At 29.8% G+C, this 257,274-nt stretch overlaps 23 protein-coding genes and 2 long non-coding RNA genes across 39 annotated transcripts; 16 read left to right on the top strand and 9 right to left on the bottom strand.

The window, feature by feature from the left end:
* Window positions 1-16,212: 16,212 nt before the first annotated feature.
* On the top strand, window positions 16,213-52,765 carry LOC122525326 (beta-1,4-N-acetylgalactosaminyltransferase bre-4-like). The gene is made up of 7 exons (XM_043648046.1): window positions 16,213-16,306; window positions 28,106-29,194; window positions 42,428-42,771; window positions 44,554-44,790; window positions 50,618-50,801; window positions 51,518-51,736; window positions 52,553-52,765. The coding sequence occupies exons 2-7, from the start codon at window positions 29,037-29,039 to the stop codon at window positions 52,689-52,691; spliced, it is 1,281 nt and encodes a 426-aa protein (XP_043503981.1). The 5' UTR covers window positions 16,213-16,306; window positions 28,106-29,036; the 3' UTR covers window positions 52,692-52,765.
* A 3,263-nt stretch (window positions 52,766-56,028) lies between these two features.
* Window positions 56,029-63,449, bottom strand: LOC122525729 (sperm flagellar protein 2-like). Its single transcript, XM_043648655.1, has 5 exons — window positions 60,634-63,449; window positions 58,530-60,215; window positions 57,318-58,416; window positions 56,572-56,865; window positions 56,029-56,359 (listed from the first exon to the last, which is right to left on the bottom strand). The coding sequence occupies exons 1-5, from the start codon at window positions 62,964-62,966 to the stop codon at window positions 56,090-56,092; spliced, it is 5,682 nt and encodes a 1,893-aa protein (XP_043504590.1). The 5' UTR covers window positions 62,967-63,449; the 3' UTR covers window positions 56,029-56,089.
* A 135-nt stretch (window positions 63,450-63,584) lies between these two features.
* LOC122525474 (nuclear cap-binding protein subunit 3-like) lies at window positions 63,585-66,712 on the bottom strand. The gene is made up of 9 exons (XM_043648289.1): window positions 66,650-66,712; window positions 66,402-66,540; window positions 66,110-66,264; window positions 65,882-66,033; window positions 65,388-65,768; window positions 64,872-65,299; window positions 64,603-64,755; window positions 64,250-64,518; window positions 63,585-64,167 (listed from the first exon to the last, which is right to left on the bottom strand). Exons 2-9 carry the CDS (start codon window positions 66,519-66,521, stop codon window positions 64,023-64,025), a joined length of 1,803 nt encoding a protein of 600 aa, XP_043504224.1. The 5' UTR covers window positions 66,522-66,540; window positions 66,650-66,712; the 3' UTR covers window positions 63,585-64,022.
* A 1,690-nt stretch (window positions 66,713-68,402) lies between these two features.
* Window positions 68,403-76,387, top strand: LOC122525515 (solute carrier family 23 member 2). The gene is made up of 13 exons (XM_043648361.1): window positions 68,403-68,571; window positions 72,070-72,198; window positions 72,653-72,810; window positions 73,720-73,925; window positions 74,095-74,221; window positions 74,323-74,443; window positions 74,657-74,912; window positions 74,994-75,122; window positions 75,232-75,390; window positions 75,480-75,559; window positions 75,706-75,847; window positions 75,930-76,065; window positions 76,277-76,387. Exons 1-13 carry the CDS (start codon window positions 68,539-68,541, stop codon window positions 76,356-76,358), a joined length of 1,758 nt encoding a protein of 585 aa, XP_043504296.1. The 5' UTR covers window positions 68,403-68,538; the 3' UTR covers window positions 76,359-76,387.
* Window positions 76,388-76,927: 540 nt separating this feature from the next.
* LOC122525631 (sphingomyelin phosphodiesterase 4) lies at window positions 76,928-80,799 on the top strand. The gene is made up of 14 exons (XM_043648545.1): window positions 76,928-77,177; window positions 77,439-77,738; window positions 77,810-77,912; window positions 78,002-78,233; window positions 78,315-78,525; window positions 78,596-78,708; window positions 78,777-78,935; window positions 78,996-79,167; window positions 79,239-79,424; window positions 79,511-79,729; window positions 79,824-79,916; window positions 80,015-80,191; window positions 80,281-80,510; window positions 80,604-80,799. Exons 1-14 carry the CDS (start codon window positions 77,151-77,153, stop codon window positions 80,740-80,742), a joined length of 2,361 nt encoding a protein of 786 aa, XP_043504480.1. The 5' UTR covers window positions 76,928-77,150; the 3' UTR covers window positions 80,743-80,799.
* A 6,158-nt stretch (window positions 80,800-86,957) lies between these two features.
* Window positions 86,958-94,041, top strand: LOC122525630 (dopamine receptor 2-like). The gene is made up of 5 exons (XM_043648544.1): window positions 86,958-87,830; window positions 88,297-88,458; window positions 91,355-91,566; window positions 92,086-92,781; window positions 92,887-94,041. Exons 1-5 carry the CDS (start codon window positions 87,539-87,541, stop codon window positions 93,307-93,309), a joined length of 1,785 nt encoding a protein of 594 aa, XP_043504479.1. The 5' UTR covers window positions 86,958-87,538; the 3' UTR covers window positions 93,310-94,041.
* A 45-nt stretch (window positions 94,042-94,086) lies between these two features.
* Window positions 94,087-95,618, top strand: LOC122525633 (probable DNA replication complex GINS protein PSF2). The gene is made up of 4 exons (XM_043648546.1): window positions 94,087-94,640; window positions 94,748-94,856; window positions 94,919-95,080; window positions 95,170-95,618. Exons 1-4 carry the CDS (start codon window positions 94,396-94,398, stop codon window positions 95,206-95,208), a joined length of 555 nt encoding a protein of 184 aa, XP_043504481.1. The 5' UTR covers window positions 94,087-94,395; the 3' UTR covers window positions 95,209-95,618.
* An 848-nt stretch (window positions 95,619-96,466) lies between these two features.
* LOC122525638 (TNF receptor-associated factor 4) lies at window positions 96,467-121,666 on the bottom strand. Of its 2 annotated transcripts, XM_043648553.1 has the most exons (7): window positions 121,579-121,666; window positions 121,278-121,416; window positions 98,179-98,283; window positions 97,907-98,068; window positions 97,485-97,802; window positions 97,100-97,360; window positions 96,467-96,945 (listed from the first exon to the last, which is right to left on the bottom strand). In XM_043648553.1, exons 3-7 carry the CDS (start codon window positions 98,248-98,250, stop codon window positions 96,592-96,594), a joined length of 1,167 nt encoding a protein of 388 aa, XP_043504488.1. In that variant the 5' UTR covers window positions 98,251-98,283; window positions 121,278-121,416; window positions 121,579-121,666; the 3' UTR covers window positions 96,467-96,591. The 2 variants fall into 2 exon arrangements, with proteins under 2 accessions (XP_043504488.1, XP_043504487.1); XM_043648552.1 differs by lacking the exons at window positions 121,278-121,416; window positions 121,579-121,666 and adding an exon at window positions 110,076-110,632.
* Window positions 121,667-122,549: 883 nt separating this feature from the next.
* Window positions 122,550-129,242, bottom strand: LOC122525643 (RWD domain-containing protein 4). Of its 4 annotated transcripts, none has more exons than XR_006305847.1 (6): window positions 128,719-128,974; window positions 128,402-128,511; window positions 128,129-128,324; window positions 127,836-128,043; window positions 126,438-126,549; window positions 122,550-122,743 (listed from the first exon to the last, which is right to left on the bottom strand). XR_006305847.1 is itself a non-coding variant. In XM_043648561.1 (6 exons), the coding sequence occupies exons 2-5, from the start codon at window positions 128,821-128,823 to the stop codon at window positions 127,876-127,878; spliced, it is 579 nt and encodes a 192-aa protein (XP_043504496.1). In that variant the 5' UTR covers window positions 128,824-128,836; window positions 129,145-129,242; the 3' UTR covers window positions 126,243-126,549; window positions 127,836-127,875. The 4 variants fall into 4 exon arrangements, 2 of the variants coding, with proteins under 2 accessions (XP_043504496.1, XP_043504495.1); XR_006305848.1 differs by lacking the exon at window positions 122,550-122,743 and adding an exon at window positions 124,978-125,141; XM_043648561.1 differs by lacking the exon at window positions 122,550-122,743 and adding an exon at window positions 129,145-129,242 and having other exon boundaries at window positions 126,243-126,549; window positions 128,719-128,836.
* LOC122525640 lies at window positions 123,782-126,101 on the bottom strand. Its single transcript, XM_043648554.1, has 3 exons — window positions 125,890-126,101; window positions 124,541-125,285; window positions 123,782-124,463 (listed from the first exon to the last, which is right to left on the bottom strand). The coding sequence occupies exons 2-3, from the start codon at window positions 125,199-125,201 to the stop codon at window positions 123,802-123,804; spliced, it is 1,323 nt and encodes a 440-aa protein (XP_043504489.1). The 5' UTR covers window positions 125,202-125,285; window positions 125,890-126,101; the 3' UTR covers window positions 123,782-123,801.
* LOC122525637 (RUS family member 1) lies at window positions 125,571-127,875 on the top strand. Its single transcript, XM_043648551.1, has 9 exons — window positions 125,571-125,718; window positions 125,797-125,954; window positions 126,042-126,202; window positions 126,352-126,544; window positions 126,624-126,739; window positions 126,815-127,011; window positions 127,091-127,353; window positions 127,433-127,619; window positions 127,690-127,875. Exons 1-9 carry the CDS (start codon window positions 125,649-125,651, stop codon window positions 127,764-127,766), a joined length of 1,422 nt encoding a protein of 473 aa, XP_043504486.1. The 5' UTR covers window positions 125,571-125,648; the 3' UTR covers window positions 127,767-127,875.
* A 77-nt stretch (window positions 129,243-129,319) lies between the features above and the next one.
* Window positions 129,320-132,061, top strand: LOC122525641 (kelch domain-containing protein 10 homolog). 4 transcript variants are annotated; one of them, XM_043648558.1, is made up of 4 exons: window positions 129,320-129,403; window positions 130,047-130,748; window positions 130,833-131,162; window positions 131,248-132,061. In XM_043648558.1, exons 2-4 carry the CDS (start codon window positions 130,074-130,076, stop codon window positions 131,419-131,421), a joined length of 1,179 nt encoding a protein of 392 aa, XP_043504493.1. In that variant the 5' UTR covers window positions 129,320-129,403; window positions 130,047-130,073; the 3' UTR covers window positions 131,422-132,061. The 4 variants fall into 4 exon arrangements, with proteins under 4 accessions (XP_043504493.1, XP_043504492.1, XP_043504491.1 ...); XM_043648557.1 differs by lacking the exon at window positions 129,320-129,403 and adding an exon at window positions 129,410-129,636; XM_043648556.1 differs by lacking the exon at window positions 129,320-129,403 and adding an exon at window positions 129,410-129,615.
* Window positions 132,062-132,324: 263 nt separating this feature from the next.
* LOC122525636 (TRPL translocation defect protein 14) lies at window positions 132,325-147,767 on the top strand. The gene is made up of 9 exons (XM_043648550.1): window positions 132,325-132,709; window positions 136,156-136,223; window positions 137,673-137,710; window positions 139,229-139,266; window positions 144,724-144,852; window positions 144,960-145,433; window positions 145,556-145,763; window positions 145,839-146,020; window positions 146,091-147,767. The coding sequence occupies exons 1-9, from the start codon at window positions 132,670-132,672 to the stop codon at window positions 146,426-146,428; spliced, it is 1,515 nt and encodes a 504-aa protein (XP_043504485.1). The 5' UTR covers window positions 132,325-132,669; the 3' UTR covers window positions 146,429-147,767.
* A 798-nt stretch (window positions 147,768-148,565) lies between these two features.
* LOC122525642 lies at window positions 148,566-151,179 on the bottom strand. Its single transcript, XM_043648559.1, has 2 exons — window positions 150,977-151,179; window positions 148,566-150,411 (listed from the first exon to the last, which is right to left on the bottom strand). Exons 1-2 carry the CDS (start codon window positions 151,057-151,059, stop codon window positions 149,859-149,861), a joined length of 636 nt encoding a protein of 211 aa, XP_043504494.1. The 5' UTR covers window positions 151,060-151,179; the 3' UTR covers window positions 148,566-149,858.
* LOC122525635 (integrator complex subunit 4) lies at window positions 151,091-155,139 on the top strand. 2 transcript variants are annotated; one of them, XM_043648549.1, is made up of 8 exons: window positions 151,091-151,165; window positions 151,855-151,919; window positions 151,982-152,400; window positions 152,480-152,806; window positions 152,870-153,143; window positions 153,227-153,689; window positions 153,767-154,256; window positions 154,347-155,139. In XM_043648549.1, exons 2-8 carry the CDS (start codon window positions 151,869-151,871, stop codon window positions 155,083-155,085), a joined length of 2,763 nt encoding a protein of 920 aa, XP_043504484.1. In that variant the 5' UTR covers window positions 151,091-151,165; window positions 151,855-151,868; the 3' UTR covers window positions 155,086-155,139. The 2 variants fall into 2 exon arrangements, with proteins under 2 accessions (XP_043504484.1, XP_043504483.1); XM_043648548.1 differs by lacking the exon at window positions 151,091-151,165 and adding an exon at window positions 151,565-151,734.
* A 30-nt stretch (window positions 155,140-155,169) lies between these two features.
* LOC122525634 (nuclear pore complex protein Nup214-like) lies at window positions 155,170-161,674 on the bottom strand. Its single transcript, XM_043648547.1, has 5 exons — window positions 161,133-161,674; window positions 160,605-160,898; window positions 155,763-160,524; window positions 155,505-155,685; window positions 155,170-155,380 (listed from the first exon to the last, which is right to left on the bottom strand). Exons 1-5 carry the CDS (start codon window positions 161,163-161,165, stop codon window positions 155,353-155,355), a joined length of 5,298 nt encoding a protein of 1,765 aa, XP_043504482.1. The 5' UTR covers window positions 161,166-161,674; the 3' UTR covers window positions 155,170-155,352.
* A 607-nt stretch (window positions 161,675-162,281) lies between these two features.
* LOC122525793 (WD repeat-containing protein 46) lies at window positions 162,282-164,755 on the top strand. The gene is made up of 6 exons (XM_043648749.1): window positions 162,282-162,606; window positions 162,716-163,413; window positions 163,508-163,824; window positions 163,912-164,236; window positions 164,364-164,477; window positions 164,550-164,755. Exons 1-6 carry the CDS (start codon window positions 162,594-162,596, stop codon window positions 164,652-164,654), a joined length of 1,572 nt encoding a protein of 523 aa, XP_043504684.1. The 5' UTR covers window positions 162,282-162,593; the 3' UTR covers window positions 164,655-164,755.
* A 5,377-nt stretch (window positions 164,756-170,132) lies between these two features.
* On the top strand, window positions 170,133-203,309 carry LOC122525792 (arrestin homolog). The gene is made up of 11 exons (XM_043648747.1): window positions 170,133-170,196; window positions 176,587-176,689; window positions 177,884-178,191; window positions 185,271-185,321; window positions 187,742-187,877; window positions 188,761-188,913; window positions 197,240-197,387; window positions 197,625-197,816; window positions 197,913-198,073; window positions 201,823-202,104; window positions 202,205-203,309. Exons 2-11 carry the CDS (start codon window positions 176,606-176,608, stop codon window positions 202,490-202,492), a joined length of 1,803 nt encoding a protein of 600 aa, XP_043504682.1. The 5' UTR covers window positions 170,133-170,196; window positions 176,587-176,605; the 3' UTR covers window positions 202,493-203,309.
* Window positions 203,310-204,340: 1,031 nt separating this feature from the next.
* On the top strand, window positions 204,341-206,290 carry LOC122525794 (mitochondrial mRNA pseudouridine synthase Trub2). Its single transcript, XM_043648750.1, has 4 exons — window positions 204,341-204,946; window positions 205,023-205,431; window positions 205,694-205,830; window positions 205,936-206,290. Exons 1-4 carry the CDS (start codon window positions 204,802-204,804, stop codon window positions 206,193-206,195), a joined length of 951 nt encoding a protein of 316 aa, XP_043504685.1. The 5' UTR covers window positions 204,341-204,801; the 3' UTR covers window positions 206,196-206,290.
* A 192-nt stretch (window positions 206,291-206,482) lies between these two features.
* Window positions 206,483-211,972, bottom strand: LOC122525791 (ribonuclease 3). The gene is made up of 11 exons (XM_043648746.1): window positions 211,704-211,972; window positions 210,513-211,478; window positions 210,200-210,443; window positions 209,920-210,111; window positions 209,463-209,820; window positions 208,946-209,363; window positions 207,906-208,857; window positions 207,619-207,828; window positions 207,221-207,543; window positions 207,003-207,148; window positions 206,483-206,921 (listed from the first exon to the last, which is right to left on the bottom strand). The coding sequence occupies exons 2-11, from the start codon at window positions 211,457-211,459 to the stop codon at window positions 206,761-206,763; spliced, it is 3,951 nt and encodes a 1,316-aa protein (XP_043504681.1). The 5' UTR covers window positions 211,460-211,478; window positions 211,704-211,972; the 3' UTR covers window positions 206,483-206,760.
* A 1,324-nt stretch (window positions 211,973-213,296) lies between these two features.
* On the top strand, window positions 213,297-216,499 carry LOC122525795 (ras-related protein Rab-9A). 4 transcript variants are annotated; one of them, XR_006305883.1, is made up of 4 exons: window positions 213,297-214,218; window positions 214,278-214,538; window positions 214,613-214,822; window positions 215,085-216,499. XR_006305883.1 is itself a non-coding variant. In XM_043648751.1 (3 exons), exons 1-3 carry the CDS (start codon window positions 213,784-213,786, stop codon window positions 215,101-215,103), a joined length of 711 nt encoding a protein of 236 aa, XP_043504686.1. In that variant the 5' UTR covers window positions 213,297-213,783; the 3' UTR covers window positions 215,104-216,499. The 4 variants fall into 4 exon arrangements, 1 of the variants encoding a protein (XP_043504686.1); XR_006305882.1 differs by having other exon boundaries at window positions 214,278-214,534; window positions 214,613-214,970; XR_006305881.1 differs by having other exon boundaries at window positions 214,278-214,534.
* A 732-nt stretch (window positions 216,500-217,231) lies between these two features.
* LOC122525796 (high affinity copper uptake protein 1) lies at window positions 217,232-224,101 on the bottom strand. 4 transcript variants are annotated; one of them, XM_043648754.1, is made up of 5 exons: window positions 223,729-224,100; window positions 218,822-219,033; window positions 218,511-218,743; window positions 218,364-218,393; window positions 217,232-217,839 (listed from the first exon to the last, which is right to left on the bottom strand). In XM_043648754.1, exons 2-5 carry the CDS (start codon window positions 219,026-219,028, stop codon window positions 217,638-217,640), a joined length of 672 nt encoding a protein of 223 aa, XP_043504689.1. In that variant the 5' UTR covers window positions 219,029-219,033; window positions 223,729-224,100; the 3' UTR covers window positions 217,232-217,637. The 4 variants fall into 4 exon arrangements, with proteins under 4 accessions (XP_043504689.1, XP_043504688.1, XP_043504690.1 ...); XM_043648753.1 differs by having other exon boundaries at window positions 218,822-219,078; window positions 223,729-224,098; XM_043648755.1 differs by lacking the exon at window positions 218,364-218,393 and having other exon boundaries at window positions 218,822-219,078; window positions 223,729-224,101.
* Window positions 220,896-222,292, top strand: LOC122525797. The gene is made up of 2 exons (XR_006305884.1): window positions 220,896-221,166; window positions 222,018-222,292. It is a non-coding gene; the product is annotated as an uncharacterized LOC122525797 (long non-coding RNA).
* A 15,961-nt stretch (window positions 224,102-240,062) lies between the features above and the next one.
* Window positions 240,063-241,361, top strand: LOC122525491 (anaphase-promoting complex subunit 15). The gene is made up of 3 exons (XM_043648322.1): window positions 240,063-240,316; window positions 240,392-240,451; window positions 241,009-241,361. The coding sequence occupies exons 1-3, from the start codon at window positions 240,191-240,193 to the stop codon at window positions 241,237-241,239; spliced, it is 417 nt and encodes a 138-aa protein (XP_043504257.1). The 5' UTR covers window positions 240,063-240,190; the 3' UTR covers window positions 241,240-241,361.
* A 5,381-nt stretch (window positions 241,362-246,742) lies between these two features.
* LOC122525501 lies at window positions 246,743-248,293 on the top strand. Its single transcript, XR_006305812.1, has 2 exons — window positions 246,743-247,105; window positions 248,138-248,293. It is a non-coding gene; the product is annotated as an uncharacterized LOC122525501 (long non-coding RNA).
* The last annotated feature ends 8,981 nt before the right edge of the window (window positions 248,294-257,274 follow it).

A 257,274-nucleotide genomic window follows, 5' to 3' on the forward strand; every position in this document is an offset into this window, starting at 1 on the left:
TATCGATCGAATAAATAACAAAACCATTGTTATATTATTTTCTATTGTTAAATTTAAAACAAAAAGAGAGAAAGAGAGAGAGAGAGAATCCAAAAAAAAAAATAAAAGAAATTCTAAACGAAAGCGCAGAAAAAAGTCGTAAAATAACTTTGAAGATAAGTGAAACAAAAGGAGGGAGGGAAAAATAAAAAAAGGGAAAGAAAAGAAAAGAAAAGAAAAGGGTAAGATAGAAGTACGAAGCAAGCAAGAAAACAATAGATCTGCTAGAAAAGTAAAAGAGTAGAATAGCGAATAGAGGGTGGGCGGGAGGGGGGGAGGGAAGGAAAATTTCGCGAGAAAAGAATTTTACGAGGTGTTCTTCTCGCGTGTACAGGTATACAGGTACACAGGTATACAGATATAGTTCGGTATAAAGTTGTTCATGAATCTTGGATGATTTATGAGAGTTTTATCGATCGATACATAGGCGTGGACGAGAAACAAAGATAGAAAATCAAAGAACGCGAGCATTTCGTATCGAAATTCACGATGGATGTAAATTAGAAAGAAAGAAAGAATACACACACACACATACACACACAGACAAAAAAAAGAAAATGTAAATAAGTATTAGTGTACTTATTGTTACGTATCCATCATCTGTGGAAGTTTTTTTTCAGTTGCATCGAATCCTCGTGAGTGTGTGTGCGTATTATATTGCATTCTGGTGCATCTATGATCTGAGGGATCGTAATTACCGTGTTGACAAGTACCGTTGTGTGGTGTCGTTCCACTCCCTTCCATTATTATTCCCTCGTCATTTTTCTACCTTCTTAGCATCCCCCTTCTCCCTTCTATCCCTCAATCCCTCATTAATCTGGTAATTCAGGTTTGAAAATAGAAAGAAGGAAGGATACACCTTTCGGTTCGGTTTTGAAAACGTTTTCGAGATTTTTTTATTATTTTCTAATGCTTCATTGTTGAACTATGACGTTTTATTGATTATTTATTGTTTCATTTTTTATTGTTTTTATTTTTAATACACACGTATATCGATATTATTTCGAACGTTTATTTTGAAAATGGTGTAAATCCATTTACAGCTCATAAATATATAATAAAATATTTTCTTATGTATATATATATATATTATAAACTTTCCTAAGTATATAGAGGAAGTAAAAGATCTTACAAACTTTCTGTCTCTTCTTTCTCCTTTCATCTCTTTGTTTCTAAGATGAAAAGAAGAAGAAGAAGAAGAAGTAGAAATAAAAGAGAAGAAAGAAGATTCTTATTGCAGTTAAATTTCCAACAGCTTTTCTTTAAACTATTCTCAGATCGTTCGTATAATTAATCTCTTTTAATGATATCGTAATTAACCGAGTCAAGGTTTTATTCTTTGATTGAATTTCCCTGTTACGAAATAGACAAAAAGAGAGAGAGAGAGAGAGAGAGAAACTTGAAATTATCTGTACAGCATCTCATTTATTTTCTTAATTATTTCAGTATCATTTGGATGAAAAATAATGCGAATGTGAAAAGAGGTAAAAAGTAAGGGTAATTATAATGAAACAATGGAAAGTCAACACCTTCATAAGGGGGTGGAATGGGAGTGGTGTTCTTTTTAGAATAGCACACAAACTCTCTCTCTTTCTCTTTCTTTCTTTCTTTTCATTTCATTTCATTTCATTTCTGTTATATTTTGTGTCGAGACCAACGTGATTCGTGATTTCAACGTATAAAAAAAAGAGAGAGAGATACCTTGTGCAGGAAAAGGTAGAAAAGTATAAAAGAAAGGCTTGTGGTAACTAAAGAAGAAAATGAAAGAAAGATAGAAAATAAAAAAGAAAAAATATATATATATATATATATATATATATCAACGTACATTTTAATTCGAGGGTCTTCAAAAAATCCCTCTTCGTTTCTATTATGACTCGGCCCTTCGCACCCTTCTCTCTTTCTTTCTTTCTTTCTTTCTTTCTTTCTCTTTTATTACTTTTTGTTTTTCATTCGCTCACTTTCTTTTCGGTGTCTCTTTGGGTTTCCTGAGCTTCGAGGCAAGTTTACAAAACGACTGCTATTGGTGCCAAACCCTCGAGCTTCTTCATCTCTCTCTCTCTCTCTCTCTCATCATCTGAAGAAGAAAAAAAAAAATTCCCTTTGCGAATAGAACGAGACACTTTTTCGTCTCACCCTATATATACTTTTCTCTTCTCCTTTCATTCTTTTTCATTCCTTTTGTTTAATCTTCCATACCCTTTCGTTGCAATTTCTTTCATTCCTTTCTGCAGTCCCTTTTATATATATGGATATATGTATTCGATCGAATCTTTATAAAGTTTACTACTGGGTACTTCGTTTTTTTTACGATTTTATTTGAATATCGTTCTATTTCTATTCATAGATCCTTTAAAATGACACGATATCATTATCGATATCTTCATTTTTATCAATTAGTATCATATGGGCCCTTTCGAATGATTCGTTAACACATTTCGAGTACTATGAGCGCATATATGCGTCCACGTGAACTAAGGGTACTCACATATGCGCTCGTCAATTTTTTTCAAAATTCTTTACCCTTACTTTTGCCCTTCATTTTTATCAAAATAGTTAAACATTAATGGAATAATTCATTCGTTCTTGGTGATTGCAATCGTTAGACGAATTCTACATTCAAAGGGTTGAAAAAAGAAATTGATTTTTTTTTCTTTCTCGTTAAGTCGACGCTTTTCTTTTTTTTTTCTTTTTTTTGTTCTTTTTCTCTTTCGTCTTGTTCGAAGATTCGCCAAGTTTTTTTCAAAACTGAAGGAAAAGAAGATGAAGAAGTAGAAGAAAAATAATAAAAAAAAGTGTGCTCTCTCTCTCTGCCGAGTCTTTGGTTTTACTTTGAGTTGAAGGACCCACCCCCACCACCACCACCAACGAAGGGCAGGTTGCTGCTCATACTTCTCGAATAAGAGGAAAGGGGCTAAAGTAAAGTCTCTCTGTCCTTATTTTATCTTATATCTCTTTTCTTCTTCTCTTTCTTTCTTTCTTTCACTCGCTCGGTTCTTCTTTTATTCTTCATCTAATGAAAACTCGAAGAACAGCTATCGGATGCTGGGATAGAAATTCATTAAGGTACTCTCTCGTAAGTAGAAAAGTCCAAAACTCGACCTACTTCATTCAAGATTAGTGATTATATAATGTGTTACGTAATTACACGAACGTAGTTATATTTTAATGGATACTTTGAGGAATAAACGGATGCTGTTTTTCTTTTTCTTTATTTTTCTTTTGTTTACCGATCAAATTTATAACAAAAGACAAATCAATTTTATTACTTACGTTGCAGTAATTAATCAATTAATATATACAAAGTTTAATACTTTATATATATATATTTTAATTTTTATTATATAATAAAAATAATATATAAATATAAATAAAAAAAAAAATTAAAATTATTTAAAATTTTTTTTTATATATAAATTTTTTCCAAAAAGTCAAAAATTATATATATATATATTTTATATATAAAATAATACTTTTATATATATATACAAATTTTATATTGAGACGAGTATATCTCGTTACAATGCGTTTAAAAAACAAATAATTATCATTTTTTTATTTAGATTGCAATGTTATAATATTCGAGATAATTATTTGTAATATTTATCAATATAATTATATCCGCTTGAATTAATAGATAAATTTCATTCGTTAATATATATATATATATATATAAATGTACGAATAAAATCATTCTCAACCTCATTCTTACTAATTCCATTTTACGTATCCACTTCTATAAAAAAAAAAACTCCCCAAAAAGTAGTCATTGATTCGTTGTTTTATTGGAAAAAAAAAACCGTATCGAATATATCTGTTATATATATATATACATCTGTAGATAACAATATACTCGAAATTTTGGATGATTTGTCGAGTGATAAACCCACAATCGAAATCGTGACTTCTCGTGAACGCGTTAATCTTCTAATGGAAGTTCCCGGTTTATTTTTTGGTTCTCACCCCCCAAAACAGCGAATGATAAACCCCTGAACAAACGGATTGCATTTCGATTATTGTCGAATAAATTTAATAGTCGTGAAATGTTAACGTGTCTGATAATGCATGGATAAAATCAAAATTAAGAAATTACGGCAAGGAAAAATTCCAAAATCTTTTTAAATAATCTTCAGATTATTATCTTTTTGAGATATCATATATATATATAGCACATTATCTAACCAATCTACTGATATGCAACTTATGCGAACCGCGATGAAAAAAAAAAAAAGATTTGACTACACCTAATCTAAAAAGTAGATAGGTATAGTTTTTTTTTTATACAGGGGGTATTTTTATCGCAAATTAATACCGACAGGAGATAATAATTAATACCGACACAATTAATATTAATAATATTAATATTATAATACTACACAATAATACCGACACAACATACCGTCGAATTATTTAAAATATTTTTAACGGATAGTTTTGATTTGTCGGAAATCGGAGTGGACCGATAGAAAAAAACAACAAATTTTTTTCTAATAATATAGCCAACCACGTTTAATATAATATATTTATACATTTGTGATACATATGTATATATGTACCTTATGAAATAACCTAAACCGGTTTTTAGAAAGGAAGTTGACCAGTTAGATGAAATGTTTGTAACGTTAAGCAGAATAAAACCGGTTAGATCCGGGCTATGACCGATTAAATTAAACTCACGTTCTGCTTTTCATTCCTATTCATTGATTAGTATAGAAAAGTTCAACGTATACAAGACGTATCTATGCATGTATGCATGTACACGTGTATGTACAATCATTTTTAATTCCAATCAATTTATTTTATTATACATTAAACTTTTATTTTCCCTTTGTTTTCTTTCTTTTTCTGTTTTTTTTTTTCTTTTTAGGAAGGGAAGTAAAAGATCAGATTTAGTTGTAAAAACTTTTGGAGTTTTATTATTTTCTTTGGTAAAAAAAAGTTCACGTGCATTTCGATAGATTCGAACGTACTCGACATAGGAAAGAGAGAGAGAGAGGCCATTCCTAAAGGGCTTTTTATCGTTGGTCCTTCGATCTTTCGAACTTCCTGTCGTAAAAGTCCATCGTTCGGAGCAAATACGATGTTAACTCGTATCGTAAAAAAAGTTTTTCTTACCTAAACCTCTTTCCAACTATCACCAAACTTACCATTTGTTCTTTCTTCCTACCCTCAAGTAATTTCTATGCACTTTCATGAAAAAAAAACAAACAAACAAACAGAAAATTACGTTCGATCTTTCAAATATAATAAAAATAGGATTCATATACAACGAATAATATTATTTAATTATTAATTAAATATAATTATTATTAATTAATTATGTATTATTATTAATTAATAATAATATTAGATAATATTAGATATATATAAATATAATATTAGATAATATTATTATTAATTAATAATAATATTATATTATATTTATTATTATATTATTATTATTAATAATAATATTATCTAATATTATTATTATTTAGTCTTTCTTTTATATCATTTGAAAGAGTAACAAATGTTTTTAAAATATACGCAGGTAAAAGAGAGACATGTTTTTTTCTTTTTTTCAAATTTAAAGCAATAAAATATTGTGACGTTTATTACTTTGTTTCCTTTTTTTTCTTCTTCTTTCGGTTTGTTGTGTTTTTTAATTTAGTCGAAAGCTTTACGATCAAATTATTTCTCTTTTAACGATAACCTACATTTACTACCGACAGCAGTATATATATTTTATTTCCATAATGTCAAAAAAGAAAAAAGAAAAAACGACGACAGTCAACGAGTAACTTTTTAGTCCGATTAAAAAATTGTGTTGTTTCATCGTTAATAGAAAAAAAAATAAATAAACAATTACATTATAAACGGGGTTCGATATGATATTTTTTAATCTACGATAGAAATAATTAGTGGGATTGTTGTATCCGTTGATTAACATTATTAAAATCAGATATCTAATAATAAATTATATTTAATCAATATTCACATTTTTGTTTCTATATAAAATACAATTTTCACGTGACACATTACATTATTTTCAATTAATATTCACACTTACATTGTTCTTCACCCTGACAATATTTATTTACCAAACGCATATATGCGTTCGTAGTATTTTTTTGAAAATAAAAAAATAAGTGTACTTCTCGTTTATTGTTTTTCATGAAAGATAAGGGAATCGTTGATTCGAATTATTTCACGTGACACATTACATTATTTTACATTAATATTGACACTTACATTGTTCTACACCCTGACAATTTTTATTTACCAAACGCATATATGCGTCCATAATTTTTTTTGAAAATAAAAAAATAAGTGTACTTCTCGTTTATTGTTTTTCATGAAAGATAGGGGAATCGTTGATTCGAATTATTTCGACTTTTCGATCGTCTCGAGGGGTTTCTTCAATGAAATACCAATTCTCTCTCTCACTCTCTCATTTTATACGCAATGTTAACGACAGTGGATTTGTTCATTCATCGGGAGTTCGCTTGTGAATTCTGAATGAATGAATGAATGAATGAATGAATGAATGAATGCTTGCTTGCTTGATTCACGGTTTCGTGTGTATATTAAACGACGTGGCAAGTGCATTTAGTCGTTGCAGTTCTGTTGTTGCTTTCGTATCTCATCTATTCTCTCTATAATTGTACGTTAGGTAGATAAACGAAGGTATTGTGTTAGAAATATATTCGTCTAGGATTTCAGTTTTAATTATCATTCTCAAAATACGTTTTACTACTCGAAAATATTCCTATTGTGTTTAGTAATACGTCGTGTAATAGTTTTTTGGGGCAGGAGGAGGAGAGTATGGGGGGTGGGTGGTTGGGTAGGGGAAAGTTTCGTCGTATTTTCGCAAAAGTGAACGAAGTTTATTTCGTTCTTTTTTTTTTCTTTCTCCTTTTTTCTTTCATACTTCACAACCAGTCTTTTCCAAATGGTTCAAAATTGTTTTTTGATTGATGTTTAATATCACGACTGTTGTTTAATGGAACGATATTAGTAAAGTTTTTTCTTTTTTTCTAGGATATCATCGATCATTTTCTCAAATAAGATTTTTGTGATCGACAAATTTTATTCGAATAATTGTATTCGTTAAATAGAACTATTTATATTATTTATTTAACATTAACAGACTCCGACAACAAAAATATTAATTTTATTATTAAAATATAATACGAAATTTCATATATATTTGTTTTCCAAAGAAATAAAACACAAATATTCAATTTATTTATAAAATTCATTATTCCGTGATTACGAAAACGAATAGAAAGAAGAACGGAACTATACTTTTGTTACTTTTTTCTTTTCTTTTACCAACATTTTTCCGGTTTAATTAACCGATGGGTGGGGTGGGATGAGGTGGGGAATCACGGATATTAATTCATGCTACTGCTGTCAGTGTCTTCCGTTTCTTCTTCCTTCGTTCACCAATATCCGGGAAAAAGGAGAAAGAAAAAGGAAAAGAAAAGAAATAACAAAAAGAGACGAATTGTTTGAAAATTTTCATATTCGATTAATATTATATTATTATATTTATTATTATATATTATAATTATATATTTACAATTATATGATATTATTTTATATAATTCGAATAATCACGATTATCATTTTTTATTTGTTTCCTTCGCAAACGCGAAGTAGCAAATAAAATGTCGTATTTATTTTATTCGAATAGGATCACCCGGTATATTTATAAAATAATGACAGAGATTTAATCTCAAGTGCTGTTTTCTTTTTCTTATTTTTTTCTCGATAGATTTAAATCTTCACTTGGACGTGCATTACTCGTCGTAAAAAGAATATAAAAAGGGTTGAGGTGGTGGAGCGGAAGAAAAAGAAAAAGAAAAAGAAAACAAAAGGAAAGAAAGGGTGGAAGGAAAGGGAACCGAGTTTGAGGGTTTCTCTATGACTGAAACTTTCTCATTGAAGAAGTCATGCACGATAACCCTACGATTTTAAAACGGGTGTAAGAGATGGGTGGTGGGGGGGCAGAAAGAGGAGAAAGAAGAAGAAGAAGAAGAAAAACGAATAAAAAAAAGTAAAGAAAAAAGAGTCGAGAATATGTAGTACGCTTTTCTCGGTGAACGATTTTGCACACGAGAAGGAAAGGCAAATGGCAAATGGCAAGTGTTGGTTGCTTGGTTGACTAGCTTTACGAGGGTGGGAGGGAGGACAAAGGGGGAAAGGGGGGAGGAATATTAATGCGTCGTCTCCCCTACTCTTTTCAAAAAGTTCTCTCTCTCTCTCTTTTCTTTCCTTTTTTTTTTATTTTCGAAAAAGTTTGCAAACGACATTGCCATTGCACGCCTCCTCGAACCCACCCACCCACACTCCCCCTCCCCCTCGTCTTTTCACGAATTTAAAGAGATCTCGACCGCATTCTCAATAGAACCCGAATCTTTATAACCGTATCCGTATATATTTCCTACGTGAAAACGTATTCTACTAAATGACATTGCATTTTTCTTTATATCTATAGGAATAACAGTAATAGTATTAGTAATAGTAATAGTAATAGTAATAGTAATTGCAGTAACACCATGTTACGTGGAAGTATGTACTTTGAGGGGAAAGTAAGATAAAGAATAGTTTGGTTTCATTTCGAGGATTGAATGTAATTTTGATTTCACGAATAATATCAATAGTAATAATAGTAGGAGTATTATTAAATAGTGGTGTAAAAGTATTTGTAATTATGTTTAATCTCTATTTCATTTATTTATTCTATTTAATTTATTTAGATAATAATCTAAATTAAAATAATTTTGATGTCATGAATAGTAATAGTATGAATAGTAGTAGTATCAATATTAATAATAGTAGGAGTATTATTAAATAGTGACGTAAAAGTATTTGTAATTATGTTTAATCTCTATTTCATCTATTTATTCTATTTAATTTGTTTAGATAATAATCTAAATTAAAATAATTTTGATGTCATGAATAATATCAATAATAGTAGTAGTAGTAGTTGTATTAGTAATAGTAGTAAAAGTATTTATAATTATGTTTAATCTATTTTTAAAATAAGTATACGTTGGTTATTGTTAAACGTCATTCTTAATATTGAATATAAATTGAAAATATAACATTTGTATCAAATGGAAATATACAAATGATATTATTAATTACCCTAATAACAATACTGAACTTTATGATCTTCGAAGTTGGTAAAAGGGGGAAAAGGAATTAGGCGGACAATTGGTGGTGCACTTAGGCGGATGAAAACGATGCACTTGGGTTATGGGTATGGTTATATGGGTATATATGGGGATGGTTTCGTCGTTCGCGCCAGCTGTGAAATTCTCTCAAAGTTGAAGATTACGAAAACACATCCCCAAACGTTTCTGGACCGACCAAACACACTTGGATGAACATTTGGAAACTCTCGATTGTTGTACTTTAGGAAGTGTGTAACTTTCCTTGTGCATCTCGCGGTACCCCCTAACAATTTACCATGTCGTTAACGTTACAAGAAAGAGAGAGAATGTATATGTTTGTTTGTGTGTGTTTGTGTGAGTGTTTGGAACAATCGAAGAAACCAACTTACGTATTGTCGAGAACACCCGTGAGTTTCTAATGTCCTAGGATTAGTTTTGAGACACCCGTTTGCTGTGTTACTTGTACTTTGAATTGTTATTACGTTATAGTTCAGAATCTTATGCGACTTTTAGTTTTGATAAATTTCATCGCTATATCTCGTTTCTATTCTTTTTTACGTTTTATTATACACGCTTTCCTTTTTTTCTCTTTTATTTCTTTTTATTTTTATTTTATACGTGATTGTGTCGTTAGGAATATCACAGGATGATCGATCGTTCACTTTGGTCGATTGTACTTACAATTATTATTATATTATAGCTCAGAATAATTATATAATTATTGATCAGTATTGGGGTAATTTTTTTAGAATAATGATTTGAATTTCTTTTATGATCGTAGTATTCGAAAATATACGAAAATAATAATACAACATTAATTCCTATAAAGCGATAAGAAAGTTGTAATAAACATTTGTACAACATTGTATTCCTATATCCACTGCATATAACGTGTGATTTTTTTTTAACGTATTATATTTAAAAACTAAATTACCTTAAAACAAAATGACACATAAGAATAATGAACTTAATTTCACATAACACATTTTCTAGGAATCTATCTACCGTGTTATAGGAACGTTGTATTTCACTTTTTCTAATTTAAGAAGAAAGAAAGAAACTCCAATTCTAACTGTTCTCTCTCTCTCTCTCAACAACAACAACAATCAGTATAACTAACACAAGATGACGTAGATTACTTCGACTCAATTCCGTTTTAACGTGGAAACTTTTGAACGAGTAATCGAGTAGTCAAAGTTTTGGAAACACTTAGCATTATTGTTAATTGGAATTTCACTATTATTCTCAAACGTCTCTTTTGTTTTCCTTTTTTTCTTTTTACCTCCTCACCCCTCCCCACCCCTCGCACCCTCAGCCCTTAGAATTTTTCTTTAATTATGATCATCGTTGAAATATAAACGAACCAAGATCTTCAAAGATACTCGAGCATGATTTGTATATTTTTAATACAATAATCATTAGTATCATTCTCTCGTATATTATTATTTCTATGATTGATCGTTTAATTTAGTCTTTTTTAATTAATTAAAAAAGTTTTATTAGATAGTATCGTTGTAATACGTTATTACAAACTCTGTAGTCTTACCTTATCTTTGAACTTGAACGACACACAGAGTATTAGTATAAAGCTAAAGTAAATTACTATTCCTTTGACCAAAGAGAACCTTGGACAGAATTAACGTACAACCTTAGACTGTCTCTCTCTCTCTCTCTCTCTTTCTATCTATCTATCTTTCATTTGCTATCAAACTATCCGAAGGATAGTTTATTAAAATATTAATTACCAAGTTATACTCATCTTCTATATATTCTGAGTTATACAATCTTCTATTAAGAAGATCACGTCAGTTAGAATACACATACTCGTTTAATTTTCTCTACGAAAATTACATTTTTCTTTTTGTTATGATAAAAATAGAGACAGAACATTTATTAACATGTTCTGTCAATGGGGTAAATAAATGAGTGTCGAATACTTTTAATTGAAATGTTTTCTAATGGAAATTTTGATTAATACGTTTATTGTTTTGTTTTGTTTTTATTTAATTCGATAAAACGAGACAGATTTGCGAAAGGTTTGAACAATTTTTCTTGCTTGCTTGTTTGCTTGCTTGCTTGCTTTTCGAGATAAAATTTTCTACTGATATCTTTGACATAAATTGCAAATGACGATATACACGTAGATAAGATCTCGTATATTATTTATTTATTTATTTATTTTCAAGCATATGGTAAAGAAAATATTATTTCTTTTTGACAATAAATGCATTGCAATAAAACTTTATTCTTTCATCTTTTATAAAATGATTATAAAATATGAATTATAAAATACACATATATACAGTTTCTATTTATTGTACGAAAGATAAAAAGATCCAATTTAACATGATTAATTTATTCATAATTTTATCTTTCTCTATATATATATATATATAAAATATATTTAAAATACTCATTAAAGAATACACATGATATCTTATCGAGTATTTAAATATCTTACTGTGTGGTTGAGTAATAACAGTTCTAATAAGAAACTCTTGGAAACCTAATCGATGCGAACACAAATGCAAGAGAAGAAGAATGGTTAATCTAATTTAAATATTACCATGCTAACACCTTTCCCTCTTCACCCTCTCACCAATGACGATACTTATTTTCCCAACGACATTCTTAAGAGAAAAAAATAAGAATAAAACTTGAAGAGTATAAATAAAAAAAGTTACCAAAAGCAAAAAGAAAATAGTTAACCGATAATTTAAATACTTTAATATACACTCTACTTATATTTTAGATTATTTAAACAAATGTGTATTGGTTGAAACATTACATACGTATTAACGTACTTTAGAAAACAAATAATTTTCATATATTTTTATTTTATGTGTATTACGTGCTTTTAAACAACAACGCACATTTCTTTCATTTAATTAACAATTATTTTAATATTCTAATGCATTCTATTTATATTAAAGGAAAATTTTATCCTCGTAGTCATCACTGCGCAGGAACATTAAAATAATTACATAAAAATGATAAAAATACTAAAATCAGAACGTTTTAATCTTAAAGATTATGTATTAGATGTATGACACCCTTTATACACATGCGCAACTTTCAGAAAGTCGTGTAAACAACATTTAATAAAAGTAATTTTATAGAGGACAACGTCTCATTTCAACGGTGGATTTCGAGGAAGACGGTACACAGGACCTATTCTCCGAGTATTTAGACAATAATAGACACTTCTATCGATTAATTAATAATTATTTTAATATTCTAATGCATTCTACTTATATTTCAGATTGTTTAAACACATATGTACTTGTTTAAGCATTGCGTACTTTTTAGCATACTTTAAATATAAAATAATTTTAATGGGATAATTAATAAAATAAAATAAAAATAAAATTTTATCCTCGAAGTCATCACTGCACAGGAACGTTAAAACAAATGTAAAATTGTTTAACAGTATATACATTTGTATAACCATTACAAACCTATTAACGTACTTTAAATAGGAAAAATAATTTTCATATATTTTTATTTTATGTATATCCCGTGTTCTTAAACAACAATGAATATTTACTTCGATTAATTAACAATCAATTAAATTAAATCGTACGAGGAGTAGTCTACTCTATCATTATTTTAAATTGACATATTTTATATAAATATTTTTTCCTCGTAATTTATAAAATCGTGTCATGCGAATAATCTAAAACAACAAAAAACACACACACACTCACACATACACTTTAGAGATTATTTTCTCGTTTATTCGAAAGTTATTTTTCTTTCTTTTTTATTTTCCCCCATATCTTTTTCGCAAGAGATCGGTATGGGGTAACTAACAACAATAGCTTTGGGGATTTCGTTGATGTGAAACGCTTTTATTGCGTCTCGTCGTTTGCAATACTCGTTTATCTATCGGTTTCTATCGTTTCTCTCTCGAATTTCGGATATGAAAGGGATCCCCTTTCTTTCTCTCTTTCTCTTTAGAAAATAGCAACAGGAGAAATGGAGCTCAACGCGAAATTTTTTCGGAACCTAAGTTTGCTTTGGGGATTGTATAATTTCGATCCATTTCAATTATTTTTCCATGGGATGGGGGAGGAAGAAAAAGACAATTTTGGAAAAATTCGTACCATCGTACATAGTTTCTACGAAGAAAAACAATATTTAATTAATAATAATAATAATTTTAATCATTTCTTTTTATTTATTTACACACACAAATATTTTTGATTAATTAATTATTTTTATTTATTTTTTTTTATTAGTTACGTTATCATATATAATAATTAATAAAATAATTTATAATATATATATAATTAAATATTGTTGATTAGAAAAAGAACAAAAAACAAATTAGAAAACATCGAAGAAGAGAGTCCGTCTTATTTCCTTTACCCCGTCACATTCGTTTGTTCATCTTTTTTAAATCTCACGAAATTCAGCTAAAACACAAATGGTCACGAATTTATCGATTATTTCTGTTGAATTTCGTTTTGTCTCCTCGGAAAAAAGTCAATCCCAATATTCGCAGTGAGATACGACGGTATTCGATTTGACGTTTTATTTTTCTTTCTTTTTTTTTTTTTTATCTCGCAAGCAAATATAATATATATATATCGTTGAATAGTCAGAGAGGAGGACAATTTCGTAGCAGTGATTCATAGTCAGTAGTCGGAGATTGGGAATAACGTTGGAAACACCACCTGGTCAGAGATATCTCTTGCGTTTGTACTGTGCAAATTTGGCTTTTGGTATCTCTGCCGAATTTCACCCGTTCTCTTCTCTCCTCTCCTTTGCTCTCTTCGTTACAGTTAGTAACCACCCCCACCCCCACCTCCCACCATCGTCTCTTCTTCGCACCGTGACTGGACAACGACGAAGTTCTCTCTTGATATATTACAGAAGCCGTTTATTATCCTCTGACCGATAATGTTTTGCTTTGTTTCACGGTCCAGCACAAAGATCTATCTTGGTTGGTATTGTCCCACCTAGTATCACACAGACTACTAACAAGCTTCATCAACAATTACTATTCACATGCAGAGAGATTGGGTTTAGGTGAGTGGAAGTGTCTAGAAAGGGTTGCAAGGGGGGGAGGGGTCTGGGGATTAGAAAGTGAAGATGAGAAACACGTGGTTACTGCACCGGTGACACGTGTATTCGTTTATCATTTTCGACGATTTAAATCTCATTTTTTAATTTACTTATACTCAAGAATTATACCATTATTATTATTCGAAATGCAGGATTAATACTTTTATAATATGATAGATAGGTTTGTAAAAAGTGTCGTTTTGGTTGTAAAACTGTTTTATATGGGACTCAGAATTCATTATTTTTTAGTGTCATTATTTTTTAAAGGATAATTTAATTAAATATTAATATTAAATATAATATTATGTTAAGCAAAAATCACATGTTATATAGGATACATTTATTCAATAAATAGTTGTGTGTAATAGTACAGTATACAAAAAATAAAACTATTATTTTACTATTATTTTATTTTTTTATATATATTTTATTATGTATAATTTTCTTATCGTGTTATAGAATACCGTATTGTATCTAACTACCTGTACATCGTTCGCGATTAACTTTGATTAATCATTTTTACGAAAAATATTCAAGAAAACGTAAATGAATTTTTATATTTTTTAAAAATCCTTCATCAAACTTTAATTTATTCTTCGATAAAAAAAACAAATATTAGGTAAAAGTACAATAGAAAAAAGACAAAGAGAGAATACCTCCGTCCCTTCCCCCCCCCCCCGTTTGGCAAATATTTTTCTTTCGTTTCCATTTCGTTTAAATTCATTCTTAAGTACATTATAAGCTAATGTAAGTAAATTACCTGCGATCAAAGAACAAAGTAAAAATAATAAGAAAAAATAAGAGAAAATATATGAGAAAAATTGGTATACTACTTTCCCATAGATAGAAACGTTAGAATCGTGAACCCTATCATCCTTCTACCTTCCCTTTTCTTCTATTAATTTGATAAGTCATCACGGTTCGTTGCTTTGCGTAAATTCAACACGCTAATGTTAGCAACAAAACGTTGCAAGTTTTCTCGCTTAGAACGCTTAGTAGAGAAACTTAATTAAATAGCAACCAAACATCCTGTTCGGAATGTTCCTGCTGAGTTATTACGAGTCCCCCCCCCCTGTTTCCCTTCCTCTCTTTCTCTATGTTCCTCTTTCTCACCCTCTCTCAGTCTCTTTGCGTGCAATGTAGCTGCCATGATTTGAATCAAACTAATACACACGGCCCTTAATTCTTTCGTGTCCCTTTTGAACGAATGAACTTAATGATTAAATGATTAATGAATGATTACAACCTAAGAATTTGTTTTTTTTACTTATTTATTACATATATATATTTAATTATATTTAATTATATTAACAATATTTGTATTTAAATTTAATTTATTATTTTTCAAAATATTTATGTACATGTATATTTATTTTTTAATTTTTAATTTAATATTTATATATATATATTTTTAATTATATTTAATTATATTAACAATATATTTATATTTAAATTTAATTTATTTATTTTTCAAAATATTATGTACATGTATATGTATATTTTTTAATTTTTAATTCAATATATATATATATATTATATTTTTAATTATATTAACAATATATTTATATTTAAATTTAATTAATTTATGTTTTAAAATATTTATGTACATGTATATGTGTATTTTTTAATTTTTAATTTAATATTTATATATATTTAATTATATTTAATTATCTTAACAATATATTTATATTTAAATTTAATTAATTTATTTTTCAAAATATTTATGTACATGTATATGTATATTTTTTAATTTTTAATTTAATATATATATATATATATATATTTATATATATATTTACACCTGCATAAGTATATATCTTTATAAAATTACACGGTGTTATGGAGAGTTAAAATCCGTAAAAAGTGCAGTTACGTGAACGCTTATATTAATCGTATTATTTTTTTTCTTTCTCTCTATCTCTGTTTTTTTTTCAGATGAAAATACGAGAGGGTTAGAAAAAAAAAAGATAGCAACAACCGTGACGATAAAAAAAACAACTTGTTATTCCATGCGGGCCTGTAACCATAAAAAGGTAATCAAAATCATCCTGTTCCATTCTATATTCACCGATCGATAATTATATTTGAATAAAGGAGGGCCAGAACAAAGGGGGCGGCAACTTCCTTCTTTCCTTTCTTTTTATTTTTTTTTTTTTATATATAAGTACGTGGTGTCATGGTTATTTCGATGACACACACGTAACGAGGAAATTTTTAACGACGACACGTATTTCGAGATCATTCTGTGGTAAAACACGGCTTATTCAAATTCCAATTTATTTATTTTCTCCTCTCCCCCCCTCTAACATCCTCCTTATCCTCTTCTTCTTCTTCTTTCTTCATTCCGAACCTTCTCTTTAAACTGGATAAAAGATAAAAAAAAAGCTTATGAGAATTACACGATGTAATTTCCAATTGGTGTTAAAAGAATTCGAAGACGGAATATATAATTGATCGTGTAATAAAATTATGAATTATTCTATTAGCACGTTTTCAGTATTTAAAACGAGAAAAATAATGCTCGGCATTTTGAAAATAGAATTTGCAGTGGTTTGCTTTGCTTTGCTTCGGTTTTAATTTGATTTGATAGTGGCAACTTTAATTAAATCATGTTCCCATACTTCAAAGAGTATAATGTTTTTTATTTACATGCATTTTGTATATCCACCACGTGCATATTTAGAACTGTAATATTACGAAAATGAAAGAAAGGGAAGAAGGAAGGAAAGGAAGACGAAAAAGATGAGAAACGTAGGGATGAGGAGGGAATGGTTTTGAAAAGAAAACGAAGAAGAAGAAGCAACTCTCGTTGCAATTTTCAAAACGTTAATTGCTAGAGGTACAAAGAATCTTGAGGAAAATGTTTAAAGCCCTCTTGTCTCTACTTGCTGTTTGAATATATACATATACATATATATACATATACATATACATATTTACATATATATACGTAACATACTGCGTGTTACCTTACCAACACACGTAAAGAAAATAAATAGCTACGCAAACGTCGTAATTTATTAATTGAAGAGAGTAACGTGCGTCGAGTTTCGTCGGAAGAGGAGAGGAAAAAAAAAAGGTTGAACCTGTGTTGCTGGCTGTGTGTGAACGTGCTCTTCTTAATCCTCGTATCATCATCGTTAACCGCGAAACGAGTTAAGTTAACTAACGAGCTCTTCTACGAGTTTGCGTGTAAATATATATATGTGTGTGTATGTATGTTTGTGTGTGTATGTTTGTGTGTGTATGTGTTTGTGTAAGGACTCGGAAATTTTGTCTAAGGTTTTTATTGTATATAGGAACGTATTAACATATCAATACATTTATTTCGAACAAAATATAGATATTTTAATGTGCATAGAATGATTTATGTTAATTTCGAATGTTATCTAAAAATTAATACTAAATCTATACTAATTAAAATATTAATATACTGATCTATTTAATTTGATATTAATGTAATATTAATCTTTATATATACTTGATATTATACATAATATTATATACTTCCTATCATGTGAGCAGCGTATATTTTTATAAAATGAAATTTTAACAAATTTGCATAGTGAACAATATACTATATAATTTTTTTTATTTTTTTTATTTAGAAACGAATAATGTTACATTTCATGCGTTTTCATCGAATGTTTTTTTACTAATTGCAAGATTTGTGTACACCCCCTTCGCGTGATTGGTTCTGAACTTTTTTTTTTTTTATAGAAATGGTGACCGATATTAACCTCTCGAGTAGAAAAAAAGATTTAATAGAACGTAAATTCATGTTTGGTCTCGTAAAATAACGAGCATTGGTTGCTTTTGCTACTGTCGCTGCTGTTGCTGTTGCTGCACCGCGATTGTTATTTCGTTGACACACGTTTTCGTCGATTTTGTCGACTATGCTCGACACACGCTCCCTGACACTCGTTGAAAGTGCATACACACACACACACACAGGTACGCACTCATATACATACACACGCGAATTTCCAATGCAGAGAAAAGAATTTTTTTTCGTACGAGTTGCTGCCGGTTGTTTTGTCTCGAGTCTGTGAAATAAAATTGAACTCCTCCCCCTTCGTGTTCGTGTGATAGGGTGAGGAAAGGATGGGGGTGGTGGGGAAGGGGATTTATTTTCATTCGGAAACGAGAAAGGAACGCAGTAATTGACCGAAAATCTCATCCTTTGAAATGTTTCAGATACTTTTTTTTTTTTATCTCCCACCCTTTATTCTTTATTTCTTTTCTTTTCTTTTCTTACAAGTGTGTGACATACAAAGAAGAATAAATAAATAAAATATATATATATATTTATATAAATATATTTTATTTCAACCGATTCCTTTGAGCGAGGGAAAATCTTGGAAAGATGCGAAAATGTTTGGATAACATTTTTCTATTCACAATGTAAATACATTTTTTATTATGAATAAGCAGGAAAGAGAATATAAAAAAAGCAAAACGAAAAATATATGCCCTTTCATCCATCCATCCATCCATCCATCTATCCATCCATCCATCCTTTTACGCTAGTAGTTGTAGTAGTTGAAAGCAAAGAACGAAATTAAACATTCCTAGGTGCTTTGATACGTATATTTTCAAAAGGGGAAAAAAAAGGGTGACTAGCGTGCGATATCGTGTCACTCGTCAACGAAAATGAAGTACTAGATGTGATTCGAACGATATATATATATATATATAGTGTTTGGGAGAAAGATTCAACACTGACAATCTTTGATATACAGGGTGGTAACCCTTTTATAACACAATAGATGTGATAGGTTCCTAGAAAATATAATGTTGTGTTAATAACGTGTTTTATGAGACCTAAAATTCATTATTCATATAAACCTTATTATTTGGAAGATAATTTAATTTTTAAATATATGTTATATTATATATGCAAATATCATGTTATATCTAGTACTGTAATAGTAAAGTGTTGTACAAAAGTTTTTAAGTAATTTTGTTATAGTATTTTGTAGGAGGGTTACCTGTATTTCAAATATATATATTATATTTTAATTTTATAATAATATTTTATATATTACCTGTATTTCATATATATATTATATTTTAATTTTATATAATAATATTTTATATATATATACTGGGTGTTGTATATACGCGTGCAATGTTGTAGGAGGGTTACCTGTATTTCATATATACATTATATTTTAATTTTATACAATAATATTTTATATATATATATATATACCTGTATTTCATATATATATTATATTTTAATTTTATATAATAATATTTTTTATATATATACTGTGTGTTGTATATACGCGTGCAATGTTGTAGGAGGGTTACCTGTATTTCATAAATATATTATATTTTAATTTTATATAATATTTTATATATATGCTATGTGTTATATATACGCGAAACGAATACGAGTTGGTTCTCATTCGTTTGATTCGCACGTTATCAAATACATTATGCTATTTGTGTGTCGCGTTGTGTATCGTTTATAAAGATCCATCGATAAATTCCAATAAGCGTGGAAGGAATTGCATTGTCGTTCTAAAAATGTCATCTCTCTCTCTCTCTCTCTCTCTATCTCTCTCGCTCTTTTTTTGTAGCGGCATAAATAACGGCAAAACGGTAAATCACTCGACCATTTTATCGCGTAGGAAATTTTTTCTTTCGTAATTTTTTTCTTTTTTTTCTTTCTTTTTTCCATCAAACACGATAAACCGGAACCATCATCGATTAATCGTAATCGTGCTTTTCTCGCTTCTAACTTTTCTTTTTTTTTTTTTTTTTTTTATTATATTTTGTTTCTTTTTTATTTTTTTATTTCACATCAGCGTTCGATTAAACTTAACGGCCGACAATTCGAATCGTTGATTCGAAATGAATTACGTTTAATACGTCTGTTGGTTAGAAATGTGTTTTCTTTTTTTTTTCCAAACTCATAAAAATGCATACTCAAGTTTTATTCTCTTAAAGGAAAAAGAGAAAATATTGTCTCCTTCCAACACAGTCGTGTAGCATGAAGGAAACCGCGCCTACTTGTAATCTCTTTGATGGAAATCCCCTTTTACTATTCTGGTATCGATCAAAGAGAGAGAGAGAGAGAGAGTATGCTTGGTATCCGTTTACACGTTGTTACAATGCCCACCACCACCTTTGAAGATCCACGTGCAAGATATATCACGTCTCAGGCTTATGAGAATTTTCAGATTTATCTATTCTATTATTTATTTCGTTCTTATATTGGTATAAAGAAAATATGTGCATATTGGAAAAATGTTATATCCATCAAGAAGAATTATATATATATAAGATATGTGGATTTATGTACATACAATTTTGAAATGCTTCTATTGAATTATGTATCAAAATTGATCCATTATTATACGTAGTAGATAGAAAATATAATATTAAAGTATCCAAATAGATAAATAATATTATTATACGAATTAAATCTATATCTATCACAAATATCAATAATAATTTATTATACATACAAAATTATATTATTAATTTTATTATAAATTATTATATTTATTATAAATTTATTATAAATAAACAACGAAACTGTGATGCAATCATTTAAATGCAACAATTCAAGTTGCATTATCGAAACATAAATATGACAATTTTTATTCTAGAAATTGTTGGTTTTTTGTTTTGTTTTATTCGAAAATAGTAATCGTACATTTTGTCTCCCCCATCTACCACCCCCAGAAATAAATTATCCCGTGAATAGATACCAAGGATAATAATTATAATTTAAATGAGAGATATCGTTGTCACTTTTATATATTTTTATTGAGCATATCGTACTGCTCACATAGATTCATAAATGATGGACAGAGAGATTAAACCAAGCCGATACGTTAGCGTTGACATTAATTGACTCCGGACCTTCTAGTTCCTAAAGCAGGAAGCAATTAAGTAGCGTCACGATATTGTAGGTAGATCGAAAGCAATTTTCATGATTTAACGGATAATCAAGCTAATGGGTAATTACACTGCGTGCAATACTATATATGAGAGATAATACGCGAGATCATCATTATATATAATATAATATACTATAATACTATATTCTATATATATGATATTTTATAGTATATTATAAATTATATTATGTATATAGCAGTATATACTATTTTATACTACAGTACTATATAGTATAGTATAGTATATAAGGAAACTATACAAATTTTATTGTAATGCAACGAAAACTATATATAATATATTATGTGAGGAAAGTTATACAAATTTTATTGTAATGCAACGAAAACTATTTATATATAATATACTATATGAGGGAAATTATACAAATTTTATTGTTGATGCAACGAAAACTATTTATATAGAATACACTATATGGGGGAAGTTATACAAATTTTATTGTAATGCAACGAAAACTATTATATAGAATATACTATATGGGGGAAGCTATACAAATTTTATTGTTGATGCAACGAAAACTATTTTTATATATATATACTATATGAGGGAAGTTATACAAATTTTATTGTAATGCAACGAAAACTATTTATATATAATATACTATATGGGGGAAACTATACAAATTTTATTGTTAATGCAACGAAAACTATATATAATATACTATATGAGGAAAGTTATACAAATTTTATTGTTAATGCAACGAAAACTATATATAATATACTATATGAGGAAAGTTATACAAATTTTATTGTTGATGCAACGAAAATTATTTATATAAAATAAACTATATGGGGGAAGCTATACAAATTTTATTGTTGATGCAACGAAAACTATTTTTATATAGAATATATTATATAGGGGAAATTATACAAATTTTATTGTTAATGCAACGAAAATTATATAATATACTATATGAGGGAAGTTATACAAATTTTATTGTTGATGCAACGAAAACTATTTATATAAAATACACTATATAGGGGAAGTTATACAAATTTTATTGTTAATGCAACGAAAACTATTTATATAAAATACACTATATAGGGGAAGTTATACAAATTTTATTGTTAATGCAACGAAAACTATATAATATACTATATAAGGGAAATTATACAAATTTTATTGTTAATGCAACGAAAACTTTATATAATATACTATATGAGGAAAATTATACAAATTTTATTGTTAATGCAACGAAAACTATATATATAAAATACACTATATAAGGGAAATTATACAAATTTTATTGTTGATGCAACGAAAATTATATTTTTTCTATATACATACAATAGTATACTATATAATTTTCATTATATATAAATTTTGTTCTTGATGCAACGAAAACATGAACGTAATTTTATCTTGTTAAATTTGAATACACGTATACTTATTATCATGCTAGGTAGCGTGTAAATTCTTATATAAAAAAAAGAAAGAAAGAAAGAAAGAAAGAGATAATCTTGAGATAAAAGATATCGAGTAGTAAGCTCGTTATTTTTTTCTTTTTTTTTAAACCCTCAAATTTAAATTCGTACATCTGGTTGTCCTTGCTGTGACGTCGAGTGCAGCTGCAATGCGACAATCCATAATCGAGAATAAAGAAAATAAGAAAAAGAAGGAAGAGGAAGATTAAAGTATCGAAGGATCGTATCATAGATAGACGAAAAGATTGAAAATATGATCGTTTAATCAAATAGATAAATAATACGTATATTTTTCCATCAATTAATTACCCAAGTTCTCATTGAAACGAGTCAAATAAATAGATAGGATTATTATTCGTTCCTGTTTCATGTTAATCAACATTTAGACGACGTGTAACTGTATTGTAATAACTAACATAAATATAATACTCAAATTTTAATTTATAATAATTTTTTTAATTTTTAATTTTAATTTTAATAATCAAATTGTAATACTCAATGTTTCAACATAAGCATTACTAATACCTTATCTAATCTATTGAATCATAACTACGATATGTCAATTAATTATTCAATTTCGATATTATAATACTCGAAAAAATATTGCACAATTTTCAAACGTCTAATCTTCGAAAGATCAAAGTTCAACAATCATTTCGTTCTAACGTACATAATTAATAATTCGATAATAATCCTTCTCCCTCTAACCCTCTCGTTAAGAATAAATAAAAAGATTTAACAGTATAAATAAAGGATTAAAACAGTGATCCTGGGCTACTCTTGTTTGATCTCGTAACAAAATCTACATCGAACACGTATCTTTGTGTATGCATATATATGTATATGTATATATATGGTGGTGTTAGTCTACCCTATCACGTTTTAACTTTCCTGTCCTATGAAGAAAGAGGGAAACGGAAGAGTAAAAGGGGTGCATACTGTAATACCCTATCGTGCCAAAGCTTTTCAGTTAGATAGAAAGAGAGAGAAAGAGAGAGAGAGAGAGAGACAGATAAATCAAGAGAGAGAGCAAGGAAGAACAATATTCTCTGTGAATATTCCAGCCACGATACGCAATCCGTGTGCACCAAGAAGAAGAAGAAGAAGAAGAAAAAGACATGATCGATATTCCTAGGGTAAAACTACCAAGGAAAGAAATACACCGAGGAATTTATAATAAAAACTCGTGTTCCTTCTTCTTATTTTTTTTCTTTTTTTTTTTACTGTTTTCATGGAAAAATTTGAGGAAGAGAAAATAGAAGCCAATTTGTTGTTAGCGAATCGTATCGATTTTATTTAAATATCGTAAAACAAAATATATAAATATATACTCTGCATTTTATTATATTTTTTTAATATAATATTATATTAATATAATATATATTAAAAAAATAAAAAGAGGAATGTGTAAAGAGGGCAAAATGAAAGACGAACATTGACATGTTCCAGTAACCTTATCGATTTTCTCTCCTCGTTCAACTTGTTTCCTTCTTCGAAAAAAATATCAGACCTGTCTCACCGTACCTAACTTGCCTTGATTTCTCTCTCTCGATAGTTAAGGAACTTCCACTCGATCGGTCGATTAAATTTACAGTATGGGTAGAAGGAAACGCAAAGAGATAGAGAGAGAGAGAAAGAGAGAGAGAGAGAGAAAGAGAGAGAGAAAATGTAACTATGAACAAAACTTGTTAGAAATTCTTAACTTTCTGTAATTAAACACACGTGTATCTGTACTTCTAAAATTTTCATTCAGCTTATACCGCACGATAAAATATATTATTTACTTAAATATATATGTAAAAGTTTCTTTTTTCATATTATATTATATTTTTGAAATTTATTTAATATTATATGAGATATATATATTATATTATTAAATCGAGTTATAAATAATTTCCGATGAAATTTTATGAGTGACGGATATGTAATAATAAATTAATACAATTTTGTTATATTTAACGAAATGAACATAAATATCTAATGGAAAAAAAGAAATGTTATTCATGAATTTTTGATCTATTATAATATTTATAAAAATTACATTATTAGATCGTAATAATTAAATTGTAATATCTACACATAATAATTAATTATATATAATATAAAATAATAATATAATTATACTTCGAGTATAAGTCGACTATAAGTCGAGTTATGAATAATTTCCAATGAAATTTTATAAGTGACGAATATATAATAATAAATTAATACAATTTTGTTATATTTAACGAAATGAACATAAATATCTAATGAAAAAAAGAAAAGTTATTCATGAATTTTTGATCTATTATAATATTTATAAAAATTACATTATTAGATCGTAATAATTAAATTGTAATATCTACACATAATAATTAATTATATATATATAATATAAAATAATAATATAATTATACTTATAATATTGTAATATTTGAAATATTTGAAAAATATTGTAATATTTGAAAAAAAGAAAAGTTATTCATGAATTTTTTGATCTATTATAATATTTATAAAAATTACATTATTAGATCGTAATAATTAAATTGTAATATCTACACATAATAATTAATTATATATAATATAAAATAACAATATAATTATACTTATAATATTGTAATATTTGTATAATTATACTTTGCTATATTCTATTATAATTATTATAGTGCAGGATAAATATTAAAAGTGTTTCAAAAACTAGATATGCTTGAAATTGACATCAACAAAATCAGCAACAGCAACGTGTTGCAAAACAACAATTCGGATTTTCGTAACCGAGTAAAGTAACACCAAGGTATTATTCGTTATAATCAAATGAATGACTAAGGCGAAGAGAAGGAGGGGAAGAGAGAGAGAGGGAGAAAGAGGAAAAAGAGGAAAAGGGTCGTAATGAGCTGTCGTTAGCAGGAAACATTGTTGAAATTTCTCTTCCCGAAGGTTCTCAAAGATCCCTCATTAATTTCTCCTTTAGTTTTCATTCAAATAATAATTGATTTCGTTGGATACCATTTCTTAGTCAGCTTTTATTTCGATTCGTACAAATTCTTTTATTGTTTTTTTTCTTTCTTTTCTTTTTTTTTTTGATACAATCAAACGCCGAGAATTTATTCTATTTTTTATTCGTTTTATTTTTAACAAACGTATTTCCTATAAACGTCATCCGAATTCTCACGAATTTCCTTATTCAATATTTTTATTTTCTTACAATTTTATTCCCTTTTTTTTTGCTTTGTTTATTAATCATATCTACTAAATTACTATTTATACATTAATAATAAATATATTATAAAACTCGCTTATATATATATATATATTGTGTGTTAATCGTAATAATTGTTAAAAGCTCCTGAAAATCTATGATAAACGAGATTAAAATTTTCTTCTATTTTAAAATTATCGATAAAATGTGATTGCAAAGTGAAAGACAGAAAAGGGAAATAAAAATTGTGATAAAAGGGCTGGCGGGGTTGGGGGAGGAAGTGGTAAGTAGTTTCCGCTCGATTTGTGAATCTTCGGAAGTCCTTACGATAAAAAGCGTGTGAAATTCGTTAGAACGATCACTCTGAGTGTTATAGCGTATAAAGAATGAGAGAGAGGGAAAGAGGGAAAGAGGGAAAGAAGGAAAGAGGGAGAGAAAGGATAGGAAAGGATAGAAATCGATTTCGTGAGACGAATTCGTCCGGGTTTAATCCGACGAGAGTTTAATGGTATTCCCTAGGGTCTATACACCAAAACCCTTTTCTCGTTTTACACACCGTAAAATAGAAGCAATTGTATGTACATACGTCGTAATATATATATATATATATATATATATACCTTTTTTTCACGTTTAGTTTCCGATGAATATATATTTCTTTATTTTCAGTTCCCTTTCTTCCTATTTTTCCCCTTTTTCTAACTTGGAATCGTATTTTTAGGGGGGATGAATTATGCCCTTTATTTTCATTCCTTATATATATATAATATTATATTATTTTAAGTTTATATTATATTATTTTATATTATTACATAATTTATATTATTATATTATATTATTATATATTATTACATAATTTATATTATTATATTATATTATTACAATATAATATCTTTTAATTCAAAGATATTTTTAATTGTGATTTAATTTTCAACGTGTTCATTTATTGTTCGTTCGCTCGTTCGTTCGTTCGTTCGTTTTAATTTTGTTTCTTTACTTTTTATTGTCAGCAGATTCGTTAGACGTATTTTGAAGAAAAAGTCACGCGATAAATTTATGAATAAATGATTAGAAGTAATGAATCAACTGTGAAATTCGATAACTCGCTAAGAAAATACGTGCTCGCGTTTGAAGCAAACGAGGATGGAATTTTGAACGAGAATTTGGAACGTCTCGAAAAATAACTTTTATGTGTTAAAGTTAAAAATATTATTATATAACGAGGAAAGATATCTAACGTAATATCTAACGTCATTTTACTAACGATTACGCAGAAATTTAAGTAAAAATTCTTGACAAAAAAATGACAAAACGTTAAATTAAAGATAAATTAACTGTAAATCATATATAATTTTGCGGTATTTATATTTTGCATAAAGAGAAATTTACTCTAACTCCTCGTATATATAAAACAACTCTTACATTATACGATCTTACAAAATTCAAGTAAATTTTGTAATAATATCAATTATTTTGCCTAATATTAAATTAATCGTTAAGTAAAGCTTCTTTTACCTGAAGAAAGAAAGAAAGAAAGAAAGAGAAGGGGGGAAAGAATTTTTAAATTAATCTCGAATCATCGAAATTCGAGATTATCGAATATTAATGGAAAAAACACGAAATGAAATGAAATGAAATGAAATGAAAATACTTATCTAATCAATTGCGAGAAGAGATCCATGTAATTTATCTTATCAATTTATCAGAAACGTTTTAATCATACGTTTGTAAATGTTTAACTAAAAAAAAAAAGGTATGTTAACAGTATTCAAGATGAAATTTGATTAGTTTCGTTACAGAGTGTCGTTTAATACCATATTCTTTATGAATCTGTCGTCTTTAACATCTTTGATACTGCACGTTCCTTGGTTTTACGTTTAATGAAGGTACTTTGGTTCATGTCAAATCAATCTTATCAAGTATTTTCGTGGCCTTTGGTTTTCTAGGTTATTGCATGATCCATCCTTGTCTTATTGATTTTACAAAACAATGAGTGCAACTACGATTATTGCAACTACGACTGGTACAATCAGATTTGTCATAAATGAAAATGTTTAAGGTATTCATTTTGAGTCGGATGTTGCTTCTTTCGTGGCAATGATTTTGTAACATGAAATAATATGAATTTATAACAATGATAATTGCGTTATTGCACGTAGATAATTTTGTTACTTTCCTTAAAGACATTTGTTAAATAAATATCGAATGAAATAATTTTACTAATACTATCAAAATTAAACTAAAAGACAATTAAACTAATACTAATCGTTGTTATTTTTTTGTTCTTTTGTTAACAGGACATACTCATCGTCTAATCGATATAGAAAAAGTAAGAAAAAAAGAAAGAGAGAAATAGAGAGAAAGAGAGAAAAAGTGAGAGACAATTTGAGCAACGAAGGTGATGCTCCAAGTGAGCGGATATAACGAGCCCTGGGTGGCCCTTTCTTCTTCTTCTTCTTCTTCTTCTACTACTTCTTCCTCCTTCTCCTCCTTTTCCACTTCCTTCTTTTCTTCTTCTTCTATCCCTTTACTTGTTATCTCGGAACATTGTCGAAGAAAAACTCTAGTTACCGTCGTTGGATCGTCTAATCTAAACGAAGAAGGAAAAGGAATAATATTAACTTCATTCTTAACGTCATCGAGAAAAAAGAAAAGAACGAAAAAGAGGTTAGGTTCGAATAGTGGCAGAAGGGAAAGGGAAGGTAGAAGAAGAGAAGAAGAAGAAAAAGTATCAAGAAGAAGGAAAAAGAAGAAGAGCGTCAGATCCAAAATGGCGCTCTTGTCGTAGGCGCCATTGAGAAAAAAGAAAATAACGAAGAAGAGGTTAGGTTCAAATAGTGGTAGAAAGGAAAGAAAATAGAAGGTAAAATAAGAAAAAAAGAAGAAGAAGAAAAAGAAGTTAGGATTAAATTGTGGCAGAAGGGAAAGAAAAGGTAGAAGAAGAAAAAAAAAGTATCAAGAAGAAAAAAGAAAGAAGAAAATAAGCAAGCGCCATGTTCAAAATGGCGCTCTTGTCATAGGCGCCATTGAGAAACAAGAAAATAACGAAAAAGAGGTTAGGATCGAATAGTGGTAGAAAGGAAAGAGAAGGTAGAAGAAGAAGAAATTGAAAAAGTATTAAGAAGAAGAAAGGAACAAAAAGAAGAAGAAGAAGAAGAGCGCCAGGTCAAAAATGGCGCTCTTGTCATAGGTGGCGATAGGAGGGAGTTATGGTGGCTCGCACATGCAATGACTGTGGCCACAGCAGCCGTGGCAGTGTGGCATCGTGCCAACCTCTACAAGGCAATGGCTTGTGTCGTCCTAGCGCTCATTGCCGTTCAGTATCTTCTCAGTGGGATACTGGATCGTCGATCAATCGAGACTATTTTCACCATTAACGCTACGAGGTTAGATAATTACTTTACTTATAATTATACACCCTTTTTTTTCCTCCTCTAAAATATTTAACACTAAGTTTCTATCTTTTTTCACGAGATTATTTCAAATGATTTATATAATGATGATATATAATAGATAATATTTTTTATTTTATTCTGTAACATTTACTTAGATCAAACCTGATAGTTTCAGATATTTTTCAAATCTTTACACGTTTAGGATAATACGTTGCATGCCAAAAGTAAAACCCAAAACGATGAACCTAACGCAACACTTTATTGATCGTTCATGATAAAAATTGACGCTTGTTAAATATGATAAGAAAAAAAAAATCAGGCTACTTTGTTTGCTTTTTCTAAAATGAATATAGTCAAACTAAATTTACTTATCAGATCATTTAAGATTGGTAGTAACTTTCTGCATAACTTGACTCTTTTGATCTTTCCATCGAATAGCTCGTAAACTACTTAGAAGACTCGTGTTTTATGAATATTTTTGATTGAACATTTTCCGCAATATTTCATAATCATGCTCAGCACGTATTACGTGGGCTTCTCATACCGCCGTGTCGAAATTGTTACGATAGAGTTTCAAAATATAAATTATCTTTTTTTAGAATCTGACGTTTTTTAAGTGAATAAGTAAAAGGATAGGTCGTGGTAACGTGTGTAACTTCTGTGAAAGATCCTATGTGACACGTTGACCCAGTTTATTATATCCTAGAATAAGAAACTATCTTTAAAGAGTATATCGTTTTAGAACCTGATTTGTATGAACAGTAAAAAAATTTATATTTTTTTTTTTCGAGATATTCGAGAATAATGATTTAAAAAATTTTAAAGAAATGAATGAATGAGAGGGGGGGGTAAAAAATAAAAATAAAGAATGATTTGTCAAATGAACTAACACACAGGTATGATATTAAGTCCCATAGGAATAATCAAGTTGCTAGCGTTACGCTTAACACGAAAGCAATCGAGTGTGGTAGGGTATTTTCCATGAGACCGATTCGCCTTCCTTTGAACATCACAGACCCCCGTGAAATCTCATTATTCGGCTGGTAACGAGCCCGAAGTAGGCTGTTACTTCGATGACACAACGTTCAAAACCTAATACAAAGATAGGCTACCAACATCTACACAACGGGGGCGGACATATTTATCATCGAGAAATACGTCACTGACTAAACCGATCTTTTTGAATGTGTTTGAAAATCAAAGTCCAAGAATATATAGTAATCCAATTTCCGGTGTCACGTAATAGGAAATAATCAGATCGTCGTTGATAGTATCGATTAATTCATTCGTATCTGATTATCAGATTCGTATCTGTATTACTTCCTTTTTCTTTTTTCTTCAATTTCCTCTTGTTTAAACATCATTTTTCTTATTTAAATCCAAACACTTCGAACGATCAATAAATTATTAGAAAAAATACTAAGACATTACTTATCATTTTTCCATATAATAACATCAATGGTAATTAGATCAAATTTTCTAATTATTTGAATTGTAACCATAACATTTATGCGATAATATTACTCGTTCGTGTGAATAATACAACAAGACTTTGATAAAATAATTAAAAAATAAATTTATCGAATAATTAATTCGCACGAATCATGAAAAGTATGAAAACAATTTCTGATATAAATTATTTCATTATAAACAATATTGATGGTCTGTGTTTAAAGGATTGATTATTTTATATCTTTATACATATAAAATCAATAAATTACCATTAAGCCAATAAATAATAATCAATATTAAATTCTCGTTGTATCGAACACGTTGATTCATTCATGCGATTATGATCGTTTCTCATTAATTTTCGTCATACAATTCTTATCGTCGTCGTCGATTCATTGTCATCATTCTTCTTCTCCCTGTAACTTTGCTCGTAACGAAGGGAAAATTTCCGTGGAAAATCCATGCTTTATTCAAGCGTGTTATTCTTGTGTGTGTGTATGTGTATGTGTATGTATGTATGTATTTAAGAAGGCGGCGTGTATATGTGTGTGAGTGTATGTACGTGATCTCATTATTTCGTTAGTGGCCGGGTAGATTGCCTGTTTACAGAGTCGGTTGGCTTTAACAATGCTTAAACTTTCAGTAGATTCCAGCCTAGGCTTACTTTTTGCGATTTCGTTCAAATTCCTTTCTTATTTTCTTCCACTTTATATTTTCTTTTTTTTTTTTCATTTTCTTTTATTTTCCAACCAAGAATTTTCCTATTCTTACTATTGTTTTGCATACGTAGAAAATTAAAGAAGATTTTGTTATTTTTTTTTTTCATTAAAAATATACTATTACGGTGAACGAGTTAAGTTCGTGAATTTTTTAAATTAATATTTACAAAGAAAATCTTACAAGAAAAAAATAAAAATAAAAAAAACAATCCGTCCTGCAGTTTCAAAGTAAAGTTTTTAACATAATAAAACGCACGAACTTTTGATTCACCTTTAATAAGAACTTTCATTTTATTCAAAATATAAAAATAATATAATGATATATATGTGTGTGTGTGTGTGTGTGACAATCATTAACATTATATTAATTTTACAATTAAATTCATATTACGATTGGCTCACGGTAATAATTATTGGTACACGTAGAAAACTAAAAAGTCAAATTTTATGTTGATTCTATCAGAGTATACTACCGCATCGCGACACTAATGAAATTTACATTTTAGAATGGAAATGAGTTAAAATATCTCTCTCTCTTTCTCTCTCTATTTCTTTTTCTTTCTTTCTATCTCATTTTCTCATTCTATATTCATTAAACATTCACGCAGTAGATCGATATTAATTTTCTCTGATAGAGAGAGAGAGAGAGAGACTAAAATCGATTGGAATATATTATGGTGCTTTTAAATTTTGCAATTATGCATTTACTCGTTTTCTCGTAGAGGGTAAAAAAAAAATAAAAAATAGGAAAAATACCTGATGCACCGGAGGGGCCGGGGAGGGGCACTATTTTCATTAGTCTTGCAATAATATTGTGTTTAACTTTTGTTTTGTCTATTTATTCGTTATCAATGCAATATAGGAATTCATATTATCGTTATATTATTCGATAATTTCTCTTACACTCTCTCTCTCTCTCTGTAATCGATTAGTCAAATCGATATTTTATAAATAATTTATTCTTTCATTAATAATATCGTTTTTTAATTCATTATTTTTCTTTTTTTCTTTTTTATTTTTGTATAATTATTCTATATATGTGTAATTTATTTTTTTTTTTATAAATAACATAATACACGAAAAAACAATTGGTTTTTTTCGAATTGTTCAAATTGGCATTATTAAAAATATTATAATACAAATTCATTGATAAATATTATCAATTATATTTACAATTTGACGTAATAACTCTTTATAAATTCGACGAACAATATGAGGATACTTTCTTTTGCGAAAATATTAACGATAATACAGGCCAACAACAATAGCTTTACAATCTAGTTAAATACCTTCGTTAAAAATTTTCTATCAACGTGTAATTAAAATACAACTTTGTTTTATCTATTCGAGAATAAAAAATATATATATATATATAAGTCTACCTATTTATATATATATATTATATATGTCTACCTAATAATTATAGATAAAAAAAAAAAATCGAAATACACAAAACGTCGAACGTTGCATCGATATAATGCGAATCGAAAACGGGATCGCATTTATAACGTTTATTCTATAATTTCGCACGTTTCGCAATCAATCGGGGGAACCAAAAAAATTCAATTGAATATTCCTGGATAAAGCATCATGTATGTATATATATATATATGTATATGTAGATTTACCATGTTAATTCATATTTGAATGCATTCATTCATATTTCTCACGATATATATTCCATTTTGGTTTCTCTCTCTATCTCTCTCTCTCTCTCTGATTCTCTCATTCTCTCATTTTCTGTCTGTCTGTCTGTCTGTCTGTTTGTTCGTTCGTTCATTCGTTCGTTCATCGGTCGAACAGAGAGACAAATGACGTTCCTCGTAATTTCTCGAACGTTGCAATTGGAATGTCATTATAATACTAAGCACGTTCGAATCGTCGTGCTCGTCATATTAAATCAATTTATCGTTAATTCGTTCGCCTAACTCTTTCTCTTTCTTTCTCTTTCTTTCTTTCTTTCTTTCTTTCTTTCTTTCTTTCTTTCTTTCTTTTCGGATTATTCGTTTATGGCGAGAAAGTCAAAGCAACATTTGTATTATAAGAGAATCCTGTTAGATTTACTGTTTAGTTTAAATGCGGGTTATTTAGAATTGATTGTAATATATCATAGTTTTTTTTCGAATAGTCATCGAATTTAACGAGCATAAAAACACCTGTGTATACATGCTACGTAAATAAACAAAATTTGTTTCGTTCGAAGAATACTAATGGTAAGTAAGAATGATAAACGAATTTTATTGAATTTCATCGTGAATTGGAAACGAGTAATGTTTGAATGTGGTTTTGCGTGACATTTTTTTTATTGAAATTATATCAATATTAGTATTTAATAATTTTAATAATAATTACTATAACATTTTTTTTGCACAATGTTTATATCTTTTATATTTAAATATATAAATGATACTACATGGAGAATATTTTCTATTGACAAAATTTTAGTATTTTATATATATATATTTATAGAATATTTCAATTATTAAATTACTTCGTTTTTATATAATATATTATATTAATTAATTATATATTAATTTTATATAATATATTAAAAATTCTTACACGTGATTTATTTTCTCGATTAATTTTTTATTATATATAATATATTAAATTTTTAATATATTAATATAATATATATATATATAATTTAATATAAATATAAATATTTAATATTTAATATAATATATTAAAAATTCTTACATATGATTTATTCTCTCGATTAATTTACCATAGAGTATATAATAAAAAATATTAATTCGCGTAATCTCGGTCGGGGTTATAATCTGTTATATTTTTATTTAAATGATAAGTCATTCTCTCTCTCTTTCTATATTTCTCTTTTTCCTTCTTTTTCTTTCTTTCTCATTCTCATTCAACCGAATCAGAGAGGCTTTATTTAGTAGCAAAAGAAGACAGCTGGCAAGTGTCTAGATGAATCACACTTGCGTTTTCCTGGTACAAGTTCTTAGTAGGGAACACTATCTAGAGATAAATTGTAAGCCTGGCACGATGCCTCCAAGATTTAATCTCATCTTCCCATTCGGTACTCTATTATCTATTATATTTACAATAAAAAGGATTCGTTAAAAAAAAAAATAGGAGCAAGCATGCTTAATAATTAAATAAACGAAACAATTTTCGGAGGATTCGATTGACCACCTCATGATAAAATAATCAGACACATTATAATTTAAAAAAACGCACGAAAATAATTTTCTTCCTCTTACGTTTAGCCGACGAAAACTATTTTTAATAGTAAAAAGTTTGTTTTTCTTTTTTTTCTTTTATTGTAAACTCATTTGTGACTCGCGATAGGCTCGAATTTTAGATACGAAAGATTTGTATATAGTAGACAAAAAAAAACCAAAAATAATTGAATAAAGAATCGTACTTATAATTGAAACAAATGTACGAAAGGTGTTGTAGAAAAATGTAATCTTACAAAGCAAAATAATTTTATTCGGTATAAAAATTTGTTATAATAAGCAACAATTTATTATACATTAAAAGAGGGGGGAGGGAAAAAAGAAATGTTTGCATTTCGTATAAAGATTCGTATCACGTTCGATTGAAATGTTTACTTTCGGATAGGTTTTTTACGCGTTTTGCACGTCAGCAAAATCTGTCTAATTAAAAATTTCTTTTTTTTTTTTTTTTTTTCAGGAAGAAAAAAAGAGAGAGAGTAAGAGAGTAGTATAATAGCCCGAACGCGTAAGAATTTTTCATTTACAAGAAACCCAGGAGAATAACGAATAAGTAGCAGGTAGAATTTACAGTAGTAAGGGCCCATAACGCTGTAAATTTAAATGCTCGAAAGCTTTAAAGCCTAGCTTTTCTCTCTCTCTCTCTCTCTCTCTCTCTCTCTCTCTCTCTCTGTTCCGTGGTTGGTACCCCCTCGAGAGATGTTGAAAACGAGTGGTGAATTTTCTCGAGAAAATTTCACGATTTTCTACGGAAACTGAGAAAACCCATTTATATATATTATCTATGTAGAGCACTAGTATATAATAATATATATGTATGTGTAGTTATATATACGTAAAACTGAGCACGACTACTTCTTCTCAACTATAGATCGGATTTAGTTGTACTATTTTGTTATTTTATTTCACCGTCAGAAGAGATAGACACCGGTTTGCGAAAAACGTGACTTTCCATAGAAATCTGCTCCTTAAATCGTTTCTCTCTCTCTCTCTCTCTCTCTTTCTCTCTCTCTGCGTATCTTTTTATTTCTTTCTTTCTTTCATTTCTTATTTCTTTCTCTCTTTCTATTTCTATTTGATAAAAATACACGTAAAATCCCATTTTTGGCACTGAGCCCGTATCCTCGACGAAGAAAAAATTTCTAATTTAGTTTTCCTTATCTGTTTCTAGCTTATAAGCTTACACTTTAATAAATGGACATATATATACACACACATATTTCTATACATTGATTGATCTAGCTTAAAATTCATTAAAATTTATTGTATTTTATATTAAATTAGATACAAGGAAAAATAAGAGTTTAATAATTAAAACTTAAATTGATTATATGTATTTGTTTAAAAGTACATTAACTAGCTATCTATATATATATTTTTTTGATAATAACTATCTTAACAAATTGATTAAAATTATTTGATTGTACTTTACATTTAATTAGATACAAAGAAAAACAAGAGTTTAATAATTAAAACTTAAACTTTATCTATAACATTGATTAATCACGTAAATGCATATTATACGTGTTTGTTCAGAAGTACATTAACTACTATATATATATGAATTTACATATATACAAATATATTCTCTCTAACATTACATACTACTATCTATCTATTAACTATCTATCTATATATATTATTTTGATAATAATTATCTTAACAAATTGAGTAAAATTATTTGATTATATTTTATATTAAATTAGATACAAGGAAAAATAAGAGTTTAATAATTAAAACTTAAATTGATTATATGTATTTGTTTAAAAGTACATTAACTATCTATCTATATATATTATTTTGATAATAACTATCTTAACAAATTGATTAAAATTATTTGATTGTACTTTACATTTAATTAGATACAAAGAAAAACAAGAGTTTAATAATTAAAACTTAAACTCTATATATACACATTGATTAATCACTTAAATATCATATTATACGTGTTTGTTCAGAAGTACATTAACTATATATATACATGAATTTACATATTATACAAATATATTCTCTCTAACATTACATACATAGATACGTTTATCTATCGGGCAGTCAAGTTTGAACAAGACATAGAGAACTGGAGTGTATGTATGTAATAAAGAGTAAGAGAGAGAGAGAGAGAGAGAGAGAGTGAGTTAACGCGTTTCAAGGAACACATTGAATGTTTCCCTGAAAGCAACGTCGACGTAGGGTTTGCAAGTGGAATCGGATACATGCTACGTGATTGCCGGCCTTGCATGTTCAATTTGCATGCATATGCATGCGAATACGAAACCGTTGCGTCGGTGTTCTACGGATCATCTGTCTGCTGTCCACAGTTACACATAGTAAGAGTACTTACCTTACTATCGATGTGTGCTTTTCGATAAGGTCTCTCTTGACAATAGGATACTACAAAAGTATGAACGAACGAGGAAAATATTAAAAAGAAATATCTCGGGAATAATACCGTCAAGTATTCATGTTATTATATTCGATTGCTAATAAAAAAAAAAAAGAAGAAAAAGAAGAAGAGAGAGAGAGAAGTAATATTGTAATTTTGTTATAAGTATTAGGATGTACCAAAAATTCATGCGTTTTTTATTGTGTTGTTTCAGATAGTTCAGCAAGTTTTTTGGAAAGTCAATAAAATTATTTTATATGCAAGTGAAATATTAATTTTCAAGTGCACGAACTTTTGATTCACCCTAATATATATATTTAATAATATTATTAATATATATGTTAAGCAATATTAATATATATTAATATTATATTTTATATGCAAGTGAAATATTAATTTTAAAATGCACGAACTTTTGATTCACCCTAATATATATATTTAATAATATTATTAATATATATTAATATTATAATATTATATTAGAATAATATTTATAATATAATATATATATTTAATTTTTTTCTGAAACCCCCAGCCCCCCAATATACCAAAGGATTGTTTTATTACTTGTTTGACGTAAAGATATTTTTACGTATTCATATCTTTAAATTATTTACTTGAGTTTTATCGTGAAATTTTCTTTCACCACTTTGAATTAAAATTATTCGTTCGTCCAACCCCCCCTCCACCTCTCGAATTTCTTAGGATTTGAATTTACAGTTCCTCTTCTTTTCTAACTTTCTGTGTTTATGTGTATGTGTATGTCTATGTTTCTCTTATGTATGATAGTATAGACACAAAGTTAGGTACAAGAGGTCGACGAGAAGTTTGATAATATTCTCCGAAACATTTTCCTACGTTGCATATTCATGGGGTTAAGTTATAAATTTACAAGTGAAACACCCACTCACTCATTCTCTCTCTCTCTCTCACATACACACACATACACTCTCTCTCTCTTGTTAACCCTTCGTAACGTACGTACGATTCGATTCATTTTTTTTTTATAACAAAATATCTAATCTTAATTGACCAGATAAAAAAATCGTTCGAATATATTTTGTCGTAGTATTCTTTTATCGAAAACCAAAAAATGGAAAAAATTTATTCACCGGTGATGATAAGGGAAACGTTTTATTAAAATAATCGATAAGAATTTGTATGAATGAGTTTGATCAATAATAATGAATTATTTTCTTGGATATTGATCGGTAAAATATTATAATATTTTATCTTTACGTGTGTACAGGATGTCTTTTTCGTTTTATTTCTTTTTTACACAGCATAATAATGCTGGGAACAAAAAGAAATGCTTTCTAAGAAATTTCTAACAAAAATATACGAAATAACAACGGATCCATATTATTTGTTCAAGTATCAAGTTATCGAAATTTGTATTTGTCGTTAAATAAAATGAAAAAAGATCAAATCAACCTGATATATTATAGATTTTTGTAAATTTCAATGATACAAATAATATTATTTTCTAATCGTCAAATTACTAGAGTTTTTAAAACGTTTTATATCTTCGATAAATAACTTTCATTTCATTATCGACAAATTCTAAGAAAAGAGAGGAAAGAAAAAGAAAAATTAAAGAGTAAATAATAAAAAAAATAGACACACACACACATTGGGGTAGGAAATGAATGTAGAAAAGAAAACAAATGTTTGAAAAAAATCGTAAAGGGTGAAAAGTTAAAAGAAGAAGAAGAAGAAAATGAAAATGAAAATGAAAAAGAAAAAGGGTAAAATAAGAAAAGCTCTCGATTCAATATCCGTAGTAATATTTCTTTTTCTAGCGTTGACAGGGCTCGGTAAGCGTAGTTTATATCTTGAACGTGACCGTTCACTATTCTTTTCCTAGCATGGTCTTCCAATCAAACTGTCCTTTATCGTGATGGTCCAAGCGTGAAAAAGACGAGTCTCGTATAGGGTCACTGTGATTTCGTTTGAAACATATATATACTTTCATATATACATATATATACACGTATACAAACGTGGATACATAGTTACATACGTACGTGTATACACAGACCAAAAAAAGAAAAAAGAATTCTTGAGGTGGTATTGGCAAGTAAAAGGAAGATGCTTGCTTCGCTGGATCCCCCGGAAATTGCCATTGCATCAACAACCAACAGGGGGGAAAAATAAGAAATAGAAAATACGGTAAATGTAGAGAGAAATTAATAACTGAAAAAAGGTTTTCATTAAAATCTGACCAAAAATTCAATCTTATTGTTAAAATTTACAACCAAAATAATATTATACAAAAACTTTTGTTCTCGAGAAAAGGGATAAAGTAATTAAAATAAAATAACAATAAATAGGAGAGTCACTTATTTTCTTTTGACAATTAAAGTTGTTTCTTTTTTGTTAAATCAAAATAACGTGGAAGATATTTTTCGATGTAAAATAAATACATAAATGTATATTGTATGTTTCTTTTCTCTTTTGTTATTGCTATTTTTATTTTATTCAACGAAACGAAAAGTTTTATATAAAAAGAACAAAATTTATAGATATCTATATATATAATATAATTTATGTATATGAATATGTAAATGAATTAGGTAACCGAGAAAGTTTACCGTGGTGTTTCCAGATATATATATATAGGGTATATCATTTATTTCTACCGATTAAAACGGCAAGAACTTTCTTAGTTATTTGATATTATACAGTAAATGTAGAAAGTACGAGTACTACCAATCCAGTTTTATCACGAGGCTTTGCGAAATTGTTATTTATTAACTAATGTTTTTTCTTATTAAAATAGGTACATACGATGCAAAAAAAGAAAAAAGAATACAGATAACAAAAAAATATTTCGATCGAGTAACGTTTACTTATCTTTTTTTGCACGAGTTGTTTTACTCGAATTAAAAATGATTAAAAGTACAAAATTTCATCTAAATATCTTTGTTTCTATAATAAAAAAAAAACTGGTGTGTGTACTTATGTACGCACGTAAGAAGTTATACTTCTTTGCCGTACCAAAACGAACATAACCTCAATAACCTCAAAAATAACTTCAAAGAAAAAAAATAACTTAAAAAAGAAAAATTATTATTATTATATATATAGGAAAGAATAAAAAAAAGAAAAAGAAAATATCAAAATATATATATCAGTCCACACTAAATATAAGAGAGATATATCGAATTACTTGACGCGTCAACAGTCATGGCGCGGTTACAGCATTACTTCTCGTTTCGATCATTTAAGTAAAGCAGCGCTGAGTTCGATTAGTATTTGGATGGGTGACCCGCTTGCGAAAAAAAGGGGAAGAAGAAAAGAAGACAACTTCACGCCATATACTTGAAATCGCTTTGCCGCGCGTCGTAAATACCGACAAACTTCATGGTGTCGTTTTTTCAGACGCTCGGAACAAAATCACTCCCCATTACATTTTCCCCAACGCGCCAAAAGAAGTATAACTTCAAAAAAAGAAAAGAAAAGATATGCAATACCCCCTACCTCCTCCCCCTTCACCCTAGATCTGTTTCTGCACGAACATAATTCAATATATTTTGTTTATTCGTTAAATGAGAACACGTATGATGGATGAAACGAACGCAGATTACATTTATGATTCATTATTCTCGTGATCATCTTATAATACGACACAAGTTCGAACCGAGTTTACTATTCTAACTCGTCCACGTTCAATAACGTATCCGCAATTTTTACCGTTATGCAACTGGCTGCAGCCAACCGACGATTATAGAAGAATTTTTTCATCCTAGATAGTTGCATATAAAACACACACGCGCACGCACACACACAATCGCATCGTGCACGGCCACAACGTAGTTAATCGTATGGGGAAATAAAAAAAAAGAAAAAAGAAAGAAAAAAAGGAATATAACGGTGCCAAGAAGACATTTTGAACCGCATATCGGTGATCTCGACTGTATAAGTCGTACGACCAATTTCCCTGACCATTTCTTGGGTTCTTAAAGCAATTATCGAATACTGCATCGTCAGCTCATAAGAAACGAGAGATAACGAAATAGAGAGAGAGAGAAAATGAAAGAGATGCTGAGAGGAAGAGAGGGTGAAGGGGGGAATGAATGGAAAGCACAAATCCGAGGACTTTGATTCCTTTAATTCTCTTCTCTTTTTTTCTTTTTTTTTTGTCTATTCCTGAAGATTACCGTTGCAATAATCTATCGATGAAAAAGAACAAGAAAAAAGGTTATTAACAAGACACCCTTGAAACTCGACTTTTCCTATAAATAATAGATGAAAAAGAAAAAAAGGAAACGGGGGGAAAATAAAAAAGCAACGCGTTATCCAGTAATAATATTAATATCACGATATATAAACCTTGCAAAAAAATAATAATTATTAATTTATTCGATTCCTGGTAAGAATGAGAAGGAAAAGGAAAAAAAAATAAAACAAAAGAAAACAAAAAAATAAGATTTACGTGTTTCTTATTTAAACGCGTGTTAATTAAATTCCTTATCCTTGGAATTGTTTTATAAAAGAGGAAGGAAAAAAAAATAAAAAAAAAAGAAGAATTAATTCCTCGTACAAAGTTTATCCTCAAGGAGGAAGATTATAATCCGAGTGATTTGCTTAGACAGAGAGACCAATAACAGTAGTACGTTACCAGCATTAAGCTAACTGTTAAACGCTCGATCGAGTTTCTAATCGTCAAACACAACCTCTCGGTATATGTGCGTGTGCGTGTGCGTGTGGCCGCACGATTACGTTATGGTGCATAGTTAGAAGCGAGATATAGTAATGGTTCTCGCATGTACTCGCATTCGCGCACGTGGTTCCACCCTGCACAGGTTACCTGTCGATGGATAATTAGGTTCTAAGGGATAGCTCGATGCACTGTTAGATTTGGTATTAACCATCGATCGATATCTCTCCCATGCTCGTCTATTTAACCTCTGTGTACTATTACTATCTTTCTCTCTCTCTCTCTCTGATTCACTCACTCACTCACTCATTCTCAGTATCTGGAATCACGTTCAAGGCGAGAACTTGATGGTCTTCGTTCGTCTACTGTGTTATTAGTATCTACTCTGAACAATCTAATTACGTTACAGCTATCAAGGAACGGATTATAGAATACCTCTTGTGGTATATATATTATATATATATATTATTCGTATTAGTTTAGTAACCCTGATCAAATCGGTATTACTTTGGCTCCATTTTGTGTATCAATAAATATGGATAATAGGGGGTGATATGGAATTATTGGATTCATTTTAAAATTTAGTACTATGTATTTTTATATATATATATTCCTATTAGTTTATTTTCATTGTCTCTATTTTGTGTATCAATAAATAGAAACAATAGGAGATAACGGAAATATTGATTAGTTTTCAAGTTTAACATATATTTTATATATATATTCCTATTAGTTCAATCATCATCAATCGTTCATAATCAAATCGTTAATAATTTGTATCTTCTTTTTTGTTTTAATTTTCAGGTATGCCGATCGAACGTATAGAAATCATCCTCGTGGATTAATAATATACGGTCCAGCTACCGTGTCAAATATTTTCGGAAACAATAACAACATCAGTAACAATGATGTCTCCTCGAAAATATTCGAATCAATTGGCAAAGGGAATACCAATGGAAGCGTTCTCACGAATGGTACCAAATCTGAGACTGCTGTCGTTGCTGATGCTGATGCTGCTGCTGCTGGAGTATTTCCGACGAACAACAACAACGTCGTCATTGGTTTGCCTTCTGGAAGACCTCAATATGCTTCGAATGCCACGAATAACGCGACGATGCAACAATGTCCATTGGTTGCACCGAATCTCCGTAAGATAAACTCTTAGTTCATTTACATAGAAATACATTAAACTGGTATTTGTAATTTTTATATATACGGGATCTTTCAAATGGGAATTCAAAATTATTTAACAACAGTCAATTCGGGACACATAAATAAGAATAATAATGTAGGATTCGTGAAAAAATGGGGTCGTCGGATTAACTGGACCGGGACTCGAACCCGGATCTTCCGTTTTCTGGGCGGGCGACTGCTCTTTAACCATTGAGCTATCCAGGACCCACCGTCCAATCTTCTCACGAATGCCTATTTAACTGTTTGGCTTGGATAATTCGTATAAACGTCAAATTTTGATGTGATTTTTATTTCCACGTTGTAAAACTTGTTTTTAATACTAAACGAATATCGTGTATACTTATTTCTATCACAATTTAAAATATCAAAAATATACAATTTATGTAATAAGAATTTTTGATTCGTCGAATAGCACGATAACTCGTACAAAAATTTTCCAATAAAAATTGACTATCGGTCATTTGATGATCGGTCATGGTACGTTTAGAGTGTTAATACATTTAATACAGAATTCAATTTTTATTATTCTATTTCTTTTTCTATATTCATAATATAATTACGTATAAAACACGTTAGTGAAAACATTGAAAACTTTTGCACAACTCATACACTGTACGTGTCTCATTTTATTTCGGATATACCGTCAAGATTCTACTGTAATATCAAAAACATATTTGATAGACAACAACAAAATAAGTGCGTTAAATAATTACGTTAGCGTTATAATGATCGTCTCGTAGTAAACAGCTGTTTTACAAGAAAAATACCTCACTCAACGAGATCCAACAGTTTTCCACGGTTTTCTTTCTTTTATCCCGAATCGTTTGTCTTTGCACTTTCTACCTAAGCTTGGAAAAAGAAAAGAAAAGAAAAGAAAAGAAAAAAGAGAGAAAGAGAAAGACGAAGGGGGTGGCAGAGGTGGTAGTGGTGGTGGTGGTGTCTTAACTTTTCTATTTTGTCTTCCTTCCGATTCGATCCTTCTTGTCTTTGATCTTGTCTATTTGCACGTTAGCAAAGCTCGTTAAACCGTACACCGAGGAAAACAAAGGATGAGAAGAGTGGCGAATGTTTACCTCGGTTAATCGATGGACTTCTATCTTTTCTACCCGAGTTGAAATCCACCTCTTCGATCCTCTCTGTTTCTCTCGTTTTATGTATTCTTTCTACATTTACTCGCTGTTAATCAAATATTTAAATCGAGACGATATTTTAATACTGTTTGAATAAGCATATCTATATATAATATATAGATATAATATATATGTGTGTGTGTGTGTGTGTGTATTATTTCTATAGTTCGATGACTGATAAATTGTTCAACGAATTTATATAGAAAGTTATTAAATGTACAATAATTTTTGTAATCTTTTATATCTCTAATTGAAAGATATTAATTAATAGAGAAAACGTAGAGATTTATATTTTTGTACGAGTATATTTTAATTATTATTGGTACAAATCATTTTTCTAACTGTTAAATATAAAACGTATTTTATTGCAGTTCATTCGGATATAAAATATTAAATGATATTTGTTGTCAAAAATACTCGATATTGGTTTTTATTTTTAAATTTGTAATACACAAATACTATGTTTTAACGTTTTAACGTGTTTTCAAGTAGTAGACAAATATTCGGAGATTAAAAAGTGTTATAAAGGGTTAACTAATTTTGAATAATGAATAAAATTCATGATAATGAAGTAATATTAATCTATCGTCACGTATTTCATTCTAGTTGGTCCAGTTGCCGTTAGTAAAACTCCACCAGAGATGTCGGTCATGGAAAAAACATTTACCGAGGTGAATCCTGGTGGTAAAGGATGTCCGAAAACTTGTATAGCCAGACATCGAGTTGCCATAATCATTCCTTTCCGTGATAGACCGCAGCATCTTCAAACATTACTATTCAACATTCATCCGATTCTCTTGCGTCAACAAATCGATTATCAAATCTTTGTTGTTGAGCAGGAAGGTGAGTTAATCGAATGCAATAGATACTTTAATTACTTAGTTGTTTTTTCTTTTTTTTTTTCCTTTATCTTTATCTTGTAACATAACAAGTATTTATTTGTCTTTACGTTTATCATAAATCAATCTTCCCCTCTATCGTACAATACAAGGTGTTTCATTAGCTCCGATGGAATGAATTATTAACGATTTTATCGATAAAATACGTGTTGCCTATCCATTATATCTGATTTTCTGTTTACCTAACACGTGTGTAAATTATCCAGAGCTTATCGTACCATAAGCACATTATATGGAGAGCTAATCAATAAATTATCTTCCGAATGATGGTTAAGAGAACAAAAATTCCAAAAATTTCCAAAATTACTAAGAAACAAAATATTATTTCTCTCTCTTTCTAACACTGAATATTCGTTTAGAAAAATTTCACGAAATAATGAATAATGTTAGAATGTTATTGTATTTCGTATTATCATCCTGATTGATATAAATTCATACATATATATATATAATTATAAATAAATAATAATTAATAGAAGAATAATAGATGCTGATGACGAATTAAAAAAAAAAAAAAATAAAAAAGAAAAGAATATAAAAATAAATCATCCAACAAAGTATTATTTATGTGAACATCTATGATAAAATCCACGTTAAGCCAATGGGAATCTTTATCTTTCTCTTCGTTCTAATATTAAACGAGCTATTCGTCTCTGTCTTTCACAGCCACTTAAAGGCTCCAAATGTTTTCATCTCTTTCTCTATTTCTTTAAGCTTTTTTCTTTTGCTTTCACGTGGGATCTAACAAAGAACAAGGTGACGTATAGAAAACGTTTGAAAAATCCACCTGGGATTTTGTTGAAAGTTCACTGAAATACCATTTACAATGACGATAGTTATCTTCGACCAATGTTGTGTTTATCGACGTTTCCTTCTTTTTTTCACGATATAAGTAAGAAAAAAAAAAGAAAAGTAAATATTCGTTCATTTTAATTAAGTGTCGTGCAATTAATAAAACACGAAAACGGAAACTTCTCTTCGTAAATATCGAATTTGATTCCTATTGGTTTAGTATTACACTTCTAGGATTACGTTTAACACGTAAAACGAATTGTTATAGGAATTTTGTTCACAGGAGTAGTATACGATTCATTTTATCGAAAATAACGACTACAATTTTTCTTCGTTTAATGGGAACAAAAATACTTGTAACAACGGTGGTGGTGGGGGTAATGGGGAAATAGGGGAAATAGGGGAAATAGGGGAAATAGAGGAATGTAGGTAACTGTCACCATCCTTACAGAAGTATACTACTACCTGGTGGTAGTCTTGTTACGTAATACCACGTTAGAACGTAATCTAATCGGACTAATGCAAGTCGAAAGCGAATAGAAGAGATGCCGATAACTGGATTGCTGCAATGCGGCATATCTCCACTACTCTCGTTCGGTCATTAGTTATTTTCTTAATCAGGCATCGTTAATCAAAGTATAAATCGCTTTGATAGCTATCGTACTTCCTCAGGGATTTGTCCCTTTTTTTTTTCTTTCCCCCTTATAAATTCTATAAAATAGTAATTTTTGAAACGTCACTTATTACCAGACATTTATCACTTTTTACCTATGTCCTCGTTAAAAGCCACTTTATTCGTTTTCAGTAATAGTATTTTCTATGTACTTTATAAATATATTTAATGGTTTGTTCCTTTTTTTTTTTTTTTTTAAGAACGTCCCGTATATATTATTATCAAATTGATATAAAATATATATAATTTATTCGAATACCAATTATATTTAATTAAAAGTAATTGAATTGCGTTAAAAAAAGAAAAAAAGAAAAAGAAAGAGAGAGAGAGAATGAACAAATTTCGTTGAAACCAAATTTCAAAATATTTCAATGTTATTATAATAAATATTGAAGTCATAATATATCATTCATATAATAATGCAATCCAAATGGGATTCGAAGAAACGTTAATCTGTTGTACGATGTGATTTATCTGAACTTTTGCATTATTATTTTGATTATTATTGTTAATATTATCTCGGACATGTCTGTCTTACAACTGTGAATGATATTTAATATTATTCTTATTGTTGGAGATGCCTTTAACGGGTCTTTAATTGTCTCAAATGGTCCGAACGTAGTTTCATCCTGCAGCTGCTTTGAAATTCAAATCCTTCCTTCCTTCCTTTCCTACCATCCTATCTACTAACCTTCCTTCCTTCCTTCCTTCCATTGCGAACTGTCTGTCTTCTTCATCCCTTTTCAAAAGTCTACTAGGAAGATCCGAGATTAAAGAGCCTAGCAACAGCCAGTAGTAATAGTATTAGTAGTAGTAATAGTAGTTGTAGTAGTCAGCTAGCGAATACTTTGCTTTTTACATAATTGCTAACGGTAGTGAATAATTTCTTTGAAAAAGAAAATAAAAACGAGAGTACTAGCAAAGATGGGGGGGGCGTAGGAGTGGGGTGGCGGTTAGGGTGGGGCTTTGGGGGGGAAGGAATATTAAATCTTTTGATCATCGAGAGAAAATGTCAGTTATCGTATGATTTATTTATATATAGGATTTATAATTTGTTCATCAGAAACGAGATTCCATTTATTTTTTATTATTTTTCTTTTTTTTTTTTTCTTCAATTCCTAGGAAAAAGCAGACTTTTATCGTAATTTTTTATTTCGATACTAATAACTGTTCCATGTTGCTTTTTTTTTTGTAAAGATACGATTGGTGATAGGAAAATCCTACTATCTGACGAGATAAAATTATCTTTCTTTCCTTTTTTCTCTCTCTCTCTCTCTCTCTCTCTCTCTTTTCAATCGTTTGTTTTTCTGAACAAGAAAAAAAAAATCCGTTAAATCAATGATAATGAAGGAATCGATAAAAAGAAAGGGAAAAAAAAATATTTATCTTGAAACGAGCCAGAGAATATCAGCATCCCCCCCCATTTTTCTTCTTTTTTACTCTTTTGTTTCTTCGTTTCGTTTCGTTTTATCCTCGAGGATCATCTTCAATTTAACGAGAACGAACGAACGAATGAACGAACTCTATCCTCATTTTCAACGGGAAGGAAGGAGAGAAATAACAAACATTATTATTTGCTTTCTTTTGAACCCAATGATGCAAAGTATATCTTTCATTCGCGATCGTTAATTAAAATTCTACGAAGATAGGATTAAGAGGAAAAAAAAAAAAAAAAAACATTTCATCAAGATTCTTCTTCTCTAAACGCGCGTTAAATTTCATCAAAATTTAATCCAACGTGTATATATAACTTTCAAATATTTATAATTATTACAAAATTGATTTGATTTAACTTGAAATCATTAATTTACGATTTATGTATATCGAATCGTTGGTAATATCGAAGATTAGTTATTAGACGTTTACATTCGTCTATTAATAGAAATTTCAAGAATTTCTCCCTCTCTCTCTCTTTCTCTCTCTTGATGTTTATTTCTAATCGATAGAGATTGAACGAACTTGTTACTTCACCATAGAGGAAATTCATTAGAGAGAGAGAGAGAGAGAGAGAGAGAAATACTTATATTAGAAATAGCTTCTAAATGGAATCATGATTAAATTGCTATATAACATCATGTAACAACTTTGAGGTTATACGCTTCGTATACATATATATATATATACGTTTATCTGTATTTTATAAATCATATTTATCTTATAACTATAAAATTACATGTGTCAGGAGGTTTGTAATGTTTTTCTAAAATTAAATTACATAAATTATCAATCAATATTTAAATATAATACATTCCGAGGTGTACGTAACGTACCATTTCAAATATTTGTCTGGAAAGTACGCCATTTTGAAAAAATTAATTTTCGAAGATATTAAAAAAATAAAGCAAAGAAGAAGAATTTTTGAAAGGGAAAATTCGATGTTAAGTCAAATAAAATAAATTTATTATGTATTATGTTATACTTTTAACGTATTATAATTATTCTCGTGATGTTTTTCTTTTTATTTCTCATCGTTTCTCTTTCTTTTTTTCGAAATTATTACATTGTCGAGACCATCCACGAAATCGATATATGTAAATCGATCGATTCTCTTGGGATACTTCCTATAAAGATAATGGGTCCTTGTTTCTTCGTTGAACTGAACGAACGAAAAATCGCATCTAAAAACATATATATGTGTATATGTATATATATATATATATACATCTATGTATAGGAATCCGTTCTTCTTCTTTAGTCTTTTATCGCATTTTGTGTCCTGTTCGATCCATATAAATCACGAAACCTCGAGTATACCGTGAGATTTATTTTATACACAAGCATGGGCATTATGGATTACTTTTAAAGGAGAAGACTCGGAAGGTGTGAATTATAGTTTGAACGATCATGCGTTAAAAACCTCCTAACACTTTCCTTTTTCTTTTTTCTTTCTTTTTTTTCTTCTTTTATCAACGGTAAATCACCGACAGTAAAATAGGGAAAAGAAATGTGAATAATAACTCTGTCGGTATTGTATTAACTTTTACAGATAAAAAAATAAATATATATAAAGGTGTTTTAAAATATGCGGGTATGATTTTAGGGATGGTTTTAATACGGTAAAGTAAAAACAGTTAATAAATATAATTATAATATAATTGTTATCTAACCCTCCTATAAACATAGTTATTAATTTAAGATGACATAATTTTTAAACATACTAAACACGAAAATCATGTTATATCCAATGGATGTAAAAGTACAGTCTTGTACAAAAGTTTGTCGTCACTTTCTTATCATGTTAGAAGTAAAATCGTGTTGCAAGAGGGCTACTTGCAACGTATATAAATAAAATTTATGACAAAAAAAGGGGAAAAAGAACCCACTCCCTCCTCTTAAAAAATAAAAAAGAAAGAAGTAAGTAAAAAAGTAAGTAAGAAAGAAAGAAAGAAAGAAAGAAAGAAAGAAAAGTAGAAAGCACTCGTGGAAAGTTTTTGAGGTAAGCTCTTCAGACATAGAGAGCACAAAAGTGCTGGGTATGTCTAACTGGGTCGATTAATCTCTCACGTAAGGAGAGAGAGAGTGAGAGGGGGGGTGAGGATGCTGCCGGGGCAAATGCAACCAGCACTTTACATACCACGAAAGATCACCCTAGATTGCTCGCTACCCCTAACCTCTTTTTAGTTGCTTCATATATCCTACGATATAAAATACACGACAAATGAAACGAAGAAAAAGATAAAGATGATATTTTGAGAACAACAGAAAATAAAAGGAAAAGAAAAGGAAAAAAAAGATAGGGTCCAAGGAGAAAAAAGAAAAAAGAAAAAAGAAAACTTATCCGAAAGATCTACACGGTTTGCCCTACATTTCAAAAATATCTCTTTTGCTCTTATTTCTTTCTTCGTTCATTTTCTTTTTCTTTTTCTTTTTATCTATTTCTATTTCTATTTCAGACATCTTATCTTTCTCGTCGAATCAGTCCCAGTTTCCTCCTACATCCCTTTTCTATCTTTCCCCACCTTTCTTCTTCTTACTTTCGTTCACATAGCGACGATGTAAAATGTTTTAGAAGTTTTAATCGAAATTACAACTTCATTATTTTATTTTATCTCCATTCATCTTTTTTTTCCCCATTTCTTCAAGGACATCTAGGAATTAAGGTTCTCGGACTACTACCACCCCCCCCACTCCTTTCATTCTATCTATCTATATCTTTCGCAAAATCATTTTCATTATCATTTTCTGTTTCTCTATCTTTCTTTCTTTCTTTCTTTTTTTCTTTTTTTCCTTTTTTCCTTTCTCATCCTCGTGTATTCTTGTTTTTCTTCTTTTATTGACAAAGTATTTTTTGGTTCGTCGGTTTCAGGCACCGGAGCGTTTAATCGTGCGATGCTGATGAACGTTGGTTACGTCGAAGCATTGAAGGAAAAAACGTTCGATTGCTTCATTTTCCACGACGTCGATTTACTTCCGGAAGACGATAGAAATTTGTACACCTGTCCGGAACAACCAAGGCACATGTCAGTCGCCGTTGATAAATTCAGATACAAGTATGATGATTTTTTCTTATTATTATTACTATTATTATTTTACTTGTAAATATTACTTTTATTTGTGTGTAATTTTTTTCTTTTTTTTTTGTTTCGTTATAAATGCACAATTAATATCATCGATTATCCATTTCTAAAGCTATTTGTTTATGAATTTAATCAATATTTAATATCGTGGAACACGCGATTTAACCTCGAGCAAGATAATTATTACTTCCCGAAGGATGAAGGATAATAATTTCGTTTTAATGAAGTAAAAGTGGAGGAAATTTATGGTGGTAGGGGGGAGAAGATAAATAATTATTGCTATTATTTATTAACGAGTCATTAACTCGTTATGTAACTAACTGTAGTAATTGTATGATCGTACTATAACAACTCTCTATTCAGATCTTCATTATCTCAAATTGATTTTTACCACAAATTACTGTAATGTAGTGCAAAGCGTGTGTAATATGCACACACGGGGCTGTGTGTTATTCGTTTCAATTAAAAACACTTAAAAATATTTCGATTAAATGTTCATCCTCGATAAGAACATTTTGAAGTATGATAAATATTATTTTTTTTTTGGAGAATATAATAGTTTTGCATTATTTCTAATTCTGTAATCGTTGTACAAATTATTTAAAATAAAAAATTTGTTCATGCTAGGGTATAAGTTTTAAAACTCTGACAAGGTAATATAAAATGCAAAAATAATTGGATTTTTCAAGACTCCCATACGCCGATCTTTTCGGTGGTGTTTCTGCTATGTCTCGAGAACATTTCAAGCTGGTGAACGGATTCAGCAACGTCTTCTGGGGTTGGGGTGGCGAGGACGACGACATGGCTAACCGTATAAAAGCTCATGGTTTGCATATCTCACGTTATCCTGCAAACGTAGCTCGTTACAAGATGCTAACACACAAAAAGGAAAAGGCTAATCCAAAGAGGTAAAAACAATTATAATTTATCTTTAAATTTAAATATATTATTAATCAATTATTTTTTAATTTATTTAATTATTTAATTAATAATTATATTATTTTACTTGATATTTATATATTTCAAATATATATATAATATAATATGTATTATTAAATATTATATTAAATACAATCGAGATCAAATGACCACCGAGTATTTGAAATTTTGCAAATTAAAATTCCATTGCATTACTTTGATTTGATTTTATTTTATTTAAATATTTTACGAGAAATAATTGTAATAAAGTTTTCACTCAAACATGATTTTTCTATAATTAAAGAAATTTATGAAACAACAAGAAGAAACATCTAAATCTCATAGAAATACGATTATATAAATTAACTTGACGAGAATAGTACTTTTACGAGATAATTTTCGTATATAATAGAACAAACGAACATTTTAGTCATGCACTCGATTTGTATAACGTAATATTACGCACGTCTCTTTCACATTTTGAAATTAAATCATTATGATAATATAATTACGTTCCACAAAGAGAGAGAGACAAATAATATTTATATTCATTTACAGTAGCTGTTTGTAACGGAACAGAGAGAAATACTATTTATATAATAGAATTCGTTCGTATAATAGAAAATTCTTATAACGGGTGTGCTTATAATAAAAAGATGATTTTATCGTACAAATATGAACCGATGATTATGAAATAAGAATAATCTTGTTGTTTTCTTTCTCATCGTTCGTTTTATTTTTTCAGGAAGTGGGGAAACAAATGAGAAATGAATTAATCGATAATTATATCGTTTTATTATTAACAGGTACGAGTTCCTGAGATCGGGGAAGAAAAGATTCGCTACTGATGGTCTTAGCAATCTACAATACGAGCTGATCGATAAACAAAAGCCTAAATTGTATACGTGGCTTTTAGTACGACTTACACCACCTCAGCCCAGCTGATGGCTACCATGGATCGGTTGAATTTTTCGGGAAGTTCCTTATTAAATAGGTTTCCAAGGGACAGAAAAAAAAAACACACACACGCACGTAGTCCAGTTTCTTTTTCTATTTTTTTTCTCTTTTTTTTTTTTCATTGTTTCTCAGGAATTTTCCATTTTCAAAACTGAAAATCTTCGATAAAATAAACATCAGTGGAACGAAATATATATAACGCGTGTGTGTGTGTGAGTGTATGTGTGTGCGTGCGAATTTTTGAAAAGTTTTTTCGAAAGAAATAATAAAACAACACAACAAAGAAATAAAATAAATAAGAAATAACGAACGAGAAGGGACTTACTACTACTATTACTATTACTATTATTACTACTATTACTACTATTACTACTACTACTACTACTACTGTTTTCCATCGGTGTGATGTTATTTCGTAATACGAAAAAAACTTAACTTCCACGCTGCTGCTACTTTTGCTGCTGCTGCTGCTGTTGTTGTTGTTGTTGTTGTTGTTGTTGTTGTTATTATATTATTTTTCGATTGTATCCTCAGAGCAGCGAGATTTTTCTTAAAAAATTCGCTAACCAATCTCCCATTAAAACACCATTGGTTTTTTATTTTTCTCTTATAAAATCGTGTAAACGTACACCGAGTTGGAGAGGAGAAGAAAGGGGGAGTGGTGGGGGATGGGGGATAGGGGGTGGGGTTTAAGGGGTTGGGAGTTTAATACGACGGATAAAATCGTCAATTGCGTGATATATTTTTTATTCCTCGATATTTTTTTATTGCAACGATAGGATTAACGAGTATGCGGTGATTAGTAGTGAGGACCTAGTTAAATGAGTTTTGACGTGCCAAAGGAAAAAGTTAGGATGAATTTAAGGGGAAGGTAAACATATATCAAAGGAAAAGAAAAAGAGAGAGAGAGAGAGATTGAAAGTATGTATGTATGTGTGTATGTATACGTGTATGAAATTTTATTGATTGACAATGAATGAGAGAATTATGATAATGCGGTGTCCAATATTATGAATTTTGTAGAATTATTAAATAATACAAAAAGACGTCCACGCTTTATCTGTGGACCCTTTTTCGAATCTTCCTCTTTTAAATATATAAAACAAAACAAAAAAATTATATAATATAAAAAATAAAAAGATTTGTCTCTCTTAACTTAATAATTAAGCTATATATATATACACATTTAAAATTAATAAACATTTAGGATACGCTTGGAAAAAAAAAAATGAATTTACTTAGTCGATAATAATTAATCGTTAAATTATTATAATATATATATATATATATATACATATATAATATACATATATTAATATATATATATTATTATATACTTCTATTTTTTTATATATATAAAAAGAAAAAAAAAGAAAGAAAGAACTTCGGTGAAAACATTATACGCGAGTGTGTGTATATTATTAATATTATTATTATAATAATAAAATACCGTGTCCACCGATAATCTCGTGGACGTTCCTTTTTTTATATATATCATATATCGTGTTTCTCGTTTACACGAAAATATATCATTGATAGGATATAGTAATTGAATTGAGAATTAAAAAAGAAAAAAGAAAATAAGATCGAAAGCTTCCCCTTTGCGGATTATCGACGTTTCCGATTTTTTTTTCCTTTTTTTTTCCTTTTTTTTTTCCTTTTTTTTTTTCAGTGTTCACATGCGCAACCATAAATGAGAGGTAGGAAGAATTAAATTCGCGTGAATTTCCAAATAATATAAACATAATTATTAAAGGAGGAAGGAAAAAAGAAAAAAGAATAAAAAAAATAAACTATAAGAAAGCGCGGGCGCGTATGTGTTGTACGTATGTGTATAAAAGACATTAAATTAAATGAATGAACATTTAAGTCAAATCGCGTGCAGCTAATTATTAAAGTGCATTTTTATTATTATTATTATTATTGTGTATCGTCTTCTCTTTTTAACTTCGTCGTGTGTGAAAACCCAACGATGAAGTTAACAAAAATATTAAAATGCGTATAAAAATTATTACTGACACATAACACAAAACACACACATACACATACACAGACGCACACACACAACAAATATATTCTTCGCGAGAGCTGAAATACGTAAATATTTGTTGCTTTTATTTCTTTTTTTTCGATCGAAATGAACGAAAGATCTTCGATTGAATATTTTCGAAATGAATTTTTGTTATAATTATTATTATTATTATTATTATTATTTCTATTATCATTACTTATAAATATATTTTTAAGAAAATAATTTATTAATAGAAATAATATTCGTTTAATATAAATTTCATTGCGTTTTCTTTTCTTTCTAATATTAGATATTAATTAAGAAACGTTTGATTCGATCGTAAAGGAAAAAAAAATAAAAAGAAAAAAACGTTTTATCGGCTCTCGCGCATTTTACAAAAAATAAAACAAAAAAAAATAACGTGAGAAAATTTTTAATATCAATCAGCAAACGGAACGGAAATAATAGCGATTATAAATTTAAGTATGATGTAAGTTAAATTGCGCTAAGTATTTATATAAACGTAAGCAATTCTTTGAAGATATACGAGAAAGAAGAAGAAGAAGAAGAAAAAGAAAAAGAAAAAGAAGACAAGACGACGTTGTATTTAAACGTAAACGCGTTTATAACACACGTTATTAAAGTATGAACAAACGAAGCAAAAAAAAAACAAACAAAATACGTACTGTCGTTCACATCGCCAATTTATTATTAAAATATCAATTTATTAATGACGAATAATATATATATATATATATTGAAAAAAGAAAGAAATAAAACTAAAAAAAAACGAACGCGAGGAATATTCTTCCAAATTTCTTCGTAAAAAATTATTCTTATATTATTGAACAAAATTTTTGTTAATACTTGATTTTTTGTTTTATTTTACGATATTAAAAACAAAGAAAAAAAAAACAAAAACAAAAATAATTGATACAATTCGATACCAAAAAAAAAATTGTTACTTTATCGTATAAAATTAAAATAATAAATATATACAATAATATCGTCTCCTCGTGTGTACGTTACTTTTTTGTTCTCATCTCAATTTTATCTCACGCGTGATGTGTAATAGAAAAATATATTATTCTGTTTTAAAAAAAAAAAAGAAAAAAAAAAAGGGAAGAATATATATATATATATACATATGTACATAAGGATATTATACATCGAAATATCGTATTTAATGTTCTTCGAATTTATTTACAATAGGTAAAGAAAAAAATTTAAAAAGAAATAAGCAAATAAGAAAAAGAAAAAAAATTTAAACGAAAATAATAATAATAATAATAATAATGATAATAATAATAATAATAATATTAATATTAATATTAATAATAATTATAATAATATAAGTCAACTATAAAAGTAATAATCAATGATAATACCTTTCCTGTTCCTCAGTTATTATTTCAGAAAGAATATTACCGAGACGTTTAACAGTAAACTTACTGGTACTTTCCAACAATTCTATAATGAAGTTATGATTCAAGAAACGATGAGATAAAACTGTATTCTTATCGTCGGACAATTCATCATCGTAAAGTTCGTCGTAAGCATCACGCAATAATTCCCGAAGTGTTTTCGTAGTTTGAAATAAATCGGGTTGAGATGCGTGCCACGGTAAAGTAGCCAATAAAACTGTCTGGAAAAAATCAAATTTATGTATTTGATTATCTTATAATTATATTTAAATATTACTCTCTTGATTATACGATTATTTTTTTGATTATAATATTTATATTATATACTGACAATTATATATTTTATTTTTACATACCGATCAAATAAATAGAAAAATGAGTTTATAAATTAATTATAATTATAATATAATAATTTTGTTGAGATATAATTTACCAAACAAATATCATAGGGAATCCAATAAATGATTATTCTTTCAATAGGTTCTTCATACTCGTGATAGCTTTCAGGCATTATACTAAAATCTGATTGTTCATCGCTTATCGAATCAGAAATTTGTTCAGAATTTTCAGTAATCTGAAATAGTAACGTCGAGGGATCGATCTCCTCGCCAGGTTCATCAAGTTTTTGGATCATCAATCGACGTGGTACTGCGTATTCATCAATTTCTTCTATTATTACACCGGCAACAGCTTTGTCCAAGAGATGATTTATTATCTCTTTTGTTACCTTATAATGATTTTAAATTATTTCATTTTAATTGTCTGATCTCTATACACAAATGTTTTTATTAAATTAAACGGAACAAATTATGCAGAAATTTACAGCATTTAAATAAAGAAATTTCAACCACGAGTAGATGCAAAAGAGAAAAATAAGGAAAAGTGCATAAAAATTCCAATGATATTTTTCCCCGAACGTGTATTTAAATTATTTCAATTAATTAAATTAATTCGATTTCAAACGATCATATTAAAAGTTTATAAATTTCTTCATAATTTGATTATATATCAATGATACCATAATAGAAATAAATTTCTAAATTATAATCGTCAAACTTTCATTAATCATTATTATAAATGAATATAAATAAAACGAATTATATGAATTCGAAGAAAAAGAAAAAGAAAGGAAAAAAAAAGAAGACGGGCGGCTTATAAATTATTATTAAATTATTATACTTGAATAGCTTCCTCGCGTAAAAGATTTCTCATAGATTCCAATTGGGCGTATAATCGTTTCTCGTGAAGTAACTTATCAACGTATTTCTCTCCCTCATTGAAATCCGTGCAAACTTTGTTACCAATAGCCAAGGAGAGTGCTTTTCCAAGTCCTTCACGAGGATCCTCGTCCTTGCAAAGGGCCAATAGCAAGGCAGTATAATTGACCGAGTATCGATCGATCAAGTACATCTGACAAAGCAATTCTTTGGTTAATAGGAGTCTCAAGAAATCTTCCTTAAGATCCTTCTGAACGATTATTTCTTCATCCTGATCCTCAATCGTAACTTTGTCCTCGTTTATTTTCGAATTTTTCAAATAATTAACATAATCCATCGCTTTACCCGAGATCATAGTACTCACCAATTTGTCAGGATTAACTAAATCTATCTCATCGTCGAATAAATGAGCATCCAATGGTCTTTGAAAATCATCGAAGAGAATATGCTTGATATTCGATGAAATATCATCGGTATACTCGAAAAACCATAATGGTACGGAACGATACTGATCTATCGTCACGATTTCTTTCAAATCGTGATCCAATATTCTATAACGATCGCGTGCACGTAAAATATCTTCCTGAGTTGCTATTGGAAGATTCATAGCGTGGATCAAAAATTCACGCCATTCTACGTACTCGCAATTACGACCAAAAATCTTCTCGACGAATTTGTTAACGTCGCACGATCGTAAACGTCGCCAACAGGATGGTACAGGCATCGTTCCAAAACCATCGTCTTCCTCGTCCTTGTTGTACGATATCATATCTTGAAAAACATAAATTAAAGAACGTTCGGTCAACTTTCCACTGGGTGCAATCATTTTAAACACGTTCATCAAACGACCCAATTGTCCGATAGTGAATAAAAATGGTTTAACAGTTTCTTTGGTTAATTTCATCGGTTTTTCCATTTCATCTGGATAAGTAAGAATGTTAGATCTTACGTAAAAACGTTCACCGTCTAATACCAATTCCTCTTGAATCATTTTTTCCTCTTCTATAGCGAAACCGAAGACCTTTGTCATCTCGTTAATGCTATTCTTTTCTTTCTCGTATCTGGAAAATATTTATCGTTTTATTTTTTCTCGATTCATTTTTCGTGATTCTCGATTCACGAGTTTTTTCTTTATTTTTTTTTTTTTTTTTTTATATATAACGATTAAAAAAACCTGTCGATTATTTTCTCGTAAATTCGATGAAACGTTAATCGCATTGTTTCGAGAAGAAAATTAACGTCGACTTTAGCGGATTCCGAGATAATATCCAATCTCATTTTCATCCGATTGATCTCAAATAAAATAGCGTATCTCCATTCTTGAAAAAGATCCTGCATTCTAGTTTTCGTCAATTTACGATCGACATCATAATCCGCCGACAAATCAACTTTTTTCCGAGTTTTTTCCCTAACGGTAGGAAGATTTTCTTCTTTCCTCATCGTATCGTCAGCACGCGTTGCAATAAATTCTACAAATTGTTTTACGTAATTAACGTTATCGATGATAGCTTTGTAAACTAAACTATCGGTTGGAACGAAAATCATTGAGTTTACAACATCGATAAGTAAATTCGTAATTTGTTGAGTTAAATCGTTTGGATTTATGACGGGTTTTGTAAGATCAAATTTATCCGAGATCGTTTTATTAGATTTTTTCACATCTTTTCGATTCGTATTATCTTTTATATCTTTGTCATCGATCCTAATAGCAGTAATAGTAGTAGTATCAAATACATTTTGATTAATTTGCGATTTGATCTCGCGTATATTCAATCTGTCGAGTAAAATTTTGGAAAATCTGGATTCTTTGATAGGTTTTTGAAGCATACTTGTATAATAATCTTGAATCATTTGAATGGTATCTACGAAACGATCGATTTCAGTTTGAATTATCGAAAGATAAATATTAACGAGTATAACAGCTTCGAAATCGGTCCAACGTTCGTTAACGATTCTTCTGCGTTCCTGTTCGGCCTCGGTTCTTTTTAAATCGCAAATATCAAATAGACGATTTTGAAATTCGATCAAACGGCAATGCAATTCGCATTTAACGTCGTCGTCGTCTCTCGTGTCATCGTTTACGTCGTTGAACATTAGTTGAAACTCGTTCAATAAATTCTGTTTATTATCGGGTCTGTCGATAAATTTCATCATATTACTCATTAGAAAATTTTTGTAAGGTATAACAGCGATAGAATGGGTTCTCTTTAACGAGAAAATTTCCATTAAATCGTAAATGTAAATTTCTTCCAAGTTTTCCCAAAGAGTAGCCAAAGCATCGATTAATACAGGATTTAATGACAAATCTAACCATTTCCAACCATCCTCTCCAGGTTTTGGTACACGATGAACACCAATGTTATCATCGGAAACTTTCTCATCTTTCACTTTCATTTTATCTTCTTCTTCTTCTTTTTCTTTTTCTTCTTCTTTTTCTTCTTCGTTCTTTTTGGATCGAACAAACCGTTCAGTTATTTCTGATTTCTTTTTTGAGGATTCTTTGAAACTAAATTCCTTACGTTCTTCCAATAACTTCAATGCACTTTCACCGAATAATTCTACGGAAGGTGTCCTTGGCATAGATTTATTATCGATCACGAGTCTAACTATTTTCTTTATGATATTTGTATCGAAATGATCGTAATAAACAACGTAAGCTATGTTCTGTTCGATATAAAACTTATCAACAGCCGTAACATCATCGGACAACACTTCCACCAATTCATTCGGATCTACGTCAAGGTCAATTGGTTTTGGTATAGCTCTGACGTAAGTTGTCATAAAAGTCGACGTCGAAGTATAATCATTTTTTTTGGTTATCGGATTTGGTAATAATTTTGACTGCCTGTAAAGAAAATATCTCATCGTGTTTTATCGTTATTGTATTATTTTATCATTCGTTTCTATTTATTTGGTCAATATTTGTAAACCAAATTTTTAGTTATATCGAATAAATTCAATTACCGAGTGTTAAATATCGATACACAAGGTATATACTGATATTTTATATTAGAAATATTAATCGTTCGTTTAAAAGAATGATTTAAAATATTTAATAATACTGACCCAATAAACAATTACCTTCGTGGTATAATAAATATTAGAGTGAACCAACAAATTTCGTGAATTTTATCCATTATTTCCCCATTTATGCACAATTTTATAATAGAATTTATAATGAAAATAAACGCACGAAATTTTGGTTAATCCTAATAATTCTTCTCTTATTTGACGTATTTATTTATCGTATACATATAAAAAGTATCCAAAATAATTACCTGTAAATAGTATAATCATCATCGATTTCAGCATCCTCGTAAATTATCCTCGATGAAACCGGATCTATCTCCTCTATGTTAATTTTATCGAAATCTACGACGTTAGTAGAATGATCATAGCGTTGAAAAATTTGACAACCCGTTAAAGCAAATTCCAAACGTGCCATCTGATCGTAACTGTTAGGATAATCGATCAATGCCCACCCTTCGATTTCACCAAGACTCTTGAGATATTCCAAGATTATTCTGGTGTTCAATTCGTTAGAAATTGGTTGACCGAGTATTAAAAATTCGTATGTCCACTTTCCAACGTGTGCAGCATCGCTTAGAATAGGATTCATGTCGTCGTAAGGTATAACTCGAGGTGTCTGAGTTTCTTTCTCTTCCAAATCTTTCCCTTTTTTCTTATCCTTTTCCTTTTCCTTTTCCTTAACTTTTCTACGTACCGAAACTTTATCAGATCTAAGAGTTTTCGTCGATTTCGTCTTTTTATCCTCCTTCAAATCGTCAACTTTACGTTTGACAATATCATCGGTAGCACGAATAATATTTGCATCGATGTATTCCACGTCCAACATTTCTTCCTTGTATCGTAACAAACAATAATTGATGGCATCTTTCATAGACACCAAACGAATACCACTATTCTTCAATAATATTTCGATAGAATCGTATAAACGTGGCTCGACTATACCTAAAATGATAGCTGCAGTTTTAACTTTAGGTACCGGTGACTCTAAATAACCAGTCGGGTAAGGATAAACAAACTCTAAAAGTCGATGCACGATGTATCCTAACACAAGTTCACCTAACTTCAAGATTTCTTCAATCTCAGGATCCGTCGTAGGTGGAACGTATTCGTCCCAAGGTGATTGCAAAGTATGATAACTTTCGAAATTGGCTTCGTTCAATACCTCTTCTCTGTCCAATCGTGATTGAACAATTTCTTCGATATCTTTTTCTTCCTCCTCCTTCTTCTCCTCTTTAAGAAATTCATTCTCGAACGGATCGAATATTGGCTGACATTTCAAGAACAACGTTTTCCATTCGTTCCAAATCGTTTTTGGCACGCAACCTTCGTTAGAACTTCGATATTCAACTACTTTCAATGCTATATCTATCAAATCTCGAATAACTTCTCGACAGATTCTTTCATGTTTCTCTCGTAATTTGTTTAATTTCTCATTACGAATTTTACGATGAAGTTCGCATAATCTACGATATTCCATATCAACGTTCTCGTATTCCCAATCGTATTTCTCTCTATTTCTCTCCTGTTCCAATCGTGCTTTGTTCTCTTTAGCATCCAACATCAACTGATCAACGATACTTCTGTTCTCGGTCATAACATTTTTTTGATTAAGAACCTCTGATAATTTAGCTACTATTTGTTTCTCGTAATGTGACTGATCAAGTACGCGACGTGCGAGTAATTCGTCGAAACTTTTCTCCCGTTTTTCTATCAACGTATTCCAAAGCTCGGAAAGCAACGTATTTTGCATTCCAGATTTAATAGTATTATCAATGTTATCTTTTCTTTTACGATTTTTCAACCAGGATATATAAGCTTTTGCGGCATCAGGATTTTCCTCGGATACTTCTATTTCGTCGTATAACTTGTCGGTTAAGCAAGGATCATAAATATCGCTTTTGGAAGATTTAATACGATGTTTACGAGCAAAATCATTCATCTCTTTTAAAATATCATCGTTTTTCGTGTCACAAAATGTTGTCGGAAGGGGAATAGGTTCGATCCAATCGGATGGATGCTTCGTTTTTAATATTTGCTCATATTTTTGTTCCTTACGACGAGATTTTAATATCTTTTGAAACTTATTACGATGCCATTCTATCGTACTAGTTGCTTTTTTCAATGGTTTTGAGAGTGGATGATCAGGTATTTCGTATGGAATGGGTTCTTCGAGGACAGGAGTCACATCGAATTTTCTTGAACTGGGTATATACTTTTCTCGTTCTTTTTGTAACGTGATAAAGTATAAACTGTCCTTGTCTTCTAAACTTAGATAAACTTTATAAAATAATTGAAGAGCCGTAGCACCTTTGCCACAACTAATTTCACAGATACAATCGTCTGTACAATCAACTCCGATAAAACGTAACCAGATACGTAAATGTTTTAAATTTACTCGACAAAGTGTAGGATCTTTTGTCTGAATGATAGTATCCAATTGATCACAATTAATAATACCGTAACTGTGAAGAATTTGAGCCAAGAGATAACCGTCTCTCGTGTAATGTCCGAACAATTCAGGTGTTAGATCGATTAAAACTCCTAATCTCTTTCTAAACCAGTCTTTTAACACTTTACTCATCTCTCTCTCTCTCTTTCTGAAAACTTATTATTTATATAGGAATTATATTTTTTATTTTATACAAAGATCTCAAGATAAGATATATTCGTAAAGCAAATACATGTATTTCGATATGTATTATGATAAAACTAATACTCAATGATGAACAATTAATTAATCTGTAAATGATAATCGACAGGTAAAATATCGATTAGTTAATCGAATATATATATAATGGATTAAGATATATATACACACACACACACACACACACACACACACACACACATACAGATGATTATTTACTCAATTATTTACAGTATAAATTCCTTTCATTTTGTCGCAAATATACTTTTGATATTTAGCTTATTATATTAATGCAACATTATAATGCATTAGCAAATAATTGAACAGCGAAATAATAGGAAGCTAATATTTGAATAAAATGTAAATGAAAAATTCACTTCTCATACAATAAAGGTGTTAGTGAACAATAATATTTTAAGTACGTAATAACAAAATTAATTTCATATATTTTTTGACATGCTCATAATATTGAATAACTAAACGTAGAAAAAATATGATAACATTAGCATTCGTCAGTAGTTATAAAATGAAAGAATAAATAAAAATGAGTAATTAACCAATATGTTTTTTATTGTAAGATTTTAGAACTGGACATCTTATAAATGTTAAAGAAAAATTGATGGCGATTGTACTAATTTTCAACGCTGTTACTACAGCTCAATTAATTAATTAATATTTACATAAATATAGGGATAAAAGTTGTTTTAGTACAAATTGAATTCTACGAATGAACGAACATTAACTACTAATAATAACTATAAATATAATATATATATATATCTTTTTTAGACAGTTCATCATAAACATTCAATTGATCGCTGTATGTTACATAAGAACATATGTATAATGTTTAAATTTATATGTATATGCTGACATGAATCTTTTTTCACAATACACAACCCTTTTAGTTCCTATATAGTATAGTTATAAAATCTTTCATTTCGTAATGACATTTTAAAAAAAAAATCACAGGTCGACAAATGCAACTGTTCACTTAAAATCGTTTCCATCCTCTGTATATTTATCATTTTTCACTTCTATCCTTAGCTGCGAACGTCCTCTCGTATGATTTCCGATTCGTGAACGTAGATCCCCACTTTTTAACGTATCTCTCAAATCTCGACCTCTTTGTTGTCTGAAAATGATTAATAATTAATAATTAATATGATATAATTAGTTGTAACAAAAATTATAGAATAGAACATATGGACTCTTACCTTTCCTTTAAACTATTGCTGTTAATAACACTTTTTACATTATTTAATCTCGACCAAACTGTAGATGCAACACGTGGCTTATGTTGAACCACTTTAATTACGCTTCCCTTCGGTCCTTGTACTTCTTTAGCTTCTAAATCACTATCTTCACTATCAATCTCATTTTCTTCCTTCTCTTCGGCTTCTGTATTTTCTTCTTCCGTATCTTGCCATTCGCCCTCTTCTTTTTCTTCAACTTGAATATCCTCTACAATTTCACCATCCTCTTCCTACCAATAATAATAAAAATATATATTTACAATCAGTTGACTGTTGTAAAACACTTGCGTTATTAAAGTAAATGCAAAAACTACCTCAGAATCGCTTGGTTTCGAAGAATTCAATCTTGTGGCATTATTATTTGTAACAACAACTTGTATCGCATCGGGAAATCGCGTTGGCTTGACTGATGGTCTACCAAGTCTCAATCGCAAATCATTTCCACTTGACATATTATTCAACAGCATCTATTCATTCATTTAAAAAAGAAAAAAAAACAAATTAATAAAATATAAATTTCTATCACGGAATCTCGTACAAAAGTGAAAAAATAAAATAGTTTAGCTGTATATATAATATATACCTGAGTTTTAAGTTTAGCACGTCTTTTATGAATTTTCTTCTCTTCGTCATCAGCATGCATTCGCATACGCAATACTTTACTTCTTTTGCACCATTCTTCTTCGCTATCACTGTCATTACCACTACTATTACTTTCTTCAACGTGTACTGTACTTTTAGAAGGAAATTTAACTCCAAGCCTTTCCTTTATATTTCGTCCTTGATCCTTGTAATTATTCTTAACGTTAAAATCATTTTCAACAGAATCATTAATTCCCCAAGACTGGGATAGAGCACCCCAAGGATTTTTCATGCGATTTCCAGATGTACCATTTTCTTCTTCTTCTGCTTCTTCTTCTACTTCTTCTTCTCCTTCCGACAACTTTTTTCTATTCTGTTTTATTTGTTTGTACAATCGTTTACGAGATTCCGTCAATATTCCTTTTATTCCTATACAAAATAATATTGTTACTATTTTAGTTACTACAATTTAGTTGAACATTAAAACAAATGAAATATGATTCATATATAAAATTACCTCCAAAATTAGGATTCCCATGTTTTTTATAATATTCACTCATCTTCTCTGCATTGGGTTGTTTCTTATCAGATCTGGTAGCAAATCGTAAAAATATTCTTCTAGATTTAGGGAAATCAACACCTTTCCTCCATATCCCTGGTGGTAAAGGATAATCGATATCTTTGATGTTTATTTCATTTGTATTTTTCTTTTCATCAACTTCTTTATCAGATGAACTGTCATATTCAACTTCCATAATGCAGTCTTCGTTAGAGACACAATCTACTGTATTTGTATTACTTTTATTAGTTAGTGGTTTATCAGTAATACCTACAATACGTTTTGATAATCCTAACATGGCTCTAGCTGCCGATGCATTGTCAAGCCATACAACATTACCTGCAGAAAAATTCAAATTTTGAATAAAAATTTTAGGTCCATAAGAGATAAATAGAAAAAAACATATATATATATATATATATATATATATATATATATATATTTACACATACATGATACGTCGTTTATCCATTCAATAGATGCCGGAGCATAATCTTCAAAATATTTAAAAACATCCTTTGTGCTCATGTCTTCGGTTCCTCTCATGTGTATCACATTTAATCTAATATTCCGTGTATTCTCATTATCTTCTCCTATCCCCATGCTAATAAATATTGGACAAAATTTATTAATGTAATGTATAATTATATTATTACTACTGAAATGCAATAAAATTTTACCTAGTATACAGATCTTGTTCGTAATTAGATAAAAAGTTTTTAGACAATCCAAAACGTTTAGCTCTCTCTTCCATTTTTAATTTTTCTTCTTTACTAAATATATCGATACCAGTTGTAAATGTTCCAGCACGATTTTCATAACGACTTTCAGAAAACTAAAAGTTTTATAAAGCATACATATGAACGTGTTCATTTTCAATACATACATAAAAACAAAAACTTAATAAACTATAGTTTTTTAAGTCTGTACTTAAATTTCTCAAGGATAAATTAATAAAAGTTTCTCAATTACCTCTGAAGTATTAGAATTATTCAAATGATTAAGTTTCCCACTGGCTTCCAAAAAATCATTCGTTCCAGATTCTTGTTCCAGGGTCATTTCAACATCAACGAGTTCTTCAATCACCTCCATATTATACACAGTGAACTTTCTTTAGATTTGAAAACATAAAATGATCCTTATTAGACAATAAGGATAATAAATAATCGGTAAAATATATGAAATAAGAAAATTATTTAAGTAAATAGGTTATGATTTACACAAATAAGAAGAACCACAAACTACGACACGAACTGACGCATACAAACTCGCCATCGGGCAACCATAAACAATGAACGGAATATAGATTGAAGACTGTGTTCATGATTTTACTTTCGAAGCATTTGTAGCGTCATAGCAAATGCGACCGTAGCGCCACTTTGTACAAATGCACAAGCTTGACTTACGTTTAAAATCGATCATTTGTTGAGGGAAACAAAATAATTTTTAATAATTTCTAAAAACATTAAAAATTGAATATAAACTATCGATTGATTTTACTAATATTTTCTATTTTTTATATCAAAAAATTGTTAACATTTCATTTTAAACATTAATTATACAGTAGATACTAATTTGAAGATAAAATACAATCACAGTAGTCCATATAAGGGAAAGCTCATTGGCTTTCAAAATTCAAATCGACCAATCAACTATCGTTTATTTGAAACCATTTACTTCGCGCGAATATTTTATTTATTTAAAAAAATCTTTCTTATTTGACATACCTGCGCAACACGTATATGTTATATATTTAAAATATAAGTAAGTAAATTTATTTCTTAATAGAAATTTTTCTACATGCAAATCTAGCTCATTTTCCAAAATATGCAGCAAAAATTCCAGGAGGTCGTAATAATGAATTGTACTTTAAAAAATTGGGTCATTTCATTCTCTGCTTTTGAAAACATTGCATTGAAAGATAATTTAAATTATTGTTAAAAATTCAGAATCTATTTATGCAGATATATAAATTATATTGCTCGAGAGAAAATCTTTATACGCGAAAAGATTGATTTTTTGTTCAATTACAATCTTTGAATAACGTTTGAGCATATAATATTTATGGATTTACATGATCAAACGCTTCGAAATTATACTAACAATTAATTGTAATTCCTTAGTAGTCTAGAGTACATAAAACTCGTTAAAAATAAGTATATTATTAACTCAAGTCATTAAAATGTATAAATTTTTTACTGACTTCTAATTACTCGTAAATAATTTATTCATGTTTTTTTTTTCTAACTAAACTACATTCTTGCTAGGTTATTGTAAATAAATACAATTGTAAAATAACACGCAGTATTATTGCACGCATAACTTTATGCAAAAAGTTAATTATAATAAGAAATAAAAGATTATATACATATCATACATATCAATTTACATTGCACATTAAATTACGTTACCACATGTTTATCCTACGTAATAGCATGGTATATGCATATTATTCACTTTACATGACACATATATACTTTTGACAATGATCTAGATATATATCGATTAGTTAACAACTTTGCCAAACAGAAAAGTATAGAAGTTATACAACAGATCTTAGAAATAAGTTTCAATATTTATAGTTCTTCTAGTTATTGTTTAGAAATAATTAAGTAGAAAGAAAAAAATAGAAAAAAAAGAAGAGCAGATAGAAAGAGTGAAAAGTTTCATTCTATGAAAGCGTTTATATGAAATACGTGATGATATTTATATTATCAATTTTCGAAAATGTCGAAATATTTAACCCCAACAGAACAAGAACAAACAGTTTCTTAACAGACATTTAATGATATATCGAGGCGTAATCATTTCTATTGACAGTACGCCTTTAGCTTCAGATTAAGAAGGAAGTACGGCTCACTACTACAAGATCGAAGATAACAATTTTTTTTTTATATTTGCTTTATATTATTAACATTATATATATATAAATATATGCGTTTTTCTTTTCTTTTTTTTGTGTACAATAATTTGAGATATTTAATAATTAAGTGTTGGAAAAGAGAATAAAATCTCGACAATTTAAAAGTGTCATTTTTAAATATACGTAAGTGACATTGATTAGGTGAATTTTGTAAATCGTTATATAGTTTTTTATAGTTCTATCAGTATGCCAGAAAACGGAATACAATTGAATGAAATAGTAAGTAAATTTGTATAATTATATATCATGTATATACTAATATATATTCTATTTTTTTTAGATTAAAAATAACTTAGTAAATTGGTTTAACGCGAAATAATTGACATTATTAACATTATTGGCGTTGCAACGTTGTTTAATCGTGAAATAAAATAGAATATTAAAAACATATACAATTATTTTCATTCGTGAAACATTTGTTATGGCATTTTCTAAGAAACATTTCGAATCGTTTTTATAATAATTTTTATAAATTTATTTAGAGACATATATATATGTGAAAATTTCTGTATCGTATTTTAACGTTATGCAAATTCAAATGGAAAATATAAATAACATGTTTACATTATCCGATAATGATGGATTAACATAATTTTCGTTTTTATAATTTAATTTTTATCAATTTTCCGAAACAATAGATCATTATTAATATATTTTTTTTTAATTGTTGGTTTATTATCTTCGTATTTGTTCTTATCGCTAAATTATTAAGAACGTTAATTGCATGATATACGAACACATATATGTATATATGCAAGGTGTTTCACAAATACATATCAATACTTTGCACACACTACTATCACAAGTAAAAAATCCAAGTAAAAATATTTCATACGATATAATTTAATTTTCGAATTATTGATTATTACAAAAATTCGATATGCCTGTTTAGTTTCTAATACTTTTTTGATCTTATAAAATATTTTAAAATAATGTCTATCGAAACGAAGGATAGAAAATTTTGTATAATCGTTGTCCTCTCATAAGAATTTTAACAACAAAATGATTTTTACATAAACTTTTATTTACTCTTACTTTACTCATGAAAAATATTCGAGAATGGAAAGAACATTAATTATATTAAAAGTAATAGTAAAAGCTTAATAAATTTGTTAAACATTAAAAATAATTATACTTTATTATATATATATATTATAAATAATTATACTTCATTTTGTTCTTAAATAAATATATTAGTTCACGGCACGTAATTAGTTGGGAAACACTATTGTAGATATCTCTAAAATATTGACATGCATTTATAAAACACCGTGTATATATGCCAGCAATACTGTTTAGTATTTTTCTTAAATAATAATCTTAAAACATTAAATAATTATATCATGAGAAAAGATGATTTGAAAGTAACCTTCTTCTAACATCTAACATAAAGTTAATCCTTTTTACGATATTCAGAAATGAATTTATTTTCTAAAATTTGTTTATCATTTCTAAACTAAAAAAAGAAAAATAAGATTATTAAATAATAATTTATCCTCAATTATTAGGAGAAGACTGCACATATACATATCTAATTATTAATGTAATCATAATCTCAAAATGAATAATAGGAATGTATTAATGTATTTTTAGATTCTAATCGGTTAGAGAGTTAAACCTCTTATGTATTCGCTGAGAATGAATGTTCCCTCTGTGATATTCGATATAAATCAATCAAATCATAATGTTAAAAGATCCTAAGATCGTGAGAGATGCACTTTGCTCAATTAAATAGCAGCTATGCGAGAACCACGTTTTCAATTAAACGTATCACGTGAATTTTTATCTTGATTCAACCGTCTATGCTTTAAATTTATATTTACCAGTTCAATAATTCCAAGGACGTTACATTATTCGATGAATCATCATCATCATCATCATCATCATCATCATCTATTTCATTTTCTGAAAAAGATTAATCGAATCTTCGTATAATATTTTTAATCGTTACGTCGACAACAAAAAAATATATATCTCGTGGAACTTTACTTGGAATTTATATCTTGGCACAGGCTCCTTCTTTCTTGTATCAGGGTTTGAGTTAACTGTTACGAATGTGTGTTTAATATATTAACACTTTGCCGGCCGTACATTTATCGAAGCGCTGAGATTCACGCAGGTTCCACTGCTCGCCAACATTTATATTTTTTGGATTAATATATTATTATATTGGTTTTGCAATAGTATATCTACCTATACAAACGTCAATATGAAGCATCGTCGTGACAGCGTTATACAAAAAATGCAAAAAAAAACCGCATGTGGATTCTATCAAATTTTCGTTAGCGAAGAATATTTTATAGAATTCTCGAAAGAAATAAAAACAAGTTTCGGGTATCGTATAAAATGCACGGAAGGTTTAAATTAATCTAGAAAATGTGTATCATTTGATTATTTTTAAAGGTGTGCTTAAAGCACGGGGAGAAGAAAAAATCTCATCTTCGGTCCTTCCCCCTCCCCCTTCCACGCACACCTATGAAACATATTTAATAAATTAATCGAAACCTTCTGAACATTCTATAGAATATCCGGGCAATGTGTGTAACGTGCAAATGTTTTACAGATTTCTCGATTTACAGATTGCCCTGGGCATTTATTCTCAAATCTAAGAATTTCAATCTTCGTTTTTCAAAGCTTATCTAATCTCGAGATATAGTTTCTCACTATTTATTTAAGGTATTAAATTAGATTTCTTTCGAATAATATGGAAACGAAAGTAAAATAAATAAGAACAATAAATACTCGTAAATCATGCTGTCTTATCGAATTAACAATTATCTTCTTGTGAATTCGTATATAATTATATATTATATTTTCTAAAATTAATAATTTTATTCCATTATATAATCAAAATTTTTTTTAGACATTTTTCGAAAAAATAAAAAAATAAATAGAAGAAAAATATATAATTCTATAGCCAAATAATTATTCGTACATCACTTAATTATTGTATTTTATAATAACGTATTTCCGTGTAACGATGTAAATCAAATTAATCGAGACAAAGAAATCAATTGAATTTATTTTGTTTTCGTAATTATTGACATCGCATATTATCATTAAAAAAAAAATATTTCTTGGAACGTATTTATAAATAACAAAATGACAAGTCGCGACTAATCATTTTCCTTAATTGTATTTATTACAAATTAATCAAATAATAAAATTGCGATTATAACGCAATATAAAATCAGACAATTATCGTGTTGATCAATTTTGCAGTGTGAAGTATCCGAACGAACGAATAGAAAATGTAAATGAAGATAATTCATTTTATACAAAAAATGTTTCCTCATTTCTATTAAAGATTTTCGATCGATTTAACAGATTTCCTTTGTTTCTTAGAATGTCAAAGCTACTCGAGCTTGAATATTTCTCATCATCGTCATCATCATCCTCATCATCGTCATCATCATTATCATAATCATTATAATTTTACGCTTAGAGGCAATATCTCGATGCTCTAAAAAATAGAATTTATAGTTCGTAATATATATTCTTACATAATCTCGTTTGAAACAGCATTTTTCTTGTAATTTTAAATGAACAGTCACGAGATAATCGTTAATCCGGTTTTTCAAGAAAAACGATCGAGAAAAAACATGTGCTTTTCTTTTTTGTACGTTTCCTTTCTCGTTCAAATTTTTATTTCTTTTTAATCGTAAGTAAGATGAAATGGAATTTCGAAATTTTTCTCATTCAATCGATTTATTTTAGGACTTGGAAAATTCCGCGAAAACTGATACGCAAGAAACGCAACAAAAATCTCAAAATAGAGCAGCTGATATTACTTATGGCATCGACGATGTACCACCATGGTATTTGTGCCTTTTCATGGCACTTCAGGTATTATTATTTTATATAAAAACTTAACAATATATAGCGAAATTAATGAGAATATATGAAATTTAATTTAAACAAAAAAAAAAAGAAAAATTCTATATTTCTATAAAATTATAATTAAAGTTAATAATTATTAAATCAATATTCTCAAATAATATATACGTCAGTAAATTAAAACAAAACAAAAAAAGTATCCGTATTAATAATATTCATAATGAAAGATTAGTAAAGTAAATGGAAGTCGGAAATTGTGTGATTATTATTTACGTAAATGTTTAACAATTTTATTGTTCGTTGATATGCATTATCGTAAAGTTATTAAACTGTGGCATTTATTATTTTACAAAATGCTGACCAATAATATTTAAAAAATATTGATTACGTAAATAGAAGCATTGAGTTAATTATGTTTAATTGTAACAAAATGTATATGTTTAAAACATTTTATGTTTTGTAGCATTATTTAACAATGATAGGTGCAATCGTTTCGATTCCATTTATTCTAACGCCAGCACTTTGCATGGCTGAAGATGATCCTGCAAGAAGTTACATAATCTCAACGATGATCTTTGTAACTGGTCTTGTAACACTATTACAAACCACAATAGGATGCAGGTGATAGTATTATCTATGATTATTTTCATTATTTCTGCATTTCGATATCTATCTTTTTACGTTAACTACCGTGTATTGTGTGCACATATTAGAAACAGATTAAATGAATGATTAATTACAGACATAAAATACCACTACTCAATGGATTATCATTCTTTATTTAAGAATCGATAATTGTCGAAACGAATGATTTATTATTATATTTTAAATCGATTTCGATACGTATTATATTTTATGTAAAGAAAGAAAACAAAATTGAAATTCTTTTTCTTTCATTATCATTTCATTATTGATTATTAAACCAAACACGTTTTTCGTTGGTCGTGTTCAAAAACACATCTGTATAGACACATATTTTTCAATATTTATCTTGACAATTTTGAAATAATTGATAAAATACGTTCCACATATAAACATTTGTTTAAAGATTATTCGATTGTAAATTTAAATATAAGTTTTATAAAATGTTTGTAAATTAAAATATTACGTATTCGAGGCATTGATTATATATGCATAGATTCTCATGCCTCTAGTATATAAATTATTGTAAGGAGTAAATCATTGGTGTTAGAAAAACGAGTGAATTATACCTCTTGTCATTAAGTATTATCTTTAATAGAATCTGAATAATAAAAGGATGAAAGCGCGTATGAGTCTCCTTTTTTTTTTTAAATCTCTGATCACAGATCGTATTATGTACATGAAACTAACGTGCATCGTCTTATTTATAATTTCAAATCTTTATCGATAAAAAATGTTTGAAATTCTTTTATACGAAAGGAGGAAAAAAAAAAAGAAAAACAAAAAGAAACAAAATACAATTTAACCTTATTCATATTCATTAATTGATTATATCCGAATGAATTTGTAATTTATTTGTCATTTTCTTTTATTATATCTTAAAAACAGATTACCTTTGGTACAAGGTGGTACGATATCGTTTTTAGTACCAACACTTGCCATATTAAATCTACCACAATGGAAATGTCCAGCACCAGAAATCTTGGAGAGTATGTCTAACGAAAATCGAACGGAATTATGGCAAATTCGTATGAGAGAATTGTCCGGTGCAATTGCAATATCTGCATTGTTTCAAGTCATTGTTGGATTTGGAGGTAACGTTTTTTTAATCGATTCCCGATATCCAACCATATTAAATTATTAATAATTGATCATTAAATCATTATTATTTATTATTTTAATTTTATATTTCGTTTTTATAATATTTTTTTCACAAAAATAATGTGTTCAAGTTATATGAATTTTATTAATTATGTCTCTAAGGAATTATCGGATACTTGTTAAAATTTATAACTCCTTTAACAATCGTACCAACCGTTTCACTGGTCGGATTATCTCTTTTCGAAAATGCTGCTGAAGCTGCGTCAAAGCATTGGGGAATTGCTGCTGGGTATGACACAATATGTTTCTTTCTACTTAAACAATATCGAAGATTAGGATATTTTCGATGATAAACATTTTAAAAATTGAAATTTTTGTTTATTTTTATAGAACGATATTAATGCTCACGATGTATTCACAAATATTGGTCAATGTATCAGTACCAATAGTAATGTATCGCAAAGGCCACGGATTACGAGTCGTATGGTTCGAATTATTTAAATTATTTCCAGTAAGTTTGATGAGTTATATTAAACCTTTGTATCTTCAAACAATTCAGATAATACGTAGTTACACGCTTTAACGATACATTTTACGATACTTCTCGTGTTCTTCCATGCATATCGATTGTTTCTAAAAGATCGTAAATATCCATAAAGAATTATTGCATCCGTTGAAAATTATTTACAAATCTTATTATAGAAAATGACGATATTATCCTTAGGTGCTACTAACAATTATAGTAATGTGGATAATCTGTACAATTTTAACGTTTACCGATACACTACCAGTCGGTCATCCTGCTAGATCCGATAGTAAAATTAAAATTATCAGCGATTCTCCATGGTTTCGAATTCCATATCCTGGTCAATGGGGTATACCAACGGTCAGTTTATCGGGTGTCCTTGGAATGTTAGCAGGTGTATTAGCTTGCACTGTCGAATCTATCAGTTATTATCCTACTACTTCTAGAATGTGTGGTAAGGATCATGTGAATACTGAATTATATTAATAAATATGTATATCTATGTTTATTAATAATAATGAAATAATAAATATAGGTGCTCCACCTCCACCAGTTCACGCTATTAATCGAGGAATAGGTATGGAAGGTCTTGGAACAATGTTAGCTGGTCTTTGGGGCAGTGGCAATGGTACAAATACGTTCGGTGAAAATGTTGGCACTATAGGTACACGTTCGATCACTTTATTAACTGCATCATCTTTAAATTAAAACTCGTATGAATAAAATTAATATTACTGAGGGTGTGGAATATATATTTTTTTCCTTTTGATTAGGTGTAACAAAAGTTGGAAGCCGTAGAGTCATACAATGGGCTTGCGTATTAATGATCTTGCAAGGTTTGATTAGTAAATTTGGTGCTGTCTTTATTATTATACCAGAACCGATAGTTGGTGGTATTTTTTGCGTCATGTTCGGTATGATATGCGCATTTGGTACGTTATAATTAAATTTGTTTTCTTGATTTTAATTTAAACATTCGTTTCGATAAAATTTCGTAATAATACATTATTTTCATTCGTAGGTTTGTCAGCTTTGCAATATATAAATTTAAACTCTGCGAGAAATTTATATATTCTAGGATTTTCTATATTTTTTCCAATGGTACGTGTTAATAATTATTACAATAATTACAAACTTTGAGAAGACTGATTTTATATTCGGATAAACGTGCGTTTATTCTATTATATTTATAACGTTTGTTCAAATGTAATAATCCAATAATAATTTTCATCTCTCTTAATATTTAGGTATTATCCAAATGGATGATAAAACACTCAAATGTAATAAACACTGGTAATGATATTGCCGATGGTGTTATCACAGTATTATTAAGTACAACTATTTTAGTTGGTGGGGTGATTGGTTGTTTGTTAGATAATATAATACCAGGTATGATAGATTCATTAATTAAAATGCCACACAATGTTTCTCATAGAAATCTATTTAATATATAATTTTGATAAAAATTAAGGTACCGACGAGGAACGAGGTTTACTAGCTTGGTCGAAAGAAATGGAATTAAATGTTGAAACGTCTGATGAAAAACAAAGCACGGAATATATACCAAATACATTCGATTTCCCTTTTGGAATGAAACTATTAAGAAGGTAATATATTCATTCATCTTGTTAATTATTATTATTTTTATAATCGGTTCGATCCTAATCTATACGCGCCACGTGACTTTCCCATCTTAATTGACTTCACATTATGACGTTAATAATATCCGGACTACTGTATAATTGACGTAATTATACGTTGTGTAATTTCATCTTTGTAGTAAAGAAACTAACTATAAAAGAATATTTTATATTTTAGATGGAAATGGACGTCATATTTGCCATTTTCACCGACCTATCGACCAAGCCCTGGTATGTGTAGGTGTAGTAGAAAAAAATAAAACATATGTTGCATTTACATCAGATTACATTAGAAAAGATTTGCTAGAAATAAAATATGATTCTTATTGTATCATAGATTAATAAGTAATAAGATATAATTTGTGTATTACAATATAATATATTTTGCATAAGAAATATGCATTCATAAAATTAAATAATAATAAGTTAAGATTCTCTCTCTCTCACGTTATAAATATACTCGATATAATAATATCATTATGTATTCTATAATAAAAACGTATATATATATATTAATTAATTAAGTTTATTGTTCTAAAAGAACATTTATTGAAATTATTAAAAATACGAAAAGCGTCCATTTTAGGTTCTTTTCTCATAAAAATACGGATATAAAATAAATATATATTAGCGTTAAATCGTATAATTAAATTAATTTATGAAATAACTAGGTTTTCACGAAATAAGTACAAAGTTAAAAAAACATTTGTTTTCTACGTAAAATAGTAGATGCACATACAATGCAAGTCAATGGAATTTTCTCTAATTGTTTGATGCAATAATGCAAGTCGATTAATTTTCTTTTATTGGTCGACACAATATGATAATCGATAAATTATCTCTGATTGGTTGACGCAATACTGTAAGACGAGGGATTTCTTATGATTGGTTAACCGAGTGACAGAAGATAATTCTTTTCATTTCGCAGCCGATAGTAAAATTAGCGCGAAATAAATCAAATAGTACGAATCGTTATTCGTTTACATGTGTACACAGTCGATAATATTTAAATATTCATAGTATTGTAATTAAAAATATAAAAAAGTGTAATAATGGCTACTTCGACGGATATTGCTACGGTAGTTTTTATACAATTTTCTTGTTTTCTATCAAATTTCAATTCTAACCTAAACAAGAGTCTAATCATAACCTATTTTTTATATACATGGTATTAAAATAATAACTTTAAATGAAATTTCCAGTAATTTCTGTTAAACAATATGAATTTATATTGTGCGTCAGAAATTAATTTTGTAGTATGCATTATTTTTATTAAAGTATTTTGAATAAAAGATATCAATGTATTTAATAGTAACAGTAAGAAGAAGATTTGATTTCAGATAAGGGTACAGAGATATTTAAGTATGCCATTAGTACAACGATGTCACGAATTGGCAATGTTAATAGATGAATCAAGTACTACAGAACTCCAACATGTATTTCCTATGATAATAGATTCTTTATTTGGAATAACAGACAATATCGGTTGGGGCTTGCATTATATTACTTACAAAAAGAATCCACAAGAATATGAAATACTGTATAATTTTCTTAGCCCGCTTGGACCAATATTTTCTCTTTGTTATAAATTACTTCCAGATTGTTATTTAAAATATAATTTTCCGATATCGTATTTACCGGTAAGTTATATACTTTTTACATAATTGGAAAGACTTTGCATATTTTACATTTATTGTTAATATAATTTCAGTCGAAGATACGTTCAATGCTAGAAGAAGGTGTAATACCACCTTTCTATCTTGATAAATTTAGAGATGACCAAGGTACAAGAGTTCCATCAGCTTTATGTATGAGTATCCTTCAGTATTTTCGTACATTCAAATTTTTATTTTGTCGAAATATAAACTCCAACAAAAAAGAATGATCCTTAACGTTATTACATATCCCTTTGAGTATTATATTTTTCATTTTGCTTATCATTTGACAAATCCTTGGCTGCAATTACAGCAACAAGAAAATGTTTGGGCAAATTGGGAAACGGTTTATGTCCAATCGGCTCACTATTACTTGCATCATTTTTTACCAAGAGATAATTCAACGGTCTTACCAATAATTGGACCCTACATAAAGAAAACTCCTCAAAGAAAATTAATGCATATGCCTGAAAATAAAAGGTATGATATTATTTTTTGTTGCGAAGAAGAAATACGCTTTGTCCTTATTAGCCATAAAATTTAAATTAGAAATTTTCATAGATTACAAACTCCACGACTGTTGAGAGCATCAATACTATCACCGGGATCTACCAATGTAGTGGTAGGAGTTCCTCAACAACAATGTTTGCCTCAAGTATGGAGAAGCGAAACAGTAATTCAAGTATTTCTTGATTTTTGGATGGAATATACCGAAGATGATCATATGCCTTCTCAAATGAATTTGTCTTATTCTACTCCTATTCCACATCGTGTAAGCATAATATAATTTATAATATATTTTTTGTTTTTTAAACTATTTTAACATAACAATGTTATTATAGCATAGCATTCATTCCGGTGAACATATACGCTTAGTGAGAGCTTTTATAAAAACATTACACGAATTTGCAAATAGTTCAACTGGAGATAAAAGTGCTATGGATGAATTAAAAAGGTATCATCTTATATTCTTATGCAGCTATATTACACAAATAAGATACTAATATTTTGTTGATTTTAAAGGATTATTTTGCCATCTGTCCAAGGAAAAATATACATATTTCTTCGAAAAGCTATATACCATTGGCCTTTAGATAGTTCATTTAGATTAATATTAGAGGCATGGTTGAGCTTTATTCAACCATGGAGATATGTACCAGGAGTAACATATACAAAAGAAGGGTATGTGTGTGAAAACATAATAGATTAACGATATAAAGCTTATATAATATATAATTACAGAAGGCCAGAGGAAGAAGAGAGAGGCAAAATACATGATCCAAACAGATGGATTGCATTTGTTGCTAATAATCTATTAGCTTACACAGTAATATTCCAACAATTATTACCTCGTTTTATGAGAACTGATTTGGTAGCACCAAAGAATGCTTTGATGTTATTTAGAGTTACGAAGGTAATAAACAAGCTGTTATATATAATTTGAAACTCTTTTATAAATATATCATTTTTTTTATCTTTGCGAAGGTATTCTCCCAACCTCATTTAGCAAGAATATTATCAGAAGTAGAAAGTTGTATGGATGATGCTAATCTTAACAGAAGTCGCATGCAATCTAGTCAGTGGACATCAATAGTAAGACAACAAATCATGGAACTTGAAGGACCAACGTATCAATACATTCCTATGTTTTCAGTAGCCATTATTACACAAGTATTTATTATTTTTTATTATTAATACTGATACAACAAATAGCAATCATTTGTTTCTATTTGTTAATAGAGGATTTTTTATTTTAGGTAAGCTTTTTCTTAAGTATAATCAAACAAGCACATGTAACAGCAACGAGTTTAATCGAAGCATTAGAAAAGAGAAAACGAAGTCAACAATTTTTAGTTGGCTTATGGGAATTCTTTTATGGGGAAGACAATTCATCCGATGATATTTCTATAGAAGAACGTCGTAGAGTTCCTTTATTTTTAGCAAACGCTCAACAACAATTGATCGAAATTTTCGAAGTAAATACTTTTTTTAATAAAATAAAATTGTATAAATCGTAACACTTATAACTTTTCATTCCAAAAATAATGAAACACATATGTTGCTTTTTAGATTTCAATAGAAGATATTCCACAAATTAGTATCACCCCTGATCAAGAATATCACGAAAGTATCCTCTCGACTTCTTTTCATCAACAGTATCAGGTTATTTCAAGTATTCTTTTATTCACTTTGTTAACTCGTAACAATTGTAAACTAATTTTACTTTATGAAGCTAATAGTTCAATCTTTATTACATTTAGATGGATTCCTCGTTAGATTCAAGCAGACCAGGTCTTTTTGTACCAATACAGGATGGAAGAACAAATTTTCGATACATTGAATATATGGGAGATCCAGAATTACAACCAGTTCGTTCTAATGAGTTTCCTTTTCTAGTTAGAAATTTATATAAATTTTGTACTTATATTAATAACAAGGTAATATTTTTTTATAATGCTATAAAGAGTGTCGATTATTCGAATTAAGTGATTTTAAATCGAATAAAAATGTTTATCTTTATTTTTAGTATCAACATGAGATAAATACTTTGTACAAAAAACAAAATTTTCTTGGAAGTATTTGTCGGCAAATACTTATACCACCAACCACAGTTGTACAACTTCCTAAACGAACGGCGAATGGTTTTTCAAGCGGTCATGAGGAACTTATACCTCCTAGATTGAGCTTAAGACGATTATCTAATTACAGTTTCTTGATTTCTATGTTTACGATCATGTCTATAGCACGAATAACAAAGTACGTACTATTTTTTTGTCGTTATTAACATATTTTATCGTAATTCTTCCTTATGAAACTATTTTAATATTCTTTTTCTTTGTTGGTTCACAGTTATGGAGTACTATGGTTATTGTGCATAATTTTCTTTGCATGGTCTATTTATATATTAATACGAGCAGTTTTCGAACCATGGTTCAAATCAAGTACAAATACTTTTAGACCAAATACAACCGCTTTTTCAATAAACTAAACGAATAATCTAAATTTGTAAAAAAAAAAAAAAAAAAACAAAAAGAAAAGAACAATTCATACAAATTGTTTTATTTAATATAATAAATTAATTTATATATGAGAATGATTCCACGGGATATAAAAAAAGAACAAAAAGAAAAAAAAAGTCGCTAGTAAAATATAGTAGTTAACAAATTTTATATTTATAAATTAGTTTGAAATCTATGATATTAATAATATTATTTATACACAATATATTTTTGTGTAAACTTTTTAACAGATTATTAACATTGACCAAGGGATAAATTAATAAAATTTTGTATAACTATTATTGAAAAGAATTATTAATAAAAGAAAAAGAAAAAACAAAAAAATGTGAACGAAAATAAAAAAGATGAAACTGGATTCACTGGTAAATAAATAAATAACCAATCCCAAATCTTCAGTTAAGCATTAACATCGGTAAAGAGTTATCTTGAAAATGGGATACAATTTATTGCGGTAGAAGTATCATTATTCAATCAATATTACGTGTGCATACCATCAATTATGATTTCTTCTGTTAGTCGTATTACGTATACAGATCTGTCCAGAACGTATGTGTACATATGTACTCAGAATATGTATATACATGGGACACAGTTCGTTAACGTCGATATTGTGAAAGATACGTTGCAAGATCTGACGAAAATTGTACCCTTTCCGATCCGAATCAACTACCGTTGTAATATTATTGAGATATTATAACGTATATTCCATTGGATTGGCCAATAAATAATGTTAGGACTTTTAATTGTTTATGTTTAAATTAATAATATTGGTCCCTTTTTTTTATTGTAAATTTTTTATCGAAAATTTTGTATGGTATCTTATAAGTATATTCAAATAAAAATCATTATTGCATACGTATGTTTTGTTATGGGATATTTAAATTTGTTGTTATATTTAATATATAAAGAAGAATAGAGTATTATTTTTTTTATTAAAAATCCGACATTATTTTATTGGCCAGAGCAATATAATTCCATTAACAAATGAATGAAGAAAACAGATTGTTATAATAAAACACTCTCGTCTTTTTTTTCATGTTTATTATATTTTATATCGACGTATATTTCTCTGTAATCTTTTTAATACTAGGAAGAGAAAAGATAAGCCTCATCGAAATGCCATTATTATCAAGCACAGCTGCAGCTGTTCATTTATCATTTTTTTTTATTAAAGAAAAGGGATTAGTATAAAATAACGATGGGTTAAACAAATATGTAAATTAATAAGAATTTTGTAGTTTAAATAAAAAGAAAAACAAAATTCTTATATACGAAATAATTATTATAAAAGTATGGGATTACTAATTTCTCTTAATTCCAGTCTTCCTGCAAAAGGAAAAAAAAAAAAATACTTTAACTCAGTCCAATTTTTCCTGCTCTGCAATAAAGTTTCGGACTTTTATTAGCGACTGCATGGCGCTTAACGAAGGTGTACTCTTTATCAACGAGACACCTAATCTCGAGTAAATTTTCATTTAACAAAAATAAAATAAGAGAAAAGAGAAAAACAGTAAGGGGAACCTTTCTCGGATATCCTTTAAATTGATATTAATTAAAATTAGTAAAAATAGTGCATCCTTTTTTTTGTTAATATCCGATAGAATTTTATCAAAGTAGAAAGGATTTGATTTCTTTGCTATTTTTCGAACGATTAGATAATCGATAGGTGAGAATTCATTAAAAAAACGCGAAATTCGTTATTGGTAACTATGAAAAAAAAAAGAAAAAAGAAAAAATCTTTCATCGAGGTAGATGAAAACTTGAAACCTCGAGAGTACGTGTGGCATTTTACTTGCACGAGAGACCTTTTAATTGGATCTCGCAAGTTGTCAGAGTATACGATGACAGAAATTTGTAATACTTTCAGATGCGAACAAGCTTACCGAAAGAAAGAAATAAACTCGTTGGTTTAACTTTTATTAGAAATTTTCTTAGATAAAGAAAGATAGAAAGAAATCTCAAGACATTTCCATCTTCGATAGATTTGAAATATGTTTTTCTCGTCTGCCTTGGGACAGATATGAAAGAGTACAAAATTTCAAACGTCATTTTTAAATCTCTAAAGACATTATTTCAATATTTTCTTTTCTCGATATAATATATAATATAACATATATACACTTGAACACTAACTGAAATTTGTGTTCTTTGTAATTTTTTTATTGAAATTATTGTTACTGCTTATTTCGTGATAATCAATGAAGTCTCAGTCGTATCAAGACGAATAGCTGAAGAGATATTCCACCTGACTTGGTACGACACCATTAGATATATTAACCCATTACAGTTGGTTTTCATCCAAGGTTTCCATAACACGAACACGACCTATTTTCGATTTCAACTTTTTCTTTCGAAAAGGATGAACTATTGTTGAAAATATATATACCATATACGATATTAACATGTCGAATACCATGCTAATTTTTCATGGTTTTTTATCCATGGTTTATCAATACGAATTTCTTTTATTATACATTACATATTATATTGAAATATTATTTTAAACGATTAAATTACCAGTTGTTTTAATAAAATTAATTGTTCTCTTGCGATTATAAAATGTAAAATTAGTTTAGTAAAATGTAATTTTTCCCCCCAGTACATTATAACAATAATAATCAGATTATTTAGAAAGAAAAGAAAATACAACGTTTCCAATAAAAAGTTAATTAGTTCTTTTTGGTGTATTTCTTTTCTTTTTGTTTTTTAATAATAAAACAAAGCATCTAATTAATTATACAAAATTTGTAACTTGAAAACGATAAGATACACAAGGCTTATTTCATTGTTGAGTATGATTATCACTATCACCTTTCCACTATCATCTACTATAAATCCATAACTATTGAGACAGAAATTGAATATATATTTTTCTCTTTTCTTATGGTGAAGATCATCGAGCCAAGAGAACAAGTGTTTAAAGGAAAGAATCATTGAGTTTCTTCAACGTGCCTAGACGCGTGCGTGGTCTTTATGCAATGTCAAACGCTCTCTTGTGGACTAGTTAAGGACAATGAGTTCATCTGAATTGTCTCGAATGGGCTTGTTCACCGTTCGTTAAGGCTTACACATACCTGTGTATATATGTATGTATGTGTATATGTATGTGTGTGTGTGTCTCACTTTAAGTCGATGACACATACCTACACGTTTCTGTCGTTGTGTAAAATCATCAATCATCAATCGTCTGGTCACATACTACTTTCTACAGATATTACTTCCTCTTTTTGCTATTTAATATTTGCCATTCGTTAGTGATACAATACTTATAACGACGAATAAAAGTATTGGCACGGATTTCATTTTTCTTTTTTGTTTTCTCTCTATTATATTTATTTTCGTATAGACTTTATTTTGTATTTTTTCAATTTGTCTTAGTTAACAATTGTTTTCACACGTTAAAACGTGTTATTATATTTTTGTTTTTATTTTATAACTATTCAATTTTCATAACATATAATATTTAAACTCGAAATTTATATATTACTGAAGAATTAAATAAATAATTGTATTTTTTACGAACAGATTTACGTAGAATGTTAGAAGTACATTTAAACTGTGCCAAAACTTTTTTATTTGTATATACAGATACTTGTTCGTTACTATATGTGTCTCGTATCTATATTAGTTTTTGCTACGTTCAAAAAATATTAAATAGTTACTATAAAAGATGACAAAGAAGTATCTCGATCTAAAGGCATTTTTATTTAAGTTTATTCTCCTTCTCCTAGTTGATATATCTTCCCGTTGCTAAAAGTAATCAAACGTATACGATAATTTAACGATATTTTTAATTTTTGATTTTTAATAAAATCCTGATATATATCGTGAGAGTAAATTCTGATTAAAAAATAATGTATCATCTTTGACATTTTCTCTTTAACTTTGAACGTTTAACCACTTGCTCATACTTGCTTATACATATATATATATGTATGTGTGTGTGTATGTGTGTGTGATTAGAATCAAGTATAGCGAAGGTCGAAAGCACGATTATCTTATTAGGATATAATTATACGTTAATAGCTAATACAATCGTTGTTTTGTCATTTATCTCATACACACACACATATGTATTTATATATTATATCTAATACAAATGTCACCGAAGTTTCTCTCTAAATATCAATCTGAAAACTGATTTATCATGGAATAAAAATCTAATCCTTCTTATTTTTTATTTTTCCAACTTTTTAAGATCATTGAAACGCGTGTCACAGAAGTTAATCTTTCGTAATACCTGAGAACATGATATCTCACTTTAAATATATATCACAAAACCACAGGCTGAGAGAGTAAATGTAGAACGATAAATGTTTAAACTTATTTGTCTGGTCAACCTTGACAGCAATCCGATTCTGATTTAATGTTCTTTCGTATCATCAAATAAATATTTATTTATTGCATGTGTAATTACGATAGATTTCATCCCCCACTTCATTAACTTCCTCCCTTTCTAATCTTCGAAGGAAAACACGAAAGAAATAATATTCGAAATAAGATGAAAACGAAATGAACATTCCTATCTATGATTTAATCGTAATTTATTACATCCAACTATTCACGAATGAAACTTTTATCAAGGATGTATAAACTTTCACGATAATTTAACAAAAGATTAACTTTCTGTGAAGTTCGTTAGAATTTCTTGAAGTATGAAACCACCACGAGGACTAGATATGAAACACGGACACAAAACTATTCTTATTTAATTGTTTTATGAAAAAAAGAAAAAAGAAAAAAATAAATTAATATCTTAAGCTGTTCATTTAAATGTAAAATGAAATTTTCCTATGAAATGAAATTCGTGAAAGATAAAATGTTAACTTTGTATTAGGAAGATAATAGCAAGTTCGTAAAAGTTGTGAATGCGAGGAAGCTTGCACAGCCTTTTTTCTTTAACATGTATATATACATATGTGTGTGTGTGGGTATGTATAGCAGCACCAACATATTGATGCAATCACCTCCATTTTCCACCACCACCACCACCAGCACCACTACCACCATCTTCAACTCCTCTACCCATCTCCACCCACTTCCACAGTAGCATGTTCCTGTGTGTCATGAGGAGCCACTCAGTTACACGCTACAGGGTTGAGAAGTCGGACGTTATCACATTTTTCGTTTCATCATAGTTCGAAATATTTATTAAGTGGATCGATCGATATAATTTTGAAATCACAGAGATATTCAGTGATAATGATATTGTTATATAATTGCATAGTACGGATTTAAATTTGGCGCCATTTGTTTGACCGGTCGCGCGGTTAACACCGATTGGTTGATTTTTCTAATTGACTTTTCCCGCTTCAACGAGAGATTGACAATTCGTTTTTCAAAGTGTTGTTGTGTTAAAAAATAAAAACTCTTATTAAAAATCTATATATATATATATACACACACACACATACATATATTCGTAACATAACACAATCCACGTTTTGATTTTGAATTAACGAGATTTATTACGAAAAAGTTCACAAAGTTTTCTTTTATAATTTTTTTTATATATAAATGCGTAGAAATATGTGTCAAAAGGAACACGAGGAAAACATTATTTTCAAATTACGAATGATTTAATGTATACTCGATAATGATTCTTTGCAAAAGACGATAACGATACTTCGTTACTTACTCGAAGTATTGAAACTTTCAATCACGTCATAGAAAACTTTTAAATTACATTTGCCCAAGTCGAACAAGTTCTATGTAAAGCACTTAATCGTCTCGTAATATCTCACATTACAACGTACGACTATCCATTTACGACAACTTGATTAATATCGATATCCGACGATCAGGAAAGATGATCTCCCGTTAATCTTTGCCGAAAGTGAATTATATAACTAATTAATCTCTATTTTTATCATTTTTTTCCATATAGAAAGGAAAGAAAAAGTGATAAAACGTGATAGACGATTTTGTAATGTCAATTGTTATATTAATATATTTTTTTGATAAATAAAATAAGAAAATCTGACAAAATGTTTTTAACCATTGGAATTATTAGATGTACCGTGTTTCATATTAAAATAATCGTTAAAACAATGACGAGAGAAAAAATGAGGAAGGTAACGTTTACAAAATATATTCAAGATTACGAATTATTGGAGAAAGATTAAAAAAAAGAAAAAATATAATAATGAAATAAAAAATAATAAATATATAATAATCAATAAAATATAGGATAAGAATTCCTTAAGAGAAATTAAAAGAAAATGATGATTATCGAAAAGAAATTCCCCTAATTCGTCGAGCTCGTAGGATCTTAGGAATCGCATGCCACGAAACGTTATAAATTAAAAAACAAAGAAGGAAGTTTACTCGTGTACAAACGAAACATAATTTTTTTTCTTCCTCGGTCAATAGAAAACGCGTGTCGATTGACGAGAGAAAAAAAAAGGGAGAAAAAAATAAAGAAAGAAAGAAAGAAAGAAAGAAAGAAAGATAGAAAAGGTTTTAATGGTATCACGCGAAGGCCATTAAAAAAAATTAAAAAGAAAGGGAGGTGCGACGACGACGACGACGAAGAAGAAGGACACGAACGTTGAAAAAAAATATATTTGTTGGGACAAAACATAGAACAAAACGGAGTAAACGTAAAAAAAAGAAAAAAAAAGAATAAAAAAGAAAACAATAAACCCCACCTGTAAAAAAAAAAAATAATAATAGGCGAGGGAAAACTCGACGGAGGGAAAGATAATTTGTCGGAGGGGAAAAAAAAACACCAAAAAAAAGAAGAGAAGAAGAGATAAGATCGTGATGGAAGAATTTCCATCAAACGTTACCGAATTATCCGATAATTACAATTACATTGTCAACAATAGCTTTAATATCAGTTCGAATACTAATTACAATCAACTTAATTTACCATACACCGTTTGTGAAATACTCGTTGCGATCTGTGCCGTATTTGGAAATGGTTTGGTCATCATAGTATTTGGGAAGGAAAAAAAATTACGAAGGCGTACGAATTATTATATTATATCATTGGCTACAGCTGATCTTCTAGTTGGTCTATTCGCCATACCTTTTGCTATACTAGCCAGTATAGGTTCGTATAATTTGTAGAAAACATTTTTATTAGAAATAATATCAGCACGATTTTATCTAATATTTTGTTATTAATACCATATGGTGTTAGTGTATATATATATATATACACGTATATACACGGGCAAGTTTACTTTAGTATTTCAAAAAGGATCGTGCGATCTGTGACGTAACGCAAGTTAATGTAATGGTTGGTCGAAAGGAAACGTTAATTCTAAGGTCGCATCGTAAACGAGCTGGACCATTAAAAACTTTATTCGGATTAATCGAAATCGTTTCTCGAATAAAATAGGACAGATATATTTTGTATTTCTGACCAATGTAAATATATATTCGCACGAAATCAAATCAAGATTTTAAGAAATTAATATGTAATATATGAATTCGTCGTTTATACGAGTTCATTTGATCGTTACAATTTTTATATATAACATTATTTTCATATTATTTCTATTTCTTTTTCACAGGTTTACCAACTAATTTACACGCATGTCTCTTCACGGTATCGGTATTGGTCGTACTTTGCACTATCAGCATCTTTTGCCTTGTGGCAGTATCCGTAGATCGTTATTGGGCTATTCTTCATCCCATGGGATATTCTCGTACAGTACGAACGAAAACTGCCATAGGTATGATGAATCAAAATACATATATACATACATATATAGCTGTTTTTATTTTCTTAGGAAGAAATTTTTTCTGGAGGTTTTTTTTTTTTTTTTTTTTTAATAAAAAACAAACACTACCATATACATATAATATCATAGACAAATATTTGTGGGTGCGAAGCAACGAGAAAAGAAAAAAACAAGAATATAGATTTGTTCCCAAGTAGTACAAAAATGAGATGGGAGAAGATTTAAACGCGTTAAGTAGAAAAGATCGGCAATTAGTCAGACGTAGTATAGAATTGCATTTCTTTGAAATGGAAAACTAACGTTTTAAGAGAAAATTGATTAATTGCATCGACCCAATTGCACTAGTTTATTTTAATCTAATTAAGCCAACTGTTTTGCTTCTTGGAAAGGAATTTTACATGATCGGTGTATCTCCTCTCTCTCTCTCTCTCTCTCCTCGCGTACCAAGTTCATTCGATCGAAGAGGAGTACGAAATGATATTGAAACGACACTAGCAATTATACAAGTTTCAAAAGTACCACCTCGTGCGTGTGTACGAGTATGGGTGAGTGAATGTTCCTCTAACTTATATATGCTACAGGGTGAATCAAATAATATTTTCCAAAATTGTAAAGTAGTTCCTTAGAAAGAAAAAAAAACAAAACGAATACTTATTGTTATATTTCTCATCAAAAAATCTAATCACGATAGTCCATCATCATTTATCAAATATTTTAGTTAAAACAAAAACATTAAGTTCAATAATCCACAATAATTTTACATTGCTAAACAGCTGTAATGCTTTACAGTCACACACACACACATACATAGACATATATAGTATCCAATAGCACCTGTTACTTATCTGAAATACATTTTAATAGTATTCTAACTTTAAATAACTTTAATTTTGAAATGAAATTTCAACGTGTCATCGTATAGTGATGGTAGGACGGAATTATTTGAAAATTTCTTTTTTATTTAACATAAGTCCTTCGTTTATTTTTTTTTCTTTTGCTCCCTCTCTCTCTCTCTGTCTCTCTCTCTTATTCGATTAATTAATTAACGAAATAGAAGTACGATCAATCTTTTTTCCCAGAGATTCCCATGCGAATTTAACATTTTCAGTAGATAATAGATATTTTTAGAAGTTACATATTCTAATACTATTAACTGAAAATAGTATGACGTCAGTGACGTCTATTCTCAGGTGCAGAAAGCCTAATTGTTGCTTCGTCACACACGACGCTCCCCCTTAACACGAGCAGAATTCTAATGTTATTCGCACACGACTAGACACGCAGGATATCAACTTCCTTTGATTCGATTTCGACTTAAGAACATTGTCCTTCTAATCAATCTTGTAAATAAATTCTTCTTTAACGGTAGACAACAAAATTACGAATATTACAAAAGGATTATAAGTATTTATCAGATAAGTAACATCTTAAAAACACATTTTTTTAATTATTCTATTAAATAAACGGGATTAAAATATGTGAAATAAAATATAAACAGTCGGTTTTTTACATGGATTTAATTAATTAACCTTGGCTCTACCTACCTTTTTGAATAAACGTTTATTTAAATTGTATGACCAAAATGAAACGATCGTAAAAATAATTCTCGACGAGCGTATTATTTTTTTTAATTGTTATAATATTGAATTAATTTTATATTTATGTATACTGAATAATAAAAAATATTGTTCTTACGAAATACTTCCTGTCGACTTATAAAAATGTTCACAAGTCAAATAAGTAGAAATAATAATATAATATAAAATGTATACACTAACCCCAATCGATTAACAATATTAATTGAATAACGTTGAACTAGATAATGATTATGACACGTTTAAAGGCAAATTAATTAAGAGAATTGATATCATTTTATGCGAGAGAAAGTTTTACGATCTACACTTTTCTTACCACTCGTTTTAGAAAATCGATCTGAAGTATAAAGAACGAAAAAGAAAGAAAAAAAGAAGAGAGAGAGAGAGAGAGAGAAAGAAAGAGTTAACTAAAAGTACGAACAACGATCCACCCCCACCTTCATCCATTCGATTTCCCAATGGAAAGTGATTTTAACGGTTATTTTTTTTTTCTTTTCTCTATTTTCTTTTTGTTCAAATCGATGAGTTCCTGAGCTTGATTTATCTACGTTTCAAGAGTTACTTTCACGATTGATCCTTTGATTAGTTTGAAAAAGTATTAATTTCATTTTTTTTTCTTTTCCTTTCCTTCCCTTTCTTTTCTTTTCTCTTCTTCTTCTTTTTCCCCTTCATATTTCTTCCCCCTTTCCCATCTCGTTCCTACTCGAATTATGCAGTTTATCGTAGGTAAACATAAAACGCGCTGAAAGAAAATCAATTAAATCATCTTTCACTCATATTTATCTTTTTTTTCTTTTTTTTTTCTTTTTTTTTTCTTTTTTCTCTTTCTTTCTTTCCATCTTCCTCTAACTACGTAACAGCAATTAATTGAAGCGTTTCAGCCTCTATACGGTACGGCTGATTTTAATTACGAACTCGTTTGAACGATAACAACACTTTTTGTACGTGCGTGTGGGTGGGTGGTGTCCTGTATGTGTGTATGTATAAAACAGGAAAGAGAGAAAGAAGAAATGTTTGTTTTGCTTCTGACACGAATCGATGATGCTCTCTTCTTGCGAATACGTGTGTAATATCGAAATCATATTTCTGTTATTCTCAAAAAAAAAAAACAAAACAAAATATGAAGCGCATTCATTTCCTTAAAATAACACAAATAGTAATAAGCAAAACAATATGAACACATATATATAAGTAAAATAATTATAAGTATCTCCAATTATACATCAGATTTAATACATCGGATTGAATAAATATTCGATATTTGTTTGTACAAATGTGATTAATTTTTGTAGGTATAATCTGCGTATGTTGGATCACCGGCACGTTGGTAGGATTTTTACCACTTTTAGGATGGAATGCTGGAAAGAAATCCGACGAGAAGTGTATTTTCACTCAGGTGATGGACTACGATTATCTGGTCTTCCTATATTTCGCCACCATCATATTTCCAGCGTTATTAATCGTCGCATTTTATGCCCTTATATATAGGGTAGTAATAAAACAGGTCAGTTTCTCACATTCGAAACGATAAGGAATCATCGAGTCCCCCAACCATCTTCTACTCGAGACCTCCTCTCTTTTGAAACTAAAATGTCTTTTTCTTCTCCGAGCATTGCTTTCGATTTCAATAGATTAAATTATCTCTTATGTTTAATGGGATATTTTATAACTAAACGATCGGCTTTTTCATACTAATCTTAAACCTAGACGTTGATACTTATTATTTTTCTTTTATTTTTTTTTTTGGCTAATATCGGCGCTTAACCCTCAAATGCAAAAATAAAACAAAATTAATTGGTGTATAAATGTGGGAATGATATTACATGCTTTCTAGCATAGAGATACCTAAATTTATACATGCATACATACATGCATGCATGCATACACTTTTTGGATCATTCAGAAACAGTCTCTCTGTCTCTCTGCCTCTCTTTCTCTCTCTCTCTCTCTCTCTTTTAATAGTTCTTTCATCATCTAACACGTATCGTAAATTTCTCAATTAAATTACATTATTTAAATTCAGGATAAAAGTCCCTTTTTGGATTCGGGGGTTAAGATGCAACGGCGAACTTCGAAAGATCCAACAAAGTCTCGGTCCCGTTTGCTCGATGGGAAAACACGATCGACAGGATGCTTTCAGTTGCAGCAAATAGTCACGATGAACCCAGGACGTCGTACCGGAGGTGGTAGCATTTCTGGTCTAGCTGGTTGTACTACTTCTTCGGCTATAGCTGCTACTGGTGCTGGTGGTGGTGCTGGTTCTGGTGCTGGCAGTGGTGGTGGTACTGGTGGTACTGGAAGTAATCATCATACAACCGGAACGATGCAACGTTTCAAGCGGGATGTCAAGGCCACCCAAAATCTATCCCACATAGTAATATTCTTCATCATCTGTTGGTTTCCACTTTACACGATAAACTGCGTTATGGCTTTTTGCCCTCAATGCCAAGTGAACGAGTTCTTCATGAATCTATGTATAATTTTGTCCCATTTGAATTCAGTCGGAAATCCTCTCCTTTATGCCTACCATCTTAAAGATTTCCGCGAGGCATTGAAGAATTATTGGCGATTATTATTTTCAAATGGCGAAGTTAAATCTGGCTTCGTTAACGTTATTCACGAAAGAGGATCTTTAGCTGGTTCCCAAAGACAATTTCAGAGACAATCTTTCGTTGGTACTCTACCAATTAGGAGACAAACGGCCAGTCTTTTAAGACAGGTAATCTGATCTAACTTTGATCATATGAAACTTTTCCTCCCACCCCCTTCAAAGATTTTTTCATAAATTGGTAAAATTCCTGTTGCTGTTGTTGTTGGATTTCAGGTTACGGATTTCCAAGCTAAAGAAATGTCTTCGTTGAGTCGAGCATCTTCCATTCGTGACAAAAAGCAACACGACGAGGTACCATCGAATTCTTCATCACCGAGTGAAACAAAACGACGTAGCATCGGCACCGAGTATCCTTTAAACGACGATAGTCTTTCGTCTGCGAACGAAAAAAGTTATTCGGAACATTCCGAATCTGGTGGTACTCCGTCAATCGATGATTCTCTACCTATGGAATTACAAATTTATAAAAAAGATATCATGACCGTTCCTACATCGTCGGAAGTAGATCGTTCCGATCATTCGACGGAACACCCACCCACCTCGATTTTCATAATAGAGGCGGATGTTAATCGAACTGTGTCGAATCGAAATAAATGTGAGGAGGATTCCTACGAGAGGCAGGACGAGAGAGGATAATCCTTATCCTGAAAATAATTTATGGTTTCAACGATATGTACGATAATGTATTGCATGCATACATAGGCAATTCGAATATTAACTTCGATCTGATTGGACGACGATTAATGTCGAGTAGGAGAGCGCGAAATTTGAATGTTCGATGTTGATACTACTTACGTATGCCAGAAAATTGTTCATCGTGTATAATATTTATTTAATACATATGTGTATATATATATACATCTACTAAATATATACTAATATATAAATAAATATTTATAGTTTCATGTGTGGAGGTATAATTAAAAATCGTTAAGACTGTTTGTACAAAGGGTATATCGACTGACCATATGGAGATTACGTTTTTTTTTCTACTTTCCAATTTTAGATTTCACGCGCAACGAAGATCGATATCTACTCATACCATTCATTAACGATCTTCATCTTACAAAGAAATATGAGCCACGTGTGTATGTGTGTTTAAGTAGATAAAAAGCTATTATATATGAATATCGATAAATTACTTATGATAAGTTACTAAAAACATATCCATGACGAAACTAAAGATCTCATTGAAATGTCCCGAAGTAATATCCCGCAAAGGTGCATGTAAAAATGTAATGATTCCTATGTTTTACAATTTAAAACGTAAATATAATAATTATATAGATACTTGAATAATGTTGTGTTTAATTAAGATACATAAATGTATTTTAGCACGTAAAATATCGAACTAAATTTATAATATATTACACCACTGTGTTGTATTAATAAATGTAATTTAAATTAATTAGAAAGATTCAAAGTGTATATTCGATATATATTTTAAGTAGTAGATCAAATTGATTATTTGAATTTAACCGCTTCGACATTGTCCCATCTGGTGGAGAACGTACAAACTAAATTGGACGAATCAAAATAATAGAAGACACAACGGCCCTAATAAAATCCCGCGGTTTTTTAGTTGACGCGTTGAGTACTAACCTGTTGCACGTGTTGCATCGCTCACGTGTTATTTTGAATGTAACAAAATACAAATGAAATCGTTTTCTTTTTTACACATTTGAATAATGCACTAATAAAATAACTTCAACAAAAAACAATATGGATCCAAGCGAAGTAGTGTTTCTTGCAGAAAGAAAACTTGTCACGGTAGTGCCAAATTTTAGTTTCGGTGCAATACATTTGATCGCCGGTACTATAGGACCTTTTCGTGCTGGTTTACCTTTAAAAGTGCCAATTTGGCTGGCAGTTAATTTAAAACAACAACAAAGATGTCGTATAGTCAATCCAGAATGGATGGAAACCGAAAGTTTAGAGGAAGTTGCAGAAACGGAAAAACTTTCCAAGTAAACTTGCCTGTTTTCTTTTTTCCTTTTCTTGTTTCTTTTTTGTTTATGCAATGAATGTAACATTATTTTTAAACGTGTTCTTTTGTTTTCCTAATTATCGTTAGATTATTCACACAAATGCCAAGCAGTCACTATATGGACGAAGCTCAACTTTTACTTAGCGTAGCAAGTGATGATATACACGGATCAGAAAAAATAAGGACAGCTATTAAAGTACGTAGAAATGAATTTAAAATAATTTTCTACTATTATTATGATTAAATATATTTTTGTAGGATATATGGGATTTAAGAATGTCTAAATTACGTACATCTGTAGATTCATTTATAAAGAGTGATACCACACACGCAAGACTTGATCATCTTACAATGATGGAAATCAATAGTATACGTCCATTACTACCACATACTTTAGACCAAATATTAAGAATTCAATCCGTAAGTGATCATTTTCAATTCAAAAATAGTACGATATAATTTTAATGATAAGTGAAAATAATCTCATTTGTTATTTGATTTTATTATAGAATGTCAGCAATGCAGGAAATACTACTACCTCTCAATAAAAATACTCTTATTTTTTGTTAATGTCAAGGATAAGGATTATTAATAATAGAATTTATATATGTATATATATATTTTTTTTTTGTCCACATACGAATGTTACGTAATAGTTTTATTACTTAATTTACTTTATCTCAGTACATCATACAGTCACTAGCATCTCAATCACAAGTTATCATTATCACTATCATTATTAAATGCATATTTACAGTGGTAAACCTCTTCCAACCTTGTTACTTTATCATTTATCTTCTACGGTTTCTCACATTATTTACATTCTTTTAAACTTATAGTATACAGTCCCTTAATCATCTTTGATTTGATGTCTTAAAGATAAATACTTATATGTATGTAAATTGTAGATTTTAAGGCCACTTGTAATATATAATCGAAATGTAAACTTTTCAAATAAGAAAACTGATATTCATTAATTAGTCAGCTTACTATTAATAAACAAGTATGAAATATATCAAATTCGTTAAATATTAGAAATAATTTCAAACGACATCTTAACATATATGCATGTATATATATGTATATATATATATATAAATGTTTTATATGTATATACATATATAAAACACGAAGTAACAGGAGCGTAATTCTTCCTAATATCGTATTGTATATAAAATTGTAACTTACTAATATTTGGTGGCAAAATCGCGACGTATATTGTAATTGAAAATTCGTTGTGTCTGGAGGAGAGCTGTGCTCATATAAATCGTACAAAATAATTTCTGTCAATTATATGTAGATATAAATACGGGGTGTATAAAAATGGTGGTGTATGAATTATTTATCAAAATAATGGGCAGCATAAGTAAAGCACTTCGTAATATCAATAAGTTATTAATGCTATAAATATAGTTGGCGTATATAAAAAAAGATTTCGATTCAAAAATATATATATATATCTCAATTTGTGTGAAAAAAATTGCTGATAATAATATTAATTGTAAGTACGTACGTGTGTGTGTGTATGTATTTGTGTTGATTTATAAAATATATTTATAAAACAAAATCGCAACCATATTCTATAGCATAATAATTCTAAGGCAAACCAATAAGTTCTTTAGCAGTCTCTGCCATAAGTACCATATTTTCTATCTGAAGTACCATTATCACAAAATGTAAGGATTGAACGAATCAACGAATATTATTCGTTAAATCTCTCTCTCGTACGAATATCATTCCGATTTCTTAAAACATTTAATCATTTATCAACGAATGAATATAACGATATTTAACATCTTTTTTTTTCTTTTAAACCACACATATGAGATATTCGAGCACATTATGTATTATAAAAGAAAACGATTTCATCGTAATTAAAAGATTTTTTCTTCGATCCTATACTTTCGAATTTTTTTTTTTTTTTGACATCCTTAAACAGCGACAATTTTACTAGGATCTACTTTAACCCGAATGAACATTGTGTCGTCCTTTACGAAATGTCGTTTCTTAACCATTTCGTGCGAGACAAATCGTGGAAATCCAAAACCAAGAGAATCTGGCTCACGACTGGGCCTTTGAAAATTTTTCCAAGTTGGATCTGGTATAAAACTTTCAACGATGTTGCAAGCTTTCTCTGCTACGACCGTTTGATCGAACATAGTGAAAGACACGCTGTGAGAAAATGGCCATCGTAACAAAGCATCGTATTCACCAGGTAGAATTTTGATGTATATAGAAATGTGGCTTCCTTCACCGGTTCCGTTTCCATTTAGGAAAACCGAAGCCTGTAATAAATAATAATAATAATTATTATTAAAAATAAAATCGATTCTTCTTAATTTATAATTTATGTATACGTTAGCATTAATTCGTGAAATTCATGAAATAATTAGCTAAATCATTAAATATGAAAGGAATAAGATGATAATGAACAATAACCTGCAGCTTGTATCCGTATTGACTAGTATAAAAGGGTGGACTGACAAGTTCCATTCCTTCCTTGGCTCTTGCCTCGGACATCTTTGCTGTATAATCTGTGATTTTCCATATAAGAGTGCCAGTATAATTTAACGAAAGTTTACTTATTGCAGATTTTAGACTCGTTATTTGATGCTGTTGCTTCGTCACCACGCTACACATTAAACTGAGATGCATTTTCGCTGACTCCTCTAAATGTTTATCCAAAGAAAATCTGTTGCCCTGTAAAAAAAGAAAACCGAGCATTATAATACAAGTATTACAATACTTATTAATTGTCACGTATCAAAGTGTTAAAAACATTAATGCCACTTAACGAAGGCATCGCAAAGAGAGAAAAATGTACCTTAAAACGACAGCCGGCATCTTTAAACGTGCACGATAGCAAATGAGTCGTGCAATGATCTTTAAGATGAACTTCAAGATCTTCTCTTGGCAAAACTGCGGTCTCGCAACGATGAGGACACGCTACTGGGAAACGGCCACATTTCGCGTGGTGAGCACCGAGCGTGTCAAAAACGAATTCCTTGTTGCAATAACGACAAGCGACCAGTCGCTTGGCGCATTCACCCAACTTGTGTTGGCCTAAGTGTCTTCTTTGAACTTTCATTCCACATTTGTTCTCACAGTACAACGGCTCGTATCCGCAGGTACCTGTGTGCTTCTAAAAATGATATAACGAGAAAGTAATTAACACGGACATCGTCATCAACAAATACAACCCAGTATTATTACAGTCAATTGTTTTTAGTAATATTATGTACCTACCTCAAGGGTGTGGCCGGTAAATTCTTTGGCACAAAAATCGCAGCGAGCCCTCCGTTGGGCGCAAGTATATTTCAAATGGTCCTCCATTAATACACGCGGTATCATTGCACCACATTTATTACTGCAAGGAACCGCATCGTGTTTGCAGGTATTCAAATGAGCCTGCATTTAATTTCAAATATACTTATATTATATAATTATTTATATATTGTTTATATATTTTGTAATTTTTTTTTTTTAAAAAGCATAGAAAACAAATTCACGACGAATACCTTTAATTTTCTTAATTCATCCGACCATTTGCAACCATCTTTGTGATGTATGCAGTAAACAATGGATCCCATTATTGCCTTCTCAGCTTCCAAGTCGTGGAAATTCTGTAACAAGTAAAACATTAGTCAAAATTGATGTGTGTGTGTGACGTTTTATTTAATATTAATTATATTTTTCAATAATATATAATTAACATAAGTGTGTATAATATAGTAACACATAATAATCGTCGTCAAGCGTGTCCAATAGAGTACATAACCGTCGTTCGCATAAGATCCGTTAGATTTGCGTAATCTATTTTGCGGTCCCGCTGCTCACTTTACCTTATTCGTCGCGTTTAATTGCATAAAACTTTAAAAAAAGTATTGAGAGAGAAACAGAGAAAGACAGAGACAGAGAGATGCTAATAGAATGAAACGTAAAAATGAAAAAAATAAAAAAAAGAAAGAAAGCATAATCTCCGAAATAAAAAAAACAAAAAATGTTTAACTCGGATATTCTTTATATAAAATATATTTAAGAGATATGCACGATATATAACGATGAGAAATGAAATGAAATAAAATTATCATTGGTTAGTCAATATATAAATAAATAAACTTTATTTATATTATACGGGGGAAGATAACATATTTGCGCAGGGTTATGTCACTATTGATGGATTTCCTTTTAAGGTTTTCGTATAACAGTACATCATCTAACACTAACGGAACTTTCACTTTAATTGTTAAAGAAACTTTTTATACGGTGTGTTGTTAATAATATAGCATTTACAATGGTTATTCGAAAATATATAAAACCGTTGTAAATATTTCTAAAGAAAATGGCACATAATAATCCTTTGAAGGAACCACAATAAATCCTACGTAGTACCTTGCTAAAGATTTTCAAGTTAAAGGGAAAGCAGCTGTTACTCGACAATAAAATGTATTTCTTGGAAGTCGAAGGTTCAATATAAGTACACAAATATACATATATATTTATATATACATATGTATGTCGGAAATAGTGATACGTAATGATTCGATGCAGGAGGTTATGCCTCGTGCAAAGTCCAAGCGGGTGGTAGTGACTCTTAAATCTTAAAAATACCAACAACTCTTTTAACTTACAATTAAATATTAATCCTACTTATTTTAATAACAATCTAAAATTATAATCTAGAATTATTGAAAGTAGTTCGACCTAAAGATACTTTTCAAAGTTTAATCTTATGACGTTAAAAAGAGAAATGAATATCTTTTAAAGAATAAATATATCCAATTCTTTCTCTCTGGATCCCTTGTTGTCATCGATGCTACAAGATCGGAGAACGCGTGGGTGGAGTTGTTTCGTTCTTTCGAAAACAACACGAGTGGTTTCAGATTCTGTTTTAAAAGTGTTGTCACATAGACGAATCAAATTTATTTATCCTAATCCGATTTTATTAAATATATATATATATACGTATTTAATCTTTGTAGAATTATACCACGAAAACAATGAAAATATTTCAATATCAATTAATCGTCACAAGGGGGGAGGATCATCATGAAAACTTGGAAGATTTATAACCGTGATTAAAAAGTAATATTAAAATTGTTAAGAGACAGGGGCACGTGTCGTATTTGCATTTGCATTTCTCGTCGGGACACACCCGGTATATGTGCCGATGTCTGGAGGTGCTTGCAAGTTGAAACCTGCACGACCAGCAAGGTCGAGGAACCTAACGCAACCAGCCGCTGCCGGCGAGATATAAACACTGACCAGGAATGGAAAAGACAAACCTGCCTTGGAGAGTTTCAGGATTGCGACAAAAAAAAATATACATATATATATATATATCAGGCGAATAGAATTCATAAAACGTTCGTTAACATTACTCGTTTATCTATTTAATTTTTACAATTAATTTCATTTTTATTTTTTTAATCCTTTAAATACTCGAGGACAAAACTTCATAATAATATTATGAAAAAGAAAAAAAGGAAACACACACACACACAAATCGTAACAATATATATAAATATTTTTAAGAAATTGTTAATTAAACTCCCTTTTTCCAAGAAAATGTATTCAATTGTAAAAAGCTGGATCAATTGAATATAAGAAATTATATTTTTAAATTTAAAATCAATGAGATATTTCACATTTTCATCAGACAGACAACGCGACACGTGTTTCTAAGATCTTTTTTTCTTTGAGAAAAACAGATTACACATGTATGTATTCTCATTCGAATTCTTTACCCCTCGTGTTTGCTTCACGCGCTTTTAAACATGGCGGTATATAATCTTTGATCCTTGACAGTTCTACGTAGAAAAAAAAAATGGACGACGGACTGTTTATGATCTTAAAATGTTCAACGGTAATTTCTTTGAACAAACGAAGCAAACTCACAGTTTAATAAATAATTATTCCCCATTATTCACGAGCAACAAAAAATGTTCTCATTAATTTTCCATTTTTATTCTTTTCCCCCTCCATCTTTTTTCACCGTCTGCTGACCTAACCTTAAAACCGCATCGTTCATTTTCTTCATAGAATCTATTTACATATTTTGTTTCATCTCTATATCTTCGTTATTACGATCAATGTGATAATTATCATTTAACATTCGCGTATTTGTTCGAAAGAAAAGAACCACGAAAGATAAATATAAATTAAAAAAAGAAAGAAAAAACATTTAAGAGAGAGTAATGATCTAAAGAGAGAGAAAGCTTACATAAGTCGTGTAACACCTTGAATATGACACGATGATGTATGTTCTTCAGTTTGGTGGATGCTGTAGTAAGTAGTAGTAGTAGTAGTAGTAGCAACAGCAGCAGATGTTTTAAAGAAAACGACCGCCGAAAATTGTATTACCAAATAATGACGTGGTGTTATTACGTAAGATAAGAAAGTTTGCCAAACTCGTTGGAACAATGGTATCCCCCCATTAAAAAAAGTGATTGTAATAATTAACAGTAATAATAATAATAATAATAATAATAATCAGTTAAAGTTAACGTCATCCATTATAACGAGATGAAATACGACTAACAATTAGTTCAAAGTTTCAAATTCTATATTTATTAAAATACAACGTGAATAACATGTATGCACAGATATAGTAATTCCGATAAAAAGTTGATATGCTATACCTATAATGGAACTTTGAATAAAGGATCTTCCTCAAGGTCTTCATCTCCGTTCTTATCGGAAACAAATTAGTATAGTCGACGTTAGGCGCGTTCCAACGACTCCAACGTTAGCCCTCGGGCGTTAAGTTACAAGTCCCATGTGACGTCACATCGAAATAACGGACACGATCCTTTACGTTCTACTTCTTTTCTTTATACTACAAAAAGCATCGTTGAAAAGTGCAAAGATCGCGCTTAGAAGATCTCATCTGTTTATCGGAGATAAATTAACCGAGGATCAATATTGGTTAACACATTTTTCTTCTATAGTTAAAATAATATCAATACAACAAGGATTCAATTGTATTATTACAATTTAGTAAAATATAAAAAAAAAAGAAAAATTTTTCTAATTTCAAATATTATACTCCATCCTGTATAATTGTAAAATTAATTTAATTAAATAATATAGAATAAAATTCATTTATTTGATAATACATATATCGAGTTACATTATAATAAAAAAAAAAAAAGGAAAAGAAGAAAACGTAAAAATAATAAATATAATAAATTAAGGGACTTTCTCGTAATCACCGGTACCAACCTATACACTTTTATCTACATATTACATTAAATAAAAACGAAAAAAGAATAAAAAAGAAAGTTTCTCGAGCGCGACAAGGAACAACGACGACAAAACAGTCTCAAAGGGTTAATTTTCTTCTTCCGCCTCCTTTGCCTCCCCCTTTCTAAGGATTTCTTCATCCCTTTTTCTATATCTTTCTCTCTTTTTCCTTCACGGGTCAGGAGCTCTTTGAAATCCCTGAATGGCGACCCACGAGAATAATTTATGGGGTTTTGAAGGCTTTCCGCTCGAAAGCGTATATACACACAAACTATTTCTTGGGAAGGATTATATTCGATATATATATATATATATGTGTGTGTGTATACATAGTTGACAGGAAGTTTTCCTTTCGCACGCGATGCTGTTCGCTACCTTCCACGATGTCAGAAAAAGGATCAACCGTAGCACTGCAAAGAAAATCACGAACCATGACGTCTCTCAAACCAGAGGAACCAGCTTCGGTTTCGATGAAAGGATTCCCCCGTCAAAGTTAAAAAAAAAAAACTCCTCGTTCCGTTGGTTATATTATTATTCTCTCTATCTCTATCTCTTTACCGTTTCGTAAGAAGATACGGTTCAAAGAAAATCCCTTTGCAAAATTTCCGTTCGACGAAATAACGAACAGCAAAACAACAGAACATAAACAAAAAAAACGAATTGGAAATTTGTTCGAATCGATTGATAGATAGAAAAATACAAATACAAATAAAAAGAAATCAAAGAATAAAACAACGTTGAAGCAAACGTCATTCGAGAACATAACCGACTAATACATTTTCTTCGAACTTTAATAAATTCCCATACCTGGTTTCTTTTTATTTTATTTAATTTTTGTTATCGATCGGAAAGATACAGAAAAAAAGGAACCTGCTGTGAGACATACCACGCCATGGTGTGTCTCTTATACCTTGCGATTCAAGAATGAGACAACAACGATCAGGATGCTACATTATTTCTACCTTTCGCCAATCTGGCAAGGTCGCGTGCCTCCTCCTCCTCCTCCTCCTCCTCCTCCACAACGAAAAACTTGTCCGTTTGAATCCAAGCGTAACCGACACATTCGTGCATTGCTAATGTAATACCTTTTATATTTCTCTTATTTCTTTTTTGTTCTATGTGTATCCTTACTCTTTGACAGGAATATTTTGATTTCCAACGAAAGCTAGGTACATTCCAAGAAATAGAGACTCAGAGAAAAGAATACTTTCTGTATACTGATATTGTTTCTTTCCTACAGGGCAGATATTTGACAATTACAGTCACGAATACAGATATATATGTATGTATGTATATATGGGTTGGTCAACAATTTAAAGTATTTCAAGTATTTCAAGTATTTTGGTGTATTTGATACTTTATATTTGTATTAACTGAAATAATATTATTTTTAACAGTATATTTATTGATTGTTTAATTTATGATTAGATTTTTTAATATACATAAAAAATATTAGTATTATTTATTAAACGATACAGATACTAATTAGATTTGTATAATATAGAGTAACTGTGTTATATAATTTTCTTTTGTATAAAAAATTAATCATTTTATTAATAATATCTATTTATTTATTTAATAACGACATATATAGTTTGCATATTCAAATATTTACGAATATTAATATTGCAATTTAAATAACAAATGTTAATTACTTTATCCGCATGATGAGTATACTCATCGATCACAGCTAATTAATGAAATATTAAATATTGCAAAATTGAATAATTATTTATTAGTCAACCTATATAATACTTATTTCTATAGTTATCTATTTAATCGAACGATCGAGATAGCTAAAATGTGACAATGCAGACATTGTCGTACTTCGATCGTGCTTCGAATAGAACCGTTAGAACGTGATAGAACGTTGTACGGATATCCGTGCATATGATGAGATTATACTTGAGGTGTATTAATACATAATACAACAAAACACAGGCAGGATGTCCGGAGATTTTACGTGATACTTCAAACGATCGATTATCGATCGTTTATATCCTGAATTTTGTTCTTTTTAACAGAAATACTCTTACGATGATCGTAATGATAATAATGACGACGATGATGATGACGATGATGATGATGATGATAATGATGATGATAATGATCATGATGAACATAGAAAGGAACGTTTCAATTGGTATTTTCCATGCGACACAATCGTGGGGTTATAGTTAGACACTTTTCTCATAGTCAAGAAGAAATAACAACAACCAGACACGCTCGCAATAGAATGCAGGAAAAGTTTCAAGAGAGACGGAATGCGTTTAACAATGCGAAGGAGGAACGGCTAATACCGCGGAACTTCCGGTCGTGGCACTCACCATGGGAAGATAGACGGGTCTTTTGCTTTTAAATTAACACGCCGTAATTACGGTTGCCCGTAACCATCATCCGCGTTATCTCGCATTCCAACGTCAGAGCGCAGGGTCACAAGCCGGCTGACTGAATCTTCTTCTCCTCTTGCATACATTGCTTAATAACCAATTGCTGTACATATTTTCTTCCCAAAGGTAAATAAGTTAACGATCGTTTCTAAAGAAATTTCTTTTTACCAGACGCAAATTGGTTTTGGTTAATTATTATATAAATTGTAACGTAAGAAGATTTGATTATTTTTGAAAAAGTTAAAAACCACCAACGGATTAATATTGTAAACTAATTGTATGAACGAATAATTTTCACGAGTTAAATAATTGCAGCGTGATAATTTAGACCAGGAATAACCAAACAAAATCGCGATACGATTTTGGGACCGATCATAATCGACGGGAAATAATTACCAACACGCGAACGCAACTGCTTATTGTTAGTGTTACTCATGAACCCGTAAGAAATAAACAATCGCGGTTCCATTTTGAATATGTTAAACGTTCAAATTTTATTAGATAAATTGCAAAACCTTGTTTTAAAGAAAAATAATCGATCAAATGTATAACGAATTTAGCCCCCCCCCCCACTTCTGATTTAGATCAGATGGGAATACTTCTTCATATCTCCTCATTTAAGTTAAGTAAGCAATAATAGAAAAAGCAAATGATACGTTATTAATAATAAGTATTATTTTTTCTCTTGAAAATGATTAGTTTAATAATCGTCATCAGGTTAGAGACTCTTGTGGAAACATGGGTTTTAAAAGACGAGCAAAGGTCTTTTCCCTTCTTCCTACGGGTGTATAAAATAAAGCACCAACGACGAAGAGGAGGCGATAAACTGGTGGTGTGGTGGTGGTGGTGGTAGGGGTAGGGGACTTCGAGGAAGAAAAGTGGGGGGAAAGGCGGCGGCGGAAGCGTGGGAACCAAGCGTAACAGATGGCCTCGACTGCTTCCGAACGAGAACTCGGTTTCCTTCGTGTATCTTCGTGGGATAGGGCCCGCTTTTCGTTCGCGCGTGCTCGATAGAGGAGGAGGGAGAGGTGGGTCCAACTCTTTGACCTATCGCAGCTACTGAGAACTATACCAATTTCGGCTTTTTTCTTCGCCCTTTAGAGACCCACTTTGTTAAACTTTAATCATCCAATTAAGAGAAGATACAGAAAGATGGAATTATTTGTTTCATTCATTTTCATCATCATCTATTTTCATTGAAATATTATTACACATTAACATATACACGATGAGCCACGAAAAATACTCTACAAACTGTATTATTCCTTAAAACTATTACGAATTTAAATTTCAGAAACAATTCGTAATATTTTATTCGAGTTCACGTTTCGTTACGTATAGAATTGAGACGATAATTTAAGATTTGAAAATATTATCATTGAAAAAATAACAGAAATATGAATCTTCCGGAGTAAGGATGAGCCCAGTGGTACCACCCATGGACACATCTATTGTTATATTCCGAAAGTATATTTTCGTGTTTAACGAACTCGCCCCCAAGTGTCGATCCTTTCTGACTTACACAGAAACAGTCGTGTCGTATAGTCATCATCATCCAGAGACTATCGTTTATCGCATACACATCCCTGAAAGTTTGCCTGTTTGTGAAAACCTTCATACAAAGGAGACGCAAATGCGGCGCACGTGTTGCGAAAGTGAGTCCTGCAGTCAGCATGCGTCCATTGTTGTGATCGTTGAACGAACCGCAACGAATAAATCGACCGCAGCAGGGAGAAGGAACGAAAGAAACGCGCCAATCCAAATATACCTCCTCCTCTTAGAAACGATGTTACATTCCCGTGCACGTGTATATATATATATGTATGTGTGTGTGTGTGTGTGTTTATTCGATACGCGTGTAAATAATCGAGCAAGGGAAATACAGCTTGTCGACTTCGTCGAGTGGGGTAAAACTTTGGTATGAATTTTAAACTAAAAGGTGTCTGAATAATCGATATACTAATAATTGGAAAAATGATGTTAAAACTAGAACTTTCGTTAATATAATACATTTTTTTGGTCTTACTTAATTAATTCCATACAAGAATATACATACACGTTATCTAACGTTTAAATTAATACCAACCAAGTATTTAAAATCGTATCGTTCTATCTTAATGCCGTCTAAATATATGCAAACCGCATTCCGTTTCCGTTTCTTCGCGTGTTTCATACTAAACTCGATTTTAAATTCAGTCAACGAGAAAGTTTTATTAACGAGTCCAACCGAACGAATCATCCTATCTCGTTGATTTTTTACTAAAACGATGTTCCGTCATAGTTTTGGAATGTAACATTTATGTATAATTGAAGTAATCCAAATTTTCAAACTTTCTTGAACGATAAAAGTTCCGTCAATATGAGGAGGTGACTCATAAAAATTATCATTGGTTATATATTGTTACATATATCAAATATTTATTAATGTTTTGAGATAAAAAGGGAAGGAAAGAAAGAAAGGAAGAAAGAAAGAAATTCGAGAAAATAATTCTAATCTCTCTCTCTCGCAGCTGTTCTAAGATCTAGGATTAGAAACCTCCCCACCCCTTCTTTTTCTTTTCTTTGGTTTCACGTCGAACAAGCTGACAATTTCATCTGTTTTCTATTAACGGCAACTGAACCAGGAACGACAAAACTCTCTCTCTCTCCCTGTTTTTTTTTTTAATTTACTTCCTCGTCATCCTCTACGTTTCCATGTGTTTTTCTAATTGCAAGAGTTCCATGTTACTTTTTCTTTGTTTTTTTTTCCCTTTTTCAAATCTATTTTAACGGTAACTTAATTAGATATAACACGACACGATACGAAACGATGAAAAAAGTTTTTCCATGAAATAGGATTTCCTACTTCATCTCATCATCGTCAAGGGGTAGTTCTCATTTAAAAGGACACGCTAGTTTGTTTTATTGGTATATAATATGCTCATCGAAACCAGTCGTTGCAATCTAGGAAAGTTACTTCTTTTCATCCCTGTTAACTAGTCGAGATCTCGTATCTTTTCTATATAAAACTGGTTTCCTAAGATCCTTCCGTACTCTGTAATATCGCGATACACTTGTAAAGGTTTCATATTTATTCCGGTTTTATAATCTAAAAGGCAATGGCTCTCGAAGTTTCACGGAGCTCGTTTATGTGCAATATATCTCTCTCTTTCTCTCTCCCTTCTACTTACGAAAAGAAAACTATTTTTGTATACTTAATACCAATTACACCTGAGAGCTTCGTGTAATCAGGTAAACCGTGTAGTACGAGACAAGGAAGACTGTGAAAAGGTAACATTCGTGTCTCGCGTTGACTTAACGTATAATTCAGATCATGATTCGTATAAATATTGGATTGGATCAATAAAGTAATGTCGGAAATTGTAATAGTTTATGTTTAAATAAATAATACAAAATATATACAATACTCTCTCTATTGTGAGATTAATTTTCTTATCACAATGTAAACTTCTATTTCTTTTGCATCTAACGTTTATATACGATATATCAAGTTTAAGGTTTAATCATTTCATAATAATATATTTCTGTGTATAAGAATTTTCATACGTTTTTCATTACAAAGAAATATCAATTGTTATAATATCGACAGAGGGGGAGGGGGTAGAGAAGGGTGATACGAATATTTCCGTTACTTATCGTATCTAACATAAAATAAAATAATATTTAGAAATTTATAATCTTATTGTTTGAAACACGTTTCAATATTTCATATATTAACAAACAAACATTGTTATTATTATTTCTTTTCTATTGACAAATTCTATCATTATTTGTTAACCAATTAAATGTTCAAAAAAACTTTAATATCATTTTCATTTGCATATATTTTTCTCAGTTTGATAGAAGATCTGTGTAATATAAAAAAGAAACATGCATATGTGTATCTATATATATAAACACACACATTGAAAATGGAATTACGCCTCCCCATCTATATATATAATACTATTGGCCATAATGTGTCCTATCAGCACGTAATCGCGTATTTACCTCGATAAAAGATTGTTCGCAAGAATAGACTCAGTCAGCATATAAAAGTCTAGATTGTGTGTATCGAACTCCGAGGGGAAGAGGGAAGGGGGAGGCCTTAATGTAAGCGTGGCACAATTTCTTTTCAATAGGTCTAGTCGTAATACTCCAATTATGTTATTGGATTAAGTTGAATTTTGTTCGTTTGATTCATTACATTTTTCTTGTATACCTCGACAACAGAATTGGCTTTTGTCAATTTAATTAACGTTTTTGAGTTGAGCATGCGTTGTTTGTCGAGTATAACGAAATTGGTTAGAAAATGAAAATAAGCACATTTCGTAAAGATTAATTATTAATGAAATAAATGAAACTTAGATTGTTGTTATTAAGTGATTGTAATATCGAGTAGGGTTCGAGTAGGATAACCTGGTTATATTTAGACAAATAATAAAGGATTCCTTTGAGTGTTCGATCGATATGTATTATCAATGTTCTCAGAAATACGTACGACTTATTCTCGTGATTGATGAGAAAATATTTGTTAACGTCGATCAATCGGTTTAATTTTGTTCTTCTTTTTTTTAAATCAAAGTTCGAATAAAAATTCAGGATAAACGATTTGTTTTAAATCACTCTGTTTATTTTCTTCTCCCTATCATCACCGCTTCTTCTTCTTCTTCTTCTTCTGTGTTTTTTATTTTTATGGTAAAAATTAAGCCCAAAAAACAAAAGAAAAGAAAAATAATTTACAATTTTGCTATCGCGTTGGTAAACAAGTATTCTCTACAAGATTGTAAAGGTAACAGTAAAGATGATATATAAGTAGTTTGCTACGAGAAACATTAAAAGAAATAACCAGTGATGTCTGAAGAGGACTACTAAAGCGAATGGCAACAGACCGTTATCTCAAACATGTACATTGATAAACTTGAAACCGCAGTCCTATAGTACATACATAAATATCTAAGGAATGCTTCGCATTAGAAGGTAGAAAAGAGAACTCGTTAAAATGTTCAACTTCTTTATAAAATATAACAATTTAGAAAAGTTCAAACTATTTAACGATTTATCTTGAACCCTAAAAAATCATATTGATCGATTATTAAATTGCACGACTGATGTCAACCAATCCTATGAGACGTATAAGTATATACGTGTATAGATATTTTAAGTGATAAAATACAGTAATCGAAAGATATAATATTTATAATACATTTAAAAACAAATTGTTTGTTTTCTCTCCTTTTTTTTTTTCTTTTTTTAAGTAGAATCATACGTTTTGATAAGAAAATGAAAATAATCAGAGACGATCTCGTTTATCTCTAATCGATTAATTTCGTGAAAAAGCTTTTAACCGCACTTCTACAATGATAGAGAAATTTTATCTAATTTAATGAGAAAAACACTCTTAATGATATTTTCTGCATTCATTGATTACACAATAGCAGGAACGATTAACAAGTAGTTTGCTGTCGCGGTTCAGCGGCAATGAGAGCGAACATTTACGTACGTAAGTACTACTTATCAGAACGAGATCAAGAATCGAAAGCGGGTTAATGCCAAACGTATCGCGAATAGTTCTTTTTTTCTAGCGTCACGATTACGATATTCTTACGCGGTACGCAAAAAATTTCCTGCTTCGGGAAGAAATCAGAAAGTACAATGCGTTCAAATAAATAATTCATTGGTATTGAATATTATTAATTATAGAAACATTTGAAGTTAGTAATTTAAAAATTTTAAAATGTAACAATCGAATACGACGAACACGTGTTTAGTTTGAATCAAAAATAATCATTGGTGCTAACCTCGTCGGTAATAATCGGTGTCTTGTCCATGGTATCGTTGATAGGACTAGGTGGTGACGTAGGACTTGCACTAGGACTGACTTGAAAACCTTTTGACTCCTTGGCTGGTCTCTGAGGTGACACTCTGGCTGGGAAGCTCAGGGTCTTCGTCCACTGGGACAAACCACGCACCATTTTCTCGCCTACTACTACTCCTCCTCCTCCTCCCCCTCCTCTTCCACCACCACCTTCCTCTACTTCTTCACCACCGTCCCTCCAACAAAACGCTTTCACTTGTATCGCACCGATTTTTCCCGATTTTTTTATCGAGCTGTCAACGAGACGCTCGATCACAAAAATTGACAAATTTTCTTTCCCAAATTTTCCCGAAATTTGAATTTCCCGGCTTCGCACTGTTCTCTTCTACGAGAGCGTTTCAATAAGAAGGAACGCGTACAAGAGAGAAACAAAAAGAGAGAGAGAGAGAGAGAGAGAGGGAGAGTAAAAATGAGTACACGCGTAAGTGAAAATCACGGTTAGTTCCGATGCTAACTTCGATGATCCGCGCGTCACGGCTCTCTCTGACAGACTGAACGCAAGCTGCTGCGAGTAGTTGGTCGTCGAGGAACAGCTGCGCCGGGCCCGCTGGACCGAGCGCTGTGATTGGTTCACTTAAGTGAGAGCGACGAATCGAGTAGTTTATCCCCCACCCTTTCTCCTATGAGAAACAAGGATAGACGATTTGGGGTCCGGGCAACGGCTTTGAACGAACGAGGACAGAGAAAGAAAGAGAAAGAGAATAATCCGCGGAACGGTTCTCTATCTATCTCCATCTCTCTCTCACACGTTTCTCTTGCATGCTACAAAATGCACGATACCGGTGTAATTTTCATGATATCCTCTTCTCATACCGTCTACCACCCCTCCTTCTCACTTGCTTTCTTACTTCCCTTCGTGCGCGACTCTTTCTTCTATCTTTCTCTCTTTCCACGAGTCTCCGTTCAGATAGAAAGAGAAGGAACGATAGAAAAAGACAAGGTGGAAGATGGTGAATGGACGACGAGAAGTACGCGAGCACATACATATGTATATGTATACACTTATAAAGAAGAAGAGAATCTTCGAATGTGGCACAAGTCGATGTAACCGTGATTTTCCTCAGCTACCTTCCACAAATTGTTCCTTTGAAATCATTCGTTCTTTTCTTCATTATTTCTATCTATCTCTTCTCTATCTATCTTTCAAAATAATCTATAAGAAATCGTTATTATTTGAGACTATTTTTGAAAAAGAAAAGAAAAAAGAATCTCATTAAAATTTTTACATTTCATTATAAAATATCACAATTTCTCGAGATTTTTCTCGATTTTAGATCGAAGGTCGATACTTCTAGCCTTTTACCCTTTCGAGTAGAAAAAGAATTTGTCTCTCTCTCTCTCTCATATATATATATAGGTACGTATGTATGTTGTGTTATACCCTATATGATCTCGTGTTGCCAACTGCAGATTCGAGTATAAGTGGGGAGAGAAAACGACATCGTAAGGAGTTGTGTGAGACGACTTTGCACATTCACGGCGAGTTTGAACGTGTAAGTATATACGGACAGGATCTAGCCAGTTGCGGCCTTCTTCGACCTTCCCCCCACCAATCGGCCACAGACGGGCCCCTCTTCTCGATCCTGATGTAGCAAACAGCCAGCATCGGCAGCAGCCGGTGTGTTCGGTACCGAACACCTTTCCTCGAGATTTCCTCCCATTCGAATTCGATATTCGAACGCTATCGATCGATGTTTGAAAGCGAAGCCGAGTATGAATATCGATTAACTCTTAAATTAAATGTGTTTCTCTCTTTCTCTCTTTCTCTCTTTCGAAAATTTTTGTATTATCATTTATACGATTTTTGTATATTTCTTTTCGCAAAATATATTGATCTTTCATAACAGAAAAAGAATAATACGAAAAATAGGAATTTCAAATGATTTGTTCCTTCCTTTTGGGCCCACATTGTGTATCGCACATATACCATCTGTTACCATTATTCGATTTATACCATTATTCGTGTCACGGACCCCGTAAGGCCCAAATTCTTTCCACGATCGAGTAATAAAAGATAAAAATTTTACATTGTCCGTTATTACCCTGTTACCAAAAGTAAAAAAAAATATCATTTATTTATAATTTATAGTCAAAAGCAGAAGGTCATGTAGAACCCTTTCAAATGATTATGTTAATTACGTTGATATATATATTATATACTCGAAACAACCCCTTTGGAAAAGATTACGATCGGAAGCAAGCTTATTGTTCGAATTATTGTCAAAATCGATAAAAAATGAAAAGAAAGAGAGAGAGAAAACCATGATTTTGTTTTTGTGTGTGTACGAGTCAAGATTTGTTAGGGTTTTATGAATGATATTAATTTACAATGGGAACTACAGTGTTCTAACGGAAGAAAGACAAATTCAAGATTTGAACGTATACTTTTCGAGACTCCCTTTTAAAAAGCCAGAAGGCAGCAGGTGTTCTCGAGCTAACCATGTGTGCATAACTTCCTAATCCCCCCAGCCCCCCTCCCACCAATTTACAATGAAATTTTGTATCCCAATCTTCTTCGTGATAGAGTCGAATCACAACGAGTACCCATTTCTGCATGTACAGGCTACGATTAATATCAACGACGAATAACAGAAACAGTGCGAATTAAAACAAGAATCGAATGTTATTCGATATATTATTGCTATCGAACACTCGATACTTTTTGCTTTTACTCGCAATTCGATCGAGGTTAGTCTTACAAAGTAGGATGTAAGTTTTCTATGGGCATATAATTGGTGCATGACGTTTCTTGTATATCAAGGGACTACTCGATGAAACTGTTAACAATCAGGTTATTACGATTGTTCTGATTTTCTTATATATATATATATATATATATATATATTTATATACATAGGTATATGTATAAATCTCATTTGATAAAAAAAAAAAAGGTTTACATAGCTACAAGATTTGTACATTCCAATTTTGAACATCTGTCTCTGTTATTTCTGTCTTTCATTTCGTCTCGTATTTATTTTTCTCTTTCTTGATAACCAATTCGATAATATAATCTAGCCTTTGGACACGAATGATCATCGAGTAAAGATCGAACATATTGTTAATGCATACACGTAAATATCGTAATAATTTTTAATCCATTTTATATATATATATTTCTACTAAACAAGACTATGATCTAACAAACAATGATAAAAAATGTTCTTCGTATATTAATAGATAAATGATTTTCCAATAATGTTCATCGTATCTGACAATACTTGCATGACGTTTGAAAGAATAATATAATTAAAATACAGAAGAAAAATAGATAAAAAATGTATTAAGAATTTATTATACGTTTATGAACATGATGCAGTATTCTATGACACGAAGCTTTTCCAAATGTAAAATTTGAAAATGTTCAAAATGTATTTTCCTTCTGGTACATGTTAAAGTATATCTCTTTTTGAAATTTGTTAGTAAGGAAGAGAAAAAAAAAGGTCTTCGCAATTAGTTCGTGATCGAAGAAACACACGTGTTCGATCCACACGTGTTCACCTCCCCCTCCGCCACCCCCGTTGGCCACCACCTTCGCGTTCGTCTCGTCTCAGCTCGTCTCATCTCAGAGAAGACTGAGAGAAGCTGTTTTAAGAAAAGACTGACAAAGAGAAAAAACGAGAGAAAAAAAGAAAATACGTTCAAGGTGCCGATACGAAAAGCACCTGGACAGAAAGAAGGAGCTCGAGGGACCGAGCATTCGGAGGATAGGAACACACTCGCTATAGGAATAATATTGGGAAGTTTGCAGCTGTCACAGCAGCTGCAGCACTCTTCCCTTATTCACAATCTGACCGGCAGCTTTTCTGCATCCTCCTCCTCCTCCTCCTCCTCCTCCTCATCCTCCTCTTCTGCCCTTGCTCTTAATCTTCCACCAACACCGACGAACTACAAACTCTCTTCAGGTAAATTCGAGGTTGGCCAAAAGAACAAAAATAAAAAAAAAATAAAAGAAAAGGAAAGAAAAAAGAAGGCCCTTTTCGTCTCTTGCACCTTGCACCGATTTATTTCTTCATTTTATCTTTTATAAAACGTAGATACGATCGATAAAATCTTTCTTCATTGCAAAATATCATTTCGATCACGTAGTAGTTGTGTACACACACACACATATATAAATACGTAATATTTTTATTTTGGAAGTTACATTACTTTGAATCCGATTAGAGTATTTAGAACACACGATTTAAAAATGAATATTTGTTTAAGTAAATGGAATATTTCTGAATAAACTCTTGTCCCTTTCAGCTTATGTTCTTTCTCACTCGATCATTTCCGTGACATCAAGTAACATGTGGGTGTATCTAACTAAGTTGCGCTAGGTTCGGACGTAGACATCATCATCATCATCATCATCATCATCGTCATCCCCCTTTTTCGAAAGCAACCACCGAGACCATCCTCTGAGCCGGAATGCTCGTATCGGTCAGCTGCTCCTTGTATAAAACTAAACTTCCTGTGCCACGTGCACATCTGCTCCTCTTATGTGAGTGAGTTTACAACTCAAGTACACGTATGTGTGTGTGTGTGTGTGTTTAGAGCAAAGCGAAGGAGGATAAAAGGTAAAATAAAGAAAAGGGAAAGAATTATACTGCGATGTATTTAAGTTTCACGCATGTCTTCTTCTTCTTCTTATTCTTATTCTTATTCTTATTCTTCTTATTCGAGTTATGGTAGACGAAAGGATGGTTACGCAGTTGCACTTGGAAGACAATGCGACGATAAGAAGAACGCTTTCAAAAGTAACTGCACCGACCGGATATTTCTTTTTGCGAAACTTGCTCGACCAATTAACACAATGCTACGTAATTTTAATGATTTATTTTATCGTATAAACTACACGTTGATATATATTTTGAAATGAATTGTTAAACAATTGTGAATTATCTCTGACTGTGACTTGTTGAACATTTTTCTTATATTTATACGTTGGTACGTAACAATTAAAAAATTAAATTGAATCTTAATTTGTATTCCGAGTGAAAATAATTATTTTTCTTTTTTTTTTTTTTTGTAAAGATATTACGGAATATAATAACGATCTATATTTAGATAGATAAAGAGAATTGTATTATATTAATCAAGCATGAGTTAGTACAGTTTATTGAAGATTTCAATTAACTTCATCGTCGTCATCGTTGAACTGACAAAAGCGAAAACAAGAGGCTAATTGCATACGATGGAGGAGACCGGAAACTGAAACTATTACGACCGGTTTTAGAACCAGTCGATTATTTCTTATGCTTATGTTAGTTATTTCTTAGATAATGACGAAAACAGATAAAACATCTGCAGCTAAACACACGCGTAACATTTTCCCCCTTTACATTTTTTCATTTTAATAATATTTTTAAACGAAATATTAATTAAGAAAATATAATTTGTTACGGGTATTTGATTGAAAAATTTGATGAATCTCTAAGAAAAACTTTTATTTCTCTTTTTTTTCAAATAAAAGTAAGTTTAATCGAAAAACAAAATTGTTTCAATGTATTCTTACATAAAAATAATCCGTTTCATATTTAATGATCTAATATATAAATGCATAGTGTCACTCACAAATCATTTACGTAAAATCTTACTTTTCTTACGATTAAAATGTTTCATTGCAATAAAATGTATATCAATTTAAATGTTGAATAATTTAGGAATATGTTTCCGCGTATACAAATATTCTAATATTATATTACAAAAAGATAATAATTATTTCAAATAGACAACAGAGGTGGGGAGGGGGTGTTAATCTTGAGATTCACTATACATATATATATATATATAAAAATATTTGATTATAAAGGTGGTTTTAAATCTGTTCCATATACGAAAAGAACACCTTGTATACTTGCTTACATACGGTTGAGTAACCGCACATATACATAGACATATATTTACATAGTTATGTCTCGGTTGGCACTGAGGGAGACTCCTATCACAAAACGGCCGAGTGAAAGGATAAGCCGCGGAGTTCATCTCGAGTCCCGAACGAACCAATCTTCTCGAGCATTCATACGTGCCATCGACGAGTCATTTAACCGATTGGAATGTATGCGCGAATGAAATTGATTTTTTATTTTTATTTTTCTTTTTTTCTTATATAGAATATAGGTAAAATCCTGTCCTACAACACGGAATCCTATAACACGATTCATCAATTATGGGAAACCACCTACGACAGGGTAATCATGTAACACGATTTAAATAAAATTACGAAAATTTTGATGCAGTACTATATTACTACATCACTGTTAGATAACACAATGGTTGTTCAACATATTTACAAAATTCAATTATCTTCAAATAATGACGCGAAGGAATATAATGAACTTTGGGTTTCGTATGACATCAAAATCTTCACTCGAACGACTAGGCATTTTCTAGGAGCTTATCTATCGTGTTATAGGAGGGTTGGTTACCTGTACACGGATAATAGTATTATCGATTAAATCATGTAAGGTTTCGAGAGAGAGAGAGAGAAAATAGGATATAAAAAAGGAAAAAAAAATGAGAGGAGACAACAGCAGCAACAGCAGCAGTAACAGCAGCAGCAACAGCTTTCGACGAAAACTTTGGTAGAAAAAGAAACTACAAAGATGACGACGACGATGATGATGGAAAAGAAAGAAGAGTAGGTCGTGAAACATCTGTCTTTTTACGTTGGTATGTGTATATGTGTGTGTTCACACTAAGAGAGTCTGCTGCTGCTGCTGCTTGTTGCTCGATATGCTTTAGCAAGTTGAACGAACAAGAAAGCAAGCAAAATCAAACATAAGGTGAGGCTGTACCCAAGAATTGCTACGTTTTAAATAGCTTGCTCGGAAACTCGTGCGCTTGCAAAAAGGCACGAGAGTGTCGGACTCGAATTTTTTTCTTTTTTTTTCTTTTCCTTCTCTGCTCCTTTCTTTTCTCTGCTTTACTTTTACAACGGGGGAAAAAATATATCCGAATATATGGGCTTGCAATAAAAAAAAAGAAAAGAAAAGAAAAAAACCTTACCGCCAAGCATCGAAAAAGCTGAACATTCTTCTAAACGACAAAATTTAATTTATACAATATATATATGCTAATTTATTTGGGTTAAGATTTTTGAAGTCACGTTGAAGAAATAAATGTATGTACATGATCATACTAATTTCATTTATTTGGTACAACCAAACGCAGCATTGTGAGCCAAGTCCAAGTTCTTCAATCGAATTTTCCCCCTCTCGATTATTTTATTATCTATAAATCTAGATATATATATATAAAATAAAAATAATTAATAAAAAAACTATTTTCAAAATAAAGATAAAAACGAGAAAGGTATTATATCGAAAGTATTTTGAACGTCGTACGTTAAACTTGAGTATTAAACAGTATTAAAATAGTATTAAAAATATTAAGTATTAAAAAAGTATTGAAACAATAACGAAGATAGAGAAAAAAAAATAAATAAAGGATGCATAATATCGTATCGTATATATATATAACGTGATCTTCTTATTTATTTATAGGATAATAACAAAAAAAAAATATTGTAAAATAAAATTATATTTTCATTTGAAGCGCGTGTTTTGGAATTATTTTTTTTCTCCGTGTATGTAGATACATCCATATATGAATATATCGAATGGTATTGGCCGCGAGCGAAGGAGTTACTGCATTAAAACCAGAGTAACCAGTGTAGATGGAAAAAGCTGCAGCTGTCAAGAGGCTTGTACCCTGGCTTGCTATGAGGCTTGCTATGACGCTTGCAGGCAGCTGCAAGGATAACTGCAAGCAATATGTGCTTAACAAGTTCGATCTACAACAACATATCGGATCCTTTCAATCGGATCCTTTTTTTTTCTTCCTGTCTTGATCCATAGAATCTTACAAAAGAAAAATTCTTAATTCTCGTGTCAATTTCTTTATAAAAATTCGTAACATTTAATTGCAAGCTAAGATATCTCCCGTTTTTTTGTCGTACGTTATTAAAAGAAATATTTTAAATGACAATGATTGTCAATTGCTAACGAATCTCGTAAACAAATGGAAAAATATTTGACTCGAAAAAAAATATATTTGAGTATTTATGAGTTACGATCAGCAAGAAAATGTCTCGTCAGTGCAATGCGTTAAGAAATTAAAATAATTTGCAAATTTTTTCCCATATTGAAAAGCTATACTATATATCTATGAAGGGAGATGAGAGAAAGTTTGTTGGAAGTCGAGTTCGAGGAAAGATTATTGGCTCGCTAGTTGATACTGAGTGACTCGAAAGAATAACGAATCATCTATTTAAATCTTTATTATTTTTGTTTTATATAGTAAAGTTTTTATATTATTCGATAAATTATATTCGAGATATTCGATCATTTCTAATGATGAATTATTAATTATTAATCGTTGTATTTTTTATTATCATTACGTTTGTTATATATTTGTTAATATTATGAATAATAATTTTATTTAATTAATATCTTACATAATATAATATTTATGAAACTCTTAATTATTTTATTTAATGAAAATTTTCTTAAAGCATTTGTAACCGACGAATTAATATATTACAGATAATTTTTTTTTTATAATTAATCTGTTTGTTTTTTAATAATTGATCGAACAAATTCGTTCGTTTTGTTAATAATTGTGAGAAAATAATTATCGAAGAATTGTTGGCGAGGGTTTTGGACAAAAATAAAAAATAAACGTATGATATTAATTTGAAGCTGAAGTTAGTTTACATCAATTACAATTGGGACACAGGATAGATGAAAACTACGAGAGTTTAACGCGAGACACGTGTGAATGGTCGTGGAGGCGAGCCAGAACACGAGAAAATGTCAATCCAGGAAGATAACTTTTCTCTGCATTCCTGTCGTTAGTTCGTAGTATTTCGATTTCTATATAACTACGAAAGCCGACAATTAAACTTTTAAAGAATCGTTTGAGAGACAAGACAGTTCACTTCGTTTCATGATTCCCATAGAGAATTCGTTTTTTCCCACTGTGATATTACATTTTCTAATCCCGACCCAACAACATTTTTCTTAGCAAAATCGTTCATTATAAATTACCTAAACGTTCTTTATAAATTGGATCAAGTTATACAGTTAACTGGCAACCATTAAAATGACAAATAATTAGTTAAACACAGTACACATAATTTCCGTACTTTGGAGAACCAATTATCAAACCAACATATAACAACTTACTTTTTTATTATTTCAAGCTACTTATTACACAATTTATTTTGTTATATTCGAAATAGAAACATCTATATCAAGCAAAAATTTATTTTTCTTTTTTTTTTTATGTAGAATATGTTGTCGTTGTAAAAAATTTAGATCATTAAACATTTGTAACATTTTCAATTAACTTGGCCAAATTAAAATTTGACATTTAATGTTTAAAAATATATTCACCCTTTTCTCTCTCTCTCTCTCTCTATCAAGAGTTATCGATTCGAATATATCGAATTTCTACATTATATGTATATTCTTCTTTCGTAATAATTCTTTTATAATTCGTATGCGAAGTAGAAACGTCCGAGCCGTGCAGGAAACAAATGGCAAGCAAATGTCAGGCGCAAAAAGGAAGTCTTCTTCTTCTTCTTCTTATTCTTATTCTTCTTTATCTTCTTATTGTTTCTCAATATTTCTCGACAATTTTGTTTATATCTTTTTTTTATTTTCTAAATTCCTCTCGAAATAGAAATTGTTGAAATATTTTATCTTACGAGATCTATAATTTAAAAAAATAAAAAAAGAAAACCTGTTTCACTTTTACATTAAAATACGAACGAAACGTTTTACTCAATCCCAATATACATCTATATAATTAAAAAAAAGATTGAAATAATAATTGATTTTACTTCGAGTCGTTCAACAAATCGGAATAATCATCTCCTCGTTCCTTATCCTAAAAAATTGATCATTTCTATCAGCTCGTTGTATAAACCTATTTTTAAAAAAAATCAAATTATATCGCAAAATTTAAAACATCGAATAACATTAATGATAAATGTTTCAAATATAAGTCCCTTTGTTTTATCCGAGCAAAAAGATACTTTTGTTACTCTTGACAGATTTAACAGAAAATTCCGAAGGTACGTAAGCAACGCATTAAGAAACAGAAATAGATAAACGGCAATAACGTGCTGGTCGCGTTTATGGTAGCCGCCGCAAGGCAGCTTCGCTTGATAGGTAAACAGTTTCGTGGGCGTGTGTAAATACGTGTGACCTCCTTAAGCTTGCCTTTTATAGAACCTTCTTATAGTCTTCAATTAATAATAATACTAATAATAATACTAATAATAATAATAATAATAATAATGCTAATAATAATCATTACCAGCATTATCATCGTAGAGAACGAAGTTCACCAATCGTCTAATATACGATTTTTAATACGTAAGTACATTGTATGTACAATACGACAAACTCGAGATATCGAGTAACCAATCAATCGTTAATTGCATACTTATATTTACCCGTCTTCCCGTTACATTTTTTTTTTTTTTTAATTATGTTTGCTACTTGCAATGAAACGAAGGACATTGTACGATATTATCAAAGAATTATTTCACAATGATCTTTAAGGTTATCACGAAGAAATGTTAAAGTCACATATGCAAGGAGTATTTATAAACTTATACAGATGTTTGAAATAATATCAGAAATACGAGCACCAAAGAATTTATTTATCCAAGTTTATTTTATGTTAGAATTTGACTTCTCTCTCTCTCTCTCTCTTTCTTCTTAGTCAACTTGAGAATTTATTTTATAGTTCTTTATTTTTGTTATTTTATACATACTAACGCAACGTTCGTATTGATTAGTATCCAATATCAGTATCCAAATCCAAAGGAAGGAAACTTTAAGAGACACGTGCACGCGAAGACTGATCCGGTCTCACACGTACACACTTACAACCTGTCCATTGATCCGATAGCTTTTCTACCTGAGACGAATATCAATGCAACGAATTTGTGTTTCAAATCAAATCGTCTCTGACTCTTCGAAGATTTTTCTAAGATCAGATTCTCCCTTTTGATCGTTGAAATAATTCGAAATACTCTTATGTTTAAGTAAAAATGTTTAACATATATTTAAATTCTTACCAGAATGATCAATTGTCAGAAAATATAATAAAAAGATTGACTTACCGAACAAGATAATCGAATGTCATCCTAATGCGACTGAGATGATGTTCGTTGAGAGAAAATATTAAAAAAACAAAAAACAAAAAAAGTTGAATGATAAATATATCACATTCGATAATAAATCCAACGTTTCCCCAAATTCCTACAAACACAATGATAATATAATAGTAATATCAATAATAATAATAATAATAATAATAATAATAATAATAATAATAATAATAATCCATTCGATTCGAATATTTCTTAACAACGTAGCACGATTTTAGTTCGTATATACGTCTATGATTACAAATAAACTTACCACGCGTCGAGTGGAACCCGTCGAGAATCCTCCTCACTCTTATTATTTATCGAACGTCAGAGAAGTAACACAAAGTACATAGGTAGAAAAGTTTTTGTAACGTGTCGTTGAGAGAAGTAACAAGTGGTTTGATCAATAATAAAAGCAGGCTCGACGAGTCAACGATTGCACGTGTCCACGATGTATTTAGCAAAATTATAGATAAGGTATAATAACCAAAAGGATGATTGTGTTTTGAGAAGAAGAAGAAAACAGAACGAACAAAAAAAAAGAAAGGGAAAAACTCACGATGAGGAACGAAGTCAACGGTAGCTTAACATTGACTGCGTCAAAGTTTTCCAGAGAAGAGAGAGGTAAAGGAACTTATGGCTTTGGCACAAGGGACACATTCACACACACTCGTTAGTAGGCGATACGAGAACTGATATACCAAGTCTGAAACTAAAGTCCTCTACTCTCCCTAGGACATGGCTTAGCCAGGTTTCCCTGGTGCCTCGCGCCTAGGTGGTTTTACGAAGGCAGGTGGTGGTAGCGGTGTGCTGGCGGCACAGGTGAACGTGGCGGAACACAGGAAGTGCCAGGGACAGAGAGGGATCCGTGGGATACATTAGGGTGGGGGGTTACTACTACGTAGGAAGAAGACCGACAAGGAGACAAAAGGTAATGAGAGAGGAAAGAGGGAAACAGGATGACGAGAGAAAAGTATGTATGTATATATGTATGTATGTATGTATGTAAGTCGAAGCTAAAAAGGAGATTGAAATTCGTTTCTATAATCTCTCCTTTATATTATTATTATTTTTCTTTTTTTTTTTCTTTCTCTCACTCTTCAAAGAGAGTACCACCATTTCTCTCTTATACCTTTCAAGAGAGGTGGTAGTAAGTTGGGTACTTGCAAGGCTTCTTCTTCTTCCTGAAATGGAGATCAACCGGATGAAGGAGGGCAGGATATAAAAGAATCGAGACGAGTGTTGAAAGAAAACGATCTTGCTAATTATACGATAGATAGTAAGGTCTTTAGTGTGGGCCCTAGCCAGTCTTATTATTTGTATTTTTTTCGCTTCTTCTTCTTCTTCTTCTTCTTGTTAGACGCAATTCTCGTAGCAAGTTATATGATCTTTTTAAATTACCAATAACTCGTAAGTATCCACAAGTATTGAGGGATCTGTAATGAAAAAAAATCGAGTCAGTTAATTCTACGATACGTGGAGACATTCCTGGAATCCTAAATTTGGAACCCATCCAGATAATACACGTAAACGGCATGCTAATTACAGAATACCGATTTACGACTAGTTCACTATAATCAAAGAGAATGTAAATCGATTTACGTGGAATGTTCAAGTAAAATGTATTCAAAGCTAAAACACCAAGTGGAACGTTCTGTAAATTCTCTAACGTTTGTTACATAATATCTCTTCTAAATTCGACTTATCGATAGATCGTCGTACACCAACTCGCCTTTACCTCAGTCTACGGACTCTGAGAAATAGCTTGCACCTTTCTATTGCGTCTGTATGCACAACGCCGTCGTACGTAGTCCTCGATGCACGAGAGTGCACGCAAGTGCAGCACCATCCGTGGAGTCGTTGACTGCAAAACGAGAGGGTCGGAACAAACGGAGGGGATAACGACGCTGGATTCGAACCTCTAACTTCTCAACTCGATCGTTTATTCGCGCTATTCCAACGCGTTCAACTATAGCTTCTTCATTTCAACTCCTATCAAATTCCACAACCTAATTTCTACCTAGAAAGAAATTCAAATTGAATCAATCAATTCATTTCCTTCACATCGTTTCGATTCATCTCTTTGCAACGCATTTCTTTGTTTCTTTGTTTTTTTTTCTTTTTACAGGCAAACTAATTTTGTTTGTGTTTGACTTTTTTTTTTTAATTTTATTCTATACAAGAATTTTGATTATTTCTTTTATAAAATACTTTTGAGAAATAACGGAGATTTTATTTTTATATATATATTATATTTATATGAAGAAATTTTTTTTCATACGTACATGCGTGTATCAATATAGTCTATCGTCAGGGACATATGCATTTGTAGTTCGTTGCATGGCCGTTCGTTGCATTGCTAGGTGGTGCTCGTATCGATCGTAGAATATCGATCGACTTAAGAATTTTTCATTAACAATAAGTTTTATATTTTATTCTTTTTCTTTTCGTCAATTAATCAAACGTTTAGAAAATACATCTTTAATCGTTTTCTTTACAAATTCATACAGAAACAAATTTTACGAAGAAATTTAAAAGAATATTTTTTCCCGCGTAACGATTTCGTATTAATCGTTTCGAACGGCTTCGAATTTCTATTAAGAATTAAACACGGTGGATCGTTCATATTATCTTGTATCTCAATTAATCGATTACCGTGTCGTAAAGTATCAGAGAAATCAGTTTTTTTCCAAGACATTTTAAAAATCTTCGATACTTTATCAATCCCATCGAATTTCTTGATAATCTTGCAAATGGCCGCCATATTGCTGTTTAAATTTGAATCTAATCGAACATTATTTGCTGCAATATTTGTACAAATAATGACTTCTTTAATAGAAGAAAGAATTTCGTCGGTTTCCTGTTTTTCGTTAGCGATAAAAGGCGATTTCTCTACTTTACGTAAAACAAAATATCTTGGTTTATCATTCGAGTAACAACCAATAGACGACGATATACTTTGATTGTCCAAAATGCAATAACCCAAACGTTTCAATATTTTTTCTAAAATGTCGAATTTGGATCTTCTTTTTTTTATTAAAATATCGTTACTTTTTTCTCTTTCATTTTGATTTCCCCAACATACGAGCATTCCAGGATTCTTTTCTGATTTTTCCATTTGAACTTGCACATCCGATGTCTGCGGACAGGAGGAGTCTATGGTGAATTCCATGACTAATACAAAAATATTCAAAATTACATACAAAGGAAATATAATAACTCACTGCATTTACCTGACGATAAATTTGATTTCTTTTTATATTCCGACGAAATATACTCTTCATTTTTATCTTTAATGTTTCTATTAACGTTCACCGATTTAGAATGATTTATTTTTTGTTTCCCTGATTTCTTAGAATCTCGAATTTTCGGAATATTATTAACAATCTTTTCGGATATCGTTGAGGCATTAGATGTTTTCTTATTGTTCAACGTTGATTTCGAATTAAAAGATTGCAAATTTTTTGCTCGCGTTTTAACGGAATTTTCTAATATTTTCGGAAGATCCTTGTTATTGTTGGTGCGATGACATTTTGCTGAAGAATCATTGATAGTGATATTTAAAGATGCTCTTCTAGATGCATTGACATTCTTTAATGATTCTTTCGTTTGAATATTGTTCATATTCATCATCGATGACCGAATTTCTTTGGAACTTTTTATGCGATTATTTTTTCTAACATTTGATTGTTCATTTATTCCAGGAAATGTTAAGAGAGATGGAAAACGTATCGTTGATGATGATTCTCTTTTTAAATTAGTAACTTCTACGGGTTTTTCTATGTTAATGCGATTTTTATTAGTCGCATTGGGTAATAAATTTTGAAGTTCTTTCTGCAATTTTTCAATTTCTTGAATACGCGTCAATATATCGCATATCTCATTTTCGTTCATTATTATTTTACAATTAAAATAGTATATTTTTCAATGTTATTGTTTATTTGTTCGAATAGAAAATTTTGTCAAAAAGTATGTAACCTGCAAATTTTACGATTATTCGCCTAAAAATCCATATTTATTTTTGAATATTTTTTCATTTTCTTTTTTTCTCATCGGCTTATATATTATCGACTAATTTCAGTCGAATCGAATTGAATATTATAATTTAATTAATAATGTATTATATATTTTTTGATTACAAATAAACAATAATAAACATTCAAAAATATACTCTGCTAAATATCTAATATAAGTATAAAGTAATAATGAATGTAATAATTAATATGTAATAAGGAATAATTTAATAATGAATAAACGTCGAATCTTATCTTATGAAAATATACTTGCAAGATTGCAACGTGAACTGCAGAGTAAATCGATTAATATTATTTATTATTTACGATGGAAAATCAAATCTTATTTACCGAAATATCTGGTAACGAGAAAGAAAACATATATGTTAGTTCAAAAGGTGAATTACTATTTTTTATAAAACATATTTTTAATAAATAACACTAATATTATGTTTCTCTAATATAATTGAGGTTAGATCACACGTCAATAATTCATTTAAAAACTGGATCAAAAAATAAAAAGTCGTTATTATCTGGAATCTTGTCGATTATCAAAGACGTGTTTTTACCTCAAGGATTTCCTGATAGTGTTCATCCTGATTACATTCCTTATCAAATATGGGACACTGTACAGGTTAGAATACCAGCGAATACTCTATTTGTCATTTTATGTTAAAAAGGAAAGGAAAATTGTATACAAATAATTCTAATAATGCAATAGGCATTTGCAAGTACCATAATGGGTACTCTCACGACTCATTCGATTATGCAAGCAGTAGGTGTTGGAGAATCTACTGCGACACCTTTAGCTGCAGCAATAACTTGGATTTTAAAAGATGGAACTGGTATGGTTGGGCGCATAGTTTTTGCATGGTGGAATGGGTAAACCATATAAAATTGCTACTTATAAACTACTCATAAAAACTGTTAATAAGTTTTATCTCGCAATCAATATAAACATGATAAATCTTAAATATTATCAATCTCTACATTGTAACTTCATGTTTACAATTTGTATTTCTATCTATTAGGTCTGACCTAGATAGACAGTGTAAAAAATGGAGATTTTTTGCGGATATTCTTAATGATGTGGCAATGGGCATGGAATTATTAATACCTTATTTCTTAGCTCATTCAATGGTCGTACTGTGTGCTTCCACAGCAATGAAATCTATTGTTGGCGTAGCCGGTGCAGCAACCAGAGCTGCATTAACGCAACATCAGGTTTCCTGAAAAAAAATTCATTTATCTTCTATACAGAGATGTCATTATTTATAATTAATATGCTACTTTTTTATGTTAGGCTTTACAAAATAATTTAGCAGATGTTTCAGCTAAAGATGGAAGTCAAGAAACTTGTGTTAATCTTGTTGCATCTTTCATTGGAATTTTCATACTGTCGTTCATTTATGATGAACGGTATAATTTTACTAGTTTATTTATATACAAATTATCTTTTAATTGTCATATATGAATATTTTTTTTTTTTTATAGATATTTATTAGAGCTCTATGTCTTTTTGGTAATAGTACATTTATATGCTAATTATTCAGCGATTAAAGTTTTATGGTTAAACGCATTAAATGAAGATCGACTTGCATTATTAGTAAAAAATTATCTTATTCATGGAACTGTTCCTAATGCAGCAGAAATTAATAAAAAAGAATCTGTATTTCTTTGGAAAAAACCTAGTAAGAATAATTTATATTATTATTCTAATGAAAAATTTGAGAGACAATTTTGTTATAGATTTTTATTTTATTTTTCTAGCTAAGGATATATGCGGTTTTCATATAGAATTAGGAGCGTCACTTTCATATATTTTGAAAAAAAATAATCATAATATATCAAAGCGTATAGAAGATTTTCTAAAAGATTTTCAACATAAGGAATATTTAATATTTGTGGATAATAAGAAAAAGACTATTTATGTGGTATTGAAAAAAAACATAGAACAGTATGAAATATTAAAAGCATACTTTCATGCTTGCCTTTGTGGTATATTAACAAGTATATCACAAAAATGTCCAATTGTAAGTTTTTTTTTTAATTGCTAACAATTGACCTTTCCATTTTAATCGTTAATTTATTAAATACTTATATATTTTTTAGGAATTATTATTAACAACTGAAACATATAGACCTTCATTTCCCTTAATACGTCTATATCTTCTTTATAAGAAATATGATTCTCTTCAAGATCATAATTCTTATTCGTCTATGGAAAGTACCTTTTATGATACAGATTCTATTATTGATAAAGAATATCAAACTTTTGTAAAACATTTAGAAAACAAAGGTACGTAATGATAATTAATAATATAACTTTTGCATAAGATTTTTTATAAAACTACATTGATTATTTTTAGAATGGAATTTGAAAATTAATCTTTTACCCATAAATTCATGGAGATGTGTATGGAACATTAAAAAATCTCAAGAATAATTATAAAATCGATTAAAAGAGAAAGAGAGAGAATACTTTATTTCTAGCATTTATAAAAATATGACACACCTTTTGTAAATCTGTACAATAAAGTCTTAGAAAACGTAAACTAAGACTCTTGTTCTTGTTTTGGACCAGTTTGCGATAAATGTTTTACTATGTCCACCCAATCCCATCCTCGTGGTCTTTCTCCTTTTCCATCTGCTTTATTCCATTGTCTACGTTTTTGAGCTTTGCTTAATTGTTCTTTCTTTGGTCTTTTTACAATTTCTTCCGCCTTTAAAATAATGAAATCTTTAATTCTTATGCGTGTCTTTGTTGTCAATATAATAAAATCTATAATACATATTTTATTTATGTACCTGTTGATTCTCATTTGATATTTTAAGTTTACTGGCTTGTAAATTTATATCGGTAATAGAATCCAGTTGCATAGATAACAGTTCGGTAAAATGCTCTTGAACATACTGGAATAATGTATACGTCATGGCACTACCTAACCATTGATCTGCTTCTGCTTCTAATTGTTTCACTATTTCATCCTTTACTTCTTGCACACTATATATTCCAATTATTTACCTTTAATCAAAACCATAGAATACAAAAAAATCAGATAATCTTGTCAACTCACTTACATGTGTTTATTGTAAAATATATTCATATTGATGTTTGGCTTTTCAGACGGATATGTCGGACCCCATGAAATTTCCAATAGAAATGACTTTATGTCATTATCTTCTCCATACTGTATATAAAAATATGTTGAGCGTAAACACATGTATTCAAAACGGCATTATTTTTTGTTTTCAGATAGTAACAGGTTAGAATTAAAATTGACGCAATATCGAATGTTTTAATTGATATTCGTAAGAGTAAAAATAATAATAATCCGAGAGAGGAATAATAAAATATATTTTTTAAGTAAAATTAAAACTTTTGCAATATATCTAACCTTGTACTGAAAGGTAGTGGGTGTTAACTGATTAAATGCTGGATCACCCTCATAAATAGAAAGTAATACTTCTCTTTCTTCCTCTTGTAATTCGACATCACTCATTTCCTTTCTGCAACTATTTTTGTTATTCTTTTTTACAATTGTATAATTTTATCTCAAGATTCGATCATGGGTATGGTTAGATTAGACATACACTTCGTACGAAGTTCAAGTTTATATAGATGGCGCCATTTTTAAAAGATATACATTATAATAATAATATTTTATAATAATTAATTACAAAGGAAAACAATAAATTTCGTTATACTATGAGAATAAATAATGGTACAAATAAAAATAATATTACTTTTTATGCAATACAACTATTTGTCAATATTATGTTTAAAAATATTTTTTTAGACATTCTATTGAATAACTACGTACCTATTTAATTACACGGAATCTACATGTGTTCAAGTTCAAAATTGCAATATTGCAACATTGCAAAATTCCAAAATGCAAAAACGCAATTAGAAAATAATTAACTTAATTGCAGAAGGATGGCATGAAACACCAAATAAATATATCAAGTTAAGCACAGGTGCATCCTGCATAACTAGTTGTAAATCACTCAGCTGATCGATGACGCGCAGTCGCAAAGCAATTCAGGATACGTGTATGCATATGGATATGTATATAATTTGTAAGTGCAGTTAAAAAAAGGATTTTAACTCTTTTCAGCTGGTCAATCGTTTCTTTTAAATTAAAACTTTGTATGCCTGTAATGCAACTACGTTTACATTGATTTTACTTCAAGAAAGATAATTAAGAAGAAATAATTAGACATTAGAAAATCTATTTAATAGAAATTAGGCACATATTTGATATATAAGATTTACGTCAGTTCTATACATGGTTAGATTTTGAACAAAAAATGTTAGTAATATTAAGTTTGTACAATTGGAAGTAATAATTGTGTCTTATAAAGAGTATTACAAGTAGGACGAACGATAAAAGTGTAAATGTAAGAAAAAATGTATGTAAAGAGATGTTCAAGAACATAAATAGACAAATTTTCTAGCTAGACGCCATTATTGCTTCTCTCTACATATTTTAATAACTAACATAAAATGTACAGCCACGTATATACTTATGTAGTACGTGATTGTGTACAGATTCTATTACATTGAATGAAATCAAAGTATTATTATTTACTATGGTTGCATGTGTAAGGAATATAGAAAACGTTTATCATATGTAGATTTTCTGTTATAATCTATTTAAAAAGCTTGCTTTGTAAAAAATTCTCACATAAAAAATCATAAACCTAACCATTATTTCTTTAGGGAAGTGATGAAGCAACGGTAAAAAAAATGTATGTTTTTAAACCATTTGTTATTACAAGACATCGTTCACGATGCCTAGAACGACCAAAAGCAAGAAGTGGACACAGAATAGTGTGCGACCATAAAAACCTCTATTCATATGGTGGATTTAACCCTTGCATTACTGATTATGATCGTGATATGAGAAATGATAGTATATGGCTTGACAGTAAGCCACTTTTTAAAGAAATTTGGAAATTTAATTTGGCCACGAATCAATGGAAGCGTTTACCTGGCAGAGAAAATCTACCTGATGAATTAGCATCTAATGCAGTTGTTCTAAAAGGAAATGCATTGATAGTTTATGGTGGAACAGGTGTACCCTTTGGTGACGTCTGTAATGGTCAACTTTATATATGTAATGTCGATGATGGAAAAACAACAAGAGTGATGGCAAAAGGTGACATGCCGAAACCACAATATGGACAAGCTTTGCTATTTCATGAACCTTATCTCTACACTGTTGGCGGTACAACTGGAAGAGAATATACTTGTGATATTCATAGATTTAATTTTGAAACTGGATTATGGGAAAAAGTCTACATTTGTACCGGAAAGGATTTGTCAGAACCAATGGGACGGTATAGACATGAGCTTGGATTTGATGGAAAGAATATTTATGTTATAGGAGGAGGCACTGGTTCTGAGGCATTTAGTTTAGCAGTGAGTATTCTTATAATTTTTCAAATGCAATAGAATTTTTCTTATAAGTACTAGTACTAAATATACATTTATGAATTATAAAAGGAAATACCAACTTTTAATCTGGAAAAAAGAAAATGGACAATTTTAAATACCCAAGGCGATAGCGAGGATAATACAGTTCCTGCTCCTAGACGCTGTCATGGCGTAGTCCAATATATGGATGAAAAGACAGGTGTAACTTATGTTGTTGTTTCTGGGGGTACAAATGGTGCTTTTGTTTTTTCCGATGTTTGGAGACTAGATTTGAGTGAAATGCAATGGACTTGCCTAAGAAAATGTAAACTCCCACGTCCATTATTCTTTCATTCTGCTGCCTTAACTCCTCAGGGTCGTATGTATACTTTTGGTGGTGTAAACATGCAACGCGATAAAGTAAGTATTATTTTATCATTCTTGTATGTACGAAATTACATATAATATTTGGTTATTTTATCATTTTGTTAAATGTTTATTTCAGGCAGCAAGAACAGATGCTGTCTATGCAGTTTGGTTAACAATACCTAAATTATCTGAAATATGTTGGCTAGCATTAAATTATTACATTTCGGATTTGAGAAATCGATCACCGGATAAATTGCTTAACCTTGGTATACCGTTAAAATTTGTTCGAAGACTTGATCCTTGCATATAATGTACTATACACTAACATTTTAGTGATACGCTATATATTTTAGAACATTGATTATTATTATTGGTAACTTACTACATTAATATTAAAATTGTCTTTTAATATTGTCAGATTTTGTTTACAGTATTTTTTTAAACGGTTATTTGGATAATTGGTTTTTAGATAATTGACGCTCTACTGTACTTATATCTCCGATTATAATTGTTTTAAACTCTATTTTAAAAGTTAACAATGTTATTCTAAACGGATATGCTTTTATATACAAAGCTATACAGTATTTTACAAATCATAGATCATGAAATAATATATTTTAAAAATTAAGACTAGAAACTATAAAATAAAGGTGTAAGAAGTTGTAATTAAAACTCTTTAGATCTGTTGCATTCACTTTGTTAGTTAAAGGTTAAAGATAATGAAATAGTAAATGAGTTTAATTGTTATTTAAATAATATAGTAATAAAATTCTCTCGCTCAGAAAGTTCAAATATAAATTATAATAATGTCCGCAAATAAAATTTAGTGGAAACTAGGTTAATCTATTGTGAAAATTTTACACTAAAAAGATCATTATACACAAATGTGTACAATCATTATTGCAAATATGCAATTATAATTCCTAAATAAAATTTTGCTTGTCGTATAATGTTCGTGTATTGATTTAATGAAATTAATAAGAAAATAATAACAGAAAGATATATTAATATGTAACTAATATCTTACCAAAGCATGCAACAACGTTCGATTTAAATCGTTATAAGAAAAGAATACAAGAATGCGATAATGAGCCATAACATACATGTAAATACATTTTGGATTTGCTCGTGCGCATCGACCTTGCGCATTTTCGAGAGCTCGGCCAAGTTCGTCGTCATTCGACTTCTTTCGGTCGAGTTATAGGTGTATGGGTCCTCGGCGTGGAAGGTTAGTGCAACGGGACTTATTTCATTTCGAGCCGTGTGTTCGTTGTTTCAAGTTCGCGACGAGAACGGTGGTATCGTTTTTGTCGTAATACTTTTTAACATCGTCTCTCTAGAGATCCACACTCATGCATTCAGTGCATTCAACTATAATACGATTCGACATGTACGACGATGTGTTGATGTAGTATTTATTGCATTTGTGAAACAACGAGACGCCATTCACGTGTCGGACGTCGCGAAACCAGTATCGGATGTAGGAAGTGCTATAGCTCGCGTGGCTTAATAAATTACTAACAAAATATTATTTAAAAAAGGATTTTTTTTTTTCGAAATGGAACAGAAGAGGCTGTACAAATTAGTACTCACAGGAGGTAAGCAAACTTTTTACTTTATCTCTTTATAACGGATTATTCCTTTTTCAACCTCGTGTTTCTACCAATCATCGATTTAAATTTTTCTGTCTTTTCAAAGTTTCAAGGATAGACAAGATCTTTCTTTTGCAAATTATTATTATATGAAATATCTTTGGGAAGAATCTCAACATGCAACTCAGCCAGCATTCTTTCTCTCTCTCTCTCTCTCTCTGTCTCTTTTACTCTCACGCTCTCGAGGAACCACGTGCTCGTTTTTCCACCTACGTCGAATGTTTTACTGCTCTTGCATAATACTTGTCTTTTATTTCTTCATATTTCTACGTTAAATTATTCTCACAGAAAAGAACTTACGGTAAATATTTCGATTAAAATTTCTACGTTTTATTTTTTTCTTTTTTTTGTTAAATAGAAAATAATCTCTAAAACTAACACGTAAATATCTTCTCTTTTTTATCAACCCCTCGTAGATGAACGTATAATTGTGGTTGGCTCATTTTAATGAATACAAAAATGTATAAACTTTGTTAACGATTTGTTTTTTTATACTATTTTTCTATGCAACGTTTATCGTTAATTTACGTTATTCTCAGACTGTAGGTATCCCTCTTTTTGTAAAGAGAGAGAGAGAGAGAGAGAGAAGAGAGGAGAGTAAATATCGATCGAATTCATGGACTACTATACAGGTGAAAAGATGACAGCAACAACGATACCGCGCAATACGACAATAATGGGTGCTCCTCCTATCGTGAAACCGCGCGCGTGCATTTAAATTATTCGGAAGTCTTTTTCAAGCAGAAAAAATATAAACGAGAAGCATACGAAAGAAAAAAAAAGAATATTTTAAAAGAAGGTTCAAGGAAAAGATAGAGAGAGATAGAAAGAGAAAGATAGAAAGGGAGAGGGATGATTTCTTTTCGTCAATGAAACTCAGGTAGAAAGTTGAAAGGGGAATACGTTATTCGTCAAATGAAAAGCCATTTTTTTTTCTTCATTTTTCCCTTACCTATCTCCTTAATAACCTTTACAATATTCACGAGCTTCTTCTTTGTTACGTATTTAACAGAAAAATGTTTCACGTTTTTTTATAATTTAAACCAATACAAAATCGACTATTATCTCCCACTAGATTGTTAAATATATCATTTTAGTTAAAGTGTCGGTAGAGGGATTTAATTAATTATTTTTATTATATATATGTGTTATGTATATTATCGGTTTACTTTGATACGTATTTTAAGATTATATATTTTCTTGTCTTCTCTTAAAGTATAATTTAATAAAGTAAAAAAAGAATGTGTAAAAATTGGCTTTATACACGGTGGACAAGCGGATTTCATAATTTGATTAACTACTTTATAACTCTGAAGGTCATCTGACGTTTATCTTCAATTATGATAATACATGGCGTAATTAGATCATATTTTTAGGTGTAACGTAATGCGTTTGTAAAATTTTCTCGATTGGTAGTTATTTTAAAAAAAAAAACAGTGTTTAGTAATTGGACATAAAATTTGTATTATTAATGTATTCATTTACAATGAAAAGAAATGCAATTTACGATCAAATTTCTTAAACAACGTGGATGCACCATTCTTAATGAACTAATGAATTAAACATGTTACGATTAATACGGAGAAACGTGAATTCTATAGAAGTGTGCTTCATTTGCCTGGGTTTAGACAATAGCTTGAGATTCCTCCTCCCTTCTCCCCTATGCTCTAAATACACTTCACTGAAGCACATTTTATAAATTGATATTTTAAATTTGTATGGTTTGTTTCACTTACAATAGCTTAAAATCACATTTCGTTCATCCCCCAGTCTTTAAAAACAAATAAATGAATGAAGCACATTTTATAGATTAACCGAAACCTTCCGAACATCATATAGAATTCCCGTTATTTCAACATTAACTGTAACATGTATAAATAGTAGAAATTTTTATTGTGAATTCAAAAAATGAGGTATAATAGAATACAAAAAATAAAAGCTATCTTGTTAGGATGAATGTCTGAAGATCTGTATAAACGAGTTTGCGTGCATCGTCCTATTAATATCAGTTTAGTACAATTTAAATCAATTAAAGAGAGGAATAAAAATATAAATGGTCAATTCGAGCGAGAAGAAGAACCGTTTCTTTCACTCCTATACACAAGAAGAGGAGGAAGAAGAAGAAAGACGTATTTGATAATACATTTCGATTTACTCAAATATCAATTTAATAATAAATATTTTTCCACTGTTATATAAAAATCCATCGCTTACTTTTAACGATTATATGAGTCTTAAATGAATACGAATTTTGAGAAATAGTATCTATATAGATACGTTTATTAAAGTTAACGTTTTTAGAAATAATCGTCACACTTACATAACGTTTCATCTTTAATATTTTATAAATGTTTTCTTTAAAGTTTTTTTTTTTTTTCTTCTGAAATATACACATCACGAAGGACGGCAATCGTTATCATAAGCTATCATATTAAATATCGATTTCTATTACTAGCGTAGTTAGTAACGATGACAATAATGAAAAATTAATGGTAAGAAGGATCAGTTTATAAAGTAGACTCGTAAAATACTATGGAAAATTTTGTACTTATGTGTTAGAGCAGCCAAGTGTTATGTATACAGGGTATAATGCAACACAACTATGGCAGAAAAATGGAAAATATTCTCACACAGTTGGAATTTCTAAGCAATCAGCGTTCAATGCTTCGAACTAAGTAGTTATAATTTTTTGAATTCTCGAGTGATTTTAAAAGCGTATTGGAAACATGTTAACATAATGCACAGAATGTTGTTCGAGCATACCTATTACTCGTAATTTTTCATTCTCTGTTTTTTTTTTTTTTTTTTTATTGAGCTATAAAAATCGGAATCTCGGATAAAAAGGATACCATAAAGCAATGAAAATTTCCCATAAGGACATTTGGTGACAACAAAAATATGCAGTCAGAATTGCAGTCACGCCGTTGTTCACCGAGACCTTAATACTTTTGATAATAAATATTCCATTAACAAAAAGAACTTGTACTTTAATTTATTTAGCCTTCACGTTAGCGAACCGGATCGAACGAGAAACAATATTCTTATGACACGGTTTTCATATAACACGACTTTATAACTCTCGGATATAACACGAATGTTTCTATTATACTGCATTGTTTTCCTTAACATTATTTTAATACAACACAGAACGTTATTTGATAGTTGAAGTTTAAATTATTAACACGTAATCTTGTTCGAATTTAGTCGAGATTAGTTTTTTCGTTTCTATCTATGCCAAGAAAATGAAACATCCACGTGGCATTCGTAACAGTCAAGGTTCTTCGTTATTATGTTATATCACGTTTCGATAATTTCATTCTCCGATTATAGAAGTATGTATCGTTTATTAAATGAATTAATTGTAAATTGTGTTTGCTTGTTTGTTTGTGCAGGACCTTGCGGAGGAAAAACAACGGGACAGGCACGGCTGTGTACTTTCTTCGAAAACATGGGATGGAAAGTAGGCATCAAATATATATATATATATTATTTTGCTTTCAACATTTGGATTTTAAGGAAAACTAAAGAAACACACAAAAAAAAAGAAAAAGAGAGAAACCTATGTTACGTCGCCGTGATAAACGGATGACCACATTTTGTTTCTTGTTGATACATTTGTTTTGTGTGTCGATTTGTTATTTTTTAATTTCTTCTACCCCGAAAACAAACACAGTTCGATAAAGAGAAAGAAGGAAAGAGCGAATGGTACGAATGAAGACGATTCAAATGTTGCAATTTATAGAAAAATTTAATCATATACAAGGATGGTCCATAAATCAGTTGTATGGTTAATAGATATTCACCTTTTAATCCATTTGCATTATTAGAGTGTACATATACGTGCAATACGGCGCTAACGGTTTAAGAATTTGTACACATTTAGTTGATTTCACTTATTTCGAATATAGTAGTTTTATCTTAGAAAATAAAAATAGATATTTATATTGATAATGAAAGTAGTAATTCTGATGATTACGAAAGAATTAATTAAATCACTGAAACGTAGATATACAATTAAAATTTTGTATTCTTTAATGTGTTATTATTAGATTCGATAACGACCATGCTAGCTGATTAATTATTAATTTTTATTTAATTTTTAAAATTACGTTTTTCTTAATAAATGATAGATCTATCAAGAAATTCTTGTATAGAGTTGTTTTAAATTTTTTAAATGAAACGTATGTTTAAAGTAATAAAGTATATTTTTGTCAACTGATTTATAGTCCACCAGTGTATATAATAATAGTAATGATAATAATAAAAATAATAACAGTAAAAGAGAGAGAGAGAAAAAAAGAAAATGTCTCGTCTTGATCTCTCCTCTTATCTCAACAGAAGATAACAAGAGTAAAAGAAAAAGAAAAAAAATTATTCTCGTTTCTCTCTTCGTTCGTACCAACCGGATATAATGCATACGAATTCTTGCAGTTTTTCTTTGAAGAGTTAATATAGATTTTAACCAGACAACAAGGGAAGCTTTTTCTTCCTCTTAACAATTTCATTGACCTTGACTCGTCGTATTTGATCATTTATTGCTATCCGGGCTCTCTCGTACAGATAGATTTTAACGATCACAGTGAATAAAAACCTTCGGAAAAAATTTTTTCTTTTTTCTTTTTTTATCTTTTTTTTTTTTTTTGGTCAAAGCTCGTTTCAGATTTTCCCTAATTTTATTTAAGGGAAAGTAACAGATGGGGGTAGAGGGGGGAGGGAAAGAAAGAATCAAGATTTTTCCCTTTTTTATGTCATCTTTTGTATCGATTGATTTTTTTTTTGTACAAAAGAAAAGAAAAAAAGAGGCGAAAAGAAAAGAAAAAGAAAAAAAAAAGAGGTTACATGTTTTTGGGGTTTGAGTTATCCCCCTACGTTGTGGATTCGATAGAGCGGTGGTTGTTCTCTTTTTCAGGTGTTCCGTGTTCCCGAGACAGCGTCCGTGCTGCTCAGGTATGCAATTACACGATAACAAATTTACAAACGGAATCGAGAGAATGAGAGAAAGAGAGTGGTGGTGTCTGTGTAGAGAGAAAGAGAGAGAATGACGATGACGATTAATGGAGGATAAACATATTTTAAGAAGAGAAGCCTTAAAAGAAGAACTGAATAAAAACTAAAAGGAATTTGGGCAGATCTGCATTTTGTATAATCGATTGTTGTTTCATTCTGGAAGAAAAAAAATCCTCTATTTTTCGTATTCGTGCTAAATGAAAATAAGAATATTTTCTCTTACTCATAATAATCGTGATTTTTTGTTTTTTGTTTTACACAATCGCGTTGGGATAATGTTTTGTACATTTTTTTTTTTTCGAAGAGAAATCGATTGCATTCGGTTTTTTTTTTTTTACGTATATACATATATCGAAGATAATAATAAAGTTTTATATTGGAACATCGATGTATAAACGTAAAAACGTAAACGTTAATTTCAAAAAAATGTCGAGACGCTAATTTTTATTTTTTATTTTTGTAATACGAGTAGAGGAGGTGGAGAAGGAAAAACGTGATAAAGAATTACGCGTTAGAACGTTTCATTAATGTACAGGGTGTCAGATGTTTTTTTTTTCTTTTTTTTTTCGTACGAACGAAATTTGAACACGTTGGTTTTTTTTTTGTGACCGTATTCTACGCTGAAAAATAAGGGAAAAAAGTAAATGTTATTATATAAACACATAGGTAATTTAAAACTTTATTATACAAAAGTTAGAATATAAATTGTAAAATTGTTCTAAATGTGCCATTCAAAATGTTGCCCGTCGTCTATCGCGAATTCAAGTTTGTCACCGCTGTAAATATATTGTTTATGACGTGGCGAATTTATATTACAGATTTCTATTCATTTCTGCAACTCCTTTCTTAATTCGTTTTACCATAACATCGAGTGTAGCTATCTCACAATCAGTTGCATAAACTGTTTCCTTTAGTTTTTCCCATCAATATATATATAAATATATATATACAGGATGATTCAGCTAACGTTGATACCCTTAAATATCTTTGTTATTTTTAAAAATACGTTAAATGTTTAAAGGAAAAAAAATTGAATGGTTCAATGGGGCTCAAAAGATTCCAAAAATATTGTTGACGTATCTTTAAAAATAACGAAGATATTTAAGGTATCGAATTTAGCTGACTCACCTTGTTTGTAAATGTATATATATATATATATATACACACACACACATGTATACGTGCATATGTATATGTATATGTATATATTATAATATTAATAATTGCAAGACGTATATAATTATAGGAAACGACCTCGTTTATATATATATAAAATTTGACTGGTAACATTGACAAACGAATTGTTATCTATTTTATGCCAAATTTTCAATATATTTCTCATAATATTTTTTTTTCTTTTTAACATACATCTAAACCCACACACAAACAGAGCTTTACACGTTCCAAAAATTATTTTACAAAAGGTCTCATCCTTCGTCTGCTCTTTTTCCATTTCAGTGGTGGCATCAAGTTTTCAGAGCTGAATGCCGAGGAAGGTGAGTTCTCTTTGTATTTCTTTCTTTTTCTTTTTTTTTTATTAAAAAGAAAAAGGAAACTAATCTCTCTACATGCATGCTCATTGTTGTACGAATAGCGATTTATAATAATAATTATAATATATATATGTATGTGTTGTTTAATCAACGTTTAATTTGTCTCTCACTACATTATTTTTATATTTGAAAGAATTAATTTGAAACTTCGACGATTCTTTTATACCGAACGTCACTCCTACGTATTATTTTTATTTTTAATTTATCATTTATACCACTTCCAATTAGTCAAATCAATCAATCGATCAATCAATCAATTAATTCGACAAAACGAAAAATAGATGAAATCGTTTAAGCTATAAACATTTTTATAATTAAACATCCGTAACAAATTATTGTTATCTTGTGATGTTAACTGTAATAATTATTGAAGAAATTTATTGTAAATATAGAAGAAAAAAAAGAAAGACTAAAAAGTGAAGTTAATCACTTTTTGACTGTTAATGGCTTATACATGTTAGACAAAGATTACATTTCTATTCGTTGAATCTGATGCTGCGGAAGTTTGTAGTGTTGTTGTACGAGGTAAAAGCTTTGCGGTTGTATCGATCGACAACGACTAATTCTATCTTTCGTAATTTCTACTTCTTCACTTTCTCGTACTTCCTTTCGTTTACGAGACGAAAAAAATCACTACCCTTCTTAATTTTCTACCCTTTCATCGTCTTAATAGATGTTTTTTATCGAACATTACGCGGTGGTCTTAAAGATTTGTAGAACTCGCTCGCGAAACTTAAGGTAAAATCTTTTATTAGAAAATTCTCTTCTCTTCAGCAAGAAATACACAAAAGCGTTTTTGTTTAATAGTATAATATAACACATTTTGCCAAGAAACGTTCATAATGATCGTTCTTCACGGTTTTCTCGAGAACAACATTTGACGCCAATTTATCTCCAATCTTATAATAATAATAATTATAGTAATTTATTTTTTCCTCTTTTTGTTCATTCGAACCACAGCGAGTGATTTTTTCTCTCTCGATATATATTACTAATTATAGATGTTACTAACAATAAGATCGGCTTTAGACTTTAGGTATAGTCGATTGGAACAAAGAGGCCACATCTATGCTATTTCTAGACAGATCAATGACACGTTTTAATATGCTTTTTTTATCATATCCAAATTTTCACAAAGTACTCGATGAGAGAGGTGGGAGAGGGGAGGATGGGCTGCTGGTGAACGGTGAGTTTTTTTTTGTCGTGAGAAAATAAAAAAAAAATCCTAATTAGTAAAGTTGTTAATAGGAATTATAATATCGAAATATTATTTCCTTGCTTGCTTGCTGTAGATTGAAATCTTTTTTCATTAAAATTTCTAACGCTAGAAATGTTTTTTTTTCTTTTTTTTTTCCAGGCAAATTAAGTATCGTCGTAAAATTTTAATTATCGACTTTTTATGCTAACATAATTTCACTATTGTGTGTCTCGCATATTAATTATATATTTTGCAGTACGTTTTTTTTAATTATAAAATTATTACGTTATACGTATACATACACGCTGCTGTTCTCTAGCCATCGTATATATTCTGAAAATGTTTTCTCTCGCTCTAGTGGTTTGAACAAGAAGAAAACTATGTCGACACGAACGCACACCATCTGGTGATTGCGTAAAAGAAAATAAGGCGACCTGCCAAAATTCTTCATTCGATTCGACTAGAAAATCACGCAATGTGCAATCCTCTCGAGAACACAACTCCTCCTCCTCCTCCTCCTACCCATTGTCATTTAACGAACTGTTCATCTGACAAATTTCGTCTCGATTTTTTCCTCTTTTTTTTTTTTATTTCTCTTTTTTTCTCCCTTAGGTTATTGACTATTGCTATTCTCATTCTAAAGGTTATTTTATCGATCAGCAATCGGATAAATTTTCCACTCGTTTTTTCTCCATCTCATTTCCATTCCAGATCGATAGGATACCATCCCCTTCCCCTGTCAGATTCTTATGAATAGTCGCAACGAGATTGGTATAAGTTGTATGAAAAACTGGTTTAATACGATAAATATTTTATTGAAGTACTTTGCTAAAGTAATTAATTAATACGTTTTATTATTTGCGATTTGATTGGAATATTATTCAAGGATAACAAGTATCGGTCGTCCTCGTTGGAAGAAATATATACGTATTGTTAAACAAACAGTAATATTGGCGCAGATTTAATTTTACTTTAACAAAGAAGTTAGTTAGAAACTGTTATATTTTCTTTTTTCACACACAAATTAAATTTCCAATATTATTATACTTTACACTAAAAATAAAGTATCAATTTTTTTTTCTTTTTTTTAACATTTTTAAAGAGAGTATTAGAAAAAAATATAATCTGTGCCAATATTTTTACCTCGGTGTAACATATATAATATTAGTAGAGTGATATTTTTATTGTTAACAATTTTCTACGAAAAAGAAATTCTTCGATCCTATAGATCTTTCTTAATAATCACATTTTCTTTTTCATCTTTCTCAATTCTAATATCATAATGTGATCATAAAAATATAGATAGATCAGAATTCATTTGGTTACGCTTTCGAAAGTTCTTTCAAAAATCATGATTTACGAAAATAACGTTAAACGAAGTGTGACGTTATCTCTTTTTCATCGAATCCAACACGTTTCTTTTTCAATAATCTAGACTTTGTTACATAAGGAAGAGAACGCATTAGTCGTTAATTTCTCGTCCTTGAATCCTATGGATGCATTAATCTGGCTTCCGAAAAAGAGATATTCCATACGCCCGTACATCTGTTTGGCTTCGGAAAGCTTCTTTTCTTTTTCTTTTTTTTTCTCTGATAGTCGAATGATAGTCGAATTAGAACATTTCTTATCTTAACGGTATAAAATTGGTCTCTCTGATCATAACGTTATAAACAAATCTTTATTTATTCGTTATTTTTACGTTAGTTAAATGCCAATGAGTGACTAATAATCGTAAACATAGCTCGTAAGTAGTCCGAACTTTGATGAATCGTCATTTATTGTTATATTATCGATGAACAGTTAATGATTGCAACAATCATAAAGCTATATAACACGCGTACAAAACCTTCGGAGTAATATTTGACTGGACATTCCAACAATTACAATGATTTCTTTAATTGATAGATGTCGAATTTTATGATTTATGGGTTGACGATCGTTTACTCTCTCGTAAGTAGCCAATTTAAGATATATAAATGAATCTCTGTGTGTCTTTGGTCTCATCGTATTTTATTATCGTCCCATCATTCGCCACCGACCAACTAGCTCGCTCATTCTTTGGCAATAAACCAATTGTCGATTTGTATATGTGGTGCATTGCACGAGTTTCAAATTAATTTTCGATTTAAAAAGAGACAAGAGAGAATATCAACATGATTTATTAATACGAACGCGACGAACACTTTTTTTTCTATTTTTTTTTATATTATACTTTGAATGACTAATACAATTTTAATTATTTCCATATCTTTACATACATACGTATGTATGATTTTTTTTGTGAACTTCGACCTTTCTAAAGAATACGAGAAATAGAAAAATACTTATATAAATAAATGTATCTTTTTTAACCGCGTTAAAAAAAAAAAGTAATAGAAAGAAATAGAAAGAGAAAGAGAGAGAGAGAGAAATGTTTTCGGAGTAAGGTGAAGGTCAAAGGGCGAAAGTGTTATACGCGGCTGCTGTTTGGAGCAAATCGATACCCTACTACGAACCTACACCACCCTTCCTTCTTCTCTACCACCTTTCTCATCTCACCGTACTTTCGCTCTTACGAACCTAAGAAACTTTTATCGAAATTGCGTAATGGTATTGTTTATTGCTTATTATACACACGTGTAATATCAATACTACATATAAAAATAATTGTCGAGGAAGTGTCTCGAATCGATGGAATATATTCGAAAATGCGTAGAAAATTTCGTAACTAGCAAATCATCGCAATTCTATTGGGGATGGTAGTAGCATTTGTATGTTACTCGATATTAGAGATGACAAAAGATTATGAAAAATAACGTTGAATATTTCAAAACATAATTCTGTGTATACTTAAAAATTATTTCTAAAAGATTATATCGTTTAAATGTCCTCAATTTTTTTTTATTTTTGTTTTTTTTCCCAAGAGGTTAATACATTTGGCCGACTTTAACGTTATTAGAGCAAGTTTTAATATAATTAAAATTTTGTATTTCATCAATGGCGACTGTTATATTATTTTTCAATTCGTCGATAAATCTTCGGATTATTGACGTAGGATTTTACTTTCGATTTGAGGATATCTCGAATAATATATTATCTTTAATAATAAATGTCATAAAATATATAGACAAGTAATTTTCTACGAATAAATTAATTCTACAAATTTCAAATATTTTGCGTTTTAATAAATCAATTGGAAAATGTGACACTTAATTTGGATGAGTGTATATATTTCTTGCGATGATATGATTAAAGTCGATTGGTATCTTCCGTTATATTAGAGGCCTAAGAATTACAATTGATTTATCTGCTCGTGGTATTTTAAACAATTTTACCGTAACAACGTAGATTGTTTACGTTTGAAGTACATAATAAAAAGTAATTGAAAGATAACGCACAGTGACTTGAGATTTTAAGAATCAATTCGAGTAAGAATGTGTTCTCGATACGAAAATGACGTCAGTTTCTTGCTTAAAAAAAAAAAGATATTTGAATGGTCGTCGTCGTCGTCGTCGTCGAATCACTAGAAAAAGAACCAAAAAATATTACTGTTACTTAATGTATCAGATAAGCTGAAAGAAACGGAAGTCCCCGATGCTGACTTATCATAAGTATTCGTGATAGACTCGTTTCAAAATTGACATATCTGATATTTTTCAAGTTGTATTACGAGATAATAAAAATATAATTCAAGTTTATTTGTTTTCTTTCGATTTAAAATGAAAATACGATAATTAGATAACCGTTTATTATTATTATTTATTCTTAAAAATCGTCGATAGGTTCTTTTTACACGGACAAATTACAGACAAACAAAAAAATTATATAATTATGGTAATCATCATTCTTATTTTCTTACTTGTCGTATAATTCAAAAGAATGAAATATGTTCGCAATAAAGAGAACATCTTATAACCAGATGTAATGGCTAGAACACATATGCTTTTGCCAGTTTCATGCTTCTTACATTTGAAACGATTTCCATCACACTAATGGTAGTCTTGTTTTTCTTTATCATCTTATTCCTTTGGTTCGTTTAAACAAATGGATCATTTTGAAAGAGAACATTTGAATCTTTGTCTTTAACAACGTAAATATATATATATATATATATATACATGCTATCGATATTCGTACAACAATTCGTGATGTTAAACTTTTGTAGAATATCATTTTTATGTGTATATTTATTTTATTATTATATCTCGTATTTTGTTTTTTAGGATTCAAATTTCAGGAGAATCTCTTACGTACGATGATCCAGATTGAGAATACATTCTTTCAATTAGGCGAAAGTTGCTCGAGAAATTGTCTTATAATTTGTGATCGTGGTGCAATGGATGCCTCGGCATGTAAGTAGTTTGTATTTATAAAATAATAAAGTAAATATATATATTTTTTTTTTTTGAAGATATATCTATGAGATATTTTTCTAAAAATGTAACTGTAATTTCCATAGTTATTTCGAAAGATGAGTGGGAGTTGATGATGGCTTCAAATGGTTGGAACAACGTAGAATTAAGAGATAATCGATATAATCAGATCATCCATATGGTGTCAGCAGCAAATGGGGCTGAAGATTTTTATTCAACTGAAGATCATGCTTGTCGCTCGGAAGGTGTTGAGCTTGCAAGAGAATTGGATTACAAGGCTGCAGCAGCTTGGGTCGGGCATCCTTATTTCGACGTGATCGACAATTCGCAAGATTTTGAAATAAAACTCTGTCGCATGATCGAATGTGTTTGTCAGAAATTAGGCATTGATACTGGAGATCGATTACGTTCTAGCAGTCGTAAAGTTAAGTTCCTCGTAAAAGGTCCCCTGCCATTAGACTCCGAATTTCCGCCATACCAGGACTTCGATGTTGTACATAACTACCTCCAAAGTAATAATCCAAAAATGCAAGCACGTTTGCGAAAGCGTGGTCAAAAGGGTAATTCCTTTTCTTTTTATATGCATTAATAATTTATTTATTATTTCATGTATATGTATATTTAAAACAAAAAAGTAGAAACGAATTTCATTTTATTCTAACGTTATATTTCTTGATTCAAGGTCATTGGTCTTACATACATACCATCCGAAGACCAAAAATGTGTGGTCAAGTAATCGAGGTAAAGACCCAATTAACCCATAGAGATTATTTAAATATGTTAGCACAACGTGATGATTCACACTTTACTATCTTCAAAAGGCGACGTTGTTTCCTTATCAATAATCAGTATTTTCAGTTGGATATATATAAAGAACCGGCGCATCCTAGGTGAGTATTTTAAAGAAATTTTGTTTCATCTTTCTCAAGAGACGTCGCTATAAGAAAAGTTTAATTTTATTTTAGATGCCGAGGCCTCATGTTACTTGAAACTTATACGGCGTTGACGGGAGACCATTTAAAAAATATCCTACCACAGTTCCTCACTATCGAGAAGGAAGTCACTGGGAATCCTGATTATAGCATGTTCAATCTTAGTTTGCGAGAAGAATGGAATACCACGAATAAATATTGTCACAATTTAAATGGTATGTACAAAAATATTTTTATCTGTCAATTCGAAATTGTTGTACGGATTAATTGCATTTTTTTTTACAGGTTTGCCGCCAGGTTCTTGGTTGTTGGAACATGAGAGTCTTAATCTTTCAGACATAAAAGATTCTTCCGAGACTAGGAATCAAGTTAATGGAGCCGATGTTAGAATCGGTAGTGTAAAACATGATGTAAATAATGTTATCAGCGTAGTACAGAATGGTGTTAGTAGAGTAGCAAACGGAGATCGATATAAATATTTCGATCAGAATAATATAAAGAGCAATCAAGAGAGTCAAAAACGTACGTATGACAGTCCAGCGAAAAAGATAAATGAATTACCACAAGAAAAGAAAGATGACAAACATAATAAGAATGGCTTTCATGATAACGTAAAAGTATAACAGTAACAATAAAGAAAAAAAAGAAGGAGAGGGAGAGAGAAAGAGAGAAAGGGAAAATAATTTCCTAAAGAAAAAGATGTAACATAAATTTGATTGGCATTGACTAAATTACACATTATATAAGGACAAATTTACATAAGAAATTTTATTTTTTAATCGAACCTGCGTGTTACACATTTGGATATCTTCCATTAAGAGAATGTATTTAAGGATTTAATCGTTATTTGTTAATCTTGTTGATCTGTCAACAAGTGATATGTCTATCAAAATACCAAGTATTTATATACTTAAGAAAGGTTTCTTCGTCTCCTTAGTTTCCTATGCATCCTTCTATCTAAAGTATTGTCTTGATTCTTAATTAAGAAAATTACTATGAATGATTGTGATAAAGGTTTATATATATTTATATATAATCTACGACATACAAAAAAAGAAGTATAATTATTTTAAATAGAACATACAATCAACACACGAAGTTATACTCTTTTTAATAAAATCTTCAGTCGGTTTTTCCAAAGTAAATTACATTTTTCCAATTAAATGTCTACAACTTGTGAAGAAAATTATTGAAAAAAGAAAAAACAATTTTCGAGATAATTCTATTGTAACTTTTCAATTTTAAATAATAGCGTTAGAATATTAAATGGTAGCTTAATTTACGGATGATATGTGGTGGTATTAATTATTATACGTATATATGTGACTCTCTTCAGTCGATTGTAATATGCACATTGCTTGTCTAATTATTATCTCATAGATTAAAAAAGAAAAAAGTAAAAAGGTCGTGGAAAAAATACGTTTTAACGTAATATACGGGAATTATGTATTTAGAGCATAACAAATTTAAAACTTATAAATACTTAAAGCGGGCACATACCCGTATCAATAGGTTAAAAATTGTACATATATGATTTTACTACTTGTCAAAAAATTTCTGTGATTAATTGCAAAGGTATGACTGAGTTATAGCTTTTATGAAACATCATAATTTATTATATGGTGTATATCAAACAGATTAAGAGTGTCGAATAGTAATGGCATGATGTACGAATCCTTGTTTTTTTTGGGGGAAAAATTAAAATAAGAGTAGATAATAACTGTGATGGCTACACTCTTTGTGCTTATTTACATAGGATGACGTTTACCAAATTTTGCCATTTTTTAAAGATGAAGTGCCTGTGAGATATTCAGTCGCGAAAAAAAGGAAATTATATATAAATATATATATATTTTCAATGAAAAATGCAATAATAAGTTATTATCACCTATTTCATGTAAAATGGATCCGAACTCATGTTGTACACATTATTGTCTAAATAAAATATCATGTGCCTATCAATTTTGGAGCTATTCTTATAGTAATTTTCTTTTTATATATTTTTTTTAATGAATAAATTAATGCAATATAGAACGTATAAAAATAGTTTTATTTATGTATATGTTACCGTTTCTTTGTGAAATTCGTTAATGCGTGGAATAACCAGTTAAACCGTAAAATAACTACTGTCCTATTAAAATATAAAAAAAAGGCAGAATTACATACTTCAACTATATGAATTTATTATACAAGAAGGGAATAGTTAATATGAGATTGAAATCTGATCCCAAATATAAGAAAAATATTCTTCGATTTCGTTTTAATACCCGTATGGCACCAACGTGGAGCCACCAGACGTCATAGTTTAAGCACCGACATTACGCATCTATCTTCTGCATTAATTTAACGCATCGACCTTGCGCATCAATCTTACGCATCGACCTTGCGTATTGATCTTGCGCATTGATCTTGTGCATCGATCTTGCGCATCATACCGTGAGCTCGGCCAAATTCGTTCCTTATTCGGCACCTGTCGGTTCAGTTAGTCATGAGTCTTCGGTGCAGATGGTTCGTGTTACGGTACTATTCATTACATTTCGAGTCGTGTGTTTGTTTTTTTAATTTCGCAGCAAGAACGGTGACATCGTGCATCTAGTTTATCCAGCTTTAGTATATTTCACATGTTTAATGAAGTATTAATGTAGTATTTATTGCATTCGTGAAACGACGAGATATCGTAAATTTCTTAAAAAATATCACTGTATTCGCATAACAGCCGATGGTCTCAGAGAAGGAAAAACTAATAAATTAACACTTATGTAGTTATTGCCACGCAATTTATTGCAAATTTTTAAAAAAATCTCATAATCGTACAAACAGTTGTACAAAATATGAGTAAATATTATAACAACACATTCTAATTTTAAATATGCACAAATGTTAATTTAATGTTTATTAATTTATCTATTTGTACATTTCATAATGACAGATTATATCTGACTTTACTGTTTTTAATATTGAATAACCATATTATATTTATAAGGGAGAAACTTTGGACTGTCTGTGACAATACATATTTGATTGCATAAAAACACCTATATATAACAAAATAAACAAAAATTTATAAACTTCGTATATCTTTTTAACAAGTCATATGAGGTACATAATGTAATTATAAATATATTAATAGATGAGGAAGAAATAGTATATCGAGATAAATTCTATAGAAGATGCTTAAATATTTGAATATGTGAGCATCTTTTATTTGATATTTCAATACATAAAAACTTTTATATGCAAGAAAAATCTAATTAATGTAATATGTTTATCAAAGATTACACGTATGGATATATTTTAATGAAGACTCTTTAGTATTAAATGCATATTACTTCATATTATATATACTAAAATTTGTTCATATTTTACTTTCTCATACGTGTATAAGTGAATAATGATTATATACGATCAGAAGATAAAAATTATGAAATGTTTTATAAGAAGACAAGAAAATATATTACATTTATAGAAATATGACTCTGAATATCTCTCAACTACAATTGAATAACATTTTTGCAAAAACGATTTGTTGTATACATGATTTCTTACTGTATTTATCCTTTTTTTAAGCACATAAGAAGTATTAAATCTATAAATAATATCTAAACTTTGTATACATTACAACCTGTTCCATAAAGATATACCAGTTATTACCTAAAAACACTAGATTTTAATTATTTAAAAAGTATATATATATATATATATATATATAATATGAATTAATAATTAGCATTTTGGAAGCATTGTTTGCAAGTTATCTTAGCTTTATGTTTAATTCCATAAATATTTCTTCTTTTTTTTTTTATGTAAAAGTCGTTAAAATTTATAAAAATTGTTACTTATGGAAGATAGTTCTTCCAAATATTATGTTTAAAGCAGCTTCCTCTATACAACTGTAAACTGAGCTTAGTTGAATTGTAAAATTGTATTTATAACTAATTTAAGTATTGGAAGGACTAATATCTTTTCTTTTTTAAAAGCAAATGACAATCGTAGTCAGAATTGCTTTTATACTACTACTATATACTTTGAAATACTAAAATGACTACATTTTGTTTACCTACTAATAGCTTTAGTTTGCTGAGCTTTGTACATTTTTAAGACCTTTTTACTAGGAATTAAGGACTGACTTAATCCTGGTCTTTTTTTACGTTTATTTGTATGATTGTTCTCTTGATCAACATCATTTTCATCATTTACAGAAAGTTGACCATTATATTGAGTTTGACAAATAATGGTTTCTTGCGGAGCTCGTATAGCTTCCAACTCAGCTGCTGTTCTATGCAAATCTGAGTCATGAGCGAAAGTACAATTATGACCAAATCGACATCTGCCTTTTCTATAATTCCAACAAATTTTTCTACCATTTATCATTTTGGTATCATCTAATGTTGGAGTCATTTTGACGTGTTTTTCAAGTATAGCACTTTTAGCTTTTTCAGCTTCAACAAATGGATTAGAGAATACGGAAGTTTTCAAGGTAGGTGTGCCATTAAAATCAGGTGTAGGTAATGGAAGTTTTTCTTTGGAAGCAGTTTCAGTTTGTGTGTCATCATTATTTTCACCAGGCTCATCATCTTCCCCATCTTCTTCTTCTTCCCCCTTAAAACTAAGAGTTCAGCAATATCAGATTACAAAGAACCAGCTCAATTGAAGAGTATGCACAGACTGATCATCAAAATATACAATTAAATATATTTTTATCTTTCATTCTATTGTTATCCAAATATTAATTCCCATTTATTAATTATATTTTATAATAATTTGTTATACACATACACATACATATATATATATACTTTTTTTTTTAAAATAGATATTATTACTAAAATAAAACTATAAAAGAGGAGGCAAATGAGGAATATACTTAAATGTAAGTGAGTAATAAACGTGCATGAAATATATAGATAACTTAAAATACATGAAAATAAAGAATAAAATGTTTATAGATAGAAAATAAATTTGCTGCAAAGAGATACATGCAAATATCAAAATTCATCTGAATGTTTATATGTAAACTGATTTTTAAATAAGATAATTTAAATGATATTTAATATTATGGATACAATAACTTCATCAACAAATTTTCATGTAATATATACGAATGATTAGAGGTTAGCTAAAAAAGAAAATAAACAATACTGCCTAAATGTAACATTTTAATTTAAGCTTACGTGTTATCACCATCATCCGATACGTCATCACCATCACTGTCTGAACCCGAGGAAGTTCCGTAATCCGCAACTAAGGAAGCCATAATTCTAATCAATTAATTAACAGTGCAGTCTACAAACACTAATCTAAATGTGACCATTGTGAATTGTTGTGTTCTTCTCGAGTATCAAGAAGGTGTGGCAACAATGGTAAGACGAAATAACGGATGTCGGTGGTGCTGCTATATTTTAATTGTATAGCGGGAAAATTTTAAAATTTTAATATATATTATGGCTATTTATTATATCATTGCCTAATTTTACTATATTCTTATAATTAATTCTATTTACTTGAGTTTTAAATCAAGCCCAATATTGAAATTGTGCACTAATGTTAGTTTTAAGTTTTAAAAATAACACTTCGCACAATCGTGATTTTGTCTTATTATAATAAATGTTTAACTAATTGTTTCATTTCAATTTAATATGTCATTTACAGTGATAATTAATTATTTAAAATTATAATTATCTCGATATTTTTAAAAATATTGATATATCGATTATTCATTATTTGTTTTTTTTTTATTACGACGATATAGCGACACGTAGCGGTTATGTTACAAACTAAATACTGCATTACCGACAATTGGAACCAGAAATTTAGGTTATTTATACGAATCGTTTTATTAAAATAAATAATTATCATGCAGTCAGCTGATTATACAAGTGGATAATGTTCTTATGTGTAATTTGTGAAATATTTAAATGATAATTAATGAGTAATTATCATTTTTTATTATTACGTTATTTTCAATTGTTTTGTATCATTATAATATTTTATTATGACATTATTTCCAATTGTTTAGTATCATTATAATTAAATATTAATAAATATATAGGAGGATAGAATAGAATGGCTGCTCTGATGAAGAAAAGAGTTTTAGCTGAGTTTACCCAAAGTCAGGTATGTTATTTATAATCTTTTTATCATTATGGATATTAGATTAATTTTTCTTTTGTTCATAGGTTATCAATGAGCCACCTTTAAAAAGATTAAGAACTTTACGACTTTCAGCAGCTGGAAGTAGTAAGAATGATGGCGAAGGTAGCTCTACGCTAGCCTATATTGAATGTTTAGAAAAATGTAAAGGTGGCAATGATGCATTACAGCTACTTGTTCGTATATCTGACACCGTGACATGCATTTCTCCTGATGATGTACCTATAGCAATAAAGAAACTTTCAGAAAGATTTGCTATTGAAACTGAGGCTGCTGTGCGTGCAAAAATATTATGGATATTTGGTGAACTTGGAGAAGTAACATATGATGTCGCTGAAAAAGCTCGTATTGTCAATGAAACAGCTGAACTTTTAAAACACGAAGAGTCTCACAGAGTTAAGAGTCAAGGTTTAGCAACTTTGTTAAAATTAGGAGATTATCAAAGGTGTTTATAATAACATTTATCATTTATAGTGACTAATGAAATTATTATAAAACAGAAATAATATGATCTTAATTTATAGAAATTTGGTATTAAAACTTGCACGTGAACATTTACAAGATACATGGCACGGCGTACAAACACGATGTCTTTCTATAATTGGAAGATATTTGACAGCTAATGCTAGCGATGATACACTTATTTTTGTTGGAAATTATGCTCAATCACAAGATCCAAGAGTTCGTGCACAAGCCTTTGAAACAATGGCAGAATTACATTCTCATAGGGGTTGTAGATTGCCTGCTAGTTTCTTTGGAGAAGCATGTGCTGCTCTTCGCGATGACTATGAAATAGTTAGACGTGCTGTTCTCAAAATAATTTGGCTTCTTGGTATTGAATATCCTGAAAAGTAAGATATCATAAGTAATATAACTTTTTGAAACTTTATTAATTATTTTCCCTTTATTTATAGCATGGTCGTTGGCTTAGATGGGGAAGATGTACGTATGGTTGATTGTACATTTTCTCAAATTTGTAGTTTGATGGGTGATTTGTCACCACGGGTTAGAGCTTCAGCTATGTCTCTATTAGGTACAATGAAAGGTGTTTCTCGACGTTATATTGAACAAGCACTAGATAAGAAACAAAAAGTAGTAGAAGTAGACAGTGCAGTTAGGCCTGAAGTGGAAGAAAAAAGTGGATCTTGTGGAGCATTTATTCATGGATTAGAAGATGAATTTTTAGAGGTAGATGAATATATAAAAAGTTTGTTTTGTATATATATATTTTAGTTTAATTATTAATTTATTATTTATAAATCATTTTTTAGGTCCGAACAGCAGCTGTTGAAGCACTTTGTAAATTATCTTTAGAACAACCAAGTATAGCTAGAATTTCGTTAGATTTTATGGTGGATATGTTTAATGATGAAATTCAAAATGTCAGATTAAGAGCAATAGAATCGTTAAGAAAAATATCTGCTAGTGTAACTCTTAGAGAAGATCAATTGGAAACTATACTGGGTGCACTAGAAGATTTTTCAGGAGAAGTAAGAGAAGGTTTACACGCTACGTTAGCAGCTAGTCAACTTGCTACTAGAAATTGTCTTCATATGTGTGTCAATCGTCTGTTGGATAATTTAACACGTTATCCACAAGATAGAGAAAGTATTAGAGTATGTTTGGCATCACTGGGAGCTTCGCATCCATATCTTACTTTACCTCTAGTACCACAACTTCTTGGTCGACATCCTTTCTTTGATACACCAGAACCAGATGTGGATGAACCATCTTGTATCCTTTAATATAATCATAAATAACATAAAAATTCATTTAAATATTTTTATACGATCCTTAATATTTGTAATCAGATGCAAGTGTATTAGTATTGATATTCAATGCAGCATTGCATTGTCCAAGTATGCATGCCTTATTTACAGAACACACTTCTAAGCATTATCACTATTTACGTGACACAATGCCACATTTGGTGCCGAGATTACGTCCAGCAGTAACTAATGGCTCAGGAACAAATAAGGAAGATACCGCTAATGAGGAACGTAGAGATCGTAGAGGAAGGGAATTTTTAGAAAAAATAGTAATGGGTATAGAAAATGCAAGGCCAGGTGGTAGAGTAAATACTAAACTTTTAGAAACTGCAACTATTGATCTTGATCGTCTTGCGGAAATGGATAATCGAATGGAAGGTGCAGCACGTTTTACAGCCTTGTATATTCGATGTTTATTATTATTGAAATCAGTTTTGAAAGAGTTCTCTGTCTCTGCAACTACTTCAATATCAGCAAGTCCAATACCAAATACAAGTAACAATGTTTCTGCTCTACTTCAGCATACGCAAAAGTATATATGTGTTTTAATATTCTTTTTATAACTTTAAATCGTTTATCTAAAAAATAATTTATCACTATTTTTTATTTTTTAATTAAACAGGCTGCAACGATTGTTTAGTGGATTAGGAGAGGCCGAAGTAACATTAGCTAATGATGTGTGGCTGAAGGCTTTAGCCGTAGAATTAGTTCGTGTTACAAGAAGTGCAACAGGCAGTGCTCTTCCATTAGCTCGTTATTTTTTATCAGAAGCAGATTCTTTGCCACAAGATACTTCAAAATTACCACCATTTTCTAGGGCATTAGTTTTCCAAATTCCAAATTTAGCAGATGTAAAGCCAGGATCTTTGACAAGACTTTTATTACCATTACTTCTTACACCTTCATTACAGGGTGAAGAAAGACTCCCAAGACCACCTATATCTACTAGATTTTGTCGTGCTATTATTGAAGAGCCTAGAGGAGATGCGGATGCTGCATTGAAGTTTACAGGCGGTCTATTATTAGGCATTCCTCTAACAGCTAAAATATTAAATTTGCGAGATCCTAGCATTTTAAGAGTTAAATTAAGACATCCAGATCAACAAGTGCAATTATTGTTACCTCGACAATCAGATTTGCGTATTCATAACTCTGATCAGAATGATTACAGATTAAGAACTACTGTACTTTTATCGCATCAGGTATGGATGGAAGCTTGTAATGTAGAAATATCATTAGCACTTCTTGTACCTTCAGCCACAGTATTTTCACACGCTCCCTTAGAAGATCCATGTGTTATAGATCTTTGTAAGCCAACTAAAGTTTCTATAGCACCAAAACCAATAAAGAGGGGAATATAATTTTATTTTTGTATGATATTTTATTATGTAATCAATAAATATTTTACATGGAAATATTTTATTTCTTTTAATATATCTAATTTATCTGTTATCTCTTTTATTTTATTTAGTTTCTCTTTATCTTCCACAAATGTTGTAACATTAAAATTAGCTTATGAAAATTAATTATTTTATTGAATTAATAGTAAATAAATCGTTTTTAATTATAGTCTTTTTGTAATTAATTTTTACATTTGTCTCTATGTAATTTTAATTTACATTTAACTTTTATCGCCAATTAGAGAAAGAACTTCCCCTGAAACAAAAAAATACGTGCTCTTTTATGATATATATATATATATATGTATACCATTTCTAATTTTTATATTATATATTTTTTTTAAATTATATGCATTCTGTATATATTAAATAATACTTACCCAGAAAATGCAGGTTTTTCAGGTTCTGGAGTCTTCTGAGCTAAACTACCGAAGGTTAAACCACCAGATTGATTAGCTAAAGATTCAAACGTACTGCTACCTGTAGTATTTCCAAATAAATTTGGCATAGTATTTCCAAGTGGCGAAGGACTTCCACCTATAGTAGGAGGACTTCCAAATCCTGATTTAAAAACAAATTATTTATTATATTAATTAATTTATAAACTACAGCAAGGTCAACATAAATTAATATTTTACCTCCTGGCGAAGCAGCACCAAATCCTGTTCCTCCAAATCCCATTGAGCCGAAAACTGATTTAGGCGTTTCAAAAACTGGAGATGATCCAAATACAGGTTTAGCACCAAAAGCAGGTGCTTGACCAAAAGCTGGTTGTGATCCTAATACAGATGGTGTACCATTTATTGGACTTCCAAATACAGAAGTTGACCCCGTAGTAGGAATATTACTGGCAGAACTTCCAAATAAAGAGGAAGATCCTGTATTAGCATTTCCTATTGCTGGTGAACTTCCAAATAAAGATCCAGAAGAAGGACTAGCAACCCCCGTTGAAGATGCAGTATTTGTATTAACACCGAATAATGAATTGGAACCTGATGTTGCTCCTCCGCCTCCAAATATTGAACTTGCTGGTTTTGCGGCATTATTGCCAAAGATTGATCCAGCTGAAGTTGAGCCAAATGTAATAGAAGAATTTCCACCGAATATAGATGTATTCGTGGATGGTTGGGGAGGATTCCCTCCAAAAACTGAGGTTGTTGATTGAGTTGTAGATGGTTGAGGAGCATTCCCTCCAAAAACTGAGGTTGTTGATTGAGTCGTAGATGGTTGAGAAGCATTTCCTCCAAAAACTGAAGTGGTTGATGGAGTCGTGGGTGATTGAGGATTTCCACCAAAAACTGACGTGGTTGATGGAGTCGTGGGTGATGAAGGATTTCCACCAAAAACTGAGGTGGTTGATTGAGTCGTAGATGGTTGAGTAGCATTTCCTCCAAAAACTGAGGTGGTTGATTGAGTCGTAGATGGTTGAGCAGCATTTCCTCCAAAAACTGAGGTGGTTGGTGGAGTCGTGGGTGATGGAGGATTTCCACCAAAAACTGAAGTGTTTGTTGATGGAGTCGTTGGTGATTGAGCATTTCCACCAAAAACTGAGGTGGTTGATTGAGTCGTAGATGGTTGAGCAGCATTTCCTCCAAAAACTGAGGTGGTTGATGGAGTCGTGGGTGATAGAGGATTTCCACCAAAAACTGAAGTGGTTGATTGAGCATTTCCTCCAAAAACTGAGGTGGTTGATTGAGTCCTAGATATACTAACAAATACAGGCGTACTTGGAGGACTGTTAAATGGTGTAGGATTAGATGTTATAGCTGTTTTTTCAAAGATATTCGTAACTGAAGTAACAGACGTTGTTGGGAGGGATTGAGAATTTGCCTCTGTTGTTTGTGCAGCTTTTCCAAAAATTTGAGGAGACAAATTTGCAATCGAGGACGCTGTTGTAGTATTCCCAAAAGTTAATGCAGCAGATGAAGTAGTTACCGCAGCTACATTCGATGTTGGTACAGTACTACTAGATTGGCCAAAGATTGGTTTAGTTAAGGAGCCATAAAATGGCGAAGTGGTGCTTTGATTTGTAGTAGTTGTATTAAAGTCAGATACTACTGAAGGAGTAGAAGAAAATCCACTAAATTTAGTTGAAGAAGATTGAGTAGTTTGTGTTCCAAACATTTGTGTTACAGATGATGTAGTTTTAGTTATTCCAAAAGTCGATGCAGTTGAAATAGGAGATGAATTACCTCCAAAAATAGATACATTAGAAGTCGCGGGTTGTCCACTAAATAATGTTGATGTATTTAATGGTTGTTGTACTTGAGTATTACTTGCTCCAAATGTAGATGTAGTTTTATCACTTGTACTATTTGTTCCAGGAGCAGATGAGATTGAAGCTTCAAAAGTTTTTTCTATATTAGGTTTTGATATAAGATTTCCAAATATATTATTATTAGTTGTAGCTTGAGTTGTAAAAACTGCTGGTGGATTAGTATCAGTTGAAGGGAGTTCACTAATAGCAGCATTGCCCTTATTATTTACTGGAACATTTTCTGCAATAGATGTCATTTCAGTCTGATCTTTTTTCTCGAGATCTAAAAATATTCCCATCAAATTGAGTAACTCTTTTTGTGGTTGGTTGGTCGATGGCATGGAATTTATAGTATCCGAAACAAAAGAAAATATTTCCGGGGGATAAGAAGCAGATGTAGGAGTTGAGGAATTTTTTACCATTGCAGGCAACATATTTGAATTAGCAAAACTAAATGTATTCATAGCATCAGTTTTAGCAATTGTTGATGGTACACCTGATGTCATTGAAGCAATATTTCGTGATATGGGCTGATTTTTGACTGATGAAAATTCTAATGGTAATGCATTTGTTAATGAGCTATTTGAAAATGACATTGATTCAAAGGCATTCTTTGATAATGTTTGATTATCGTTTTTGATCTCTGTATCTTTAGATAATGCTTTAGCATATACATTACTGTAAGTTTTTTGTATTGTTGCGTCCGCAGTAGCATTATTTTTGCTTATAGATTGTGACAGCGCCTCAAAACTTTCAGGATATTTTTTGTCAGCTTGTAAAAATTTGTTAACAGCTGGAGGAGGAAAAGAAGCAACGTTAGAAGTTTGTTTGGCTGATGTTTTGCTTTGTATCAACATTGAACTTGTATCAGGTGATCCAATCTTGGCAACAACATTATTCAATAAAGCCAAAGGACATTGCGGTTTAAGTCCTTTTATGGTATCTTCCTTTTCTGAATCATATTTGGTTAGAGGCTGTTCTGTCCTGTTTTTAGAATCTGTACTAACAGGACTTAGAGATGCCAAAGAAGATAAAGTAGCTTCTAAACGATCTTGAATAGGAGATGGAGTTGCAGGTTTTATAACTTTTGGCGATGATTCTAGAAGTAAATTTTTCAATTTCAATTGTTTTTCATATGTAAAACTAAGCGTCTTAAAAGCAATAGTTTTACACCGTGCATCAATAACATCTGTGTTTCCTTGAAGATTTGGCGTTCCTTTGGGCGATACTTTTAAATTGCTCATCATTTGATTTAATCCAGAAATTTTATTTGTACGATTTACTGACTTCAACTTTTTATTAAGTTGTTCTATTTTGTTCTTTTCCTTTGTAATAATTTTATTATGCAATACAAGATTTTGATAAAGAAATTCCAAACTGGGAATTTTCATTTTAGATTTTTTTTGATACATATGTTCCGACCATTCAAAATCAAGAATTTTGTTTGCTTGTATCAGTTGGGATTGAGTATGATAAAAAAGCTTCTGCGTTTCTGCTATTTTACTATTTTCACAATTTCTAGTAGTACCACCTTCTGAATTTACTGCATTTTTTGATCTAGCTTCTTCGACCCAGGCAAAAGATTGCAAAAGTAAAGCCTTCAAATAAGCAATATCGGCGGATAGACTATTTGTAGTTTCTCGTAAATCTGTTAGAAATTGATCTACTATAACTGATCTTTCTCCTAACTGTTGTCGTTCCTCCTCTGATCCACACTCAAATACTTGTGGTTCTATCCTGTTTTTTAATTCTTTTTCAAAACGAGTAAATAATTCCATATAAGCACGTACATAAATACTATCATCAATTTGTACTTTTTGCTGTTCAGCAGGTTCACTTGCATGGACTTCTTTAGTCGCAACAGGTTTGGGATCTACTTTTTCAATTTCTTGAGGAATTGATTTTTTAGGAATATCTAATTTGACATCAACTTTAGCAGGAATTGATACTTTTTCCTCTATAGTATTTGGCACAGTTTGTGGAGGTTGTTGAGGTTGTTGAGGTTGTTGAGGTTGTTGAGGTTGTGGAGTTTGTTGAGATTGTGCAGGTTGTGCAGTTTTTGCAGGTTGTGTAGGTTGTGTAGGTTGTTGAGGTTGTTGAGGTTGTTGAGGTTGTTGAAAAAAGCCAGCAGCTTTTAATGAATCTCCAAAAATATTTATCGCTACAGTTTTAGAACGATCGATTAATCCAACGTTTCGATTTTCTTTTGAATAAGGAGTACTGGTTATTGCATTATTTAATGATACATTAGAAAGTATCGTGTTTGGAGAAGATGGAAAAGTTACAGTCTCAGTAGGTGGCGAAGTAATGGCAGGACAATTGGGAGTTAAATTAACCATGTGAAAACTACACAACTGACCAGAAGTTCCTAAAATATGAAGTATAGGAACAGGATGTGGAAGAGTCGAATCTGTTCCCCATGGTAATTTTTGTGTCGGTGTTCTATCTATGGCAAAACCAACTGGATAACTTTCTGTCGTTCTGATAAGTGGTAATTGTGCTCTTCCACTATCAATCAGTTGCCATTGATTCCAAGTACTACCACCATCTATTGATCCTAAAACAGCTACTTCACTACTTCCACTACTCGCAGCAATGATGAGGCCCCACTCTTGTATGCAATCAAAATAATAACGCGGTGTATCTTTATTTTCTTCTACCTCAAACATTCCATATGTTATATCTTCGTAACATGTAAAAATTCCATTAGCTTCCCCTTTAGGAGCATCAATAATAAGAACATTAATATGTTGTTCATCGCTTAAATAAGCTGCACAAAATTGATAATTACTAATCCATAAGATAGATATAACTTCGCCAATGTATGGATTAGGTCCTAAGATAGTTCTAGCAATTTTTAAGTCTGGCTTAAGTTGCACAATATTTCCATTTTTACATCCTACAACTAATTGCTTTCCCTTAGGACTCCATGCCAAACATAAGGCTTCAATTCCATTTAACTTCTCTAATGCTTTTAATCCAATTGCATTTTCCTTTCCATCTTTTATTTCAAAATTGCCAATAGTATGATCAGTTGTTACAGTACAGAACATTTTGGGCATAGTAGGATTCCATCGTAAATCCAAAACAAAAGTTTCTGCATTTGATATAGATAATTGAACTTCGTGTAATAATATTACTTCCTAAAAATAATAAAATATTAAACATTAATATGGTGTGTGTACCATTGTTTCTATGAATTGCAAGGTTATAGTATACATACATGTTTTATAAAAGCATTGGCATCATAAATGAATACTTTAGATAACGATGGTGTAACGGCAAGGTATGAATAATCACAGTTAAATGATATCTTAGATATAATAAAAGGTAAATTGACTTCTATTTTGCGTTCTTTATTGATCTCGCTTCCTGATATTAAAATAGTTAATTTATCATTATTTGCTATAAAAAGTAATCCTCTTTTCTTGTCTATAGTAACAAGGTTGCAAGCTAATGGAATGGATGTAAAACTATCACATATTTGTGATACATTTGCCTGTTTAAACAGAAATTCCTGAAATCACAATATTTTTTATCTCATTAATATTATTTAATTTTTTTTTTTATTTTATTACACTTTAATGAGCATATAAATGATATCATATTTAGTAACATTATTACAAAAAAAAAATATAAATGAAACCTACATGATTAATTAAAAATAAATTCTGATTTCACAAGTTTATGTAATTATTTATATACATATACATATATATAAAACATAAAATAATTGACAGTGTAACCATACCTGCACATCTTTTGGATCAGGAGCAGTGTTCATGATTAATAAAACTTTGTAGGCTTGGAGTGATTAGATAAAATAATATATATATAATTTTCGTAAAAGATTTTTAGTTTTAACAAAAAACTAAACAACGTGTATAGTAAATACACTTATAAATATAATCTAAGTTTCTCTGCTAGTGGCCACAATTGAAGAAAACATATAACAAAAAAGCCGTGGAAAAAAATAAAATAACCAACGATATTAATTACATATTAATTTCTAACGATTACAATTAACACTGTTGAAAATGTAACATTTTCTTTTTTGCAGACAATGTCTTATTCTCCGGTTAAATCAAATGCTCGTGTATATTCGTTTCTTTTTCTTTACTTTGCATGTTTTGTAGCTAACGAAATGCAATAGAAGATAGAAAATATGACACTAGATGTCTCGTCATTCACACGTTGCAACTTGCAACAGCATATAAAAGAATGCAAAAAAGTTGGCATAGAACGTCAACATCTGAAAAAAATGAATAAGTGCTCTTAATTGCTCGCTAATTGCTCGATCAAATTAAATTATTATTTTTCTTAAAAATATATTATAAATACTTAAACTTTAACATTTCACTTAAATATGATTGACTTATGAAGACGATTATTTAATTAAAACGGTGAGCAAGTAAGCTATTCGAATGAGCCACTATAGTGGCCCAACGACCTGGAAAAAATAATCGCAAAAGCCACTTTAGTGGCAGGCAGGCTAAGACGCATATCGGTAATAGCAGTGCTCTACTTTTATCCATCGACCATCGGTAACTGCCACTGTCGGTAACTGCCACTGTCGGTAACTACCACCGTCGGTAATAATAGATTCCTATTTATAAAACATCAACCGTTTTTAATGAGAGTTTGTACTTTAATAATATTGACCGTCAGGAACCTAAATACAAAATATTATCGACGTAGAGTGAAAAAAATTTTAAGTATACTATTACCGACAGTGGCATTTACCGACGGTGGCATTTACCGACAGTTGCAGTTACCGACGGTCGAAAAGATAAAGGTAGAGCACTACTATTACCGATATAGGCCTTAGCCGGCCTGCCACTAAAGTGGCTTTTGCGATTATTTTTTCCAGGTCGATGAGCCACTATAGTGGCTCACTCGAGTAGCTTACTTATTCACTGTTTGAATTAAATAATAGTCTACATAGTCATTCATATTTAAGTGAAATGTTAGAGTTTAATTATGTAAATGCAACTAGAAAATACACAATACTATACTAGATGTCTCGTCATTCGGCATTGCAAACTTGTGCAGTAGCATATGCAGAAGAGGTTTTTTTTATAACTAGTGAAGTAAAGTTAGGTTAAATAACCACATGTTATTGTTGAATAGTCGTTCAAATTGTTTGAGTGAAAATAATTGGAATTGTTATTCTAATAATAAGAATTATAAGCTAATATAAGTTATATTTACGATGGATAAGACACGTACGTATTATTTTCATTTGATAGTAAACTAAACTTGCATTTGCATTTGGGTATGTATTATATATATATGCATAAATAAACATAAAAAGTTTTCCTTTATTTATATTAGAGAAAAAAAAGAGATCACATCCAAGAAGAGTTCCTATCTCTAAAAAAAGACTTTTAAAGTATGATAAAGGAACGGGAATAAACTTGAAGGAAGATACTACTAAGATAAAAAATAAAATACACCGGGAGAAATTTAAACTTAAAGAAAAAGCTATAAAACATGCAATCGAGGATGCTGCTAGAGCAGAATTACTTTTAACTGAAGATTATGGTCATTTAGAGGCTGATCCTGGAGATTCAACGCTTCAATACAAGCAATCAGAGATTGCTGCCAATGTCGATATAACAAGCGCTACTAAATTCTTTACACTAGATTTAAATTTTGGTCCGTATTGTTTAAAATACTTTAGAAATGGTAGACATTTAGTCTTAGGTGGAAAGAAAGGACATGTAGCAGGATTCGATTGGGTTACTAAAAAACTTGCTTGTGAAATGAACGTTATGGAATCTGTGCATGATGTATCATGGCTTCATGTTGAGACAATGTTTGCAACTGCGCAAAAAGATTGGGTTTATATTTATGACAATCAAGGAATAGAACTTCATTGTTTAAAGAGACTGAACGATGTTAATAAGTTAGAATTTTTGCCGTATCACTTTTTACTTGCCAGTGGTTCCAGAACTAGTTATCTCTCATGGTTAGATGTTTCCATAGGAAAAATAATTTCTCGTTTTTCTACTACATGTAATAATATATCTGTAAGTTTTACAAGTAGATATTTCTATTTACATATATGAATATATAATATAAAATATATATTTGTTAATAATTTCAATGAATATTTTAATATAGGTCATGACACAAAATCCAGCTAATGCACTCATATGTATTGGTGATACTAAAGGAGTAGTATCAATGTGGTCTCCTAATTCTAAACAACCGCTAGTAAAAATGCTTTGTCATAAAAACAAAATTGAAGCTTGTGTCGTTCATCCATATGGAACTTATATGGCCACAAGTTGTTCAAACAAATATATGAAAGTTTGGGATATTCGCCAACTTGCAGGTCCTGTTCATAATTTGACTCTTCGACATCCAGCACAACATTTAGCATACAGTCAACGAGGTCTTTTAGCAGCTGCTATGGGAAATGTTGTAGAGGTTTATAGGTAAAATAATATTATAATAACATTTCATGTTGTATTAATTCAGACAGCAGTATATTTAATTTATCAATATATTTGAATTGTTTACAGAGAATCCATGAATGAAATAAAACCATATTTAAGACATAGATTAACATGTAATACGTCAAGTATGGAGTTCTGTCCATACGAAGACGTTTTAGGTGTTGCAACAGCCAAAAATTTTACATCTCTTCTAGTTCCTGGAAGTGCAGAAGCTAATTTTGATGCTTTAGAAATAAATCCATATCAAACGAAAAAACAAAGACGCGAGGCAGAGGTTAAAGCACTTTTAGATAAAATTCAACCAGAACTAATATCATTAGATTCAACAGTTTTAGCAGAAGTGGATGTTCCTAGATTAAAAGAAAAAGTAGAAGCGAAGAAGAAACTTTTAGTAAGTAACAAACTGAATATTGTAATATTACAAATTTAATAATGCTATCATTTTAACATTATTATTGTTATGACTACATATAAAATAATCTGTATTAAATTATTGTAATTTTGTTTTTAAATCGTAGTATATTAAGCCCAAGGATATAGATTTTAAACCACGTAAAACTAAATCGAAAGGTAAAGGTGGAACTGCGAAAGTAATTAAAACTAAAAAGATTTTAAAACAATTAAGTCGCAAAGTAAGTATTGCAATAATATTAAATAAACGCACAATTTTCTACGAACTAATATTTAATCTATACTATATTTAGGAACACATAGAAATGCTCAAAGATGTAACTGAAGAAATTTCTTTGAAAAAGAAGGAAGCTCCCAAGAAAAGTTATGGTGTCTTAGATAGGTTTGTATCTAAGTGAAAAATAACAATACAAGTTAAATTATAAATATTCAATCAGATGATGATCTAAATGTTACTCATAAAAAAAAATTTTGTTTTGATAATAAATATATTACTATTTATATATTATTTATTATTATTTATAATTTTAATGATGAATTTTTTACTACATAACAAGTACAAAAAGTTGATTTTTTTATTGCTCCTTTTATTTGAATAATAATTAAATACTTTACAAAGGAGAAGATTTAATAGAAGTTTTTAGCTTCGGGTAGAAATATTTTAGTTCATGCCGGCCTTACTTTATATCATCCCTGTAAGTAATAAAGTAATCAGGATATTTTTTTTTCAATATACCGGCTGTTGCGCCGTGATCGGCAATCCCATATTCCTGTAAAAAAAAAATCAAATAAAAATGTTTCAATTATATTAATAAATAAGTAATAATAAAGTACGCGCGAAAGAGAGAGAGCGATGTAGTGAAGAGTTGTTTAGAGAAACCTCCGTTAAATTTTGAATGACATATAAACTCAATAAACTCGATAAAAAATGACAAAGTTTGGAAACAAAAAACCAAAAAGGATTAATTTTTATCTCTACTACATTTATTTTCAAAGTTAATTAAAGTATTTAAATTTCTGATTTATTGACTGTAGATTCACTACTATTACCGACGGCAAATAAAGTCTAATGTTACCGACTGCAGATTAAGTCTACTATTATCGACTAAGTTGCTCGCTCGATTAAATAATATGACTGTATATGTAAAAGAATAATCTGCTATTACCGACTTAGTTAACTTTGTTAATTGTACACTTTGTCAGTACATACATATATATATATATAATTTATGAAATTCTTTTTACTAATTATTTCTTTAACGGAACTTAAACGGTAACAAAATGAAATTAAAAAATAGAAATAAATAAAAATACATTAATACGTTATTATATATCAAAATATATATATGTACATGCATAGATTGTATTTGTTAAACTTACATAGGAGAGACCATAAACTTGCATAGTTTTTTTTTCTGTATTAAGCATTATTCTTCCACCACCCAAGCTCTCTACTTCAATTTCAGCATATTTCTTCATTTCGTCATTAACCTGTTCGTAAATATCGTCTGTAACATAAAAATTACAAGGAAATCAAGTATTTTTTATCAGATCAATAGAAATTTGTTGTACCTTGTGTGATCTAAACTAACATAAGGCAAGAAAGAAAGAAAGAAATAAAGAAAGGAAGAAAGAGTTGTCAACCTTTGTCGTAGAGTTGTAATAAACAAAATATAGAGGAGGAGGAGTTAAATATTATTTGTATATTTTGGTATAGTGTGTTCTATCTCAGTCTCTTTCTTTCTTTTCTTAATGCTTTATGCTTCTTTTCTTGTCAGTGTCGTTTCATAAAATTTTGTCGCTACTGTTACCTAAATAGTTTCACTTCAAAAAGAAGGAAAGAAAAAGAAAGAGAGAGAGAGAGAGAAGAAAATATGAGCACAAAGATGGTAAAAGAGAATAAAGAAGAAAAAAAAAGGGAAAGAAAAGTGCATCCTGCTTTGTAACGGAAGTTTTCAACACCTAAAAAGAAGAAACGAAAAGATGAAACGTATCCGTTTGGCACGGAAAGTACTGTTCTCTTCTCGAACAAAAAAGTAGACATTGTATAAAGAATGCTTAACATTTCAACCTACGATATAAGATATTCGATTGAAATACATTAGTATATTTTATATTTTGTAAAAGAAGAAAAATGATGAAAGTTTTTAGAAATCGTCGATAGAACAAATAAACGAGATCGATTATTCGATAAAATAATGAAGAAAATATTCTATTTATTAACGTTACAACTATCTACAGATAACAATTTATTATCTTTTTTATTTTCAGGAAGTAATAACGTGTCTTGGATATTAGAAACGAACACTGCTTGACCATTGGATAAGGTAAAAAAAAATCTTATGGAAATGACAAGAAATCGATTATAAAAGTAAGTTTCTATATACACATACGTATATATATATATATTTTGTTTGTTTATTATTTACCACCTTGCCTATTCTCATAATCAGTCATTTCTCTCAGTGGGTATTAAAAGCACGAACAGGTAAAGGACTAAGTGGAAAATACAGTAAAAGTCTAGCATCGAATTGGTTTAGCTGCCAGTAAATAAAAAAAAAACATATGGTACCAGCATTCTTGAGTGACGCGTAAATTAATTTCCGGTATGTTAAAAAAAGATTTTTCCATATTTTTCTATCGTCGTGTTTATTGATTGTTTCGTTTCATGTTATTCTTTAAAAGCCTCGAGAACACATTTTTGATCATTTATTTTTCACTCTGAAATACTATCCTATTTGTTCGTCTCTTTCTTTCCTTCTTACTCACTCTTTCTATTTTTATTTTTATTAATTTCTTTTTTTTCTTTTTCCTCTCCTTTTCTTCTTTCATCTCTTATTATACTTTTTTCTTATTTTCTTTTTCTTACGTTAGATTTTCCCATTTGTTTATTTCAGTGTGAAAACAAGAGATTCGATCAATATTTAACATGGAAAGGTTTTTAAAAATCGATGATCATAGTCGTTGGAATATGTCGAGGTCTTATGGAAGAAGAAAAATGCAGGTCAATAAGGACATTCGATACGTAAGTGCGATAACGAAGAGAGATAGTTTTATTATTACGATTTTAATGGCTATCCCTTTTGCTATTTTATCGGGATGATTTGTGCTTGTTATCTTCTAGGAAAATACAAGAAGGACTTATATAAGATATATACAATACTATATCTTGATCTTGTTAAAGTAGAATACTGTGTATTATAAAATTATTTTGTTGTCTTTTGTTTTTTTTTTTTTTTTTTACCCTTTTTCACTATCTCTTTTTCTTTAATCGTTAGATCGCATGATTATTTTGGATAATTCAATCTCTTAAAATGCCTCAGGTTGAATATAGATATTTTTTCCATATTGTTTTTTATTTTATATATATATATATTATTTTTTCATCAAATTTCGTGATCGATCGTTCGATCGATCAATTTTTCGATTAAATTTTTCGAAGATTGGAGGAGAAAGAAAAAAAAATTGAGATTAAAATTCACTAGAAGAGAACAGTTTATAATATTGCATATTTTGATATTCAAATACGTGTCTGACCTATCGAATATATTATATAAAAATAATCTTCAAAAAACGCGTCAAAATATTTAATAGATAATTTCATGAAAAAATACAAAATACTTTTATGTATTCTATGTATATTGTGTGTATTGTTGTTACAGCTAAACTACTAATAATATTGGAATAGATTATAAAAATATCCAATTTCCATTTGAGTACTTTCAAAAGATTCCTGATATTAGAAGGATAATCTCTGATATTTCATGAACATTTATGAAGATATTTGAAAAACTGACAAGGAAATATAACACTTTGATATTAAACAATAGAAATAATTTGAAGTAATTATTTGATTTAATTAAAGTATATTTTATTCATTTCAATCACGAACAGAAGATTTTTCTTTACATTTCTTTTTAATGTAGATCTGATTTTTATAAGATAAATAAGATTTAATTTATAAAGAAAATAAATGAAATAATAAGTATGTTGTTCTTGAGTTGCTGCTGTGTGTTGAAAATCCGTTGGATATCTTATGATTATCCTTCTAATGTCAGGAAACTTTTTGTAAGTATTTAGATATGATGGGAATTGGATATTTTTACAACCTATTCCAAATTTCTCGTGGCTTTATCAGTTAACGTTAATTATTTAAATTTATACACTAAATATATGTATTAAATCATTGAATTATTATTTCCTTGTGTGTGGGTTAAATGAAAAGCAAATTCGATCCTTTTAGGCTCGTTCCCTCTCTCCCTTCTTCCTTCTCTCCCTCACAGTCTTCTTTATAAATCCCTGAAGGGATTTTACCACCTTTCAAAGGTCTGCATTGATTAAATTTCCAAATTATAAACATGAAATGGATCTTGGAAATATTTCTCATAAATATTATACGGATTTGAAGTCATTAATGCGTTAAACTTGGTAAAATTTGATCGACAAATAATTGGGAGGATTAAAATAAGATTCAATGACGTGAGAGACGAACGATATCAAATATTGGAATTTCCCTTTTTTCCTTTTTTTTACTTACAATTAACGAACAAACGATCGATATCCGTAGTAATTAATCGAGTAAATATTAGTTGAATATACAAATTTAAGTATTGACCACACACACAAGCTTTAATTAGATGAAATAATTAAGAAAAGAAAAAGAATAAGAAAGATAAAATGTACGTATGCATAATAATAATAATAATAATTATTATCCTTCATTTTAAAACGAAAATATATGAAAATTAACAAAATAAAATATAAAATGATTAATATTATTAATATTATTGACAATTGACTTTCCCATTAATGGAAAGAAAAAACACGGTTAATTAAATCCTTTTAAACGATTATTAATTACATATACACCTATATCGTTTTATTTATTTTCCTCCAAATCGAATGTTACTAATTGTAAGATATAAAAAGGAAAAATTCTAAAAATAGAATTAATTTTTATTGTTTTACAAAAATATACTCACGTGTGTATTGTAAAGTATTAGTTTGTAATTTTTCATTAGTTGAACAATTCTATTTGGTATTACAATGAAAATAGGTTTCGGTATAGTTATCGTTTAGGCAAAACGGTTGTATGTTTATAGCAATGGGTTGGAAGAAGAAACGTGCGAAATGGGAAGAGGATGATGATACGCGTCGCGACGCCTGACGTCGGAGTGTTCAGTAGACGGTGAGCCGTGTTAGGGAACGGTACTGAGTCGGGTTCTACCTTGACCCTTACTACTTTCCTCCTACAATCCTCAGATTATAAACGCCTAAATATATAAACTAATGAATAAATATTACAAATTATAAGAGAAAAAAAGATATAAAAAGACATCGAACGTTAAACAATCATCGATACAATTTTTTGGTTTTTCTGTGAAATCCAAATAAGAACATATACAAACGTTTTAATTTTTTCTCTCTCGATTCGTCAAAGTTTGTCAAATCGACAAAAATATGTGCAACGACGAACACGAGGAAGTTCCAAGTGAAATTCGTTTATCTTCGTCAGTTTTGTGAATTTCTTTTACTTTTCTTCTTTTTTTTTTCCCCTCCCTCAAGGTATACTTTGTATGCGTATATTATTTAGTATATATAAAAATATATATGTGCATTTGTGTGTGTGTGTGTGATATGTATGGTATGCGTGTGTATTACGGATTGAACACGGTTTATTTGTTTAATTCAATTGAGTTTAATTTTATTTCAATGCAAATGAGTGTTCCATTTTCGATATTTTGATTGCACGTGTTTTTCTTTCTATATAAGTTTTATTTTATTTTCAATTCGTTATTAAAAATGTTCGAAAAAAATTCATTTTAATTTGCAATCAAAGAGATTCTCGTCCAGTTTTACGATCAGAATTTAGTCAGTTTCGATTGTTTACACATGGTATTTCGGAGTCAGTGATCTGGCAGCATTAAAACGACACATCAGGTAAACAATGTGTTAAATGGAAGACAAATCAAGGAGTTACTGCTTGTTTCGTTTCATTTCTAATTCAATTTATTATGACATTTTTTTTTTTATAGATTTTTCAATTAATTAAATTATGTACAATTAATTGTACTAATGGATAAAGACATTTCAATTAATTGTAAAAATTGAATTTAACGATAAATTCGAATGAACGAATTATATTTTATGAATAGTCAATAAAATATATTAAAAATGTTCGTAACTTTCAATCAAAATTTAATATAGAAATATACTCGTTATATTATATAATATATTTCAATGTACGCATATGAAATATTTCAAGATTATTTAAATGCAATTTGTTGACTACATTGGTACCATATATTTTTCGAACAATTTAATATCTATTAATATTGTTATTATTGTTTTTATAGAATTTATTCACGTGGATAGGAGAAAAATGAAATGGGAAATGTTTATCTTATCCTGTCTCTTTCGTTGTCTTTGATCACGATGAATATAAAGGAATATATTTTCTTTTTCAAAATAACGAAAAGAAAGAAAGGGGAGTAGGGGGTGGTGGATAAAGATGGGGGAGGGAAAAAGGGAGATAGAGAAAGATAGAAGATCGAATAAACGAAGGTTCTTTTCACATTCTTTTTTTCTTTTTTTTTTCTTTTTCTTTTTTTCTTCCTTCTCGAAAAGGAGAACGAAGAAAGTTTTTCGTTCTTCTTTCCGTTCTTATCTCCCAGTTTATTTTCCGTCATGAATTTCTATATGACTTTTATCTTTCTCGAAAGAATTTCTGGTCAATTGTATAGCATAGCAAGTGGAAAGTTTCTATAACAAATAAAAACACGTAGACAATTGGCCCGTACTTGTGTGATAAATATTTTCCTCTATTTAATAATAATAATAATAATAATACTAATAATGATAATAATAATAATAATTAATAAAATTCATTATTTAATCTTCATTATATAAATATTTTTTCTCGTTAAGAACAATTCCTTAATATTCGTTTTTTGTTTTCTTTATTTCTTCGAATAATTATCGTCAATTAAAAAATCAATTTAATAAATATATATATATATATTATTATATTAAATGATATAATATTAATCGTAATAGATTTTTGTTAAATTAATTAATTACTATTTCTTTTTCTATTAGTTTCTACGAATTTGAGATATTTTTCGATACTCGTCATCAATTTGAAAATCATTTATTGCGTAATGCGCATACGACACGCTTATTTATTCGCGCGTGTTTTAATTTGCGTTTGCCTTTTTCTCTCTGCGTTAAAATAAAATCAAAATCGTAGCGGATAAAACGTTTGAGCTTGTTCAACAAGTGTTCGTAACCAATCCAACGATAGATTGTTAAACGCGTGAACGATTGACAAATAATTTTCACGAAAAAAAAAAAAAAAAGAAAAAAGAAAAAAAGGTTGAACTACAAAAAGAAAAAAAAACCAAACACACACAGGATTGACGGGTTTCGTTAAATTCTTTTTTTTATTTTTATTTATCGTTAGTCATATCTCGCTGACATCGAAACGAATACACGTACACACACATATGTACATCATAACCGCACGCATCGAGTTATTATTATTATTATTATTATTATTATTTATATATATTCGCGAAACAAAATAAAAAAATAAAAAAATAGAAATCATTTCGTGGTATATCATATTTTTTAGTTTATGCAAATTCGAAACGATAACCATAATCCCTGTGTGATTATTTTGATCCACCGTTCTTCTATTTCTTCCTTTCTTTCTATCATTCTAATCCTAATATTTTTTTCGAAGAAAAGAAAGAATAAAAAAAAGGAGAGTCCATTATCGCGAGAGAGACAGATCGTTATATATATATATCTCTTTCTTTTTTTTTTACGTCATAAAAAAACACCTCCAAGAGAAAATGTTTTTTCGATGGGGTAACGGACTCGTAAAGAAAATAAAACTAATGAAAAAGAAGAAGAAGAAGAAGAAAAAAAAATGAAGTTGGAGACGTGTTCAAGAGATGATTTACCCATCGAGATACGTGAATTATCTTGCAAAATAAAATATCAATTAAAATGAAGTAATAAAGTTAACGATGATAAGATACGTGTTTCTAGATATACTTGTTTTTTTCCATTTCATTTTGTTTTTCTTTGTCACTGTCCATCTATCTATCTGTCTGTCTGTCTATCCGTAAATCTGTTTATTTTTCAACGCTAATATGAAAATTGTGCGATCGAATAAGAAGGATTAAATCGATTCAAGCGAAATTTAAACAAAGTTGAAATATAAATCGTAAGGGGTTTACTTTTACTTTTGGCGGTTTGAATAACTCTTTTCATGGTAAGACAAATTCACGTTGCAGTATTCACGTTGGTTACATAATTATCTTAAAAGCTTTCCTAGTTTTACGATTTGTCTGTAAAACAGCTTCCTCGTTAAAAGTAAATAAACTTTTGATGAGAAAAATACTGAATAAGAGAAAACGAGAGTAAGAATAAGATAGATAGATACGAAAAAGAGAGAAAGAGAATATTTGAAAAGAAAAACAAACTGCTTTTCACGTGTTTCAAACGAAGAAAAGCAAAATTGTGTGGCATCGTATGGTGATATTATATGTGGGTGGTGGTTGGGTGTTTTGGTAAATTGGCAAAGATACAAAACTTGGGAAAATCTTTCGATAAAATCATTTTCTCTTGTTAACACGTTAAAGAAATAATCCAACAATTTCATTTGAAATCATGTGGTCTAATGGTTTTTAAAGTACACATATTTTATCCCTGTCCTATTCTTTGAAAACGAGAAGAAAAGGACATTTTTATTCCTGCTCCTTATCGTATCAATCTCTCATTTTCTTTCTCTCTTGCTCTTAGTCTCTCTCTTTCTTTCTCTCTCGCAATTTTTCTTTCTCTTTCTCGTAGAAAACTCGTGTCGAGAGGGTGGTATTCTCGGTTACATTAAAGGGATAAGAGTAAACGTTAACTCAGACTTATTTGTCTCTACTTGTCTAATATTCTCCAATGATTTACTATTATTTTTTCTAAGTGCAATTGTTTAACACAATTTGACGAGATCATTAGCCTTATAATATGATAATAATCATCATTGTTTTAAACGTAATTATCGAAATATAAACGCTATGAGAAGGCCAACCAGCATCATTATCAAAATATCGTCATTATCGTCAATTCCTGAAAATCGATCGATTAATTTCCATTTAATTGCGGTAGTGTAACCACAACTGCGAATAGATCGATAGTTACATTCTAGTAAGACAATATTTTTGTGATTTTTCGCTAACTCTTTTGTCTACATTTTATTTTATTTTTTATTTTGTGTGTTTTTCTTTCATTTATTATAATCAATAATATAATATATATATATAATGCATACAAATAAATCGATGTTTGAATTTAATTATAATAATAATATTAATAATAATAATTTAATATAATTTGATGGTTATAAATTCGTGGAATAATTTGAAGTAAATGTTAAACAAATGAAACGACGCGTCGTTTCGAATTAAAATAAACAATCAGTGTGTAAGCAACATATACAAACATTTGAGTTAAGTACTTGTTACGAACACTTGCTTAGAAAGTTTGGAATAATAAGAGCTCGTAGTTCTATTTTATCACGTTGAGTGTGAACGAAAATAGATCGTTCAATAGATAAAATAGTAGTAGTAGTAGTAGTGATAGTAATAGTAAAAGATTGACGAATGGAAAAAGAAGGAGGATTAAATCTGAACATAGATAGAACGTTATGGTTGTTAATTAATTTATCGAAAATAATTGGCTAGGATTTTTATTGACAAGTGAAAATTTTGTCTGATGTAAATGATCTTAATTTCTAATTTATTTTCTTTAAACAAATGTATTTTATGCGTGAACAATTATTTAAATTTTATCTCCGATAGAAATAGATTTATAATAACGAATTAATTTTCAAAGATAATTTAATAAAAGAATGAACAATTTGTCGATTAAACACACAATATCGATTAATCTTGTCAAAAAGAATAATAGAGAAAGAGATAAAGGATAATAATTTATCAGATCCTTTGGTCATCCTTGTTTTAACCTCGAGTCTGACTTTTACCTGACTTTTACTACTTGCACTTTTTTCTTTCTTTCTTTCTATTTCTCAAAGGACTCGTATATCCTTCGACAATCGAATTACCAATACGTTCAGGTTAAATTTTTCTAAACATTTAATGGCTCCCTATTGTAAACGAATCTTTCTAACGATACTCTTGTCTAAAATAAATATAATTATAGTTTTAACGATAAAAAAAAAAGAAAAAGAAAAGATAATAGAGTATTACGCCAATTTCAAATTGTCCAATCGTTATAAAATTTTCTTCTTTCCTTTTTTTCCTTTTATAAACCCTTTGAACTCGATTTATTTTTAAATAAACTTTTATTTCAGTTTGAAGTAAATGAACGAACGAATGAATGAATGAATTATTAATTCGCACACCTCCGTGTCATACTTTTAATTATTGCTGTAATAGTTGTTTTAGATTCGAATAATAGTTTTCTATCGGAAGTTTCGTAAAATAATGTTATTTTAACAAACAGAAAGGAAGTCAGAAAGAAAGAAAGAAAAAGAGTAGGAAAAACTGTGAAAAAGTAAAAAAAAAAAAAGAAAAAAAAAAGAACAAAATAAAACTATACCTTCGTTACAACACGTGAGATTTGTTTTTTCTTTTTCATTTTGTGCGTAACTCGGCAAAAAGTAGCAACAAGTTAGAAATTCTTTCGAGAGTCTTTTCATTGGCTACGTTCTTTTCAGGAAAAACAAGGGGTGAAAAAGATTGAAAATCGATATTCCAATTAGAAATCGGTTTGGTTGTTTACGAATGAAACGTATAAAGTAAAATATAAAAATAAGAACGAAAAAACAAAAAAACAAAAAAATAATAAACTCGATAGGAATAGTTCGACGAAGAGAAAAATATTTTCTCTTTTCTATCTTCCGACATCCTTTTCTTTTTCTTTTTTCTTATCGTTAAAGAAAAATTACTTTCAGAATGTTCGCAAATATCGATTTATCGAAAAGTAAAAGTCATTAAAAGTTTTACAAGAACGTTCTTACTCCACCCACCACCACCCCCCACCCCTCCTTTACTCTCTTATTTTTCTATTTTACTCTCTCTCTTTTATTTTACTTTAATTGAAGTATTAAACATCGGTATAAAGTTGCATACAACGTTATTTTCATCAATATTCACTATATTTTTTTCTTTTCTTTTATTTTCTTTACTTTTATTTTATTTTTTTATTTTTTTACAAGCGTTTAAAATTCATTCACGAAAGGATCAATTTGCCGGATCAATTGCGTTACGGGTGTAAAACAATTATATTATTTCTGTATCTATCGTAATAATTATTCAAATAGGATGATTATATTTTTATTATCACAATTCCGATTGATTTATTTAACATAAATTTATATTCGCGAAATGATTCGTTTCGCGCCGCGAATCGTTCGAATCAATTGTAAGGTTTGAAATAATTATTATGTATGTCGATGGATTAAATTTCATTGACAATTACAATTTCTTCGTACACGTTGAAAATTCATTCACATATGTATATATATATATATATATATTTTGATTTATTATTTAAATATGATCCTCCTGCTTCCCCTACCATTTATTTATTTAATAATTTAATAATCAAATATCCGTAGTTAAGATCATATTATATCATCTTTAAAGGATTCATTTTATTTAAATATATTGCAATCGTATTTTCAGAATACAAGATAACTAAAAGTTCTTATTGAAGAACTTTATGGTCAAATTATTACACAAGTAACGTTGTAAATCAATGGGAATTCCTTGAAATTCCTTATCTCTTTTCTAAGAATCCTTACATTTTTATACAAAATAGCGAATATTTTTGAACAAAATAACAAAAGTACGTCTTAGAAAAGTTTAATAATAGTTGTAACAGTAATAATAAAATAGTCGAGATAAAAATATATAAAAAATATTAACGATAAGTGGAATAATCGAAATATCGATTGTATGCAATGATATGCGTAACAAAAAGAATTGCTAATATGATCGTTAAATATTTCACTGACTCGTGAAAATCATTGGATAATGATCGAAGTTACAAATTGAAAAATATAACAATAAGAAAAAAAAAAGTAGGAGGAGAGGGTGGAGGAAGAAAGAAGCTCGTTAAAGTAAGAAATGTAAAAGCGTGTGCATGCACGTGTATGTATGCGTGCATGTAATGCGTGCACGTGTGTGTAAGTGTGAAGCTTATTTTTTTTCTTCTTTTTTTTTTTATGCGAACAAGGAACTAACGATGGAATAAAGTTATATATATATATATATCGTATTCTAATTTAACTTATGTGATTTAAAGTGGACGAGAAAGCGAGAAAATGGCTGAGAACGGGAACTGTCGGGCGCAAGTGGAAATTGGCGAAGTTTCCCATAACGTTGTTGTCCAATTGCATTCAACTGAGGTATCATAGACTGTTATTATTATTATTACTATTATTATTATATTATATTGTATTGTATTAAATATATTGAAAGATTGTAACACACGATTCGTGATAATTGCATTTATAGTATTTCATTAACCAAAGATAGAAAAAAGTATACGAATAATCATTTTTATTTATAACAAAAAAAGAAAAATAAACTAAAAATCTTTTTTTTCCCCTTACGTATTAATATATTCCTTTGGCAACTTCGTAATCCGTAGCAGAGATAAACTTTTGTTGAAAGTTCGAAAGAAGGATTCAGATATCTCGGACTAATATTTCTTATTTTTTTTTTATCGTTGTTAATAACGATGTAAGTTTTATTATTAATACTTTCTCGGATTTAATACGAAAACGTTCGTTGGAACGTTATTTTTCTTGTCCCTTTTTATAACTGAATATAAATAAATTTATACGATTTATCACGATAAAACTTGTGTATCCCGAATATTATGATATATTTATTTTTATAATCGTGTAAATAACGTTAGAGTGTTTATAATTTTTATTTATTTATTTATTCATTATTTTAAAATGTTAATACGAGAGAATTCGATTTGTTATAAAAATTATGAATGATAAAATATTAAGAAAGTCGTCTGACGTAAAATTTGCAAATGTTTTGATTGCTTCAATGTATTCAATGTGTGCAAATCGATGAACATTTAATTTATTCTGCCGAGTTTGGCTAGTCAGTCTTAATCAAAACATAGAAGAAGAAGAGGGAACGATGGTAAACAAGTTTAAGATTGAACGATTGAAAAACGAAATGATCTCATCGTTTTCCACACGACATATATACAATATTTTAGTTATATTTTCTTTTAATTACAGAAAAAGGAAAAAAAAAAACAAAAAATATAATTCATCAAATAGAAAAATTTCATTAAAAACCCATTACTTACATTTAAACGACAAATAACAATAATAATAATAATAATAACAATAATTTTAAAAAAAGGAAAGATCGTGGAATATTGGATTGAATTTAAAATGGAATAGCATCTTTTAAAAAAGAAAAAAAAAGAAAAACAAGAACAATAATATCAATAACAGTTCGATACTAATAATAATATAAACAAATTCTTGTTGAAATAAATATCAAATACCTAGAATATAAGTGTTTTTTATCTCTTACTATATTATATTTCTAAATATATTTTGAAACAGAATGAAACGACGAGCGAGGTCAAAGGTAGTAAACGCTGTCAAATGCAGATGAAGCAAGCAACATCGGATCTCTGCAAGGAGGATGAGATATGCGTTGCTCCAATCGAGGAACAAGAAGAAGAACAACAACAACAACAACAACTACAAGAAAAAAAGAGAATATTAAGGGAACAACAACAACAACAACAACAGCAACAACAGCAACAACAACAACAACAACAACAACAACAACTGCAACAGAATAATTCGCAAAATTATACGACGACAACGACGATAACAGCAACGAGTGATATACAACAAATTGATAAGTAAGTTAAATAATAAATCTTTATATATATATTATAATTATTAAATAAAATTAAAAAATATTACAAAATTAAAAAATATATATATATATGATTTTCTTAGTTTTTTCTTTTTGATTTGAAAAATCAATTTGAAAGGATGGGATGTCAAAATAGTGATCATTCATTTCGTAGATCTTCTCTCTCTCTCTTTTTGTTTCTATCCTTTTTTTTCTATCTATCTATCTATCTTTGTCTCTTTTTCAAACGATTTACGAGTGTGTTAGTAATAGTAATAGTAGTAGTACTAGTACGTAGTCTTTGCCGTTTTTGTCGAATGCAATTTATCATGAAACATTAAAGCAGCAAACGGTGTTAAAGGATAAATGATAGTGAACGGGGGAAAAGAAGAATAGCCAATGTAATCGGAAATCGTCATAAAAAATATCACTGCTGCTATCTCGTTATCCTTTTATCGATCATTTCACTCTCTCTCCCTCTCTCTCCCTCTTTCTCTCTCTCTCTCCTTTTTACGTATCCCTTCTTTTCTTTTCTTTCCTCTCTCTTTTCTTGACTTTTTTTATTTTTTATTTTTTTCGTCCCTCTCTTTGTTCTACAGTTTTTGTTTTACAACGCGCGTGTGCGTGCGTGCGCACGCGTATTTTCTTCGTTCTCCTACTAGCAACCCTTCATCGATTCCTTTTTTGTTCAACCTTTCCTCCCCCACACCACCCCACCCACCTTATCCCATCCCTCTCCTCATCGATTTTTGTTCATCGATTCTTAGTTTCTTTTTTTTTTCTTCTTTTTAGACGCGTATGCAAATACAATAACTCGTATATCGATCTATCTACGATTAATTGTTAATTTAATTTTGTATTATTAACTCGTGTACTTGATCTTTTATTTTCTAATTTCTTTCTTTTTTTTTTGTTTAAAATTTAAAAGAAATTTCGATTGAATCTTTCATGCATAATTATATCCCATGTTCGTTTTTAACAACAATCGAAGGGACGACTTCGTTTATGTGTGGTGTATGTAATATATTCATGAATTTAATATATATTATAGTTATATGTAGTTATATATAGATATTTGTATCGTTCATTGGATGAATTAATGATAAATTCTAACGGGTAAAATATTAACGATCGATTGATTATAAATTTATAATATTGCAATCAATTAATCAACAATAACATATGAAAAAATATTATTCATAATAGATAACGTACAATGATAAAAGCCGAAATTAATTAACTAACGTTAGATGTCATATTCTATCAGATTACGCTACATCAAAATCAAGGTAAATTTATTGTTAATTAGAATATGCTAAATACGAATGGGATTCGATCAATAATTAAATAATTTAATTTAATATAACACGATGCACACACACACACACACACGTTTGATATATTTCGTAAATGTTTCATCCCCCCTCCCCCTTTTTCAATATTTTTTTTCTTCTTCATTATTTTCTTTCAACGAAATAAAATATTAACGTAATATCGAATCAATTATTTTCCATCGACATTTCTCGTCTCGTTATTTGCGAAACGGAGATTCACAACTCCTACATGATATTCTTAAAGCAAAAATTCTTACGCAACTAAGAGTAATACAAGTATTTTCGGATTGGCAACGAAAGAAGGGAGAAAGAGAGAAATACAACAATATTCTCGTATCGTTCTCATGAAATAATATTTTGTGAAATATATCGAATCTCTTATATTTAACGTAAATTTTTAAGGAATCAGAGAAATTTGCAATATCGATGAACGATTAAAAATAAAAATAAAAATACGAACAAAACATATAAGATAAATAAATTGGATAAAAAATTTCAACAGATATTTTTATTTAAAAAAAAAAAAACATTCAAGTTTGTTCTTCACTTTTAATGGGGGAAAAAAATATATATAACAAGAATCATATAAAAATAATGTAAAACATCGATAAGAAATAGTAATTTCTTTTCCATGCTTTTAAGATCTAAGAAAAAGATCGAGAAGAAAAGTTGTATATTTCCGATTAGAAATATCTTAATAAAAGTTATACAGAGAAATTTCGAAGAAAACCACTTGGAAATAATCAAAGAAAAGAGGAGAGTCGGAATGAGAGATGAAAGATGAGATTACTTAATATTCTAATCTTATACTAGCGTAAACTCGTATTTTCATTTCCAAAAATACAAATTTCTGTTTATTTTTATGTTTATTTTTTAATCTTCTTTTTTTATTTCCAACGTTGATCAAAAATCATTCGAATATATATATATATTTTTTTTAAATAATCTTGTAATATCTTAAAAGAATATCTACAAGAAAAAGCTCGCAAATCTTTACTTTCAAGTTTAAATAAAAATCTGAAATATCGTTAAAAAAGAAAAGGAGAACGGAAGGGGATGGGGGAGAGGAAAATGGGTGGAGGGGAAAATACGAGATAAAATAAATTTTGGTATTAAATTAAATATAATTTTTCTCTGGAGAGAAAGAAAGTGACTCGAGAATTCTTTGAGAAAGTATTTACACTCACGGACACGTACACGCACACGCACAAAATATATAATACACGTATAATATGTGTTCTGTATATTTACTAGCAAATGAATTGAAATTTTTCTCTCCTATATTTCTTCCATTACTTACGTCTTTCATACGAACATGCAAGATGTTTTAATTAGCATGACTAATTAGAATACGTAATTCGTTACTCCTGAAATAATGTATTATTCACAATGAAACAAATAATCTCTATCGGATGGAATTAAACTAGAAATATCAATGATATAAAATAATAATAAAATATTTATTCTGCGATACACACACCGATTAATCGATACGTTCGTCATTTTATTTTATTTTATTTTATTTTTTTTTTAATTAAAAATCTTCGGCGTTTTCGATTCAATAAACGAAAGAGAAAAAAAATAATAAATAAAGTAAATAAAAAATATACGTAGAAATGGTATTGCTTTACGTGTCAACGCAACGTATTATTTTTTTATTTTTTTTTAAATGCATATACGAAAAATTACTAATATTTAAAATTTTTAATTTTCACACACACACACACATATATATATATATATATATTATGATTATTGTTCTCTTGAAATGTAATATGATTTGTAGTATTTTTTTATCAGGAAAATCAAACCACAATACGCGTGGGTGCGTGTGTGAATAATTGTGTCCATACATGCGGATGAATTAATTAGGTTGATTAAGTCAAACCAGAGTAAGTGTGAGAATTCTCAAATCTTATGCATAAAGATAGGATAGAAATGAGAAAGGTTCCTGCGAAAGGTCATAGTTCGCTAAGAACTAAAGGGATAAGGATGAGGAGAAGACAAGGGGGAGGAGGGGGAGTAAGGGAAGTTCATCGTCGAATTCGAGTAAATCGATGAGTTCGTCTCTCTTATTGATAGGGCTGATGGATGACCTTCAACCATCTTCCTCGAACTACAAATATATCAAAATTATACGAATTTGAATTTATCTTAATTCCATTTGATCATAATTCAAAACTATTCAACCCACCCACACACATATATATATGAGTAATTTTTTCGATATTTTCCAGTATTATTAGGTATATAATATTTGAAGTATTTGACGACATAGAATTTTTCAACAATTTCATGTAAAAATGTTTTTTTCTATTTATATTCTATATCTCTCTCTCTTTCTCTCTCTTTTTAAAATAAAATAAAATAGAATGGTATATTAGATCGTTGTATTGCAATCCCGTATTCATAAATGTTACATTTTAAAGCAGTACAACAATCCATATAAATACCTTAATTAAGTTGAACTAATTAATTTATACCTGAAGACTCCTGAAGGACTAGTTAATGAAGATTGAAATTTTAAGAAATTCACATATGAAATATTAAATGGAAGTACAAGCTTATATAATGCATTTACCTTTGATATGAAACCATAAACACAAAACAAAAAAAACTAGTATATATGTGTGCGAAAAGCAAAAAAAGAGAGAGAAAAGGAAAGGTCATGAAAGGTCACATGCTATAGAGTACCCTCTTTCAACTTGTACAATATGCTTTTATTCAACACATGTCACAATACACGATCAGCGAAAAGACTACTTTTTTTTTTCCTTCCTCTTAAAAAATATAAAAGGTTAATAAATAAAAAAAAACTATATTATATCTACTAAAGGACAGTTCACCTGTTACCAATTCTATCAAAACTAACAATAAGTTTGTCTATGAATTATGTAGCATTGCAATTTGAAAATTTTATTAGCTATATCAGTAGAAAGATCTTTTTTTATTTGAAAGTTCAGAAAAGGTCAATGGAAATGTTGAAAGTTGGAAAAAGATAGTTAAAGAGATCGGAAAAGGTCATTGAAAAATATGAACGATTAGGATGTTGATTTAATTTTTATTTCTTCTTTTTCTTTTTTTTTTTCCTTTCTTTTATTAATTTCGCACGAAGTTTTTTTTTTTTTTTAATAACAAGAAAAAGATTACCCATATACAATTTGATTATTTTTTTTCGGATAAATTTAAAGTTATCGTATTAATAGACCACGCACTAAATTCTTCCTTTTTTTCGTTTTGTTTTTTTTTTAGTTGACAGCTATTATCTTAAATAAAAAGAAAAAAGAAAAAAAAAGGGAATATTTTGTGTCGTTGGGTAAAAGTTAAGTAAAAATGACAAAAAATGGGGGAGGAAAAGAAAAAACAAAAAAAAACAAAAAAAAAAAAAAAAGGACGAAACTAAGATGAACGATGGGACACTTTAATCGAAATTAAAATTTACGGAAAATGATGAAAGAACCTTAAATATATACTCGAGGCTAATTCTTGGGAATGAGAATCGATCATTTTGACATAACTTGAGTGAGCTTGAAACATCACGAATACTATTGCTACTATTACACTACTGCAAACAGAAAAGGAAGAATATTTGCATATGCATTCGTACATACATGAATAGAAACACGTATACTATTACTACCACTAATACTATTACACGATGAGTAAGAACATTCATACATATTAAATTCACCTACAACTACACTACCACTACTATTACTATTACTATTACTATTACAATGATAAGGAAGAATAATTCGTACGTTAGCTGTCATTCGCAAGATAAACAGAAGGAAATCAACTTTCTATATAGAACCATCTTTCTCCTCTTCTATCCTTTTATCTATCAATCTATCTACCTTTCTATCTATCTCTTTCTCTCTCGTTGAAATGTCTTATCTAAAGAGATAAGGGTTGTCGTTTAAAACTCTTCGGTTGTTCGATGCTGATGTTAAATCATCTGTACGTCTTTTTGTTATATATATATATTCTTATCTTAATTTCTATATACTCTACAGATTATTCTCTTATTCCTTCGTTCAAATAAAATCCAGTAAATTTTCAAGACATTTCATTAGTCACGTTATAAAGATGACATCGAATGTATAGCATGTAAGAGGAGGAGGAAAATGAAATTTTCATCAGATGTCCCAGTTGGGTAGGATAACGACACCCCTAAAGCCTTATATACATAATAAGTTGAACAAATGGGAAGATATTATACTAACTATATAACAAACACTTGTATATAACATGCCCATATATATATATATACTTACATTTGAATATATACATATATGTATTTACATAAATATATTCATAAAATTTTATATGCACACACAGACAAACCACGTGCATATATTTATATATATATATATACTTCGATATTGCTCCTCATTTCTTTTTTGCTTTAAATATTTATACATTTCTTATTTTTACGATCGTAGTAATAATATTCGTAGCACAAGAGTTTTGTAAGTATATACTATGTATGTAGGTGTATTAAAAGGGTGATTCTTCGTTCATGTTTTTTTATCTTCATTTTTTTTGTCTTCTCCTTTCTATCCCCTATATTTTTTTTTCTTTTTCTCTCTCTCTCTCTCTTATTAGTTTATAACAACTCGTATATTCTTTACCTTAAGAAGTTACGACAGTGACTTCGATTTTTATATACAACAACAACCTACGTTGGTTCACTCGTGAAAGAGTTTTCAAGCAAACTTTTTTCTCGATCTAATAATGTCTTTCTTTTCTTCTCATTTTATTTTATTTCATTTCATTTCATTTCATTTCATTTCATTTCTTTTCTTTTCTATTCTTTCTCTTTTTTTTTCTTTTTACCAACGATATAAAAAAATAAAAAAGGGATTCCTTTTCAAAGTCAATTGTACTTCCTTTCAATAAGATCAATGAAATTAAAATTATAAAATTGTAGATTTTTATTTAAAAGCGAATAGAAATATTCTTTTAGAAACTTCTTTTTCTTTTTTTTTTTTTCTTCTTTTTCAGTCATGTTTATTGTACAAAAATATATGTTGTGTGATAAGCTTAAAACTTTTCAACCCTCCTCATGATAGGTTCAAAACTTTTCAACCCTCCTCATGTTAGGTTCAAAACTTTTCAACCACCAAATTACTTTTATCACATAAAAAAAATACTTGCATATTTACCGATGAATTATTTACACGACTTTAACGTGATTCGCTTAATTGTTTTACTCGAAAAGAAAAGAAAAAAAAAAATCAGCACAATTAATGTTAGTTGGAATTAATTAAACATCACATTGATTTAATTATCCAAGTTTCATCGAAGATGTTGGAAAAAAAAAATGTATTTAAACGAAATATCCTTGAAACTTTTCATCCATTTGTCTTTCCTTTTACAATAAAAAAAAAATCGATCATGCTTATTATATTTATAGTTATGATAAATGCATAATTAAGAATATTAACGATTCGTTCCAAGACAAGTTTGTTTTATGTTTAAATTAAACGATATTAACGTGCCACTATTAACGTGATTTTCCAGAAGCATTCGAACGAGACACTTTAATTGGATGAAACGTTAAAGATTATGCTCGTTGAAGGATTTATCGAAACGTCTTTTAATTAAAATACGATTATAGCAAATAACGGGGAAAAAGATATGATGACAATTTTTCTTTTTGTAAAAGAGAAAAAAAAAGAGAAAACAAAAAACAAAAAGAAAATTACTATACTTATTTATTTTCCATTTATTTTTTTGCTTACAGATTCGAATCAAGTTCGGATTTTTCCGCTACGACTCTCACAATCAGTCAAAGGTTAGATGATAAATATTTTTCAATTAATTTATTCCTTTGTTTTGAGAAATGAGAAGAATGATAGGAAATGATGAGGAAGGATATAAATAACACAGATGTGAAAATTTTGAATGTGTGCATGCATTTAAATTAATAACAGGGAAAGAAAGAAAAAGAGAGAGAGAGAGAAAGAGAAAATGATTCATCGAAATAATATTTTCGCATATGGCATAGCTTTGTATTATTACCAACGATAAGTTTCGTTAATCTAATCTAATTTCTTTTTAAATATAACCCATATGCCACGCGAGATGTGATAAATAAAGAAAATATTTTTCTCATAATAAATATATATACGGTGGTCAAAAAATCACCGTTGTAGAAAGAACAAAGTAGTAGCCCCATTTGAATTACGTAAAATCTGTAAAATTAATTTCAATAAATCATTTCTCCAAGAAATATATTTATCGTTTGTATAAAAGAATAAATGTAAATTTTTAATACGTAAAAATAATTTATTCTATTTTGGAAATGGTCTAGTGTGAGTTTTGAGTTATCCTTTACGAGGGTGGGTTGAAAAGTTTTGAGCTCAAATATAGAAACAATTAATTAATTTGATAATTAAGTAAACAAATAAATAAATATGTGTGTGTGTGTGTATATATTATATTATATTTGAGACGATTGAAAATCGAATAAAACTCGATTATATTAACGATAATTATTGTTCCTAATCGATAGACGAAAAAAACCAATTGTAAGAAAAATAAATTATAGTTTATTTAAAATTTTAAACAAAGATAAGTTTTGTAAAACATAGCGAGAAAAGAAGGATGACCCTAACCGAAATAATGGCTTACCAAGGAGGTTTAATTAAACTCTCAAACTAAACTACCTAACTTTAGGACGGATCAACGAATTACTTTGACACTATACTGCTTTTAAATGGAAGCCAACGATACCAGAACACTCCGATCAAGTTTATTCATTATTCTTTATATTTTCTTTTCCCTCCAGAATTCGTTGAATTCTTTAGATTTTTCTGCGACCGAGAGAAATAAAAGAAAACGAAGGGATTGAAATTTATGGAACATCTTTTTAAGATTCAAAATGTGTGCTGCATGAAATTACAGATTTTAAAATTATCATAACTTTGAATAAAAAACAAACTCGTATATTAATAACAAGAAAAAATTATCTCAACGTTTGTTAAGTTAATAAAATCGAGTATTTTCATATTAGACACAATTACAAAACACACAATGTATTTAAATTATTATATATAATAATATATGTAATTTATTACATAATTATTATATATTATATTATTATATTATATTATATATAATAATAATTATGTAATAAATTAAAAACACACAAATGCACACATATACATACATACATACATATATGTAAGTGAATATATACGTTAAATTTCTGTCATCGTTATCAGCCAGCCAACTGTGCTTTCCTTTTGATTATTTCATTATTTTTTGTATTTTTTGTATTTTTTATAGAAAATATCGATAATTAGATTTTAATCTCGTGAGTTCGGGCAAAGCGTAGGTGTAACATAAAATGATATTATCTACTTATATCTCTTCCTCTCTTTCCATTTTTACCGATATGATAACGTAATCAGAAATCGTATTATGTTTCCAATCGTTAGATGTTTAACTCACTTTCTTTCTTTCTCTCTTTTGTGATATTATATCTTTGAAAATACCATCGATTCCAATTTTGTAGGAAAAATGAATCATCAAAAATTATGCGAACGGACAATACATTTTCGCATAACTGTTAAAAAAGAATAAAGATTAAATTGCTTATTATATGGGAAAAAAAATTATAATAAATTAATTAAAAAAAAAAAAAAATCCTATGTTCGTAGAGAAAAAGATTATACACGGGAGAGAAAAAGGAAACAAAGAAAAAAAAAAAAAAATATCTAAAAGAAAACGTTCGCAAATGAAATATAAATCACTCGAATAACGAATACTAATCTGCTTGACATCGAAACGTAAGAAGTTTTTTTTGTTAAATCTTTTTACCCTTTACAAAATAAAAATTACTTGAATAAAGAAAAAAGAAAAAAAAAAGAAAATCTTCTCGAATACCTTTTTGTATTTATATTTTTCCGAAAAGCTTCGTTAAAAAGCTTTGACTATGTTAAAATGAAAAGAAATCAAAAATAGAACATGTCTCTCTCGTAAATTCTCAGAACTCAACAAACGAGTCTAATTGCGAACCTTGTTTCTTTTTTTTTTTACTTTCTTTTCTTTTCTTTTTTAAACAATTCGGAAACAAAACGAGCCCTGTCTAATATAGTTTGAGTTTGAATTAGGATAGAATGATATTAATTCTTACAATTAATCTACGATTTATATGTTCATTGTATTATTTTCGTATTTTTTGTCCCCTTTTTTGTTTTCTTCTTTTAGGGTTTACAAGAAAAGTTCGCAAAACGGTAAAATAACAGTTTACCTTGCAAACAGAGACCTCATCGTCAGTGAAGCAAAAATAGATAAGTTACAAGGCGTTCTATTGGTCGATCCAGAATATCTTCAAGAAAAGAGGGTAAGTTGTTTGAAATTATTTCTCTTTTTTTTTTTCTTTTCTTATTAATATTTCTTTTAATAATATTACTATTTTATATTAATTTATTAAATGATATCTTAGAAAAAAAAAATAAAATATTAGAAAACACAGTCATTTGTTTTTCAAAAAAAAAATTTTGCTACAAATTTATATTATTTTTATAAAACATTGATCTATCAAAGTTAATTAACCCTTTGCCTGAACCTTGTAAATTCTTCACTCAAATTTGAACAGAAGTCACACGTACACATGTTTACCTATGCGTGTGTAAGTGTGTGAGAGAGAGAGAGAGAGAACGTACGTATTTCATTTATGATAAATGACACCCCTTTGAAGTCTCTAACGTAAGGTGCGAAAACGTTCAGAATTGTGTTTGCAAATGGGTCATTTTGAATTCAACGTTGTACGAAATAACCAACCCTCACTGTTGGTAACATTCTTCGATCATTAATTAACCACCTATTTAAATTAGATTAAATTTCTTATTAAATAATTATACAAAAAAATGGTTAGTCATTCAATGGTGTTAAGTTTCATCGTTAAAACGAAGTTATTTTAAATATTAATAATTAAACATTCGAGATTGAATACTTTGATAAATAAATTTAATTAAAAGTTCTACGAATAAAGTTTAATTGTTATTAATATAATTAATACGTTGAATTATTATTTAACCCTTAAGAAAAATATTTCAATTGTAATTAGAAAAAGTTAATTATTAATTTTTCTATTCAAATATAATATAATATATACAATATATATATATATGGATTTTTGTCCAGTATAAATTATATTAGTCCAGATAAATCGTTTTGTTGTAGAACCCTAATAACATCTTCTTTTTTTTCTTTTTCTTTTTTAGGTTTATGGACAAATAACGCTGACGTTTCGTTATGGAAGGGAAGACGAGGAAGTAATGGGCCTAAAATTTTGCAACGAGGCAGTTATGTGTATCGCCCAACTTTATCCACCATATTTCGGACCAGATTATCACGAGATTATAGCACCTTTTCAGGTAAATCATTCCTTTTTTGTTTTATTTTATCGAATAATATTATGAAATGAATATTTTCTTATTGATGAAAAAATATTAGAAAAAAAAAAAATTAAAGAAGATCGATCAGTTAGATTAGAAAATAAATGTGTATTTATTTTTCATATATATTTCGAGTTTATTTATTTATTTATTTATTTATTTATTATTATATGTATATTAAAAGAATAAATTATAAAAATTATATAAAGTTAACTTTGAGAAAAGGATTATTATGCAATTGGAAAAAGGAGAAAAATTTATAACCCATGGTACATCGTCAATATAAATTGTTCTACGTCGTATCATGACTATCAAACGAGTCACGTTTTACCAGTTACGAATGATAGGTATCGATCTAATCGACACTTAAGGAGAGCGTGAAATCGATCAGAATTTCAAACAAGACATTTTCTACCTTTCTTTGTTTTTTTTCTTCTTCTTCTTCTTCTTTTTTTTTTTATAAACGCCATATATATATTATTTATAAAATATCCTCGAAAATAAATATCGTTGTAGTAAATAATTTTCAACTGGAGGATACATTTATGTAACAAACGTTCTCGAGTTTGAAAGAAAATGAGAAAGAAATTAAAACGATACGTATTATTCGATATCGAAATTCTATAAATTTTGAATGTTAATAATAGTAAATTATAACAAAATTATTAACAAGTAATTATAATAATAATAATAAACAATAATTAAACTCGAATGTTATAATTAACTTTGAGAAGAGAACATAATAATGTTAAAATAATATTCGAATTAAATTCAAAAATCATCGAAATTTTATTTTATTATATAAACACACGAACAATATATATTTTGATTATTAATATAAAAGGAATATAAAAACAATATTTCAATTATAACATTAAAAGTCATAACAATGCAATATTTATGCAAGAGACATAGGAAAAGAAAAAATCTCTGATTTATTATTATCATAATTAATAACGCGTGTATGTGTGTTGTGTCTCTCTTCTAAAATCGTTAAATTGAAACCAAAATATTATCGAGTCATCGTAAAACCATAAAATACAAATTAACGTTCTTTTATACACATACATACATAGACCACATACCATGAACATAAACGTATATACATATATAGGAACTTTGGAAATAACATATTTGATTCGAAGGAGGTCAAGCAAGAAGCAACGATTGTTGGGTTTAGAATGACGTAGCTCGATTCGACCCCGTAGAGAATCTGACCCTGGCCCATATTATCCTTCAGCATCCCCTATAGAAAACCATTCCTTCCTCCCTCTCTCTCTCTCCCCCCTACTCCCTTTCTCTCTCTCACTCTCTATACCTACCTGTTATAACTAGTAACACGATAGAACATTGTACATACACATAGAATCCTTGAACTCACGAAGGTGAGGCAAGGCCAGTTAGAAGACTCAGAAAATTTTCTGTCTCTCTCTTTCTCTTTTTATTTTTTTTTTTTATTTTTTGCATTTACAGAAAATGAAACATCCTTTCGAAGAACCCAAGAAAACCACAGACCCTTGTTTTATCTAATAATAATAATAATAATAATAGATATTTCATATAAATTTAATTTCGTAATTCTTCAAATGTCACAACCCCCTTTCATTTCAATTTCATTCTACGATGTATTATATCGTATCTTTTTTTTGTCTCTCTCTCTCTCTCTCTCTTTTTTTCTCTCTACTTCTTTCTTTTTCTTTTTTTTTTTTTCATTAAATATAAAGTATATAGTATTTTTTATGATATTATAACGTTTATATATGAATAAAATGGAACAAGGAAGAAGGATATTTATATTTTTGCTCGTTTTTTTGGTCGAGAATATATGATATTTTTCAAGGACATACTAAGCTAGCATCGAAAGTAATGATAAATTTTTATATCCTACCATTTCCTTGTTTATATCCATACTATTCTATCTTTTAAAAGGTTTCACTATTTTTAGACGAGATAGGAGCTTTTATATCTTCAGGTAAGAAGATTAAATTGTTACTTTATATCAACGTTAAATAAAACTATAGTTTTGTATATAATAATATATAAATATTGAAACAATTTTCTAGAATAAATCTATTTTGGTTTATTTGTTTGTATTTTCAAATACAAATAAATTATACGGATGTACTCCTACAACGTGTTGTATATGTATATATTTGTTTTTTAAAAGTATGTAAACAATTTATATTTTTATTTCACGAGAAATATAAAAATGTCTTGAAATTACGAATAGAAACTTTTATTTTATTATTCTAATAAAAATTAATTAACTTTCTTTTCTGGTTTGAAATAAAATCAAGATATATTAATTTATTTAATTTGGAAAAATATCTAGTATAGGAAGTACGTGTGAGAATAAAATTTGAAAGAAGTACGTGATAGAATAAAATTTGTAAGAAGTTCAAAAACGTTTAGGTCTCGATTGGTTAGTAGGAATAATATTAGAAACTAGTAAGTTTCTTTGAATATCGAATAGTAGATAAAGTAGTCTCCTTGGACTGATAAAATCATCCTCATTTTACCGCATGCAAATGAAGTATGTAAAGTTCTTGATGATATCACTATGCAATACATGTATGCATGCATGCACATACATAGTAGTTCTATGTATTCCCAATGCGAGCAAGAGAGAGAAAGAGACCAATGGAATTTTTCTTTTCGATAAATATACCCAGTGTGATATTTAAAACGCGCCATTGGAAAAATACGATTGTTATTGGTGATAGGTGGGAAAAAAAAAAAAAAAAAAGGAAAAAAAGAAAATCAAAAACAAAGAAAAAATGCAAATATTTTAAACGAGACTTACTCGATTTCGAGGGTGACATAAACTCGTTTGACGTACGAGGATGAGTAGTTTAAATACTTTTGAACTTTAACAATTGAAAAAAATACTTTTATTTTCTTTCTTTCTTTTTATTTGCTTTAAAATAAAAGTTAGTTGGAACGAGACCAAAAGAAAAAAAACAAAAAATAAAAATGATTTTCTATGTTGAATTCAATACTTTTCAACCCACCTACGTGTATAAGTATGACGTACGTTTACTATGTTGCACTTTACGTTTTTTTTTTCTTTTTTTTTTTTTTTTACAATAAATAATAATAGAAAATCCCTTGCATAGCTCATTGTACGCGACGCAAAACGTCCTATTGGATAAAAACGTAGAGAAATATGTACCATTTTATTAAAAAAAAAAAAAAAAAAAAATAAAAAAAAAGTAAAAGGGAAAAAACCGTAGTTGACCTTCGTACGTCCTCTACACATGCACAGATAAAAAAAAAAATAAAAAAGATCTTTTAACATGGGATTATTCCACCCTTCAAAACCAAATACATTTCGTCCGACACATTTTTTTCTATCCCTGTAGCAATCGAGTTATTCGGATGGTTTATATAAAATTCCTCGACCGATGCATACGAGGAAAAGATTACGTTAATAAGTTTTATTAAATTTCGACAAAGAAAAAACTGTTATTTTCTTATTTTTAAGCAAAAATAATCGAAAAGATGTTTCTATGTTAGGCTCGAAACTTTTCAACTCTCCTCCTCCTCTCCACATGTACGAGAAGAACTTTTCTTATATTTCTTGAAAATAAATTGATTAGATTATTATTAGAGATATATTGAATTGATTTCGATAAATGAGATGTGTCTTAACGTTTATTTATTTATTTAAATTTAATATATATATTAAATTTGTCCAAATAATATTATTATATTGTATTATGCAATTTTTAAAGCTTTCCATTCTTCTCTAATTTCATAAAATTCCATTGTAACTCGAGAAAAATGTATCTCTAATATTAAAAATGATACCTACGTATAATGATGAAACTCGAGTCGTTTAAAGTCTACTTGTATATATGTATGTATTACCTTGTACGATAGATGATACGAGCCTTTTTGCAAGTCAAAACGATTAAACTTCACTTTTACAAATTTTACTTTACATTTTCCCTTCATTTTATTAATAAATCACACGATAAATACTTATCTTCTCATATTTAAAATAAATTTATTCAATAATCGTATATAACAACACATCGTTGAATGATACAAAAAATGTTTATTAACAATGAAACAACAAAATACTAGTAATAAACTGGATTAACAAAAAGTTGAACAAAAAATTATGTCCCTTCGTTTAAATGCAATTTTCAAAAGACAAAGTTTTGAAAAAAAAAAAAGAAAAAAGTATACGTACGTATCTAAATTCAAGAATGATATTACACGTAATGAGAGAGAAAGAGAGAGAGAGAGAGAGAGAACTTTGGAGTCGTTTAAAAGTATATTATCGAATATCAAATCACAATAAGGTCTCGGGGAAAGTGTCGTGAGAACAATTTAGAAAGGAAAATCAAGTTTTACGTATCTTTCTCTCCACGGGATGATTGAAATTGACGAGAAAAAGTACAGGAAGAAAATAAAAATAAAAATAAAAAGAAAAAGAAAAAGAAAAAGAGAAAAAGAAAAAAGAAACAAAACTAACATAAGGATAAACTTGTTTTTTTAAGATAGTTTACCTTTTTCCATTCGAATAAATAAAATGAAAGGTGAAATAAAATAAAAGGAAGTATGTACTTTTGTAAGAAAAAGTTAAAAACAAAATCACTGTTAAACTTTCTTTTTATCTCTCTTTCTCTCTCTTTTTCTTTCTCTTTATCCTTTACTATTTTTTTTCGTTCGCACCAATGTAGTTTAAAATTACCTTCACTCAAATCACTTCCCGTTTCCTGAATTTTCGAATCCCACGAGTTTCCACTCTCGGAAATAATCCATAAACTACTCTCGCGTTGATTAGTTTACATCATAAATCAAAAAAAAAAGGAAAAAAAAGGGAAAAAGAGAGAGAGAGAGAAGAGAAAGGCTCTGTGTGTGGAAGGGAAAATAATAAAAAAAAAAAATCGATGATAAATCATTCATTTCAAACATGATTACATCTGTACCCAATGGATCAAATGTGATAACGACGGTTTCCTCTTTAACAATTTAATCTCATTCGAGCTTGCACGTTAACGTACCCTTCTCAGTTATCTTCAAAGATGATGAATAATGAAGGAACGAGCTAGAGGATAAATGAAACAACTAGTGGAAGTGGAAACGGGACGGAAAAGGGGTTGAGAGGAAGAGGAGGGAAAGGAATATATAAATATAAAAGTATGTTGCCCTTCCCTGTGAGTGAAAAGTAACAAATACCGGTTCAAACAAAATAAGGAATAATCAAACAAATTCTGGGGGAGAAGAGGAGGAGGAACGGGGAAGATGTAAATGCAGTGGTGTAAAAAAAAAAAAAATACGCGTTTATCGCATTAAATTTAATTGCACTTATTTTCACGCATAAAAAATAAAAAAAAGAATAGCATTCTACAATAAGTGTGCGTGTGCCGTGTAATTCGGTGTATTCGGTGTGTGTTTTTAGTATAATATGCAAATAGAAAGAGAAAGAGAGAGAGAGAATAAAGATAATGCAAGAGTATTTTTCGTTTTATTCTCACGCAGGAAGGAAGATATATCTCATCGACGTGTTCAACATATTCCCGGTACAATTTCGCAGACAATTACGAAGGGGGAGGAGAGTTGAAACGTTTTAGTATTATTTATTATGTTCACCAGCAGTAATAGAAAATTCGCGTTCGTGTAAACGAGGCGAGATAAAGAAAAGGAGAAATTCTACATAAGAACGAAAAAAAGGAAATAGGGGAGGATGTTGGAGGGGGGAGGGAGGGACCAGGGGACAGGGTGGAGTGGATCATTAACGAGACAATCGTGAAAGGAATTCACGGGGAAATAGAAAAAAGAAAAAAAAAGAAAAAAGGAGAGAAAATCGTTTAACTGAACACAACATCCTACCAAAAAAGAAAAATAGAAAAAAAAGATAAAAAAGAAAAAGAACAATTAATATAATAATGTAAATCCGTCGTTCGCAATTTAATTCGATTTGATCGATGATAATTATCGATTTATTTGATCACGTTGAACATTATTTATAACGATCGGCAATCGAAAGGGAATGTAGTTTAGTTTGGTTTCATTTACGATAACGTCGTGCACCATTACAATGAGAATTATCTGTACGAGGAAATAGCGAAATTTATTATTAATTTTGACATCGCGTTAACTCGCTTTAAATACCGGGGAACAATTTGCGGCGATTAATTATATCACAGCGGAGAAAATACGACGGATAAGAAAATCCGATAGCAATAATACTGGTCAGGTTAACGAATTCTTTCCAAGTAAATAGCAAAGCACGTTATAAATATATATATTATTTTCAATATTAAATTTATATCTTGTATTACACGAGTATAGTCATACTATGTATTATACAATTATGTTTGATAAATTTCTCCTTTAAAAAATATAATTTTACATAGAAAACATTAATTCGTTCGACGCCTGTGCGTATGCAACCATTTAAGCGAGCGCGTATCAACGTTTGAATACATTCAGATGCTTTTAATAAATTTACCTTTGACTTTAACTTTTATTCATTTTCATTTTCAATTACAATTACAAATATTTTACTAATAATTATAAATTAATATCATTCTATATAAAAACAATTATTATTATTATTATTATTATTATTATTATTATTATTATTATTATAAATGAAGAAAATAATAAAATAGATTCAGGAGGATTAAAAATAAAATAAAATAGAAAATTGAAAAAGATTTTGGGAACGTAAAAACAAACGTACGTCGACAGTTCCAATAATTACAATTCCTGTTACAAACGAGTCAATCACGATTGAAAAGCTCGTTATGACCTGGCACCCTTGGTATGGTTCATCAATCATTTCCTTTAACACCCACCTACCCCCTGCTACCCATCATCTATTTCTCCTACACTCTCTTCTTATGACCTTTCAACTCTGAGTTTTCCTTCGAAAATGAAATAATACTATACGATACGATGTGATGCGAATATGATGAGTTATCTTTTTATCGGTACGATAAAAGTGAAACTTCGTAAGGTTTAGTTTTTCAAATTAAAAGTTAATAGAAACTAGTATCAAGTATTGGCACACATTTGAACAAAAAAAAAAAATAATAATTAATTATAATCAAATTGTTCGAATAAAATCCGTGTAGAAATTTTTATATTTTTTTTTCTTTTAACGACAGAATAAACGATAACTTCTAAGCTTCTGTTCTATAGGGATTTATAATATAATTCTACGAACCAAAGGATAACGCTTGATAGAATATTAGTGAAGGATTAACATCTGTTTGAGTTCGGATTATAATCGTTAATTATACAATATGCTTTTAAGATACGATATACGTAGACAGTGTGTTAATATTAAACAATGTTAGACGTACTTTCCTTGGAAAAATGAAGATTATCAAATAAAATCGCTTAGAGAAATTTCTTTCGTTATTTTCTATGGTATAAAAAAACATATACGTTTAAATACGAATAAAACGTGGATTTAATTTAACGTCTTCAAAATTTTTTCCGAGAAAAGAAAAAAGAAAAAAAAGGAAAGAAACGTTTTTCTCATTTATTTTCTCTATTTTATATGAAAGATTTATTTAATGCAATATACGTGATTAAGAAAAAGAAAATGTAATATATATATATATATATATATATATATATATATATATATATATATATATATATGTAAATGTATTAGAGAATTTAAAATAATATAATTTATAGTTTTTTTTTATATAATATTCGTTTTAATATTTTCATAATTTTTCATTATTCTCTCTATATTACTTAATGTTCGATAATGTTTAAATTAAAAATACAAATTTGTTATAATCATTCTCTTGTGAGAATTATTAACGCGCATTTAAACGGATTGCATAAATTCAACCGCGTTATATGAATATTGTATAGAATATCCTATGTCAAAGAAAAAAAATTGTCAATATTATATATTGAAGAAAAATAGAGTACAATTGAACGAACGGAAAAGGTAATAATCATCCAATAGTTATCAGCCGCGAATAAACACATATACGTCGAGATGCAAATCCAATATACTCTGACAAAGTGTAATCCAGTTATAAATCATCAAAGCTTCTCGACGTTTCAATCCTTTCATATATCAAACCCATAAATAAACTAAAAATAATAATAATAAATTCTCCGGTAAATATAAAAGAAAAGATCAACAAAATTTCAAAAATGAATAATTAATTTTACAAATATTATATTAAATTTTTTATGTGTACGCGCATACGCATGCACTGATTATTAACGCGTACGCGTAAGAAAATATGAATTTTTTTTTATGTTTAATTAAGAGTGCATGCAATTAACAAATTGATATGAATTGTTTTTTCAGGAGGCTTTGATAAAAAAATTGGGACCAAACGCTTACGCATTCACCATGAAACTGGCACCCGTGGCACCGCCATCGGTGCAATTGGTACCTGCTAAAGAATATACAGGTGCACCCATTGGAACGAGTTACGATATCAGAGTTTACATGGGTGAGTACAACGACAAGAAAAAAAAAATAAACTAATAAACTGACCAATAAAAAAAAAGAAAAAAAAACCAGAGGAACGTTATAATCCAATGTTTTTTCTACGTATGTTTTTATGTTTTTATTTTTGTTGTTTTACAAATAAAATTATGGGCAAAATAAATCATGTGCATAAAAAAAAAAAAAAAAAAATGTAAATACATTACATTCGTATTATTTATTTTATTGATTATTGCATAAGCTGATCGACCAGAAGATAAGTTGCAAGAAAAATCAACCGTTAGAATGGGGATTAGAGTGATTCAACGAACTACGAAACCACCATTACCATGTCTTACGATGTACAGTGTTCCTGCATTAAAAATAATTCCAAGGATTCCAACGAGCAAAATGAGAAGTTCCTTTTCAACCAATGAAATTGTCGATGAAGTTGGTACGTTTTTATATATCCTCTGATTTATTCAATATTTTTTGATTTAAAAAAAATAACGAAAGATTTATTGGGGAATATGATACTTTGTTGTTATAGAAGATATACCAAGAGCTGCCATCGAAAAACCATTTTTATTGAGCGATGGACATGTTGGTTTAGAGGCAAGATTGGATCGTGCAATTTATACTCATGATGATTCCATAACCGTCCACGTCAATGTTAATAACAATAGCAGCAAATCTGTCAGGCGAATCAAGGTATAAAGATCATTTTAAAAATACTATTTAATTTTTTTTTCCTTATTTTGGCCAAATTAATATACGTTGATGGATTGAAAAGTAATGAGTCTAACATAACTTACTCTTATTTTTTTAACACGGTCTAATATTTTTATCATTAATCAATATAATTTATATTTACATAATTTACGATCGGAATAACATCAGATGTTCTCTCGTTATTTTTATTAATTTATTTTGCAGAAAATAATAATGTTTAATTACATGATAATCAATATTGAAATAATATCAAATTAATTACGCGAAATTTTTCAACAATGTATCAACGATTTAAACGAAAATATCCTTCCTTTTCTTTTTATCAATATTGTTTATTTTATTGAATAATTTAAAGCCTTTACGTTGAATATCCATTCCCGTGGATTTAAATTTCAATGCAAATACGTATGAAACAGGAATGAATTTAACGACAAAGACCAATTGATAATTACGTCGAGATATAGAAATCAATAATTTATAATGCATCATATATTATTCTTTTATATGAGTGTATATGCGTTTGTGCGTGTGCATGTGCTTTCTCTTTCTCCAATTTCAATTTGACCGAGCTTTACAATAATCGTAAAATTGTTGAATGTAATGCAAAAATATTTCTGTCGCGATTAACGTAAAAATAAAAAAAACAAACGCGGAGAGAAGTATGATGAATTGTAAAATAAATATCAAGAGATTTCTCTCTCTCTCTCTCTCTCTCTCTTGTTTCTTTCTTTTTGATAAAAATATATACCGGAAAAGAAATATAAATAAAAATATAACAAAGTAATCCGCTTTATCGTAAAATATTTTTATCAATTTTATGTTGGACGTGCTTCGTCATCTTTTTATTAAACATTTCTCCGACATTTTTTATTTACTTTTTATATATTGCAATAATATCAAAAAAAAAAAACAAAAACAAAAAAAACAAAAACAAAAAAACAAAAAAAGAATCTAACAATAGCATAAATATCTGATTAATCTTTTTAACATTGTTATTCGTTTTAAATTAAACATTGAAAATGGTAACAATAATATGGTATGAAGTTATGATTGTAGTAGGATGATTAGGTAAACATGAAATAAGCTCAGAATATATATGGTGTCAGAGTAAGCGGAAAATAATCGAATATACGTGATTAGATACGCGAATATGCGAGTACACGATTATGCAAATAAATTATATATTTTTGATTATTCAAATTGTTATAAAGATATTTTAATATTAACGAGTAAATGTCTCTATAAATATATTCTTAATAAAATGCATTTTAAATGTATTTTAAATTATATATCAGTTCTCAATGTTTCTCAAACTTTTCCACTTTACCGGAGTAAATATTTTCGCGTTCCTATGTATATACTATCTATCTTATTTTTCACTATCATAAACTCATAGATATACTTTACTATACGCGTAGTATTGCCAAACTGATTTTGAATTAATTTTCGATCGATGGCACGTCCAAGAATTTTTAAATTTTACTCCAATTTTTTGCTATCCATAAATTTGCTTGCGACCAAACTTAAAGACTACATTATATATTATACGTGCATATTTTAATATATATAATATAATATCTTGGAGTATGATACGACTTTAATAAATCTCCTCGTCCTGACAAATATTAAAAACAAAGTAATATGATATTCTAAGAAGAAAATGTTTTACTCCATTCTCGGGTACATATAAATTGGAAGCTAAAAGGCAAGGATAGATTAAACGCCATGGCAAATCGTATTTTCTGAATATCCTATTTGTATAATACTCACTAAACTATGCTGAAGGACATTAAAAGCCAAATCTAATTTCGTCGGAACTAGAAAACAAAGCACAACGAATTAAACGTAATTTAACATAGAAATTCGCATAATTAGAATGTTAAACGAGTATCGTTACAACGATTACCATGCTCCTCTTCAAATAAATGCATTAAGATCCACTTTATCGTAATGGCTTCTCTTCTATCTCTTACAATTAGTCTTGTTTAGAAAAATTAGAAGACGCTTGCGGAATTTCTAATGGAAACTATTATTTACAATTACGATTAAAATTAATTACACCGGGTATACTTTTCAATAAAATAAATAAATAAATAAATAAATAAATAAAAATAAATTTAAATTGTTTTAAATTCAAAAAATAAATACTTCTATAAATTTATTAACCCTAATAATAAAAATCAATTATAACGATTAAAACAAAATCAATAAAAATGATCTAACGCATATTATCGAAGACACGCTCATTAAATAATGTCCCTGTGTGCGACGAAAGATTTATAAATTATATATCTTGAAAGAGAAATTTGATATTAAAAAATGAAAAAAAGAAACGCGGGAAAAAAAGTAAAAAATGAAAAGAAAGTACGAAAAAAAGAAAAACTTTACTCGCAAGTTTTTCGTTACTTTGGTAAGACTTATGGTAGGGATTAAGTGTGCTATTTTTTGGCGACCCACACCCTTCGCTATTCTTTTTATACGTCCCTCACGGCCGATACTATTATGGTCGACCTTTTCTACTACAATGAAAAGAGAAAAAGAGAAAAAAAAAAAAAGAAAAAAAAAACAAGAAAAATAAGAAGACATCACCTGTTCGTCCCTTCCGTCTCAATTACTTGCAAAAAATAAATCCATAATCGAAACCGAGACCAATTTTTTTAACGTGAAATGAACAAGAAAGCAAAGTATTAAATCAAATTTTAATAGTACGAACAGGGGATGATCCCATATATGATCAGACATTTTTTAATAACAGAGTCAATAAACAAAAGATGACACGAATACACAAATAATACCGATGTTTAGAAAATCGACACACGTCTGGTATACCTTTTCCCTGTTAATCAAGAACAGTAGTAGCCTTTGTTTGAAAAAGAGAATGCATCGACGTGGACAAACGTGACTATGAAACATGATCAGTCCTAGTTTATTGTTGTTGTTGTTGTTATTGTTATTATTGTTATAGCTCTAACTGGTACTGTCCGTAACAGAAAGAGAATGAAGTTTAAACGACATTCATCTTTCGATAAGAAAATTCATTTTTAAAATAATATAGCGAAAGCCTAGTTTAAATACATTCACACACACATACAAATATTAATAATAACAGTATATATATATTTCTCTCTCTATTTCTTCCTCCTTCTCTCTCTTTTACATAAAGCTTTATGTATAGATTAATTTATTCATTTAATATATCGCGTATTGTTTACTATAGGAAAATTCATATTTCTAAGGATATTTAAAGAGAGGGAGACATACAGAAATAGAAGGAGGAGGGGAAAGACAGGGGAAAAGTATTAAATCAGTTAAACGTGAAAATACTTCATTTGATTAAATTTTAAACTAATAGAGAGAAAGAGAGAGAGAGAGAGAGAAAATATGATACATTAATGCTACTGATATCTCAGTAAATGGTTGATTAAATGTTCGCTATTTCTAAACGTATATATAGAAACGTAGGAATATAATTGTACAATAATATTCCTAGTTATTTATAGATTTGTATTTACCGAGAATATCCGTACGAATTAACAGAACAACACGTTTCGCAATTGCATATATGTGTTCGTGTATATACGAAATATTTATTAAACGTTTGAATGTATTATTATTCTGATGAATTTACTTCAAAAGAACACTTTCATCTAAGGAAACTTTTCATTATACTATATTATCTCTCTCTCTCTCTTTATTTATTTTTTAATTGTTTTTCTCCGTGTGTCTAGGTTTTCGTCGTTCAACATGTCGACGTGTGTATGTTCAGCAATGGCAAATTCAAAAACGTGGTAGCTCTTGTATCTTCTAAAGAGGGTTGTCCTATAGGACCAGGATCCAGTTTGAAAAAATCTTACACCTTGAAACCTATCAAAGGATCCAGTAAGAATTGGATTGCTTTGGAAGATAGTAATAATAAGATTGGTGCTACCTTAGCTTCTACGATCGTTTGTCCTGGAAACGGTCCAGAAGATAGGAATGTTTTTGCTATTTACGTGTCATATTACGTTAAGGTATTTTACAAGAAGTTTATCTCTCGTTTTTATTTATGTAAATGTATATGTAAATTAATGGGATATATTTTTGACTGTTTCATTAACATTCTTCTTATAGGTGAAACTGATAATATCAACAATAGGCGGTGATGTTTCCTTAAAATTACCATTCACTTTAACTCATACCAATACTGATCCAGAAATCGTTGGGTTTCCATCACCAATTAGAGAATTTTCTAAACCTTTGAGAAAGATGGAAGATATTAATGAACATCCGGATAAGTATGATTGTAATCAAACGAAAAACAAGGAATCGATATTGAAGACTATAGAGAAGACAAATAAACAATCAAGAATTGTCGACGTTGATCTAATAGAACAATGCGAAGAGGAGGACAGTACCTGAGAGCTGGTTAAAACTGACGAGATGTCTACTCGACAGTCGCAGAAGGATAATAACGATGTTAAAAATTATCAATTGAAGAATTCTAATGAGAAAGACTGTAAGTTAGGTTTTAGTATACAAAGGGCATGGTGCTGTTTCAGAAGAGCCTCTTAGTGCAACTGGAATTTAAAATAACATTTAAGATTATTGATGGAAATCAAAACATGTGAAGTGCATATTGAATGCTTGTCATATTGGAAATGAATCGAGAAAGTAGATATTTTTTGAAAATACATTTCCATACTCCAGAGAAAGATTCCTTCATTCATCATGATTTTATTGACTGATTTTAAATTATCAATTTGCAGTACGAGAAATCGGGAGCTTTCTTTAATCTTTTAACTTTCTTACGCTAATGATATATATATATGTATTTCGATTTGATATACACAAAACTGGCAATATTTTGAGAAACAGAAAAGTCTTACGTTCAAATAGAAAAAGCTTCGTGGTAATAATTATTGAGATTTACTACGATCAAAAAATATGTCAATTGAATAAAAATACAAAGAGTAGTTATTCTATAATGATAGAATGATGGATATAAGTATGTGTAAAAGGAAATATGGAATTAACTTATCTATTGATGGGACTTCCAAATGTTTATTACATTCGTATTATTATGTAAATTTTTGAAAACTAATTAAATATATCAACTGCCAGTCTAAATATGTTGGAATTTAAAGTTACTATGTTTTTTCAAGGTACTATTATTGCAGAAACAAGAAAAAAAAAAGAGGAAATAATATTGACATTCCATCAAAACTATTTTTTAAAACTAAAGAAAATAAATAATAATAATAATAATAACAAAAATCAACAAAAGAGATATAGAATTCCGCAAGCATATTTTTCTTAAAACTGATGTACGTAGAAATTATTTTGTAGACTTTTCACAAATAAGGTTTTTTCAAATGCGTCGGCATGTTTTATATATGTGTATAAAAAATATTATTGAAAAAAGAAAAAAAAAATAATCCAGTAGTGTTACAGCAAATCTTGTATTCTTATTAACTGTCATAAATTATAAATTCATAAATCTGTATAGAGTATGTTTTTAATATTGTAAATAATATTATATGTAAGACATATAAGAAATTTAAAGTATCGCATATAATAATAATAATAATAATAAATAATAATAATAATAATAATAATTATAATAATTATAATAATTATAATAATAATATCATAAAAATGTATAATTTGCTGTGTAACTATGGTTTTTATTTTCATCCATGCAATAAATAAGAAGTATACGTCGAACAGAAGTATAAGCAAAGTAAGTAATAAATAAATTAACTTAAGATCATGAATGATTCTACGATACATAAAATCCCCCATGAGCGTTATCAAAAACCATTGTAATATTTAATTATTACTTATGACGTTAACATTTTATTATGTTGATGGATGAATATGCAATTGGCAAATAGAATGGAACTACTTACCGTGCCATGCTGCACTTATATAACCTCTAATAATTGTTTTGCTTTCATTGGCTTTTGTATCAACAAGCTTGAATAACATATATTTAAATTCTCCTTTATCGATATCTATTTCAGGAACATTCTCAAGAATTTTAGACATCTTTGTAGCAAACCACCGACTATCAATAGGAACACCTATGAAAGAGAACAAAGAAAAAAACGAATTATACAAGATTATTTGAATTGCATTTATTTCTGTATATCAACTTGTCTAAACTTTTCAAACTTTGTCAAAAAGTGTAGAACGAAGTATAAAGTATTTTTTAATATATAAATTAAAAATTATTATTTTTTTTAAATAAAATTTCAACATACTTAACTGATTTGGAGACCGGTAAACCAAAAGGTGCACTTATTAACCTTTGTTAGAAGTTATGTGCGCATCTAGCGTACCAACGCGGTACACTAGCGCCTTTCCTCTATATACGGAAACTATTCGAATCAAGATTTTTATATATCAAGATATTTAAATATTCGAGAAATATCACTTTTATATATGGCGTCTAAAAAAGTGTACTCGTTATTAGTAATAATAAATGTTATATTTTCTTGTTGGTAAATTCACAAAGTATATGTAAATTCTTCAGATAATCTTTGCCCACCATCCTGGTCCCCCCCAGTCACTTCGAAACTAGCGACATCTGGTACTCAATTTAGGTATTGAAAAATCATAATCTCAAATTTATAAACATTTATTTAGTTATTATTGCGAGAATAATTAACGTTAATTATTAAAAAGATATTTATAATAGAATATAATTAATATTACGAGTTACAATAATGTCTATGAGACCTATCACACAGCAAATATCATGCAAAGCAAGCATAGGTTGGAATTCATTGAATGGTATATTTGTTATATATAAACCAGCATTAATACATTTTTTAAGTGTACGAGAAACTATAATAAAAAATATATGTAAAGGTAAATATAATATTAATTACAAATCTAACGTCAATTATTTCATTTATGTACGGAAAATAATACTTTTCTTTTATAGACTTAAATAAAATGAATGTTAGACCGCCAACTGATTACGTTGTGATCGAAGGAAATACAAATGAAAATATGAATGTTACTGTTCGTCCTAATTATGCAGATGATCCATTAGTTGTAGGACCACGTTATCAAGAAAGAGATATTACATTTTCTACTGCTAATCTTTTAAAGCCAGATACTTGTGGTGTTTTAATATGCGGTATCAACCATGGTAATTCGTTGATTCACAAAATTAGAGAATCAAAACCAGCACGGTGTTACAGACTCAAAGGTATCTTAGGACAAGCAACTGATAATCAATTTAAAACTGGTAAAATAGTTGAAAAATCTACGTACGAGCATGTAAAAAGATTTCATATTGATAAAATATGTGCCTCGATGCAATCTTCTCATCAAAAGAAAATGTTCGAGTAAGTAGTCATTTGTATATTTATATAAATCTTTAAAATTGATATATTCAAATATATATTTATATATAATTAATACATGAATCAATGGCTTCTCCTTGTTGAAAAAACTAGTTCTCATTTGATCACTAAAGTTAAACAACGATGGACATAGTTAGTATTTGGATGGATGACCATCATGGAATATCGTGTACTGTTGACTCTAAAAAGAGATGTCAGGGATGTGAACAATACAATTAATATATGATTTGAATAAATATTTCAGATTATGTGGAGTCGATATCCAAAGTCAAGAAGCATATGAATTAGCAGTACAAGGTTTGATTAGGCCAGCTGATTCTAGAATTCCTGTATTATATGAAATAAAATGTGTAGATTTCCAACCTCCAGAATTTACGCTTGGTAAGAGATTAGATTATTAAATTAAAATAATTAAGCAAACTCTTATATTACATGCAATTTGTTAATCAAATAAGATTTATATAAATACATATATATTATTTTTAGAAATTGTTTGTATCAATGAATATGAACAATATTTAAAAACGTTAGTTCACGAGCTGGGTATGGAAGCTCGCTCTACAGCTACTTGTACGCAAGTACAATGTTTCAAATATGGATTATTTGATCTACAACATGCACTATTATCTAAAAAGTGGGATATGTATTCTATTTTAGATAATATGAGACTGTGCAGAAAAATATTAAAAGAAAATGATTATTTGATAGAACAAACTAGTCCGACTTTGATAGAGAATAATAAATAAATTTTGTTTATATAAATACATGTTTCATATATGCTGTATATATAACTGTTTATGTTAATAGTTTTGTCTCATTAAAAAAACTAGTTTTCATTCGATCACTAAAGTTAAACGGTTTTTAAAAGAAGTTTAAAAAAAAGTTATAAGCATAATTAGTACTTGGATTAATTACAACTTTACAATACCGTATGGTGTTGACTTCAGAGAGTAGCATCAGTGTTGTGAAATGATGTTGTTAAAGTTCCTCAAAACTCGTAAAAGATAGAGTAATAACAACAATATACTTTATATATAATAAACATCATCGATTATATTTTTTAATACTTAATATGCATACAATTCTTCTATAAGAAAGTCAGAATTTGCATACCTTTTATTTACTTTTTTTATTCGAATATCCCCACAAACGTAGAATATTTGTAATTACTTTTCAATAATTGTTAGCTCGATTCAAATATTTCATGAAATGATAAGAATTTTGTAGATTCTTTTTTAATGTTTTATAAAAACATGATCATAACGATAAAATTTTCTTTTTCGATCAAAGTGAATTAACATATCACAGATCTTATGTTTTACTTTTTCTGCGATGTTGGCTGGAATCTGAGTCGTCTGATCTATCACTAAATCTTGTAAATTTATCTTTCATTTTGTGTTTATTTGGCCATTGTTGCATCTTCATACTTTTCGCTATGACTCTCTTTTGATGATCTAACTGTGGAAACAGATCTAAAAACGAAAAGAAAAATTTGACGTATCCTAATAATTTATACGGTTATAAATAAATATTCTCAGTAACATTTTAAATACCTTGACTTTTCTCAAGAGCTTCTTTGGCAGAATTCATTTCTGCTTCTTGAATACTATGTCCTGATGCCTTGGCTAATCTTTTTCCTTGGAAATATACAGCAACTGTATAAACTCTTGTATTTGTTGGTCCCTTGCATTCAATTACTCTGTAAGAATTTTAATATAATTAATAGAAGAAAAAATTACAGTTTAAGTCCTTTGTATTCATTTGTATTTACTTGTATACTGGTATATCTGGCTCGCCACCGTCCATCGTTCTCAAAGTTAAACAACATTGTTGTAATTTGCTCTTGGGATCGTTCCAATCTTGATTCATAATAAAATCTTGTAGTCGTGGGAAGAAGCAGACATCGCAGAAAACATGACAATATTCTAAACCTTTGTCAACGTACAAAGCCCCTAAGAAAGCTTCTAATAAATCTGCTCTATCTTTAGTTTTCAACTCTGCTTTTGGATTTCCGTAAAGAGCGTACTTAGTCATTCCTAAATCATCACACACAACTGCTTGCGTTTTGTTATTTACAAGTGAACTTCTTAGTAACTGTTAAAAATAATTTTCTAAATAATTAATGAGTCGCTGAATAAGTTTAAGTAGATAAATGCATAAAATACTTACAGATAAATGTCCTTCATGATGTTCGGGAAAAAATTTATACAAGTATTCTGAAACTATAAGTTGGAGGACTGTATCTCCTAGAAATTCTAAACGTTGATTTGAACCAAGCGTTAAATTAGTATACCCGATACTACGATCAGTAAATGCTCTTGCTAAAAGACGAATATGACTGAATTCTATACCAATGGATTCTTCAAACTTTGTTAGTTTCTAATAACATAAATAATTCTTATTAATAATTAGTACATAATACAATTATTTTATATACATTTATTATTTTATTATACCTGTAGTAATTCAAAGCTTGGAATCCATTGTCTATCACCTGTCGGTTCTTGCTCCTGTAAAGGATGTTTAGGATAATTAACCCAAATTTTGGCAAGATCTTCTTCATCTTTAAAGAGAGTTTCACCAAAAATTCTATCCGCTACTTCTATTCCACCATCAAGGAATAATGAGCCCATAAGTGCTTCAAAACAGTTCGCCATAGCATGTCTTAATTCTAAATCATGGCATAAATCGCTTCCATGCGCGTAAAGCATATATTCTTCTAAATTAAGTTTTTTTGCCAAAACAGCAAGGTGCTGATTCTGTACAATTGCTGCTCTGTACGTAGCTAATCCACCTTCCTCTAAATCAGGAAACATGTGAAAAAGATGAATGGATGTAAGAAATTCGACGACTGCATCTCCAAGAAATTCTAATCTTTCGTTATGAGCTATGGAAGATTCTGTTTCTCGCCTAGCTCCAAATCTTGACATTATGTTAATTAACGTATTTATACCGCGTTTACGTGTATTCATGTAATGTATTCGACGATCACCATATTCTGGCTGTCTTATTCCACAATTAGTTAATGAATTTCTAGCGTGATCTGGATTTGTGCCAAAGTTTTCTCGATAACTGGGATGCGTTAATGCAAGTTGAAGAAGGTATCTGTTGTTAAATTCATAACCCAATGTACGTTCTAGATTATCCAAAGATTTATGAAATCTTAAGTGACATACAAGTACGGGTATTAACATTGCGTGTTGTACTATGTCACACATAATGCCTGTTCTATAAAATCCTTCTGAGCTTACATCGACTGTAACATTACGTTTCATTTTACTCTGCGTTCTCAATTCTTGCAATTTATTCTCTTTTGCTTCGAGTTTTCTTTTATCCTCGAAAGATGGTTTAGGCATATTAACTAACAAATGACGAAATTTGACGTAATCTCTCCATGCTTTTTGATAACTAAAATGAAAATAAATAGTAGACGAATAATAAAAGGAGATGTTAATAAAGTGATTAGAAAAATAATTCATCAAGTAAATAAACTTACTCTGCATTTCCAGCATAACTAAGCTGCGGCGGTCTTATACCAAAATGTACAATTTCAGGATAAGCAATAACTCCTGGCGGTTGATCAACTTGATTTCTATCCAGTTGATCAACGCGAACGCTACAAGGTTTCTTTCCAGGATACGTTACAACCATTCCTTTAACTTCATCAGCAAAATTTTGCCACTTATATTGTGGCATTTCAATTAGTCTAGGTAGATCTTCTGGTTCTATTAAAAGAGTACTACTTTTTATTAAATAGTTTAAAACCTCATTCATGGATAAAATTTCTTGTCCGTTATCTGCTAAGTCACGTACAAATCTTGGCATAAAGTGAAATTGTCCACAGCCAGATTTATCTTGGGCAGCTTGTAAATCGAAATCTACAAGTTCTAATATTTCTCTGAATAAATATGTTTCTAAAAATAAAATAAAATCAAAATAAAAAAGATGTACATTATGACAATAATATTAAATGAATATTTGTAATTACAGATATTACGATTCAATATACTTACGAAAATAATCTAACTCTTGTATAGTAAAGTTCTCGGGCAGCTTTTCGTCTATATAAAGAATTGTGTATTCTATATTAAATCTTATTACTTTGCACGTTGGCAATTTAACAAGAGGAAAGTGTGATAACATAGAAAATCCTTCAAATATAAATTCATGCTCGTCGTGCTTGATAATTGTTGGCGTTTTTGTAAGAAAATTAGTTGGAGGACTGATTGTTATTCTATAGTGATACAATTTATCAGCATTATTTGAATTAATATTGCATTTATTTATTGCACCTTCGCCGGCATAAATTCCGTGTCTTATACCAGATCTTCGTGATTTGGCACTGCACCTACACAATGGTCCATCATTCATCTATACAAGAATGCAAAGTTTTTCGTATAAATAGAAATGATAACAATAATAAAAAAACCATTATTTTTATTTTCATTTATACAATTCATTAAACGTTACCTCTCCAGGATCATTAAACCACATTTCAGGATGTAATCTTTGAGGATGTTGCTTCTTAGTCATTAATTCTTCCATTGTTCTGTCATCCTCATCCATAGAACTATCACTGTCCGATGATGAACTGCTACAAGCTTCTGATTTATGCTTGCACAAACGAGCTTTAGTTTTTCTTGGTGGTGGCTCATATGGAGGCTTCAGAAATAATAGTATAAGTTAAAGATGATTTATCTTGACTACATTTAATAATAATCTATTTAACATACTAATTTATTTAACATACTTGTAGTGCACGTGCCACAGCTGCTCTATCTATAAGTATATCTTTAAACAGATCACATAAATCACGCAACTTTTGCGTACCCATCATTATCTTCGGATTAATTTCATCTCTCGTATAATACAAGTCAGCTGGTGCAGTACGGGTCCAAATTTTACGTTCGTTTTCCATTATACCTTCTGGACCCATTGCTGACAATTCATCCATTTTTCTTTCCATATCTTTGCTGGTCGCGCAGTAATTTCGCCTATTTAAATAAACTTATATATAAATTTATTCTTCCTCATACTTATACATTTGACTACTATTAAATTACCTATATTTTTCTAGTAATAACTCTCGTTCAGTTGGACATTTTGATTTTAACATCGAACTACTACTATTTGGACTAATTGTTTTTGAGGATCGATACTCTGGAGATCTTGATCTTCTTCTGCTTCTACTACTTGCATAAGATCTTTCAGAAGATGATACATGACTGCCATATCTTCTGTACGAACACCTTCGTTTTGAATCTCCGTTATCATGTGAATAATCTCTTGAACTCGATCTATCTCGTTTATATTTATACTTGTCTCTTTGATCATCATATCTTGATCTGCGCGGTGATCTACTAGATCTAGATCTATTTTCAGGACTTTTAGAACGTTTTCTGCTACTCGTATGATTTCGAGATGATTCCATATTGTTGTATCTCCATTCGGACGGTTTGTTTTTTTGTGAACTTTCCAAAATCATTTGATTATCCTTTTGCAATCTATTAACTTCGGACCAAGACGTAGTAGGATTATTTTGCATTGTTGACCAACTTGACGAACTATTATTATTCCATTCATTGTTAAAATTATCGGGATATACATTTCTTGAATTCCAGTTCGAATTAAAATTCTCTGTAGTAAAGTTTTCTGATTGCGAATACGAAGAAGACTGATAATAAGTTTTATTACATTGCATCGTTGTTTGATTTGAATACGAATCATCTGTATACGTGGCACCGGTATTATCTTGATATGTTGGAGGAACAGTATGAAATGACATAAATTGATTAGCTGACTTGTCCTCTGGTATCGCAGCAGGAACTGGCATATTATAAGACGGCGGAGGTTGATTAAAATTAGTTGGTGGGAAATTGGGTGGTGGTTGACTAAAATTTGGTGGAGGAAAAGTTGATGGTGGTATAGAATAATATCCTGCATTTTGCATTTGCGTTACACCAGAATTCCAAAAATATTGTTGCCCAGTGTTTGGTGGAAGATTTGCCATTTTTCCAAATAAAATTTACCTACAAGTTTATAAAATATCTTTTATAAAAGTCAAGATCAACGATATAAAAATATAATTGCATTATTTATATCAAATATTATTAAAGAGGGTTGCATGTAAACAACTTTATACCAAATTAGGTTATGCAATCTCACTATGTATAAAAATGAGAAATATTTATATAAATATCTTGATTTTTATCTTTGAACACAATATTATTTTTATAATTTTATATTTTTGTTACCTTTTATGTGTGTGTGTTTGTATATATATAAAACATCGAAAATACAGAAAATATATTAATCCAAAGAATAATTAACGAACTACTTGCATAGTTCTATTTTTGGTTCACCAAATATTTAATCATTTTTTTCACTGGATTCGATAAAATATACAAAAACAATATTTTTTAAAAAATATATGCGTTAATTCTGCTTGAACAGTAATTATTTAAAATATTCATAAAGTTGCAAAGCATATCTACCCAAAAAGTATGAACAATGTTACCAACTTATTCTTACAATCTGTCAACCAATTTACGTGGGTGCGTTGAAAAGTTTTGAGCTTAACATAGAAACCAATTTTTATTCGGTTAAAAATTCAATTTTATTTAAAAGAAAACAAAAACAAAAAGTTTATTTGTTTGTCGAGGCTCAAAACTTTTCAACCCACCCTTGAAGATCTTACATTTTATTCTAACTCAATTAATTAATTAAAATAAAGAAACAATATTTTCTCGATCGGGTTTTCATTTACATTTGTCCAATAAAAAATAATTTTGTTGAACAAACTTTATCGAAATAAAAGAATACAAATATTTTTAAACTTTAAAAGATTCTAATTAAAATTGGATACATTTTTCATTGATTTCGATACCATTTAAATAAACAATTCTTAAGACTTGACATTTCGATAAAATTTCGTAAAAATTATATTTAAATAAAAATAAAAAACAATAATATTGATTATTTAATCTTGCGTGAACTTATATTAGAAAAATAAAGTAAATATTTCTATTTAAAGAAAGCAAATTATAAAATCAATTATTTATCATAAATATAAAAATTCGTAAGGTATATGTGTGTACTGTAAATACGATGCGCATGCGCATTGACGTCAAACGCACATGTACGCTAATGCAAAATTTAAATAACTCGCTCAATTCAATTGTACACGAATACTCATGAAAAGAGACCTAATTTATTTATAGTATAAATTTATTTATTATTGTTATTATAGTTTACAATATTAGCGTTCGTTATAGTAATAGTTATTTGCTAAATTAAAAGTAGTACGATATATATTACAGATTTGCACGAGAAAGAAACGAAAAGAAGAAAAAAAAGATTGTTCGTTAGAATAATTTAATTTCTTATCGCTTAAATTTAGTTTCTCATAGCTTAGATTTAGTTTCTCATAGCTTAGATTTAAGTTTCGTAATAATTCGTCCTTCTGTAAGTTCTATAGTTACCGGTAAAAAAACAGTATTTATAATTCTTAGGCAGCCATATTTGAATTAGTCATAGAGAATCCAACATGGGCGTTCCTTTTTGTCGTCTGCAAAGTGTCAAATGCTTTGCGTTATTTAAAGATGGACGGGATTAGTGATAGTATGTAAAAATAATTCATTATCGGTACAAAAATTTTGAAACAAAGATCTGAATTAACGAACGTTATTTAATGAATTTGTGTGATTAAGTTATTTCTATCTTCGAGAAACGACAAATATACATTTCTTATGTATAATAATTAATATTCGCAATAGGATATACACATACACAAAAAGGATTCAAGCTGGTTTATATATATCAAAGGTTTCTGTGATTAAACTATTAATTATTATTAAATAAATGATCGTATTATTAAAATGTAATAAATCTATACGCATCGAAGAAAGATATATCAAATAATTACTGTATATCGATTATTGAAAACCATCGAAAAGAAGGTTATGCTTGTCGTCAAGTGAAAAATTTTATGTGTATGTATGTGTATGTATTATATGCGTGCGTGTTACTATACTATTTATTCACTTTTAAATGAATAACTAAAGAACAACATGCCGAATTATTAATATTATGTGTTAGAAATAAGATAATTATCATTTTAAATTATCGTGTACCTGGATGTTCGAATTAACTAATTTTGTTTATCTAAGATATATATACAATATATATCTAGAAATCATTTCTTTTCATTGGAAATTGTCTGATATATCATAGAGATTTGATCTGAAAAGAAGACGCTGAATATTTTGACAAATTTGTATCAATGTTATACAAGCTAATTTAAAGATAAGAAAAAGATTTAAATATATTTGTAAAATGTCTGGAAACAATGCAATGACAGTAGATACGCTCAGAAGTGGGAACATACCCAATCGTAATTCGACAAGATCAACGCTTTTGAAAGTAGTGATTTTGGGTGACGGCGGAGTTGGAAAGTCTTGTCTTATGAATAGATTTGTATCCAATCATTTTGATGAACACAATTTTTATACCATCGGTGTAGAATTTTTAAACAAAGATATAGAAATCAATGGTGAATCTTATACTTTACAAATATGGGATACAGCAGGACAAGAAAGATTTAAAACTTTGAGAACTCCGTTCTATAGAGGTTCTGATATTTGTCTTTTAACTTATGCTGTTGATGATAAAACAAGTTTTAAGAATTTAGCTCTGTGGAGATCAGAGTTTCTTTATTATGCTGATGTCGAGGAAGCATCTACGTTTCCATTTATAGTTGTAGGAAATAAGGTTTGTATTGCATCAAAGAAAAAAGGATCATTTGTCTAACCATAAATGTTGTTTTTCAGGTGGATGTTGTGGAATCGGAGAAACAAGTAACCACAGAAGAAGCCAAAGCATGGTGTGCAGAAAATGGGGATCCACCATTGGTAGAAACGTCTGCGAAGGATGCAACTAATGTAGAAGCAGCTTTTGCAGCAGCTGTTGCTGCATGGGCACGACTGGAAGCTAAATTAGAACATCCGATAGTTGAAGATACCGTCGACCTTTCTAAACAACTGTCTCCGCAACGTTCCAGTTGCTGTATGCCTGTTTCCGGTGCCGAGTAGGTGAAAGATTAAAATGTTAATTATTCTTTTGTTTTTTTCAATGAAATAATGCATGAAACATTTTCCCCCCAAAGATCTACATTTGTGACCAGCTAACTGAAATGGGTTCTTATGAAGATATAGACATGATAAGAAATATTTATGATACGAATCAACATTTTTGGAAGGAACACTTTAGAGTTTCTTTACAATTGGAAGGAACATAATGCGTCTCAAATTGAACTAATTCCTAAAATGGTGTTTAAACTGTATTTAGGATGTATAAGGACATTGTACCAAATAATGTAAGAGAGAGATTATTATTTTCCTTTGATTTCAACGATTGACAGTCTACTTATTTAGTTTCTTAACATTCTTCCACAATAGCAAAATTCATTTTGTAGCACTTTGTTCGATATTAAACCAAGATTCTTTTTAATTATATCTAACTAGGTAATTATACATTTTCAAAAAAATTATTATTTATTATTTTCTTATTTTTTTAAATTAAATTCAATACGTTTTTAAAACACGCATTCCTTATACCTCTCGTGCTTTTTCTTCTAGGTCTAACAAAATAATTTGAAGAGAATCTTGCCCAGCCTTCAATACTCGATTGTTAATTACGAGGCCAATGTTTCAAATATGCTTGAAATAAGTCCATGAACAAATATTTCGGTATAATATTTCTTGTGTGTTATATATAACAATTTTTTAGATGTTTTCTCAAGAAAAATATTTATGTTATTAAAGTTTCTGCACAAATCTTATTAACAGGACTGTTAGTTTTAATTTGCTATTATTATAGTACGTGCTCCGTATATCTTTGAGTATCTTACATACAAATTATAAAAAAATAATTAACGTGTAAGATACGTATTGCTGGAATATTAAAAAAGAAAGGAAAAAAAAAAACAAAGAGAAAGAACAATTAATAATATTTCAAAATGTGCTTTACACAGATCGTAAGCTATTGACAGTATTTTAAGTGTTATACACATCATCAGCTTGTGATAAATATAGTAATAATACTATTAATAATAAGAATAATAATTAATGATTATTATAATAATAACGATAATAATAATTAATTGTTTTATTACGTAAAACATACAACATATAAAAAGATTATAATTAAGCTTCGTAACGTAAATTTGCCTTATCATTGCAGTATAAAATTAAGAACAGTATGATAACTATATTTCTATTTATGATATATTCCTTTAAATTATCAATCTATATACAGAATGTCTGAGATTTTTTCAGCTAAGCTGCGTCAGCGTATTTTATCTAGGAAAATTAGAACAAAATGTTAAATAAACATAGGTCATTTAAAGCTTTATTTAAAAGCTGCAAACATTTGTTATATATTTGATTTGTGCAACAGAAATACTCGAATTGTTGTAAGTGAGTATCAATGCAAATTTCTTGGCAGAAGAGTCAAGTATTTCTCAGTGTTTTCGAATGTACATTCATAATCACGTGAAACAGGTTCACTGTCCTACAGTAGTGTCTATTATTTTTTTATTTTTATACATAGAATATGCTAACACCGTTTGGTTGGAGAAACCTCAGATATCCTGTATATATACACATAATATCTACATTTATATGTATATGTATACATATAAAATTAACATTTGTATGAGAAGTACAGAATATTTTGCGCTAACTGTTTGACAATTTTCCTACGAAAATAATAATAATAATAATAATAATGATAATGATAATATGCGAGATAAAAAGAAAGCTTTTTGGATGAGTGTGTACATATCTGATAAGTTCTTAAAGCAATAGAATTCTACTTTAAAGCTTTAGAAATGTGTTATACGCTATTGCAAAAAAGTACACGAATATATTGTATGACAAATTGTTCTTAAGTAAAAAATTTGAGATCAATCATGTACACGACATGCATGCTGGTGCTTTTTGTATAGCTCTATGTGAAACGTATAAATTTATAATAAAATATGAAGTATTAACTTTGGTTGTCATTCAAATCCACATTACAAAAACTATATATTACTTTTTAATTTATAGAGAAAAGAAAAAAATGACAACTAATTTACTATTTTATTTTCATTATATCACTTACCATCGTGATAGAATAACAAAAAATTATTTTTTAGACGATTCGAAAGGTTTTTACAGTAAAATTTAGAATAAACAGTTATAATGAATGTTTATTTAATTGAAAAAATATATGAAATAGATGTCTTTTATTGTAATATTTTTTTTGTAGGAAATTTTCTTCATACACTTCATACATTTTAAAAATTATATTATTATTTAATTAATTAATTAATTAATTTAAAGTAGTAACTTTTTAATCCTCACAAAACTGCATTAAAGTAGTTATTTTATACATACGTTCTCATCGATACAATACTTTATGCCCTTTTCCAAATATTATTAATATAACAAATAGTAGTCTTTTTACAAGTTCGTCGCTTAAACAAATCTAGTAATTAAAGTAATAATAGAAACAGTCAAATGATTATTGGAAAAAGGTATGCATCGAAAAAAATATTTTCCATAGAATCCACAAGTTTCTTATATTTAAATGTTTTCTTTTTTTTAATAATATTTACAATAATATATATTATATATATATATATATATATATATATATATATATATGTATATGTATATACATAATATATATTTTACATAAAAAGATTAAGATTCTAGCTCCTTGTTTTCTTTCTGCAAAATTATCGTATGTTTAATCATCGCAAATATATTTCTAATTCTATTTTACAAATAAGTTCCACTTGATGTCAGCATAAACAGCGAATATGTGCATAGCTGTATTCAATAGAATACAATTAAGTAAGATAATTGTACAATCATAGTTCATTTGTGATTCTATATATGTATATAATAGTTATAGCTGTGTAAATATTCTAGTTGAAAATCAACAATTTACTTTCAGTATTGATAAAGGATTTTTTCTTGCATAGAACCACAAACATACTATATTGGTATTGTATTACGCTTCTATTTGTTGTAAACTCTGGATATTTTTTTCTTTGTAAAAAGAATTACCATACACGCAACATAATAATATATACATAACGGAGCAATAGAAATAACGGATTATGTCACTATATTTAATTACTAATGACAATGTTCTGTAACATCCACAATTACGGATTTCTTCCATCCAAAAAGAAAGTAACCGATGGTAGCACCAAGAACTACAGCGAAACAGAGCCAGGTGTTGAATGTCATGAAGATCAGCATTAAAAAGTATGAAAGGATGACTTGTATAATATGCAGGAACGTTTGGAAACAATGCATCCATGACAGCATTGTGGGCCTGTGCAACATATACATTTAAAATAGTATTTATAACATTTATTAATGAATTATATACATCGATAAACCCATTGAAGCTCTTGCAAAAAGAATAAACAGAAATCAAAGTCTTATATGTAACTTATTGAATAATAAATATTCAATCGTTTTATATGAAATAGAAATGAATTCTATGTTGAAAAATAGTCATGCTGAATATACGTTGTACAGATAACAATGAGAAAAAACAATTTATAAAGAAGAATAGTATTCAACATTACATTGACAAGATTTTCTCGATGATTGACAACATTTATCAAGACATTGACCGTGCAAAAATTGTTAATGAAGAAGGTGGTATTGTCAAGAAGAAGGCTATTACTATTTAAAGAGAAGAAAAGAAAAAGAAAGAAAGAACAAGAGAGAGAGAGAGAGAGAGCCCATCGTAATGCAATTTATTGGCTATAGTACTAAAAACATCACACGAGAAACTGTAACTAAATAAAAAATCAAAATTTAGCAGGCCGTCAAAATATATTTACTTACGGCCGTTTATGGATTACCTCACCGACCATACTAGAAAGGGCAAAATGGATAAAAGCTAATTAAATAAATATCGTTCATCGTATAATAATACTTAACATATAACTAATCTACATTCATATTACAAATACATAGAAATTGGAAACTCACTGGACGACTCTATTATCTTCAGCGACAACATTCTTCTCTTGAGGCACAGTAACGCTTCTATATTGTAAGGAACTATAAGTTTTCCAGAAAAGATATTCCCGGTAATACTTCAAACCTTCGTAAAGTGTAGCCATAATCATTATACCAATCATGGATCCAACTAAACCACCGACTGATGTTATTTTCCAAGATTCAAAAAGTATGGTCTCGCAGTAGCCGCCATGAAAAACCATCTGAACGCAAAAATTGAATTTTCTTTGTGAAGAAGGAAAAAGGATATTTTTCATTAGCGATTAGCGATAAATACGTACCGACATACCATGCATTCCCATACTATTGCAATCACCAGCTGCTGAGTGTTGCATGTGACCACTATGATCCATATCAGCATGATGCATATTTGCATGATCCATACTACTATGGTCCATACTTCCATGATCCATACTTCCATGGTTCATACTCCCATGATCCATACTCCCATGATCCATACTCCCATGATCCATACTCCCATGAGACATATGAGCTGTGTGCGAGGAATTCATCTTTAATTCTTTTAATCGTCAAATATCTATAGAAGGAAAGAAAGAAGGAAAATTAATATTTATTTTATTATTATAATGTATTTGACTTATTTGAAATTATTCCTTGGTTAAACCACTCCCCCATTGTAAATGACAATAAGTAACGGTTTAAAAGACCATCAAAATCGTTTCTAACGTTTATAATAGCTACCTACAAGCAAAGAATATAAAAAGAAGGAAAACAGCAACAACAGAAAAATGAAATAAGGAAAAAAAAGCGTTTCTCTCTCAGACAACAAATAGCCAATTTGATTGTGAACTTATATTCGTAAATGGAGTTTTAAGATAGAAAGAACGGTTCATGGCTCGCGTGCGATCGTGCAAGCAGAACGAAGTACCACGATAAAAAACGAACTCGGCGAAAACTTTCTAAAGGAGATCTACGGATGATAGGATCGACGTCGTGTTTATTTTTTTTTCTTTTTCTTTTTCTTTTTACACGGATGTAAGAGCGAACATTCCATTCTAATGCTATAGTGAGAAAGAGATATACATATATATAATGAAAATGAAAGAGAAAGAAAAAAATATAAGGAAAAAGAGAGAGAGAATATTACCTTAAGTATCACTCGAAACGTGATTGCAACATTGGAGAATAAACTACGTTGAATTCGCGTTAAATCTATGCAATTATAGTTAGATTTATCATCTTTCTGTTTTTTTAAATATAGATAATACGAAGTAATGTACAAGTTTTGTTTGTAATTTTTTTCTCTTTCTATCATTTTTATATTTGTATTATTGCTTCTTTTATCAGTATAAGATATGGTTTTTTCATAATTAATCTCCTCGGAGTAAAAAAAAAAGAAACAAAAAGAGAAAAAGGGAAAGGAAGAGAGAAGGAGATATAGAGATAGATAATTAAACTGATTTGTCAAGCGAAATACAATATTTGGAATAACTCCTAGTAAGTTTGTATAATTTTATACTCGAACAAAGGAAGTTAGTATAAGTAAGGTAGCATGATTAAAAATAAATAATATACATGCGGAGAAAGAGTTAAATATGAATGACGATTCATTAATATCTCATTTGAATTATATTCAAATATTCGGGCTAAAATAAATAAAAGTAAAAACGCGTATCTGTTTTACTTATTTTTTTTTTATCAATTCTATGATACATTATAAATAAGTAAACTGTTTTTAAACTCTTCTTTTTTTTTGTCAATGATACCATTGTTTAATAGTTTATTGTTATCTAAGAAGATACGACAAATAAACACACGCACATATCAATGTGTATAACTTAAAAAAACACATAATTTTTTGAGACCTAATTATGCTGACGTTTTTTTAAAAATACGAACATTTTTATTTAATCGTTTCTAACGAAAAAAGCGAAAAGTGGCGTGAATTTATTTTCGACAAATTATCATTCGGAATGAATTATTACAAAACGTGCAAAAATAATTAAAAGATAAAAGAAAATTATTTTTAGCGTAAACAAAAATTACGAGTTTTAATAGTATCGATATTATTATAGTTTGAAAAATGTTGAGGCTAACATAAACAAATTTCCTTTTCGATCAAACTTACTTTTATTTTAAAAATAAAATTTAATACAAATGGAGTTTTTTTAAATCGATGCCAAGTAAGATAACGCCTACTTTTGTTTTATTTTTTTCTCTCTCTTTCTCTTACTCTGTTTTATCCATTGATTAAACGTCATAGGATATATTGTTTCATACACGATCACGTTTACGTTTACAAATATAATTATCAGCGACCAGCCTTTGCGAAGTGTAAACGTTCGATAAATTGTTTATTGAAAAAGAACAAAAGAGTTTGAAATTATTCAAACAGGCTGATACTAATGCATTCAAATTTCCCGCTCCAATTTCAATTGTTAATGATTAACCAATCATCTAATCGTAATACATAAAAATTGTTAGATTTTTTAATTGGAATAATGAAAATAAATCTTTTTAGGTTATGAATACTGAAATAAAGCGACGACAAAAGTTCTATTGTTCCATAAACGTTTTCTTGACGTTAATTAAAGTTAAAAAGGAAAATCGAAGTAAGTCACCGGTGATAATTAGGTGTACATACCTCGATTCGATAACCATAAGAGTATGTATATATATATTTCTTGAGATAACTACAAAGATAATTTATAAATGCTTTTATCATTCATTATTTCATACTTTAATTATTAAATCAACAATTATAATTTAATTGGAGTAATTCTCACACACAAATATTTTATATTTAATATTTTCATTATAAAATGGTGTCCAATTTATGAAATATTTATTTTTTCTGTTTTATTAATTTTTTACCAATGCTAAGATACATTAACAAGTGAACTGTTTTTTTGAATTTATTTTAATTTTATAATAAGTGTTAAATTATTATTTCAATTAATACTTTTCTAGTTATATGAATAGAAAAACTATTAAATTTAAATATAATATTAATGATAAAACATTTATAAATTATCTAATAATGAATTGTATATTTATATGAAGGATTATGCGATTACAAAATATTTATTTAGAATAGATTTTAGTTTTATCTGAGCCAATAATAGTTTTGTCCCGGAAACCACAGAAGATCAAAATCATTGATAAATGAATCGTTTGGTGGTTAACAAAAATGAAAACAGGAAAAAGCAGTCTTCATGCAAATACTGTATATCAAAAAAATAAAAAATACCCATTTAAAATAAACTATTTTTCAGTGTCAAACAAACAAATAGATGATACATATTTATTTGTACTTAATGTAAACAAGATTGTAATCATAATTATGGAAAGACAATTAATATTAACATAAACGTATCTTGATTTATGTGTGCTAGATAAATGATAATCGTAACACAAAGTCAAGTTCGTAAATAATTTTTGAAAAATATTCAATTAGCATACACAAATGCATACCATTTGGATAAATCAAGTAATTAATATTTATATTTTTTTTAGGAAAAACCTTCAAATTATTGAAGAAGAAGGAGAGTCATTAAACGTGGAAACGTAACCTCAAAAGGAGCCAAGATAGAACAGGAAGGGGAAAGTACAAGGAAGGAGGAAAAGGACTTCACCAAGGACCTTCGAAAGAACTCGATCGTAATTTGTCACGCAACAGGAATCTCTAATATTGAAATTCCAATGTTCCCTCCTGAGTATAAGTATGAATGAGAACGATAAAGGATAGAGAGAGAAAGTTGGTAATAAGAAGTTTCCCAAGAAAAATTTAAGATATGGATTTATTAAGAATTATTAATCTTTTTTATTAGGAATTAAAATCCATTAATGAGTTAGAGACAGTTCATCATTAGCGATAGTATATATATATATAAATGAATTTATTTGTTTGTGTGTGATATTAGATATTATAAGTATTTGGAATTTTGGAATAGAAAAAAGATAATGAATTTTATTATTTAAACAAAGTTATATGTAAAATATCAAAGTAGGTTTTAAGAGTATCGATCAACCAGTTCTAACACACATTCAACTATACACATGTTGTAATACACATGTATAGATATATATGTATGTATATATAAAAGATGAACGGTCTTCAGTGCACTTAGGAAATACAAATTACTAGTGGTAGGGTACGGACAATATTGGCGTCAATTGGTTCAACTATAGCAAATCGTTATAAATTAACATGAGTAGATATAGTATGTGAGATAGGGGGTTCCAAAAAATTATCCTCTATATCGATTTCTTCTTTTACAATAAGTATCACGAACATTTTTAACGGTTCTTTTTTTTCATAAGAAATGGTTACCAAAAGAAATAAAAAGAAAGTAAAGAATTTAAGATCTAGATTTCGTTATTCTGTCAGGTGGTGTAGAAAGTGACCGCGTTTGGAGATTGAATACTTTGTAAGTTTTAAGAAATGCAATAATAGGAGTGAGTGAAAAGAACAAAATCTTATTTAAAAGAGGGGATAGAAGTGAAGGGTGGGCTGGTGGGGAGAGGCAATAATGGGTAAAGATTTTACGATACGTTCACCTCCTTTCAATTCAGTTTTTTTTCTCTCTCTCTTTTTATCTTTCTTATTTACGGATACGTTATTTCGAGACGCAATAAATTTTAAATAACATCGTAATCAATTATATTTTTATTCTAAACGAAGTCAATTATTATTAATTCCATTCATTTCAATCTTTTTTTATATGATAAATAAAAAAGATTCTTACGATATTTATTTCTTTTTCAGTTCGTGATGTATCAAAATATTTAACGTATTTATGTAACTAAATATTGTGTATGCGTATGTGTACTAAAAGTACATATACATGTACAAAAACACGTGCTCGAGGATGCAGGGAAAATGTGACAACTCGTGATTCCATATGCAATGATTTTATAAAAGAAATATTAATGAGAATTTTATGTTAGAAAAGAAATTAACGTTTCGAACGTATTACGTGACTAATATGTTTGTTAAAAAGAAGAACAGTGAGGTATCTTGTTACGAAATAAATTCAGCTTTACTGACTACTATTAGAAAGACAGAGACAGATAATTAAAGTAAGAGTAAAAGAGAAAGAGAGTGAGAGAGAGAGAGAGAGAGAGAGAAAGATAAAAGTCTATCTATTTATCTATATTGATTTTTTTGAGGTAAGAACGTAGAGAAAATATATTTTCCTTTTTTTTCTTAATTCTCGTTACTCACCGTTTTTCTTATTTTTTGTTTCTCCCTTTTTCTTTTTCCTTTCAATTAGTGAAATCGAGAGAATATTATAGGTTATTTCTTTCGTTCGTTTTTTAGATAGCAACGGGATTTTATTTTAACACGCGAAAAGTTACAATCACTTCGTTCGACTGTTCGGCTTCGTGTCCAACTCGGATCTGCGAACTCGTGTTTAAAAGCGACTTAACGCCCTAGCACAGGCACTCGCAGATCCCCTAACAAACTGTTCGTTGCTCCATTCCTCGTCGCCATCGTTCTGATTCTGAAGGAAAAACGAGTCACAGAGAGAGATAGAAAGAGAGAAAGAAGAGAGGGAAAGAGAACGTGCACTATGCTTCAATTGCAAGTGCAAGCACGTGACATAATGTTATAGTGACGTTTCTATCTGACGATAGATGGTGATAGTTTTCAAATATTTTGAACGGAATTTTATTTATCGACTAACAATAAGTAAATTTTTATTTATTTACATTACAATTGAAATTAATTTATTTCCTAGAAAATATCATTTGTTTGGTAATCACTTATGTTATTTTATTTTTAAAATAGTAAATATATGAAATAAGTTATATTGCTAATATACATATATATATATATATATATATACATATATATCAGCGCAAAAAAGTTAGCATAAAACCTCAAGAATTAAAAAAAATGAATATATGCATTTAATTGCTAGCTATTTGCTAATTTGGAGTCCATAGTTGCTAACTCTTTTAATTAATTATTAATTTAATTATTGATAATTGAAAGTGTGAAAATTAGAACACAGAATTTTCTGATAGTATATGATAATATATATAGTATAGTTATATTGTAAAAGAAATTGAAACAATTGTATGTAATTTTTAATGTATAAACACGTGTGTGCCTTCAGAAATGCATTTAAACGTATATTTTAAAAGGTCACCATTCAAGGCGATCAAATATAGAAGAAAATCAAAAAGGTCTGATGTTAAATCCAACGATGATCACCTGTAACAAGAAGAAAACTATATTAATCATACGATCAAGTGATACAATAGCCTGACATATAAATCGTCCCATTGCAGATGCACTTTTCAATTGAATTCTCTATTTATTTTGATCAAATCTCTATTTACCGTTGCAATGAAATTAAATTTAAACGCGTGATTTTACATTTACATAAAGTATATAGAAAGAAAATAAAAAAAAAGGGAAAATACAAATATCAAGTTACTAAAAAAAAATAATATCTAATAATTATTACGAAAAACTTATAGAAAAGAAAAATTGCAAATTTAATAAAATACGATCACAATAAAAAATTTTAAAGACGAAACAAGAAAAGAGAAATTACTGTAATATTTACCGAACGTTATTTAAGCTTTAAAATTTAATAATACAAAAATTGTAATATTTCTGACTCTAACTAAACACATATGCATCTTTTAGACGATAGAGACACAAATTTGGTGTCCCAAGGAGATGGAATGGTCCATCATCTCCAACTACAACTACAAATTAATGACGAGCAAAAATGTAATATAATAAATTATAAAATATGACTAGAGAGCTATTCTCGAAAAGTTCTAACTTGCTGTTGAACCTTTGAAAATAACTCAATAGTCTATGTAGTTGCCCTCTTCAGCCACAATTAAGTGGGGGCCTCTTCGGCATTAGCCTCTTCTTTCTTCATCCCTGAAAACTGCATTGGACATTTTCAACGTGCAAGAAAGATAAGATATCTCATATCTTTTTTTGCAAATTAACTTTTATTTCGTTATGATTTTAATATGGAATTATGAAAAAATTAATTTATATTTAATGTTAATTATATTCAAGCTCGTATAACCATGGATGAACTTAGAGTTCATTGCATAATATTACACGAGCACATTTAATTAAACGTCCAAGCAGATAATTATAATCGATGACCTAATAACACGTCGCACTTTTAATATCAAATAACAAAATTCAATTGAAATTTAATAATGCAACAAATGTAATGCATTTTCTTGCAATATTTTCATTTCATTCATTTGTTATATTGAACTATATCAAATATTTTTCATTATAAGAGAAAATCGCTATTGTGCGAAGTGCTAATCTCATAATACTTAAAACTAAGTATCAAATTCATCAAAGGCTTTGCCAATTTGATTCGACTCTATCTCGTTCGAGATAGAATCGAAAAAGAAATGAATCTTCCAAATGGTTGCAAATGCCTCTATAAATTATGATACATAATCAAGATTACAGAAGAGTCACAAAATATATTTACAAAACAAGCATAATAGAATGAGATGATAAAATTTTGCAACAATTCTGTATAAACCAGGAGGCGGAATTTCCACTCCGGAGTGAAAGTAAGCCTAGTGCCTTTCCTGGGTCCTACCTACTTAAAATTAAAGTTTTCTCATTCCCTCAAAGAAGTATGCTACCTGCCTGCCAATTACCCATATTTAAAAAGAGCAAATACACATACGTACCCACCCACTCACTCCACGATTCTCTCACATACCACCAGGGTGCAAAAGCCTAAACTAGAGAGCATGCCCCGGGGCACCTCCGACACCCTAGTTCAACCACGTTTTCTAAACTTACATGCTAAAGGGTATACGTACTGATTGCTGTAATCGTCTGCCAAGGCTAATGATTATTGCATAAGAAACTAAAGCAAAAATACAAGTATACACTAGTATATATGCATACTAGTAATATACGAGTATATCAAAATTTCCACAAATAAATGCGGTAACTCTACTATGCAAAACGATTGTTAAAAAAAAAATTCGTATCGTACACGTGACTCTACAAGTTATTTTTATTCAATAACTTTACAAAATAATAAACGCGGTATTACGTGTCGCGAAACGATGTACAATGCACACACCTAAACGCACACACAGGTGCAACGTACACCGTGCAATCACTAGCACAATGACAGCCGCCAATAGGGGAAAAACTTAAAACTAAACCTATACTAACCGTTTCTCACCCATACGAGTAGCACCTGGGCATACGCATAGATGAGAACACAGAAAGTATAGGGGGGAGAAACGGGAGATTAGTATATTAGAAGCTGAAAATCCTGATCTAAAAAATATGATTAAAAACACATATATACATAAGACATAAATACATTTTTATAGAAATTTATCTAAGCGGCTAAGGACTCTACAATTTATTTGATAAATATTAACTTTTTTAATATCTTTTAATATAGATAATATTTTAATATATTTTAATATATTTATAAACCTCGGACGACTCCTTTCATTAAGTTGGCTGTTCTAATAAAAGAACTGGGCTTTGAGCCACCACTTAACTGCTAGAATCTATCCGTCGCGAATGAGTTCGTTTTCTTGCTCATTTATTTGTAATATCGAAGTATCGATATATCAAAATTAATCGCGATTAGATAAACTAAGTACGAAGCAATGCATGTAAGACATTTATTACATGCTTTTCTGGACGAAAACGAGTAAATTAATGCTCGGTTTCACCACTACTAACCACGAACAAAACACGTAATAAAAAAGAAAGTGCATTAATTGATTGCACTGTTAATTAAATGAATTTAACCGATGAGACAAGAAAACCTATCCTGAACTAATATAAAATATACAATACAATATACAATATAATATACAATTTTCATGAGTAACTCCTAGAAAGGAATTACTCATGTGCTCGTCACTAATTTATTTAAATAATTACAACCAGTAACTCGTGCCGATTAGGACCTTTCATCCTCGACATGATTGAGCACCGGAGGGACTTTAAATTTTAACTCACGGCATAAGAAGTTCTACGATGGCTCCAAAACACTCCTACTTCGCAGCAAGTATTGTAGAATGCGAGTATCGAAGATCCATCGAAGATCCATCGAAGATCCATCGAAGATCCATCGAAGATCCATCGAAGATCCATCGAAGATCCATCGAAGAATTCATTCCATAAGGTAGAAAGTCCGTCGTCATATCTGTAAAATAAAATAGAACAAAACGATAAGTTATTTGCAATATAATCCAAAATTATATAAAATAAAATCGAATAAAATGTAAATAAAAATAGATACTTACAATGCATTCCAATGGGATGAAATTCAATTGCACCATGGCGATGCACCTCGCGTGAATCTAAAAACGCGGTATAAACGAAAATAAGAAACTATAGATGAGTTTCTTATCGCGAAACCGAAATTTTATTATACGGCGAACAACACTGATTCTAATTCGCGTTGATTTTAATTTACTATACGCCCGATCACTGATTCTACACAACTAATTCAAAGACTGCTTTGCACACAGTCAATGCAAGTAGAAAAATCTTCATTGATGCACTGATTCTAATACGCGAACAGTCTGTGCGACTGTTTAAAGATAAAAATACAACTTTACTCGAACAAACTCTAATGCAATTACTGCATTGGTCGCAGTTAATTTAATATATAAATTTCAAAAATAGTTCGCGAACGCGACGGAATTGAAATTAACGAACGAACGTGCTTCTAATCCGTGATTTTAATTATATTTAACGATACAACACTCCCGTATATTGCTTCGCGCACGATAGCAATGCACGAACACTTGCAACACTTCACAAACACAATTCACAAACACTTCCAACACTGATATATTCCCATGATGATCTGAAACAGAAATAAAAACAAAATTATAAATATCATTGTTGTAAGTAAAAAATTATTATAATTATTGAGAAAGTGTTTAAAATAAAAATTGACTTACGTTTATTCTTCATTGATGAATGCACGATGGGTATCCTACCCTTAGGATGACGATGAGCACACGTTTAAACCGAATAAAAGAAACTTACGGAGTTTCTTAACCGAGCAAACGAAACTTTAACATGCGACGATCAACACTGACTTTACTTTCCGATTCTTTTGTATTTTATTTTTACGATGCAACACACGAGTACCTCATTGCCTACGCGCTCGATTGCAATGATGTTCTGAAACAGAAAAAGAAAAAGAACGATTAATATCATCGTTATAATAAAAAACCATTAAAGTTATCATAGAAACGTTTAATAGGAAAATATACTTACTTTTAGTCTTCATTGATGACTGCAGGATGGGTATCCTACCCTTAGGATGACGATGAATAAAATAAAATTAAATAAAACTCTGAAAAGCTGAAACATACTAAAAAGATTATAGAACAATATATCCTGTGAATCATTCCTGAAGGCATTGCACACTTTTAAAGATATTTTATCATAAAGAATCAATATAAATTCAAGCAATATTAATTGCCTTTATCTCACTACTTGTATAAAATTACATATAAAGTATTTAATATCAGAAAAATTGTTAATAAAAATCGATAACGTTATATATATAATAGTTTAATACGTCACGTTCGTTAGATCTTAGCTCGTTGAAGGACTGATCAGGAATGAACACGTAACCGCGTCCTTCATGTCGAACGTTCGGCTGTCTTCGTTTTGTTTTCGGCTGTCTTCGTTTCTTCTGTTCTCACTTCGAGAAATTCCTGGAATATACGTACACATTCGTTATTGCCCGTAGATAGAATATTTTGTTTTCTTATTTTCTCTCTCTCTCTCTCTCTCTCTCTCACTTTCGTTCTCACTCTTTGTATACATTTCTGTATGGTTTAAAAAAAAGAATAACGCTTACCTCGATGAATATGAAGATAAAAAAGAGTAAACACAATTGTTAGACTGAGTATATGTATTCCTGCTGGACTCTCCTAATGCTCGGTACCTAAAAAAGGAAAAAAAAAGATTACATTAGTATAACATAAAGAAAATCAAATATATGAGTGTATGTGTACGAGCTACCTATACTTATGCATATATTGTATGTGTGTGTATGTGACAGGAATCGAATTCAATACGAAATACGATCTTTGAATAAAATTATGAAAAATAATTAATTAGAGCATCATTAAGATGGTAGTAATTATCGATACCATGAAAAAAGCTGGAAATTAGAAGAAATATTGTTAAGTAACATTGGTGAGATTGGCGGGACGTCGAGATATATCGATGTTACATTCTCATAGATATCTATCGAACTTTTCGATATTTCGTTTTGAAAACACTCACGTATGAAAATCTTGTGTGTAGCTATCGTTTGATATATAATAGGAAGGTGTAAAATACTTTTCAATTACCTGAGTTAAACGAGATGACAGGTATACAAAATGGTGGTCGTCGCTGTGACGTAGCCGCAAAGAAACGAAGCGACATCTGAGACGACATCATGGCTGCTTCAGAATGTTACATTTTTTCCATCTATCATAGAAAAATATCGAATAGTTAAAAATAGGATATAGGAACATAAGAATTGTCGAAATATATACTTTATTAATCCAAACAATGAAAATTGAACATTATAAGTCGATATTCATAGAAATGATGCCGTAAAACAAGATATATATATCATTGCGTAGAAAAATGCATACCAATGTACATGGAATTTTTTTCTACGCAAATATTCTTTATCCTCGACATTATCGTAATCTTTCGATTATATCATTTGGAAGTCATTTGCTAGAAGAATCTATTAGTATATAGGAAGATTATTTAAGTTAGAAAATATTTTTTAATTACCTGAGATTAACGGGACGACGTAGCATCCGTCCGATCTCCAGCACCGACGCCGCGAAAAGAAAGAAGAATGATCAGCAAAGAGCCCTGATTGGCTGATAATTATTGCAGAGATAAGTGACCAATCAGAAATTCCCAATTATCATATAGAAATTCACGCACACAAGCTTCCTTGTCACACGTACGTAACTCGGCTTTCTTCATGACCACGCTAGTCAAGCTAGATATGATAATTTATTTATTAAATAAATAAAAAATTTATTCTATTTTTCTATTTAAGGTACAAGTATCTTGTTAATATTTAAAAAATAACGAAAAGAATAAAGACAATATGCACTATAAACCTTATCACACCGCACAGAAGAACATACATAATTTATTTATTACATCAATTAAATATCAATTTTATTATCAATTATAATTATCTAATTATTAATCCAATTAATAATTATTCTTATCTAATTTATTTTTCTATTAGGTGTATACGTTCCTTGTTAATATTCAAAAAATAACGAATAAAATAAAGACAATATACATTAAAAACTTTATCACATGGCAACGTTCTGATTTAAACATTCCTTCAATTTTTACGTAATTGTTTAAACTAATATACATTTGTTTTAACGTCCCTGTGCAATGATGACTTTGGATAATAAAATTTTTATCCAGAAAAATATCACATTAAAATTATTTTATATTCAAAGTATATTAATAAGTATGTAATGTTTAAACCAGTACATATGTGTTTAAACAATATGAAATATAAAGAGATTGCATTAGAATATTAAAATAATTGTTAAATAATCGATAGGAATGTCTATTGTTGTCTAAAAGCTAGGAATATATGACGTATGTACCGTCCCCTTCGAAATCCACCGTTGAAATGAGACGTTGTCCTCTATGAAAGTACTTTTATTAAACGTTGTTTATTTGACTTTCTCCGAACGTTACGCATGTGTATAAAAGGAATAATCCATCTAATCAATAAAATTTAAGATTAAAACGTTATGATTTTCGTATTTTTATCTATTTCGTGTAATTATTTTAATGCTTCTGCGCAGTGAGGACTTCGAGGGTAAAATTTAGCTGCAATATAAGAAAAGTGCATTGGTGCATGAAAATAATTGTTAATGTATACGTATTGTACACGTATACGTAAATGAAAAAAGAAAGTACATTTCTCTAAACAATTATTCAACCAATATATTAAAACAATTAATAAACAATATACTAATGGAAAATGTGAATTATTAAAGTTTACCATCATGATAGAAGAAAGCTGAGGTTTTTGTTCGTTTGAATACCATAAATAAATTGGCTGGATTCATTTTACAATCTTGTAGGTTCTTCTTTTATGTATGTACTTGATACTTAAGACAATAAGTAAGCATAATAGATGCTGTGCTTTTCCAAATCTTCAAATACTTGCAAATCTGAAAATCATAAGATTGTATTAGTAAAGTATCAAGTTATCCTTGTTAATATTTAAAAACTAATGTGTAGAATAAAGACAATATGCACTAAAAACTTTATCACACTGCACAGAAAAACACACAAAATTTATTTATTTAATAAATCAAAATATTTAATTTTCCTATTAGGTATAGACGTTCCTGTATAATATTTAAAAAATAAAGAATAAAATAAAGAGGTTACACTAAAAACCGTACAGAAAAACACAATTGTATAGAAAAGAAACCTCGTTGCAGATATTTTTAAAACAATTGACATAAAGCACTGTAACCATCCTTAAAGAATGAAAATAACAAGAGTTTTTCCATATCAATACAATTATGGGATTTTATACTTTCATGGTTGGCATGAGAGATGTCAATTGTTTTGTTTCAATTTATTTAATCTTTAAGGATGGCTATGTTGCTTCATGTCATTTGTTTTAAAGATTTCTATAACGTGGTTTCTTATCTATACGATTATGTTTCTCTGTGCAATATGATGTCAATTGTCTTTAAAATATCAACAACGTGGTTTCTTTTCTATACGACTGTGTTTTTCTGTTCAATGTGACAAAGTTTTTAGTGTATATTGTTTTTTTTTTAATCAATATTCTTTAAATATTAACAAGAAACGTGATAAATGTATGAACAACACTCATAAATTTAATTTTTTTTATATTATACCAATGCTATGTTAATTAATACTTTTTTTTAGGTTTCCAAACATTTGGTAGAATACAGCATGAATACATATATTCATTGTTAATCTATTTGTGTTTACTTTTCTATCTAAATAATAATTGTGTTTACTTTTTTATATTGATATCAGCTGTGGTAAGTTTATCTCTTTTCTTTTATAACATAAAGAAGAGTAATATAAAAAGTATAAGAAGGGAAAAGAGAGAGAGTGACATCTTACACAAATATCATACATATACATATATAGACTAGTTTAGTTTGCTTGATACTTTACTAATACAATCTTATGATTTTCAGATTTGCAAGTATTTGAAGATTTGGAAAAGCACAGCATCTATTATGCTTACTTATTGTCTTAAGTATCAAGTACATACATAAAAGAAGAACCTACAAGATTGTAAAATGAATCCAGCCAATTTATTTATGGTATTCAAACGAACAAACACCTCAGCTTTCTTCTATCATGATGGTAAACTTTAATAATTCACATTTTCCATTAGTATATTGTTTATTAATTGTTTTAATATATTGGTTGAATAATTGTTTAGAGAAATGTACTTTCTTTTTCATTTACGTATACGTGTACAATACGTATACATTAACAATTATTTTCATGCACCAATGCACTTTTCTTATATTGCAGCTAAATTTTACCCTCGAAGTCCTCACTGCGCAGAAGCATTAAAATAATTACACGAAATAGATAAAATACGAAAATCATAACGTTTTAATCTTAAATTTTATTGATTAGATGGATTATTCCTTTTACACATGCGTAACGTTCGGAGAAAGTCAAATAAACAACGTTTAATAAAAGTACTTTCATAGAGGACAACGTCTCATTTCAACGGTGGATTTCGAAGGGGACGGTACATACGTCATATATTCCTAGCTTTTAGACAACAATAGACATTCCTATCGATTATTTAACAATTATTTTAATATTCTAATGCAATCTCTTTATATTTCATATTGTTTAAACACATATGTACTGGTTTAAACATTACATACTTATTAATATACTTTGAATATAAAATAATTTTAATGTGATATTTTTCTGGATAAAAATTTTATTATCCAAAGTCATCATTGCACAGGGACGTTAAAACAAATGTATATTAGTTTAAACAATTACGTAAAAATTGAAGGAATGTTTAAATCAGAACGTTGCCATGTGATAAAGTTTTTAATGTATATTGTCTTCATTTTATTCGTTATTTTTTGAATATTAACAAGGAACGTATACACCTAATAGAAAAATAAATTAGATAAGAATAATTATTAATTGGATTAATAATTAGATAATTATTTGATAATTGATATTTAATTGATGTAATAAATAAATTATGTATGTTCTTCTGTGCGGTGTGATAAGGTTTATAGTGCATATTGTCTTTATTCTTTTCGTTATTTTTTAAATATTAACAAGATACTTGTACCTTAAATAGAAAAAGAATAAATTTTTTATTTATTTAATAAATTATCATATCTAGCTTGACTAGCGTGGTCATGAAGAAAGCCGAGTTACGTACGTGTGACAAGGAAGCTTGTGTGCGTGAATTTCTATATGATAATTGGGAATTTCTGATTGGTCACTTATCTCTGCAATAATTATCAGCCAATCAGGGCTCTTTGCTGATCATTCTTCTTCTTTTCGCGGCGTCGGTGCTGGAGATCGGACGGATGCTACGTCGTCCCGTTAATCTCAGGTAATTAAAAAATATTTTCTAACTTAAATAATCTTCCTATATACTAATAGATTCTTCTAGCAAATGACTTCCAAATGATATAATCGAAAGATTACGATAATGTCGAGGATAAAGAATATTTGCGTAGAAAAAAATTCCATGTACATTGGTATGCATTTTTCTACGCAATGATATATATATATCTTGTTTTACGGCATCATTTCTATGAATATCGACTTATAATGTTCAATTTTCATTGTTTGGATTAATAAAGTATATATTTCGACAATTCTTATGTTCCTATATCCTATTTTTAACTATTCGATATTTTTCTATGATAGATGGAAAAAATGTAACATTCTGAAGCAGCCATGATGTCGTCTCAGATGTCGCTTCGTTTCTTTGCGGCTACGTCACAGCGACGACCACCATTTTGTATACCTGTCATCTCGTTTAACTCAGGTAATTGAAAAGTATTTTACACCTTCCTATTATATATCAAACGATAGCTACACACAAGATTTTCATACGTGAGTGTTTTCAAAACGAAATATCGAAAAGTTCGATAGATATCTATGAGAATGTAACATCGATATATCTCGACGTCCCGCCAATCTCACCAATGTTACTTAACAATATTTCTTCTAATTTCCAGCTTTTTTCATGGTATCGATAATTACTACCATCTTTAATAATGCTCTAATTAATTATTTTTCATAATTTTATATTCAAAGATCGTATTTCGTATTGAATTCGATTCCTGTCACATACACACACATACAATTATATATGCATAAGTATAGGTAGCTCGTACACATACACTCATATATTTGATTTTCTTTATGTTATACTAATGTGATCTTTTTTTTTCCTTTTTTAGGTACCGAGCATTAGGAGAGTCCAGCAAGAATACATATATTCAGTCTAACAATTGTGTTTACTCTTTTTTATCTTCATATTCATCGAGGTAAGCGTTATTCTTTTTTTAAACCATACAGAAATGTATACAAAGAGTGAGAACGAAAGTGAGAGAGAGAGAGAGAGAGAGAGAGAGAAAATAAGAAAACAAAATATTCTATCTACGGGCAATAACGAATGTGTACGTATATTCCAGGAATTTCTCGAAGTGAGAACAGAAGAAACGAAGACAGCCGAAAACAAAACGAAGACAGCCGAACGTTCGACATGAAGGACGCGGTTACGTGTTCATTCCTGATCAGTCCTTCAACGAGCTAAGATCTAACGAACGTGACGTATTAAACTATTATATATATAACGTTATCGATTTTTATTAACAATTTTTACTGATATTAAATACTTTATATGTAATTTTATACAAGTAGTGAGATAAAGGCAATTAATATTGCTTGAATTTATATTGATTCTTTATGATAAAATATCTTTAAAAGTGTGCAATGCCTTCAGGAATGATTCACAGGATATATTGTTCTATAATCTTTTTAGTATGTTTCAGCTTTTCAGAGTTTTATTTAATTTTATTTTATTCATCGTCATCCTAAGGGTAGGATACCCATCCTGCAGTCATCAATGAAGACTAAAAGTAAGTATATTTTCCTATTAAACGTTTCTATGATAACTTTAATGGTTTTTTATTATAACGATGATATTAATTGTTCTTTTTCTTTTTCTGTTTCAGAACATCATTGCAATCGAGCGCGTAGGCAATGAGGTACTCGTGTGTTGCATCGTAAAAATAAAATACAAAAGAATCGGAAAGTAAAGTCAGTGTTGATCGTCGCATGTTAAAGTTTCGTTTGCTCGGTTAAGAAACTCCGTAAGTTTCTTTTATTCGGTTTAAACGTGTGCTCATCGTCATCCTAAGGGTAGGATACCCATCGTGCATTCATCAATGAAGAATAAACGTAAGTCAATTTTTATTTTAAACACTTTCTCAATAATTATAATAATTTTTTTACTTACAACAATGATATTTATAATTTTGTTTTTATTTCTGTTTCAGATCATCATGGGAATATATCAGTGTTGGAAGTGTTTGTGAATTGTGTTTGTGAAGTGTTGCAAGTGTTCGTGCATTGCTATCGTGCGCGAAGCAATATACGGGAGTGTTGTATCGTTAAATATAATTAAAATCACGGATTAGAAGCACGTTCGTTCGTTTTTCAATTCCGTCGCGTTCGCGAACTATTTTTGAAATTTATATATTAAATTAACTGCGACCAATGCAGTAATTGCATTAGAGTTTGTTCGAGTAAAGTTGTATTTTTATCTTTAAACAGTCGCACAGACTGTTCGCGTATTAGAATCAGTGCATCAATGAAGATTTTTCTACTTGCATTGACTGTGTGCAAAGCAGTCTTTGAATTAGTTGTGTAGAATCAGTGATCGGGCGTATAGTAAATTAAAATCAACGCGAATTAGAATCAGTGTTGTTCGCCGTATAATAAAATTTCGGTTTCGCGATAAGAAACTCATCTATAGTTTCTTATTTTCGTTTATACCGCGTTTTTAGATTCACGCGAGGTGCATCGCCATGGTGCAATTGAATTTCATCCCATTGGAATGCATTGTAAGTATCTATTTTTATTTACATTTTATTCGATTTTATTTTATATGATTTTGGATTATATTGCAAATAACTTATCGTTTTGTTCTATTTTATTTTACAGATATGACGACGGACTTTCTACCTTATGGAATGAATTCTTCGATGGATCTTCGATGGATCTTCGATGGATCTTCGATGGATCTTCGATGGATCTTCGATGGATCTTTGATGGATCTTCGATACTCGCATTCTACAATACTTGCTGCGAAGTAGGAGTGTTTTGGAGCCATCGTAGAACTTCTTATGCCGTGAGTTAAAATTTAAAGTCCCTCCGGTGCTCAATCATGTCGAGGATGAAAGGTCCTAATCGGCACGAGTTACTGGTTGTAATTATTTAAATAAATTAGTGACGAGCACATGAGTAATTCCTTTCTAGGAGTTACTCATGAAAATTGTATATTATATTGTATATTGTATTGTATATTTTATATTAGTTCAGGATAGGTTTTCTTGTCTCATCGGTTAAATTCATTTAATTAACAGTGCAATCAATTAATGCACTTTCTTTTTTATTACGTGTTTTGTTCGTGGTTAGTAGTGGTGAAACCGAGCATTAATTTACTCGTTTTCGTCCAGAAAAGCATGTAATAAATGTCTTACATGCATTGCTTCGTACTTAGTTTATCTAATCGCGATTAATTTTGATATATCGATACTTCGATATTACAAATAAATGAGCAAGAAACAAACTCATTCGCGACGGATAGATTCTAGCAGTTAAGTGGTGGCTCAAAGCCCAGTTCTTTTATTAGAACAGCCAACTTAATGAAAGGAGTCGTCCGAGGTTTTAAATATATTAAAATATATTAAAATATATTATAAAAAGATATTAAAAGTTAATATTTATCAAATAAATTGTAGAGTCCTTAGCCGCTTAGATAAATTTCTATAAAAATGTATTTATGTCTTATGTATATATGTGTTTTTAATCATATTTTTTAGATCAGGATTTTCAGCTTCTAATATACTAATCTCCCGTTTCTCCCCCCTATACTTTCTGCGTTCTCATCTATGCGTGCCCAGGTGCTACTCGTATGGGTGAGAAACGGTTAGTATAGGTTTAGTTTTAAGTTTTTCCCCTATTGGCGGCTGTCATTGTGCTAGTGATTGCACGGTGTACGTTGCACCTGTGTGTGCGTTTAGGTGTGTGCATTGTACATCGTTTCGCGACACGTAATACCGCGCTTATTATTTTTTAAAGTTATTGAATAAAAATAACTTGTAGAGTCACGTGTACGATACGAATTTTTTTTTTTAACAATCGTTTTGCATAGTAGAGTTACCGCATTTATTTGTGGAAACTTTGATATACTCGTATATTACTAGTATGCATATATACTAGTGTATACTTGTATTTTTGCTGTAGTTTTTATGCAATAATCATAGCCTTGGCAGACGATTACAGCAATCAGTACGTATACCCTTTAGCATTAAGTTTAGAAAACGTGGTTGAACTAGGGTGTCGGAGGTGCCCCGGGGCATGCTCTCTAGTTTAGGCTTTTGCACCCTGGTGGTATGTGAGAGAATCGTGGAGTGAGTGGGTGGGTACGTATGTGTATTTGCTCTTTTTAAATATGGGTAATTGGCAGGCAGGTAGCATACTTCTTTGAGGGAATGAGAAAACTTTAATTTTAAGTAGGTAGGACCCAGGAAAGGCACTAGGCTTACTTTCACTCCGGAGTGGAAATTCCGCCTCCTGGTTTATACAGAATTGTTGCAAAATTTTATCATCTCATTCTATTATGCTTGTTTTGTAAATATATTTTGTGACTCTTCTGTAATCTTGATTATGTATCATAATTTATAGAGGCATTTGCAACCATTTGGAAGATTCATTTCTTTTTCGATTCTATCTCGAACGAGATAGAGTCGAATCAAATTGGCAAAGCCTTTGATGAATTTGATACTTAGTTTTAAGTATTATGAGATTAGCACTTCGCACAATAGCGATTTTCTCTTATAATGAAAAATATTTGATATAGTTCAATATAACAAATGAATGAAATGAAAATATTGCAAGAAAATGCATTACATTTGTTGCATTATTAAATTTCAATTGAATTTTGTTATTTGATATTAAAAGTGCGACGTGTTATTAGGTCATCGAGAAATTATCTGCTTGGACGTTTATTAAATGTGCTCGTGTAATATTATGCAATGAACTCTAAGTTCATCCATGGTTATACGAGCTTGAATATAATTAACATTAAATATAAATTAATTTTTTCATAATTCCATATTAAATCATAACGAAATAAAAGTTAATTTGCAAAAAAAGATATGAGATATCTTATCTTTCTTGCACGTTGAAAATGTCCAATGCAGTTTTCAGGGATGAAGAAAGAAGAGGCTAATGCCGAAGAGGCCCCCACTTAATTGTGGCTGAAGAGGGCAACTACATAGACTATTGAGTTATTTTCAAAGGTTCAACAGCAAGTTAGAACTTTTCGAGAATAGCTCTCTAGTCATATTTTATATTTATTATATTACATTTTTGCTCGTCATTAATTTGTAGTTGTAGTTGGAGATGATGGACCATTCCATCTCCTTGGGACACCAAATTTGTGTCTCTATCGTCTAAAAGATGCATATGTGTTTAGTTAGAGTCAGAAATATTACAATTTTTGTATTATTAAATTTTAAAGCTTAAATAACGTTCGGTAAATATTACAGTAATTTCTCTTTTCTTGTTTCGTCTTTAAAATTTTTTATTGTGATCGTATTTTATTAAATTGCAATTTTTCTTTTCTATAATGTTTTCGTAATAATATATAGATATTATTTTTTTTAGTAACTTGATATTTGTATTTTCCCTTTTTTTTTTTTTCTATATACTTATGTAAATGTAAAATCACGCGTTTAAATTTAATTTCATTGCAACGGTAAATAGAGATTTGATCAAAATAAATAGAGAATTCAATTGAAAGTGCATCTGCAATGGGACGATTTATATGTCAGGCTATTGTATCACTTGATCGTATGATTAATATAGTTTTCTTCTTGTTACAGGTGATCATCGTTGGATTTAACATCAGACCTTTTTGATTTTCTTCTATATTTGATCGCCTTGAATGGTGACCTTTTAAAATACGTTTAAATGCATTTCTGAAGGCACACACGTGTTTATACATTAAAAATTACATACATTGTTTCAATTCTTTTACAATATAACTATACTATATATATTATCATATACTATCAGAAAATTCTGTGTTCTTTGATAGTATTGATATAACCCCTTAGTTACCGATAGTACCGTTAGATTACAGTTTCTTTTGTTTTCTTTTTTCTCCGCAAACTAGTAGTGGCGCTACTAGTGTACAACGATATATCGATTAGTTGACATTGTTTATCTGGTGATTCAATCGAGAAGTTTCGTAAAAAGTATCGAAACAGGATTTATCCTTCGTTATTTTAGTTATCTTTGGTTAAAATAAAAATCATTCGTAATGTCGATTATGCCATTGTGGCCGAGTTTAAGACCAAGAGCAACGGATCCTTTATGGTTTGATGCTGACAGTCCCATTGACGAGGAATCTGAAGTAGCTGCCTTGGAAGCCGAACATCAAGCATGGGTACATTGAGATAATTTAATTTCGTTTGTTATATTGTATAATTTTGTATTCTGAATTAACGTTTGTTCTCTTTAGAGAGAACATGTCCGTGTTCAAGGATACGATCACATACCAATCGGGAAAACTGTTAGTGATGTAAGTTAACCTCACTTTATTTTCATATAACATATACCTAGTTAACCTGTAAAATATCATTCTAGTTTTCTACATGCTATTTAAATATTAATATTTTTTTTCTTCTATATTTACAATTTATTTGATTAGTTTTTAATCATAATGATCATAAGTTTTATTCCAATGAGTTGCAATGTTATTTTAATATGTTTTGTTTTGACATATTTAACCGACTGTAAAAAATGGAGGAATCTATTTTAGTGACTTGAATACCTTATCATTGATTTTATTATTATACTATTTCGAATTTTAATAAAAGATCATAAGTTATATAAAATTATGTGTAACAATGTGAGTAGATAACCAGTTATCCCAAAAGTATAAACAGTTATCATCATATAGGGGCAACTTACCGACAGTAGAAAAGATAGGAATGAAAAAAAAATTCATTATTTTTTAAGTGAATCATTTACATTATATTACAAAACGATCACCAAAACAAACAAATATGTTGTCTTGTTTATTTATTTATTTTTCTTTTTTTCTTGACAATCATGATAATTATTTGGTACATGCAGTTTAGAGGATCAGAGGAAGAAGAAGAAGAAGAAGAAGAGGAAGAGGGCGACGGGGAGGAGGAGGAAGAGTCGGACACCCATGAAGAAGAAGAAGAAGAATTAGATGAAATAGACATGGAAGTGAGCTATCCTCATCAACCTCAAAGATCTAGTCCAACGGACACAGTGACAGATCCTGTGTCCATAAGAGTGGTCAACAGTGTCAACGCGCATACTCCTCGTTATACTTAATTAAGATATTGCATTTCCTGATTAACGCGACTGATCGGCTCTTTTAGCTTACGTCCCGTTTAATTTCCATCTAGGAAGAAGAATTAACGTAATAGGAATAGAAAACGAAAAATGAACAAAAAGAAAGAAAGAACTAAAAGAAAAGGAAAGTCAACTATTTATCTTTAATCGAACGAACGTATTTAATATATCCGTTAATAAAATTTCATCTATACGGTGTACATAATTAAGATTAATATTATTCTATTTTGTTTATATTTTGTTTTTAAATTTATATATAAAGAATAAATATATATATGTATAAGTTATATATTGATTAATACATAACTATATTTTATTTAACTATACAATACTGTATTAAAAATATAACAATAATATATATACATATATATATTATTTCTTTATATGAAAATAAATTTGTCCATTAGCAAAGATTATAAAAAAGGAAATTCGCGAGAACTGCGTAAATTCATTCGCGTGGTAACAACGACCTCAGAAATATCGAGTAAGCTAGTCTATGTTTCCGAGTGATCAGCATTTCGGATATGTGAATCGTGTTAGGTCAAGAACCCGTCCCGATAGAAACGTCTCATCGTTACAATGTTACCAGCATATATTTCTATACACACGCACACACACATATATACATGTATATATATTAACAAAATTGCATTTACATGTATATTACGAGAACGATGATTATAATGATTCTACTTCTATCATGACACGAGAACACACGTTCATTTCCTAACATCAAATAACAACCTTGTCTCGTATATACTCTCTCTCTCCCTCTCTCTCTCTCTTTCTTTCTCTATCGTTCTCTCTTTCATTCGTACGATTGAACACATAGGATAATCAGTACTGGAACTTGACTACTCTAGTGGTTTGGTTTGACATACTCGACGAAAGAATACATCTTCGTACCGGTATCGATCTTCTCGCGAAGTGCAGCTCGCGTTCCGTTCTGCCCGGTCGAAGCCAAGGGACCTACTCTCTCTCTCTCTCTCTCTCTTTCTTTCTTTCTTTCTTTCTCTTTCTCTTTTTCTTTCTCTCTTTCTCCTTTTCTCTTTCTTACTATCTATCTCTTTCTGTCTTTCTTTTACACTCTCTTGAACGTCGTCTTCATCTTTCTCTTTGGAGAACGGGGCAAGTCGGTAACCCGCCTCGCTGGCAAAGGGCCGTGGAACCGCATCATGCTCGAGCGGGACACTCTCTGTACACTCAGTATACCCACCTATACTAGGTGTAAGTACACGCGAGAATGTATGAGATAGCTATATACAGCGCCGGCTCTCTCGGCGTGTAACTGAAGTAAAGCCAGGTTGGTGCCCCCGCTAGGGTGAACGAACGGGTACACTCAGGCAAAAGCGAACCCGTGTGCCTCCTTCTCCTCCTCCTCCTCCTCCTCCTCCTCCGACCCTTCCTCCCTCCTTCTCTGGGGAGCTTCTCTCCTCTACCAACGGCCTTCTCCTCCTCCTCCTCCTCCTCCTTTTTTCTTCTTCTTCTTCTTCTTCTTCTACTTCTTCTTCTTCTTCATGACTCCTTCTCAACTTGCTGATGTTCCTACCTGACGTCACTACGCTATCATCCGGCCCAAAATTATTTTTGTTATTCTTATTTCTATTTTTTCTTTTTAGCGAGTATGAGAGATGTTGTGTATGTCGGGTTGCCTAGAAAGTTCGCGTTCGTGCCGATTTAGATTTTTATTTAATTCGGTACGAACTTTCTGTGCAAGCCGATACTCGTGCCATTGGAGGAGAAGGAGGAGGAGGAGGATTGCTTGGAAAGTTTTTGCCAATTTGTACTTTTTAATTTATGCATTGGACATAGATTTTTGTTTCTCAAATCTTGTTACGAACTTTTTCGACAAGTCAAGTTCCAACCGATTTATATTTTTCGTTTAATCTTAACGTCCTCTTGACATTTTTCTTTTTTTTATCGAAGATTTATTTATTATTTGAGAATTGAAATTTTGTAACGTAGTGAATATGAGTAACAACGATCGACCCTGAAAGGGGACAAAACGTGGTCTCAAACGCAACGAAACGGCCGGATGGTTCGATCGTTCGACCGTTCGAACATTCGACGTTGCGTTACCTGTAATCCACGTTAAAAGGCTTAATTTGAATTATTAATGCCACGATGGACGCCCAATCCTAGCGATCCTATCGTTACTAACACAATCCACGACTTACACTTTGGGATATTAATCGATTCTTATTGTCTGTTATTGATGTATTAATCTTTTTATAAACAATAGAAAGAAAAAGAGAGAGAGAGAGAGAAATTTAATTATTATTATCAAAATAATTGATATATTTTTTTGTTCAGAATTTCTATACGTTTATATTATAATTTTTATTTATGTGAACGGTTGCACGTACGTGTATGTGTGTGTGTGTGTGCGTACAGGCGTTTATATGGCATGCACTTTTAACCAGCATTAATAAATCTTAGGATTTGCGAATTCGAACGTTTCATGGTAATAGGAATACCATTTACATTTATGAATTAATACTGGTCATACTGGACCCATAAATCTTTGCATTTGAGTAGATAGAATCGTCTGGAAATGATAATCTCAAAGTATCATAGAAATTCTATGGTTTACTTCTTAACGATCTTTGGATTATTGTCAAGAAAAATTTATTGAATAAAAGAGAGAAAAGTCATTCGGTCGTATGCTCGACAAAAATTTCGATCTTTCTTCGGTTAAACGGTTCAACTTTGATTTCCTGGCATTTATGCTTTCTATATTGATAACAAAAAATACACGCGTGCACGCACGCACATGTGTACATGTACCTCTCTTTTTCTTTCTTTCACTATATACGAGAACAAATTCTAATCATTCCTTGAATCGAAAGTTATCATTGGTCAAACAGTACTTATGTTAGATGTTAAGTGTATCCTCTAACGAGACATAAACTAGACAATTTCGATATATCTTGTCATGATTCATACTCGTGCTAAACATCTACTTGACCTACTAGCCTAGATGTAGGTTGGCCCGATCTCTTATCCAAGGTCTACCACCAGCAATACCCTTCTTTTTTTGCTCATTCATCGGCCACTCTTCTCACGGCAGCACCAGGCACCAGCACCAGCAACCATACAGCTACAGTACGACTACAGCACCAGCTCTACAGATAACCAGCCAAACAGTATATATGTATATATGTATGTATGTTTGATGTATGTATGTGTATGTATTGCCAGCAAGCATCAGAGTGCACCAAGCTAACGTGATACTCGGCACTTTTTACGATGCCGCTCGAGTTTCCGAAGAAAGATAATCGACGATCAATGTCGAGCTATGTTTTCTTCGACTGAATGACGACTATCGACACAACTACAAACATACTTCGTATATTTCTTATGAAATGTTCCTAGTTCATTCATCTCTAATTTTACTATCATTTCTACGCATAAGGAAGAAGATAGAGAAAAGAAAAAAAAAAAGAGAGAGATAGATAGATAGAGTTTGATCGAATTCGACTTATTTTTGCACATCACTCGTATACTTTTAATAGGGCCACGTGGGTCATCCGTGACCAAACGTAATTATTATACTTTTCGTTTATATCTAATCTTATATAATTGTAGTCTATTCGCGTAAGAACTTGGGCGCCGTTCGAGGCGTTTTAAAAAAAATATCAAATAAATTATATTTTGTATATCGCATAGTAAAAAAAGGAAAAGACCAGAGATAAAACGAACAGAGAGGAATGATTCGAACGAGCATAAAATGTCTCATGGTAGAAGAAGAAGAAGAAAAAGGGTTGGAAGAGGGGAGAAAAAATTCGAACGGTACGAGTCCCGCGTAAGGCGACACTTGGTGCGCATGCGCGCGCACGCAGGAACGAAACGAACGAACGAACGAGCGCGCGCATGCACGCGCGCACGCACGCACGCACGCACGCACGCGCTGCGTCGACCGATTATGAAAGTATTTCGCGTCGAGGAAGAGCACAACATCTGGCTCTCGCAAACCAAAAACGTCTTCCGAACGTAATTTCGTGCTGTACGAACCGCATACATACACACATGCAACACACATACATACATATACATACACATAGGTCAAAAATACACGAATACACGTATGTGCATATTCGTCGCGAGAGAAAAAAAAATGGCAAAAGGAAAAGAAAAAAAAATATAATAATAATAATAAGAAGAAGAAGAAGCAAGAGAGAAAGATATATATATATATATATAAGGGAGAGGGGATGGAGATATGAAAAGGAAAAGAGAGTCTCCGAGATATCGTTGAGAGAAGGGGAGAGAGAGAGAGAGAAAGAGAGAGAAAGGAGAGATAGGAGTCGGTACTGGATGAAGAGAGTCGAAAGAGTGGAAGGTGAGAGGGAGGATGGGGAGGGGGAGAGAGAGTAAGATCGTGGCGAAGAGTTTCGCGAGGTTCTCTCGAACGACAGAGAGAGACAGAGAGAAGAAAGAGAGAGGGATAAAGAGAGAGAGGAGTAAAGGGGGAGAGCTTTGGCGGGTGGGTTGGGTGCGGGAGGGAACGAGTAAGCGAGTTGGTATGGTTCACGATCGGGGTGGGGGAAGGGTGACGAAGGCAGCCGAGTAGGAAGAGCGACACTAGGCGAGAAGGCCAGCAGGGGACTTGGTGAGTTCTCGGTTCTGAGCTCAGTCGGACGCGCGATTACAAGCAGCACAGAGCATCTAGAGAGAGAGAAAGACGCGAAATATACAACGTGGGTTCTTTCCCTCTCCCTCTCTACCCCTCTCTCTCTCTCTATCTATCGCACTCTTAGTCGCTCGCTCGCTCACCTACACTCACATATATATATATCTATATATGTATATATATATGTACGTCGTGTAGCCCGAAAGTGTTTTCGATCGCGACGACCACGTGCCGCCGGCTTCGAGTTTCTCTCTCTCTCTCTCTTTTTTTCTTTCTTCCTCTATTTCTCTCTATTTCTCTTTATCTTTTTCTCTCTCCTCACTCTTACTCTTTCTCACATATACTAATAGAGAGTATATATATATATATATAAACGTACACGTAACGTACCAGTCTTCTTTCTTTCTTTCTTTATTTCTCTTTCTCCTACTCTCTCATATATATATATGTATATACACACATACACATATATGTACAACAACAACATATACTCTCACCGGTATATTCGTTCACCTAACTCGCGATAGGAGTGAGGAGTACTCCGTACGGGGATTTCGAATTCGCATTCGCGCGCTCGAACACTGTCAGGGACGGACTGTGGTGTTCTTCCTACTCCGATATTCATTCCTAACTTGCGATTCGAGTTTTTTTTAACGTTATCCATTCATTTTTTCCTTCATTCATTCATTCATTCATTCCTCGTAGTTTCCTTTTCTTTTCTACGTTAAACGTTATATATATATTTGTTTTCAATCATTGTTAATCGTTTGAGACTTGTATCTTTCTTTCTTTCTTTCTTTTTAATCCTCCTGATTTTTTTTCGTTCATCGTATATATATTTATATAATATGTACATTGTGGTAAACGGTATCGCGATTAGATGAGAGGGATAGAAGAAAATGAGAACATGATTCCCTGCGACATTAGGGCGGTGTACGTAATAGTGTGTGAGTGGTTTGTCAGTTGGTGACTACTATATCCGTGTTAGTACTATCGATAATTCAACACAACCAAGAGGGACACACTCCAAAGAAGATAAGGACATTTATTTCTCATCTTTGGCATATCTCTTTGTGGATAAACGGAAGAAAAAGAAGAGGACAGAAGGAAGAGAAATCCTTATTTTACGTTCATTTTCAATCTTCGAGGATTATCCTCCTCCTCCCCCCCTCTTCCATTCGAATGGCAGAAAGAATTGATATTACTTCATTGGTAAGTGGAAAAACAAATTAATATTTGTTTATTTTATTAATGTCGATCTTTTTTATTTTTACCAAACATCGTCGAGAGCCGATTAGATCGATTATTATAATTATTATAGGACATTATATTATTCTATAGGGAACAAAAATGTTTAATAAAACGCGTCTTCTTTATTTTTTATTTTCTTTTTTTTTTCCCCAAAAGAAACACTTATCTGTATATATGAAATTTCTTTTTACGTGTAATAATACGTGCGCACGCGTGCACGCGTGGACATTTGTGTGCGTGTGTTTGTTCGTTACGTACCAAGGGGCAGTGGATAATGTTACCAGAAGGTGGATCGACTTCGAGAGAAACAGAGAAAGAGAGGAAGTTAGGGTACTAACCGTCTACGCCTTATGATATTGGGTTTCCCTTACGGTTTCTTAGATTCGCCGTTTGGAATTTATTTCGAGCGGAAAACGCGTGCTCTTGGAGGGCAAGGAAAAGAAAAAAAAAGGAAAGGAGTTCGTAAGTTTCGCAAGAGAACTTTTTACGAGAATTCGGTGAAATCGTGTGAGGGATAAAACGGGTGGAGAGGGGGGAGGAGGAGGAGGAGGAGGTGGGGGGGAGGAGAGGGATCATTGACCCTGTGAAATTGCGAGACTAGGACGCGTCGTTGCATCAAGTATTGCAATTAATACACGACAATAACAATTACGATAAAATAGTTTTATTTTTGTCCACGTTCATTTTTCCACGTATCTTTGCTATTCGTAAAGAAAATTTGTACGATTTTATGAGATTTCCCGCCAATTCTGTATCTTCTACGTTAGTTAATCGAATTAGTATGGATCACGTGAGATATCAAAATTATCGATAGGAAAAAATATGGTTGAAAGGATAAATTTAAATATCTTATATTAATTATTCGCATCTTCGTCGTGGTTCTCGTTTCTTACATTTCTTCTTTTCTCATTCTTATCTCGAATTTGTTCGTTTTTATTCCCCCCCGCTTTTTTTCTTTTTTATTTTCGTTAATGAAATTCCTTCGGTTTCTAGGTAAAATTTGTGTTTACCGATTTCTTTCGTAATATCGTAATACACGAGAAAAGACGCAGCTCTTACTGACGTCGATGACGTACCATGCACGAGAGAAAGTCCCGTCGAAATTAAAGCACTTTTACGTTCGTCCAAGTAGAGAGAGAGAGAGAGAGAAAACGAAGAGAGATAGTTTGATAGATAGAATTTCATCGAGTTTATTTTTCCATACAGTTTAAATCGTATATATTAAACTTTCCGAATAGGGAATTTCAAATACGTATTTCTCTCTCTCTCTCGTAACGTGCATTTCAATTAAAATATTTTTACATGTGTAAACTTGTTACCAATTATTCGAATAAAATAAACGCAGAGTTAGAGAGAGAGAGAGAGGGTATCTCGTTTATAATAAAATTCCACAGATTTATATTTCGTAATCAACGTTAAAACAAATATACATTGTATTATTATTTTTCATTTTAAATTGATGCAAATACGTAAAATTATTCTAGGTAATAAAAATAATGAGAAATCTCGTTTATACGCGATCATTTCGATATATATATGTATTTATATATATTTCGGGTATAACGTTGTTTTAAATAAAATACAAAATTCTCTCTCTCGTATATAAATTTCAACCAAATTTAAAATAATATAAATAAAATATATATTGAATTTTTCCATTAAATCGCATAAGATTTTCTTTCATGGAACATATTAAATGAAAATATTTGTATATTTTCATTTCGCGAGTTTGCGTAATTTTTAATATCCGAGGGTAAAAGGAAAGAAATAAAAAATAAAAAGAAATATCGTAGGTTTTATTATAGAGGATTAAAAAAATACGTTACAATATAACAAACATTAAACAATTACATATATACAAAATGAAAAGAAAAATATAATTGAATTTCTATTATTAAATCCTATGTTATTTGTCGTATGCAACGTTTCTAATAAAAAAAAAAAAAAAAAAAAAATATAGAAAATCTTGGAATTGTTGTATTTTCGTGATAAATAAAATAAAATAAAATAAAATAAAAAAAAAGTATAATAGTGTTTAGTGGGAGTGCAGAATGAAGGAATGAAGGAAGGGAAGAAGGAAGGGTAAGAAGAAGAAGAGAGTGTTTAAGAAGGGTAGGGGAAAGACAGAGGGCTCGAGGTTTTTCCACGTTATCGGATAAAAGGTGCCGCGAGAGGTTGCCGGTTAGGGTTATTGAGCATTGTTGGGTCCAGGTTGCGATAGAACGACCGAGTGGGTAATGCTGTACTGTTTGCGCCGGCCCTGCGGGGTCTCTGACCGCCCGTCCGCGCCTCTCAACTCGACTTGCTTCTTGTCCACGCTGTTAAGGCCTACCTTAGCCTTATAACTAAAAAAGTTTCTCTTTATTATTATTATTATTATTATTATTATTTTCTTTTTTTTCTTCCCTTTCTTTTTTTGTTCTTTTTTCTATAAGACAAATTGTTTGATCCTCTTTTCAAATTTAAACCTCCAACCGGTAACGAAATTGTTTCAATTTTGTCGTCCACCTTTCTCTCACAGTCAAAAAGTGAGTTATTATTTAAAGGGGGAAAGAAGGAGAAGAGGAGAAGAAAAAGAAACGAAAAAACTTTGAAAGAAGACAAATTTATAATCAAATTTTAAATTTTAATTATGCGTATAAATGTTATTGGTGTAATTGAAATGATGAATTGTTTGTAATCGACTTGGGATCATCGGTTTTATCCGATAAACGGACAATGTTAATTGTTAATTGATTGATTAGCTTATGATATATATTTGTTTGCTTGTTTTTTTCTTTTCCTCTATCGATTTTGTAACAAGGTGGAACAACGATCGAGTCGGTTGTATAGGAATTTTTGTATTTTTTTTTTTTCTTAACAATATTTTTTAATATAAAAAGAAGTATGAAATATGTGCAAGAGAAGAAAAACGACGTGTTGGTTGTTTAATTCTCATCGTTGTAAAAATGTTGCTTGCCTAAGCTTATTTTATTTCTTTGCCGACTAGACCTGCCAACGTTCGAGAATATCGTTCACAATTTGTGAACAAAATTGTTCGTCAGTCTCTCCCTCTCCCTCTCTCTCTCTCTCTTACTCTTTCTTTTTCTCCTTTTTTTTTTTTTGCTCGAACTGTTTGCAAATGTACGAAAATTTCGAAAGGATTCGCGTTTGCAAATAAGTATTGTTTGTATATTATTACGTGTTTTATATAAACGACACGTACTGTTAACATATTATTTTCATTTGTTATTGATATTAATTATTTTTAATTAAAATAATTTATAAACGCATTTTGCCATTATTTATATTATATATATATTGCCATTATTTAATATTCATTGAAATGATTTGCATTTATTATATTTAATACGTTGAAATGAATGATGTGATTTTATTATTAATCGTCGATGCACGATTTAACGCAGAAAAGATTATATTTCGAAAAAGAGAAAGAGAGAGAGAGAGAGGTAGGAAGGTGAATATAAAATTAACGAGTTACAATAATAATAATAATAATAATAATTTTATTAACGTTATTAAAATCGTATACCGAGTTACACCCGTACGATTTATTATTTTTCGTTTTTAAATTCTTGCATGATCGTTATTAAATATTATCTCTTTTCATATTTATAATCCTCTCACATTTCTCTCTCTCGTATCGTTTATATTATATTATATACACGAAAACATCTTTGATATAATTATTTATTTTTTCTTTTCTTTTCTCGTACTAATCTCCGAGTGTTACGAAGGAACGTTTCAACGAGAAACATCAAAAGATTAAAGAGAAACAATACAATTCTTCGCGTTTAACAAATTTATTCAACATAAATCTACACGATTACGCGATTCAAGTTATCTTTCGAAGAAAACACAACAAAAATTTCAAATAAAACGATTAACAAATTCATAAAAGAGCGTGTATATACATAATTACAATTATTACAAATATAATCTGATGAATTTTATTGAATGATCGATAATGTCTAACGTAAAAAATCCATTTATTTCAATGAAAAAATTCCCTTTTATATAATATCAAAAACATTCTTCTTCATTTCCAAAGATTATTCAAAACTTTATAAAACATACCCATAAAACATATATATATATTAAAAGTAAATTAACGCTTATACCCGCATGTTTTAAAATAGAAATGAAACAACAAGTTTTCTATCATTTGCCTCATTAAAAACTCACCACCGTTTCTTTTTTTCCCCTCCCCATTAGTAGTTTTTATCTTCCTAGCTCCTTTCTTTCTTTTATTTTCTAAATTGTCTTTCTTCGTTATTAGAAATAAAAAAGAATTATCTGTTAGCGTGCACGTTGACGAGGAGGAGTAGGGGGTCGAAGGGGGAGGGGGAGGAGGAGGAGGAGGAGGTCGCGCGAATGAACGAGCAACCGAACGAGCGAGATCATTGATTATCAGGACACGGCCGACCACTCCGTGGACCTTTCTACTTGTCTGATAATTCCCTGCTTTTACTACTACTAGTCGACCTCTATCTATCTCTCTCTCTCTCTCTCTTTCTTTCTTTCTCTTTCTCTCTTTCTTTCTCTTTCTCTCTTACTCTCTTATTCTCTCGTAGTATGTACTACATAGCCATACCTTCGGATAAAAAAGGTGTGTGCCAACTCGTGTGTGTATATGCGTATAACGTGTACACGTACACGTGTGTACGTGTGTGTATATGTGTATGTGTTAGTGTGGGCGAAGACGAAGCGTGGGTGTGCGCTTTTCCGATGGGGGGGAGGGCAAGGAAAGGGGGAAGGACCACGAAGAGGTGGATGATTGCGTGACAACAACAAAACTTTCATATCCTTTATTCCCTTTCTCTCTCTCTTTTTTTTCTTTTTTTTTTCTTTCTTTCTTTTTTTATTTCTTTCTCTCTCTCTGTTTACTCTCTTTCTTTAGTAGAGTATGCTAATAGTTAGTGAAAGCAAAAAAGCAAAGGGATGATCTATTTTTTTTTTTTTTTTATAAAGAAAGATTTCGTTGAAGATCGTTGCTTTAAAGATTAATAATGAAATAAGTTGTATTTTTTTTGTTGTCAATTTTTAATCGAATACTTTTTTTATATTTTGTAATATCTTATTCAATGAATAGTTATATTATTAATAATGCAAGGGGGAAATCAAGAAGAATGATAGTTAATTGAATAAAATAAAAAAAAACGGAAGCGGTTGAAGTATTTAAAAGGAAATATTTGTCAAGGTAAATGTTATTATCTTAAGAACAAACTAAAAAAAAGAAAATAGAAAAACATAGAAAAATAAAAATACGAACGAAAGGGGGGGAAATGTTTGGAATACAAGTGGGAATTATAATTAAAGTATTAAAAGATGAATGAGAGATAGAAAAGAGAGAGAAAGAGAGAGAGAGATGAGAAGGGGGAAGGGAGAAATAGGGAGAAGGGATTAGAGTTAAAAGATTTGCAAGATGAAGGGAACACCTTAGGTGATACTTTACGGACACCCGGTATTTTGCGGTGTAACGCGCGCACGTGCATCGCGTTGCAGTTCGTCGTCGTCGTCGTCGTCGTCGTCGTCGTTGTGGTCGTAGTTGTATACGTGAACGAACTCACACAGCTAGGTGGCCGGTGAACCGAGCATTATAGTGCCCTGCAAGAAACGTCGGGCTGGTGCATTGACCGCGGTTGACCACACGTCATCGAATGAGTGACGTCACACGGAGTTTATTGCACGAATGCTACGTCACGCTTCGTTGCCCAGAAGAAGAAGAAGAGAAGAAGAAGAAAGAAGAAGAAGAAGAAGAAGAAGACAAGGTGGAAGAAGAAGAAGAAGAAGAAGACAAGGTGGAAGAAGAAGACGAATTCTTACAAACCAATCTTAGGATACCCTATACTAATTTTCTATTATTTTTATTTCACACATTTCTACTTAAAACCACATATTTTTTGATTTTAATTATATATTTGTTCATGACGATTGATTTCTTTTTTCCAAACTTATTTTTGATTCAAGAGTGATATCATTTTCTTCTTATTTAAGTTATTCATGAGAGAGAGAGAGAGAGAGAGGGATAGAATGTGCATGTTAAGATTAAGGTGCTTTCTCTTAGTGTCCTATTCTATCTAAACCAGGTCGAGTAATTAGAAATAAATTATATTATAATTTTGTTGTTTTGGATGGGAGGGAGGAAGGGAGGAAGAGAGGGACGGTTGTTGTTGTTGTAGTTGTGGCATTGTTACCATCGAGAAATTTGTTAAGTCAATTAAAGTCAATGTTTAAGTAGAGTAACAGTATATATACTTTATAATAGTTTCTATCTATGATAAATATGAGAGATGATTGAAATGAGATTTCATTCATTATCTACATTAATTAGATTACTATTTCGTATTTCTCATTTGTTTTTTAATATTAAATACTTCATTACAATGAATCATTCTTAAGTAGAGTTTAACAATGTGTGTGTGTGTGTGTGTGTGTATATACCGTTCAAGAATTTTAAGATAAAAATGAAAAAACCAGTGATAGAGAATTTTTCCTTATTCTCCATGAAAAGTGATAGAAATAGAGTGAGAAAAAAAAAGAAAAAAAAAAGAAAAGAAAAGAAAAGGAAAGAAAAGAAAAGAAAAAAGAAATAGAGATAGAGAATGTGGAGAGACTTCGATTCATCATGGTCCACCGCGGGCTATGCCCATGAATAAGTTAACGAAGAGGCGTGGGAGGACCAAGATTTTCCTACGACGACTATACGCGAGAGCGGTCTACCTGCGAGCATAATAGCGTGGTTATACATAGAACCTTAGAAAGAAACAGAAAGAGAGAGAGAGAGAGAGAGAACAAAAGAGAAAGATAGACAGGCAAAAAGAGTGAAAGAGTAAGTGAGTGAGTGAGTGAGTGAGTGAGCGAGCGAGCGAGTGAGAGAAAGAATGAGAAAAAGAGTGTACGTGTATGTATGTATATGTGTGTGAGAGTGAGAGAGAGAGGTGTATGGGTTATACCTTAGCAAAGCGTAAGTGCCGGGCGAGTTCGTTCCCTCGAACGAGTAAATCAAGTCGCTGGTCCGCGAAGAGCCTTTAATGCTTTACTCTCAAGAGAGAAAGAGAGAGAGGGGGAGGGAGGAGTGGGAGATAGATAGAGAGAGAGAGAGGAGACACGCTAAGAATGGTCCGACATTTTTATAAAACATCAAACTCTCTCAAACTCCACTCTCTCTTTATGTATATATATATATATATATATGTGTGTGTATGTATATGTATATGTATATGTGTACATTTTTAATTCTTTTTTTTTTTTTTTTGATGGGGTGGGAGGGAGGAAGAGATTGTATTTTACTCGTTTATGTTTATTTCGTTTCGTTTTACAGTCAATTGCATCGGATTTGAATTAGTATCGGTTAATTTATTCGATATTATAATGATTTTGGTTTTCTCTTTGTGTACGTTTAAATATGGTCGATTATTTTGATTATTGCATAGAGTGTCTCGCGATAAAGATTATTTCTAAAATGTATAGTTTGTTATTATCCTTCTTTTTTTTTTCTTTTTTGTTTTTTTTTTTTTGATTTCTTTTAATATCCATATAGAAATAAGGTATTATTTTCATCGGTTACACAGATGAAGGAAAACTCTTACCGCCTTTGAGTTGAATAGAAGTAGAGAAGGTAGTACTTACTTGGGTTGTTCGATACGGGAGACCGTTTAAAACGATTGCATCGTTCTCTTCTTGGTGTGCAAGGAGGCAGCAAGCACGGAGCTACGAGAAAGTATCCGGCAACTTTCTCCGTTGGGTTTAGTTTGCACCACGGGTCACCAAGCACGGACATTAAGACCGAACGAATGCGCTCGTTCTCTTGTGTTTGCCGCGAGCTACGTGCACAAGACGACGACGACACAACAACAACAACGACAACAACACAACCATCAAATACTACAACTACGATATAACTATGATAACTGCAACAAAACTACGAGAGAGTCGAATATGATTTTTACATTCGACCAATGCATATCACACATATACATGTATATATATATATGTAAACGTTTATGAATATATATATTTATATATGAACGAATAAGTATAATTCAGGCAATCGCATAAATCGCGTATTCGTGTTTTGTATTTGTAGATACAAATATGTAGTTTGACAAGCAGGGCCAAACGATAAACATCTTGGAACTGGATTCGATAGAAACGAAACTAAACGAAACTAAAGGAAACGAAAAAATGAAAGAAACAACTCGGACTCGTGCCAAGAATTTTAATGTCCCGCGCGAATTCAAGGCAGGATGGTGTTATCCTCGTTTTATCGGAAGGGAAAGTTTTTTTTCTCTCTTCTTCTTCTTCTTCTTCTTCTTTTCGTTTTTCTTTTTCTTTTTTTTTCTTCATTATTATCGTCGTTCTAGTAAAAGAAAGGGAGGAAGAAGAAGAGATCTATGAATTTTCTCGTAGATATGTTTTAACGTAACGATATGTTCTAACAAATTTGATTAACAAAACTTGAAAACTGTTTGGACGTGAATGCCAAAAGCGAAGTTTAGTGTGGCCTAGAAATACAAAATACGAAAGTTAAGTGCGAATCGGTTGGATAAGACACAAATGTTTCATGTGCCAAATAGTCATTTTAATAATTCTTCAGAGAAATTTTTCATCAAATTAAAGACACACTTTTAAGTTTCTATTATTAAATGTTTTATTATGTTAATAATTTAATATAAGGTAATATACGTATGACTAAATTTGACTGATTTAATATTACGATTTCAATGATAATACGAACAAATAATATATAGTAATATCAATTGATTTAATTATTTTCTTTTTCTATTCGTGCTAGTTCCCATGGTTATTGGTATAAATGTTAAAAAAAAACAAAAAGAAAGAATAGAATCGAAAGATTATATTTAATTACGAATTTAATAATTATTAATTTAAAACGGCAATTTGTGAGATATTGATTTAAATACTGCCTTGTATTGTAGAAAATAGATTATCTCTTTCTCTCTCGCTCATTCTTGTTGATTATCGAAGCACTCGAGCGAGCATTAGGCAATCGTCATAGCTGCTGACTTTAACATTGGCCCAAATATTGGCCACTGGCCCCGTCACTAGATACATTAAAAGGTTAAATCGTTGATTGGTGGAAGAAAGGAGGAGGAAAAAGAAGAAAAAAAAGTGTCGTTATAATTGCAAATCGATGATTCTTTAATAATCGAATAATTAAAATGACAGAATATCGTTTACGGATATTAGCCTAATTAATTAATCTAATTTATACCAAAATTATAATAATATTCTTTCGACTTTATCACACTGTTAATTGTAAACAATTGATCATTAATTCGTCATTTTAAAATGTTTTCTTAATTCTTTCGCGTGGAAACATTTTTTCTTTATTTTTTTTTTTTTTTTTTTTAAGAGATTATTATACTTTCTAATTGATATAAATTATTTTAAATTGACACGAGGGAAATGGAGTACGAATAAATCCCCTCTTCTTATTATTAATAAGAATAAATATATTTACGTTAATATATACGTTGACGAGAATTAAAATATAAATAGGATTGCAATGATAGATTCTACTGATTTCTCTTGTACTTCGTCACACAGATGGAAGGTGAAAAGTGAGAGTATGTCCTTAAACGATGGACCATTTGTCGAGTTTCAAGGAATATTTACTTAAACGGAGGAATTATCATCGTATGTACCAATATCACAAATACATACAAATTATATAATATTTATACAGGGAGTCCCAGATAAATCTAGTCACGATTTTTCAAGTACTTGCGATATAATCTGACAAAAAAATACTTTCAACAAAAGTTAATCTAATTTTGCATGACTATACATTGCAATAAAAAACAAGTTCAAAAATATTTAAATATAATAATCTTAAATTTGACGTATATAAACAACATTTACTAGAAGTAATTTGATATAGGACAATGTTTCCCTCCCCCCTCCAGCAATGTTAACAATTTTTACAATTTTTGTTCTTTTTTTATCCCTTATCGTCGGATAACTCGAAAGGTTTATTGGAAAAAAAAAAAAAAGAAAAAGAAAATTAATTTCGATTTAGTCTTACGATTTTTCTCTCTTTTTAATTTTTCTTTCTCTCTCTCTCTCTTTTTTTTTTCCCTTTTCGTTTCCAACGCGACTTGGTA

This window comes from Polistes fuscatus, unplaced genomic scaffold (genome assembly GCF_010416935.1).
Source record: "Polistes fuscatus isolate 324 unplaced genomic scaffold, CU_Pfus_HIC Scaffold9, whole genome shotgun sequence".
NCBI classification, from domain to species: Eukaryota; Metazoa; Arthropoda; class Insecta; order Hymenoptera; family Vespidae; genus Polistes; species Polistes fuscatus.

Excerpts from the sequence above, each read along its gene's own strand:
- LOC122525326 (XM_043648046.1), top strand. The coding sequence starts at position 29,037 with ATGACTGTGGCCACAGCAGCCGTGGCAGTGTGGCATCGTGCCAACCTC. Across the intron at positions 29,195-42,427 it reads TTCACCATTAACGCTACGAG|GTATGCCGATCGAACGTATA; the intron begins GTTAGATAATTA and ends TTTAATTTTCAG. Across the intron at positions 51,737-52,552 it reads GAAAAGGCTAATCCAAAGAG|GTACGAGTTCCTGAGATCGG; the intron begins GTAAAAACAATT and ends TATTATTAACAG.
- LOC122525729 (XM_043648655.1), bottom strand. The coding sequence starts at position 62,966 with ATGAGTAAAGTGTTAAAAGACTGGTTTAGAAAGAGATTAGGAGTTTTA. Across the intron at positions 58,417-58,529 it reads TACGAGAAAATAATCGACAG|ATACGAGAAAGAAAAGAATA; the intron begins GTTTTTTTAATC and ends AATATTTTCCAG. Across the intron at positions 56,866-57,317 it reads TACGCGAGGAAGCTATTCAA|GTAACAAAAGAGATAATAAA; the intron begins GTATAATAATTT and ends AATCATTATAAG.
- LOC122525474 (XM_043648289.1), bottom strand. The coding sequence starts at position 66,521 with ATGGAGGTGATTGAAGAACTCGTTGATGTTGAAATGACCCTGGAACAA. Across the intron at positions 64,756-64,871 it reads GTGCTAAACTTAAAACTCAG|ATGCTGTTGAATAATATGTC; the intron begins GTATATATTATA and ends ATGAATGAATAG. Across the intron at positions 64,168-64,249 it reads AGCAATAGTTTAAAGGAAAG|ACAACAAAGAGGTCGAGATT; the intron begins GTAAGAGTCCAT and ends AATCATTTTCAG.
- LOC122525515 (XM_043648361.1), top strand. The coding sequence starts at position 68,539 with ATGCCAGAAAACGGAATACAATTGAATGAAATA. Across the intron at positions 74,913-74,993 it reads TACTACTTCTAGAATGTGTG|GTGCTCCACCTCCACCAGTT; the intron begins GTAAGGATCATG and ends TAATAAATATAG. Across the intron at positions 75,560-75,705 it reads TTTCTATATTTTTTCCAATG|GTATTATCCAAATGGATGAT; the intron begins GTACGTGTTAAT and ends CTTAATATTTAG.
- LOC122525631 (XM_043648545.1), top strand. The coding sequence starts at position 77,151 with ATGGCTACTTCGACGGATATTGCTACG. Across the intron at positions 77,739-77,809 it reads TTCCGATATCGTATTTACCG|TCGAAGATACGTTCAATGCT; the intron begins GTAAGTTATATA and ends ATATAATTTCAG. Across the intron at positions 77,913-78,001 it reads TCCATCAGCTTTATGTATGA|ATCCCTTTGAGTATTATATT; the intron begins GTATCCTTCAGT and ends ACGTTATTACAT.
- LOC122525630 (XM_043648544.1), top strand. The coding sequence starts at position 87,539 with ATGGAAGAATTTCCATCAAACGTTACCGAATTATCCGATAATTACAAT. Across the intron at positions 87,831-88,296 it reads TGCTATACTAGCCAGTATAG|GTTTACCAACTAATTTACAC; the intron begins GTTCGTATAATT and ends TCTTTTTCACAG. Across the intron at positions 88,459-91,354 it reads ACGAACGAAAACTGCCATAG|GTATAATCTGCGTATGTTGG; the intron begins GTATGATGAATC and ends TAATTTTTGTAG.
- LOC122525633 (XM_043648546.1), top strand. The coding sequence starts at position 94,396 with ATGGATCCAAGCGAAGTAGTGTTTCTTGCAGAAAGAAAACTTGTCACG. Across the intron at positions 94,857-94,918 it reads AAATAAGGACAGCTATTAAA|GATATATGGGATTTAAGAAT; the intron begins GTACGTAGAAAT and ends ATATTTTTGTAG. Across the intron at positions 95,081-95,169 it reads AAATATTAAGAATTCAATCC|AATGTCAGCAATGCAGGAAA; the intron begins GTAAGTGATCAT and ends ATTTTATTATAG.
- LOC122525638 (XM_043648552.1), bottom strand. The coding sequence starts at position 110,249 with ATGGTGCGTGGTTTGTCCCAGTGGACGAAGACCCTGAGCTTCCCAGCC. Across the intron at positions 98,069-98,178 it reads ATGAATTAAGAAAATTAAAG|GCTCATTTGAATACCTGCAA; the intron begins GTATTCGTCGTG and ends AATTAAATGCAG. Across the intron at positions 97,361-97,484 it reads ATGCCGGCTGTCGTTTTAAG|GGCAACAGATTTTCTTTGGA; the intron begins GTACATTTTTCT and ends CTTTTTTTACAG.
- LOC122525640 (XM_043648554.1), bottom strand. The coding sequence starts at position 125,201 with ATGAACGAAAATGAGATATGCGATATATTGACGCGTATTCAAGAAATT. Across the intron at positions 124,464-124,540 it reads GAAATCAAATTTATCGTCAG|ACTCCTCCTGTCCGCAGACA; the intron begins GTAAATGCAGTG and ends AATTCACCATAG.
- LOC122525637 (XM_043648551.1), top strand. The coding sequence starts at position 125,649 with ATGGAAAATCAAATCTTATTTACCGAAATATCTGGTAACGAGAAAGAA. Across the intron at positions 125,955-126,041 it reads AAATATGGGACACTGTACAG|GCATTTGCAAGTACCATAAT; the intron begins GTTAGAATACCA and ends ATAATGCAATAG. Across the intron at positions 127,620-127,689 it reads AAAACATTTAGAAAACAAAG|AATGGAATTTGAAAATTAAT; the intron begins GTACGTAATGAT and ends GATTATTTTTAG.
- LOC122525643 (XM_043648561.1), bottom strand. The coding sequence starts at position 128,823 with ATGAGTGATGTCGAATTACAAGAGGAAGAAAGAGAAGTATTACTTTCT. Across the intron at positions 128,512-128,718 it reads CCACTACCTTTCAGTACAAG|TATGGAGAAGATAATGACAT; the intron begins GTTAGATATATT and ends TTTTATATACAG. Across the intron at positions 128,044-128,128 it reads TATCAAATGAGAATCAACAG|GCGGAAGAAATTGTAAAAAG; the intron begins GTACATAAATAA and ends ATTATTTTAAAG.
- LOC122525641 (XM_043648555.1), top strand. Across the intron at positions 130,749-130,832 it reads CTGAGGCATTTAGTTTAGCA|GAAATACCAACTTTTAATCT; the intron begins GTGAGTATTCTT and ends GAATTATAAAAG. Across the intron at positions 131,163-131,247 it reads TAAACATGCAACGCGATAAA|GCAGCAAGAACAGATGCTGT; the intron begins GTAAGTATTATT and ends TGTTTATTTCAG.
- LOC122525636 (XM_043648550.1), top strand. The coding sequence starts at position 132,670 with ATGGAACAGAAGAGGCTGTACAAATTAGTACTCACAGGAG. Across the intron at positions 137,711-139,228 it reads ACAGCGTCCGTGCTGCTCAG|TGGTGGCATCAAGTTTTCAG; the intron begins GTATGCAATTAC and ends TTTCCATTTCAG. Across the intron at positions 144,853-144,959 it reads TGCAATGGATGCCTCGGCAT|TTATTTCGAAAGATGAGTGG; the intron begins GTAAGTAGTTTG and ends TAATTTCCATAG.
- LOC122525642 (XM_043648559.1), bottom strand. The coding sequence starts at position 151,059 with ATGGCTTCCTTAGTTGCGGATTACGGAACTTCCTCGGGTTCAGACAGT. Across the intron at positions 150,412-150,976 it reads TCGGATGATGGTGATAACAC|TTTTAAGGGGGAAGAAGAAG; the intron begins GTAAGCTTAAAT and ends CTGAACTCTTAG.
- LOC122525635 (XM_043648549.1), top strand. The coding sequence starts at position 151,869 with ATGGCTGCTCTGATGAAGAAAAGAGTTTTAGCTGAGTTTACCCAAAGT. Across the intron at positions 151,920-151,981 it reads CTGAGTTTACCCAAAGTCAG|GTTATCAATGAGCCACCTTT; the intron begins GTATGTTATTTA and ends TTTTGTTCATAG. Across the intron at positions 153,690-153,766 it reads AGATGTGGATGAACCATCTT|ATGCAAGTGTATTAGTATTG; the intron begins GTATCCTTTAAT and ends ATTTGTAATCAG.
- LOC122525634 (XM_043648547.1), bottom strand. The coding sequence starts at position 161,165 with ATGAACACTGCTCCTGATCCAAAAGATGTGCAG. Across the intron at positions 160,899-161,132 it reads CTGATCCAAAAGATGTGCAG|GAATTTCTGTTTAAACAGGC; the intron begins GTATGGTTACAC and ends TTGTGATTTCAG. Across the intron at positions 160,525-160,604 it reads CCAATGCTTTTATAAAACAT|GAAGTAATATTATTACACGA; the intron begins GTATGTATACTA and ends TATTATTTTTAG.
- LOC122525793 (XM_043648749.1), top strand. Across the intron at positions 163,825-163,911 it reads AATGTTGTAGAGGTTTATAG|AGAATCCATGAATGAAATAA; the intron begins GTAAAATAATAT and ends AATTGTTTACAG. Across the intron at positions 164,478-164,549 it reads TAAAACAATTAAGTCGCAAA|GAACACATAGAAATGCTCAA; the intron begins GTAAGTATTGCA and ends TACTATATTTAG.
- LOC122525792 (XM_043648747.1), top strand. The coding sequence starts at position 176,606 with ATGGCTGAGAACGGGAACTGTCGGGCGCAAGTGGAAATTGGCGAAGTT. Across the intron at positions 176,690-177,883 it reads TCCAATTGCATTCAACTGAG|AATGAAACGACGAGCGAGGT; the intron begins GTATCATAGACT and ends ATTTTGAAACAG. Across the intron at positions 197,388-197,624 it reads CGATATCAGAGTTTACATGG|CTGATCGACCAGAAGATAAG; the intron begins GTGAGTACAACG and ends TTATTGCATAAG.
- LOC122525794 (XM_043648750.1), top strand. The coding sequence starts at position 204,802 with ATGTCTATGAGACCTATCACACAGCAAATATCATGCAAAGCAAGCATA. Across the intron at positions 205,432-205,693 it reads CATCAAAAGAAAATGTTCGA|ATTATGTGGAGTCGATATCC; the intron begins GTAAGTAGTCAT and ends TAAATATTTCAG. Across the intron at positions 205,831-205,935 it reads ACCTCCAGAATTTACGCTTG|AAATTGTTTGTATCAATGAA; the intron begins GTAAGAGATTAG and ends TATTATTTTTAG.
- LOC122525791 (XM_043648746.1), bottom strand. The coding sequence starts at position 211,459 with ATGGCAAATCTTCCACCAAACACTGGGCAACAATATTTTTGGAATTCT. Across the intron at positions 210,112-210,199 it reads CTGTGGCACGTGCACTACAA|CCTCCATATGAGCCACCACC; the intron begins GTATGTTAAATA and ends TTATTTCTGAAG. Across the intron at positions 209,821-209,919 it reads GGTTTAATGATCCTGGAGAG|ATGAATGATGGACCATTGTG; the intron begins GTAACGTTTAAT and ends ATTCTTGTATAG.
- LOC122525795 (XM_043648751.1), top strand. The coding sequence starts at position 213,784 with ATGTCTGGAAACAATGCAATGACAGTAGATACGCTCAGAAGTGGGAAC. Across the intron at positions 214,219-214,277 it reads TTATAGTTGTAGGAAATAAG|GTGGATGTTGTGGAATCGGA; the intron begins GTTTGTATTGCA and ends GTTGTTTTTCAG.
- LOC122525796 (XM_043648753.1), bottom strand. The coding sequence starts at position 219,052 with ATGAATTCCTCGCACACAGCTCATATGTCTCATGGGAGTATGGATCAT. Across the intron at positions 218,744-218,821 it reads TGGGAATGCATGGTATGTCG|ATGGTTTTTCATGGCGGCTA; the intron begins GTACGTATTTAT and ends TTTTGCGTTCAG. Across the intron at positions 218,394-218,510 it reads GAAGATAATAGAGTCGTCCA|TATGGTCGGTGAGGTAATCC; the intron begins GTGAGTTTCCAA and ends TGCCCTTTCTAG.
- LOC122525491 (XM_043648322.1), top strand. The coding sequence starts at position 240,191 with ATGTCGATTATGCCATTGTGGCCGAGTTTAAGACCAAGAGCAACGGAT. Across the intron at positions 240,317-240,391 it reads AAGCCGAACATCAAGCATGG|AGAGAACATGTCCGTGTTCA; the intron begins GTACATTGAGAT and ends TGTTCTCTTTAG. Across the intron at positions 240,452-241,008 it reads TCGGGAAAACTGTTAGTGAT|TTTAGAGGATCAGAGGAAGA; the intron begins GTAAGTTAACCT and ends TGGTACATGCAG.